Source organism: Phyllobates terribilis, unplaced genomic scaffold, assembly GCF_046119375.1.
Source record: "Phyllobates terribilis strain yellow unplaced genomic scaffold, ASM4611937v1 Scaffold_11__3_contigs__length_659146591, whole genome shotgun sequence".
In the NCBI taxonomy this organism is placed as follows: Eukaryota; Metazoa; Chordata; class Amphibia; order Anura; family Dendrobatidae; genus Phyllobates; species Phyllobates terribilis.
In genome coordinates this window covers 68,884,723-69,153,886 of record NW_027362771.1, presented here as the reverse complement: position 1 = coordinate 69,153,886, position 269,164 = coordinate 68,884,723, and the positions used below count along the sequence as shown (strand labels likewise).

At 43.8% G+C, this 269,164-nt stretch overlaps 1 protein-coding gene across 2 annotated transcripts; it reads left to right on the top strand.

The window, feature by feature from the left end:
- The first annotated feature begins 28,574 nt into the window (after positions 1-28,574).
- On the top strand, positions 28,575-183,920 carry JAKMIP2 (janus kinase and microtubule interacting protein 2). 2 transcript variants are annotated; one of them, XM_073651289.1, is made up of 23 exons: positions 28,575-28,762; positions 92,951-93,000; positions 95,085-95,336; positions 130,880-131,377; positions 134,818-135,027; positions 137,258-137,356; positions 139,068-139,214; positions 139,456-139,596; positions 149,408-149,464; positions 150,777-150,896; positions 151,671-151,799; positions 154,022-154,105; positions 154,242-154,304; positions 156,586-156,684; positions 159,959-160,057; positions 160,153-160,206; positions 160,285-160,350; positions 169,032-169,100; positions 169,572-169,649; positions 170,057-170,260; positions 175,664-175,729; positions 178,941-179,014; positions 182,025-183,920. In XM_073651289.1, the coding sequence occupies exons 3-22, from the start codon at positions 95,208-95,210 to the stop codon at positions 178,989-178,991; spliced, it is 2,463 nt and encodes an 820-aa protein (XP_073507390.1). In that variant the 5' UTR covers positions 28,575-28,762; positions 92,951-93,000; positions 95,085-95,207; the 3' UTR covers positions 178,992-179,014; positions 182,025-183,920. The 2 variants fall into 2 exon arrangements, with proteins under 2 accessions (XP_073507390.1, XP_073507391.1); XM_073651290.1 differs by lacking the exon at positions 178,941-179,014.
- Positions 183,921-269,164: the final 85,244 nt, after the last annotated feature.

Here is a 269,164-nt window from a genome sequence, read left to right as displayed (position 1 = left end):
GTTGGGAGAAGTTGCTCTTGGAGGACATTCTGGTACCATTCTTTATTCATGGCTGTGTTTTTAGGCAAGACTGTGAGTGAGCCGATTCCCTTGGCTGAGAAGCAACCCCACACATGAATGGTTTCAGGATGCTTTACAGTTGGCATGAGACAAGACTGGTGGTAGCGCTCACCTCTTCTTCTCCGAATAAGCTGTTTTCCAGATGTCCCAAACAATCGAAAATGGGATTCATCAGAGAAAATGACTTTGCACCAGTCCTCAGCAGTCCACTCCCTGTACCTTTTGCAGAATATCAGTCGGTCCCTGATGTTTTTTCTGGAGAGAAGTGGCTTCTTTGCTGCCCTCCGTGAAACCAGCCCTTGCTCAAATAGTCTCCGCCTTACAGTGCGTGCAGAAGCACTCACACCAGCCTGCTGCCATTCCTGAGCAAGCTCGGCACTGCTGGTAGTCCGATCCCGCAGCTGAAACAGTTTTAAGATACGGTCCTGGCTCTTGCTGGTCTTTCTTGGGCGCCCTGGAGCCTTTTTGACAACAATGGAAGCTCTCTCCTTGAAGTTCTTGATGATGCGATAGATTGTTGACTGAGGTGCAATCTTTGTAGCTGCGATACTCTTCCCTGTTAGGCCATTTTTCTGCAGTGCAATGATGGCTGCACGTGTTTTTTTAGAGATAACCATGGTTAACTGAAGAGAAACAATGATACCAAGAACCAGCCTCCTTTTAAAGTGTCCAGTGATGTCATTCTTACTTAATCATAACTGATTGATCGCCAGCCCTGTCCTCATCAACACCTGTGTTAATGGATCAATCACTAAAACGATGTTAGCAGCTCCTTTTAAGGCAGGACTGCAATGATGTTGAAATGTGTTTTGGGGGTTAAAGTTCATTTTCTGGGCAAATATTGACTATGCAAGTACAGTAATTGCTGTTAAGCTGATCACTCTTTGACATTCAGGAGTATATGCAAATTGCCATTACAAAAAATGAATCAGTAAACTTTGGAAAAATTACTATTTGTCTCATTCTCAATACTTTTGGCCATGACTGTACATATAAAAAAAAAAAAAAAGTATTTTTTGCTGTTGTTTTCTTTTCTTTTTTAAGTTACTGCCGTCACCCAACATGTCAGGAAATTGCTCAGAAATTCACCAGATGGGAAGGAAGGCTTATGTAGGCTGCTTGTATGCACTGAATTGCAGATAGACGGAGATTTAGGAAACTGTCTAAAAGAAAATCTGCCGTTGTTAGCCATAGCAACACTTTATTTTTATTTTTTTAGACAGACTGTGGAGTCATGACCTATAATGCTGCTGTCGATTAGTCCAGGGAACCACACATGGTGTATGTCTCTACACAAAAGCTGTCTTGAATCCTTTTGTTTTGCATGTTGCATACTATACACACTGCTTTCCCGTGCTTCCTTTAGGACAGAACTAGGGAGCCATTGTTTATTTATATACAGTAATGTGCAAAAGTTTTAGGCAGGTGTGGAAAAATGCTGCAAAGTAAGGCCACATTCACACGTTGAGTATTTGGTCAGTATTTTCCATCACTATGTGTAAACCAAAACCAGGAGTGGGTGATAAATACAGAAGTGGTGACGTGTTTCTATTATACTTTTCCTCTGATTGTTCCACTAATGATTTTGACTTCCAAATACTGATGTAAAATACTGACCAAATACTCAATGTGTGAACGTGGCCAAAGAATGCTTTCAAAATAGAACTGTTTAATCATTTATTTTTATCAGTTAACAAAATGCAAAATGAATGATCCAAAGAGAGACCTAAATTAAATCAAAATTGGCTGTGATCAGCCTTTGCCTTCAAAGCAGCATCAATTTCTCTAAGCACACTTGCGCAAATTCAGGGATTTTGTAGGGTTATAGTCTCGTGTATAAGCAACCAATTATACCAAACAGGTGATGACGATCACTTTCAGATGTAAGTTGAAACACTCATTAACTGAAGCAGAAATAGCTGTGTAAGAACTTAAAACTGGGTGAGGAACAGCCAAACTCTGCTACAAAGGTGAGGTTATAGAAGATAGTTTCATGTCCCTTCAAAATCGGAAGATGTCCAGCGGTGTCACTAGCTCTGAACTGGCCATAAAGAGTGGGACCCAGATACACCCATCTACTGTTTGGAGAAGTCTGCCCAGAAGTGATCGCATTTCAACCAATGGAATTGGAGATTTGGTCAGGAATAATTATGTCCTCAATTCTGAGAAAAACAGGCAGATACTTATAAATGATGGGTTTACTTCCATGGAATGTCTGATTGGCTCCAAATTTATTTTGCAGCAGGACAACCTCATTCTCACAGCCACCCATATTTTCAGCTTAATTAAGAACATGGAGTCCTGGAAGTGATGATATGGCTCCCACAAAGCCCTGATCTCCACATCATCGAGTCTGTCTGAGATTACATAAGGAGACGGAAGGACTGCACAAGCCTTCATCCACAGAATATCAGAGGTTAGTTTTCCAAGATGTTTAGAATAATCTCCGTGCCGAGTTACTTCAGACTCGTCCATAATAATGTATAGCATACCCTCAGAACCAAGTCTAAAATCCCAAATGGGTCAATTTCTCAGAGATCACTCTGGAATAATTTCTACCATCAAAAGGAGTTCATTGATGGTTTTTTAGTTAATTCATTCTGCAGCCAGCAATAGACACTGCATCACAGAGGCTTTAAAAGTGCAAATGCTGCAACATTTAAAAAAAAACTATGGAAAAATGATTTCTGTTCAAAAATATTTGCATTCAAAGGGAACCTGTCACCAGAAAAAAATGCTATTAACCTGCAAGTATGGGGTTAATCTGCAGATTAATAGCATTACTAACCTCCCAGTGTCCGCAAGCAGCAGAAGAAAATGAACTTTATTCCTCCCCAGCAGCGTTCAGGTTTCAGTCCCGGGGGCGTGATGTAAAATGCTTTCCAGCAGTGTCATGTATGAGTGCTGTTGCTGGCTTACTATCTTGCAGCGTTGCAGATTCCCTTACCATGTCAGGGCATGGTCACACCTGCCCCTGGGTACAACTATCATCATTACGCTTCTATAAAAATAAAGAAAATTTCATCACCCCAAATGAACTTTATTCATATGTATGAAAAAATACTGCAACATTTTAATATGTATAAGACCCCTTTAAATCATTAAAGGGGTTGTCCACTTTCTCTTGTTAGTGCAGCTTTTCTCACAAACTAACCAACACTTCTGTCCATACTCTGACCAGACCAGTCCATCAGGCTCCTGTAGTTGTAAAACACCTCTTAAGGGAAAGCAATGTTTCTATGGGAAGCGGCTGATGGATTTAAAAGTGGCCTACCCCTTTAAGCCCCTGATTTATAGTACTAATGATGCACTCTAGCCAGTGCAGACTCCTCTAAAAGTGTCTTGTGGAACCTTTTTTCTGCTAAGAACCATTACAAAACAACTTAAAAAAATGATCTTGCTATGTTAGGTCAAACATTTAATTAAGATAAACAATGCAAAAGCACAATAGGGTCTTATCCAAGTAATAAGGAGAAAACAAAAGGGTAGGGAGTGCTCACCTTTAGGGGTTGTGTGAGACACAACCCCTATAAATGCATAAATCACAGCCGCTACAGCTTCCAAAAAGGACATATACAAATGGGCCAAGGGCGATGGAAGTATCCAACGCTGCTGATTAAATGACAAGCCACAATGAGATGAAGAAATGTTGGTATAATGTCAACGCATTTCGGAGTCACTCCTACTCCTTCTTCAGGACAAACCACAAAAATGTTGTGGTTTGTCATGAAGAAGGAGTTGGAGTGACTTCCATCGTTCTTGACTATTGATGGGCGAGCACTAAAATGCTCGATGCTCGGGTCGAGCAAGTTGGAATACTTGGGTGCTCGACCCAAGCAACGAGCCCAATGTAAGTCTATGGGAAACTCTGCCGCCAGCGTTTTCAGATGAGAATTTTTTTAATAGTTCCGCAACAAGGGTTTTCTGGTACTGCCCCAATTTTGTTGACCTGTCCACCTCAGGAATAAGAGATATAAAGTTCTCCTTGTAGCATGGGTCTAGAAGTGTCACCAACCAGTAATGACTGTCACCCAAAATTTTGAGAATGCGAGGGTCACGGGAAAGGTAGCGTAACATAAACTCAGCTATTCCTGCCAGACTGCTAATAGGCAAGACTTCCGTGTCCTCACCAAGAAGACGACTGACCATGCTCTCCTCCTCCTCCTCTTCCCTGTCCTCAGGCCATGCACACTGAACAGACGGTATGACAGTTGTGCAGGTAGTACCGTCTGTCACCCAATCCATGTTGGGATGAGATGAGGCTGGGCTGTGTGTAATCATCCTGTATGGTTCCTTGCTCCATCTCATCGTGCTCCGCCTGCAATCCATCCTCTTTGATTGTGAGCAAAGAGCGTTTCAGAAGACAAAGAAGCAGGATGGTGACGCTAATTATGGCGTCATCGCCGCTCACCATCTTGGTGGAGTCCTCAAAGTTTTGGAGGATGGTACAGATGTCTGACATCCATTTCCACTCCTGGGGTCTTATGTGTGGAGTCTGAAATGAATACCGATGGCCTTGTTAATGCTGGTACTCAACAACTGCCCTCTTCTGCTCACAAATCATTCCCAACATCTGCAGAGTAGAGCCGGAAGCTCCAAACTCTGCTGAAGCACGGCAAGGGTGGAGGAAGCTGTAGCTGACTTTCTAAAATGGGCACACAGGCGGCGTACTTTGACAAGCAGATCCGGCAGCTCCGGGCAGGTTTTAAGAAACCGCTGAACCATGAGGTTAAGCACATGGGCCAGGCATGGTGCATGTGTGAGCTCTCCTCGCCTCAGAGCCGCCACCAGGTTCCGGCCATTGTCACACACGACCATGCCTGTCTGTAGGTTCAGCTGTGTCAGCCACAGATCTGCCTGCTCTTTCAGAGCTGTCCACAACTCTTCAGCATTGTGCGGTTTGTCACCTAAGCATATTAGCTTCAGCACAGCCTGTTGCCGCTTGGCTGAGGCAGTGCTGCAGTGCTTCCAGCTTGTGACAGATGTGGTAATTTCGGAGATGGAGGCTGAAGAGGAGGAGGAGGCTGAGGAGGATGAGGTGCAGGAGCTGTAGACTGTGCGGGCAACCCTGATTGACCTAGGACCCACAATCCTCAGCATCGGGAGGATGTGTTCTGTCCCAAGGTCCGACTGGGTCCCAGCTTCCACTATGTTAACCCAGTGTGCCATCAGCGAGATGTACCGTCCCTACCCAGAAGCACTTGTCCAGATGTCCTTGGTTAGGTGGCCTTTCCAGTAACTGCATTGTTGAGGGCACGGCTAATGTTGTGGGTCACGTGCTTGTGTAATGTGTTGATGACACACCGGGAGAAATAGTGGCTGCTGGGGACCGAGTACCAAGGGACGGCCGCCATCAGGTTGCAGAAAGCTTCCATCTCCACGAGCCTAAAAGGCAACATTTCGAGCGCAAGCAGTCGTGAAATGTGGGAATTTAGTAGTGTGGCCTGTGGGGCATTGGCTGCGTATTTGCGCTTGTGTTCCAAAGACTGGCGTATGGACAACTGAACGCTGCGCTGGGACAAGGACGTTCTTACTGATGGTGCTAGCTGAGAGTGTGCAACGACTAGGTGCAGGGCAGGAGGCATCTTGCACTATGGACAGGGGATTGGCTTGCACGCACAGCAGCGGAAGAAGCAGTGGTGTCACCCGCAGACACTGTTCCTGGATCCTGGGGTTCGGCCCACAAAGTCAGGTGCTTTGCTGCCATGTGCCTGATCATGCTGGTGGTGGTCAGGCTGCTAGTTTTGCTACCCCTGCTGATGCTGGCCTGGCAGGTGGTGCAAATGGCCTTTTTGGGTTTATCTGCAGAGTCTTTAAAAAATAACTAAACTCGGGATGACCTAACAGTTGTACTGGCAACTTCCGTCGTGTTGGTGTTACGAGGAACGCTTTCCCGCCTTGTATCTGCGGCCACCACGCTCCTTCTTCCTGCCTGTTGTGGTGCTACGCCTCCCTCCCCCTGTGTTATGCTGTCCTCGCTCTGTATGTCCCCCTGCCAGGTTGGGTCAGTTACTATATCAACCTCATCTTCCACTTCCGCACCCTGGTACTCCTCCTGACTTTCTGGCAATTGTGTCTCCTTATCATCATCATCCACATCTTGCGACAGTAATTGCACTTTCCCACCGTCGCCTTCGTGTGACCGTGGCTGCTCCAATATTTGGGCATCGCTACAAGCGTTCTCCTCTTGACTCGTTTGAAGCTAGCCGGGCGAGAGGCCTGAATCTACAAATGGAAAAGTGAACAGCTCTTCTGAGTGTCCAAGTGTGGGATCAGTTGTCTCTGGGCACTCGGCATGGTGGGAGGAAAGAGGATCAGGGTGAGGAATATGCAGTCCAGACTTATGGCTACTGATACTTGACCATGTGGAAGACAGGGTGGAGGTGGAGGTGGCTAAGTGACTGGAAGTATTATTTTCTATCCAACCAATAACCTTTTGACACTGCTCTGTGTTCAATAGTGGTGTTCTGCGGTCCCCTATAAATTGGGACAGGAAGGTTGAGCGGCAAGATGTGGGTGTTTGTTGTGGCACAATTTCAGCTTGCCCACGGCCATGTCCTCAGCATCTGCATGCACCATCACCATCACATCCACTTCCCCATCCATTGCCATGCACCTCGCCTATTTTTAATGGAAGATAATATTTTCCACGTTCACGAGGAATGGCTGATTTTGGAAAGCAGTTATATGTGATACATCTGACAGAGAACCACAATTTTAAATAGCAGGACTGTAATTTGCTAATACTATCCTTCACAGACACCTAGTGTGAATAGCTTGACCGACACACTGCCATGGAATGAAAATAGAAGAAATGACTGATTTTGGAACACTCTTATAGGTGTTATGTCTGACAGAGAACCACTGTTTTAAATAGCAGGCCTGTTATTTGCTAAAGCTAGCCTTCACAGACACCTAGTGTGAATAGCTTGACCAACACACTGCAAAGGAATGAAAATGGAAGAAATGTCTGACTTTGGCACACTCTTATAGGTGTTATGTCTGACAGAGAACCACAGTTTTAAATAGCAGGACTGTTATTTGCAGAATACTATCCTTCACAGACACCTAGTGTGAATAGCTTGACCGACACACTGCAACGGAATGGAAAAGGAGGCCAATATTTTCCATGTTCAGTTTAAATTTCTGGATTTTTATCGCTGAAATGTGGAACAGATCTGGGTTTATTCTGCAGTGAGAACAAGCAAATGGAGCAGAAAAATGGTGTAATCTGGATTGCTTTTTAAGCAAATAACCAGGATTAAGATGAAAAAAAATGTTTCCCTGGCCCCTGATATCTGGGGCTATGTCTACAAATATCTGTAAGAACAGCAGCAGCAGGAACGTTCAATGGACCCTCTTGCACTCTATGCACTGCAGTCTGCCACATACACTGCCTGCCTGCCTAACTCCTGCTATCACCACTGAATATATGCAGCTGGATTAGTCCTCAGAAGGACTGTTAATTCAGATGGATATAGATATATGTTGTGGAATACATATACTAACTATACACAAGCAAATCTCTCACTAGCTCAGCAGCTCTCTCTACACTGTCTGATCCGGAGTGACTGTGACGAGCATAGCGGCGCCAGGTCTTAACTGATGATGCTGTGCGGCCAGCCAATCACTGTAATTCCCACAACCAACATAGCTACGGCATTACAGTGTATGGCAGGCAATCCCTGCATGTTTATTGGCTCTCTAAAGAACGCCAAACATGCAGGGAGGGGACCCGAATTCCCGCCCGAGCAACCCAGAAATACTCGCCGAGCTCGTCGAACACAGTGATGCTCGGGCGAGTACCTTGCAGTGGCGAGCATGTTCGCCCATCACTACTCAGTATCTGTGAGTTAACTATTTTTTCAATCACATTGTCCAAGTTGTCATTGTACTCTTATAACAGCACAATTCCCTGCAGTAACTGTTAACCGGGAGTTCTGTACATGTATAGATTGATTTGCATGTCTATTTTGTTTTGTTGATGGTCATTCTGTAGGCCCATTATATATGCCTGTCTACACTCATATTTACTCTGTACGTTGTAGATTATGTATACTGTTTTGATGCATTTTTTATGATATTTTAACTTAGTGTGTGCCTGTCTTTTTCAGCCACCACATACCCACTTGTATATTTAAATAAAGATTTTTGATATTTTCACAATATTCGATTCATTGACCCCTTATTTTCTGACATTTCTCTGTTGGTTTTTGTGTTACTCAGAATAGTTCTGTGTTTTATATCCTTGCAATATATGCGCATTGATCATTGTATGTGGTATTGATACATATGTATACTTACTGACCACCAGTGTACATTTAATAATTGTGATTTCCTTGCTCTTCTTTGGTGTCTAAGACTGCTGTAAATACATCACATAGGATATATTAAGACTGCAGTTTAAACATCACATAGGATACACCAAAACTGTTGTATATATTGTAGGGTACACTGAGACTGTGCTGTATACATCACAGGATACGAGACTGCTGTATACATCATATAGGATACACCGAGATTGCGGTATATAAATCACATGGGATACACTGAGATTGCTGTGTACATCACATAAGATAAATAGGATATACTGAGACTGCAAGGATGTGTTACAGCCAAAATCCTTATATGTTTTGAGGAGATTTTCCACCAACTCTTCATAGTTATCTGCTCTTGAGTTTCCAAAAAAATTAGTTACCGTGAATGCTACCTATGCAGCCTTTTCCTTGACCTGCAACAAATGGAGAAAACTCCTCATCTTGAAGAAGTTTACAAATCTGCGGTCCAATAAAGACTCCTTCCTTTATCTTTGGTTTACTCAACCTTGGACATTTATCAATGAGACTAGATGGTGGGCCGATTCTAATGCATCGGGTAATCTAGAATAAACATGCGGCTGACCGGGGCCACTAAGCAGCAAAGCAGTGTTTAAATGGGTTGTGCACTACTTTTAATTAACTTCACAATGTATCCCCTCGGTGCCCCTAATGAATTTTGTCATTACGTCATGTTGTCAATCCTGCTTGTGACAACATCGCTGACGACGCACAGCCAGCACGTAATTCTCCCGCCTGCAGCCATATGTTGCTTCCGTTTACATCACGACTATTTGCGGCTGCAGCCGGGGGTCTGCTGTTCCGCACACCACAGTGAATGACGGGCTGTGGCCGGGGTTATCCGTCATCGTGTCACATCCAGCATCCACAGCGCAGTCTGTCAATGTGGTTTGTATGGCTGCCTCATTCCTCTAATCCTGGTTTGTATGGCTGACTTATTTTGGATTGTACGCCTTCCTCATCTTAGCTTGTATGGCCTGCTTATCCTGGTTTGGTATGACCTTCTCATTTCCCCATCTCTACAGCACAGTTCAAAAACTAAACCCTAATCCTCCCCTTGTTTCCTTTCTCTGCTCCGGCGCTGTCTGTCCTGTTTTCAGCAGCTCCTCGCAGGATGTGAGGCACAGCACGCGCTCTCAGATACTGCTGTGATTAGCTGCTGTCTGTAGATTCGCTGCTTTCCACGCCGGGACTATGTGCGTGGAGAGGCGCAAATCTGCATTCACTTTAGTAGCACATGCTGCAGATGCCGCTATGAAGATTTAACAATAATACAATGAATACACAGAATAATACTTTATTAACTATTATTGGTTATAGAACTTAATACAACTGAACAAAATTATTAAACAGATAATCAAAATATATAAACTATTCCATGAATATGTAACAATATTTTACAATAAATCATCGGACAAAAGAAGTACGACTTTAGAATATATTTCTTAACAATATCAACCTAAAATATTTTTGTACATGACATTTTTGGTGAATACTTTTGGACTTTTGGACTATCTGTAAGCAGCTTTCCTTGTAAATGGGTATCCAAAACTTGCACCTTGACATTGGATCTCATTTTAACTCTTGAAAATGCAACATAAAGTTGTCCATGTCCAAAAAAAAATATATGCCAACACGGTGTAGAGTTTGACCTTGTGACTTGTTTATTGTCATGGCAAATGCTGGTTTTACTGGAAACTGTCGACGTCTAAGCCTAAATGGAAGACCGGTGTCTGAAGGACATAAATCAATGCGTGGAATGAACACTTCGTCTCCTTTTGCAGATCCAGTGATCACTGTTGCTTGAATTATGTGGGAATGGAGTCCAGTAACAATAAGGCGAGTTCCATTACATAGACCATTTCTTGTATTTAGATTCCGCAGCAACATGACGATTGCTCCAACTCTAAGTTGTAGTCTGTGGGATGGCATTCCTGATGGCGTAACACTATTTAAAAATTCAACTGGATAATGCTCTCGTTCATCTTCATTGTCGACATCCACCGAATCATCACTTTTGTATAATTTATACTCTCCAGGCATTCTATCCATCACACGGGAATTTAGCAGAGCTACGTCATCGTTCTTGGGACAGAGAATAGCATAGGAAGAGGCTCTCTCAACACTGCTTTGGTCATTCACATCTATTTCAACGCGTTGTCCAAAAACATCACTTACGATGCAGTCAGTGCACAACATGTCTTCTGGTATTTCAATAATGTCTTCTCCAAGGTTATATTCATTGCTAAGTTCACCATTCCCAAGTTTAAGAAGCCAGTTGCTGTACTCTGGGTCAGAAGATCGCATGTTGTTAATTAGTTGTAGTTTATTAAACTCTTTCCAAAGGTCTGACATTTTTAGGGTTGACTCGATAATATTTGTTCTTGTTCCATTCGGTACAACTGGAAGGCATTGCCTAAAATCTCCGCCAAGGACAAAAACTTTACCTCCAAAAGGAATTTCATTTTTTTCAGCAATATTTGCAGTCATAACTTCACGCAGAAGTCTGTCAATTAAGCTCAAAGCATATTTAGGCGCCATGGTGCATTCATCAAGTATCAAAAGATTTGCACTGTTCAACTGTTTTCCTGCAAATGTGTCTTGTTTGATTCTGGAAACGGAGATTTCATTGACCGGAACCAGTATCCCAAAGAGTGAATGCATAGTGCGACCTCCTCTTAAAAGGTTTGCTGCAATACCTGTTGTAGCCGATGGCAATACGACTTTTCCTAACCCTCTAACGTGATGCATTAAAACTTCATAGAGGTATGTTTTACCGCTGCCTCCAGGATCGTCAATAAAGAAACATTTTGGCGTTGGATCGGCTTGGTTTTCTACAGCGCTCACAATAGTGTCATATGCAATTCGTTGTTCTTGATTTAAGGAGTTTTTCTTCTCTGTTGCCAACAATAATTCATAAGCTTCGTCATACTCTTGAATTTGTGCAACTTGACTTGTAGGCTGTGGCAAATTAAAGTCTGAAAATGTTTTTCCATGCAGTAGTAGGATATTTTGGATATCTTGCATGGCATAAGATTCGCAATTGTGACAATTTCCACTTTTGTTGTGAAGACGTAAGCAGTAATCTTCAATTATATGTTCTTTGAAATTTGTCCAAAGTTGATCCGGATTTGTAGGCGGTCCAAAGACACAAATGTAGGCAAACAATTCACGAAGTTTCTTAGGCATATGTAGAGTAACTGCGTCTTCTAAAGTAAGTATCCACATAGTATCATCCAATAGAAGTCCTAAAGCCAAAGTTGCAGCTTTAAATGTATCGTGCAATACTCCATTAACTGTTTTCAAATCTTCGTAACTTCTAGCTCCTTTGACATGCAGTAGTAACAGCCGAAGGCAATATCTTTCTTGATCCTTGACACTAACAGTATACATGCGTCCAATTATTCTGCTAAGTCCTCGTTGTCTTGGCTTCCAAGTTTTATTCCAAATGTAATGCTCTGGAATCTCTCGATACAAATACTGCCTTGCGCTTTCGTCACGTTGGTTCAGCAAAAACCATTCCATTAATGTTGACGTTGTGCTTAAATTTTTGGAGACATCTTCGACTTGAGCATTTTCAAAGAAATAAAGCTGTTGTTGATTTGGTAAATGAATAGCTAAATGTATAATGGCATGGGACTGTGAATGCATTGGAAATGCAAATATTCTCCAAGCAGCTTCTGGAGCACTGACATATCTTGAGTCAACAAACCGTGATGATTCATCGTGATTGACTGTTTTTTGTTGGATTTCGACGTTAGCTTTGTCATGTCCCTTGTAGATGTACTTGAAAAGATATTTAACACTTTTTATTGAAGCGCAGATTTCAACGTTGATGTGACAGTTGTAGCGTTTTAATAAGTACGGGTTGTATGGAACTATCCATGAGTTATTTATAATCTTTTTGTTGTGTACAATGTTATCAATCAGTTGTCTCTGGTAGGATGGGTAGCCGTCCAAATCTTTAACAGTGTGCTGTCTCAACTGCTTTGGAAACCCTTTTGTACACTTTTTGTTTTCCATGCATGGACTTTTTGGATTTGCTACACCGCATGGGCCATGAACCATATTACAGATTACAATATTATACAATTCAGGATACTTTTCTTGGTTAGGAATTTCAGCCCACACTATGTTGTCAATTTCGTCCTCCGTGCGAAACTTGGAATCCGCGTCTAAAATAATTAGTATATGCGCATGTGGGAGACCTCGTTTCTGAAACTCTATGACATGTACCATTGCTACGACTGTTCCAAAAAGGCCTTTTTTGATGTCTTCTAAAAGGCTGCTGAGTTTTAGTCGAAATACGCGTGCAACTAAGTCCGGCCTGTGTTCAACTTGCTGCCATGGTTGTAGATTTTCTGTAATTTCCGGCCATTTAGGATTACAGGTCATTGTTAAAAAAATGTCAGGTCTTCCATACTTTGTTACTATTGCCATTGCATCTTGATAACGCTGTTGCATGTTGCGGGGGCTACCTTCAAAGGACGACGGGAGAATTACTGTTTTTCCTATTGGAATTCCTTTTTGAATGGATTGTTTTTGCAAATGTTCTTGAAGAACGCAGTAGTCTTCAACTTTAAGTTGTTTTTGGTTCCTTCGTATGAAATTGAGCCGATTTGCTTCAATTTTTACGTATGCGTCTACTAGGTACTGTTGTGTCAGTTTCCCACCGTTTAAAATAGGATTGAAGTAATTTCGCACAGACAGAAGAAAACTGTAGTACTGTAGTTGTGTAATTCTTCTTGAAGTTCCTTGCTGGTGTAGGTTTTCATGCCAGCCTTGATCACCTCTTGGAAAGAATAGCGGATACAGAAGAGCATCAAGGTTGCTGTGCAAAATGCTAGTCCGTTGTGTTTTAAGAATGAAAGGGTTGTTTTTGTCTGGCTTAAGATGGACTAATATATCTCTTTGAAAAGGAGGCTCTCCATCATCGTTTTGAAAAACAACTGCGACCTCACTTACACGTGGTTTGTTGTAACATCGGGGATCTTGTTGACGTTCTTGTTTAATGGCCATGATAATAGTAGGCATTTCCGTCCCATTTTGTATAGCTCTCTGTTCCTCTTCAGTTTCAACGTCTTTTAGCATGCGATATGCGGCAGCAAATGGGCTGATTGTTTGTAAATGTACGGCAATTAGGTTCATCAGTTCTGCATTACACTTTTCATTTTCTTTTCGGTTCATCCTTTGTTCTGTAGCCTCATTTGGATCAAAGATGTATAATTGTGCAAATGTTGGTGGTTGTCCTAGTTCTGGGTGAAGTGTTCCAGTACGGTGGTAGATCTGGCCATGAATTTTAAAACAATACGGTCCGAATCCAGGGGGCGGTGCAATGTTGGCACCAAATGAAGCAAAGGCATGAGAACTGTTGATACTTCTGATATTTTCCTTAAAATTTCTACTGTGTTCATGCGTTCCTTTCATCAACTGCTCAAACATATCTGAGTAGTGACATCTTGGTAGCATTACTTTTCCTTTTTGGCAGCATTGAGTAAACTGATTGTCAGATGGTTTTTCCTCTATAAAATTCATAGATTCGCATTTTGAACAAACTACATTCATCTTCCCACAGTAGTGTTGAATAATGTTAGTTTCATTGTCTGTTGCTCTAGGTTTGCCTTAGTTGGTAGAGCATTCGTTTTTGATAAATTTGTCGATCGTGTTGTTCTCGGTTTGTCCTGGATTCTAGAGATTCATTGAGACGACATTGTCTATGGGATTCCGCATCGTGTTCCTGTCTAGCCGCAGTGTGTTGCACTGTTTCCCATTCCCGACGTTGTCTGTGAGATTCCGCATCCTGTGCTTGTCTGGCGGCAGTGTCTTGTGGTGTCTCTTGTTTCCGACGTTGTCTGTGAGATTCCGCATCCTGGGCTTGTCTGGCGACAGTGTGTTGTGGTGTGTCTTGTTCCCGGCGTTTTTGTTGAGATTCCGCATCCTGGGTTTGTCTGGCGGCAGTGTGTTGTGGTGTCTCTTGTTCCCGACGTTGTCTGTGACATTTGGCATCCTGGGCTTGTCTGGCGACAGTGTGTTGTGGTGTCTCCTGTTCCCGACGTTTTCTGTGAGATTTCGCATCTTGGGCTTCTCTGCCGGCAGTGTGTTGTGGTGTCTCCTGGTCCCGAAGTTTTCTGTGAGCTTCCACATCCTGGACTTGTCTGCCGGCAGTGTGTCGTGGTGTCTCCTGTTGGCGAATTTTTCTGTGAGCTTCTGCATCCTGTGCTTGTCTGGCGGAAGTGTGTGGTGCTGTCTCCTGCTTCCGAATTTTTCGGTGAGCTTCCGCATCCTGGGCTTGTCTGCTGGCAGTGTGTTGTGGTGTCTCCTGTTCCCGGCGTTTTTGGTGAGCTTCCGCATCCTGAGCTTGTCTTGTGGCAGTGTGTTGTAGTGTCTCCTGTTCCCGGCGTTTTTGTTGAGCGTCGGCATCCTGGGCTTGTCTGGCGGCAGTGTGTTGCGGTGTCTCCTGTTCCCGGCGTTTTTTGTGAGCTTCTGCATTGTGGGCTTGTCTGGCGGCAGTGTGTTGCGGTGTCTCCTGTTCCCGGCGTTTTTGTTGAGCGTCGGCATCCTGGGCTTGTCTGGCGGCAGTGTGTTGCGGTGTCTCCTGTTCCCGGCGTTTTTTGTGAGCTACTGCATCCTGGGCTTGTCTGGCGGCAGTGTGTTGTGGTGTCTGTTGCTCTCGACGTTGTCGTTTTCTTGCTGCTTCTGCTGCTTTTCTGTTTTCCTCCGTGGCGTATTTTCGCTTACGACCCATTATAAAACAGGAAACGTAAATAAGTATCTGTTCAGCGCGCTGTCACTGGCAGAATGTGGTGCTGTCTCCTGCTTCCGAATTTTTCGGTGAGCTTCCGCATCCTGGGCTTGTCTGCTGGCAGTGTGTTGTGGTGTCTCCTGTTCCCGGCGTTTTTGGTGAGCTTCCGCATCCTGAGCTTGTCTTGTGGCAGTGTGTTGTAGTGTCTCCTGTTCCCGTCGTTTCTTGTGATATTCTGCATCCTGGGCTTGTCTGGCGGCAGTGTGTTGCGGTGTCTCCTGTTCCCGGCGTTTTTTGTGAGCTACTGCATCCTGGGCTTGTCTGGCGGCAGTGTGTTGTGGTGTCTGTTGCTCTCGACGTTGTCGTTTTCTTGCTGCTTCTGCTGCTTTTCTGTTTTCCTCCGTGGCGTATTTTCGCTTACGACCCATTATAAAACAGGAAACGTAAATAAGTATCTGTTCAGCGCGCTGTCACTGGCAGAATGTGTTCAGTAAACCTGACTGAAGTCCCTCGCACAGTGTGACTGAAGTCCCTCGCACAGTGTGACAGAAGTCCCTCGCACAGTGTGACTGAAGTCCCTCGCACAGTGTGACAGAAGTCCCTTGCACAGTGTGACTGAAGTCCCTCGCACAGTATGACTGAAGTCCCTCGCACAGTGTGACTGAAGTCCCTCGCACAGTGTGACTGAAGTCCCTCGCACAGTGTGACAGAAGTCCCTCGCACAGTGTGACTGAAGTCCCTCGCACAGTGTGACTGAAGTCCCTCGCACAGTGTGACTGAAGTCCCTCGCACAGTGTGACAAAGAAAACCTGCTCAGTACGTTATGAGCATATTGTGAGTCACATGACAAATGGGCGGAGTTAGCCGTGCTATCTCCCGAAGGTGGCGTAGATATTTCAAATGTTGCGGTAATTGGCCGGAGAGCGTGTTTAAATTTGGAGCGGAAATCTGTGATTGGTCGCGGGCGGCGACCGCGACCAATCATAAAAGCAGGTTTTAAATCTCGCGCGCCGTGTTACTAAGCAGCGGACAGTATGTTTGAATTCAGCGTTAAAATCTCTGATTGGTCGCGTCAGGAGAGCGCAACCAATCAGCGTATCGTATTGGTGAGGACCGGGGAGCGGCTGCCTGTGCGGCTACTTCCGCTCCGAGAACCCGGGACATGAGCGGGCGCTGGCAGCAGAAGTATCCGGACTCGCAGCGCCGCTCCCCGGTCCTCCCTTCAGCATGGATGTCAGCACCGCTGCCTGTGCGGATACTTCCGCTGCGAGAACCCGGGACATGAGCGGGCGCTGGCAGCAGAAGTATCCGGACCCGCAGCGCCGCTCCCCGGTCCTCCGTTCTGCATGGATGTCAGCGGCGCTGCCTGTGCGGATACTTCCGCTGCGAGAACCCCGGACATGAGCGGGCGCTGGCAGCAGAAGTATCCGACCCGCAGCGCCGCTCCCCGGTCCTCCCTTCACACCCTAGCCGCTGATCTCCCCACAGCATCCGAATAGTGTTCCAAAGGTCCTGACATTTTTATTCAAAATCGCTGATTGGTCGCTGGCGCTGGCCGCGACCAATCACCGATTTTGGCGCCACATTTAAATAGCGTCCGCGACCAATCAGCACAGCGGAGTTTAAATGTGGAGCCAAGATCGGTAATTGGTCGCGGCCGATATTTGAATGTGGCACCCAAATCGGTGATTGGTCACGGGCAGCGTCCGCGACCAATCAGCACAGTAGTGTTTAACTTTTGCGGCAAGATCAGTGATTGGTCGCGGGCCAAGACCGCGACCAATCACCGATTTGTGCGGCACTTTTAAATAGCGGCCGCGACCAATTGTATGTCAGCGTCGCTCCCCGGTCCTCCCTTCACACCCTAGCCGCATGGATGTCAGCGGCGCTGTCTGTGCGGGTACTTCCGCTGCTAGAACCCGGGATTGGTCGCGGACGCTATTTAAATGTGCCGCCAAAATCGGTGATTGGTCGCGCCCAGTGTCGGCGACCAATCAGTACAGCGGTGTTTAAATGTGGAGCCAAGATCGGTGATTGGTCGCGGCCGATATTTAAATTTGGCGCCCAAATCGGTGATTGGTCGCGGGCAGCGCCAGCAACCAATCAGCGATTTTTAACACAAATGTCCGGACCTTTGTAACACCATGCGGCTACTGTGGGGACATCAGCGGCTAGGGTGTGAAGGGAGGACCGGGGAGCGGCGCTGCGGGTCGGGATACTGCTGCTCCGAGCGCCCGCTCATGTCCCGGGTTCTCGGAGCGGAAGTATCCGCACAGGCAGCGCCGCTGACATCCATGCGGCTAAGGCGTGAACGGAGGACCGGGGAGCGGCGCTGACATCCAATTGGTTGCGGCCGGTATTTAAATGTGCCGCTCAAATCGTTGATTGGTCGCGGACTTGGCCCGCGACCAATCACTGATCTTGCGGCCAAAGTGAAACACTACTGGGCTGATTGGTCGCGGACGCTGCCCGCGACCAATAACTGATTTGGGCGCCAAATTTAAATATCGGTCGCGACCAATCACCGATCTTGGCTCCACATTTAAACACCGCTGTGCTGATTGGTCGCGGCCGATATTTAAATGTGGCGCCCAAATCGGTGATTGGTCTCGGGCGGCGTCGCCATCGAATCAGCACAGCGGTGTTTAAGTTTTGCGCTAAGATCAGTGATTGCTCGGGTCCGTAGAATCGTCTTGGTGAGGACCGGGGAGCGGCGCTGCCTGTGCGGCTACTTACGCTGCGAGAACCCGGGACATAGCGGGCGCTCGCAGCAGAAGTATCCCGACCCGCAGCGCCGCTCCCCGGTCCTCCCTTCCGCATGGAGATCAGCGGCGCCGGCGGTCCTTCCGCTGCTACCGCCCGGGAGATGAGCGCCTCGCGACGCTCATCTCCCGGCTGCATCTCCGTCCCGCAGATGGGTCCGGCGGTCGGGTTCCTTCTGCTGTTGCCGGCCGGGAGATGAGCGCCTCGCGGCGCTCATCTCCCGGCTGCATCGCCGCTGAGCTCCATCCCGCAGTTGAGCCGCTAACGGCCGCCATCTTTTTTCAGAAATCCCGCGGCGCTGATTGGCCGCTGCCGGACCAATGAGCGACGCGGGATTTCCTGGACAGACAGACAGACAGACAGACAGACAGACGGGATAAGACGATTATGTAGTAGATACTTGAATGCTTTTGCATTTTTATCCATTGTCTTTACAAAGTTCTTCATTATGTCCAACCTGATATGCAATGGTGGTATCAAGATCTTATGTGGGTAAACAAGTGCTGGATGCAGGACATTTGTACTCCATGGCTGAAGTGAATGTCGGAGAGGCCAATCTCTTTTATTGTAGTGATATTCTCTTGCACGACTATCCCACTCACACAGAAAGCAGCAATACTATGTGTATCCCCCCTGGAGACCATGTAAGAGGGCAACCACCACAGAGGGGCCACAAATCGTTATAGTTCAGGCACCTCAACAGCTGTTTCATATTGTCATTGGTTTCTTTAATGTGGACTGCATAACCAACTGGAATTGAAGGTAGCACATTGTCATTATGCAGCAAGATGGCTTTTAGGCTTGTTTTGGAAGAATTGATGAAGATCCCCCATTCCTCTGGATTATGACTTATCTTCAGAGATTCCATTAAACCGTTGATGTTGTTGCATGCCAAAAGATCGCCCTCCATTAAAGGGAATCTGTCTTCCCCGTGGGCGATATCAGACCTCTAATATGGCCATACATGGTATAGAAAAGTAAATCTATACATACCTGTATGGCCCATAGTAGAGGTCTGATTGCAGAGAAAAGTGCTCATCAAAGCTCATCAAGAGAATGACAAGAGTGTGCAAAGCAGTCATCAAAGCAAAAGGTGGCTACTTTGAAGAACCTAGAATATAAGACATATTTTCAGTTGTTTCACACTTTTTTGTTAAGTATATAATTCCACATGTGTTAATTCATAGTTTTGATGCCTTCAGTGTGAATGTACAATTTTCATAGTCCTGAAAATACAGAAAAATCTTTAAATGAGAAGGTCTGTCCAAACTTTTGGTCTGTACTGTACATTTTTTTAAATGACCAATAATACCACATACAAGGGACAAATATCACCACACTGTGACCATATCACCTATTACCACCACATAGTGACTGAATAATACCACATACAAGAGACAAATACCGCCACACCATGACCGGACCACATATTACCACCATATAGCGAACGAATAATACCATATACAAGGGACAAATACAGCTACACCATGACCAGACCACATATTACCATCACATAGTGACCGAATAATACCACATACAAAGGACAAATACCGCCACACCGTGAACAGATCACATATTACCACCACAAAGTGACCGAATACTACAATACTGATCATTAATAAAACATGTTTCCATTCTGCCCCCAATGTTTCACATTCTGCCTCCATGTTTCCATTCTGCCCTCTTGTTTTGTACCTCCAATGCCCCTGTGTTTTTATTCTGCCCCCAATGTCCCCCATTTTTTCATCCTGATCCCATGTTTTCATCCTGTCCCCATGTTTTCAGCATGCCCTCATGTATTCTGCCCTCAATGTCCCCCATGTCTTCATCCTGCTCCCATGTTTTCTGTCTCCAATGTTTCCATCCTGCCCCCATGTTTTCTGTCTCCAATGTCCCCCATGTTTCCATCCTGCCCTCATGTTTTCTGCCCTCAATGTCCCCTATGTTTTCTTCCTGCCCCCAATGTCCCTCATGTTTTCTTCTCCCATGTTCCCCATCATGACGTCATATGCCAGTGACATCATACGCCAGCGACGTCAACACATATGTAGTCAATGTGATTTTTATAGGCCCCATCTGGTGCTTTCCATGTGTAGAGTCTCTGTGATTTTGGAAGAAGGTGTTCATGATGGACAGTTGATTTGTCGTACAAAAGACAACGAATCTTCCTCCAGCCTCATTTCGTTCACCAAGTCCAAAGTTTCCAACAATGGTTTCACGTTTGTCGCAGCTCACTTTTGCATTCAAGTCTCCCATAATAATGAGTAAGTCTTGTTTTTCCATCTTGTCGATTTCTTCTTGAATTTGATCGTAGAATAGTTCAAGGTCCTCCTCCTCTGCATCTGTTGCTGGTGAGTAGACTTGTATAACTGTGACATGAATTGGTGCTCCTTGTAGTCGTATCGGAGATGACTCTATGACTATGTGCCCACATTGCAGAAATGCTCCGGATTTTTCCTGAGTGTTTCTGCATCTCCCTGGCAGAAAAAACGTATGCGGATTGTACATGCTTTTTTCCTGCCAGGGACATGCGGATGTGAAGCGTTCTTCACTGGCATTTCCGCATGCGGGTTGACAAGCGCTTTCCAAGCGATTTTAGCATCACTTGAAAAGTGCTTGTCAACTTGGTCACACTATATAAATCCATGCAACCAGCATGGATTTATATAGTGTGACAGAAAGAATGTTTGAAAATAAAAAATAAATCTATACTCACCTTCCGATGGCCCCCGGAGTCTTGCTTCACTCTGTCCTGGCTGCCGGCAGATCGCGGTACACTGAAGGACCTGCCGACGTCAGCGTCGCGTGACCCGTCACATGACTATGATGTCAGCGCAGGTCCTCCTGTCCATCTCGATCTGCCGGCATGAGAGGAGGAGCGCACCGGGGGCCGTCAGAAGGTAAGTATCATATTTATTTTTTATTTTGTTCTCTTTTTTTTTACAGTTTCTATGGTATCCGGGTCCGGAGGAGTCTCCTCTTCTCTAGACCTGGGTACCATCCGCACATTCAACGCATGTATTCCGCATATGCTAAACTAGTGAAGCGGAATACATGCGGTCTAATGCAAGTCAATGGTGGCGAAAACGCAGCACTTCCGCAAAATAATTGGTAGTGCTGCGTTTTTTTTCCGCCATGATAATCCGCAGCGGAAATTTCCGCAGCATGTGCACAGCATGCAGGCGTTCTACCATGCATTTTTTAAGCGTTTCTGCAGCATTTTTGCCGCTGCAGAAACGCTTAAAAAACGCATCGTGGGCACACAGCCTATCACTGACTGCATTGTACTTTCGGACAGTGCCAAATAATCTTCGTTTGAAAATAAAAGCGACACCATTTTTTCTTCGGTTATCATTGCCAGAATAGTACCTAATGTTTGTTTGGCTAGTAAGGTCCAGAATGAGTTCATCTTAATTTGCTAATTCCGAGTAAGTCAAGTCCTGTTCTGTCCATTTCAGCTTTGACGATGTCGAGTTTGCCTTGGTTCATGGTTCATACATTCCAAGTTCTGAACTGTATGATACCTCTGCAGCTTTTGATCTTCCCTCTTGACCAAGCAATATCAGCACCAACTAAGCTAAGAAATCTTAAAACTGTGTACCTTACACAGAGAGCATTTATAAAAGTAGGTGTTACGGGTCCGGGTGGTGGAACCTCTGTGCCGAGGTGCAAGGAGGGACCCAGAGGGGCGTGACTAAGTATCAACTCAGACCGACCCTGGTCGAACGGCGGCTAACGACTCCATGACCAGGGAGGGACCGAGCAGAGGGACCAGGTGCTACTCTGAGGACGACCTTGTAAGAGAGCAGGTGGCTCCCACGGGTCAGATGACTGGGACTGACTGGTATAGCGGATGGGCACAGCAAGCAGGCAGAAGTCTCTGTGTCAGCAGATGGATGGTCACGGCAAGTGACGGCAGGAGCCTCCAGGTAGGCTATCAGGTGGTCACGGCAAGTGACGGCAGGAGCCTTCGGGAAGGCTATCAGGTGGTCACGGCAAGTGACGGTCAAGCAGGCTGAAGTCTCTTGGTTAGCAGGCAGGTGGTCACGGCAAGTGACGGCAGAGCCTCCAGGTAGGCTAGCAGGTAACAGGCAGGTAACAGGCGAGTGCTCCCAGGTGAGCAGGCTAACAGGCACAGCAGGTAGCAGGCAGGTAACTGGCAGGTGCTGCCTGGTAAGCAGGCGGGCTTGCCCATAGACAGACTGGTGGAATGAACGGAAGACTGTCGGGCTGGAGAGCAGTCAGGCTGGCGGACTGGAACAGTAGTCAGGCTGGCAACTGGACCTGAGGGCTGAAGCAGAGGTAAGTATACTTGTGCAACAACTATTGCTCGGGCACCTCCATTTTGGAGGAGGTGCCTTATATATGGGAGGTCCTCCGGCAATTGGCCGGGGACTCCTTAGGACGGCAAGCGCGGCCCCTTTAAGAGAGAGGGAGCGAACACGCGCGAGCCCTAAGCACAGTGCCCGGGAAGCTGCGCGCGCCAGCAGCAGCAGGAAGAGGAGCACGGGAGGACGCCGCGCGGGGAGCGGGAGGTGAGAGGGATGGCGTCTCTGCCTGGCAGGAGGCAGAGACGCCGATGCTACAGTAGGTTAAGCAACTATAATTAGGATTACATCATCGGAGCTCAGTTGGCAGTTTTTGATTTGTCACCCTAAGGTGATAGAATACTGAAGGCTCAATACACTAAATAGATGATGAAATAGACTAGCTAATCATGATGCAATAATGATGATGAAATAATAAAGACTTAATTTTTCTATAAGCATGCATGAAAGGTGTCATAAGCAATTACAACCTTCTTTGGATCTTGAAAATTAGAGCCAATAAGCAAATTTAAGCATCATATTCATTTTCAGCACCACAAAATTAGTTGATTTCAACTGTTTTCATCTCTGAACCAATTTGGCTGTAGAATAGTGTTAGAGTTGTCCAGGAGCCCAGGACCACCTGTGGAGACCTATAGAAAGACCTGGAATGAGCAGGTACAATTATTTCAAGCAAAAATATAAATAATGCACTTAACCTCCATGGTCCATATGCATGCTCACCAACTAAGATAAAGCATGTTCAAGCACATATAAAGTTTGCTTAACAACATTTAGTTGTGAAATACTGGAAGAATATAGTTTGGTCAGATGAGACCAAAATTGAACTCTTTGGATGCCAGAATACACACCATGTTTGGAGGCCAAAGGGCACTGCATATCACCCCAAAAACACCAAACCAACAGTGAAGTCTGGAGGTGGTAACATCATGGTGTGTGGCTGTTTTTCATCATACAGCAATGGCAAACTTCATATAATTGAAGGAAGGATGAATGGACAAATGTACATTCTTGATAGAAATCTGCTGCCATCTATCAGGATAATGAAGATAAGATGAAACGAGGGTGGACATTTCAGCTTGATTCCAATGATTCCAAACACACTGCCAATTGGTTTCAGAGAAAGAGAATAAAGCTCCTAGAATTTCTCAGCCAATCACCTGACCTGGATCCAATAGTAAATTTATGGAAGGAACTAAAGCTCAGAGTTCATAGAAGGAGCACATGGAACCTTCAGGATTTGAAAAGTGTTTCTGTGGAAGAATGAGCCAAAATCTCAGCTGAGCAATACATGCGACTAGTTTCTCAATACAGGAGGCATCTTGAATTAAAGCTGTCATGTCCAACAAAGGCTTTTGTACGAAGTATTAAATACATTTCAGTAAGCGTGTTCAATACTTTTTCCCTGTGTCATTTCATTTCTCATTATTACACATAACGTAGTTTATGGACATCTATGGATTGATTTATTTGCCTGTGTGGATTGGATGGACTGTTACCCACATCTGGTGAGAATGTCATATCAATAGCACCTTTAGAAATATATTTACTTAGAAAAATGGTGATGTGTTCATTACCTATTTCGCCCGCTGATACGTAGGAGGGCAGAGTGCGCTAAGTTCATCCACAAAAAATATCCTAACACTGGCGCTGACCTGCGTCGGATGTAATCCAGCGCTGTGTCCACCACAACAACACTCAGTAGTGAACACTATGTGCATACTCTCTATGGGAGAAATAAGGGGCCGGAAAAATGGAATCAATTAACAAAAGACTGATTGTCACTTTCATGCAGAAAACAGGTGTGTACAGGTGCTTAATAAGAGAAAAATGGAATCGGCATACTAAGGTGCATACTAAGAGTAGCCATCTCCATATACAGTACAGACCAAAAGTTTGGACACACCTAAATTAAAGATTTTTCTGTATTTTCATGACTATGAAAATTGTACATTCACACTGAAGGCATCAAAACTATGAATTAACACATGTGTAAATATATATTTAACAAAAAAGTGTGAAACAACAGAAAATATGTCTTATATTCTAGGTTCTTCAAAGTAGCCACCTTTTGCTTTGATGACTGCTTTGCACACTCTTGGCATTCTCTTGATGAGCTTCAAGAGGTAGTCACAGGAAATGATTTTTACTTCACAGGTGTACCCTGTCAGGTTTAATAAGTGGGATTTCTTACCTTATAAATGGGGTTGGGACCATCAGTTGTGTTGTGCAGAAATCAGGTGGATACACAGAATTTGTATTATGGCAAGAAAAAAGCAGCTAAGTAAAGAAAAATGAGTGGCCATCATTACTTTAAGAAATGAAGGTCAGTCAGTCTGAACAATTGGGCAAACTTTGAAAGTGTCCCCAAGTGCAGTTGCAAAAACCATCAAGTGCTGCAAAGAAATTGGCTCACATGAGGACCGCCCCAGAAAAGGAAGACCAAGAGTCACCTCTGCTTCTGAGGATAAGTTTATCCGAGTCACCAGCCTCAGAAATCGCAGGTTAACAGCAGCTCAGATTAGAGACCAGGTCAATGCCACACAGAGTTCTAGCAGCAGACACATCTCTACAACAACTGTTAAGAGGAGACATTGTGCAGCAGGCTTTCATGGTAAAATAGCTGCTAGGAAACCACTGCTAAGGACAGGCAACAAGCAGAAGAGACTTGTTTGGGCTAAAGAACACAAGGAATGGACATTAGACCAGTGGAAATCTGTGCTTTGGTCTGATGAGTCCAAATTTGAGATCTTTGGTTCCAACCACCGTGTCTTTGTGCGACGCAGAAAAGGTGAACGGATGGACTCTACATGCCTGGTTCCCACCGTGAAGCATGGAGGAGGAGGTGTGATGGTGTGGGGGTGCTTTGCTGGTGACACTGTTGGGGATTTATTCAAAATTGAAGGCATACTGAACCAGCATGGCTACCACAGCATCTTGCAGTGGCATGCTATTCCATCCGGTTTGCGTTTAGTTGGACCATCATTTATTTTTCAACAGGACAATGACCCCAAACACACCTCCAGGCTGTGTAAGGGCTATTTGACCAAGAATGGAGAGTGATGGGGTGCTACGCCAGATGACATGGCCTCCACAGTCACCAGACCTGAACCCAATCAAAATGGTTTGGGGTGAACTGGACCGCAGAGTGAAGGCAAAAGGGCCAACAAGTGCTAAGCATCTCTGGGAGCTCCTTCAAGATTGTTGGAAGACCATTTCCGGTGATTACCTCTTGAAGCTCATGAAGAGAATGCCAAGAGTGTGCAAAGCAGTCATCAAAGCAAAAGGTGGCTACTTTGAAGAACCTAGAATATAAGACATATTTTCAGTTGTTTTACACTTTTTTGTTAAGTATATAATTCCACATGTGTTAATTCATAGTTTTGATGCCTTCAGTGTGAATGTACAATTTTCATAGTCATGAAAATACAGAAATTTTTTTAAATGAGAAGGTGTGTCCAAACTTTTGGTCTGTACTGTATAACTAACAAATAAAGTTGTACTATGTAGTGCTATAGCATGCAAACATGAAATATATGAAATTTGAAATGCATTACTGCTCAAGAAAATAGGAAAAATGATCCTATTTTAGGAAAAAAGGATCCTGCTGTGATTAAAACCGCCAGAGGCTGATGGGTGGAGTACTCGGTCAGAGAACCTATAATACAATTAACATACAACTAACAAAAGACTGACTGTCACTTTCAAACAGAAAACAGGTGTGTACAGGTGCTTACTAAGAGAAAAATGGAATCGGCGGACCAAACACTGCAGCCCACCTGGAGTTTGTCCAATGTGCCGTAAGGTTCCCCACCCCAGATTAAAAGGTTTACTCCAAGAATTACATTTTTCACAAAGCACAGTAAATTCCACACTGTTTTGTTAATATACGGCCAATACTAACATATTGTAAACAATATGTAGACACTGTAGACAATAGAGGTACATCCAAAGACATTGGTGATCAATTCATATAAAGAAATTAATACGATAGGGGAATACTCTTTGATTTAACCCTTTATGTGGACATGTAAATAAAGAACTAAGTCTAAATTATAGAAAAGATTCTTTGGCCACAGGAGTTATGAAGTTGACTGGAAATTTAACCTTTCCAATCCCAGGTGTTATCCCAACTCTTAATGTTCTCTAACTCAAAACACTGAAACAAAGTAAAGAAATGAGATATAACGTCATGTCACCAATTCTTACCTGGTCAACTACCTGGGAGCTGTACAAAGTCCACCAGAATATAATATATCGGTTTATTGTGTGGCCATCACTTCCCATCAAGTCCTAATATCCACTACCACATTTTGGGTTCCGATTACTCAACTTTTTCAGGTCAACATTAGTTCACGTTCGAGAGTTCTTATTTTCTTAGAAGTTCAACTTTGTCCTTGTTACTAACATATAATGTGACCTCTAGTTCCTGACCAGTCACCTTATCACCTGTAGGAGAAAACATTAGGAACATGACTACAGTTATATGAAGAATAGTGGAATCTTTATACGTAACATCAAACAATGTAACTATCTACTGTATGTTATCTCAATATATTTAGATTATGAGGTCTAAGCTACAGTAATCTTTTAGCCGATTAATGATGTTATTGAACTAAGAAATTATTGACAACTTGTTGGTGGAGCTAAACTATAGACTATTCTAAACCTACAGTCACAGTAGACCAAAATAATTGTGATGACATGGTCTACCGTAATCTGTATTGAAGTTCCTAGACTACAATATTGGTTACAGCATTTTACACTAAATGTCAGCTCCATATTTTACATGTCTGTGGATAGTTCATATCTGCAAATTAATTTACCATGCTGAAAGTTTCCTCTCCACTATAGTAATGCTCTTTGTTCGCCCAAATAATAATGTACCCATACATTAATGTTTCTCATTTATTCCCCACTCAAAAATGTCCCTTATACAGTATATAGTCCTATAGAACTGTGATGTCCTTATTTGTACCCCTATAGAACAGTAATGTCCCCCATTTGTGCCCCTAAACAGTAATGTCCACCTTATGTTCCCAAGAGAACAGTAATGATCCCTATGTTTGCCCCCACACAGTAACTTCCCCCATTTGTGTCCCCATAGAACATTATTATCTCTGATTTATGAAGCCATAGAACAGTAATGTTTCTCATTTGTACCCTAAATAATAATGTGCCCCATTTACGTCCCCGACATAATAATGTTCCCTAATTTCGCCCTCACATAGGAATGTCCTTGCTTGCCCCCCAAACAATAATGTCCTTACTTGCACCCCAAACAGTAATGTCTTTACTTGCCCCCCAAACAGTAATGTCCCTATTCATGCCCCCAAACAGTGATGTCCCATATTTATGGCTTCGTTTAATAATGCCCCCATTTGAGCTACCACACGGTAACATTTCCCAGTTGAACCCAACAACAGTAATATCCCCCACTTTTGCCTCCCATATAGAAAAGTCCTTCATTTGTCCCCCATACAGCAATATCTCCCTTCCATATCATGGTGTTTGTGTCAATGGAAAAAAATTCATCTCACTCTGAACTTTTATCAGAGTAAGTGGCAGAGGGTTCTCTGCCCCATGATGGTTTTCAACTGTGGACATTTTCCAACTCTTTCAGGAGTCCAGGAGGCCTCCCCTTTTTCTAGGAGCCTTCTAGATATACCGGGAGAGTTGACAATGTATATTTTATCTTGCTTATAGGGGTAGTCAAGCATCACATACTACCTTATGCTAAAGAACTCTTAATTGAAAGAGATCTCTCCTGGCAATGTCAGAATATGTTATTTCTAACTCAATGGACATCTAGCTCTGTTCATTCTGGGTTACAAACTGAATACCAAAGACTTACACTGAAAAATGCAGTAGAAGAGCAGTATGAGAAAGGGACCACGCATAACAGTGAAGATTTCAGTGCCATGCAGGGTCTGCAAAAAGCTGGGTCACAATGATCCTTTCCAAATGGATCACTATTTTCCTTCTGATGGCACCTTGGTTGCTCTGATCATTTTTGATCCTTCTGCCTGCTTATTACTTATCATTGAGAGCTTGGAATAGTCACCTTTTACTTGTCACCTGTGTGTTAAATAGCGGTCACCTGAAGGTCAAGTAATTCTTTCTTTTGTAGACCATCATTTTGGGGATTTTTTCTCGTCCTAGATGATGTGTGACCAATGACAACATACCAATCACATGTGCGGTTATTTGATAGCTCAGAGCCACAATCACAACATGCAGCTTGAGCTGTGAATGAGACTGAGCGCCTACACAGCAGCAATCCTCCATTGTGATGGCAGCCTAGTTTCCATAGGAACTGAGGGAGGGAGATTGCAGTTCCAGGCTCCATGAGCTCATTCTGTCTGCCTCCCTAGAAGAAGGAGGGAGGGGCGGCTACTTGCCTACCCATCCAGCCATCCTCAGCATCCTCACAGCCCCAGCTGCTGATGTGTGGCTTATACTGTCAGCTGCAGGAGCAAAATGGATTCAGGACTGAGACAGCTCAGCGTTCCTCTCTGCCAGACCTCAACATGGTGAGTCCTGATATAGCTCATCATTCCATGTTTTCTTATGGGTGTAAGGCTGCGTTGTCATTGTCATCTCTGGGCATCGGCGTACAAGAAAGACTGATTGAGGATGCCAGGTTAAAATGACAGCTTGCTGCAATCGGATCATTTCCATTGAAGAATGACCCTAGTCATGTATTATTTACTAGCCACATTAGCACTGCAATAGTCTTTTGAAGGGTAATGATGGCAGCGATTGTAGTAATCGGGCTGGGCCTCACCTTCATTTCCATCTGGAAGACACAACATCCCCGGGGAGTTACAATGAATTCATGATTCTGGCATGTGCAACAATTTTTATCTATTTTCTCTCATCTCCTCTGCTATCGTGACAATACGACAAGCCTGATCCAACGTGACTGCTTAGATGGGTATATAGATTGGACTGTATGGTAATGTGGTATGGTAGACTGGCATTATGGTAATGTGGTATGGTAGACTGGCATTATGGTAATGCACAGAAATCCTATAGTAAGGTTAATTGTTGAGGTAGCGCAATGGAATCATTTGCTACAATGTCAATCATTTATTGTAACAAGAGCCCAATAGGCCATCATCGGACATTCCGACATCTCACGTGATATTTTTATGCATGAGATGCCATCAAAGTATATGTTTTCAGTGGACGTGATATCCTTGTATTGTGTTGCCTCTAGCTTCCAACCAGATTTCATTTTTAGAGAGCTTTCGCATTTTGGCCAATCCTCTTCCCATTTGGCATGTATGAGAGATGTTTGGTCGTATCCCAGTATTAATGTAGGCTATATTCTGATATATAGCATAGCCACGGTAGGTACAGATTTGCCGCACTAGTAAGAATATTCATCGTATGGTTTGTGATTGTAGGTTTATGTATCACGTGCCTGTCTTTTACTGTAGCCTATTGATTTTTGCAAATAATATTGGCTTGGCACTATGCACTGAATGTCGTGGAGAGCACACAAAGCCTCTATATTATTGCAAGAGCAAATACGGTCCTCCTATATATTGAGTTGAGTTCAGATTTTCCAGGCCTTGGTTCTTACTTCTTGGCCTACTGAGTCACGAGGGGAATAAATCTTACAATGGTGACCTTTATTATATATAATCCCTGGCTGTTCATTTTTTTTATCATGTTCACTTAATAGTATGCAAAAAGCAAACATGCTAGATTTCTACATTTTATCCTGTCCACAGACTAAAGGTCTCTACACAATGAATGATTCTTCACAGCTATTCTTGTAATCCTTTTGTAAGGGAATTTGTTCGTACTTACTACATATCTTTCGATCTGCACAGTTTTTCTATACATTTTAGTACTGGATCACTTTGTATATTGTGACTGACCTGAACAGGAATCACCTTGACTGAAGTACATATACAGGGAGTCCTTAAAGACTGGACACATAGACAAAAATACATATTTTCAAGACGTGAAATTTATGAACATTTTATTCAACTGGAATATTAAATAATTTCTTCAATATGATTTCAATCATTTGCAATTCAAGGGTAGATGTGCTTGCAAAATTTACGTGAACTTGATGTAATAAATCCACATTGCTGTCAGTTTTAGCACATTCATTCTTTATACGTTCAATCAAGTATGTTACATACGTGGTCAAAATTGTTGTTATCCCTCTTTTAATGAAAGAAAAACCCACAATGGTCACAGAAATAACTTGAATCTGATAAAAGTAATAATAATTAAATCTATGGAAATGAACAAATGAAAGTCAGACATTGCTTTTCAACCCTGCTTCCACAAAATTAAAAAAAAAAATAAACTCATGAAATAGGCCTGGACAGAAATGATGGTACCCCTGAAAATAATGTGACAAAAGGGACATGTTAAATCAAGTTGTCCACTAATTAGCATCACAGGTCTCTACAATCTTGTAATCAGTCAGTGGGCCTGTATATAGGGCTACAGATACTCACTGTGCTGTTTGGTGACATGGTGTGTACCACACTCAACATGGACCAGAGGAAGCAAAGGAAAGAGTTGTCTCAGGAGATTACAAAGAAAATTATAGACAAGCATGTTAAAGGTAAAGGTTATAAGACCATCTCCAAGCAGCTTGGTGTTCCTGTGACTACAGTTGCACATATTATTCAGAAATTTGAGATCCATGGGACTGTAGCCAACCTCCTTGGACGTGGCCGCAGGAGGAAAATTTATGACATATCAAAGAGATGGATAATACGAATGGTAACAAAAGAGTCCAGGAAAACTTCTAAAGAGATTAAAGGTGAACTTCAAGCTCAAGAGAACATCAGTGTCATATCGCACCATCCGTCGAAGTTTGATCCAAAGTGGACTTCATAGGAGACGACCAAGGAGAACACCATTGTTGAACAAAAATCATAAAAAGCCAGACTGGAATTTGCCAAACTACATGTTGACAAGCTACAAAGCTTCTGGGAGAATGTCCTATGGACAGATGAGACAAAAATGGAAGTTTTGGGCAAGGCACATCAGCTCTATGTTCACAGACGGAAAAATGAAGCATATCAAGAAAAGAACACTGTCCCTACTGTGAAACATGGAGGAGGCTCTGTTATGTTCTGGGGCTGCTTTGCTGCATCTGCTACAGGGTGTCTTGAATCTGTGCAGGGTACAATGAAATCTCAAGATTATCAAGGAATTCTAGAGAGAAATGTGTTGCCCAGTGTCAGAAAGCTTGGTCTCAGTCACAGGTCATGGGTCTTGCAACAGGATAAGGACCTGAAACACACAGCTAAAAACACCCAAGAATGGCTAAGAGGAAAACATTGGACTATTTGAAGTGGCCTTCTATGAGCCCTGACCTAAATCCTATTGAGCATCTTTGGAAACAGCTGAAACATGCCATCTAGAGAAGGCTACCTTCAAACACGAGACAACTGGAGCAGTTTGCTCATGAGGAGTGGGCCAAAATACCTGTCGAGAGGTGCAGAAGTCTCATTGACAGTTACAGGAATCGTTTGATTGCAGTGATTGCCTCAAAAGGTTGTTCAACAAAATATTAAATTAAGAGTACCATCATTTCTGTCCAGGCCTATTTCATGAGTTTAATTTTTTTTTTAATTCTGTGGAAGCAGGGTTGAAAAGCAATGTCTGACTTTCATTTGTTCATTTTCATAGATTTTTCATTTATTATTACTTTTGTCAGATTCAAGTTATTTCTGTGACCATTGTGGGTTTTCCTTTTATTAAACGAGGGGTACCAACAATTTTGACCACGTGTGTACAGCTGTGATTTTCATGGGGTGCACCTTCTCCTTTAGCATACTGCAGAAAAAGAAGTCAAGGGGGGCTAAAACCATATTTAGTCTGTGGAGGAAAAGAAATTATAGTTAATGAGAATTCCTATGTGTCCAGACTTTAGGGACACCCTGTAATATACTGTATATTTTTGATAGGGCAAATGTATAACATACTTCTGTTTTTCAGGGAATATTCACAAGTTGCAAATTTGTTTCATATCACATAGTTATCAGAAATTCTATCCCCAAAAACAAGCATTTTTATCTTTGGCAAATTTACATAATATTTCAGTGAGAGATTGAGAAGACACATCTACTGCCTTTTATCCCAAGTGAAAACATCCTATTTCCTCCATGTTTTCCCTAAAAACAGTTCCCTAAAAATTGGCCCCACTGGGAGTAGCTTGTTGCTCGGATCTGCTCTCAAAAATATTTACAAAGAATCTGAATCCAAAGAAAGAAATAAGTTTTTTATAGTTTCTGTAGCCCGAAAAATTTATCAAAAATTGCTTAGACCTTTCCTATTCATTTCTATTGCAAAACTACTTTGCTTAGTTGTATGTTAAGTCCTTGCATGGTGGGAAAAAAAGAAAGTACTTGTCACTTCTTTGGAGTGTCTCCTGATGGAAAACACTCCAAACTAGACACTGTCCAATCAAGAGGCTGTAAAAAAAATCTTCAAAAAATCTTGAAAACCTCTTCAAAACTGCTTTAGGAAACTAAAAACTCCCCAAAGAAGGAGGATTTCCTGAAGTAGTTTCCTCTAGAAAACTCGTAATTTTACTTCCTCAAAAACACTTTGTTTGCACATGCCCTATCCAATCCTAGGAGGGTATATGGTAGTAATGAGGTTATGCTTCATAAACTGGGTAAGGGTATGTTTACACCATGCATTCATTTTGCATTTTTTGCCGCAATTTTGGAAAATTACTGCATTAACTATGCATTTTTAACATGATATTGGAAAGTAGATGGAAATATTACAGTGCAAATACATTGTGTGAATACATCCTAAAAGTCCTCACCTATGAGGTGACTTCCCCCAAGTTCTTGATTTAGGCTATGCCTGCCTCTGCGCCATCCAAATACGGAATAACTGTTCCAGGTGATGACACTACAAATTATTTCATCCTGGAAATCATTATCTTGTATAGTTAAACACAATAAGAAGAAGTTACAGGTTTACTTTCTTTAAGAAAAAAGGCAAAAGCAGGTAAAAATATATTGTACTAAACTGTATGTCCCTTTTTGGCCTGGATACTTATATGAAGACAGCTAGTAAGGCACAGGTCTCACTGTAGTTTGCCAGGTAAGACGGTAGATAAATGTTTTAAAAATCTTGTAATAGAAAATTAGCCAATCAAGACCCTGGTATTTGGCTAGATCAGTGTGCTACTATAAAGAGCCGTATTTGTCAAGAATAAGATAGATGGCGGAGTTTGGTGGTTACACATCAGTGTTGAGGCACAACACATGGTAGTTACCAACAAAAACAGCAACAGTCTCCTATTACAGTCCACAATGTAACTTACAAAAGGGGGTTGCAAACCTTAGCATTTGGTTTGGTCTCTGTCTCAGGTCAGTCGCTTAAACAAGGTGCCCACAATACAGACTAGGGGCTTGTAATAGTGTGCAACTACTTACAAAATCAAGGGCCACCTCTATTCAGTGTTTACTCAAGCAAGACCCATAATGACAGCAGTTCAGAGCAGGTCCATGGTGTAGGCGGTGGTCCAAAACCATCCAGTCAGATGTCACAGTCACTGCTCCTCTTAAAGGTCAACTCCAACTACGCATCCTCCTCACTACTACTGATCTAGGAGAGGTTTGCCTTGGCTGTGCGTCAATGTGCCTAATACATTCCTTTGTTGACTATACCAATGTCTTGGTCTTTGAACTGTCTGTAGACAGTTGTACAGCTTTCTTTCTCCTCTGGTAAAGACTAACTCTCTACAGTTGATGGCCTCCACTGCGTTACAGGCTCCATGGTCATCTATGGGGTCTGTGTCTTTCTTAACAGGCAGCCCATACTCCTAGGCTAGCTTCTCTGCAGCTCACCTCTGTGTACGTCTGCTGTGGTCTGCCAACCTGCCTTTATAGTTGCAGCGCATCCTGCTCCAGAACCCCAGGGGCAGATGACCATTTCACACAACTGCTCATTGGTGCTTATTCATATATGCCCCTTTCATCGGAGCGGCAGGGAAAAATGTTCAATGCCTGCGCACATAACCTCTTATTCAACCAGTTTATATGCCCACATGTATCACATAATTTATGGTGTATTTTCTGCAATAAAATGGCTTTAAACCACACATTTCCATATTCGCAGTATACCATGACATTACAGGGCTTAGTATAGCATGACATACTGTACCTTAGTCGTGCTGCACCGCTCAAAGATACATCATGTTGGAATGGGGTGGCCGGGTGCTCTGATACTCTCTTATTGGAGTGTTATTTTACAAAAACAGGATTTTAAAGAGGAAGCTAAGAATGTTATAGTCTTTTGCAAGCAAATGCTGTAACATTCTAATTACTACCTCTTGAAGCTCATCAAGAGAATGCCAAGAGTGTGCAAAGCAGTCATCAAAGCAAAAGGTGGCTACTTTGAAGAACCTAGAATATAAGACATATTTTCAGTTGTTTCACACTTTTTGTTAAGTATATAATTCCACATGTGTTAATTCATAGTTTTGATGCCTTCAGTGTGAATGGACAATTTTCATAGTCATGAAAATACAGAAAAATCTTTAAATGAGAAGGTGTGTCCAAACTTTTGGTCTGTACTGTATAAGTAAGTTGGACATATACCAGCAATATACCATCACTCTCTTTATATTAGGCCTTCTTCACACATAATTGTCTCCAGTACGTGTGGTGACAGTTTTCACACGTACCTGAGACACTTACAGGAGTAGACCCATTCAAATGAGTGCAAAAGTAGGCAAAACACGCTGTCATGTCCGTTTTTTATCAGCAGCACGGGCTTCAAAATGTCCCGCACACGTGCACCCTGATGATACCCGTGTGTCATCATTGTGACACGCATCGGCGCCTGGGAAACAGCAGTACAGCTTGCGCTGTTCCCCGGTGCCGGGTGCTGAAGGCAGCTCCTACCATTGTTATCTGCTCTCCCTGCGATCAGCAAGAGCATGCGACAATGATGTGAGTTGTATTCAGCACCCGCTATGTACATTGGGTGTAAAATTAAGCGTTAATTTATAAGATGCGCCAATTCTGATGCTTAGCCTCCACTCTTCCCACTTGCCCTGGTGCGTTGGAAAGTGGGGTAATAGGGTTGGGATTGATGTCAGCTTTGTATTTGCAGCTGACATCAAGCCCAGGGGTTAGTAATGGAGAGGTGTCTATTAGACACCCCCATTACTAATCCCATAGTCATATTGTAAAAAAAAACACCCAGATTAAAGTCCTTTAATTGAAATAATGACACAGACTCCTATACTGAAATGAACACTCCCCACCCTCTTTTTGCCATTCATTAGGGTAAAATTAAAAATAAAAACCAATCATATTCCTCACCTGTCCGACAAGAAGATAATCCATATGAGAAACCCTATGTCTCACGTTGTAATCCATCTCTGCGACATTGGGATTTCATGGCTGAGCAGTGGCATGAAGCGACCGCTCAGTCATGAATCCAGGAAGACACTGAGCTGCACTTGGGACGCAGCTTCAATGACCTGCGGTGACGTCATTGAGGTTACCGCAGGTCATTGAAGCTGCAGTGCCCTCAGGCTGCTCAGTATGAGCGGCCCGATGAACTGCGGTGACCTCGACGAGATCACCACTAGCACCGTGGGAAATTTTCTTACTTCATGCCACCGCGCAGCCATGAAATTCAGATGTCGCAGAGATGGATTACAACATGGGACATAGAGTTTCTCATATGGATTATCTTTTCTGCGGACAGGTGAGGAATATTGTTGTTTTTTTAGTTTTTATTTTCCCCTAATAAATGTGAAAAACAGAGTGGGGAGTGTTTATTTCAATAAAGGAGTCTGTGTCATTATTTCAATTAAAGTACTTTATTCTGGGTGTTTTTTTTACAATATCACTACAGGGTTAGTAATGGGGTCATCTTATAGACGCCTCTCCATTACTAACCCCTGGGCTTGATGTCAGCTGCCAATACAAAGCTGACATCAACCCCAACCCTATTACCCCACTTGCCAACGCACCAGGGCAAGTGGGAAGAGTGAGGCTAGGTGCCAGAATTGGTGCATCTTATTGATACACCATTTCTTGGGCCACTGAGGGCTGATCTAATTAGCCTAGTAGGGGGGCCAATATCCATGGCCTCTTCCCTGGCTATTAATATCAGCCCAGAGCTGTCTGTATAGCCTCTGCTGGTTACAATTTATAGGGTGACCCTACATAGTTTGTTTTCTCGGGTCCCTCTGTAAAATAACCAGTAAAGGCTAACCAAACAGCTATGACCTGTTATTAATAGCCTGGGAACATTAATGGCCCCTTTCCCTGGCAAGTAATATCAGCCCCCAGCGGGCGGTTTTCCCTCTGCTGACTATGAAAAATCGGTGGGAGCCCATGCAGGTTTTTTATTTAATTCTTTATTTTTTTTTTTAAACTTTGTTTTTATTGAAAATAAAGTTTTCATACATTAATAAATGCGAATGTGGCTTGAAATATACATGACAAGGTTGCTATAAGATGGTAAATAGCAGAATGTACACTGCAAGCATAGTTACATCAAGTCAAAAAGCAAACCAAGAACTAGGAGGGGAGAAAAGAGAATACCCAAAACAGGTACTTTCCTTACATATAGATCACCCAACAGGGGTGTATAACCTTATACTCTCTTTGGAAGATGTGCGGGCCCAATCGACACTAAGATAGACCCCTGACACCTAGATGGGTCACCACACTGCGGCTCTATCAAACACACTTCTTCACATGCGATTCCCCCAATAGTAGCTGCTCTTGATACCACACTGTAGGTTGGAAGCAAATTCTAGTATCATCTTGGGTGCTTTGTGGAAGCAAAGAGATGAAACTTTCCCAAGTTTCAAAGAAGGACTGTACCTTTTCCTCCCTGTGTAAGGAGGCCTCAGCCCAATCCATCTGAAGCAGGAACGACAGTTTTTCTGAAAAGATCTTCAAAGAAGGAGCTTGGTGTGGAAATTCTTTATTTTATACGAAATCTACACTGCGGGTGCTGAATACAACTCCTATCATTGTCGCCTAGTTGCGCTGATCTCAGGGAGACCAGGCGACAATGATGTGAGCTGCCTTCAGCACCCAGCGCCAGGGAACAGCGGTAACTGTAACGCTGTTTCCCAGGTGCCGGTACATGTCATATTGATGCAGCACACGTATGCCACACATATATGACCCATGAACACGGATATCTCCAGTACTGGTTTTTCCAGTACCGGAAATATCAGGACGTGTGAAAGAGGTCTTAGTGACATTGGCCCATGCCTATCTGCCCTGAATGAAAGAGTGCCTAAACTTCAGGCAGTAAAAGTTTGTGCAGTAGACTCCAGTACTCATAAACATGTGATGTAGCTCTAGGCTGAATGAATTAATGCAGTAGAATATAGGTTATTGTGCACTAGCATCTTGAAAAACAGTTGTTCTCCAGCATAATTAAATGTATTGATTAATGTACCCACCTGACTTTAGTGCAGTGGTGCACAACCTTTATTTGATTTCAATATTGCTTTTACCGTTTCACCAAAAAAAACAGTAAAAGTGTATACATATTCCTGTATTCACGGTGGTTTTTGTGACATATTCATGTAGTACTGATGGTTCTGGCTTCTTATTCATGTAGTGATGGTGGTTCTGGTGATGAATTCATCACCAGAATCTTCATCAGTAAATGAATATGGCACCAAAATCATCATCAGTACATAAATACTACAACATAACCATCAATAGTACATGAACAGAGCACCAGAATAATCATCAGTAAATAAATACATCACCAGAACCACCATAAGTACTTGACTACAAGAACAAAGCTTAGTATAATAATCAAGTAGAATGTTAGGTCAGCCCCATATACAGTGGCATGTAAAAGTTTAGGCACCCGTAGTCAAGATTACTGTTATTGTGAACAGTTAAGCAAGTTGAAGATGATATGATCTCTAAAAGGCCTAATTTTAAAGATGACACATTTCCTTTGTATTTTAGGCAAAAAAATATATATTTTCATCTTTTACATTTTAAAAATTACAAAAAGGAAAATGGGCCAGTGCAAAAGTTTGGGCACCCTACATGGTTAGTACCTAGTAGCACCCCCTTTTGAAAGTATCACTGCTTGTAAATGCTTTTTGTAGCCAGCCAGGAGTCTTTCACTTCTTGTTTGAGAGATTTTCATCCATTCTTCCTTGGAAAATTCTTCCAGTTCTGTGAGATTCCTGGGTCGTCTTGCACCTTTTGAGGTAGTCTATTGTGGATTTTAACATGTGTTTAGGATCATTATCCATTTGTAGAAGCCATCCTCTTTTCAACTTCAGCTTTTTTACACATGATGTTATGTTTGTATCAAGAATTTGTTGAAATTTCATTGAATCCATTCTTCCCTCTACCAGTAAAATGTTTCCCATGCCATTGGCTGCAACACAACCCCAAAGCATGATTGATCCACCTCCATGCTTAATGCCCATTTATTTCCACACATACAGTGGCATATAAAGTTTGGGCACCCCTGGTCAAACGTACTGTGATTGTGAACAGTTAAGCAAGTTGAAGATAAAATGATCTCTAAAAGGCCTAAAGTTAAAGATGACACATTTCTTTTGTATTTTTGGCAAAAATATATATATATATATATATTGTAATTTTTAACATTTTAAAAATTACATAAAGGAAAATGGGCTAATACAAAAGTTTGGGAACCCTTGGAGATTTGTGTGCTCAGATAACTTTGACCAAGGTTTCAGACCTTGATTAGCCTGTTAGGGTTATGGCTTGTTCACTATCATTGTTAGGAAAGGCGAGGTGATGCAAATTTCACAGCTTTATAAAAACCCAGCCTCCTCTATCCATGTACCAAAAAACAGCAGCCATTGGTTCTTCTAAGCAGCTGCCTAGCACTCTGAAAATGAAAATGGTGGAGGCCCATAAAGCATGAGAAGACTATAAGAAGATAGCAAAGCATTTTCAAGCTGCCCTTTCCTCAGTTTGAAATGTAATTAAGAAGTGGCAGTTAACAAGAACAGTGGAGATCAAAATAAGGTCTGTAAGACCTAGCAAAATTTCAGTGAGAACTGCTCATAGGATTGCTAGAGAGGCAAAACAGAACCCCTGCTGCACTGCAAAAGACCTTCATAAAGATTTAGCAGACTCTGGAGTTGTGGTACATTGTTCTATTGGTCAGAGATACCTGCACAAATATGGCCTTCATGGAAGAGTCATCAGTAGAAAACCTATCCTGCGTCCTCACCATAAAATTCACCATCAGAAGTAGGCAAATAACCTAAACAAGCCTGATGCATTTTGGAAACAAGTCCTGTGGACTGATGAAGTTAAAATAGAACTCTTTGGCCACAATGATAAATAGGGGTGGATCAATTATGCTTTGGGGTTGAATCTGAAGATTTTACAATGGCCCTCATAGTCCCCTGATCTGAACATCATTGAAAATCTGTGGCTAGACCTCAAAATAGCAAGGCATGCAAGACGTCCCAGGAATCTCACAAAATTAAAAGAATATTCCAAGGTAGAATCGATGAAAATCCCGCAAACAAGAATTGAAAGACTCTTGGCTGGCTACAAAAAGTGGTTAGATGCTGTGATACTTTCAAAATGGGGTGCTACTAGTTACTAACTATGCAGGGTGCCCAAACATTTGCACTGGCCCATTTTCCTTTTTGTAATTTTTAAAATGTGAAAGATGAAAATATATATCTATGTTTTCTGCCTAAAATACAAAGGATCATCTTTAACTTTAGGCCTTTTAGAGATCATTTCATCTTCAACTTGCTTAATTGTTCACAATAAAAGTAATTAATTTTGACGAGGGGTGCCCAAACTTTTACATGCCACTGTATACCAAAGAGACATTACAGGTTCTTCTTTGTTAGCTATCGTAATTAATGTCTTATTATTTTTTTCACTTTGAGAAATTATATTTACTTCTGGGTACAGACATAAAATAGTCTGCATGTTTACTATGAACTTTCCTGGTTGAATACTTATTAAATCATTATGACCTCCTTCATGGTGCATTGATCTCTTACAAGGTCCTGCTTTACAGACAAAATTTAGCTGTCTAAATAGTTATATAATACGTAAAATGAATTATCCCTCTTTTCCTGGCAATCATGAAAGCGGATATGTCTTTTTTCTACTTCATATATCACTTCTTACAGATAAGCACAGACACCCTACAGATGCCCTAAGCTTTTTGATTGTCTTGTTGAGGCTAATAAACCATTACATGATAAATGCTGCTGTTTCGCAGCCTGTGGTATACGTAGCCCCTGGTAGGTAGAAGGCTACTTGAGTTTTTAAACCAAATTAACTACTGTATAATGCAAGATGATAACAAGCTAAATCTATCCCCACTGAGTTTTTTAATGATTATAAATATTAATAGATACTCACGCCCTTCTATTGCACTAAATATAAGAGGGTTTACCTATCTTATTTTAAGTGAGCCTAAGGGGTGAAACTGAACGAGCTATACTTTCCTAACAGCGATGTTGATACTTAAGGTATTCATAAATACAGAGGCATAGTTATATAGAGTGCTACATGGTGGCTCAGTGGCTAGCACTGTTGCTTTGCCATGCTGGGGTCCTGGCTTCAAATCCCACCAAAGACAACATCTGCAAGGAGTTTGTATGTTCTCCCCATATTTGCATGGGTTTCCTCCCACAATCCACAGACATACTAATAGGGGATTTAGATTGTCAGCCCCAAAGGGGACAGTGAGGACAAAGTCTGTAAATTGTTGTTGAATATGATGTCAGTATATAAGTAGGCATCATAAATAAATAGGGGGAAAAGTTACAGTTGAGATATATAGAGTAAACTGTAATTTTAGCTATAAGTGACAATGCGACCTTAGTGCTAACTTTAAGTCAAGCCTTGATCATTTGTAATATTTGTCACATTCTTAGGACCACTTTCCCAGTTCTTTCCATGAGGCTCACTCTCACACTGCTATTTGCATGAGTCTTAGTATTAAACCAGTATTTGTGACTGCTCTTCACTTCAGTCATTTTTTGCTCTCCAGGCTCTTATCCTCACAGCGTCCACTTGCATTAAGGAATGGTCTCCTCCTAAATGTGCACTCCAGACCTTCATACTCACAACACCACTTGCACAACTGGATGGTCTTCCTCAATGTACACTCCAGGCTTTCATACTCGCAACACCACTTGCACAACTGGATGGTCTTCCTCAATGTACACTCCAGGCTTTCATACTCACAACACCACTTGCACAACTGGATGGTCTCCTCCTGAATGTGGTCTCCAGACCCACATACTCACAACACCACTTGAACAACTGGATGGTCTTCCTCAAAGTACACTCCAGGCTTTCATACTCACAACGCCACTTGCACAACTGGATGGTCCTGTTACACGCATGCCACCTAAGTTCAGATTGGGGCGAGACCGGTTACATGAATTCGTTGGAATCCTGAGGGAACCGTTACTCAGGGCGACCATAGGCTGCAGCTTCTCTCAGGCACATGATAGATTCAGTTTCTGATCAGACACATCTGGCAAGAGTTTTCATAAACGGTAGAACAGTAACATTTAATGAGGCACGGCCAGTGCAATGCAAATGTCTCTTGAGAAACAGGCTCCAGTAATAACAGTACAATCTCCTTAGCAGCACAGCAGTACACAGTCTATTATCCGGTAGCACAGTACAGCACAGTTTTAATGCATACATAACCACAGGCTTTTCCTTCACAAGGACTCAATTGTACACAGCATTCTTTATCCTGCATGGAGATGGATGGCGGAGATTTGATGAGAGAGATGATCTCTGTGACACAATTCCTTCCAGTCCTTATCTTCCTGCCCAATGATAGACTTCCTGAACTAACAGTGCAGGGTATCTGACCTGTGTTGAGCTTCACCCTGGACTTGAATCCTGTTCTCTTTCCTGCACTTCTGTGAGATATAGATCACACACACCACTTCTCCCTTTGGCTCTGGCCAGACAGTAAACAACTTCCCCACAATCCCCCTGGGGCTCTGCTAAAACACTCCCCTTCTCCTGTGACTGTGTTAACCCCTTTAGTTGCTGGATGCTTCTGAAGCACAGCACTTCCTGTCTCCTGTGCTTGTGTTACTTCTAATAGGTGCTGAATGCTTTCAAAGCAACAGCACTACTTCTGCATGTCACACTCTGCAACAGCACTACTTCTGTGTGTCACAGTCCTCCTCAATGTGCACTCCAGACCTTCATACTCACAACACCACTTGCACAACTGGATGGTCCTCCTGAATGTGCACTCCAGACTCTCATACTGAAACTCCACATGCACAACTGGACAGTAGTCTCCTGGATCACTATGCTCTTCCACCTGACTTTATTCCACTGGCTAATTTGGGTACAACTATGTTCCACTGTTGCTTGCTGGATATGCTCACATGGCTTTGGCCATGATAGCTAGTTCAGGTGGCACATAGAATCATACAGTGCAAAAGAACAATGCAAATTCATAGGTGCAACATGCCCAACATAATAATAGCAGCCTAACTGGTAAGAGGTGGCCAGAGTCCACCTTCATTTTCTTACACAAGAACCTGCCCAGGATGAATTTATATAAAATGATGCTGACTATGTATGATTCAGACATCGTGGTCCTAGAGGTATTAATAGGGTATTATAAATTAAAGATCACCACAGTCACATGAAATGATTACTTTCTAGCAGGATTTATAAATTATTTCTGCTGTTCTAACTTCCGATTTTCTTGTCTGTGTAACATCCCTCCTTCTTCACCACCTGCTGGCTTAGTTAAACCATGTTAGCAGAATAAGGTCATCGTTAAGCGATCTTTTTGAACTTCAAGGCACAGCTTATGTTAAAGATGAATAGAAGCACACCGCTCCAGGAAGGTTTTTAATTGTTGCTATGGTAATTGAAGCTGTAAAGTGGAAAGCTGATATCTCTAGAGAGTTTCATGAACAGGGGTAGCTTTGTATTTTCATACTGCTGACAACCATCTTGTAAGAAGTATTGGAGACTGCAATGTCATGTTTTTTTACTCTACTTGTTTATTGTTTGCTGACTGTAAATAGTTTACATTTCTGGTGAACCAAGAATGTGACATGTTGACCGGGGTCTACACAGTCAGTGACATTTCTAGGCCGGGGTAGAGATGAGCAATTTATCCTTCACTTGCAGTATACTGTTACTAATACTGGTTCTCCTGCATTATAATGGGGTTGTTTTGTGTAGATGGATTGTACAGACCTTTAAGGTCATGTTCACATGTTCGGTACTTGGTCAGTATTTTACATCAGTATTTGTAAGCCAAAACCAGGAATGGATGAAAAATACAGAAGTGGTGACGTGTTTCTATTATACTTTTCCTCTGATTGTTCCATTCCTGGTTTTGGCTTACAAATACTGAGGTAAAATACTCACCAAATACTCAACGTGTGACCGTGGACTAAAGCACCACTCAAGCTTTTTTTTTTTATTTCAGCGCTGGAGGTGTATCACTAATCCAAGTTCCCTCTAGTCTTATACTCACCAGCTTCTATCGCCGCTGCTCCGGGCATCTCCTATAGGTTGTGACCTCCCGGATCGCTCCAGTGTTTGCTGGGCGAGCTGGAAATCACTACTCAATGTAAGTTTATAAGATCCAAAATGAGGCCCTCATAGACTTACACTAAAAGCTTGTGACCATTACCTCTGATTTCCGGTCAGTCAGAAGTTGCAGGCACACGATGGCGGATTGGGACCTGAGCTGCACCAGGTAGAGCTGAAGACGGCGTGTGGTGAGAATAACATTAGGGGAATGGAACATGGACACAACTCTAGCAGTGTAACTAAAAAAAACACTGGAGTGGGGGTTTAAAAATAGGCTCATGGTGGTCTGAAGATAAAAAGAAGCAGAGTACCCACCTACTGGACCTTCGCCGTTCCTCAGTACTGCTGCCTGTATGTCCCACTGGTCTCTTGCTTTTCCTTCTGAAAAGTTTCGCTCTGAGTCTATAGAATTACATTAAACTTTGTAAAGTAGTTAATACAGATGAGGATAGGGCACAGCTACAGGAGGATTTAGATAAATTGGGGAGTTGAGCCAAAAAATAGCAAATGGGGTTCAATGCCGATAAATGTAAGGTCATGCACATGGGAAAGAAAAACAGCAGTCACCCATACATATTAAATGGGAAACCGTTGGGGAAATCTGACATGGAGAAGGACCTGGGCGTCTTGGTTAATAGCAAATTAAATTGGAGTGCCCAGTGTCAGGCAGCAGCTGCGAAGGCAAATAGAGTCATGGCATGCATCAGAAGAGGAATAGGGGCATATGATGAGAACATTGTTCTTCCTCTGTATAAAGCGCTGGTAAGGCCGCACTTAGAATATTGTGCACAGTTCTGGGCTCCAGTGCTCAGGAAAGACATATTGGAGCTAGAGAGGGTACAAAGGAGGGCGACTAAGGTAATAAAGGGAATGGAGGGACTAGAATACCCAGAGAGATTGTCAAAATTAGGCCTATTTACGTTGGAAAAGAGAAGGCTTAGGGGAGACCTCATAAACATGTATAAATACATCAGGGGGCAGTACAGAGATCTCTCCCATGACCTGTTTATACCAAGGATGGTGACAAAGACGAGGGGGCACACTATGCGTCTGGAGGAAAGGAGGTTCCTGCACCAGCATAGAAGGGGATTCTTTACGGTCAGAGCCGTGAGACTCTGGAACTCTCTGGGAGAGGAAGTGGTGATGTCCAACTCACTTAAAGAGTTCAAGAGAGGCCTGAACGCCTTTCTTGAGAACAATAAAATTACATCTTATGCTTAGTTAATTAATCCAGGTATTTAATCTGACTGCCAGATTGGTGTCGGGAAGTGAATTTTTCCTCAATGATGTAAATTGGCCTATACCGCATGGTTTTTTTTTGCCTTCCCCTGGATCAACGCTGCGGAATAGCTGCAGTGCACAAGAAATAGGCTGAACTGGATGGACGCTTGTCTTTTTTCTGCCTTATAAACTATGTAACTATGTAACTAAGAGAGTAACGAATGCTCCACACTGGCAAGTTACAGATGTGGTCATTCACGAGATGCCAGAGCTCTGCTGAAGCTGGGAGAAGATGGTGACCAGTGAGAATGTTACTACCTTCATGACACATGACTGATACCAAAGTGGCAAAAAAAAAACCACTGGATTGGCAATTTAAACTTATATTTGATGCTAGCATTATTGGAAGAGGTGATAGGTCATTGTCCGAATGTAGACTATGGATATGTATCTGGTATTCTACAGTATATACTGCTTATATATGCAGCTGGCATTAATATGTACAGTACAGACCAAAAGTTTGGACACACCTTCTCATTTAAAGATTTTTCTGTATTTTCATGACTATGAAAATTGTACATTCACACTGAAGGCATCAAAACTATGAATTAACACATGTGGAATTATATACTTAACAAAAAAGTGTGAAACAACTGAAAATATGTCTTATATTCTAGGTTCTTCAAAGTAGCCACCTTTTGCTTTGATGACTGCTTTGCACACTCTTGGCATTCTCTTGATGAGCTTCAAGAGGTAGTCACCGGAAATGGTTTTCACTTCACAGGTGTGCCCTGTCAGGTTTAGTAAGTGGGATTTCTTGCCTTATAAATGGGGTTGGGACCATCAGTTGTGTTGTGCAGAAGTCTGGTGGATACACAGCTGATAGTCCTACTAAATAAACTGTTAGAATTTGTATTATGGCAAGAAAAAAGCATCTAAGTAAAGAAAAACGAGTGGGCATCATTACTTTAAGAAATGAAGGTCAGTCAGTCCAAAAAATTGGGCAAACTTTGAAAGTGTCCCCAAGTGCAGTTGCAAAAACCATCAAGCGCTACAATGAAACTGGCTCACATGAGGACCGCCCCAGGAAAGGAAGACCAAGAGTCACCTCTGCTTCTCAGGAAAAGTTTATCCGAGTCACCAGCCTCAGAAATAGCAGGTTAACTGCATCTCAGATTAGAGACCAGGTCAATGACCCACAGAGTTCTAGCAGCAGACACATCTCTTCAACAACTGTTAAGAGGAGACTTTGAGCAGCAGGCCTTCATGGTAAAATAGCTGCTAGGAAATCACTGCTAAGGACAGGCAACATAGACTTGTTTGGGCTAAAGAACACAAGGAATGGACATTAGACCAGTGGAAATCTGTGCTTTGGTCTGATGAGTCCAAATTTGAGATCTTTGGTTCCAACCACCGTGTCTTTGTGCAACACAGAAAAGGTGAACGGATGGACTCTACATGCCTGGTTCCCACCGTGAAGCATGGAGGAAGAGGTGTGACCCTAAACACACCTCCAGGCTGTGTAAGGGCTATTTAACCAAGGAGGAAAGTGATGGGGTGCTACGCCAGATGACCTGGCCTCCACAGTCACCAGACCTGAACCCAATCGAGATGGTTTGGGGTGAGCTGGACTGAAGAGTGAAGGCAAAAGGGCCAACAAGTGCTAAGCATCTCTGGGAACTCCACTTGTTGGCCCTTTTGCCAGGTCATCTGGCGTAGCACCCCATCACTCTCCTTCTTGGTCAAATAGCCCTTACACAGCCTGGAGGTGTGTTTGGGGTCATTGTCCTGTTGAAAAATAAATGATGATCCAACTAAACGCAAACCGGATGGAATAGCATGCCGCTGCAAGATGCTGTGGTAGCCATGCTTGTTCAGTATGCCTTCAATTTTGAATAAATTCCCAACAGTGTCACCAGCAAAGCACCCCCACACCATCACACCTCCTCTTCCATGCTTCACGGTGGGAACCAGGCATGTAGAGTCCATCCGTTCACCTTTTCTGCGTCGCACAAAGACACGGTGGTTGGAACCAAAGATCTCAAATTTGGACTCATCAGACCAAAGCACAGATTTCCACTGGTCTAATTTCCATTCCTTGTGTTCTTTAGCCCAAACAAGTCTCTTCTGCTTGTTGCCTGTCCTTAGCAGTGGTTTCCTAGCAGCTATTTTACCATGAAGGCCTGCTGCACAAAGTCTTCCCTTAACAGTTGTTGAAGAGATGTGTCTGCTGCTAGAACTCTGTGTGGCATTGACCTGGTCTCTAATTTGAGCTGCTGTTAACCTGCGATTTCTGAGGCTGGTGACTCGGATAAACTTATCCTCAGAAGCAGAGGTGACTCTTGGTCTTCCTTTCCTGGGGCGGTCCTCATGTGAGCCAGTTTCTTTGTAGCACTTGATGGTTTTTGCAACTGCACTTGGGGACACTTTCAAAGTTTTCCCAATTTTTCGGACTGACCTTCATTTCTAAAAGTAATGATGGCCCTCGTTTTTCTTTACTTAGAATTTGTATTATGGCAAAAAAAAAGCAGCTAACAGTCTATTCAGTAGGATTATCAGCTGTGTATCCACCAGACTTCTGCACAACACAACTGATGGTCCCAACCCCATTTATAAGGCAAGAAATCCCACTTATTAAACCTGACAGGGCACACCTGTGAAGTGAAGACCATTTCCGGTGACTACCTCTTGAAGCTCATCAAGAGAATGCCAAGAGTGTGCAAAGCAGTCATCAAAGCAAAAGGTGGCTACTTTGAAGAACCTAGAATATAAGACATATTTTCAGTTGTTTCAAACATTTTTGTTAAGTTTATAATTCCACATGTGTTAATTCATAGTTTTGATGCCTTCAGTGTGAATGTACAATTTTCATAGTCATGAAAATACAGAAAAATCTTTAAATGAGAAGGTGTGTCCAAACTTTTGGTCTGTACTGTATATAATATAGGAGACTCAGACTGTGGTATATACATAGGAGACTGTGATTATGGTATATACATCATATAGGATACTGCGACTGCAGTATATACATAGAACACTGACACTGTGGTATATATCACAAAGGAGGCTGAGACTGCGTTATATACATTGAAGACTGTGAGTGCGGTATATATATCATATAGGAAGCTGAGACTGGTATATATTGTACATAGGAGACTGTAAATGCGGTATATACAACATACAGTGCTGGCCAAAAGTATTGGCACCCCTGCAATTCTGTCAGATAATACTCAGTTTCTTCCTAAAAATGATTGCAATCACAAATTCTTTGGTATTATTCTCTTCATTTAATTTGTCTTCAATGAAAAAAACACAAAAAGAATTGTCCTAAAGCCAAATTGGATATAATTCCACACCAAACCTAAAAAAGGGGGTGGACAAAAGTATTGGCACCCTTTGAAAAATCATGTGATGCTTCTCTAATTCGTGTAATTAACAGCACCTGTAACTTACCTGTGGCACCTAACAGGTGTTGGCAATAACTAAATCACACTTGCAGCCAGTTAACATGGATTAAAGTTGACTCAACCTCTGTCCTGTGTCATTGTGTGTACCACATTGAGCATGGAGAAAAGAAAGAAGACCAAAGAACTGTCTGAGGACTTGAGAAACCAAATTGTGAGGAAGCATGAGCAATCTCAAGGCTACAAGTCCATCTCCAAAGACCTGAATGTTCCTGTGTCTTCCGTGCGCAGTGTCATCAAGAAGTTTAAAGCCCATGGCACTGTGGCTAACCTCCCTAGATGTGGACGGAAAAGAAAAATTGACGAGAGATTTCAATGCAAGATTGTGCAGATGGTGGATAAAGAACCTCGACTAACATCCAAACAAGTTCAAGCTGCCCTGCAGTCCAAGGGTACAACAGTGTCAACCCGTACTATCCGTCGACGTCTGAATGAAAAGGGACTGTATGGTAGGATACCCAGGAAGACCCCACTTCTTACCCCGAGACATAAAAAAGCCAGGCTGGAGTTTGCCAAAACTTACCTGAGAAAGCCTAAAATGTTTTGGAAGAATGTTCTCTGGTCAGATGAGACAAAAGTAGAGCTTCTTGGGAAAAAGCATCAACATAGAGTGTACAGGAAAAAAAAGAGGCATTCAAAGAAAAGAACACGGTCCCTACAGTCAAACATGGCGGAGGTTCCCTGATGTTTTGGGGTTGCTTTGCTGCCTTTGGCACTGGACTGCTTGACCGTGTGCATGGCATTATGAAGTCTGAAGACTACCAACAAATTTTGCAGCATAATGTAGGGCCCAGTGTGAGAAAGCTGGGTCTCCCTCAGAGGTCATGGGTCTTCCAGCAGGAGAATGACCCAAAACACACTTCCAAAAGCACTATAAAATGGTTTTAGAGAAAGCACTGGAGACTTCTAAGGTGGCCAGCAATGAGTCCAGACCTAAATCCCATAGAACACCTGTGGAGAGATCTCAAAATGGCAGTTTGGAGAAGGCACCCTTCAAATATCAGGGACCTGGAGCAGTTTGCCAAAGAAGAATGGTCTACAATTCCAGCAGAGCATTGTAAGAAACTCATTGATGGTTACCGGAAGTGGTTGTTCGCAGTTATTTTGGCTAAAGGTTGTGCAACCAAGTATTAGGCTGAGGGTGCCAATACTTTTGTCCGGCCCTTTTTTGGAGTTTTGTGTGAAATGATCAATGATTTGATTTTTGCTTCATTCTCTTTTGTGTTTTTTCCTTGCAAGCAAATTAAATGAAGAGAGTAATACCAAAGAATTTGTGATTGCAATCATTTTCAGGAAGAAACTGAGTATTATCTGACAGAATTGAAGGGGTGCCAATACTTTTGGCCAGCACTGTATAGGGGGCTGTGACTGTGGTATAAACATCATATAGGGGGCTGAGACTGCAGTATATACATAGGTGACTGTGACTGAGGTGTATACATCATATAGGAGACTGTGATGTATACACTATATAGGGGCTGAGACTGCGGCGTATTCATCATATAACGGGCTGTGACTGCAGTGTGTACATCTTATAGGGGGCTGACACTGGTGTATACATCATATAGGAGACTGATGTATACATTATATAGGGGCTGAGACTGCGGCGTATATATCATATGGTGGGCTGTGACTGCAGTGTATACATCATATAGAGGACAGTGACTGCAGTATATACATCATATGGCAGCTGAGACTGCAGTCTGTACATCATATAGGGGGCTGAGACTGTGGTGTATACATCATATAGGAGACTGATGTATACATTATATAGGGGCTGAGACTGCGGCGTATATATCATATGGTGGGCTGTGACTGCAGTGTATACATCATATAGAGGACAGTGACTGCAGTATATACATCATATGGCGGCTGAGACTGCAGTCTGTACATCATATAGGGGGCTGAGACTGTGGTGTATACATCATATAGGAGACTGATATATACATTATATAGGGGCTGAGACTGCGGCGTATATATCATATAGCTGGCTGTGACTGCAGTGTGTACATCATATAGGGGACAGTGACTGCAGTATATACATCATATGGCAGCTGAGACTGCAGTCTGTACATCATATAGGGGGCTGAGACTGTGGTGTATACATCATATAGGAGACTGATGTATACATTATATAGGGGCTGAGACTGCGGCGTATATATCATATAGCTGGCTGTGAATGCAGTGTGTACATCATATAGAGGACAGTGACTGCAGTATATACATCATATGGCAGCTGAGACTGCAGTCTGTACATCATATAGGAGGCTGAGACTGTGGTGTATACATCATATAGGAGACTGATGTATACATTATATAGGGGCTGAGACTGCGGCGTATATATCATATGGTGGGCTGTGACTGCAGTGTATACATCATATAGAGGACAGTGACTGCAGTATATACATCATATGGCGGCTGAGACTGCAGTCTGTACATCATATAGGGAGCTGTTACTGCTGCAAACACTAACAAAGGTTCCATGTAGTCAGGATTCACACAGACCCTGGAGATGGGGGAAATAATAGGTGGCAGCAGGTCCAGAGCTGGGCGCGCAGGGGAGCAGATTCCATGAGGACACATGCCGGGGACACTGGTGACGGAGCAGAGCGCGAACTCTGCCCACAGAAAAATGTCCTAACGCTGGTACTGGCCAGTGTCAGAATTGGTAATATTCTTGTGTTGTGTGCGCCGTGGCAGAGCAGCGAGCGCATAGGCATGCATACACACTGCCAGCATGCAGGGGTCTTAAAGGGCCAGCAACCAAAATTTAAAGGGCCTGTGTCGAAAAAACAGGGCTGGTGGCCCATTTTGCAGTTCAGTTCACTGCTGCCTAGCGGGCATCTGCCTGGTTGGGCAGATTCCCAGTTCAGGCATGTGTGACACATATTCTCATGTAGTGCCTTCTTATTTCTGTAGATGTTGTCCAAGTATCCATTGTGCTACTTATTCTAAAATATATATAGTTTATTTACTAAAAAAGACTTTATCTTTTTATACATGTGTGATTGACAAAAACTCTTTCTTTATTGGTCCTTTAAATGCGCTTTTGAGATTACCATCACTAGGATTAGACAGAGTTTATGGCTTAAAGAGACAGTAGCATTTATTGCTTTAGGTGCATTTTCTCTGGTATATCAATTGGTGTAGTTACGATTCTGAATGTAAAACACATAGCTTATAACTTGTTTTTTTGTTTTAAAGGAAGCCAACTCCCTTTGCAAATTAATTATTGGAACATTTATCCAAGGAGAATAAATCAATGGTCTGTCTAGTCTTCTGTTTCAAGAATAGTCCCTGTGAGCAAACTAGTGTAGTCCAAGAAAAACAAATGCAAAAACAGTATTGTTCAAAGCTTAAGCTTAGGTTTTCGAGACTTACAGTATTATATTTATTACTTATTCTAAGTATAGGTCATTAATATTAGATCATAGGTGCCTGACACACTGCACCCCCATTGGTCAGCTGCTTTCAGGTTCAATAGTGTCTGGCTGTAAACCATGAACGGAGCCAAACACACTACTCTATCCACGGTGTAGTGGCAGTTCCTGACAACTGCAGATCAGCTCCTGCAGATAAGCTGCAGTATCTGAAAACTGCCGCTACACCGTTAAAAGAGTTGTGCTGTTTGGCTCCGTTCATGGTTTACATCTGGCGGCCACTGGAGCTGGGATCTTTATTGTTAGACCCCACATAGTATCCAAAATACACACGTGGTCAAAATTGTTGGTACCCCTCGTTTAATGAAAGAAAAATCCACAAAGGTCACAGAAATAACTTGAATCTGACAAATGTAATAATAAATTAAAATTCTATGAAAATAAACAAATGAAAGTCAGACATTGCTTTTCAACCCTGCTTCCACATAATTTTTTAAAAAATTAAGCTTATGAAATAGGCCTGGACAGAAATGATGGTACCCCTGAAAATAATGTGACAAAAGGGACATGTTAAATCAAGTTGTGTCCACTATTTAGCATCACAGTTTGTCTACAATCTTGTAATCAGTCAGTGGGCCTGTATATAGGGCTACTGATACTCACTTTGCTGTTTGGTGACATGGTGTGTACCACACTCAACATGGACCAGAGGAAGCAAAGGAAAGAGTTGTCTCAGGAGATTAGAAAGAAAATTATAGACAAGCATGTTAAAGGTAACAGTTATAAGACCATCTCCAAGCAGTTTTTATGTTCCTGTGACTACAGTTGCACATATTATTCAGAAATTTAAGATCCATGGGACTGTAGCCAACCTCCCTGGACGTGGCCGCAGGAGGAAAATTGATGACAAATCAAAGAGACTGATAATATGAATGGTAACAAAAGATCCCAGGATAACTTCTAAAGAGATTAAAGGTGAACTTCAAGCTTAAGAAACATCAGTGTCAGATCGCACCATCCGTCGTTGTTTGATGCAAAGTGGACTTCATGGGAGACGGCCAAGGAGAACACCATTGTTGAAAAAAAATCATAAAAAAGCCAGACTGGAATTTGCCAAACTACATGTTGACAAGCCACAAAGCTTCTGGGAGAATGTCCTATGGACAGATGAGACAAAAATGGAAGTTTTTGGCAAGGCACATCAGCTCTATGTTCACAGACGGAAAAATGAAGCATATCAAGAAAAGAACACTGTCCCTACTGTGAAACATGGAGGAGGCTCTGTTATGTACTGGAGCTGCTATGCTGCATCTGGCATAGAGTGTCTTGAATCTGTGCAGGGTACAATGAAATCTCAAGACTATCAAGGGATTCTAGAGAGAAATGTGCTGCCAGTGTCAGAAAGCTTGGTCATGGGTCTTGCAACAGGATAATGACCCAAAACACACAGCTAAAAACATCCAAGAATGGCTAAGAGGAAAACATTGGACTATTCTGAAGTGGCCTTCTATGAGTCCTGACCTAAATCCTATTGAGCATCTTTGGAAAGAGCTGAAACATGCCGTCTGGAAAAGGCAACCTTCAAACCCGAGACAACTGGAGCAGTTTGCTCAAGAGGAGTGGGCCAAAATACCTGTCAAGAGGTGCAGAAGTCTCATTGACAGTTACAGGAATCGTTTGATTGCAGTGATTGTCTCAAAAGGTTGTTCAACAAAATATTAAGTTAAGAGTACCATCATTTCTGTCCAGGCCTATTTCATCAGTTTAATTTTTTTTTAAATCTGTGGAAGCAGGGTTGAAAAGCAATGTCTGACTTTCATTTGTTCATTTTCATAGATTTATAATTTATTATTACTTTTGTCAGATTCAAGTTATTTCTGTGACCATTGTGGGTTTTTCTTTCATTAAATGAGGGGTGCCAACAATTTTGACCACGTGTGTATAATAAGCCTGGAAAACCCCTTTAATAAGTGACCCCATTTGACTGTGTACACTGCCTATATTGGACAGTATACAAACTACACTCCATACACTTAGCCTTTCAACTGAATTAAGTCTTGAAAACCATTATATGCAGTCATAAAGCTTTTCTGTATTAAAATTCATTGCTTGAGGCAGCCTATGTAATAGCTTTGCTGAAAATTAATTATTTGGGAATGGGATCTGAGTTACATTCCAATGCTCCCAGTCATGTTCTTTGGGTTTATCTGTCTAGTGTTCTAATTAATGCTAATAAGAATTTTCAGGTCAGCGATATGGTGAAGCACTGAACAGGCAATTTTTTTCTTATTGGTTAGTTCTTCATCAGGACTGCGATTAGGTAAGTTGTCTTGTCTGGCTAAGTCTATAATAATCTTTTATTCTTATTGTAAGAGCAACACTTAAAAAGACTAAAATACAAAATTTCTGTGCAAATTGCCTATGTACTGTATGTAGAGGAAAAGTCCTTATGGTATCCCACCGTACCAAATTTTGTCTAGTTTCTAGCAATTCCATTTTATGGGCTTATCATGCAATTTTTCATATGATGTTATAAAAGCTAAACTAAAATGCATGCATGTTTTCATGTATCATATATAACCAAGCAGAATAATCACTAACCTTGTAGGGTAGGGCATCCTACATATATTAGATTAAAGTGGGCTGAAACTGACCATTTTGGCAGCCCCGACTGACCATGTAATATGTGTCGGGTCCTCCTTACACTTCCTTGACAGAAGGATTTATACGAGATAAGATTTGGGCAATTTGAATTCCAACACCCAATATGTTAGTTCTCCTGAGATACTAGGCACTGTCAGAGCGGTTTGGTATCAATTTAAGGCCCCCATATACAATCATTTGGCCAACAGCCATCTTGACCATCCCTCACATACACGAGTGCTCATTCAGCCGAGTGATCCAGTGTCCTCTATGAGAAAGCTGCAGTTGGGTTATCTTCGAGAGAATAAAGCAACCAACAGACCGAAATCGGATATGCCCAATCGGTATCTCCACCGGCAATCAGACTGTTGGCTGAACCCGTCAATATTGGCAGATTTGGCTGACATCAGTCTAATGTGTATGGGTGGCTTAATTCTTCTCTTATGATTGAAAACTCATACCAGCTTGGCCGATCTAAATGTTCATGTAAATAGGGGAATTAGAGAAGACAGCTGTCGCCAGATCCCTATCTGAAGTTATATGGGCACCTTTATTAATGAATGAATTATCACCATGAAGTCCAAGAACTAGAGGAATGAAGAGATCAACCTTACTAATTTTGCCTATTTCTTTAATGTCCTTAATTCAATAATCCTTAATTTTGACACAATCCCAAATTATATATAGTCTACCAGCTTCTGATTGCTGGCATTCCAATCTTCTGCAGTACTTCTATATTTTATGTCCAATCCTAGAGACAGTAGTACAATCTATTTATAAAGTTACATTGTTTCGATTGGTTTATCGTATTCAGCTTGTAACTTTTTATAGCGTTTGACCGATTTTCTATTTTTAGATTTTAACTCTCTGAAGTTTATGAAAATACAGGAAATAGGAACAAATATGAATATTGTCTTTATCGATTGTGTTCTCTGTTACGTGTTTCAGTTGAAAATAAGAGAAGAAATTAATATGTATTATACGATGTTGACCAATCTTGAATTCTTCTCCTCCCTAAACGTTCTTATATTAATTAACAAACTTCAGTTAGAAAACAATTTTTCTATAAATGAGCAAAGTCAAAGGATGGGTTGACATAATGTAATCTTTTCAAACTAGCCCAGCTCTTATTTAGCAATACATTTGTTGCCAATCTAAATGTTTTTGTATCCATGTTGCCCTGATTCAAACTAAGTGCCTATACGACCCTGACCTTCACCTTTTAACACCCAAACAGGGATGTGGACTTACACAAGGCCCCCTCAGTTACATCCATGGAGTGTCTGCTGGATGGTGGAGCGGGCTGGTAGAAAAAAAGGTCAAGTCAAGATGTTACCCGGACATTAAAGTTAGGGACTGAATGGGGAAGCAGCCAGGAAAACAGAAAAACTAGTCAAGATCAGGAAATAAACACCAGGAAAGAAAGGATACAAGGGAAAGACAAAGCAACAGACTATGGTAGTAAGAAACTGTAACTGACAGCAGGGGTTTTAAACAGGGAGTGACCCGTCCAAGGTTCACAGCAGGGAGCTGATTACAGCACATAATCAGCACCCTACAACGAGACATAGATACCGTGCCAGAGTGGGACCACAAATCCCAACCAGACTAATGTAAATCAGGACCGTGCCTGCATACTTCAATGCTGTTGGCTACGTTTGTCCAAGGCCATGCTTACAAGGCTGGCTTGGACAGACTTGGCACAAACCACTCCATATGGCAGATTCCAGAGAAACCCCAACACCCTTTAAATCCTACACAGGGATCTGGTTTTACAACAGGATCTAGTGAATAGCTATGTTACTGGTGTTACTGCAGCGCTGCCTGGCTACCAGGACAGGAGTTATAACAGCATGTTCAGACACGGATGTGACAAATAGTCTAAAGTGGGACAGCCCTTTAAGACTTCTGTCAAATTTGCAAATCAACTTGAACAGTATTATACAAATTGTATGTTGTATTATTCTGCCAGACCAGCAGCATGAAAGTCCTATACTGTTCCCCAGCCATTGAAATTAATATTAATATAATTATTTCAATAGCCTACTTACATGTGCCTGAAGGTGACACAGAGCTAGGGTAGAGGGTGCTTCTTTATATATACTGTACATGGTATATAGCATTAATAGAAATCTAAGCATGTGTCATATGGTGGAATTTCTGTGTCCCCTTCTTAGAATACTTGAAAGCGTGACAATGAATTTACTGTATCAAATCCTAACAATAGCAGAGCAGGAGCTGCACACGACAAGCTCAATATCCCCAGGCAGTAAATGCAGATTGTCTTTCTCAATTCCATCTCATATTAATGAACTAGGCACATTCTGAACTTATCACATCTTCTCAGTACTTCCCTGGTGGGTCTAAACTATGGAAATCCTCAGCCTCTTTACAGTAAGTTGGACTGCATAGATGTTAATAAGTATTGTACAATAAGTAAAACCATGGGGTCTTATCCCCAGATCATATACTTCCTAGAATTACGCATAAGATTCCAATTAATGCATTTTGGAACGTTTTGCTTTTTCTTCTTTTTTTTCTTCTTTTCTATGTAAAGGGTATAGCCAAAAGATGCAGGGTGTTCATTATGCAGGGAATCTGTCACCAGGCTTTTGCAACCTAGTCTGAGAGCAGCATAATGTGAGACAGAGACCCTGATTCCAGCAATGTGTCACTTACTGGGCTGCTTGCTGTAGTTTTCATAAAGGGTCAAAATGATGAAATAGTCAAAATACTCACTTGCCTAATAGTTGTGCACATAGCGTATGTTTGCACTTTTTATTTTATTCTGGTATACTCCATTGTATGTGAACTGAATCATATTAATGATGAGGAAGTACAGGAATTCTTCCTCCACCTGCAGTTCTGTCTAAAGTATACCATACAGCTAATGCAGATCAACCTCTGAATATCCATCAGATGGTTTGCTTATGTCAAACAAAGTGGCATAATTCCTAGCATTCCTGCCCTGGGTCTTCTCGGATGCCATATAAGGCCACGGCCCCACTATCAGTATTTGGTCAGTATTCGGTCAGTATTTTTCCTCAGGAGTGGGAGCCAAAACCAGGTGAGGAACAATCAGAGAAAAGGTATAATAGACACAAGTCACCAATTCTGCATTTATCACCCACTCCTGGTTTTGGCTCCCACTCCTGAGAAAAATTACTGACCAAATACTGATAGTGGGGCCGTGGTCTAAATGTTTGCTTCTCATATGTGGCTTTTAGTTGCAGAATCTCTTATCCTTCCTGACTGATGCTTTGCACTTGCAGTGGTGCCTCATTTATTGACTTACCATTGTCAGCGTGTCCTGTGTCCTTTCATAACCCTGCTGCTTTATGCCCTTATGTTTCAGTTACGCTTAAAGATACCAAGCTTCTTTGTTGCTGTAATTACTATATTGTGGATTTCTAGTATTTTTTGTGATTTACAGGGATATAAAAATTGTTTTTGTGCTTATAGGCAGTATTTTCGGTCCGATTGCTGTCCACGAAAAAAAACGGAGTGCACTCTGACCAATGTTATTCGATAGGGAGGGCTGTTCAGATGGCCATTTTTTTCACATGGACCAAATAAGAAAATTGCAACATGCACTAGTCTTTTCTATATCGCAGATGAGACTCGCCTCTCAATCCTATGGGTGCCCCAAGAAAATCAGATCTCATTGCAATTATTAACCCAGGAAACTGTATTTGGTCTTGTAAATGTTATTGCCTGCTAATTTATAAAAACAGATGCCATACGGATATAAAAAACCAGACATATGGATAGCATACAGATAAAAATAAAAATGACAAATCATCCATTTTTTATCGAATGAAAATCGGATGATTTTTTTATATGCTTGTGTGAAATGAGGCAAATTGGGCTTGCCAAATGAAAATGTGTGCCGTCTGAAAAACACTAACAGCACTTGAACCACTCTTATTCAATAGGGCTGTCCAAATGACCATTTTTTTTTTCACAAACCGAAAATCCGTGTGAAAAAAATCGCTGCAAGCTTTAGTCTTCTGTATATTGTGGATGAGAGTCGCCTTTTCAAATCTATGACCCTGATACATCAAACTTTTTACCCCAGGATTATAGTGTAAAATGCTTTGAAAAGTCACATAATTTTGGAACAATTCAAGGCTGCGCTAAAATTTAGCTTTTATTAGCTTTTTAGCTTTTATTTTACTAACTCACACCTTATGTGGTGGCTGAAACTGCTTCTCTTTGGTGCGGCTGTGATGTTAGGTGATATGGATGATGCGGCTACTCGCAACTGCTTTTCCAGATTTGCGTCAGTCTGGAGCGTAGGCGACACTTTGCGATGATAAGTTTTGTAAAGAACTCGCAGCAGTAAGTCGTACCAAACACAGATGTATTTTACACTGCAGGTCTGCTCACAGTGGGGAATTAATCACTGCTCGCTTTATATTTATAGAACTCAAGGAATGGGAGATCTACAGTATAAATCATATAGGGGACACCGAAACTGCTGTATATACATCACATAGGAGACACCGACACTACCGTAAACACCTCACATAGGAGACACCGAGACTGCTGTATATATATCACATAGGAGACACCGACACTACCGTAAACACCTCACATAGGAGACACATTGACTGCTGTATACACATCACATAGGAGCCACTGAGACTGCTGTATATACATCACATGGAAGACACGGAGACTGCTGTATATACAGTACAGACCAAAAGTTTGGACACACCTTCTCATTTAAAGATTTTTCTGTATTTTCATGACTATGAAAATTGTACATTCACACTGAAGGCATCAAAACTATGAATTAACACATGTGGAATTATATACTTAACAAAAAAGTATGAAACAACTGAAAATATGTCTTATATTCTAGGTTCTTCAAAGTAGCCACCTTTTGCTTTGATGACTGCTTTGCACACTCTTGCCATTCTCTTGATGAGCTTCAAGAGGTAGTCACCGGAAATGGTCTTCCAACAATCTTGAAGGCGTTCCCAGAGATGCTTAGCACTTGTTGACCCTTTTGCCCTCACTCTGCGGTCTAGCTCACCCCAAACCATCTCAATTGGGCTCAGGTCTAGTGACTGTGGAGGCCAGGTCATCTGGCGTAGCACCCCATAACTCTCCTTCTTGGTCAAATAGCCCTTACACAGCCTGGAGGTGTGTTTGGGGTCATTGTCCTGTTGAAAAATAAATGATGGTCCAACTAAATGCAAACCGGATGGAATAGCACGCCGCTGCAAGATGCTGTGGTAGCCATGCTGCTTCAGTATGCCTTCAATTTTGAATAAATCCCCAACAGTGTCACCAGCAAAGCACCCCAACACCATCACACCTCCTCCTCCATGCTTCACGGTGGGAACCAGGCATGTAGAGTCCATCCGTTCACTTTTTCTGCGTCGCACAAAGACACGGTGGTTGGAACCAAAGATCTCAAATTTGGACTCATCAGACCAAAGCACAGATTTCCACTGGTCTAATGTCCATTCCCTGTGTTCTTTAGCCCAAACAAGTCTCTTCTGCTTGTTGCCTGTCCTTAGCAGTGGTTTCCTAGGAGCTATTTTACCATGAAGGCCTGCTGCACAAAGTCTGCTCTTAACTGTTGTTGAAGAGATGTGTCTGCTGCTAGAACTCTTTGTGGCATTGACCTGGTCTATAATCTGAGCTGCTGTTAACCTGCGATTTCTGAGGCTGGTGACTTATCCTCAGAAGCAGAGGTGATTCTTGGTCTTCCTTTCCTGGGGCGGTCCTCATGTGAGCCAGTTTCTTTGTAGCGCTTGATGGTTTTTGCAACTGCACTTGGGGACACTTTCAAAGTTTGCTCAATTTTTCGCACTGTCTGACCTTCATTTCTTAAAGTAATGATGACCACTCGTTTTTCTTTACTTAGCTGCTTTTTTCTTGCCATAATACAAATTCTAACAGTCTATTCAGTAGGACTATCAGCTGTGTATCCACCAGACTTCTGCACAACACAACTGATGGTCCCAACCCCATTTAGAAGGCAAGAAATCCCACTTATTAAACCTGACAGGGCACACCTGTGAAGTGGAAACCATTTCTGGTGACTATCTCTTGAAGCTCATCAAGAGAATGCCAAGAGTGTGCAAAGCAGTCATCAAAGCCAAAGGTGGCTACTTTGAAGAACTTAGAATATAAGACATATTTTCAGTTGTTTCACACTTTTTTGTTAAGTATATAATTCCACATGTGTTAATTCATAGTTTTGATGCCTTCAGTGTGAATGTACAATTTTCATAGTCATGAAAATACAGAAAAATCTTTAAATGAGAAGGTGTGTCCAAACTTTTGGTCTGTACTGTACATCACATGGGAGACACTGAGACTGCTGTATATACATCACATACGATAAAATGGGGCTGGAGTATGTATAACATTCGAGATATGGGGGATGCGGCATATACACCAAAGCAGACATGAAGCTGTGGCATAGATGTCATGGCAGAAGCTGGGGCTTCGACATAAACATCACAGGAGACGCTGGGACTGTGGCATAGATGTCATAGGAGACACTGAGCTGAGGCATAGACATCACAGAAGACTCTGTGGCTGAGGCATAGATGTCACAGGAGACTCTGGGGCTGCGGAATAGACATCACAGAAGATGCTGGGGCTGTGGCATAGACGTCACAGGAGATGCTGGGGCTGCGGCATAGACGTCACTGGAGACACTGGGGCTGCAGCATAGATGTCACAGGAGATGCTGGGGCTGCGGCATAGACATCACTGGAGACACTGGGGCTGCAGCATAGATGTCACAGGAGATGCTGGGGCTGCGGCATAGACATCACTGGAGACACTGGGGCTGCAGCATAGATGTCACAGGAGATGCTGGGGCTGCGGCATAGATGTCACTGGAGACACTGGGGCTGTGGGATAGACGTCACAGGAGATGTGGTACTGCAGCTGCTGCCTTCTTCTGTGGGATGGGAGTGCATCGCACGCTAACTCTACCCACGGAGTTCGTTCTGACGCTGGCACTGGCAAGTAGTGTCCAAACATGATCTTTCATTGCACACGCACGCTGCGTTCCGGAGTAAACGCTGCATGCATGTTTTCGCAGAGAAAGGAGAAATTAAACGGCCAGAAGTCGTCAATATGCAGCTGCTGGCTCAAGCATTGCAATGCCCGGGAATCTGCCCGGGGGCCGGAGAAAAGGTCGTCGGGGCCGTAAATGGCCCGCGGGCCTGAGGTTCCCCACCCCTGCTCTACAGGAATGAATATACAAAAATTCGAAAAGAAGAAAGTGTTGTAAAGCTGTTGCATAAAAATGATAAAATGCCATGGGGATGAGAAAAAATGGTTCATGTTTATTTAAAAAAAACATGTTTTGAGGTCTGTCTGACTTCTTCATCAGGTTCAGTTAAAAAGAACAAATCCCAGGCTTTTAGAGCACACAACGATGATGTAATAGGCTAGCCACAAGATCAAAAAGACTTGCAAAAATATAAAACAACCATTGTAAACATACTCAATAATCAGTATGAAACTGTGTATGTGAATATATATAAATATAAATACAGTCATGACCAAAAGTGTTGGCACCCTTGAATTAGTTCCAGAAAATGAAATATTTTGTGGCATTTCAGTATTTCAGTATTGCAATTACACGTTTTGTTATATACATGTTTATTTCCTTTGTGTGTATTGGAACAACACAAAAAAAAATAGAAAAAAATTGCAAATTGGACATAATTTCACAGAAAACCCCAAAAATGGGCTGGACAAAATTGTTGGCACTCTCATCTTAATATTTGGTTGCACACCCTTTGGAATAAATAACTGGAATGAATCACTTCCTATAACCATCAACAAGCTTCTTACACCTCTCAAGTGGAATTTTGGAGCACTCTTCTTTTGCAAACTGCTCCAGGTCTCTCATATTTGAAGGGTGCCTTCTCCCAACAGCAATTTTAAGATCTCTCCTCAGGTGTTCAATGGGATTTTAGATCCGGACTCATTGCTGGCCACTTCAAAACTATCCAGCGATTTCTTTGCATACATTTCTGGGTGCTTCTTGAAGTATGTTTGGGGTCTTGCACACAGTCAAGGCACCCAGCCCTAGAGCCTGAGTCAGCAAAACAATCCCAAAACATCTTTGAACCTCCACCATATTAGACTGTAGGTGCTGTGCTCTTTTCTTTGTAGGCCTCATTCCATTTTCGCGTAACAGTAGAATGATGTGCTTTACCAAAAAGCTTTATCTTGGTCTCATCTGTCCACAAGACACTTTCCCAGAAGGATTTTGGCTTACTCACGTACATTTTGGCAAACTGAGTTCTAGCTTTTTTATGCCTCTGTGTCAGCAGTGGGGTCCTCCTGTGACTCCTGCCATAGCGTTTCATTTAATTCAAATGTCGAAGATAGTTTGTGCTAACATTGATGTACCATGAGCCTGCAGTTCAGCTTGAATTTCTTTGGAACCTGATTGGGGCTGCTTATCCACCATCCGGACTATCCTGCATTGCAACCTTTCATCAATTTTTCTCTGCTGTCCACGTTCAGGGAGATTAGCTACATTGCCAGGGGTTGTAAACTTCTTGATTATATTGCGCACCGTGGACAAAGGAACATCAAGATTTCTGGAGATGGACTTGTAACCTTGAGATTGTTGATATTCTTATGCAATTTTGGTTCTCAAGTCCTCAGACAGTTGTCTTCTCCTCTTTCTGTTCTCCATGCTTAGTGTGGCACACTTAGTTAAAGGGGTCTGAATACTTTCTGTACCCACTGTATATATGTATATATAGAGAGAGAGAGAAGAAGGAGCCAAAAGAGCGTTATGAAAAACATACAGTAAAAATCTACAGAGAGAATATACAAAGAGCAGGCATAGCATTTTATGTACAAATACCTATATATATAAATCTAGAGATATAATATTGATATCAAAAGGTGTTCTCTGGTTTGTCAGTTACTGTAAAAATTTCAAAACTAAGGTGTATAATTTGCATATCCAATAGGAATCTCTATTAATTAGTTTTGTTTGGACAAGATTTAAGGATTTGTTCCAACACTTTTAGCCTAATACAACTACGATCTTTATTGTGCTCTAGAAAGAAATGTTGGAAAGACTATAATTGAGTATCCCATTCCTAATATTATGCCTATGTTTATTCATTCTTTTTCTTCGAGTCTGAATAGTCCTTCTGACACATTGTAATTTACACCACCACTATAAATAAATTACAAAAGTTTTACCGCAAAAATTAATTAATATAGCATTTTTGTTTGGTAATCAATGAATGAAAATGATTTTTCCCGTGTGCAATCATAGTACAACAGTGAATTTTTGTAACACTACATCTAAAAAGATCTCTTAAATCAGGTAACAAGGAAAGAATAAGTATTTTTTTCTTTATTTTTTCTATCTTTCTTTCTCAAACTTAATACGTCCAGGTGCTGAACGATTTTTAAATTCATATTTCGTCTAGAAGTTATATTAGGTTTATCAGGAATAATATCTGCTAAGACTGGATCATTGCAAAGTAATGGGCCAATACTTGGCTAAAATATTCCTTATGGTGCTGTGTGCCTCATTAAAAGTAGTGTCCAGAATATGTAGTATTGTGATTTTTATTTTCTCTCTTCTTCTTCTCTCTAGAGATACAATCCATCTGGGAAAGTAATTTGGTTCTCTTATATGTATCAGTAAGGGTAATCCTCATCTTTTTTGCAATACATGTGATTGTTGAAGGAAATTCTCATATTGGGTACAGTTCTTATGTATTCACCAATATTGACCCTATGGAATATTTTTTAACCGTTTGGAGAAATGGCCAAGATAGCTGTTCACATCCACAATTTGAAGTGTGTTTCTGTTTTTATGTAACAATTTTCCCATTCCGACATGGGGATATGACCAGATCCAAAAACTTAATATGTGATTCAGAGAAATTTAATGTCAAATTAAGACCCTAAGAATTGGAATTCAGTGACTATACAAATGAATGTGGTTCGCTCTTAGTGCCGGACCACATAAAAAACAAATTGTCAATGAACCGCCTGTTTTATATTTTACGAATCAGTTCTTGCTTTAAGAGGTTGTTTTAGATGCGGTGTTACTAAATGTCACAGCTGTAAATTACAGTATGTTACTAAAAGTGTTAAAGAAAATCCCCGAATCTTCCCAAACCATTTATCAAGATTAAATAATAGAGAAACCTTTTGTATATTGAAATAATGCACTTTAGTTCTGGAGGATTTAAATGAAATAAAAGAGAACACGTTTTAAATCTGTATTGTATCCCTATTTCTATGTATAGAGATATTTTTATTTATAATTATATGCCTGCTCTTTTTATATTTTCTCTGTAGGTTTTTATGTTTCAGTATACTTAATTAGTGGGATCACACTTATTTTTCTGTTGTATTTCTTCCTTTTTGGTATTTTTATTCCATATATATATATTTATATTTGTTTGCATATATATATATATATATATATATATATATATATATATATATGTGTGTGTGTGTGTGTTTGGTTTAATACTAATAATCAAGTATGTTTACAATTACAGTTTTATTAATTTTATATCTTTGTATGTCTTTTTTAAAAATCATTTGATTATTATATCATCATTATGTGCTTTAAAAGCATGATATTTTCTCTATTTAACTATAGCCAATGGAGTCAGATCGACTTCAAAATGCGTTGTATGGAATATAGACGTGCTTGTCTGTTCTTATCCATACCCCATTTAATCATTTTTTATGCATCACTGCCCATTTTTTTTATTAATGCTATACTAGAAAGGGTGGAAAGAAAGATGGCTCCGGGACTTCTTGTTCTCGGATGGGTGGTCACCTGGAGCGAGACCTTGCATTGATTTGAGCAATGGATACCCTTGTTTTCTATGTTTACCCATTCAGCCCCCAGGGCTATCCACAATTATTTTTTTCCCACTTTTCAAATAGCACCACACCTGTCTACAGGTTGTGTGTGGTATTGTAGCTCATTTCCTATGAATAGGGCTGAGAGTCAATACACTATACAACCTCATGTTTTTCTAGTCTTAAAAAAACCCCTTTAACATGTAAAGATCATTTAAGAGATCAGTATTATATAAAGATCCCAATCGTCAATAACCTAAACAGGGTCTGAATCCTATAAAAGAATCTGAGGAGAATGAGACCTTCTGAAACACTCAGTCTTATAAAAAAGGTCCTCTAAGAAGCAGAACAATACCCTTCACAGGAAAGCTTTTATATGAACCCGGGAGAGCACTAGAGCATTATTCCAGTATTCTCCATCACATTCAGCCTCATGTCTAGCACTTCATGCATTATACAGCCAGCGGCAATGATAAAAATAAACCTGCCCTGGGTCGTTATGCTATGTTATATAGATTGATCCAGGGAAAGTGCTTTGCATGCTTCCTCCATCATCAGGAAACAACAATTAGCTCATAATGCTGGCAACTTATACTACCACACATTAATGGATCCAATGAAGATAACCTGTACTTCAAAGTGATTCTCCATCTATTATCATCATGTCATTTTCAGGTCAAGTATTCTTTGCTGATTATTTTCTTAGTATATCTTTCTAGTCATTGGTGTGCACATCTTTGGCTTTCCAATCTACGACAGCTAGAATTTACTCCAATGTCTGATGTAAATTATAGAAAATGAGCTGAGCAGATGGAAGTCTCACCTCCATGGTGGAAAGAATGACAAAAAAACTGAACAAAAAAACTTTAATTACTGTGAAAAAAATAGCATACAGCCATGTTTCAGGGTCTACTCGCATCCAGAATCCTCAGCCTACAGTGAATACTGGGCTTGAGATGCAACATGACAGAGGAGTGGAGGACCGGACAGGTGTCAAGAAGCAGTGGAAGCCGAGAGTGAGTTTAAGTGTAGTAGTGGGGAAGTATGTAGCCTTCCTGTGGCATTGAAAGAGTTAAAGGAGAATGGTCCCATAGTTAGATCTCTCTGTGCTGCAGTTAGGCCCAGTTAAGGGGTTAGCTGTGATAATCCAGCCAGTAGAGTAGAGGGGAACCTAGTGCCATGATCAACCCTTGTGGGCTGTAGTATTGGTAACCAGCCACAAGATGCCACTGTGCCGGGTGCAGATGCCAGGTTGAGTCTGCCAGCAGTATTGCAGACATATATGACAGTGAAGAGTTAAATGTGTGTGAGGACAGTCCATAGAGGGTGGGCACTTTAGGAAACCTGTGGTGAGTTTCCAAAAAGAAGTCAGTGAGAGCTTGGACAGAGAACCGTACGGGCAGCCTAAGTATAGTGGCTGCTAGGGCAGACGGGAGCCCCATACCCCAGACAGTAGGATCACCAGAGCGAAGATTCCCTACACAAGAGTCCCATTAGCCAGCTGGAGAAAGTCAACAGAGATATTGAGGACCCAGGGCATATTCTGTCTGCAGGCTGCAGAAGAAGCTAGGACTCAAGGCTCGGACGTGGGGAGCAATAGGATCCAGATATACTGTCACTGTTGAGGAAGATTTGATAAGGGCTTGAGAATAGAATCACAGAGATGCTTCACTTAAAGAGGGAACCAGGGCTGAAGTGGTTTTCAGTACCTGTGAGAGAGATGACAACTCGTTGGACCTTTTCCATTATATCTGCCTGTAAATATTGTAAATATTCCTCTTCCCCAAGTAAAGTCCCAGTTATAGTTAAGAACCTCGTGTCCTCTGAATTTATTTCTGCCCTGGTCCCAGAAGAGAAATGCCTGGAGACAGCCGCGACCAGATGGTTCGAAGTAAGTGGTAAGCACCACATACACCGCAGCACATCAGAGGGAGGACACACTTTGCCTGTAGGGTGTTATGGTGAGCAGGGGCCACAGCTCGCCCACGACTACCTTGCTGGGGCACCTTACATAAGCATCATATAGGACAGTGTTCTCCAACCCCTGTCCTCAAGAGCCACCAATCATGTTTTCAGGATTTTCTTAGTATGGCCAGGTGATAATTTCAGTACCTGGATAGGCAAGAATTCCATCACAAATGCAATACTAAGGAAATCCTGAAAACATGGCTCTTGAAGACCGGAGTTGGAGAACATTGATATAGGACATTAGATTTGCAGAGAATAACTTCCCTGCAAATCGAAGTTCCCATTAAAATTCATGCAAACAGGCAAATTCGAACTTTGTCCGTCCACTCATCTCTAAACCCTCAAACATTACATTGGTTTAAGATTTACATACATGATGTAAAAGAAATATAGTGTTGTGTTATGAAGCATGATGCAGCACTTCTTGGCATATGCTGGATTGTACCACACTGGCTTACGTAATTGTATGTGATTGCTGCATACCAGGAGGTTGTCAGTACAATTGGCATATCTGCAATATGGCCAAATCACACCATCTGTCAGAAACAAGATGCCATATACGAGTATGCAGTATGTGAGAAGTACAGTAGAAAGTAGGGCATTTTCTTCACATATGTTGTATAATGGCCAAACTGGGAATTGTAAAAAAGAAAATTTACTATTTAGAATTATTTGAAAATGGACATTATTAAAGGGAACCTGTCATGTGCAAAAATGCTATGAACTTGCAGATATGGGATTAATCTGGGAGGTTAATAGTGTTTCTCAATCTGCTCGGCGCCCACACTTTGAGCCTCGCTGCCGGGAGGAAATTAACTTTATTCCTCTCGGCAGCATTTGGAGTTCAGTCACGGGGATTCGTTGGCTCAGATTCAGTCACTGCTCTGTGTATAAAGAGCAGCGTCTAAAGGCCGCGCCCCCGACACTGACTGAAAGCAGTATCAGTATTAGGGCCGGCTGTCAGTCAGACAGGGTACGGTCACAACCACCGCTCTTTATACACAAAATGGTGACTCAAACCACGATGGCGCCACCCCTGTGGCTGAAACCCAAAAGCTGCCGGGGGGAATAAAATTAATTTCCTCCCAGCAGCAGGTCTCAAAATGCAGGCGCTGGGCAGATTCAGAACGCTATTAACCTGCAGCTTAACCCGGCATCTGCAGGTTAATAGTGTTTTTTCATGTGACAGGTTCCCTTTATGAAAATCTAATAAGACTAATCAGCAAGGGATCAATCTTTTTTGGATAATAGTACTACAAAGAATTTAGATATCAATACCCATTCTTCTAGTCATTCCTAACATGTTTCATTTTTCAGTCTGTAGTTGAACGTTGTTTAAAATGTAACTAAACTTTGGAACATTTTTTATCATTTGTATGCCCATAAATTCTTTGCAGATAAGTAGTAAGGGTACAGGTCCTGAAACCCCACCAACTGCTCAAAAGACTGTTCAGAGCAAACACTGAGAGCACAGCATATACTCATAGACTTTCTATTGGGTCCATACTCCGCTCTGTGCTCATGCTCAGGCAGCAGGTGAGTGCTTGTGCCTCTACAGATCCACACTTCTAATCAGTCTTTTGAGTAATCAATGGGTGTTTCATGACCTTAACACCCACAATCTGTATGGGATTTAAGGGCCTACAAAATATACAATTATGCACCAAAGTTTAGTTACTCTGTAAAAAGCAGCCCTGTAATAAAAGTATTTGTATACTCACCCAATAATGATGCCCCATATGTAAACCAGTCTTGTGCATATAGTTTACAATAGTACTATCTAATAGCTTATAAATCTATCTGATAAATTAGACTCTCACTGCCAGTTCTATTTCAAAACCTAACTTTTACTCTTCTAATATACAGTACAGACCAAAAGTTTGGACACACCTTCTCATTTAAAGATTTTTCTGTATTTTCATGACTTTGAAAATTGTACATTCACACTGAATGTGCAAAGCAGTCATCAAAGCAAAAGGTGGCTACTTTGAAGAACCTAGAATATAAGACATATTTTCAGTTGTTTCACACTTTTTTGTTAAGTATATAATTCCACATGTGTTAATTCATAGTTTTGATGCCTTCAGTGTGAATGTACAATTTTCAAAGTCATGAAAATACAGAAAAATCTTTAAATGAGAAGGTGTGTCCAAACTTTTGGTCTGTACTTTACATAGTGATACGTTGTATTACAGGTATGCTTTACGAATGCTAAGTTAAAACATTCTGCAGATTGTAATGCTTTGCTTCCTTGTATCCTAATATCTATTATGTTAGTATTTAGAGATTAGGAAATTTATTTCCGTATAACTGAAAAAAAAATTGCAATTCCCTAGGCACAAATTCAGGAAAGCTGCAGCTGCCATTCTGCTGAACTGCATAGGGCCAGGCAAATGGTTAAACAAAATAGTAATATTCATCTCTCACCTGTCTTGCTGCCCTCACAAGCTTGCAGATCGGTCCTCTGCGCCTCTTCTTTTCACCTTCCTCTACCACTCCCATCCTTTTTAGCCTCTTCTCTTCATGACTTCCATCACTAACTATGTCTCTGACATTACTGCGCACAATGCCATCATGGAGCACATCGTTACATCATGACCTAACAGCTTGTGTCATCCAAGGCCAGTTCAGTGATCTAAGCCACATCATGGATTAGAGCAGGGATGTCAAACTCAAAATACACAGAGGGCCAAAATGAAAAGCTAGGACGAAGTCACAGGCCAACCAGTATACAGTATAATGGGTCCCACACAGTCATCCATACAGTATAATGGGCCCCACACAGTCCTCCATACAGAATAATGGGCCCCACACAGTCCTCCATACAGAATAATGTCTCCACATAGTCCTCCATACAGTATAATGGGCCCCACATAGTCCTACATACAGAATAATGGGCCCCACATAGTCCTCCATACATTATAATGGGCCCCACATAGTTCTCCATACAGTATTATAGGCAGCACATAGTCCTCCATACAGTATAATGGGTCCCACACAGTCATCCATACAGTATAATGGGCCCCACATAGTTCTCCATACAGAATAATGTCTCCACATAGTCCTCCATACAGTATAATGGGCCCCACATAGTCCTACATACAGAATAATGGGCCCCACATAGTCCTCCATATAGTCAAATGGCCACACATAGTCATCCATACAGTATAATGGGCCCCACATAGTCCTCCATGCAGTATAATGGGCCCCACATAGTCCTCCATACAGAAAAATGGGCCCCGCAAAGTCCTCCATACAGTATAATGGGCCCCACATAGTCCTCCATACAGTATAATGGGCCCCACATAGTCCTCCATACAGATAAATGGGCCCCACAAAGTCCTCCATACAGTATAATGGCCCCACATAGCATTCCATACAGAATAATGGGCCCCACATAGTGCTCCATACAGTATAGTGGGCCCCACATAGTCCTCCATATAGAATAATGGGCTCCACATAGTCCTCCTTACAGAATAATGGGCCCCACATAGTCTTCCATACAGAATAATGGTCCCCACATAGTCCTCCATACAGAAAAATGGGCCCCGCAAAGGCCTCCATACAGTATAATGGGCCCCACATAGTCCTCCATACAGTATAATGGGCCCCACATAGTCCTCCATACAGAAAAATGGGCCCCACAAAGTCCTCCATACAGAATAATGGCCCCACATAGCATTCCATACAGAATAATGGGCCCCACATAGTCCTCCATACAGTATAATGGGCCCCACATAGTCCTCCATACAGAATAATGGGCCCCACATAGTCCTCCATACAGAATAATGGGCTCCACATAGTCCTCCATACAGAATAATGGGCCCCACATAGTCCTCCATACAGTATAATGGGCCCCACATAGTCCTCCATACAGAATAATGGGCACCACAAAGTCCTCCATACAGTATAATGGCCCCACATAGCATTCCATACAGAATAATGGGCCCCACATAGTCCTCCATACAGAATAATGGGCCCCACATAGTCTTCCATACAGAATAATGACCCCACATAGTCCTCCATACAGTATAATGGGCCCCACATAGTCCTCCATACAGAATAATGGGCCCCACATAGTCCTCCATACAGAATAATGGGCCCCACATAGTCCTCCATACAGAATAATGACCCCACATAGGGGTGGTGGTTCTGGTGTCGCGGGCAAAATATAATCACCCTGTGGGCCAGATTTGACACATGGGCCAGAGTTTGACATGAGTGGATTAGAGGATGTGTGCGGTGGTTAAATGGGAAAAGAAGAGTTGCAGAGGACTGGTCGGCGGGCTGTGGGAGCAGTGGGACAAGTGAATGGTATAACAGTATAAAGTTCTGGGGCCTGTAGAGACCCCACAGCATAATAAGGAACATTCAGTTCCCTTTTAAATTCACATAATTTGCCGAAATCAAATATTTGTAGATTTGATCATCTCTATTAGTATTTGATTTGGTTTCTATAAGGAGCATTATAACAAGGCATACCTCAGTAACAATACTATTTATTTATATACAATATTATTTATTTCTATACCTCCTTAAAAGGCTTTGACTTTTTATTGTTTTGATTTGTTAATTACTATTAATAAATACTCGTCCATTAAATTGAGTAATCATGTAATCCAGTAAATTGAGCAAAATACAACTTCTTTCATTCATTATTAAATGATTGTTAGGCTATATATATATTCATCGAGAGCCTAAATCTACGTATAAAGTAATATAAATACTTGATTTTCTTCCTGTCAAACGCCAACTGATTTACAAGTGTAAGGCCTCTCTCACAAAGCCATAGTATGGGCAGATTTTAGCTTATTTTCTTTGGCTGTGCACCCATGCTGGGCAGCAAGTGTTTCTTTCCTGGCCAAGTAAAGTCTCAGTCCCTGGTCAGCAAGATAGTCCCTTATTATTCAACGCTAAGCTAGTTAATGTCTTGTGAAGACTTACATACTTACAAGAAATAAACCTGATCCTACAAGGAATGACTCTCCGAATACCAATATTGGCATCCCCACTATTCTGGCCACAGTTTATTTCTGGAGATATGGGAGGGTGGCACCAGGAATGTTACATTTGTCTGAACCCTTGTCAGACACATTGGTTTTAAGACGATTCTATGATCTCATATGAGAGATTTTTGTAACTATGATATAAAATGTACTAGTTCAATAAAACAATCCTCACAATTTAACAAAAAAACTAGTCAAAACATAGTACAGTATACCATTATAGCACTTCATATATGCTTTATTTATTTTCATACATTGTGTCTGTTATGCCGCCATTTCTTTACAGTTCTTTTATAGAGATTATATAGGGCATTTATCTATTTAGCTGCAATTAACTCTTTGTCTTTTTACATAAAATATACATAAAATATTGCACATTTTCTAATTACTTTAGAAGTTCTACTCAAGCTACAGTATTTATCAAAAATCTCCCACACAATCTCTATAAAGCCAAATCAGCATCACATGATTGTGTTGGAGATCACCTATGCCACGTCCAGAGGAGGCAGATGTCTTTTCATCAGGTGGGAAGAGGGCAGGGCATAATCTACAAGGGTTAGCCTTTATTCTTTTATACATAAGGCATCTAAGGGGTAACATTTCTCCTTGTGGAGAGGGGCATGCCTGACATGCTTGTGTAAGGAGACTTATAAGCCATGCAATTCTTGTTAAACGGTCGATATAGACTTTTAGGCTATGTGCCCACGATGCAGAAATGCTCTGGATTTTTTCCTGAGCGTTTCTACATCTCCCTGGCAGAAAAAACGCATGAGGATTATATATATGTTTTTCCTGCCAGGGACATGCGGAAATGAAGCGTTCTTCACATGCATTTCCGCATGCGGGATGACAAGCGCTTTCCAAGCGATTTTAGCAGCACTTGGAAAGTGCTTGACAACTTGGTCACACTATATAAATCTATATAAAATGCAAACGGCATGGATTTATATAGTGTGACCATAAAGAATGTTTAAAAATAAAAAAATAAATCTATACTTACCTTCCTATGGCCTCCGGAGTCTTGCTTCGCTCCGTCCTGGCTGCCGGCAGATTGCGGTACACTACACTGAAGGACCTGCCGACATCAGCATCGCATGACTATGACGTCAGCGCAGGTCCTTCAGTCCACCGAGATCTGCCGGCAAGCGAAGACAAGCGCACCGCGGGCCATCAGAAGGTAAATATAACATTTATTTTTTATTTTATTCTTTTTTTTACAGGTTCTATGGTACCTGGGTCTGGATGAGAGTCTCCTGTCCTCCAGACCCGGGTACCATCCACACATTGAAACGCATGTATTCCGCATGTACAGATGCAGTGATGCGGATATTAAGCGTTTCAATGCAAGTCAATGGCGGCGAAAACGCAGTGCTTCCGCAAAATAATTGGTAGTGCTGTGTTTTTTTCCGCAATGATAATCCACAGTGGAAGTTTCCGCAGCATGTGCACAGCACATGCGGATTATCATTGGGGAACATGGCAGGCCTTCTACCATGCGTTTTTTAAGCATTTCTGCAGCATTTTTGCCGCTGCGGAAACGCTTAAAAAACGCATCGTGGGCTCACAGCCTTAGGAATGCTGCTTCCAATAGGTGACATTAGAGTTCAAGTCCTCTTCATCTCTGAAGAGGCGATTTGCACATTTCTACATAAGAAAACTACAAACTACACTATATACCTCTAATACCTGAGTATTCTGCGCTCTTTCATTTATTGCTTTCCCTCCTGGAACTTCCTACGCTAAGTGACAACAACAGACTTAGAAGATTTAAAAAGAACATCATAAAATGAGTTGTGCTTCATATTCTCTCTAGAAATTTGTTACAGTGTCTTTTGACTTTCTCAACAAGGATGAGTGATTCTCGGAAGCATTACTAAACCCCCTTGAGATTTTTCTCTTCAAGTTGACCAATAATTCTTAAGCATCTACTTTAATTTTGCTGAACAGCTATTTAAAAAATCCATCTGGCCCTGTGGGTGTATGCTTACTGGTTTATTGGGGGATGACAGGAATTTATATCACATACTGTAGTGCTCAAATTTCCTAAGGCAGTGTATTTTGGTGTTTATAAGGCAAACACCCCCTATATATACAGATTTACAGATTACATCTTAGTACTCTTACAGTCTATGATCATACACTGTGTTGTGCATAAAAAGCATAAAATAAGAATGGTAAAAGTATCCCTAGAGTCAAGAAGTGTAACTCTGGCTGTACCACAGGCTGAGAACCTATGTCCTAGAATATATCTGGTCAATAAATCTACTGTATACATTCTTAGAATAATCACTGTGATGGTATATAGTGTTGGACTGGGTGTTAATGGCCTACAAGTAACATTGGCTCTGGGGGCCCAATGTTCAGTTTCATGCAAATATTACATTACCCTCAATCACAAATTTACCTCTGCTTCTACATAATAATGAGTAATTTATTACGTGAATAATGAGATGCTGTCTTTGTCTGTACATAGTGATTCAAATGTATTATGCCAAACACTGCTCATATATTGGGGTGGGAGACCCCCTGCTGCACAGGGGCCCATCGGGGAATTCACCCTTTAGGCTAATCTAAGGCTAATGGTATACATGAAAGGTTCTGATGTATTGTTTGTGTCAGTTTGGTAATTTTGAATATATTTTATAGAGGAATTTCCCACTAGCATCATATCACATGACGTGCCCTGTGGGGCCGTGGAGTACTTGGCGCCGGGCCGGTCGGTTCTTTTAGGATAGTCACGGTGGTGTGACCCGATTCGTGGCCCTGGGCGGTCAATAACAGAGGGGAATAAAATTTTGGGAATAAAGTTTCGTGATGCCACCCGTGGTATGCGGCTATAGGTGGCCGCCGCTGCTGTTCAGATCCACTGGGGCAGTTGGTGATGAAGCAGAGATGGTTCAGCTCACCACGGGTAGAGCTAGGCCACAGAGCAGTTAAAGAGGTAGCTTTGTTGTTGGTGTAGTGCAAGGCAGGTGACGCAGCAATTAAGTCAAGGACACAGCGGGGTGCAGTCTTCAAGTTTTTACTCACAGTTCTTATGATGCTCCAGGTTACAACTGCCAGCAGGTTATAACAGCCCACCGAGTCCTGTGTCCTCCGGGGAAAGTGATCCAGCCAACTCTCAGATAATTTGGGTGCACTTGATCGGGACCCCCTTCTTGTGTACCTTTCTCGGGTCGTCTCTCTCTGCACTGACTCTCGCCCTCCTGCCCTGCGCCTCACACACAGTCCCGAGCCAGTGGCCGCATGCCTTGTCGGGTGACGTCCTCTCTGTCCCCTTGGTCCTATGTGGCCACCTTTTAAGCGAATGTGTGTGGTTTTGGCTATGGCACTTAGACATACTGCAGCCTCCGGTTTGCTAACTGAGTCTTGCAGTCCTCCACTAGTCTGGGGCGGGTCCCCTACTGCGACCTGATCCCTTCTCCCGACTACGGTCAGCGTGAATTCAGGTGCACAGGTGGACTTCACGTGCCCCTAAGATCCCTTCTCTGTCTCTGGAGCCCATCTCTGACTCCCTCGCTCCTCTCGTTCTCTCTCCTAATGGGCCCCTCTGACTAGGCCCTCACTCTATCTGGACCCTACTCCTCAATGGTCCTCACTCACTGGGCCCTTCTAGATGTTTCTACCTGTCTTTTTATACTGTCTGTCATGTGACCCACATCACTAACTGTCACTCTACGTGGTCCCCTCTACCTTCAGTCCTTCCTTGTGTGCTCCCCTAAACTACTTCCTCCACCCACCTCCTCTACCTAGTTCCCTCCTCCAGACAGGGATAGGAACTGTGCTCTTCTTAAGGAGCAATTTAGCCCTTCCCTACTGGAGTGATGTGGTGTTGGATGTAGGTGTGTGGGTCCCGGGTAGTGCTCCCTCCTTACCCGAGAGTGGGGTACCACACCTCTGGCTGAGATGCAGTACCTCTGTGGCGACTGGACCCGCAGGGGCGCCACACTCACATACAGTCAGTTGCCAATGTAGCGCCCCGAGGGCTCGGCCGCTACAGGGGTATTGCACCTCTGCCAGAGGTGTGATATTCCACTCCCGGGTAAGGATGGAGTATGGACCAGGGCTCGGGTAGCTGCATACATGACACACACCCCATTTCCAGGGGACAGTTCAACGGTGCTCCCATTAGCCAGTAATGCAGGCACGACAGACCATGTCCCTGGCTGGAGTGGGGAGGGGGGAGGAAAACCCGGTGATGTAGGAGCAAGACGGGACGGTTCCTGAGCGTAGATAGGAGCTCATTGGTTGCTGGTCACCTGAGCTCACACACTAAGAGAAGTATAAAAGGTGGGCACCATCTTAGATCAGGGTCGTTCGGTTAGTCTATTCAGTCAGAGAAGAAGACAGGGAGCAGAGGCTCTGTAGGAGCTCTGCTCAGGAGTGGGCCTAGAGAAGAGGCCGAGAAAGGAGGAAGAGAAGGAACAGGAAAGAAGGAGAAGAGAGAAAGAGAAACAGAAGGGCTCCGGAACAAGAAGGTGGAAGGGACCCTAAGAACCCATGAGAATACCGGGTGAAGGGTTCGGCAGATTAAGGGTACCGGATCCCAAGTTGGTGGAGGAGAAACTACTCTCAGCCAAAGACCGGAGGTCGTGACTATTTATTGGTGCGACACCTCAACAAACCTGCTAGGAAGGCACCATATAGGACAGCGGGAAACGGGGCCCACGTTTACCCGCGCAGATCCGCGGCAGCTGGACAAAAGTGGGTCACTGGTGAGGCAGGCCAGAGAAAGGATAGAAGGGAGCCCTGTGCCCTACTCCGGAATTGCCTGGGGGTTGACCGAGCCCCTCACCTGGTGGACGCAGCACGGCTTGGGCGGTCATTGCCTGTACAGAAGTGACCCGGAGCATATGAACTGTGAGTAAAAGGCATCGGACTGCAGTACGTTGTTTGTGTGTTCCTTGCTCCTCCAGCACTAACGGTACCGGGACTCTCCTCACCATCATCCTCACCATCCCCTGCACTGCCCTGGGGCTACACTCTTCCCGTGGGGAGTTATACAATCTCAGCTGCACACACCACCAGCCTCAGGGGATTACCTTGCAGCGGCGGTTCATTATCACCGCAATCCACGGGTGGCATAGTCGGACATCACTTAAAACTTATAAAGGTACTACCACTGGTCTGACCACCGTGAGCCACGGACCGGGTTGCCACTACTACCCCCATCGTCTCCCTATTGCCCGGCTCCGAGTGCCCCGCGGCCCAGGGGGCGAGTCACCTACATTGTGCAATACCATTTTGGACAGGACAGCTATGGTTCTCACCATTCTGCCTATTTTTGGATAGACTAGAGTAGTGCTTATCAAAGTGAGAGGTGAGCTTCGTTGTTGGTGAGGCATTGCTCTAAAAGTGGTTGTCACAGAATTGATTATAAGTGAAACAATTATTTTTCTAGCCGCAGTAATCTCTAGTTTAACAAACTAGTTTTTAAGGTTGTACAAAATGAATGAGACAAATGAAATGTCAATAAATCAATATTTTTAATTTTGGCATGGACTTCCACCACAAATAGGAAGGACTAGGCATCACTTTAGTCTGTCTAGTGATGCTCAGGTATCACTTTAGTTTTTCTAGTATGGCCCAGGTATAACTTTGGTCTGACTAGTTAAGACCAAGTAACACTTTGGTATAGAAAAGTGAAAAGAGTGGCACTTGCACAGGTAAAATAAAAATGCTTTTATTTCTTTACACCATAAAACCCGACGCGTTTTTGGCATCCTAGACACCCTTAATCATCCTAGATGTTGCCATGATTAAGGGCATCTAGGACGCCAGAAACGCATCCGTTTTTTATCTTTGTATGTTGAGTTTTATGGTATAAAGAAATAAAATAGTGTTTTTATTTTACCTGTGGAAGTGCCGCTCTTTTCACTTTTCTATTGTTGCTAAGCCACACCAGCTGGAGTCATGGCATCCTCCAATGGCTTTCCTCCAATGGCTTTCCTCAAATGGATTTCCAACTCACAAAGCATGGTAAGGTCTGATTCTTTTTGTCTATATCACTTTGGTCTGTCTAGTGTGAGCCAGGTATCACTTTGATCTGTTTATTAAGGCCCAGGTATCACTTTGGTCTGCCCAGTGAGGCCCAGGTATCACTTTGGTCTGCCTAGTGAGGCCCAGGTATCACTTTGGTCTGCCTAGTGTGAGCCAGGTATCACTTTGATCTGTCTATTAAGGCCAAGGTATCACTTTGGTCTCCCCAGTGAGGCCCAGGTATCACATTGGTCTGCCTAGTGTGAGCCAGGTATCACTTTGGTCTGCCTAGTGAGGCCTAGGTATCACTTTGGGCTGCCTAGTGTGAGCCAGGTATCACTTTGGTCTGCCTAGTGTGAGCCAGGTATCACTTTGATCTGTCTATTAAGGCCCAGGTATCACTTTGGTCTGCCTAGTGAGGCCCAGGTATCACTTTGGTCTGCTTAGTGAGGCTCAGGTATCACTTTGGTCTGCCTAGTGAGACCCAGGTATCACTTTGGTCTGCCTAGTGAGGCTCAGGTATCACTTTGGTCTGCCTAGTGTGAGCCAGGTATCACTTTGATCTGTCTATTAAGGCCCAGGTATCACTTTGGTCTGCCTAGTGAGGCCCAGGTATCACTTTGGTCTGCCTAGTGTGAGCCAGGTATCACTTTTATCTGTCTATTAAGGCCCAGGTATCACTTTGGTCTGCCTAGTGAGGCTCATGTATCACTTTGGTCAGCCTAGTGAGTCTCAGGTGTCACTTTGGTCTGCCTAGTGAGGCCCAGGTATCACTTTGGTCTGCCTAGTGAGGCCCAGGTATCACTTTGGTCTGCCTAGTGAGGCTCAGGTATCACTTTGGTCTGCCTAGTGAGGCCTGATTATCTGTTTGGTCTGTCTAGCGAGGCCCAGGTACATTTTTTTGTAATTTTAGTGAATTCCAAGACTAGAGAAATAGGGGGTAGTGGATGTCAGAGGAGAAGACAGAGACTCAAAGGCGTTCTACTGACTATGCATAAAAAATGTGAATTGCTTCAGTGTTGAAAAATGATTGAAATGCCCCAAATTTGTTGTGTATGTGCCTTTAAGATGTAGCAATGTGCACATTTCCCTTTGCAGATAATGTGAATGAGAATTCAGTAGTAGAAGTGGTTTATATATACTTAAAGTGATGTACTTATTATGTTCTGCTATTAGGAGGTTGTTAAGAGTCCACAAAGCAGCCCTGATTTCCATATATGGCCATAAGGTCACATGATAAGACCAGATGACTGGGTCCTGGACTTGGTAGAGAAGGAATGAGACATTTTGTGCACAAGTGTTGCCTAGGAAAGCTGAAGGTAAGAAAGCAGCCGGAGCTCCTGTATATGAGAAACCACAGTCTCAGCTGCTGTGTGATGAAGACTGTGCATATAAGCAGATCTTGAAACTCAGGAATTACTGCACTATTTATATATCTGCATTGCTATACTGGAAAGTAACTGTGATTGCTGCATTGGAATTGAATCTCTTTTAAATCATTATTTATCTGGATGTACCTGTGCATTTGTGCAACAAGTAAAGTTTGTCAACAGCCCCTCTGGCCTCCCTGTTTTCTGGACTATAGTGCACCACATTACATCACACTACCAGGAATCTGAGGTTAATTAAGTGCACCCTGGCGTCACAAACTTTATTTTCTTTTATTTTTGTCCCTGCCATAGCGAAGTGGTAACATTCGCACACCTCATGGTGCATGACCTATGACTTAGTAGTACATTATGGCATTACATGATCACTGACCCATTTGTGCTTATGACACAACTATGACACTGGGAGAATAGCTGTCTTTACATCTACATAGAGCAAAGGGGTGTAATTCAAAAGTTCCCCTCTGCCAAATTACTCATTCATTCCACCGCCTTCCATGTGTGCTCAGAGCCTGTTGGTACTTCAGTACCATTACATCTTTTGGTGAATTTCAATTGTGATGCTCGCAGCCCTGCCCTGGGAAGATGGGGGGATACTCGGGGCCGGGTCCTATGGAAGGTGGGGTGCAGCCGTGGCCTGGACCCGTCCCGTGCCCAGGGCCGTCACATTAAAAAGGATGTAAGGGCTATCAGGGTTGAGTGGTTGCTATCGACTACGCCACCTGTGGTACCTGGTGAAGGCCACCAGCGCTGCAGCAGTCCTCTGAGGTGGGATGTTGTGGCAGCCGACGTTGATACTACTCCCCACAGGCGGAGCAGGGCCTCAGGGCAGAGGAGAAGGATGGAGGGAGTCGTAGTGTAGGGTGTCTGGTGCTGCGCGGTGTGGTGCAGAAATAATGAGTCCGGAGGCCATAGGGGTCGACTTCCAGGGTTGTTTACTCACGGTGGAGAGTGCAGCTGCAAGGCTTCTACCTGCTCCTCACGGAGTTCTGCGGTCACCAGGGACGGGGGTCCGACAACCTCCGAGTAATTCAAGTGCTCAATCAGGACCCCGCACCAGAGTGTACCTAGACTTCAGACTGAGTCCTCTCCTGTCTGTGTGTGTAGATAGGCCGGGTCTCCCTCTGGACTAAGCTCAGAAGCAGGGTACGGGTGGCAGCTTCACTCCTTCCGTTACACGGTGGGATCCTCAGTGCCTGCCGGGCTTCCCTAACTAGGACGTGGAGTAGCAAAGTCAGGTGTCGGGGGCCGGTACCCCTCTTGCAGCCGAAATCCCTCTGACTATATCAGATTAGCGAGGACAGGTGTAGTATACCGCTCCGTCTGCATCCCCCAGGGATCCTTTTGCGGCGGAGCTACACTCCTAAGCTCCGGGCCTTCTTGGTCATGGTCCTTGACCGGGTTGAGACATATGTTAACTCGAACCTTCCCCTCGACCCAAGGCCAGGGTACGAGGGCCGTGTCCCCATCCACTGCAGGTCCACACAGGATCCACGTTCAGGGAGGGAGATCACAATCAAAGAATCAAAAACCAAGATGGCTGTGTATTAAATATGAAATATTAAGTGTAAACTAAATGTGAGTCCTTCAGCCCCACCCACCACATGGCTCCCCCTATCTTCTGGCTCCCCAGTCTCCCAATTCCCAGTAGGGGCAGCACCTAGTGCCTACCAGCCCCCCCGGTGGGAGAAGTGTGGTGTTGGATGCGGAGGTGAGGTCCTGATCATTGCACCGTTCTTACCTCCAAGGAGGGATACCACACCCCATGAAAGAGGTGCAGCATCCCTGTGGCGGTCGAACCCTCAGGGGCGCCACACAATCACTCAAACATTTTGACCCCAAGAGTTTCCATTGAACTTAACTTAGGTAAAGTTTTGCATTTCATTATATCCAGTATAATATGGCCCTCATTACTTAGAAGAACGGTCCATAAAAAAATATTATTTCTCACCACAATTGTGGATCATTCTCTATAAGAGGTTTTCCTATAGGATTAAAGGGACCTGAAAACCTATATAATTTGCATAGCAAGATTTAGGGTATAACTGCAACCCTATTCCTGTGCCTATACTATGTTTATAAAAAATGTATACAATTTTATTGTGCTCCAATTCTGTGTTGATCCTATTCCCAGCAATATCAGAGTGTTCATACTATGGCTGGTTTATGGATGTGAACCCTGTAGTGGTTATAGTCTGTTTTATTGTGCTGCTTCTACATATTTATGGCCTCATTACCACTACGATATGTGCTCTGAAGTGGTTGCACTCCCTTGTTTTATATTTCCTATTGATAGAAAATTGGTTGTAAGTCATTCATCACCTATAGATAAATGTAAAGTCTATCACAGAAGAATACTCCCAGTTGACTTTTCTATTCTATGACTTTATTTTATCTGCAATGTGATATTTAGGAGCCCTGATTGTGGATGCAGGAGCTACATGTGTATGTAATGGAGCATTATTCTATTATTATGTGCTACGTCGATACTCATTTCCTTGGTACCTCGGATGACAGCTGTGTTAGTTTGGCGCCCAGCTATGACTACCTCATTTAAATTCTGCACTGCAGTTGTACCAAGAAGAAGCAGCACAAAGGAGAGCTGGCAAGATGCCACAGTGAGCAGTCCAGCTCTCTCTCGGAGCAATGATATTTTTCATCACCTGATCCACCCATTCAGTAGATTTCATTCTGAAGGACGGGCTCCCATCTAATATTTTTGGGAAGCCTAAATGCAGAATAACTACCTAAATAATAATTACCATATGAAAGTCAGTTGCTGTAATAATAATGCATTTTTTTAATAGTGTGCACAACTGACCGAAATTTTTCATTGACAGGTCCTTAAATAAAACATCACATTGTGAACCTGACTATAAGGCCTCATTCAGACATCCGTTTGTGTTCTGTCAGTGGTTTTCACGGATAGAACACATACTGTATCTATTATAATCTACACTGTGTGCACAATTATTAGGCAAATGAGTATTTTGATAACATGATACTTTTTATACATGTTATCCTACTCCAAGCTGCATAGGCTTGAGAGCCAACTACCAATTAAGTAAATCTGGTGATGTGCATCTCTGTAATGAGGAGGGGTGTTGACTAATGACATCAACACCCTATATAAGGTGTGCTTAATTATTAGGCAACTTCCTTTCCTTTGGCAAAATCGGTCAGAAGATAGATTTGATGGGTTCTGAAAAGTCCAAAATTATGAGATGTATTGCAGAGGGATGCAGCAGTCTTGAAATTTCCAAACTTTTGAAGCGTGATCACCGAACAATCAAGCGTTTCATGGCAAAAAGCCAACAGGGTCGCAAGAAGCGTGTTGGCCAAAAAAGGCGCAAAATAACTGCCCATGAATTGAGGAAAATCAAGCGTGAAGCTGCCAAGATGCCATTCGCCACCAGTTTCGACATATTTCAGAGCTGCAATGTTACTGGAGTATCAAAAAGCACAAGGTGTGCGATACTCAGGGACATGGCCAAGGTAAGGAAGGCTGAAAAACGACCACCTTTGAAAAAGAAACATAAGATAAAACATCAAGAATGGGCCAAGAAATGTCTTAAGACTGATTTTTTAAAGGTTTTATGGACTGATGAAATGAGAGTGACTCTTGATGGGCCAGATGGATGGGCCAAAGGCTGGATCAGTAAAGGGCAGAGAGCTCCACTCCAACTCAGACGTCAGCAAGGTGGAGGTGTGGTACTGGTATGGGCTGGTATCATGAAAGATGAACTTGTGGGACCTTTTCGGGTTGAGGATGGAGTAAAGCTCAACTCCCAGACCTACTGCCAGTTTATGGAAGACAACTTCTTCAAGCAGTGGTACAGGAAGAAGTCGGTATCGTTCAAGAAAAACATGATTTTCATGCAGGACAATGCTCCATCACATGCATCCAACTACTCCACAGCGTGGCTGGCCAGTAAAGGTATAAAAGAAGAAAAAATAATGACATGGTCCCCTTGTTCACCTGATCTGAACCCCATAGAGAACCTGTGGTCTATCATAAAATGTGAGATCTACAGGGAGGGAAAACAGTATGACGCGCCCCCAGGGCCGTGGGGTACTCGGCAGCCGGGCCCCTGCGTATGCCGGTAGGGGGAGTATCACGGTGGCTGGCCCGGTCCGTGACCCAGGGCGGTCAGTGCAAAGAGGGGATAGTTTTATATGGGGTTTTTGGGATTATTCGTGACGCCACCTGTGGAATGCGGCTAAGGGGTGCCGCCGCTGCGGAGCAGTCCTCTGGAGCTGGTGTTACGGCAGCAGGGATGGTGTGGCTCTCCACAGGTAGCACTAGCTCCAGGGCAATGTAGGAAGATGGTGGTTGCGCTGGGCGTTGGAGTGCCGGGAGGGAGAGATGGCGCAGATAAAGAATGAACGGAGGCAGTGCGGTGCAGTCATCCGAGTTTTTACTCACAGTTTTTATGACGGTTCCACTGGTGCACTGTACAGGTGCTAGCCTCCCACGTCGCGCTGCGTTCACCAGGCAGGGGTTCAGTACTTCCTCAGGTAGATCAGGGGTACCTGGCAGAACCCCACTTTCACGTGTTCCTATCTAGACCGTCTTCACGCTGGGTCTTTCTCCCTCCTGCCCTGCGCTGCCCACTCTCAATCCCGCTCGGGTGCTCTGAAGTCCCTCCTGTCCATCGGAGTTCACAGACCTGCTTGACCCTCACAGGGATTAGAATGAGGCTTTGGCAACTGACTGTATAAGCCAGAAGCCTCCGGTTTTTCCAGCCGGGACTTGAAGTACACGACTGGGCCAGGGGCCGGTCCCCTTCCTGCTGCCTACGATCCCTCTGTCTTCTGACAGATGCGGGGCGTACGGGTGCCTTCCTGCACTCGCCGTACCCCCTAGGATCCCTTCTTAGAATAGAGCCTACTCCCTGCTCCCCTCCTGGGCCTCTGACACTGGGCCCTACTTGTGGAGCAGAGCTCCTACTGAGACTCTGCTCCTGGACTGTTCTCCAACTACTAATCTCTCTGTTCCACCACCCTAAGATGGCTTCCCTATTTTATACTCCTACCAAAGTGCTCCCCCTAACTACTTCCTTCACCCACACCCACTACTGGTTCCCCCTACCTTTGGGGTCCCCCCACTCCAGCCAGGGTCAGGGCTCAGCAGGAAACATACATTGCATCTTGCCCCTTCAGCCGGCCTGGAGCAGTGTAGTGTTGGATGCAGGTGTTGGGGTTCCGGGAAGCACTCCCTCCTTACCTGAGAGAAGGGGGTACCACACCTCTGGGTAAGGTGCAGTACCTCTGTGGCGACTGAACCCTCAGGGGCGCCACAAGTACACCTCTCGGAACAGTGTCTGGGAGGCTGTGGTGGGTGGCTGCTGCACGCAATGTTGATCGAAAACAGATCAAGCAACAGACAGAATCTATGGATGGAAGGCTGTTGAGTGTCATCATAAAGAAAGGTGGCTACACTGATCACTAATTTTTTTTATTTTTGTTTTTGCATGTCAGAAATGTTAATTTCTAAATTTTGTGCACTGATATTGGTTTACCTGGTGAAAATAAACAAGTGAGATGGGATTATATTTGGTTTTTGTTAAGTTGCCTAATAATTCTGCACAGTAATAGTTCCCTGCACAAACAGATATCCTCCTAAGATAGCCAAATCTAAGAAAAAAACACTCCAACTTCCAAAAATATTAAGCTTGGATATTTATGAGTCTTTTGGGTTGATTGAGAACATAGTAGTTGATCAATGATAAAAATAATCCTCTAAAATACAACTTGCCTAATAATTCTACACACAGTGTATGGAGCTGTTCACAGGTCTGTGGTGTTTTTTTACTTGAAAAAATATCACGGAGCAGAGACATATCCGTTTTTTATCAACGTTACAGATGAAAATCACACAAGCAAGTCTTTGATTCAGTGAATATCATGGACAGCGGATGGATGGATTCAGTATACAATCCATGAGTCTGTGATTAACATTGTAATGGATAGGAGAAGCTTTGGAATATATTTATATTTTCACACGAGAACACACAGTAATGGTAAAATCTGACACACTGACCACACACTGATGATAGTCGGATCCAAAACGCTGATGACACTCAGACCATTTTTTTTTGCGTACTTAGCTGCATAGTGTAAGTGCTGCTTGTCACTTCCTTCAAAAGTGGTCTGTCACAGATTATTCTTGCATGAATGTCTTCTGTACCTACCTCTACTTCACTGACATACAGCTCAGGGTCAATCGGATGTATGAAAAATCATCCAATTTTCATCCAGAAAACTCAGACGATTTTCATCTGTATTGTCATCCATATGCCATTCGTGTGCTGTCCGTGTATCCATATTTTACGTCCGTGTGGCGTCCAGGTGACATCCGTATTTATACATCAACAGTTTTAAATGCACTTAATCAAATACAGTTTCCTAGGTTAATAATGGAGTGGCAATGTGTCAGTAAAAATAGGATACATTATGGATGTCCCATATACGGGATCTGATTTTTTCTGTGCACCCATACACTTGAACAGGCGAGTCTCATCCACAATGCGGAGAAGACTAGAGCACACTGCAATTTATTTTACATGGACACTCGGGCTGTGTGAACAAACTGTCATCTGAAAAGCCCTATTGAGTTACATTAGTCTGTCGTAAGTGTGAGTCTTAAAGTCAGGAAGTGCCCATGAGAAGGCTGGTGTGTTGGGTGTCATCGGCACAAGCTCGCCCAGTTTGGAGGACGAAACCAATTTCTCACATAATACTGGATAAGTTTCATGGCAATGTTTGATGTAGTAGACAAAAAACACACTGAGCATAGCGACATGTATAGGGGACATTTTAGAGAGACCCAATGGTCAATAAAAACACCCATGTAGTAATATATGTTTGCTATATGGACAAAATAACTGGCAGACCCTAACGAAGGACTTTCATCTGAAACGCGCATCGAGGCTGCGCCGCACTTATCTCCAGGACCACTGTGTTCAGGTATTTAACCATACTTTGTTGCCTTCCTATTATGTTTGCCCTTGCTTACACCACCATATGACCACTTGGATTTTACATGGTTTATATCCCTTCCTTTCGCCTCCCTCCCCTTCCCTTCCCCCTCCTCTCTCTGTGAGGGCACTATACATTGTTATATATATTGCCACATATATACAATAGGGGTGGCACTTGCATACTACCACTGGTCATATATTCATGTACCCTTTCAATCTGGTGACAGTACATCTCATAGGGGAAATACAACACGGCACAAGATTACAACTATACCAATATGCATTACATGTATATCGTGCCTGTCTGATACATTACATGATTGATATTATATGATATGATATACTCTAGGTACTGTCCATTTGCACACCACACAGGCATCTTGTGCAAATTTCGCCTGTGTGATACACTGCTGGCACATGGTAGTTTATAATCCATTGCATATTGATACCATATGTTATACCCTTAGTACTGTCCATGTACAGTACAGACCAAAAGTTTGGACACACCTTCTCATTTAAAGATTTTTCTGTACTTTCATGACTTTGAAAATTGTACATTCACACTGAAGGCATCAAAACTATGAATTAACACATGTGGAATTATATACTTAACAAAAAAGTGTGAAACCACTGAAAATATGTCTTATATTCTAGGTTCTTCAAAGTAGCCACCTTTTGATGACTGCTTTGCACACTCTTGCCATTCTCTTGATGAGCTTCAAGAGGTAGACACCGGAAATGGTTTTCACTTCACAGGTGTGCCCTGTCAGGTTTAATAAGTGGGATTTCTTGCCTTATAAATGGGGTTGGGACCATCAGTTGTGTTGTGCAGAAGTCTGGTGGATACACAGCTGATAGTCCTACTGAATAGACTGTTAGAATTTGTATTATGGCAAGAAAAAAGCAGCTAAGTAAAGAAAAACGAGTGGCCATCATTACTTTAAGAAATGAAGGTCAGTCAGTCCGAAAAATTGGGCAAACTATGAAAGTGTCCCCAAGTGCAGTTGCAAAAACCATCAAGCGCTACAAAGAAACTGGCTCACATGAGGACCGCCCCAGGAAAGGAAGACCAAAAGTCACCTCTGCTTCTGAGGATAAGTTTATCCGAGTCACCAGCCTCAGAAATCGCAGGTTAACAGCAGCTCAGATTAGAGATAAGGTCAATGCCACATAGAGTTCTAGCAGCAGACACATCTCTTCAACAACTGTTAAGAGGAGACCTTGTGCAGCAGGCTTGTTTGGGCTAAAGAACACAAGGAATGGACATTAGACCAGTGGAAATCTGTTCTTTGGTCTGATCAGTCCAAATTTGAGATTTTTGGTTCCAACCACCGTGTCGTTGTGCGACGCAGAAAAGGTGAACGGATGGACTCTACATGCCTGGTTCCCACCGTGAAGCATGGAGGAGGAGGTTTGATGGTGTGGGGGTGCTTTGCTAGTGACACTGTTGGGGATTTATTCAAAATTGAAGGCATACTGAACCAGCATGGCTACCACAGCATCTTGCAGCGGCATGCTATTCCATCCGGTTTTCGTTTAGTTGGACCATCATTTATTTTTCCACAGGACAATGACCACAAACACACCTCTAGGCTGTGTGAGGGCTATTTGACCAAGAAGGAGAGTGGTGGGGTGCTACGCCAGATGACCTGGCCTCCACAGTCACCAGACCTGAACCCAATCGAGATGGTTTGGGGTGAGCTGGACCGCAGAGTGAAGGCAAAAGGGCCAACAAGGGCTAAGCATCTCTGGGAACTCCTTCAAGATTGTTGGAAGACCATTTCCGGTGACTACCTCTTGAAGCTCATCAGGAGAATGGCAAGAGTGTGCAAAGCAGTCATCAAAGCAAAAGGTGGCTACTTTGAAGAACCTAGAATATAAGACCTATTTTCAGTTGTTTCACATTTTTTTGTTAAGTATATAATTCCACATGTGTTAATTCATAGTTTTGATGCCTTCAGTGTGAATGTACAATTTTCAAAGTCATGAAAATACAAAAAAATCTTTAAATGAGAAGGTGTGTCCAAACTTTTGGTCTGTACTGTATGTAATCCTTTTCTTTTGTGGTCCTCTACTTGTTGTTAATATCCTATTTATTGCCACTTTAACCTTTTATTCAGTAAGGGTTTTTTATCCTTTCTGATTATTGTATTGTTGATATTTGGACCCAAAATTCGGTGGTTCTCTTGGTCAGTAATGTGTGACGTACACCAAGTAGTGAATGATGTACCGATCTGGAGATCTTAGTGCATTTCTTTTGGAAAGGTTTCACTTGTACTGTGCTGTGCTCCTACTTATAGAAATCAGGGTATATCTAAGACCAGACTGACATAGACTTATCATCTGACAGTATTGACCATTCTTCTATTGCAATATTAAAGCTGTATTAGCTCTGAAAAGAAAAATATATACACTGCTCAAAAAAATAAAGGGAACACTTAAACATCACAATGTAACTCCAAGTCAATAACACTTCTGTGAAATCTACCTGTCCAGTTATGAAGCAACACTGATTGTGAATCAATTTCTCCTGCTGTTGTGCAAATGGAACAGACAACTGGTAGAAATGATAGGCAATTAGCAAGATACCCCCTATAAAGGAGTGGTTCTGCAGGTGGTGACCACAGACCATTTCTCTGTTCTCATCCTTTATGGCTCTTGTTTTGGTCACTTTTAGATTTTGCCATTGCTCTCACCCCTAGATGTACAGTAGCATGAGGCGGTGTCTACAATATAATCCACAGAAGTTGCTCAGGTAGTGCAGTTCATCCGGGATGGCACATCAGTGCGAGCTGTGGCAAGAAGGGTAGCTGCGTCTGTCAGCACAGTGACCAGAGCATGGAGCTCTGGTCACTCCAAAGGATGTGGAGTGAGCCATAGGAGGGCAACAACCCAGCAGCAGGACTGTTACCTCCTCCTTTGTGCAAGGAGGAACAGGAGGAGCACTGCCAGAGCCCTGCAAAATGACCTCCAGCAGGCCACAAATGTGCATGTGTCTGCACAAACGGTTAGAAACCGACTCCATGAGGGTGGTATGAGGGCCCGACGTCCACAGATGGGGGTTGTGCTCACAGCCCAACACCGTACAGGACGCTTGCCATTTGCCACAGAACACCAGGATTGGCAAAGTTGCCACTGGCGCCCTGTGCTCTTCACAGATGAAAGCAGATTCACACTGAGCACATGTGATATACGTGACAGAGTCTGGAGACGCCGTGGAGAGCGATCTGCTGCCTGCAACATCCTTCAGCATGACCGGTTTGGCAGTGGGTCAGTAATGGTGTGGTGTGGCATTTCTTTGGAGGGCCGCACAGCCCTCCATGTGCTCGCCAGAGGTAGCCTGACTGCCATTAGGTACCGAGGTGAGATACTCAGACCCCTTGTGAGACCATATGTTGGTGCGGTTGGCCCTGGGTTCCTCCTAATGCAGGACAATGCCAGACCTCATGTGGCTGGAGTGTGTCAGCAGTTCCTGCAAGATGAAGGCATTGAAGCTATGGACTGGCCCGCCCATTCCCCAGACCTGAATCCGATTGAGCACATCTGGGACATCATGTCTGGCTCCATCCACCAACGTCATGTTGCACCACAGACTGTCCAGGAGTTGGCGGATGCTTTAGTCCAGGTCTGGGAGGAGATCCCACAGGAGACCATCCGCAACCTCATCAGGAGCATGCCCAGACTTTGTAGGGAGGTCATACAGGCACGTGGAGGCCACACACAATACTGAGCCTCATTTTGACTTGCTTTAAGGACATTACATCAAATTTGGATCAGCCTGTAGTGTGTTTTTCCACTTTAATTTTGGGGTGACTCCAAATCCAGGCCTCAATTGGTTAATAAATTTGATTTCCATTGATGATTTTTGTGTGATTTTGTTGTCAGCAAATTCAACTTTGTACAGAACAAAGTATTCAAATGAATGGGTCTGCGCACATGTCAGTGTGTTTCCACGGACAGTGTGTCCGTGTGCTCAATACCCTCACATGTCTGTTTTTTTGCGGATGCACGAGCCGCAAAATGTCCCACATGGATGACATTCATGTGACACGTACCGGCGCCTGGGAATCAGCGCTACAGTTAGCGCTGTTCCCAAGCGCCGGGTGCTGAACACTGCTCTCATCATGGTTCCCTGCTGGTGCTGCGATCAGCACCAGCAGGGACAATGATGAGGGTAGTAGTGTCTGCTCCCTAAATGTCCCTGTGTAAAAATAAGAATAAAATAATAAAATCCTTATACTCCCCTGTCCGTAGATGTCCCCCGCTGTAATCGTCTGACCACTGACGCCGGCGAGAATGAGCTGCTCCAGAGCTGCGCTCAGTGAGTAACAGGACACCGCTCCTGAGCTCAGCTCCGAAGCCGCTCACTGGAGCTGCGCATTTTCCCCGGCGTCAGCGTTCAGAGGATTACAGCGAGGGACATCTCCGGACAGGTGAGTATATGGATTTTATTCTTATTTTTACACAGGGACACTGGGAGCAGACACTACTACCCTCATCATTGCCCCTGCTGGTGCTGGTCACAGCGCCGGCAGGGAACCATGATGAGGGCAGCGTTCAGCACCCAGAACTTGGGAACAGCGCTCACTGTAGCACTGATTCCCAGGCGCCGGTCCGTGTGCATCTGATGCGGCACACGGTTGCCACACGTGTGACATGGACACAAGGGACACGGATATCTCCGTTTTTACGGTACCATAAATAAACCGGCCTAAATCTGTATTTGATTACTAAAAAGTCAGATCTTGCTGATTATTCCTCATTTTGCTATTATTCTACATTGTCTTGCATATTTAGACTATATTAGAATAATCAGTAACATTGTTATTAAATCTGCAGGCACCATTTGGTTCATTGCAAAAATGCTCCTTGTTGCCCCTTGATGGCGATGGTGACCAAAAACAGTTTAAGGTTAGGTTTATGACAGGATATTTCTGATATCAGTGTATTCTTTCTGGCTTTAGTACAGAGAATATGTGCTTGGTTTTTCCAAAATGTTTAGGAGAGTAACAGGGGAAAATCTTGTAAAAAATCTTGTGATCTGAAAGCTAGCCTACACTCTCTCCACAAAGAGGAGCTTCGTAAAAAATGAATGCTTTCATTTGACTGTCAGCTGTTGGTCTGAAAAACAAATGATTGTACCAATTCATCCATTCTGAAAATGCAGACAGAGCTGTCTTTCTTATAGCCTGGAACTAGAACTATTGCCCTGATTCATTAAGGAGTTTTCGCCAGAATTCTGGTATAAAACTCCTTGAAATGTTGCAAAATTTTTGTGCAATTTGAAGCTGTGACTTTGGCATGTTTATGCGAGTCCCAGCCAGCTTTGTCAAAGTGGTTGAAATTGGGTCAGGTTGGGCATGGCAAAGCTTGCCAGACAAATTTATCATAAGTCAGATAAGTGAACGTGAAATGGCTGTTACCCAGTCCAACATCATGTAACTCTCTCCCATGATATGCACTTATTTTGGAAATAAAGGAAAAAAAATATGCAGCTTGGACTTTGTTATAATTTCTTATTTTCAAATTCATCATAAGAAACTTAAGAAAAAAAAAAGAAAATGAGCAAATAACCCGCAGTAAGTAAATATATAGTAATTGTACATGTAAATAAACATATACTTAGTTGACACTATTTTGATCAAAAAAGTGTAAAAGTCGTCCCACTGCGACAAGGTGTACCCAATCGGGATGAATCCTAACCTCACAATGTATCAGCAGACCTCAATATAGGTGGGGGGCAGAGCAGGACCAAGAAATAACTGTTCGGACACCTGTCTGTGGAAAGCTATATAGACAGAAAATGCCCAGCCTAAAAAGGAGGATCTACGTCCCTTTTTGTACAAATAACTAAAACAAATGCAAAGAAATGAGTTGGAACAAGTTCATCATAATTTACACCAGAAAAAGTGGCCTGAATTATGGCACAAATGTATGTCAGGGCCTGGCTGGCGTAACATTTCAGGCAGAGGCGTATGCCATTCAGCGTTCCTTCATTAAGACTGGCATACAAAACATCAGACTTAATGAATTAGGGTCTTTGTGTTTTTACATGTGTTTTTTTATATTACTTTTATATTTCCTTTTATATTTCATATTTTTTTGCCGCTTTACAGCGGCTGCCGGGCACGGCCTGCAGCAATTAGGTTTACTGTCTACCACGACCCTTGTAATGGTGACATTTGTTTCCTCATTTGAAGATATAACTGTGATATAAACGTTCTCTTCATGGAACTTATTTACTAGACATGTCATATTTCTCTTCTAAACAGATATGGACCGGAGAGCTGGAGACAATGGATGTAGATGGTTGAAGTCAAAGGTGAGATTTTCATACTCTTTGCACATTCACTTGTAGATCAGTTTATCAGTATAAAATTGGCATATTGGGGCATTTTAATCAATGCTAACTCCTGGATAAAGAAAACTTAGATTAGACAGTCTTAAAATACCCCAAATTTATCAGGGTGGTTCATGCTGTTTGATAACTTTGATATATTTTAAGACTGACTAGTCTAAGTTTATTACACCTAGAAGTTGGTTTCCTTTGTGCCAAAAAGGTGCAGTAAAATGTTGGTGCATGTTTTGGTGCAAGGTAGTGTCTTACAATACCCCATACCCATTTTCTGAGAAATCAGTGTCCCTTCTTAATGAGGTAACATCCACTTGTTGAACAAGAAATGTGTCTAAAATACATAATAAATATAATGCAAGTCATGAAGGACAGTTTTTCTGTGCAAACAATGCCAAAATTCTGGTGGCTCATTTAGGTTACCAATGGCTATAAAACTACTTTATTGTTAAAGGACGGATATTTCATTCTGCCCAAAAAATAGGCAGCATGAATCAGAGGCTGGCTGCGTCATTGCAGCCATGTATGCTTGTATCTGAAATGTTGTGGTATTTCAAAGTATACATACTTTGAAGAGCTGACTGGGGAGGATGCGTCTCGGTTGATTTGTCTGAGGCTTCTTCATGCCTGACTTGTGCAGACTGACAGGTCTCCGCCTATATGTCTGATTAATGCCGTCCATGATTCAGAATCTCCTGTCAGGTTCTCTTTAAATAGAGACCCTACCTCAGCTTGTGTTGTGTCCCTTATCTTCTTTAATTTATATCTATTGAATTATCCAGACTTTTCTCTCTTTTTCTCCTCAAAGAATGACAGGAATGCCAAATAATTTAGCTTTCTTCACATTTCAAAATTGACAAACTCATTGCAATAAATTAGTTTCTCTTTTCATTGAATGGGTTGACCACTAATTTATCTGATCAGCACCATCGCCATCATCAGCTGTTACCGGGGCTGGCGGTGGATGGAAGTTCTCGGATGCTGCCGGTAGAAAACAGGTCCGTCAAAATTTTAGTAGCCACAGCCAGGTACTTCAGATCTATCCTTGGTTCGTTTGAATAAGGAGTGGATCTGCAATACTTGGCCATGGCCACAATAGAAATGACGAAGCTGCTGCGTTCTTGCAGCATCTTAGAACTTCTGGCCACTGCCGGTGATAGCTGGTCAACCAGGGTGCTAGGTTTCGCACTTCCACTGATCATATATTGATCCTAATGCCAGAGCAATGACTGGAGAAGGACATCATGGTCGGAAGAATAGAAGGAACAAGGTGAAGAGGAAGGCCAGTAACCAGATGGCTTGATGCCATCAAAATAACAGCGGAGAAGACTCTGGTGGGTCTATCTAGGCTTGCACAAGATTGTTCTACCTATAGATCATTCACCCATCAAGTCACCATAAGTCGAGATCGAGCCGAAGGCGTTAAAAAAAAAAAATCTTAAGGACAATAAAAAAGTAGTGGCCAACCCCTTACTTAGTAGCTATGGAATACAGAACCTGTTTACTATGCTTTTTTAATAAACATGCTGTAAAGTGTCCAAAGAGTTCATGTGTTGTTAAAGAGGTTGTCCACTACTTTTTCATTGATGACCTATCCTTTGGATAGGTCCTCAATGTTTTATCGACCAGGGTCCGACACCCGGCACCCCCGCCAATCAGCCGCTATTGATGTCGGCGGCAGCAGCCGCCGGCCGGAAGTGCTCACTTGCAGAGCTGGCCGTTTGCTGGTAGTGGTCTGTCTCCTATTCAAATCAATAAGGATAAGTCATCAATGAAAAAGTAGCGGGCAAACTCTTTAATGGGTATAGTTGAGAAAGCCACTGACAGACATCTTCAGTGGTGACATCTCCACAGAGAACAAAAGGTTCAGGGATAAACAATGCCCCATTTTATCTCCTATGACAACATCCGTCAAGAGAGAGTCAGTCACCCCAAAACACATTAGTTGGACAACTTAAATTTGATGTGTACGGGGACCTTTATTCTTTGATGCACGCATGGTGATATCTTTATTTTCATCAATGATTTGATTATAATGCATTTTCTTTCTAAAGGGCTTCCACAAAAGAAGAATTATTTTACTTCCTGGATTCCTAACAAACCAGGAGCTCCAGCATCCACTGGGGATGGCTTGCTGAGAGAAGTAAAGTCATAGACACTTACAGCAAGACACAACCATGTCGAAAAAGGGGCGTAACAAGGGCGAGAAGCCCGAAGCTCTTATACTTGCTTTACAAGCTGCAAATGAAGACCTCAGGACTAAATTAACAGATATTCAAATTGAGCTTCACCAGGAAAAGTCGAAGGTATGACAGCATAGCAATCAAAAGGGGGGCCTGATTAAAGGGGTGGTCCACCTCTGTGAACAATTTTTTTTAATTTAAATATATGTATTTTGGGCTAAATATAACTTTTTCACTTCACTTTCATTACAAATTTGCCATCGTTTTGCTATTATAGATTCTTTTAATCCTTGCATATCAAACTTGAATGTGGCCTGTGGTCACAAATCAGCTAAAAAAAGCTAAAAAAAACAGATGCAAAGAGTTAGAAACACTTCCATTTAGCCATCAGAATTAACTAACTGATGGATTCTCAGTTAAACCATTTTGCAGCCAGCAATAGACTGTGAAGCACAAAGGCTATAAAGGGGAAACAATGAATCATTTTCAAGAAACCGATTTAGACAATTTAATTTTAGACAAAAAATACATGCATTTAAGTAAAAAAAAAATCTTGAATGTATCATTCTAATTAATATAATATGGTTAAAACCTATATCAGATATTAGGCAATCTTAACTCTGGTTGTTTTGGGTTATGCGTTCTTTTTCACTTAATGTGGAATCATCAGGACCATATTTTCCCTTAGACACTGAAGTGCAAGTGCCTAGGTTGCCTCATTGCGAGGGGTAGCACCCAGCTTGCATAAAAAAAAGAAGTAAAAAATATACTATACATATATATGTATACACTGTATATACAGTATAGACCAAAAGTTTGGACACACCTTCTCATTTAAAGATTTTTCTGTATTTTCATGACTATGAAAATTGTACGTTCACACTGAAGGCATCAAAACTATGAATTAACACATGTGGAATTATATACTTAACAAAAAAGTGTGAAACAACTGAAAATATGTCTTACATTCTAGGTTCTTCAAAGTAGCCACCTTTTGCTTTGATGACTGCTTTGCACACTCTTGCCATTCTCTTGATGAGCTTCAAGAGGTAGTCACCGGAAATGGTCTTCCAACAATCTTGAAGGAGTTCCCAGAGATGCTTAGCACTTGTTGTCGCTTTTGCCTTCACTCTGCGGTCCAGCTCACCCCAAACCATCTTGATTGGGTTCAGGTCTGGTGACTGTGGAGGCCAGGTCATCTGGCGTAGCACCCCATCACTCTCCTTCTTGGTCAAATAGCCCTTACACAGCCTGGAGGTGTGTTTGGGGTCATTGTCTTGTTGAAAAATAAATGATGGTCCAACTAAATGCAAACCGGATGGAATAGCATGCCTCTGCAAGATGCTGTGGTAGCCATGCTGGTTCAGTATGGGTTCAGTATGCCTTCAATTTTGAATAAATCCCCAACAGTGTCACCAGCAAAGCACCCCCACACCATCACACCTCCTCCTCCTCCATGCTTCACGGTGGGAACCAGGCATGTAGAGTCCATCCGTTCACCTTTTCTGCGTCGCACAAAGACACGGTGGTTGGAACCAAAGATCTCAAATTTGGACTCATCAGACCAAAGCTCAGATTTCCACTGGTCTAATGTCCATTGCTTGTGTTCTTTAGCCCAAACAAGTCTCTTCTGCTTGTTGCCTGTCCTTAGCAGTGGTTTCCTAGCAGCTATTTTACCATGAAGGCCTGCTGCACAAAGTCTTCTCTTAACAGTTGTTGTAGAGATGTGTCTGCTGCTAGAACTCTGTGTGGCATTGACCTGGTCTCTAATCTGAGCTGCTGTTAACCTGCGATTTCTGAGGCTGGTGACTCGGATAAACTTATCCTCAGAAGCCGAGGTGACTCTTGGTCTTCCTTTCCTGGGGTGGTCCTCATGTGAGCCAGTTTCTTTGTAACGCTTGATGGTTTTTGCAACTGCACTTGGAGACACTTTCAAAGTTTTCCCAATTTTTCGGACTGACTGACCTTCATTTTTTAAAGTAATGATGGCCACTCGTTTTCCTTTACTTAGCTGCTTTTTTCTTGCCATAATACAAATTCTAACAGTCTATTCAGTAGGACTATCAGCTGTGTATCCACCTGACTTCTGCACAACACAGCTGATGGTCCCAACCCCATTTATAAGGCAAGAAATCACACTTATTAAACCTGACAGGGCACACCTGTGAGGTGAAAACAATTTCCGGTGACTACCTCTTGAAGCTCATCAAGAGAATGCCAAGAGTGTGCAAAACAGTCATCAAAGCAAAAAGTGGCTACTTTGAAGAACCTAGAATATAAGACATCAGTTGTTTCACACTTTTTTGTTAAGTATATAATTCCACATGTGTTAATTCATAGTTTTGATGCCTTCAGTGTGAATGTACAATTTTCATAGTCATGAAAATACAGAAAAATCTTTAAATGAGGTGTGTCCAAACTTTTGGTCTGTACTGTACATATTACATTTTTTCAACCCTCTTTGACTATGTGCTGCCAGAGAGTTATAATGACACATACACACATACATGCTTCACGCAGTCAGCAGATGGGTAGGGAAATGAGCAATGCTCCTTGCACTCCTCTGCAGTACTAAGTGAGTGTTCTACTGATTGGTGAAGAAGGGTCTGCTGTTTACAGCTCCATCAATCAAAGAGCAAGCTGAACACTGACTGAGAGTTCACTGTTCAATGATGAGGGAGAATAAAACCTTGCTTAGGTGGAGTCTCTAAGCCGAAGGTCAAGATGAGCAGCCCACAAATGATGTAACTGAGTGTGTCTTGCCACATGGCACATAGATCAACCAGGACCAGGGAGTGGGGTATGGAGACCAGCAAACAGACAAGTAAATCAGGAAACACCAGATAAAGCAGACTCTGGTGTACAGATGCACAGAAGATGTATAGTTAATCTAGTAACTTGCTTGCATAGTTGCTGTTACACTCAGGAATAATAGATGTATAGGCAATTTGATAACTTGCTTGCAAAGATGTGATTACACACAGGAATAGATGAGCTGTGAGGATAGGAAAGGTGAAGACAAATAATAATCAAGTAGATTACATGCAGAGACCAAAGTGTGAACAGCGCCAATACCAGCAGAGATTAGTTCGATATGAGGAAGCTTGTAGCAGCAGAGTTGAGAGTGTAATAGCCCCAGGATGCACAGTACTTAGCTAGTTAGAAAGTAGTTGCAGATTGCTGAATAATAGACAGGAGTTTGCTGGAGAGATAATTAGACACCTGGCTGGAGTTGAGAGAAGCAGATGATGAAGCAAACTCCTGCAAAACATGTAACAGCTAGAATCAATGCTTCCTGCATACTCAGGCCACATGGTTGCCTCAGCTGGCCTTAAAAGGCCTTGTGTGATGACCTCAGAGACTGGTGAACATAACAATGTTATTGAAATGTACAGTGGGTACGGAAAGTATTCAGACCACTTTAAATTTTTCACTCTTTGTTTCATTGCAGCCATTTGGTAAATTCTAAAAAGTTCATTTTTTTCCTCATTAAAGTACACTCTGCACGCCATCTTGACTGAAAAAAAAACAGAAATGTAGAAATTTTTGCAAATTTATTAAAAAATAAAAACTGAAATATCACATGGTCATAAGTATTCAAAACCTTTGCTCAGTATTGAGTAGAAGCACCCTTTTGAGCTAGTACAGCCATGAGTCTTCTTGGGAATGATGCAATAAGTTTTTCACACCTGGATTTGGGGATCCTCTGCCATTCTTCCTTGCAGTTCTAAATGTGGGGAACAGAGCGCACAATAGGGTGATACCCTATGGACGAAGAGTAGGAGAGTGCAGGTTACACTCACCTGATGGAGTTGTGACAGACACAACTCCTATGTAGGCATGAAGAAAAACAGCTGCTGCTGCCCCGTGGCTGGAAGATAAATCCTCCAGGAGATATTGGATCCAGTTGGATAAACACGTAGGTGGGCTGAGCTGCTGAAGTGAATCAATTCTTCAGAGATGATGATGATGATGAAAAAGGCTTTTTATTAACAACGCGTTTCAACGCCGTACTGGCGTCTTTTTTAAGTAATGAAAAAACAAATGTGTACAGCATGAGAATGGATGGGTTTTTAAAGGCCCAAAATGGATGCCAGTTACATAGGGAACACCCACAGGAACACTTAAACCAATAGGAAAATTAGGAAGGGGAGGGACGTTCAACTTGCAATTTCAAATAAATTAAAGTTGGGGAAAAAAAAGGGACCATCCTTAATACTGATAAAATGTGAACAATTGAATGATTGCAATGTGGGAGAAGTGTTATAAGAACCCAGGATGGGACAGTGAATAGAAGCTAGTCAGTGAATATTTAACAGGTGAGCCACCCAGGCAAATGTGAGAAAGGGTACAAAGGAAAGAGGGGAAATGCACATATAAATGGCACAACATAAATAAAAGACAAATTGCTGAGGAGAAGCGATCGGAGTGTAGGAGAAATGTGATTAGAACCTGGGATTTGGCAGTGTATGGACATCAGAAGAGCAACATTTAACAGAGGAGCCATCTAGATGGATGAGGTGAAGGTGATACAGAAAAGGGGACTATACTTGTAAATGAGTAAAAAGGACAAAAGTGTAAAGACTGCAGTTTGGAGTGCAGGAGAGTTACGAAAGGGGGATGAAAAATGAAATGGGGATAATAATTTTCATAAATGCAAGGAGGGAATAACTAAAAACAAAAAACAAACAAAAAAAAAATTAAAAATGAATTTTCAAGAATGGATAAATTGGATCTGATCACATTTCTCCTACACTCCAATTGCTTCTCCTCAACAATTTGTCTTTTATTTATGTGGTGCCATTTATATGTGCAATTCCCCTCTTTCCTTTGGCCCCTTTCCCACATTTGCCTGGGTGGTTCACCTGTTAAATATTCACTGACTAGCTTCTATTCACTGCCCCATGCTGAGTTCTTATCCCACCTCTCCCACATTGCAATCATTCAATTGTTTACATTTTATCAGTATTAAGGATGGTCCCTTTTTTTTTTTCTCCCAACTTTAATTTATTTCAAATTGCAAGTTGAACGTCCCTCCCCTTCCTAATTTTCCTATTGGTTTAAGTGTTCCTGTGGGTGTTCCCTATGTAACTGGCATCCATTTTGGGCCTTAAACCCCTTCCTGACCCGTGTCACAGCGTCTGTGACATGGAGGGATCGCGCCCCTGCAGCGCGTGCGAGCGGGGTCGCTCAGGTGTCACAGTTGCTACTGCAACTGAACAACCTGTAGTTGACCCCACGGGGGGTGGATTAACCCCCCCGTGCCTGGGACCCCTCCGATTGGCAGTTTCACTTTCACTTTAGTGAAACTGCCAATCGGCATGAATTAAATATTTCACCAATAGAAATTGGTGAAATATTTATGATCTTGGCATGGCCTGATGCATATAGCATCAGCCATTGGCTGGGGGGAATGTCAGCTCTGTCACCCCCCATATCTGATTGGGGCTAGTGTCCATGTGACGCTAGCCCTCCAATCAGATGTGGAGGGTGTTGTTTTTACAATGGCTGACCAAGCTCCACAGCTTCCTCCCGTCTGTGGAAGCTGTGGAGCTTGGTCACCCACCGATCTGCTGCTGCCGCCACCGCCACCGATCTTCCGACGCCACTGATCCGCCGACGACGCCGCCGATCCACCGCCGGTAATATTACCCCCCCTTGTCTGATTCTAGCCCCCACTTCCCACCCCGAACCCCCCCCTCCAACCCTCTCCACCCCAGTCCAATTTTAAACCTGCATCCCGACCTCCGCTCCCTCTGCTCCATCTCCCACATCTGCATCCACCGGCTGGTACTCTCCTGCCAGCCGGTGTACGGTGATCACAGGCAGCAGCAGGCTCACTGTGAATCCCCTGCGCCTGTGATCACCCACCATCCCTCCCAGTGATCATCCCCCCTCCCAGTGATCACCCCCCCGTCCCAGTGATCACCCCTCCGTCCCAGTGATCACCCCCCATCCCAGTGATCACCCGTCCCAGTGATCACCCACCCCCCCTCCCAGTGATCACCCCCCCTCCCAGTGATCACCCCCCCACCCTGTCCCAATGATCATCCCCCCCCGCAAACCCAGTGATCACCCCCCTGCTGCTGCCGGCTCCTGCTCCCCTTTCTGCCCCAGTGATCACCCCCCCTTGCTGCTGCCGGCTCCTGCTCCACTTTCTGCCCCAGGGTTCACCCCCTTGCTGCTGTTACTGCCGGCTCCTGCCCCTCTTTCTGCCCCAGTGATCATCCCCCTTGCTGATGCTGCTGGCTCCTCCATCTCCTCAGCCCCCTCCTACGCCTGACTGCCCCCTCATGCGCCCCATGTGCCTGAGCATGCCCCGTGTGCCTGAGCACGCCCCCTACGCCTGACCGCGCCCCCTACGCCTGACCGTCCCCTACGTCTGACCGTCCCCTACGCCTGACCGCCCCCACACGTGACTGCAGAAGGTTACACCAAGCACTCACACACACACACACACACACGTACACTCACACTTGTATTTCTCCTGAGTACACCTATACCTCATATGTGGTCATAAACCCCTGTTTGGGCACATGGCAGGGCTCAGAAGGGAAGGAGCGCAATTTGACTTTTGGAGCTAATTTTCCATTCAAAAAGTGAAATGGCGCTCCTTCCATTCTGAGCCCTGCCGTGCGCCCAAACAGTGGTTTATGACCACATATGAGGTATCGGTGTACTCAGGAGAAATTGCCCAACAAATTTTAGGATGCATTTTATCCTGTTACCCATGTGAAAATTAAAAAATTTAGGCTAAAAGAAAATTTTTGTTAGAAAAATTAAAATGTTCATTTTTTTCTTCCATGTTGCTTTAGTTCCTGTGATGCACCTGAAGTGTTAATATTCTTCTTGAATGTAGTTTTGAGTAGCCTGAGGGGTGCAGTTTTTGGAATGGTGTCACTTTTGGGTGTTTTCTGTCATGTACACCCCTCAAAGGGACTTCAAATGTGATGTGGTCACTAAAAAAAGGTTTTGTAAATTTTGCTGGAAAAAAGATAAATTGCTGATGAACTTTGAACCCTTCAAACTTCCTACCCCCAAATTTTTTTTTCCAAAATTGTGCTGATGTAAAGTAGACATGTGGGAAATGTTATTTATTAACTATTTTGTGTCACATCACTCTCTGGTTTAGCAGAATAAAAATTCAAAATTTGAAAATTGCGAAATTTTCTACATTTTTGCCAAATTTTTTATTTTTTCACAAATAAACGCAAATATTATTGACCTAAATTTAATACTAACATGAAGCCCAATATGTCACGAAAAAACAATCTCAGAATCGCTAGGATCCGTTGAAGTGTTCCAGAGTTTTTATTTCGTAAAGGGACACTGGTCAGAATTGACAAAAATGCCAAGGTCTTTAGGGTCAAAATAGGCTGGGTCCTGAAGGAGTTAAAAACCCATCCATTCTCATGCTGTACACATTTGTTTTTTTTACTTGAAAAAGACGCCGGTACGGCGTTGAAACCCGTTGTTAATAAAAAGCCTTTTTCATCATCATCATCATCATCATCTCTGAAGAATTGATTCGCTTCAGCAGCGCAGCCCACCTACGTGTTTATCCAACTGGATCCATTCTTCCTTGCAGATCCTCTCTAGTTCCGTCAGGTTGTATGGTGAACGTTGGTGGACAGTGATTTTCAGGTCTGTCCAGAGATGCTCAATTGGATTTAGGTCAGGGCTCTGGCTGGGCCAGTCAAGAATGGTCACAGAGTTGTTCTGAAGCCACTCCTTTGTTATTTTAGCTGTGTGCTTAGGGTCATTGTCTTGTTGGAAGGGGAACCTTCAGCCAAATCTGAGGTCCAGAGCACTCTGGAAGAGGTTTTCATTCAGGATATGTCTGTACTTGGCCGCATTCATATTTCCTTCAATTACAACCATTCGTCCTGTCCCTGCAGCTGAAAACACCCCCATAACATGATGCTGCCACCACCATGTTTCACTGTTGGGATTGTATTGGGCAGGTTATGAGCAGTGCCTGGTTTTCTCCACACATACCGCTTAGAATTATCACCAAAAAGTTCTATCTTCGTCTCATCGGACAAGAGAATCTTATTTCTCATAGTCTGGGAGTTCTTCATGTGTTTTTGAGAAAACTCTATGCGGGCTTTCATATGTCTTGCACTGAGGAGAGGAGAGGCTTCCGTCGGGCCACTCTGCCATAAAGGCCCGACTGGTGGAGGGCTGCAGTGATAGTTGACTTTGTGGAACTTTCTACCATCTCCCTACTGCATCTCTGGAGCTCAGCCACAGTGATCTTGGGGTTCTACTTTACCTCTCTCACCAAGGCTCTTCTCTCACAATTGCTCAGTTTGTCTGGATGGCCAGGTCTAGGAAGACTTCTTGTGGTCCCAAACTTCTTCCATTTAAGGATTATGGAGGCCACTGTGCTCTTAGGAACCTTAAGTAATGCAGAAATGCTTTTGAAATCTTGACCAGATCTGTGCCTTGCCACAATTCTGCCTCTGAGCTCCTTGGGCAGTTCCTTTGAGCTCATGATTCTCATTTGGTCTGACATGCACTGTGAGCTGTGAGGTCTTATATAGACAGGTGTGTGCCTTTCCAAATCAAGTCCTATCAGTTTAATTAAACACAGCTGGACTCCAATGAAGGAGCAGAACCATCTCAAGGAGGATCACAAGGAAATGGACAGCATGTGACTTAAATATGAGTGTCTGAGCAAAGGGTCTGAATACTTATGACCATGTGATATTTCAGTTTTTATCTTTTAATAAATTTGCAAAAATTTCTACATTTCTGTTTTTTTTCCAGTCAAGATGGCGTGCAGAGTGTACTTTAATGAGAAAAAAATGAACTTTTTAGAATTTACCACATGGCTGCAATGAAACAGAGAGTGAAAAATTTAAAGGGGTCTGAATACTTTCCGTACCCACTATACTTTTTTGAACCAGTTGTTCTTGGAAGCACCACACATGTGGACCACAAGGTGTCAGGATCCCTTTGTAAAGTCTCCTAAAAAAAAATACTGTGGTATATAGTGAGAGGGGCTTTGATTTTTCTTGGATGGAATATACCACTGTTTTTTTGTAAGCAATTAACAGCCCTAGTATAGAATAAAAATATGGTCACAATTATCAAAATGTTAAAAGGGGTCTGAATACTTTCCCTACCCACCGTATGTTTTTGATTGATATTTGCAGTGTAAATCACAGGTATACTGTTACAGTGTGTTACTGATGTGTACAGTTGGTATCTGGTGTGTTAGTGAGGTATGTACCATGTGTCCAGTGTGTTATTAATGTGTGTAACATGTGTCTAGTGTGTTAGTGAGGTATGAATCATGTGTCCGGTATTTTAGTGATGTGTGCAGTCTGTATCTGGTGTGTTAGTGAGGTATTCAATATGTGTCCAGAGTGTTAATGATGTGTGTAACGTGTCTGGTGTGTTAGTGAGGTATGCAATAAGTGTCCAGAGTGTTAATGATGTGTGTAACGTGTCTGGTGTGTTACTGAGGTATGCAATAAGTGTCCAGAGTGTTAATGATGTGTGTAACGTGTCTGGTGTGTTACTGAGGTATGCAATAAGTGTCCAGAGTGTTAATGATGTGTGTAACGTGTCTGGTGTGTTAGTGAGGTATGCAATATGTGTCCTGAGTGTTAATGATGTGTGTAACGTGTCTGGTGTGTTACTGAGGTATGCAATAAGTGTCCAGAGTGTTAATGATGTGTGTAACGTGTCTGGTGTGTTAGTGAGGTATGCAATATGTGTCCAGAGTGTTAATGATGTGTGTAACGTGTCTGGTGTGTTAGTGAGGTATGCAATATGTGTCCAGAGTGTTAATGATGTGTGTAACGTGTCTGGTGTGTTAGTGAGGTATGCAATATGTGTCCAGAGTGTTAATGATGTGTGTAACGTGTCTGGTGTGTTAGTGAGCTATGCAATATGTGTCCAGAGTGTTAATGATGTGTGTAACGTGTCTGGTGTGTTAGTGAGGTATTCAATATGTGTCCAGAGTGTTAATGATGTGTGTAACGTGTCTGGTGTGTTAGTGAGGTATGCAATATGTGTCCAGAGTGTTAATGATGTGTGTAACGTGTCTGGTGTGTTAGTGAGGTACGCAATAAGTGTCCAGAGTGTTAATGATATGTGTAACGCGTCTGGTGTGTTAGTGAGGTATGCAATATGTGTCCAGAGTGTTAATGATATGTGTAACGTGTCTGGTGTGTTAGTGAGGTATTGTCACGGGTGTGTCGCCACGAAGATCGTCACGATTACACAGCCTGACTTCTCGCAGCTGACTTTTTGGTGCTTTGTGTTTTTCGGCAGTGAGGGAGTTAATTCTCTCTCTCTCTCTGTGCTAGACGAGGTCCAGCCTCGCCCAGCTGCAATCAATGCTGCTGTAGTGAGACTCCTTCAAATGCCTGCTGGTCTGTTAGGGAAGTGTCGGTGAAAGCATTTCATGCAGACTAACAGAGCGGATCGTGGTATTTGGAGTTTCAGAGATAAGTGTATTTGGAGAGTTTTTTCCCTTCCTCGCTTTATCATTTATCTCCTTTCCCGTTGGTGTTCCCTCTGTTGTAGTTGTGTAGTTTTTGTATGCAAGGTGGTTTTGGTTTTTCCCTTGTACTGTCTCGTTCGTCTAAGTACTGTGTGTGGGCATATTATTACTTGTCCCCTTTTGTTGTGATCGGGGTCCTTCTCAGGACTAGATTACTTAGGTGCAGGGATCCTCAGGAGGTAGGGGTTACGCTGGCGGCCTGGACCTCTGTACGTTTAACAGTACCTCCAGGTTGAGGGATTAGTCAGGGCCCCAGCTTAGGGTCAGCTTAGGCCCCCTACCTCCAGTATACAGAGACAGCGTGACATTTTCACCGACCACTTAGTTTTTCTCCAGCTACCATGGATCCAGTAGCCGGTCTAGCTCGGCAGTTGCAGAGTTTGTCCATGGAGCTGGCGGACGTTAGGTCCAAGGTTTTGTATCCTCAGGAGCAAGCCGGACCAGAACCTAACTTAGCTCTCCCTGACAGGTTCACTGGGGGGCGGGACAAGTTTTTTGTTTTCCGGGAGGCATGCAAGTTGTACTTTCGGCTGCGGCCTCGGTCATCGGGGAGTGAAGAACAAAGGGTGGGAATTGTCATCTCGCTCCTACAAGGGGACCCACAATCTTGGGCGTTCTCTCTTCCCCCGGGCTCCCCGGCTCTCCAGTCAGTGGATAGGTTTTTCGCTGCTCTGGGACTCGTATATGATGACCCAGATCGGATCTCCCTTGCTGAGTCTAAGTTACGTAGGATTCAGCAGGGAGATCGTCCGGCGGAGGAATTCTGTTCGGAGTTCCGTAGGTGGGCCACGGACACCCAGTGGAATGACCCGGCTCTTAGGAGCCAGTTTTGTCAAGGTTTATCCGACAAATTACAGGATGTGTTGGCACAGTATGACTCTCCCGCGTCACTGGAAGCCGCTATGGCCCTTGCTATTCGCGTTGACAGACGGCTTCGGGAGAGGTGCGGGATAACTCTACCCCCTGTGATGACTCCACCTCCTACAAGGTTCCCTCATATGGTGGTTCCCCTGGTCAGTCCAGAGGAGCCTATGCAATTAGGAGGGACATCATTTCGGGGGAGGGGACCGGTGGTGCGCCATAAGACAGGAAGGTGTTTCTTCTGCGGGAGAAAGGGACATTTTATTGGGGGTGTCCATCCCGTCCCTTGCAGAGTGAAGAGTCATCGGAAAACTGTTGATCCCAGGTTGTGTGGTGGACGGCAATCTGGGAGTAGGTATTTCGTCCCTAGGTTCGTCTCAGTTTCTCGTACCGGCGGAGGTGGTGGTGGGTACGAGAACTGAGAGGATATCTGTTCTTCTGGATAGTGGGGCCGGGGCTAATCTGGTTGATGCTCGGTTTGCCCGGGTTCAAGGTATGCGATTGAGTGAGTTGGCTAAACCCATCCCCATATTCTCGATCGATGCCAGGCCTCTCGGTCAGGGAAGTTTTTTGCAAGCTGTGCATGACGTAAAACTTCAAGTGGGGGCGATACATAAAGAACTGTTGTCTTGCTACGTGTTGGAGGGTCTTCCCACTCCTATAGTGTTGGGCCTTCCTTGGTTAACTAAGCATAACCCGGTTATTAATTGGCAAACCAGAGAGATAAGCCAATGGAGTAAATTCTGTAATAAAAACTGCATGAACACGGTCATCGGTGCGGTTACTCCTTGGGTCTTACCTCCATTTCTGGCGGACTTTGAGAATGTATTCTCGGAGAAAGGGTGTCAGGAACTACCTCCTCATCGCGAGTATGACTGTTCTGTAAAACTGCTCCCTGAGGCCAAGTTACCTAAAGCTAGGTTGTATAACCTTTCTGGTCCTGAGAGGCAGGCCATGAAGGATTATATTTCAGAAAGTCTGGCTAAGGGGCATATTAGACCTTCATCTTCACCGGTGGCTGCGGGGTTCTTCTTTGTTAAGAAGAAAGATGGAGGCCTACGCCCTTGCCTGGATTTCCGTGAACTTAATCGGATTACGGTCCGAGATCCGTATCCGCTCCCACTTATTCCCGATCTCTTTAATCAGATCGTGGGCGCCAAATGGTTCTCTAAGTTGGATCTCAGGGGGGCGTACAATCTGATTAGGATGAAGGAGGGGGATGAGTGGAAGACGGCGTTTAACACTCCGGAGGGGCATTATGAGAACCTTGTCATGCCATTCGGTCTGACTAATGCCCCGGCGGTGATCCAACTAGTGTTGAGCCACCCCCGTAGTGTTCGAGTTCGGTTCGGTTCGTCGAACACCCGTGTGTTCGCCGAACTGTTCGTCGAACACCTTCGAACACCGTTAAAACCAATGGCAGGCAAACAAAAACACATAGAAACACATAGAAAACACCTTCAAAGGTGTCCAAAAGCTGACAAACTGCTCAGAAGACACAACTAACACATGGAAAAGTGACAATTACATATAGTCATGCGAAAAGAAAAGAGGTGGAGGAGTAAAAGGAGGGGGAGACACAGATATAGGCATGTCATGCCCTTCTAAAATCCAAAAAGTGAGAAGCCGAGACGGCCAGTCCGCTCCTGCCCGTGCCACCTCCGTGTCGCCGGGTTTGTGCCAGAGCCGCGGTGAACCCTGACGGCCAGCCCCCCTCTCCCAATACTGGTGCCTGTCCGCTGGTGGGTCGAGAGAGCCCCCCTGTGGTGGAGGCAGCTCTAAGCTTTTTAATTTAAATTGTCCCTCTAATTTGAATGAATACACTTTAAATCCATTTACAAGGATCTATTGGAGGGCAAGTCTCATGCCAGCAGCCGCGTAATTCCAGCTCCAGTAGCGTCCACTAAAGCTGATGCAGTTAAAAAGCTTTTATAAGGATCGAGCTCGGCTGTCCACCGCAAGGCATCCTAGTGCCAGTCCCAGCCCCTATGCCTTGGGGTGCCTCCTGATGCTCTTCACTGAGTATCCCGTGGTTCCGAAGCATTTCCTTTGAAAAAATTAAGTGTCCAAACTACAGGTGGTGTAGCTTGCTTAACAGCCGGGATAATCCGCTGACTAGCAGACACTGCTACTAGGCACAAAGTATTTCCTGGGCTAGATGCAGTTAAAAATTTGTAAGTAGATACTCTCGTTGGATGCTGAGAAAGCATTCCATAGAGTCTCCTGGCACGCCATATATGATTCTCTTAAAAAGCTTGGGGTAGGGGTCTAGGGGACCCTTTTATAGCCAAAATCACGGCCCTGTATCACAATACGTCACCTAGGCTGAAGATAAATGGAACTGTAGCACCGAGGGCTCGGTTGCTACAGACGTATTGCACCTCACCCAGAGGTGTGATATCTCACTCTCAGATAAGGATGGAGTGTGGATCAGGACCCGACACCTGCATGCATTACACCACATTGCCGTGGGGCAGGGCGACCAATATGCCCCTGAGATGGGCACGACAGTCCCTGTCCCTGGCTGGAGTGGGGGGAGGGAACACTGAGGAAGGGGAACCCTGCAGTGCAGGAGCAGGGAGGAAGCAGTTCCTGGGTGCATTGAGAAGGGAGTATAAAAGGTGGGCACCATCTTAGTTCAGTGCAGAGAAGTCTGAGCAGAAGTGGCAGGGAGCAGGGGCTCTGCATGAGCTCTGCTCCGGAGGCGGGCCTAGTAACAGAGGCCCAGGCCTGCAAGAGGGAGAAGGAAGGAAGAGGAGCGGAGAAGGCTCCAGGAACGAGGAATGAAGGGATCCCAGGGGTGCGGACGGGCGAGTCGCCACCGCACGCCCGAATCCACCTGCGTGGAGGGGTCAGGCCAAAGGGGGAGACCGGTCCCCGAACTAGTGGAGGCAGGAAACGACCCTCAGCTAGAAACCGGAGGCTCTGACATTTTATGTGGCGCAGCCCCTTGCTCCACCCGCTAGGAAGGCACCACATAGGGTCAGGGAAACTGGCGCCAAGTTTACCAAGAGGAGGCCCGAGGCAGCCGGACAGAAGTGTTGGTAAGAAAGGCCAGACAAAGGACACACAAAGGGGGTCCTGTGAAGCGCTCCAAAGTTATCTGGGAGTTGTCTGAGCCCCTCACCTGGTGAGCACAGTACGACGTGGGCAGCCGTTACCTGCAGACGTGGTCTGGATAATAAGAACTGTGAGTAAAGGCCCTGAACTGCATCACTGACTCCGTGTCGTTACTGCTGCTGCCCTGCACCATCACCCCCATCCTCCGCATACACTGCCCTGAGGCTATACTCCTCCCGTGGGGAGTTATGCTACGCTCTGCTGCACCCACAACACCAGCCTTAGCGGTCTGCCCTGTAGCGGCGGTTCACTCTGACCGCAATCCACGGGTGGCGTAGTCGGACATTTAAACATCAAAACCACATAAATAGTTCCGCCACTGGTTTGACCGCCCTGAGCCACGGAACCGGATCGCCGCCACGAAGACTACAACCACCAGCATCCACCAAAAAGGGTCCGGCTCCGGGTGTCCCAAGGCCCAGGGGGTGCGTCAGAACATTTTCATCACCTTTCACAATCACTAATGGGACAAGGCAGGGATGTCCTCTGTCCCCTCTCTTATACATCCTAGTGACGGAGCACCTGCTCTCATCAATTCGCCATAACCCCAATATTAGGTGGATTGAGGTGGGAGGCACCGAGTACAAGTGCTCTCTATTTGCTGATGATGTCCTAGTATATATCACTCAATCACATATATCCATCCCTGCTGTTATGGCTGAAATAGATCACTTTGTTACATGGTAAAATTTTAAAATCAATGCAGCGAAGTCTGAGGCCCTCGATGTCTCCCTCCCTAAATCCATATAGGATTCCATCCAGTCCAACTTTCCCTTTGCCTGGCCCTCACAGGGTATCAAATACTTAGGAATTCCTATTCATAGAGACCTCTCCCATCTATGTTATCTTAATTTTGGGCCCTTTATTGAACAATTCCATACAGACCACGGTTGGCAAGTTAGAACTGTAAGATTCACTACGTGAACCACTGGTGTTTTGTGGAAAAGCACATGTACACCGCGTTCCAAATTATTATGCAAAAAGTGTTTAGGAGTGATAAGGGAAGAATTTGTTTGTTTGTCAGTTAAACTCATTGATGGTGATGTGTGTCAGGGCTCTTTATATCACTGTAAGCAATTGCAGACACCTGTGCTAATTAGTTTGGCAGGTGTGTCCAATGAAAGGCAAGACTACTTAAGAAGGCTCTCTCACATTATTAAGCAGCCTACATTTTCTGCCAAAATGGGAAAGAAAAAGGATGTGTCGGCTGCTGAGAAGCAACAAATTGTGGAGTGTTTAGGTCAAGGCATGACTACAATCAACATTGTGCGATGATCAGGATGAAGTGTCTTGGCAATCAAGAAGTATGTAGCTGATTCACAGTACACACGTGTGCGTGCTGATAAGGGCAAATTGAGGACTCTTTCCTACAGGCAATTACGTCAGGTTGAAAGAGCAGCGGCAAAAAAGCCTTGTCATAGCAGCAGACAAGTTTTTGAAGCTGCTTGTGCCTCCAACGTCCCCCGAACAACAAGATGCAGGGTCCTTCAGAGGTTTGCAGCTGTGCATACGCCATCCTGTCGACCTCCTCTATCCACTTCACACAAGCAGAAACGGCTCCAGTGGGCCAAACATTACATGAAGACTGATTTCAAAACTGTTTTGTTCACGGATGAGTGCCGTGCAGCGCTCGATGGTCCAGGTGAATGGAGTGGAGGATGGCTGGTTGATGGACACCCCACGCAAACACGGCTACAGCGCCAACAAGGAGGAGGTGGAGTAATGTTTTGGGCTGGAATCATGGGGAGAGGGATTGTCGGCCCCTTTAGGATCCCTGAAGGCGCTAAAGATGAACTCCATAATGTATGTGGATTTTCTCAAACAGCACTTCCTGCCATGGTTCAAGAAGAAGAACCGTGTATTTCACAGCAAGATCATTTTTCTGCATGATAATGCACCATCTCATGCTGCACATAAAACATCTGCATCTCTGGCTGATATGGGCATAAAAGGGGACAAACTTATGGTGTGACCCCCATGCTCCCCTGACCTCTACCCCATTCAGAACCTTTGAAGCATCATTAAAAGGAGTGTCTATGATGGCGGGAGGCAGTTCACATCTAAGCAACAGCTCTGGGAGGGTATTCTGTCCTCATGCAAAACAATTGAAGCAGAAACCATCCAAAACCTGACAAATTCAATGGACGAGAGAGTTCAGAAGCTCCTTTCGAACAAGGGGTCCTATGTGAAAATGTAACATCACCTAGAATAAAGTTTTGAGTTGAAAACTGTTTGATTTCAGTTTCTAACAACCTGCTAATGCTTATAATTTCAAAAATGACCATTTTTTTGGTCTTTATTAAAATGAAAAGGTTGATCGAAAAGTTTGGGGGATCTAAGAGTGTGGCAACCCAGTAGTCATGATTACTTCGAATTCTGACAATATGAGGGTCATGCTGCAGGTAGTGCAGCAAGAAGGCACTTATGTGTCTTGCGCATCTCGGAGCCCCAAAATTATTTTCCGGGCTAGATGCAGCTAAAAATTATTTTTAATTTTAAATCTGCTGAAGCTTATTATAGATGGCCTAATAGGATCAGTGCTGCACACTGCTACAAAGCCCAAATTATTTTCCAGTCAAGATACAGATAAACATGATTAGTAATTTGAAAGCTTAAAACGGTTGGTAGGGTGATTTTAACCAATCATCAAGCTTTTACTCTCCCCAGGATGACACAGGGGTAGAAAAGTCGTTTCGGATCCATGATTTGTTCATCTTTATGAACGTGAGTCTGTCTACATTATCAGTGGAGAGCCGCGTGCGCTTATCTGTCAGCACACCACCAGCAGCGCTGAACACACGTTCAGACAGAACGCTGGCTGCGGGGCATGACAAGATCTCCAAGGCGTAAGTGGCTAGCTCCGGCCATTTATCCAGATTGGAAGCCCAAAAAGAGCAAGGATCCAGTGACACAGTCGTGGCTTCAATGTTTACTTGGAGATACTCCTGTACCATCGTCTCTAGGCGTTGACTATGTGTCAGACTTCTTGTCTCCTGTGGCCTTGCAAAGGATGGGCTAAAAAAGTGGTGAAATGATTCCGCAAAATTGATGTTACCAGCAGATACTGTGGTTCTGTTACGGTTTGAGTGCTGAACACTTGACGGTCCCACGGTTGGCAAGTTGGAACTGTGAGATTCACTACGTGCACCACTGGTATTTTGTGGAAAAGCACATGTAAGATTCTGCAACAGTCTCTGCTGATACTCCTGCATGCGTGCATCCCTTTCTATGGCAGGAATAATTTCTGCAAATTTACTTTTGTACCGGGGATCTAACAGTGTGGCAACCCAGTAGTCAGGATTATTTCTAATTCTCACAATTCGAGGGTCATGTTGCAGGTAGTGCAGCAAGAAGGCACTCATGTGTGTTGCGCGTCCAGGAGCACCAAGTCCCTGTTGTGTTGGTGGCGAGGTAACAATCATGCTTCCTTCCTCTGTCCTCTCCCCCCAACCTCGCACAACAGAAATGTGATCAAGGTCTCCCTCATCTGATGAGTCTTCCATCAGTTCGTCCTCCACTTCTTCCTGGGCTCCTGCACCTTCCTCACTAGTTTGGCTGCTACCATGCGCCCTGGTAAAATCATCTCCCCCACCCTCACATGCCTGCCGCCTTGGTGCTGCCGACCGTCTGGACCTTGCAGATGTTAGCCCTTCCGCATACAACTCCTCCTCCTCTACTTCCTCCACCTCCTCTTGTGCCACCACCTGACTCCGAATTCTGTTTAACATGTGCTCCAGCATGTAAATCACCGGAATAGTCAGAACGTATTGCACCAGGGCTTGTCGGTGCTGCCACAGTCGCTGCAACATGTGCAGAGTTGAATTCCACCGGGTAGGCACATCGCATTTTAGCCGGTGAAGTGGCAGGCCCAACGACTTCTGTAGAGATGTAAGTCGCTGAGCTGCGGGATGCGAACGGCGGAAGTGAGCACACAGCGACCGTGCCCTCTGCAGAAGGCCATCTAGTCTGGGATAGTGGGCTAAAAATTGCTGGACAACCAGGTTCAACACGTGAGCCATACAAGGCACGTGTGTGACATTGCCCCGGCGAAGGGCCGCACCCAGGTTTGCAGCATTGTCGCATTGTCGCACACGGCCTTCCCTGGTTTCAGGTCCAGTGGAGACAACCATTCATGAAATTGGTTCTCCAGAGCTGACCACAACTCCTCAGCTGTGTGACTCACATTTCCCAGACATTTCAATGTAAAAACCGCCTGATGACGTTGAGCCCTACTGCCAGCATAGTAAGGAGGTGTGCAGGATCCCTTCTGCGCAGTTAGAAAGCTTGTGGCATGACCAGACAGGCTTTGGGTGCAGGTGGAAGACCGAGAGGAGGTTGAGGAGGCAGAAGCAGTGGAGGAACTTTGACATAAAGAGGATTGACGCACAACTCGTGGGGACGGCAAGACTTGGACAGCAGCCCCTTGTCCTGCTTTCACCATAGTTACCCAGTGCCCAGTCAGCGACATGTAACGCCCCTGTCCATGCCTACTCGTCCAAGTGTCTGTGGTGAAATGCACCCTGTCACACACAGAGTTTCTCAAAGAAGCGGTGATGTTGTGTGCGACATGCTGGTGGAGCGCAGGCACACCTTTCTTTGAGAAGTAGTGCCGACTGGGCATCTGGTACTGGGGCACTGCGACGGACATAAGGTCTCGAAAATCCTCTGTGTCCACCAGGCGGAAAGGCAGCATTTCTGTAGCCAAGAGCTTGCAGATGGTGAAATTCAACCTCTTAGCTTTCTCATGGCTAGGAGGAAATGGTCTTTTACTTGTCCACATCTGAGGGACCGAGGGCTGGCTATTGTGCTTAGACGGGGTTGATAAGGGTGTCCCCGGCAAACTGCCGGTCTGTGAGGAAGATGCAGGCGGACATGTTAGGTTGCCTTGATCCAAAGGTGGTGCTATCGATGTCGGACAGCGCTCAAGACCAGCTGGTGTTACCACCTCCAAAGAAAATGATGACCTGCCAATCACGCTGGCTGTTGCGGGTAAAGAGGTGGCAGGTCTGCGCCCCAAAACAGGTGTGACTGCTGTCCCCCCAGTCACAGAGGATGAAGAGGCCGCGGATGGCAGACGGTGGTTGGCCCGGCCGGCTAGGCCGCATTGTAGCACACTGAGCTTCCCACTGCAACTTATGCTTCATGTCCATGTGCCGGTTCATGCATGAAGTACTCAAACTATGTATTTTTTGGCCTCTACTTAGCTTTTGCTGACAAATGTTACAGATAACACGAGTTGGGTCATCTTTATCGATCTGAAAAAATGCCCAGGCTATGCAAGGCTTAGCACCCATGCGACCTGAAGAGCCACCACGACTTGTGGTGAGAGGCAGAGTTGTGTTTGAGGATGCAGTTGTTGACGTGCTTCCAGTACTACGTCTCTGTCCAGGAAGGCGCAACCTGACCTCGTCGTCACTAGCATCTTCCTCCACCTCCTCTGCTGACCTCATCTCTTGGCTGACTGTGGGTTGACAGTAAGTGGGATCTCCGACCTCATCATCATCACCCTGTGCGTTATCACACCCGTCGTCCTCAGAGCCAACCTGTTCCTGCCCTGACAAAAAACTAAAGTTGTCGCTCCAATCAGGTATTTGAGTCTTATCATCGTCTTCCTCATTGTCTCCACCAACAGGAGTTACAGTTTGGGAATGAGGGTCTACATTATGGTCAGAACCTTCTGCGTCTGGTCCTGGATCCGACTCATAAAGATTCTGGGCATCAGTGCAGATCATTTCCTCGTCTGGATTCACAGAAGCGCTGGAGTCGACCTCTGATTCCCAGGCTATAGTATGAGTAAACAGCTCTGCAGACTCAACCATCTGTTCTACCTCATACTCAGACGGGCAGCTGGAGATTTGGGAGCTGTGAGGAAGCAAGTGCGATTTGGGTGACACCTTTGAGGACTGGAGTATTTGTGATGTTGAAGTTGATGTGGAGGAGAGCCCACTTAAAGGAGCACTTGATATCCGTTGAAGCACCTGCTGTTTTTGTGCCTCATCTGGAATTTGTAGCGATTGGCGTGGCCGTAAGAAAGGGATCTTATCATATTGTCCGCTAAAAGAAGTAGACATTTTAGTTTGGCTGGAAGATGGTCTTTCTTCTGCACCTACCCCACGGACACAACCTTTTTTCCCCTTCCCAACACGCCTATTCCCCTTTCCACCAGCAGCAGGCCTTTTTCCACTCATTTTGGTGGTTAACTAATTCACAACTCTGGAGTTGTTTGCACAAAAAAACAATGGATGGTAACCGAGCAGAGCTGAGTGGCCAAACTGTGGTATTAGGCCAAAACTATTGGCTGGGTTAGATGCAGAAAAAAATTATTTTTAATTTGCAACCTGATGGAGGTCAGTATAGATGGACTAATAGACCAAGTCCCACACACCGCTAGAAGCCCAAATATTTTTTCAGAGCTAGATGCAGAAAAATTTTTTATTCAATTTGCAACCTGATGGAGGTCAGTATAGATGGACTAATAGACCAAGTCCCACACACTGCTAGAAGCCCAAATATTTTTTCAGAGCTAGATGAAGAAAAAAAATATTTTTAACTTGCAACCTGATGGAGGTCAGTATAGATGGACTAATAGACCAAGTCCCACACACCGCTAGAAGCCCAAATATTTTTTCAGAGCTAGATGCAGAAAAAAATTATATTCAATTTGCAACCTGCTGGAGGTCAGTATAGAAGGACTAATAGAACAAGTCCCACACACTGCTAGAAGCCCAAATATTTTTTCAGAGCTAAATGAAGAAAAAAATTATTTTTAATTTGCAACCTGATGGAGGTCAGTATAGATGGACTAATAGACCAAGTCCCACACACTGCTAGAAGCCCAAATATTTTTTCAGAGCTAGATGCAGAAAAAAATTATTTTTAATTTGCAACCTGATGGAGGTCAGTATAGATGGACTAATAGAACAAGTCCCACACGCTGCTAGAAGCCCAAATATTTTTTCAGAGATAAATGAAGAAAAAAATTATTTTTAATTTGCAACCTGATGGAGGTCAGTATAGATGGACTAATAGACCAAGTCCCACACACTGCTAGAAGCCCAAATATTTTTTCAGAGCTAGATGCAGAAAAAAATTATTTTTAATTTGCAACCTGATGGAGGTCAGTATAGATGGACTAATAGACCAAGTCCCACACACCGCTAGAGGCCAAATATTTTTTCAGAGCTAGATGCAGAAAAAAATTATATTCAATTTGCAACCTGCTGGAGGTCAGTATAGAAGGACTAATAGAACAAGTCCCACACACTGCTAGAAGCCCAAATATTTTTTCAGAGCTAAATGAAGAAAAAAATTATTTTTAATTTGCAACCTGATGGAGGTCAGTATAGATGGACTAATAGACCAAGTCCCACACACTGCTAGAAGCCCAAATATTTTTTCAGAGCTAGATGCAGAAAAAAATTATTTTTAATTTGCAACCTGATGGAGGTCAGTATAGATGGACTAATAGACCAAGTCCCACACACCGCTAGAAGCCCAAATATTTTTTCAGAGCTAGATGCAGAAAATTTTTTTATTCAATTTGCAACCTGATGGAGGTCAGTATAGATGGACTAATAGACCAAGTCCCACACACTGCTAGAAGCCCAAATATTTTTTCAGAGCTAGATGCAGAAAAAAATTATTTTTAATTTGCAACCTGATGGAGGTCAGTATAGATGGACTAATAGACCAAGTCCCACACACTGCTAGAAGCCCAAATATTTTTTCAGAGCTAGATGCAGAAAAAAATTATTTTTAATTTGCAACCTGATGGAGGTCAGTATAGATGGACTAATAGACCAAGTCCCACACACCGCTAGAAGCCCAAATATTTTTTCAGAGCTAGATGCAGAAAAAAATTATATTCAATTTGCAACCTGCTGGAGGTCAGTATAGAAGGACTAATAGAACAAGTCCCACACACTGCTAGAAGCCCAAATATTTTTTCAGAGCTAAATGAAGAAAAAAATTATTTTTAATTTGCAACCTGATGGAGGTCAGTATAGATTTACTAATAGACCAAGTCCCACACACTGCTAGAAGCCCAAATATTTTTTCAGAGCTAGATGCAGAAAAAAATTATTTTTAATTTGCAACCTGATGGAGGTCAGTATAGATGGACTAATAGACCAAGTCCCACACACCGCTAGAAGCCCAAATATTTTTTCAGAGCTAGATGCAGAAAATTTTTTTATTCAATTTGCAACCTGATGGAGGTCAGTATAGATGGACTAATAGACCAAGTCCCACACACTGCTAGAAGCCCAAATATTTTTTCAGAGCTAGATGCAGAAAAAAATTATTTTTAATTTGCAACCTGATGGAGGTCAGTATAGATGGACTAATAGACCAAGTCCCACACACTGCTAGAAGCCCAAATATTTTTTCAGAGCTAGATGCAGAAAAAAATTATTTTTAATTTGCAACCTGATGGAGGTCAGTATAGATGGACTAATAGAACAAGTCCCACACGCTGCTAGAAGCCCAAATATTTTTTCAGAGATAAATGAAGAAAAAAATTATTTTTAATTTGCAACCTGATGGAGGTCAGTATAGATGGACTAATAGACCAAGTCCCACACACCGCTAAAAGCCCAAATATTTTTTCAGAGCTAGATGCAGAAAAAAATTATATTCAATTTGCAACCTGCTGGAGGTCAGTATAGAAGGACTAATAGAACAAGTCCCACACACTGCTAGAAGCCCAAATATTTTTTCAGAGCTAAATGAAGAAAAAAAATATTTTTAATTTGCAACCTGATGGAGGTCAGTATAGATGGACTAATAGACCAAGTCCCACACACTGCTAGAAGCCCAAATATTTTTTCAGAGCTAGATGCAGAAAAAAATTATTTTTAATTTGCAACCTGATGGAGGTCAGTATAGATGGACTAATAGACCAAGTCCCACACACCGCTAGAAGCCCAAATATTTTTTCAGAGCTAGATGCAGAAAATTTTTTTATTCAATTTGCAACCTGATGGAGGTCAGTATAGATGGACTAATAGACCAAGTCCCACACACTGCTAGAAGCCCAAATATTTTTTCAGAGCTAGATGCAGAAAAAAATTATTTTTAATTTGCAACCTGATGGAGGTCAGTATAGATGGACTAATAGACCAAGTCCCACACACTGCTAGAAGCCCAAATATTTTTTCAGAGCTAGATGCAGAAAAAAATTATTTTTAATTTGCAACCTGATGGAGGTCAGTATAGATGGACTAATAGAACAAGTCCCACACGCTGCTAGAAGCCCAAATATTTTTTCAGAGATAAATGAAGAAAAAAATTATTTTTAATTTGCAACCTGATGGAGGTCAGTATAGATGGACTAATAGACCAAGTCCCACACACCGCTAAAAGCCCAAATATTTTTTCAGAGCTAGATGCAGAAAAAAATTATATTCAATTTGCAACCTGCTGGAGGTCAGTATAGAAGGACTAATAGAACAAGTCCCACACACTGCTAGAAGCCCAAATATTTTTTCAGAGCTAAATGAAGAAAAAAATTATTTTTAATTTGCAACCTGATGGAGGTCAGTATAGATGGACTAATAGACCAAGTCCCACACACTGCTAGAAGCCCAAATATTTTTTCAGAGCTAGATGCAGAAAAAAATTATATTCAGTTTGCCACCTGATGGAGGTCAGTATAGATGGACTAATAGAATGATGCTATGCCCAAAAGATTTTACTTCACTAGGTGCAGTAAAAAATTGGTATTCTATACACAGGTGGTATATCTTGCAACACAGATAGGCTACTCCACTGACTAACACACTCTGCAATAGGCCAAAAAGGATTAGCTTTGCTAGATTCAGCCAAATGCTGTGAAAAAAACTTGCACAGCACTGGCACAGACCTGCCTGGCAAAAACTGATAGGAACTGATGTAACCTAGTCCTGAAAAGGACTCCAATTACAATTAGTCTTTACTCCCACAATCTATCTATTTAAGAGCACAGACCTGCTTGATAAAAGTCGTAGGAAATGCTGTAACCTAGTCCTTAAAAGGACTGCAATCACAACTATTCCCTACTCCCAAGCTATCTGTATATTTGTGCGAAAATTGGCTTGAAATTAACAAGGTATAGCGCACACAGCAACAGCGGTGCCGTCTAACACGCAGCTGCAGCAGTGAGAAAATGGTGGCGACGGGGAAAATGGCTTGGTCTTATAGGGCAAGGACATGTGACATACACTGCCAATCACACATGCCCTTGCTTGTGTGAAAAAAAGCACTTCGCTCCGTGTGTGCGCTGCTGATAGGCTGACAGATTGCACCTCCCCACTGCAAATGCGGGAAAGAGAAAAAAAAATGGAGATCTTCATTGTTCCTGCAGAGATCCATCCCCTGCCCCTCCCCCCGCCCCGCTGTACACTCAAACTGCGTATTAACATTAATTTTCATCATTACTGAGAAAAAATCCAGTTATGATTTTGGTGCACGAACAGTTATCGAACATAACCTCGAACAGCCGAATTTTTCTCAAATTGTTCGTGTTCGCCGACCGGCTCGAACACCGCCCAAAACAGCTCGAATTTGAGATTGGCGAACAGTTCGAGTAGAACAACGCTCATCTCTAGTTCCAACACTTTGTTAATGACATTTTTCGCCGCCTGGTGGGACAGTTTGTTGTCATATATCTGGATGATATCTTAATTTACTCGCCGGATCTGGTGTCTCATCAGGAGCACGTTAGGCAGGTGTTACAGATCTTGCGGGATAATAAACTGTATGCCAAATGGGAAAAGTGTGTGTTCGCCGTACAGGAACTCCAGTTTTTAGGCTTCCTGGTTTCAGCGTCCGGTTTTCGTATGGACCCTGGGAAAGTGCGGGCAGTTCTTGAGTGGGATCGGCCAGAGAATCTTAAGGCACTACAACGTTTCCTGGGGTTTGCTAATTATTACCGGAAATTCATTCGTAATTTCTCGTCCATGGTTAAGCCTCTCACAGACATGACTAAAAAGGGGACGGATTTTTCTAGGTGGTCTGAGAAGGCTTGTCAAGCATTCTCCTCCTTGAAAAAATGTTTTGCCTCGGCACCCATACTCATTCAACCTGATGCGTCACAGCCATTCATTGTAGAGGTAGACGCTTCCGAGGTAGGGGTGGGAGCAGTATTGTCACAAGGTTCGTCCCCTGGTAAGTGGCATCCGTGCGCCTTTTTCTCTAAAAAATTGTCGTCCGCTGAGAGGAATTACGATGTCGGCAATAGGGAACTCTTGGCCATTAAGTTAGCTTTTGAGGAGTGGCGCCATTTTTTGGAGGGGGCAGTCCATCCGGTCACCGTTATCACCGATCACAAGAACCTGCTATATCTGGAGTCCGCGAAACGTCTGAATCCCAGACAAGCTAGGTGGTCATTGTTTTTTACCAGGTTTAATTTTGTCGTTACATATCGTCCTGGGTCAAAAAATGTAAAGGCGGATGCCTTATCTCGTAGTTTCCCTGGGGCCGGGAATACGGACGACCCGATTCCTATCCTTCAGGAGGGGGTGGTGGTTTCGGCAGTATGCTCTGAGCTGGAGGAGGAGGTATTGGAGGCTCAGGGGGACGCCCCTGTTGGACCTCCGGGGAGACTGTTTGTTCCAGATCAGTTGCGACAAAAGGTGATCGAGGCACACCATAACTCAGTTTTTGCAGGACACCCGGGGAGTAAAGCAACTGTGGATCTCCTCTCGCGTCGGTTTTGGTGGCCTAACTTACATAAGGAGGTGGTAACTTTTGTCGCGTCCTGTGGGGTTTGTGCGCGCTCTAAGACCTCACATACCCGTCCGTCTGGGGCCCTCTTACCTTTGAAGATCCCGGAGCGTCCTTGGACTCATCTGTCTATGGACTTTATTACGGACCTCCCTCCGTCTTCGGGTAAAACGGTCATACTCGTTGTAGTGGACAGGTTCAGCAAGATGGCACATTTTATCGCTCTTCCTGCTCTCCCTAATGCTAAAACTCTTGCGCAGGTGTTCATTGGGGAGATTGTGAGGCTTCACGGGGTACCCTCCGAGGTGGTGTCTGATCGGGGGTCTCAGTTTGTGTCCAAGTTCTGGAAGGCGTTTTGTGCACGGCGGGGGATGCATTTGTCGTTCTCATCGGCTTTTCATCCTCAGACCAATGGTCAGACGGAACGAATGAACCAGAGCTTGGAGACATATCTCCGGTGTTTTGTGTCAGAGAACCAGGAGGACTGGGCTTCTTTCTTACCTCTGGCAGAGTTTGCTCTTAATAATAGGCGGAGCGAGTCCACTGGTAAGTCCCCGTTTTTTGGGGCATATGGTTTTCACCCCCAGTTTTGTACTTTCAGTAGGGGGGGCTCTTCGGGGGTTCCTGAGGAGGAACGATTTTCCTCATCACTCGCTTCAGTATGGAGAGGGGTGCTGAAGAATCTGAATACTATGGGGAACCGATACAAACGTATGGCTGATAGGTCCGGACCAGACACTCTCATCCTAAGTGTGAACGATCGGGTATGGTTGTCTACCAGGAATATAAAACTTAAGGTTCCCTCCTGGAAACTGGGTCCCAGGTTCATCGGGCCGTACAGAATCAGTTCTATAATTAATCCGGTGGCATTCCGTCTTGACCTCCCCCCTACGTTTAAAATTCACAACGTGTTCCACAGATCGTTGCTTAAGAGGTATGTGGCGCCGGTGGTACCGTCACCTTTACCTCCCCCTCCAGTGGTGGTCAATGGTAACTTGGAGTTCCAGGTATCGAGGGTCATCGATTCACGCTTTAATCGCCGGTCCCTTCAGTACCTGGTTCATTGGAAAGGGTATGGTCCTGAGGAGAGGATGTGGGTTCCTGCGTCGGATATCAACGCAGACCGATTAGTTCGGGCCTTCCACACGACTCACCCGGATAAACCTGGCCCTGAGGGTCCGGAGGCCCCTCGTAGAGGGGGGGGTACTGTCACGGGTGTGTCGCCACGAAGATCGTCACGATTACACAGCCTGACTTCTCGCAGCTGACTTTTTGGTGCTTTGTGTTTTTCGGCAGTGAGGGAGTTAATTCTCTCTATCTCTGTGCTAGACGAGGTCCAGCCTCGCCCAGCTGCAATCAATGCTGCTGTAGTGAGACTCCTTCAAATGCCTGCTGGTCTGTTAGGGAAGTGTCGGTGAAAGCATTTCATGCAGACTAACAGAGCGGATCGTGGTATTTGGAGTTTCAGAGATAAGTGTATTTGGAGAGTTTTTTCCCTTCCTCGCTTTATCATTTATCTCCTTTCCCGTTGGTGTTCCCTCTGTTGTAGTTGTGTAGTTTTTGTATGCAAGGTGGTTTTGGTTTTTCCCTTGTACTGTCTCGTTCGTCTAAGTACTGTGTGTGGGCATATTATTACTTGTCCCCTTTTGTTGTGATCGGGGTCCTTCTCAGGACTAGATTACTTAGGTGCAGGGATCCTCAGGAGGTAGGGGTTACGCTGGCGGCCTGGACCTCTGTACCTTTAACAGTACCTCCAGGTTGAGGGATTAGTCAGGGCCCCAGCTTAGGGTCAGCTTAGGCCCCCTACCTCCAGTATACAGAGACAGCGTGACAGGTATGCAATATGTGTCCAGAGTGTTAATGATGTGTGTAACGTGTCTGGGGTGTTAGTGAGGTATGCAATATGTGTCCAGAGTGTTAATGATGTGTGTAACGTGTCTGGTGTGTTACTGAGGTATGCAATAAGTGTCCAGAGTGTTAATGATGTGTGTAACGTGTCTGGTGTGTTAGTGAGGTATGCAATATGTGTCCAGAGTGTTAATGATGTGTGTAACGTGTCTGGTGTGTTAGTGAGGTATGCAATATGTGTCCAGAGTGTTAATGATGTGTGTAACGTGTCTGGTGTGTTAGTGAGGTATGCAATATGTGTCCAGACTGTTAATGATGTGTGTAACGTGTCTGGTGTGTTAGTGAGGTATGCAATATGTGTCCAGAGTGTTAATGATGTGTGTAAAGTGTCTGGGGTGTTAGTGAGGTATGCAATATGTGTCCAGAGTGTTAATGATGTGTGTAACGTGTCTGGGGTGTTAGTGAGGTATGCAATATGTGTCCAGAGTGTTAATGATGTGTGTAACGTGTCTGGTGTGTTAGTGAGGTATGCAATAAGTGTCCAGAGTGTTAATGATGTGTGTAACGTGTCTGGTGTGTTAGTGAGGTATGCAATATGTGTCCAGAGTGTTAATGATGTGTGTAACGTGTCTGTTGTGTTAGTGAGGTATGCAATATGTGACCAGAGTGTTAATGATGTGTGTAACGTGTCTGGTGTGTTAGTGAGGTATGCAATAAGTGTCCAGAATGTTAATCATGTGTGTAACGTGTCTGGTGTGTTAGTGAGGTATGCAATATGTGTCCAGAGTGTTAATGATGTGTGTAACGTGTCTGGTGTGTTAGTGAGGTATGCATCATGTGTCTGGTATTTTAGTGATGTGTGCAACATATGTCTAATGTGTAAATCAGGTATGCATCATGTGTCTGGTATTTTAGTGATGTGTGCAACATATGTCTAATGTGTAAATCAGGTATGCATCATGTGTATGGTGTGCTAGTGATGTATGTAACGTGTGTCTGGTGTGTTAATGCATACCTCACTATGTCTCCGGTGAGTTAGTGATGAGTGCAACGTGTGTCTGGTGTTGATGATAGCTTTGTGTGATATTAATTGACAGGGGATCTGTGCAGTTTTCTTCCATTGGGAACCCTTTAGTGTCAGCATCTGTCCATGGTTTCAGAATTCTGTGTCAAATCTGCGCAGTCTGTGAATGGTTAAATAAAATAATTATGTGGTTACGGTTTAAAGAGTATCTATCATTTAACCCCTTAGTGATGGAGCCAATTATGTCCTTAATGATCAAGCCAAATTTTACAATTCTGACCAGTGTCACTTTATGAGGTAATTACTCTGGAACGCTTCAACGGATCCGACTGATTCTGAGATTGTTTTTTCCGTGACATATTGTACTTCATGATAGTGGTAAGATTACTTTGATATGACTTGCGTTTACTTGTGAAAAAAACGGAAATTTGGTGAAAATGTTGAAAATTTTGCAATTTTCAAACTTTGAATTCTTATGCCCTTAAATCACAGAGTTGGGTCACACAAAATAGTTAAATAACATTTCCCACATGTTCACTTTACATTACCACAATTTTTGAAACAAAAAAAACAAAAACTTTTAAGGGTTAAAAGTTGACCAGCGATTTTTCATTTTTCCAACAAAATTTACAAAACCATTTTTTTAGGGACCACGTCATATTTGAAGTCACTTTGAGGGGTCTTCTTTATGACAGAAAATACCCAAAAGTGACACCATTCTAAAAACTGCACCCCTCAAGATGCTCAAAACCACATTCACATTCAAGAAGTTTATTAACCCTTCATGTGCTTCACAGTAACTGAAGCAACTTGGAAGGAAAAAATTAATGTTTAACTTTTTCTCACAAAATGTTTACTTCAGACCCAAATTTTTTAATTTTCACAAGGGTAATGAGAGAAAATGGACCACAAAATTTGTTGTACAATTTATCCTGAGCATGCCAATACCCCATATGTGGGGTAAAACCACAGTTTGGGCACACGGCAGGGCTTGGAAAGGAAGTGACTAGCCCAGGGGGATGGGGACGACTCGGTACCCGGGCCTTTTTGCCTAGCCTAGGGGATGTCGCGGTGGTTGGCTCCCGGGCCCGTACCCTGGGGTCAGCTTTTAAAAGGGGATTATTGGTTAACTCTATGAAAGTTCGTGACGCCACCTGTGGTTTCAGGTGAGAATCACCAGCGCTGCGGCAGTCCACTGAGGCCGGTGATAAGGCAGCTCGATGGTATAGCTCCCCACATGTGGAGCAAGGCCTCAGGGCAGCGTACTGAGAGGTGGATGCAGGACAGGCGAGACCCAGCCGGGTCAGAGCAAGAATGGGGACGGACACGGTAGTCACTTCAGTACCTTTTACTGATGGAAATTCAGGCACATCCCGGAGCACTGTAGGGTGAAGGGTGCATATCAGGATCCTCCCCAATGAGCGGGTGTAGGGCCTCCTGTTTCTTGCCTCTGCGTAGTAAGTTTCTGACCTGCCTGAAGCTAGGCCTAACTTTATCTCTGTCCTGCACCGGCAGACGTTGTGGTAGGGCCTTCTCTTGGAGTGCACACTCCCAGTTTACGGGGCCTATGTGTCTCCTGGCTCTGCTATGTATCAGCTCTCTGGTGAACCTGGGACCTGTAGTTCTCCAGGGATTCCGGTTATGCCTTACTGGGTCGTAGAGATCCCGGTAAGCTCGGACCCGGTGTCCGGTATATGTTTCGGGGTGAGCTGGGTAAGCTCCTCTGCCCCCACTGCTACTCACTTTCCACTAGCCTTCGGCCACGCTCGGGCCCTCACTAGGCTACTCACACTAACGGCAGCTTGCCACGCTTCACCGATCTTATGGCGCCGGCACACCTTAAGCTCTAACTGAGCTACAACTGCGTCTGGACTAGGCTCCACTGTAGGCTGACCTCTCCAAACTAGACTGAGCTCCACTGCAGACTGACCTGTTTCTGTGTCTCATTCTGCAGGAACTGCTGAATCACTCTCTGCCTGGCTCCACCTTCCCTATTTATATCCCTAACGGGCTCCCTCTGGTGGTCTGAGGTGGAGGTGTGTGTGTGCTGTGGGGGCCTCTTGTGGAGAAATCCTTCTATGCAACCCTCTAGGATCTGTGGTGCCAAGCGCAGATGGGCGCCACAGAAGGAGCACCATTTGCCTTTTTGAACGCAAAATTGTCTGGAACTGAGAGCGGACACCATGTTGCGTTTGCAGAGCCCCTGATGTGCCTAAACAGTGGAAACTCATCACAAGTGATGACCCCATCCTGCAAACTAGACCCCCTCAAGGAATCTGTATAGATGTGTGGTGAGCACCTTGAACAGCCAGGTGCTTCACAGAAGTTTATAACATAAAGCCGTGAAAATAAAAAAATCTATTTTTTTTCCACAAAAATGTATTTTTAGCCCCAATATTTTTTATTTTCACAAGGGTAACAGGAGAAAATGGACCCCAAAATTTGTTGTGCAATAGCTCCTGAGTACGAAGATACCCCTTATGTAGGAGAAAATTATTATTTGGGTGCATGGTAGGGCCTGGAAAGGAAGGAGTGACGTTTGGAACACAGACTTTGATGGAATGGAGTAAAACCCCAACAGAATTTGATAACATAAGGTCATCATATTAAAAATTTTCATTTTTTTCACAAAAGTGTAGTTTTAGCCCCAAATTTGTAATTTTTACAATGGATAATAGGAGAAAATGGACCCCATAATTTGTTATGCTATTTCTCCCGAACTCAATGATGCCCCATATGTCGTCAGAAATTACTGTTAGGCCACACATCAGGGCTGAGAAGGAAGGAGCACTATTTGGCTTTTGGAGCATAAATTTTGGTAGAATAGTTTGTGGGCGACATTTGCGGAGCCCCAAAAGTACCAGAACAGCAGAAAACCCCCAAAAGTGACCCCATTGTAAAAATTCCACATCTACTGCTGCAGTGACTATTATGTAACATCCACGCCAGGCTTTATTCTAGAGAATTGCAAATATGCCAGTTTAGTGCCCACACATTGTGCCCCCATAAAGTGTAGTGCCCCCCATATATTGTAGCACCCCCATACATTTCTCCTGGTGACATACACCCCGTAAATTGTTAAGTGCTCTCCCCGCTGCAATAATGGCAAACATGTGGCCGCTAACTGTGGTTTAGGCATAGTGGGGCTCAGAAGGAGGGGGCATTTGGATTTGGGAGCGCAGAATTCACTGGATTTTATTTGAGGGGATGGGAGCTATCGCTTTTACAGAGTCTTTGTTCTGCTGGTAACGTGGGACCTCCTATAGTTGCAGTGACAGATGACAGACCTGAGAGGGGGCTGGTTTTGTATGGGATAAATTAGGGATTTGTAATGGTAACATTTTGAAGTACATAATTTTCGATTGTTTCCAGAATAAGACTGAATCGCGAGTCTACGCTGAGCACTTACGTCTGTGATTCTGCGTAAATCCCACAAAAATGCGATTCAAACGAAACCCCCTATAGAACCACCCACCATAATGATACAGATGGAGACACTTTGGAGTCCATTTGGCATCTGCTCTGGTGGTCTCCATCTTTTTAGGCGTGCACAGATCTGTGGTCGCCCACACTTGTGCGCTAAAGAAAAGCTTAAAATGATGGGACGCCGCCGGAACAGAGACCAGTCCAAAGTGACTCCATGTGCCTCATAAGTGAGTGGCTCCATCTGGGGTTTTGTCTGAATTGCGGTTTTGGGGAACTTACACAGAAACCCCGACGTAAGCAATTTTTTTGGAGGCAGAATGAACAAATAGACTGCAGTACAAGAATAGTCGTTTTTTTTATTTTTGCGCAGTTCACCGTGCGGTATAAGTGATAAGGCAGATATATTCTTCGGGTCAGTGTGATTACATCAATACCAGATTTATATGTTTGTTTTTTTTAGGTTTTGCTTCACACAGTAAAAATGCTTTTTTTTTATAAAAATATTTTTTTTCGGCGCTATATTCTGAGAGCTGTAACTTTTTGATTTTTTTGGTGAACAGAGCTGTATGAGGGCTTTTTTTTGCTGGACAATTTGTAGATTTTTTTGGTACCATTCTGGGGCACATAGTAATTTTTGATCGCTTTTTATTCCGATTTTTCAGACACAGAATGAACAAAAACCAGCAATTCAGTTATTGATTTTTATTTTTTATTTTCTGTGTTGTTCACAGTGCAGTAAAAGTGATAAGACTGATTTGTTCGTCGGGTCGGTACGATTACAATGATACCAGATTTTTTTTTTTTTATGCTTTGCTATTTTTACACACTAAGGCTAAGTGCCCACGTTGCGGAAATGAAGCCTATTTTTTACGCTCCTCCCTGGCAGGAAAAACGCATGCGGATTTTACATGCGGTTTTCCCGCCAGGTAGAAGCGTTTGTGAAGCGTTCTTCACATGCATTTCCGCATGCGGGTTATCAAGCGCTTTTCCAAGCGATTTTAGCATCACTTGGAAAAGTACTTGACAACTTGTTCACACTATATAAATCCATGCAACCGGTATGGATTTATAGTAGTGTGACCAAGTTAGTTAAAAAAAAGAATAAGAATGGTGAAAAAAAGAAAAAAAAAAAAGATTATACTCACCTTCCGATGTCTTCCCGGTGTTTTGTCTGCTCCGTCCGGTGTCTTGCACTGCTTGCGGTGACGTGGAAATTCCGCAGCATAAACGCTTGTAAAACGCTACGTGGGCACCCAGCCTAAAAACAGTATTTTACAAAAAAGAATTTGATTTTGCATTGTCATATTCTGAGAGCTGTAACTTTTTTATTTCTTTACCGAATGAGCCACATTATGGCTTGTTTTTTGCGGCACGGTTTGGCGTTTTTATTTCTATAATTTTTTTTTACATACAACTTTTTGATCGCTTTTTATTCACTTTTTTGTGAGTCAGTATGATGAAAAAGCGTCATTTTTGGCGTGTTTTTTATTTATTTTTTTACACCGTTTGCCAAACAGAATAAAAAACTTGACAGTTTTATAGAGCGGGTCGTTCTGGAAGCGGCGATACCAATTATGTGTGTGTTTTTTCATTTATTTTTGTTTTATCTGCGTTTTGAGTGGCAAAACGGATTTTAGTGATTTGTGTGCACTTTTTTTGTTTCTTTTTAAACTTTTTTACATATTTTATTTCACTTTTTTTAACTTTTTCACTAAGTTTTACTGTGAGACATGTATAATTTTCACTTTAATCGCTGGTCTCATACACTGCAGTACCCCAGTACTCAGCCTGGCTGTGCCTGTCAGATCCAGCTTATTGCTGGATCTCACAGGCCACCGTACCCTGGGATCATCACATGAGCTCAGGCTGCCATGGGAACCATTAGGACCCGCGATTCTCATTGCAAGATTCCAATGGTTATTAAGCAGGTCTTACGATCCCCTTGTAACCACTTAAATAGCGCTGTCACAATTGATAGCGGTTTTTAAGGAGTTAGTCGGCCCCGATCTGCATCGAAACTAGCCGGAGCCCATACTGCAGGATGTCAGCTGTCACAGACAGCTGACAAAAGCGGGAATCGCCGCCGACCGGCGGTGCTATTCACTTGTTCCTCAGCACCGTTAAAAAGCTGCGATGAGGCATAAGTACCCTTAAATGCCACCGTAACAATGCGTTACGGTGGTTAAGGGGTTACAACACACTTCTGACTTGTCATAGATAGGTCACAAGTTTTGATCAGTGGGAGTCTGGGTGATAAGACCCCACCAATTACTAAGAGAGAGGCAAATCTCTCTTCCCCATATCACATTATAAAGATTTGATCTGTTCTGCTTGACACCTCTTTGAGAATGGGGCAAGTAGTTAAAGTGAATCTGTCAGCAGGTTGTTGTTATGTAATCTAACAGCAGAATGATGTAGAGGCATAGACCCTGATTCCAGCGATTTGTCTGTCATTTGATGGTCTGCATGCTGTCATTTTCATACAGTCACAGTTTTCTCTGCTTCAGATGCAGCAATGCTCATAATTTTGAGCTTTGTATAACCACTGATTTTCGGCTCTCTGTGTACACTGTACATTGACAGAAAGTTACTAATCAGTGGTGGGGCCTAGTTACATAGAGCAGGAGGACTACATGGCAGAAGACAACTAGTCCTCTAGTAATAATCTCCTGCTGATAAAACCCTGATTTTATTGAGACAGCAAAACACAGCCTAATAAGTGACGTATCACTGAATTCAAGCTCATGTTGTCCTTAGATTACATAGCAAACCTGCTGACAGATTCTCTTTAATGGATTCTGAGAAAATGTATTAATTTCCTGTGAATCTTTACACTATTTGCTCAGTGCTTCACTCAGTGCTAGTGGAGCCTTGTAGTAGGTGCTGCTTTGTATATTCAGAGCTGGCAGCATGAACTGGCATTCTTGAACATCGCTACTTAAAATCCTATTCAGCTTTACTAGCTAGGGCAGCATGACATGTACTCAGAAAAATAATTGGGAATCTCGAAATCAGAATAATAATTGTTTAAGCTTATTGTCCTGCGTGTTCACTTGAAGGAATAAAAGTGTTTAATAGATAATAACTCTCTTGTGTTGCATAAGTGGCTTGGTGTCACCACTATTACATTCTAAAACATTGTCGTTTGCTTTCTGTAATATTCAGGTGACAAGACTTGAGAGGGAGAAGAACCAGGAAAGCAAGAGAATAAAGGAACAAGAGCAGCACAGACACACGGCTACTGTTTCAGAGCTCAAGGCCAAGCTGCACGAGGACAAGATGAAGGAGCTTCAGGCAGTAAGGGAGAACCTTATTAAACAGCACGAGCAGGAGATGTCTCGAATGGTTAAACTAAAGGAGGCAGAGATCCTGCGGCTTAAGTCTGCTGTGAGTGCTCTACGAGATGGCAGCAGCGACAAAGTAAGGACAGCCCTGACCACAGAGGCCCGTGAAGAGGCCAGGAAAGTGTTTGACTCCGAGCGCCTTAAGCTCCTTCAGGAGATCACAGAACTGAAGTCTGCTAAGAAACAGGTGGATGAGGCCCTCAACAATATCATACAAGCTGACAAAATCAAAGCTGGAGATCTGAGAAGTGAACACCACTCCCACCAGGAGGCCATTGCAAAATTTAAATGGGAAAGTGAGAGAGACATCCGTAGACTGGTAAGACTAACAGAATGTAAAGACATCATTGCAAATAAAAATAGTCAAGTTCTCTAAATTAGTCAATCAGATCGCAGATCCAAGTGTCCTAAAGCATGTAAAAAATGATCGACCAATGGTGGAAACTCTTTAACCTATTCCTTACTCCAATTCTCCCTCAATAAGTATCATAACTACAAATATTTTAAAATGTAATCAAGGATTTTACAATTTAGCATTGGAACAACAAGTCAGTAGTCAGAAACCACCATAATATGATTTTTTTATTTAAAACAACACAAATTAGCTCATAAGGAAGAAAAATGTCTAGTGCCCCCTATTAGAGGTGGCAACCTTATAGATCGACTTTGGACCTCTTAACCAGCCTTGTAAGTATTTGCCTAAATTGAAGTCTCCTCCAAAAGGGGAAGACTCGTATATTGCCCCTCTTCAAAAGTACGGTATTGATTGACCGGGATAAAGGCCTTTTATATAGCTCTCAGGAGGTATTGTTTCTTCTTGCATAGTCTGTTGCATAGTACTAAAGATGGTTGTTTTAAAGAGAACTGGACTTGTAACAAACTTTGCATAAAACAGTAGTACAGGTAAATATAAGAAACATTGTAATGTATCTTATCAAACAAATCTGTTTCCTTTTCCACCTATCAGACACTGTTTCCTCTCCCTCCAACTCATGAACTTATCATCCATTCTGGAAAAAAGACATACTATCATCTGACTGTGGTCTCTACAGTCCATTACACTCTAAAGTGAAGTAGTTGCGGGGAGGAGCGAGGAGCAGAATGAGGAAACAATGAGAGGGAGATACAGTAGGATTGTGCTGAGCTCCTAACAAGTCTTTTACGTCACTCCAGAGCTATCTTGATTCACATCCAGACAGTTCATGATTGCTGTATAATTTCCAACATGCTGTTGCTGTTTCTCCTTGTGTTTAAATGGAATCAAGAGCAGGAATCCATCTCTGTGTGTTCTGTGTGGGAGCGATCATAGCAGCTAGTCTCCTTCCACCAGCTAAGAGTCAAGTGTAAGATAAAGGGGTGGTCCAAATCATACTAAATTTCATTCTAAATTTTGTGCCATAATCTAAGCTATTTTCTAATATACTTGTATTAAAAATCCCCTATCCCTCCCTAACTTCACTATCTTATTGCTATTCTATTTTTTCCCTATTTCCTGTGTGATAACGCTTCGTTTGAGAATCCCAGGGCATCCTGGGATACTCAAACGAAGCATAATCAGAGCAGGGGGCAGAGACTTCGGTCACTGTCACAGCCCCTGCCCCTCCCTGAAAGGAAGCCTCATCAGTATGAGGAGAACAAGGGCTTAGTTCTTAGTTCCTTTCTAATTAGCCTTATAAGCCACAGTGTAGACATTACTTGACTTTGTGAGTTGAAATCACTCATGCACTATTGTTCCAGCAAAAATTGTTAGGTACTTGCAGTTTTCGTGTGGGTATATTAACTGCACTTGAGCAATTGTTGTTGGTGTTCACATCAACTCCAGCATCATCATGAAGACAATGTAGGTGGTACTGCTGTCATGAGCCCGGCAATTAAGGGTCCCAAAGTTGTTGTTTTTTTTAATCAGATTCTTTTTATTAAACAATTTTCAAATAATTACAACCACGTGGAACATCTCTCCAAATAAGTCATGTACAAAGATGATAACCTCCCTCCCCGCATTTCTGAAACACAAGTCCTGGAACTGTTTTTATATAGGAAGGTTAAAGAATATCTTCAGTATACCATATTTTGCCATTTCCATATATGCAAATAAGTCCAAGAAAACTTTTGAATCAGAGGAATTAATCTGCCATCCAGCAAGTGTCCATTTACACTGTTTATTACAAGCCTAGAAGGGGAAAGTCAGTTTAGTGTAGAGAAGCAAAAATATTTTCTAACAGTAGGATTCTCGACAGTAAACCAAGGCTGATGATCCAAGGACCCCAAATATTATCAAATTTTTTAATTACTTTTCTTTTTTTCTTTTTGTAAACGTATAAACCCATTTACTCTATTAATAAATTTACCAGTGGATGGTGGAGTAGGGTGTTTCCGGTGGGAAGCAATAGTTTTTCTTGCAATATACAGTATTCTCTGTAGCCCTCTGTTGGCAGGCTTGTTTTGGTACCATCTTCTTACCATTTGATGATAATGGATTTGATGGAGCTCAGGGGGATCCTCAGAGATTGGGGTATTTTTTTTATACCCAACCCTGACTTGTATGTCTCAACAACTCAATAAGTCCCTGACTTGTTTGGAGATCCCCTTGGTCTTCATGGTGTTGTTTGGTTAGTGGTGCCTCTTGTGTTCCATCCTCTGTGGCCTTTCAGGAAAGGTGTGCATATACTGACAGACCACGTGACACTTAGATTGCACACAGGTGGACTTCCTTTCAGTAAGCATGGGACTTATGAAGGTAATTGCTTGCACCAAAAATTTTTAGGGGCTTCATCGCAAAAGGCACACACCAATTTGTAGTTATTTGATCCCATAAATTTAATTTAGGCCTATATTTCTCTCACTTCACCAACTTAAACTATTTAGTGCTGATGCATCACACACAAATTGCATTACAAAAATATTTAAACACAGGTTATAATGTAACAACATAGGTAAAAAGCCAAGGGAGTGAATACTTTTGCAAACCACTGTACACCTTGTGGAGTGATCTTTGTTGGTTGACCACTTTTGGGGAGGGTAATAATGGTCTAGAATTGTCTCCATTTTTAGACATTCTGATTGACTGTGGATTGGTAGAGTCCAAACTTTTTAGAGATAGTTTTGAAACTTTTTCCAACCTAATAAGCATCAACAACTCATCTTATGTGGTCCTCAGAAATTATACACTACCAAAAACGTCTTGTGAAGATCATACTTTGATAGATCCGTGTTCTTTAAATAAAACAGGTAGTCCACTTACATCTGATTGTCATGCCATTGATTTGATTGAAAATGTAAGACTCTATATGGGCAAAAGTATGAGAACCTTTAGGATTAGCAGATAATTTGAAGGAGAAATGAGACATGTAACCTTAGATTATTTTCCTTATTTAAACATGACAAAGTTTAATGCTCAAGCACCGCTGTAGCTTGTATATTTGATATTGCAAGTATTAGCTAAATTCCACATACACTCTATTGTGTGTTATTGAATATTACAATATGTTGTATAAATTAGGGTTCCCCAACTCCAGTGCTCAAGGCCCACCAACAGGGCATGTTTTCAGGATTTCCTTAGTATTGCACAGGCAATAATCCCATCACCTGTGTAATAGTAAGGAAATCCTGAAAACATGACCTGTTGGTGGGCCTTGAGCACTGGAGTTGAGGAACCTTGGTATAAATCACTAAAACAGCAAGTGCTACATTTATAATAATGGTAGATAATGTGTTACTGAAGAAGACCACTTAAATAATTTTCTTCATATTATTCTTTAGATGGATGAAATCAAAGCGAAAGACAGGATTATATTTTCTCTAGAAAAAGAACTAGAGACACAAACGTGTTTTCTTCAGAAACTCCAGTTGCAGAAAGAAGCTTTGGATGAGCAATTATTTCTGGTGAAAGAAGCGGAGTGTAGCATAGGAAGTCCCAAACGGGAAATCCCAGGAAGGGCAGGAGATGGATCAGAGCACTGTGGAAGTCCGGTAAGATTGATGACTAAATTACCACATCTTTTATGGTTATATTAAAATCAATTATCATAAATTATGCTTTGCTTTTCTCTATCCAGATTTAAGCCTAATGCAAGTGATCTCAATCAATTTTTAACAGAGATAGCCAAAGAAGGCAATATTTCTAGTGATTTACAATCATCTTTTCATGTATTTAAAGAAACTTTATTGTTCGTGTGTTGTTCTGTAATGTCATATGAAGTCGTGCTTGGGTCCACCAACAATAATCAGTTACTTGCTACCTAAACGATAACAGTTTATACCCAAGACCATAACACAACCCAGAGCAGAAGCTGATGGGTTGGTTCGGCAGCAAACATCAGCAGCTTCAATAAGAGCTGGTCTAGTCTCCTGAATATAGCAAACAGGTATATTACAATATCTGTGCTCCTTGGTGCAGTTCTTGCATATACCTATTGGTCATACATTCAATAAACCATTTAAAACAATCCTGCTGAATTCACTTTAAAGACATGTTCACACGTTCAGTATTTGGTCAGTATTTTACATGCAGTATGTGTAAGCCAAAACCAGGAGTGGGTGAAAAATGCAAAAGTGGTGACGTTTTTCTATCATATAGGGTGATTCACTCGTAGTTTACTTACTTTACCCTTAAAAATTGCTGCAACTTCTAAAAGATATGGTCGATCGTACTGAAATTTGGACTGTACATACTTTGGTTCATGAGAAGTGAGAGTGCAATCAGCCACAACGACGAGAAACCTCTTCATGCCGAGTGGTCTCACCGACTTGTCGCCCTGCCGGTCGTCTCCACTATGAGATAGACTTGCCGCACACCTTTCTGCACATCGGTAGTTTGTGGGTGGTGCTAGTATTTCACTCCTACCGAATTCCTTCTTCATTTGTTAACAATGTACAGATACAGTTTGGAGAAGCGTGTTTTTATTGTGAAAACTTATTGGAAAACTGAGTCCTTAAAGAGGCGCCAAAGTGAGTTTCTAAATACGTTTGAAGGTCGAAATCCGTCGTCCAAACTATGTATTGGAACCTTCTTCGATGACAGAGTAATCTCTAATGGACTGTGGCCAAAGATCGCCTGATTGAACACTGCTGAATTTTTTCCTTTGGGGCCATTTGAAGGGTTGGGTGTACAGTAACGAGCCACGAACAATACAGGCCCTCCGAGAGAACATACAGTGAGAAATTCAGGCTATGACCCAAGACTTCCTGCACAATACATTCAGCAATATGGAGCGGCGCACGCAGGCGTGCTTGGCTGCGAGCCATGGATATTTTCAACACCTGCTTTAAAACGGTCATGAACCAAGTTATGTACAGTCCAAATTTCAGTATAATAGATAGTCTCTATAAGGAAGTTACAGCAATTTTTCTGGGTAAAGTAGCGAGTGAATCACCCTGTACTTTCATTCTGATTGTTCCACTCATGGTTTTGGCTTAAAAATACTGATGTAAAATACTGACCAAATACCGAATGTGTGAACGTGGCCTTAAACGAGGTTTGAACGTTGACTTAGGTCTCATTCAGCGTTTCATCAGAGTTTGGTCAGAGTTTTATCAGGTTTTTTTTCACTGATAAAGAGAAAAAAAAAGTTTCTCCAGCTTCGAGTTCGAGTGATGTGCGATTTTTTTTTTTTTTTTCACAGACCCATAGACTTTCATTGCTGAGTCTGATTTGACACTCAGATCAATATCGGACATGTCTCCACGATTTTGCACAGACAAATCGGTTTGCAAAAAATCACGGACATGTGAACAGCCCCATAGATTATCATAGGTACGAGTGTTATCCGTGAAAAAAAGGGATAGCACTCATACGTGAAAAACTGACATGTGAATGAGGCCTGACTGTCTCTTTCTGCAGGTCTACTTACATGACTAAAACCCAAGTTATTGCATTTTAGGGCATTTCCAACTATTTCCTCAACTTAATGCAGGTTTCTAGAGAAGAGGAGAAAGGAACCAGAAGTGCACATGACAAGTGTTTATGACACTCTTTGATCACCTTATGTTTTCTGTACCCATGTATTATATGGTCGGTTTATCTTCAGACCAAATCAATTATCAAAATGAATAGTCAATTATGGGGAAACTATAACATATAGACACAATAGATGACAAATATAAATCCATATACAACAATTTGCAAATATTTAAGGCCACCTCTATACTTGTAAAATAAATAACAATGGGTAATTCACATAATGAGACGTTCTGTTTGCAGGACCTGCGAAGGAATCAAAAAAGAATGGCTGAGTTAAATGCCACGATCCGAAAACTGGAGGACAGAAATACATTGCTTGTGGATGAGAGAAATGAACTGGTAATGTATCTCTTCATTCATTAGTCTTTAACTATTGATGAACTACATGTTTTGGTAGATTTTAAGGCACTTCTAATATTGCCAATGTACCCTTAGGGGTTTTCTTTACATACATTCTGCTTCATGTAACAAGCTGCCACCTCCTTGATGGTTAACTGGGGAGACTAGAAAGTGCAGCTTTACATTTGTCCTCCTGTTCCAAAACTGAGAATTCTGTAAATATATCATGTGGTTTATAAGCCAGTGACAGAATAAAGTACACAACAGTTGGCAAATGGTATCATTAAACACTTAGGATGGAGCTATAGAGCTACAGAAGAATACCACCTTCCATAGACCCAAGGGGTGAGAAAGGAACGTAAAGGGAATCTATCACCAGGCTTTTGCTATGTAGTCTGAGAGCAGCATGGGAGGATGTAGGGAGAAAGACCCTGATTCAGAGATATAGCCCTTTCTTTATTGGTTGCAGCAGTTTTGATAACATTTCTGTCTTCTCTGCTGCAGATTTAGCAGTTCTCTGAATGCTGAGCTCTGTATAACCCCGCCTCCACCACTGATTGGCAGCTTTCTGTGTACACTGTGCATAAGTAGAAAGCTGCCAATCGGTGCTGGGGTTACACAGAGCAGAACACTACATGGCAGAAGACAAGTAGTCCTCTAGTGATAATTAATCTCCTGCTGAAAAAAACAATGATTTTATTAAAATAACAACACAGCCCATTAAGGGACACATCACTGGTATCAGGGTCCATACCCATATAATATGCCATTTTCAGATTAATTAGCATAAACCCACTGCCAGATTCCCTTTAAGGGCAAAGTTTGGACAAAATTTAAATACTGATTACAATTATGTCCCAATACGACTTATAAAAAAGTTGGTTTATTATGCGCTCTCTTTGACTCTCCTTAAAGTAGGGACACTTTTTTGTGTGTTTTAGCACCACTCCAGCATTTCTTTTTATTTCAGCACTGGAGTGATGCCACTAATGTAAGTTTCCTGACCCTAGTATTATACTTATCAACTGCCATCTTCAGTCTTCCTAGCGCCGCTCTAGTCCTACGCCACCATCTTGTGACCACAACTTCTGACTGACCAGAAGTCAGAGGTAACAGTCATAAGCTCTCAATATAAGTCTACGAGACCCTCATTTTGTCCTCGTTTTGGTTCTCATAGACTTACATTGAGTAGTGACTTCCGGATCGGCCAGTAAACACGGGAGCGATCCGGCAGGTCACAACTGCTGGAAACCGACTGAAGCAGCGTCGAGAGCATATGAAGACGGCGGCTGGTAAGTAGAAGACTAGGGGCTGGGAACTTACATTAGTGGCACCACTCCAGCGTTGTAATAATAAAAACTGCTGGAGTGGTGCTTTAAGCAAATAATATTGTAAATGACAGTCACAAGGTACAAGTTGAGAAATAGCACTCAAAAATAAGGTGATGTATGGGTGTAACAAGATGGCCAGAAATTATTACATCTGGTACCTGAGTTACCTATCAGCAACATAAAGAGATGACAATACTAAAATGGCATATAATGATTTAGGGTCCGTTTTAAGTTTCTTCTTTGGGGGCCAGAAGATATAATTTATGTCTAATAATTATTGTTGTGATACATGGCTTTTAAGGAGTAATTTTTGTGAGCAATCTACATCTGATACAATGCAGTGGGATTGAAGCATAATTTACAATGTTTGCTATTTTTAGCTACGGAGAGTCCGAGAAGCAGAAAAACAATGCAAACCTCTCCTGGAAAAGAACAAGTGCCTCACTAAAAGAAATGATGAATTAATGCAATCCCTGCAACGCATGGAAGAGAAGCTGAAAACCCTTTCTAAGGAGAATGCAGAGATGGTATGTATTGTGTAACGGATTACAAGTAGAGAATGTTCACACACAGTGCAAAGTATACATTGTGAAATCAGCCCTTTAAATCCATGGATTTGGTTACGGATTTTACCATTTGCATTTCAGACCCTCTTTAAAAGGGACTGTCCCATCTGCAACTCGTCTCCAGGTGTCTCCAGTCCCTACCCATATTCCCCATGAAACTGTTTTTAACCTGTCTCAGATAATCAAACACTTCTATCTATAGAAAGAGAAAATAATATCTCACCCACCATTGAAGAAGTTGAGATCGCTAAATGATCTTGATCAAGCCGGAGAGGAGCAAGAGATTGAGTTCCTGAAGTTACAAGTGGTAGAACAACAGAACATCATTGATGATTTAACAAGAGTGAGTAGAATGTCATTGTAAAGTTCTAGAGATAAGCAATGACACTGAGATTTCTTTCCCCTTTGGCTAAATATTGCAAATATATATCAGAAATCTATGTACAAAATGTAATGACCTTATGTTAGACACATCTACACACCTACACTGTAATGTCACAGGAAGAATTAAACTTCAATGGCTTGGCGAAAGTGGACCTGGACATGGCTTAGACATTATATATATATATATATACAGTGGGTATGGAAAGTATTCAGACCCCTTAAAATTTTTCACTCTTTGTTTCATTGCAGCCATTTGGTAAATTCTAAAAATTTCATTCTTTTTTTCTCATTAAAGTACACTCTGCACCCCATCTTGACTGAAAAAAAAATAGAAATGTAGAAATTTTTCCAAATTTATTAGAAAAGAAAAACTGAAATATCACATGGTCACAAGTATTCAGACCCTTTGCTCAGACACTCATATTTAAGTTACATGCTGTCCATTTCCTTGTGATCCTCCTTGAGATGGTTCTACTCCTTCATTGGAGTCCAGCTGTGTTTAATTAAACTGATAGGGCTTGATTTGGAAAGGCACACACCTGTCTATATAAGACCTCACAACTCACAGTGCATGTCAGACCAAATGAGAATCATGAGCTCAAAGGAACTGCCCAAGGAGCTCAGAGGCAGAATTGTGGCAAGGCACAGATCTGGCCAAGGTTCTAAAAGAATTTCTGCATTACTCAAGGTTCCTAAGAGCACAGTGCCCTCCATAATCCTTAAATGGAAGAAGTTTGGGACCACCATAAGTCTTCCTAGACCTGGCCGTCTAGCCAAACTGAGCAATCGTGGGAGAAGAGCCTTGGTCAGAGAGGTAAAGAAGAACCCCAAGATCACTGTGGCTGAGCTCCAGAAATGCAGTAGGGAGATGGGAGAAAGTTCCACAAAGTCAACTATCACTGCAGCCCTCCACCAGTCGGGCCTTTATGGCAGAGTGGCCCGATGGAAGCCTCTCCTCAGTGCAAGACATATGAAAGCCCACATAGAGTTTGCTCAGAAACACATGAAGGACTCCCAGACTATGAGAAATAAGATTCTCTGGTCTGATGAGACGAAGATAGAATTATCACCAAAAAGTTCTAAGTGGTATGTGTGGAGAAAACCAGGCACTGCTCATCAGCTGCTCAATACAATCCCAACAGTGAAACATGGTGGTGGCAGCATCATGCTATAGGGGTGTTTTTCATCTGCAGGGACAGGACGACTGGTTGCAATTGAAGGAAACATGAATGCGGCTAAGTACAGAGATATCCTGGATGAAAACCTCTTCCAGAGTGCTCTGGACCTCAGACTTGGCCGAAGGTTCACGTCCAACAAGAAAATGACCCTAAGCACACAGCTAAAATAACAAAGGAGTGGTTTCAGAACAGCTCTATGACCATTCTTGACTGGCCCAACCAGAGCCCTGACCTAAACCCAATTGAGCATCTCTGGAGAGACCTGAAAATGGCTGTCCACCAACATTCAGCATCCAACCTGACGGAACTGGAGAGGATCTGCAAGAAAGAATTGCAGATGATCCCCAAATCCAGGTTAAATCTCGGTGTGAAAAGTGTGTGAAAAGTGTTGCATCATTCCCAAGAAGACTCATGGCTATACTAGCTCAAAAGGGTGCTTCTACTCAATACTGAGCAAAGGGTCTGAATACTTATGATCATGTGATATTTCAGTTTTTCTTTTTTAATAAATTTGCAAAAATTTCTACATTTCTGTTTTTTTCAGTCAAGATGGCGTGCAGAGTGTAATTTAATGAGAAAAAAAATGAACTTTTTAGAATTTACCAAATGGCTGCAATGAAACAAAGAGTGAAAAATGTAAAGGGGTCTGAATACTTTCCGTACCCACTGTATATACGGTACATATATACACTGTGTGCAGAATTATTAGGCAAGTTGTATTTTAGAGGATTATTTTTACTATTGATCAACAACTATGTTCTCAATCAGCCCAAAAGACTCATAAATATCCAAGCTTAATATTTTTGGAAGTTGGAGTGGGATTTTTTTAGATTTGGCTATCTTAGGAGGATATCTGTTTGTGCAGGTAACTATTACTGTGCAGAATTATTAGGTAACTTAATAAAAACCAAATATAATCCCTTCTCACTTATTTATTTTCACCAGGTAAACCAACATCAGTGCACAAAATTTAGAAATAAACATTTCTGACATGCAAAAACAAAAACCATAAAAATTATTGATCAATATAGCCACCTTTCTTTATGATGACACTCGGCAGCCTTCCATCCATAGATTCTGTCAGTTGCTTGATCTGTTTTCGATCAACATTGCATGCAGCAGCCACCCACCACAGCCTCCCAGACACTGTTCCGAGAGGTGTACTGTTTTCCCTCCCTGTAGATCTCACATTTTATGATGGACCACAGGTTCTCTATGGGGTTCAGATCAGGTGAACAAGGGGGCCATGTCATTATTTTTTCTTCTTTTAGACCTTTACTGGCCAGCCACGCTGTGGAGTAGTTGGATGCATGTGATGGAGCATTGTCCTGCGGGAAAATCATGTTTTTCTTGAACGATACCTACTTCTTCCTGTACCACTGCTTGAAGAAGTTGTCTTCCAGAAACTGGCAGTAGGTCTGGGAGTTGAGTTTCACTCCATCCTCAACCCGAAAAGGTCCCACAAGTTCATCTTTGATGATACCAGCCCATACCAGTACCCCACCTCCACCTTGCTGGCGTCTGAGTCGGAGTGGAGCTCTCTGCCCTTTACTGATCCAGCCTCTGGCCCATCCATCTAGCCCATCAAGAGTCACTCTCATTTCATCAGTCCATAAAACCTTTGAAAAATCAGTCTTAAGATATTTCTTGGCCCATTCTTGACGTTTTATCTTATGTTTCTTGTTCAAAGGTGGTCGTTTTTCAGCCTTCCTTACCTTGGCCATGTCCCTGAGTATCGCACACCTTGTGCTTTTTGATACTCCAGTAACGTTGCAGATCTGAAATATGGCAAAACTGGTGGCGAATGGCATCTTGGCAGTTATTTTGCTCCTTTTTTGGCCAACACGCTTCTTGCGACCCTGTTGGCTATTTGCCATGAAACGCTTGATTGTTCGGTGATCACGCTTCAAAAGTTTGGAAATTTCAAGACTGCTGCATCCCTCTGCAAGACCTCTCACAATTTTGGACTTTTCAGAGCCCATCAAATCTCACTTCTGACCCATTTTGCAAAAGGAAAGGAAGTTGCCTAATAATTAAGCACACCTTATATAGGGTGTTGATGTCATTAGTCAACACCCCTCCTCATTACAGAGATGCACATCACCAGATTTACTTAATTGGTAGTTGGCTCTCAAGCCTATGCAGCTTGGAGTAGGACAACATGTATAAAAAGTATCATGTGATCAAAATACTCATTTGCCTAATAATTCTGCACAGTGTATACTTCAATATTAGATATAAATTATATATATGTGTATTTATACACACATATAGTGAAAATATATATAAAGACATATATGCAGGTGCATCTCACTAAATTAGAATATCACCAAATAGTTAATTTATTTCTTTTCTTCAATACAAAAAGTGAAACTCATATATTACATAGAGTCATTACAAACAGCGTGATCTATTTCAAGTGTTTATTTCTGTTAATGTTGATGATTATGGCTTACAGCCAATGAAACACAAAAGTCATTATCTCAGTAAATTAAAATAATTAACAAAAAACACCTGCAAAGGCTTCCTAAGCGTTAAAAAAGGTCCCTTAGTCTGTTTCAGTAGGCTCCACAATCAAGGGGAAGACTGCTGACTTGGCAGATGTCCAGAAGGCAGTCATTAACACACTCCTCAAGGTCCCAGAGTTCCAATTTTCATTTGGAAATCAAGGTCCCAGAGTCTGGAGGAAAAGTGGAGAGGCACACAATCCCAGCTGCTGGAGGTCTAGTGTGAAGTTTCCACAATCAGTGATGGTTTGGGGAGCCATGTCATCTGCTGGTGTAGGTCCATTGTGTTTTATCAAGACCAAAGTCAGCGCAGCCATCTACCAGGAAATTTTAGAGCACTTCATGCTTCCCTCTGCCGAGAAGCTTTTTGGAGATGGAAATTTCATTCTCCAGCAGGACCTGGCACCTGTCCACACTGCCAAAAGTACCAATACCTGGTTTAAAAACAACAGTATCACTGTGCTTGATTGGCCAGCAAACTCACCTGACCTTAACCCCATAAAAAATCTACGGGATATTGTCAAGAGGAAAATGAGAGACACCAGACCCAACAATGCAGACGAGCTGAAGGCTGCTATCAAAGCAACCTGGGCTTCTATAAAACCTCAGCAGTGCCACAGGCTGATCACCTCCATGCCACGCCACATTGATCCAGTAATTGATGCAAAAGAAGCCCCTGACCAAGTATTGAGTGTGACTCGCCCCCTGGGCCGTGGGGCACTCGGAACCGGGCAATAGGGAGACGATGGGGGTAGTAGTGGCGACCCGGTCCCGTGGCTCAGGGTGGTCAGACCCGTGGCAGTCTTTTAGATGTTTTAAGAGATGTCCGACTACGCCACCTGTGGATTGCGGTTATTAGGAACCGCCGCTGCAGGGCAGACCGCTGGGGCCGATGATGTATGCAGCTGGGATGGTGTGACTCCCCACGGGAAGAGTGCGGCCCCAGGGCAGTGTAGTGGATGGTGGGAGTGATGGTGGTGAGAGTCCCAGTACCGGTAGTGCCGGAGGAGCGAAAAAGCACACAGACAACGTACTGCAGTCCAGGGTCTTTACTCACGGTTAATATCCAAGTCACTGCCCGAATGACTGCCCGAGCCGTGCGGCGTCCACCAGGTGAGGGGCTCGGTCAACTCCCAGGCAGCTCAGGAGTATGGCTCAAGACCCCCTTTTGTCCTTTCTCTGGCCTGCCTCACCAGTGACCCACTTTTGTCCAGCTGCCGCGGACTTGTGCGGTTAAACGTGGGCCCCGTCCTCCGCTGTCCTATATGGTGCCTTCCTAGCAGGTTTGATGAGGTGTTGCACCAATAAATGATCACGACGTCCGGTCTTTGGCTGAGGGTAGTTTCTCCTCCACCAACTTGGGATCCGGCACCCTTAATCTGCCTGACCCTTCACCCTGTATTCTCGTGGGTTCTTAGGGTCCCTTCTACCTTCTTGTTCCTGAGCCCTTCTGTTTCTTCCTCTCTTTCTCTGCTGTTCCTTTCTGTTTCTGTTCCTTTCTGTTCCTCTCTTCTCGTGGAGCTGGGCTGAGGTGACACCACAGCTCCCCTTCACCTCCTCCTCGGCCTCTCACTAGGCCCTCCCGGAGTAGAGCTCCTACAGAGCCTCTACTCCCTGTCTTCTCCACTCTCTCCACAGACTGAACTGAACCCAGATCTAAGATGGTGCCCACTTTTTATACCTCCCTCTAGCCATGAGCCCAGGTGACCAGCAACCAATGGGCTCCTTCCTACGCTCAGGAACCAACCCCTATCTGCCCCTACAGCACTGGGTGTTCCACCCCCCTCCCCACTCCAGTCAGGGACATAGTCGGTCGTGCCTGCACTTCTGTCTAGTGGGAGCACCGTTGAGCTGTCCCTCAGAAATGGGGTGTGTGTGCTGTATGCAGCTAACTGAGCCCTGGTCCATACTCCATCCTTACCCGGGAGTGGAATACCACACCTCTGGCAGAGGTGCAATACCCCTGTAGCGGCCGAACCCTCGGGGCGCTACATTTGCATTTACTGAACATACATTTCAGACTTTAAAAACATTTTTCAAGCTGTTGTTATAAAGTATTCTAATTTACTGAGACAATAACTTTTGTGTTTTCATTGGCTGTAAGCCATAATCATCAATATTAACAGAAACACTTGAAATAGATCACTCTGTTTGTAATGACTATATAATATGAGTTTCACTTTTTGTATTGAAGAACTGAAATAAATTAACATTTTGATGATATTCTAATTTTGTGAGAAGCATCTGTACGTACAGTGGTGTGAAAAAATGTTTGCCCCCTTTCTGATTTCTTATTCTTTTGCATGCTTGTCACACTTAAATGTTTCAGATCACAAAACAAATTAAATAATTGGCAAAGATAACACAAGTATACAAAAATGCAACTTTTAAATGAAGGTCTTTATTATTAAGGGAAAAAGAAATCCAAACCTACAGGGCCCTATGTGAAAAAGTGATTGCCCCCTAAACCTAATAACTGCTTGGGCCCAACCTTAGCAGCAACAACTGCAATCAAGCGTTTGCGATAACTGGCAATGAGTCTTTTACAATGCTATGAAGGAATTTTGGCCGACTCATCTTTGCAAAATTGTTGTAATTCAGCAACATTGGAGGGTTTCTGAGCATGAACCGCCTTTTTAAAGGTCATGCCACAGCATCTCAATTGGATTAAGGTCAGGACTTTGACTGGGCCACTCCAAAGTCTTAATTTTGTTTTTCTTAAGCCATACAGAGGTGGACTTGCTGCTGTGTTTTGGATCATTGTCCTTCTGCATAACCCAAGTTCACTTGAGCTCACGAACAGATGGCCGGACATTTTCCTTCAGAGTTTTTTGGTAGACAGCAGAATTCATGGTTCCATTTACCACAGCAAGTCTTTCAGGTCCTGAAGCAGCAAAACAGCCCCAGACCATCATACTACCACCACCATATTTTACTGTTGGTATGATGTTCCTTTCCTGAAATGCTGTTACTTCTAGGCCAGATGTAATGGGACATACACCTTCCAAAAAGTTCAACTTTTGGCTCGCCAGTCCACAGAGTATTTTCCCAAAAGTCTTGATCTTCAAGATGTTTTCTGGCAAAACTGAGACGAGCCTTTATGTTCTTTTTGCTCAGCATTGGTTTTCGGCTTGGAACTCTGTCATGCATGCCATTTTTGCCCATTCTCTTTCTTATGGTGGAGTCATGAACACTGACCTTAACTGAGGCAAGTGAGGCCTGCAGTTCTTTGGATGTTGTTGTGGGGTCTTTTGTGACCTCTTGGATGAGTTGTTGCTGCGCTCTTGGGGTAATTTTGGTCAACCGGCCACTCCTGGGAAGGTACACTATTGTTTCATGTTTTCCCCATTTGTGAATAATGACTCTCACTGTGGTTCGCTGGAGTCTCAAAGCTTTAGAAATGGCTTTATAACCTTATTCAGACTGATAGATCTCAATTACTTTGTTCCTCATTTGTTCCTGAATTTCTTTGGATCACAGCATGATGTCTAGCTTTTGAGGATCTTTTGGTCTACTTCACTTTGTCAGGCAGGTCCTATTTAAGTGATTTTTTGATTGAGAACAGATTTGGCAGTAATCAGGCCTTTGTGTGGCTAGGGAAATTGAACTCAGCTTCCCAAAGATGTGATAAACCACAGTTAAAACATAAATTAAGGGGGAGGGGCAATCACTTTTTCACACAGGACCCTATAGGTTTAGATTTCTTTCTCCCTTAGTAATAATGACCTTCATTTAAAAACTGCATTTTGTGTTATCTTTGTCAAATATTTTAATTTTTTTTGTGATCTGGAACACTTAAGTGTGACAAACATGCAAAAGAATAAGAAATCAGGAAGGGGGCACTTTTTCACACCACTGTAGCTGGAAAACTAAGGTTTCTATTGTAGTCTCATGTAGCAGGTAAATCACCATGTACAGAATGCTTAGCTTAGACATTAGATATATGCGGTATCTAAACATATATATATCGTATATATATATATTATATATTATATATATGAATTTATAAAAACACACATACTGAAAAAATATATACAGTACAGACCAAAAGTTTGGATACACCTTCTCATTTAAATATTTTTCTGTATTTTCATGACTTTGAAAATTGTACATTTACACTGAAGGCATCAAAACTATGAATTAACACATGTGGAATTATATACTTAACAAAAAAGTGTGAACCAACTGAAAATATGTCTTATATTCTAGGTTCTTCAAAGTAGCCACCTTTTGCTTTGATGACTGCTTTGCACACTCTTGGCATTCTCTTGATGAGCTTCAAGAGGTAGTCACCGGAAATGGTTTTCACTTCATAGGTGTGCCGTGTCAGGTTTAATAAGTGGGATTTCTTGCCTTATAAATGGGGTTGGGACCATCAGTTGTGTTGTGCAGTAGTCAGGTGGATACACAGCTGATAGTCCTACTGAATAGACTGTTAGAATTTGTATTATGGCAAAAAAAAAACAGCTAAGTAAAGAAAAACGAGTGGCCATCATTACTTTAAGAAATGAAGGTCAGTCAGTCCAAAAAATTGGGCAAACTTTGAAAGTGTCCCCCAGTGCAGTTGCAAAAACCATCAAGCGCTACAAAGAAACTGGCTCACATGAGGACCACCCCAGGAAAGGAAGACCAAGAGTCACCTCTGCTTCTGAGGATAAGTTTGTCCGAGTCACCAGCCTCAGAAATCACAGGTTAATAGCAGCTCAGATTAGAGACCAGGTCAATGCCACACAGAGTTCTAGCAGCAGACACATCTCTACAACAACTGTTAAGAGGAGACTTTGTGCAGCAGGCCTTCATGGTAAAATAGCTGCTAGAAAACCACTGCTAAGGACAGGCAACAAGCAGAAGAGACTTGTTTCGACTAAAGAACACAAGGAATAGACATTAGACCAGTGGAAATCTGTGCTTTGGTCTGATGAGTCCAAATTTGAGATCTTTGGTTCCAACCACCGTGTCTTTGTGCGACGCAGAAAAGGTGAACGGATGGACTCTACATGCCTGGTTCCCACCGTGAAGCATGGAGGAGGAGGTGTGATGGTGTGGGGGTGCTTTGCTGGTGACACTGTTGGGGATTTATTCAAAATTGAAGGCATACTGAACCAGCATGGCTACCACAGCATCTCGCAGCGGCATGCTATTCCATCCGGTTTGCGTTTAGTTGGACCATCATTTATTTTTCAACAGGACAATGACCCCAAACACACCTCCAGGCTGTGTAAGGGCTATTTGACCAAGAAGGAGAGTGATGGGGTGCTACGCCAGATGACCTGGCCTCCACAGTCACCAGACCTGAACCCAGTCGAGATGGTTTGGGGTGAGCTGGACCGCAGAGTGAAGGCAAAAGGTCCAACAAGTGCTAAGCATCTCTGGGAACTCCTTCAAGATTGTTGGAAGACCATTTCCGGTGACTACCTCTTGAAGCTCATCAAGAGAATGCCAAGAGTGTGCAAAGCAGTCATCAAAGCAAAAGGTGGCTACTTTGAAGAACCTAGAATATAAGACATATTTTCAGTTGTTTCACACTTTTTTGTTAAGTAGATAATTCCACATGTGTTAATTCATAGTTTTGATGCCTTCAGTGTGAATGTACAATTTTCATAGTCATGAAAATACAGAAAAATCTTTAAATGAGAAGGTGTGTCCAAACTTTTGGTCTGTACTGTATACATATATATACTACAAGGGGGTGTTGCCCACAGGATTCCCTGGGGTTGTCTTTAGGCTGCACTGCATAATTACCCTGTGAGCCATGCCCCCTCAATAAAGACCATAACGGGTCCTCTTTAAGGAAGGTGTTTTTGTATTATATTGTAGTAAGACATTCACAACGTTAAATGTATAGATCATTCACATTTATTGAGATATCAGTTGACCACTTGCGTATTGTACCCATTGGTCAGCTTACCCACAGATATCCAGTACCCCATATTTGACAGTATTACTGTTTAAATAGTCACTATGCATCATGAAGATGGTGAACAGGATACTTAGAAAAAAATTAAAAAATGTGATTTTCTATGTGTGCTTATATTAATTTAGTGTCCATCTCCACATGAATATGTGTATTATATATTTTTTACAGGATAGAGAAAAACTTATTAGACGAAAAAAACATAAAAGAAGTTCGAAGCCTATAAAGGTAAACACTATGACAGTCTCTAATTAAGTATATATGGAATCCTAATAAGCATGACTAATAGAATGGGCTGGTTGTCTTTAAAATATGTGTGCCCCATACAATCAAATGGTGAGAGACTGTTGACTATCATCATTCTTCTCTCATCATCTATCATGTGCTTCACTGTGTACATTTGAAAAACCTAAAAAGGTATTCTCAAGTTCTTAAATTGCTTTTATTAGTTAGCATTAAAAATAAGCAAGTTTGCAAATGACTTGCTTTTTTCATATTTACTCTCATTCTCCTGATATGAGATCTTTTATCTTATGTAGTATATGTAGTATACAGTTTGTTTCAATGGAGCTGGGCCTCCAGACCCTGGCTGAGAGTGTGCAGTAGTTACATTCCAGGATAGGAGTTAACTCTTAACATCCTAGTCAGCTCTCTCTCTCTCAAATCCTATTGATTTTTGTATAGCAGTTATCTGCTCACCTCCCTCTCATCTTCTGAAGAGATGCAGTTATAAATCATCAGCCCACAGCTTTCACAGCAGGTCTAATAATCTCTGCCCTCATCTCTTGATGACAGGGCCTGTGTGCTTGTTCAAATGACCTGTTAACTCTGTGTGTAAATATAGTGATGGTAGTGTAGATTATAGAACAAGCCATTGATAGCTGAATGTATTATAGCAGAACTTGTTGTGCTGAGGTTTATAGTTCTACTAATATAACAGTTCTATTCACCAGAGCTGTCACTCATGGAGGAGAGCCCGCCCCGCTAGAAACCAGGATGTGAGGAAACTAAGGCGTGTGCATTCCTTCAAGCTGTTCAAGAGACAACATGAAAATACCCCTTTAAGCGGTTGTCATATAATCTTTATATACAAGTAGAGTTCTCTTAAACAGGACAGTGAATCGTGAGAGGTGGTTGGCCTTATCCCCTGGCAACTACACCACCCATGGTGCCCTGCTGGTGAAAGCGAGTGTGGGAATAACTATGGAATTAAGGAGCTTGTTCTGTTAGGAGAGCCCCTGTCTATTAGCCCTATTATGGAAATATGAATATCGTAAAGAGGATTTTACCAAGATGAACCTCCTCTATTAACTGGAGGATAGATAGAGCTATGCAAAGAAAGGCTCCTGCTCTGGAAGACTCGGCACCATTTGTATCATGGTCGCCCACTGATTTGTGGCCACCCACATTTTTTTCCATATATCTACTTATCACCATGTGTTCGCCACTTGCACCCACATGTATTGCGGTATTCTTCTTCCTTGCAATGAATAGTACTTTCCAATGTTATAAGCCGGTTATATTTCCATACTTGTTACAGAGACACCTTGTAGACACTGTATTTGGATATGATGATGACTCTATGGATTCTGAAACATCATCAGTAGCTTCCTATCGAACTGACAGGACGCCAGCCACTCCAGATGATGATTTAGATGAAGTAAGTCATATTGCATACTAAAGTTCTTTGCAATGTCCCCAGGTAAACTTACTATAACCATCGGCGTATATTCACCCATTCAGTATTTGCTGTGGATTCACTGCGTATATTCCTCAACCGAAATCTACAGTGCAAATTTACAGTTCAATACAAGTGAATATGGTTTTCAAAACTTCATTAATAAAAATTTGCACATAAATGAGAGTATACTGCTGATTTTCAGATCTTTCACTGTGGATTTCACTCTATAAAATGATTTGTAATAAAATAAATATCCACAACAAAATACACAACTAACACATGGAGATTTGTTGTGAAATCGACCCAGATTTTGGAACATATCTGCAGCTGAAATTTGCAGCAATCAGTTTCTTTCCTAAGTATGATTTGCAAAAAATATCCTGACATCCAGTATAATTAGTGTAATACAATTCATATAGGTGCTGCAATTACATGCATACTATAGCACATGGAGTAAAAACTCTCCAAAAGACAATGTCTTTGAGACGATCTCCCCAGACCATATTACTTGTGACAGATTTTCAGTTTAACCATATATTATGCATACCAGCCTTTCAGAAGACCACCCAGCTAGGTGACCACTTTCAATGTACAGAGATTACACTGTGATTATAAATATTTATAATATATAATGGTTTAATAATCTTGCACTGCCTCCTAGTTTTCTTTATATTTTAATATATTTTACCACATACCAAAATTCCCTTATATGTAGAAAGTTCATTAAAATATATAACTTGTGTCACTTTATAGAGTTTAGCTGCGGAAGAGTCTGAGCTAAGGTTTCGCCAGTTGACAAAGGAGTATCAAGCATTACAAAGGGCCTACGCTTTACTACAAGAACATACAGGCAGTATTATTGATGCAGAGAAAGAAGCACAGGTGAGTAAGCATGGCGTATAATAAAATATAATACTTGCTTCAATACCTAATAATTTTAAAGAACTCTGATGCCAACAAGTTAGAGTTTGCTAAAATTGAAGTCAAGGCAGTACTTAAAGGGAATTTGTCAGTAGGATCAACCATCCTAAGCCGTCTATATGGGCACACAGGTCATAGGAAGCTGAATCAAATGATACCTTGATACCTGTGATCAGATGTCGTGTTCCGGAGAAATCCACAATTTTCTTACATGTAAATGAGCTGTTAAGGACTGTGGGCCGGACACAGATCTGCATGAGAATCTGTCTCCAGAGTTTATTTTAAATAGAAGTGGGCATTACCAGTGTGATGTGTGATAGTTACCAGTGTTACCAGTGTGATGTGTGATAGTTACCAGTATGATGTGTGATAGTTACCAGTGTGATGTGTAATGGTTACCAGTGTTACAAGTGTGATGTGTAATGGCCACTCTTTGCTCTCCTGATCTCACTGCAGAGCTGTGTGTGATTATAACTAACACATCTGCAGGTTCCTCTCAGCTTCAGCCTCCATCTCACAGGCAAATGATATTGTTGCAATGCAGCAGAGCTGCAGAACTGCAGCAAATTTGTTTGTAAGAAGACAAAGTTCAGTTCTGCTGTCATGTCTCACACCGGTAATGCTCCTTTTTATTAAAACTAAGCTCTGGAGGCCGATTCTCATTCAGATCAGTGTCCGGCCTATAGATCTTAACAGCTCATTTACATATAAGAAAATGTGGATTTCTCTGGTATAAGACATCGTATCCCTGATGTTAATGTATTATTTTATTCATCCTATGACTTACATGCCCATATAGATGGCTTAGGAGGGTTGATCCTACTGACAGATTCCCTTTAATGAGCTGCAGAACTACAGGGTAATACATTGAAGCAATCTTTAAGGATCAGAAACGTTTTTGCTCTTGCTGGTGCATTTCACTCATGGGGAAACATGTAGATCTGTGGTTCCCTAACTGTAGCTCTCTATTTCAAAACTACAATTCCCAGCTTGTCCTGGAAGCCATATGCACACAATCCTCTTTTTTGAAGCAACTGGAGAGTTAGAAGTTGGAGATCACCAGTTTAGATCCTACACAATTGTGCACAATTTAGCTTATACACATCATTTACCAACTTGTGAAATACAGACCGTATTGGCATTCAGCCTCGGAGTAAGGGGCACACTTTGGAGGAGGGATTCCTAGTATTTGGAATCTGCCATACAAGAGAAGCACAGTTGAATTATAAAATTCTATATGCCACCACTAGAGGGAGCTCAATGAATACGGTTTTATTATAGAACTCAATAGAGGTTTATGATTCCTAATACAGTGAGCTCCCCCTAGTGGTGTCTGCAGGTAAACAGAATAACATGCTGTTACTTACAGATATAATTATTTGACGCTTAGAAGCTTACTGCATACAGGGTTATTATTGAGGTTGATGCATGACCGTGCATTACTCTCCTAGTACAAGAAATTGCAAAATGCAAAGGTGGACACATGGCATCCACTTTAGGTCATTTCAGTGGACACATGGCACCCACTTTAGGTCATTTCAGTGGACACATGGCACCCACTTTAGGTCATTTCAGTGGACACATGGCATCCACTTTAGGTCATTTCAGTGGACACATGGCATCCACTTTAGGTCATTTCAGTGGACACATGGCATCCACTTTAGGTCATTTCAGTGGACATATGGCACCCACTTTAGGTCATTTCAGTGGACACATGGCATCCACTTTAGGTCATTTCAGTGGACACATGGCACCCACTTTAGGTCATTTCAGTGGACACATGGCACCCACTTTAGGTCATTTCAGTGGACACATGGCACCCACTTTAGGTCATTTCAGTGGACACATGGCACCCACTTTAGGTCATTTCAGTGGACATATGGCACCCACTTTAGGTCATTTCAGTGGACACATGGCACCCACTTTAGGTCATTTCAGTGGACACATGGCACCCACTTTAGGTCATTTCAGTGGACACATGGCATCCACTTTAGGTCATTTCAGTGGACACATGGCATCCACTTTTTTTTTTTTCACACACATTTAGCAATATTATTATTAGCACACTTACCTATTCGAAAAATAGCTAAAATATTTAACGTCTCAGTATATTTTAACGCTTTTTTTTCATGTGGTTAATATGATTGGACATAAAGTGACACAATTTTCATAACATTTGGCAGATTCAGGAACAGATGCAAACAGAGGCCCTTCGCTATAAAGCCAAAATCGAAGATCTTGAAAAGGCATTGTCAGAAAGGGGACAGGTCAGTAAATGACATAGATATATATATATTACTTTTCTGTACTTCATGAACATATTGTCGAAGTTGGATACTAAGATACAAATTTATCCTAAGTGAATACAAGAATAAGTCTAATGACAGTACTTTCTCTTTGTAGGATTCCCACTGGGTGGAAGAAAAACAACTTTTCATAAAACGAAATCAGGAATTAATAGAAAAGGTAACGTAGTGTTATGGTACTGTATTTGTGACACTCCATAATATCATGTCATTATGGGCTCGCTCACACAGGCGTATACATCGGACGAGTGCTATTGAATATTTTATCGGACCAGTCTTCTTCAATGGCCTGTGCAGATGCCTGATTTTTTTCACTGACATGAACAATCAGTGAAAAAAAATCGCAGCGTGCTGCGATTTCACTTTGAAATCAGATGCTATTCACCCATTCAAGTCTATGGGTGTGTGGAAAACATTGGACTGCACTCGGATGACATGTGAGTGCACTCTGATTTTCGCTCTCTCACAGAATAGAGAAGATGGAGACATTTTCTTCTCCATCTTCTCCTCACAGTGTGCTCCCATTCTCTCTCGGATGAGAGAATCGGATCACACTATGCTGACATTCTGATCAAACTCTGATCAGAGCATGATTGCAGTATCATTAGCATAATCGGCCAAATTCTCTCGGATGTGGCTACACCTTACTATAAGCTTAGGAATAATGTAGCCAAATAAAATGTGTAAACACCATTCAGGAAATCTATAAAAATAAAATAGAAAAATAATGTAATAAAATATGTTGTCTGTTGCATGTTACATATACAATGCCTTAAAAAAAGTTTTCACTCCCCATGAAGTTTTTGCACATTTTTTCATGTTACACCCACAAACTTATGGTAAATGTTTTTTGGATTTTATATGATATATCAACACAAAGTACTAAGTATTTGTGAAGTGTAAAGGAAATGATGCATGACTTTCTAAATATTTTAAAAATATAAATCTAAAAAATTGTGACATGCATTTGTATTCAGCCCCCTGAGTCAATACTTTGTAGGACCACCTTTCACTACAATTACTGCTGCATGTCTTTTGGGGTATGTCTCTACCAGCTTTGCACATCTAGAGGCTGACATTTTTGCCCATTCTTCTTTATAAACTAGCTCTGGCTCAGTGAGATTGGATGGAGGCATCTGTGAGTAGAAATTTTCAACTCTTAGCACAGATTCTCAATGGGATTTAAGTCTGGCCATTCAAACGCATGAATATGCTTTGATCTAAACCATTCCTTTGTAGATCGGGCTGTATGTTTATGATCATTGTCCTGCTGGAAGGTAAACCTATGCCCCAGTATTAAGTCTTCTGCAGCCTCTACAAGGTTTTCCTCAAGGATTGACCTGTAATTATCTCCATCCATATTCCCACCAACTCTGACCAACTTCCCTGTCCCTGCTGAAAAAGCATACCCACAGTTTGATGCTGCCTCCACCATGTTTGACTTTGAGGATGGTGTTTTCAGACTGATGTGCATTGTTAGTTTTCTACCAGACATATAGTTTTGGATTTAGCCCAAAAAGTTCAACTTTGGTCTCATCTGTTCAGAGCACCTTCTTCCACATGCTAGTTGTGTTCCCTACATTATTTTTTGCAAACTGCAAACGAGACTTCTTATGGCTTGCTTTTTTTCTTGCCACTTTGCCATAAATACGAGATTTTTGGAGTATATGACTAATAGTTGTCCTGTGAACAGATTCTCCCACCTGAGCTGTGGATCTCTGCAGCTCCTCCAGAGTAACCATGGGCCTCTTGGCTGCTCTTCTAATTAGTTTCAAGGCACTGTACATACATGCACAATAATATTTATTACCCATACTATATCATTAGAACCCTGAGATGATCACATTCAGTATTCTAACTGCTGTTTACAGTGCAAGACATTTATCAATCATTTACAATGTGCCACTAAATTTCAAAAAGTGGGGGTGTTTTTACCATGTATTTATATATTCCTGTGTGATTTGTAATTTTTGATAGCATACTACTAGGATATGCCATCAATATGTTATGGGACTGACTGCTGTAACACAATAATTATTTTCTCCTGCGTCTAGATGTAACCCTTACATCCTTGTTATAGCACCCCCTGCTGTTTTTTTGATTCTCTTTCAGAAAGGCCACCTAATGTGCCCATTGCTGGTGAAAAGAAGATGGTATTAGTGCACTTGCCTCCACAATACCAGCAATCACTCTGCTGCCAGTTTAGAGGAGGAGTGAAACTGAGTTACTGAGCATGTGTGACCTCTGGCATGAGTGGTCATGACATTAGGTGGAATCAATAAAACACCAGGAGGCGCCATATCAAGAATATACAGCAATATCTAGACAAGGATATTTTATTTAGTTAGTGATACGTTTTGAATGACTTAATAATGGAACATAATATTAGATTGTAGAACTACTTAGTCCTACTTTGTGTTTGTAATTATAAATTCTTTCAGATTGATAAGCTGGAGTCTGAAAACAATCGCCTACAACAAGAACTGCAAGACGCTAGAGACCAGAATGAACTGCTGGAGTTCCGAAATCTGGAGTTAGAAGTAAGACTGATTCATCAAACAATATTTTAGGAAGTCTGTCACCCCCAAAATCAATAGTAAACAATGTATACAGTGATATAAGGGACTGTTCCTATATAGAAATCCTACTAGCAGTGTACATTTTAGTGGGAAAAATAGATTTAACCCCTTGCCCCCGCAGCTAATCTACGTACTTCTTCCAAGAGCCATAACTTTTTTATTTTTCTGTCGCCAAAGCCGTATCAGGGTGTGATTTGCGGAATGAGTTGTAGTTTAAATTACACCATTCATTTTACCATACAATAAAAATTTCAGGTGTGGTCAAATTGTGAAAAAAAATGCAAGTCCGCCATGTTCTTGGGGTTTTATTTTTCTGGGCACATTATGAGATAAAAATTACTGTGAACCATAATTTTCTAGGTCAGTATGATTATGGCAATACCAAATTTGCATAAATGTTTTTTTTTTTCATTTGTGGAGAATTTTTTTTTAGAAATTGGTAGAAAAATACATTTCTAGTTTAGTTTAGTAGTTCTCTTTGACCTGTAACATTTTGATTTTTGTGTCGATGTACAGGGACTTGTTTTTTGCGTGGCGAGCTGATTTTTTTATTGATATCAGTATTGGGATAGATACAATGTTTTTAGATTTTAACTGCATTTTTTTTTAGAGAAGAGTGATCAAATAACTGCAATTTGGGCATTTTAAAATTTTGTCTCATTGGGTCATTAATTTTGTATCTTGATAAATCGTGCCAATCGTTCCATTCAAAAGTTGCTGTCAGACATTGACAGCAGAGTTGAAGTGGTTTCGGCCACGAGTATTAGATACAGAAAGAGAGCGCTACCTAAGCGTAATCAGTAGAGAATATGGAGGTATTTATAAAAACAGATGGTTTATGCTCACCGGAGTGAGTTTTGCTGGTAGGCACAACTGTATTGAGAGAACTTATAGTACTTGGGTTTCTTGTTCCTCGGTATGCAGCTCCTCTTAGACCGTGATGACGTGCTTGTCCTAGCTCGACAAACAGCTTTCACATAGACAGAGATGAGGACAAATAATCCTGAAGGAGCTCCCCTATCAGGGTGGATTACCAAAGCACTGATGAAAACATCGGGTGTTTTGTGCAGTCCGGGACAGATATATCACAATGGGTATATTATGTATTATACACACCGGATGAAGGCTCTGTTAAGCAGAAACGCGTTGTGTTTGTCTTTTTAACTCGCCCCCCCTTATCATGTACATAGTGTCACTTATATAACCTTTTTAATAAATCCATTAATATTTAACTCATTGTGGTATATCTATCCCGGACCTCACAAAACACCCAAGCGCCTTCAGGATTATTTGTTCACATGGAGGAAGCCAGTTAGAGAAGGGAAATTTATGGAAATGCAGAACATGGATGGCTCAAGTCTTCCAGAACACCTCTATTTTCTGCCTTATTGAGGGGGTGTAAGGTTTTAGATCACAATCATATCCATCATTTTACATTCACATGCCCTAAAAGGGTATATAGAGGTTGTATTCATGAGCTAACTCCATTAATGGAGTATTAATTTACTACATATATATATATATATATATATATATATATATATATACATACAGTACAGACCAAAAGTTTGGACACACCTTCTCATTTAAAGATTTTTCTGTATTTTCATGACCATGAAAATTGTACATTCACACTGAAGGGATCAAAACTATGAATTAACACATGTGGAATTATATACTTAACAAAAAAGTGTGAAACAACTGACAATATGTCTTATATTCTAGGTTCTTCAAAGTAGCCACCTTTTGCTTTGATGACTGCTTTGCACACTTTTGGCATTCTCTTGATGAGCTTCAAGAGCTAGTTACCGGAAATGGTTTTCACTTCACAGATGTGCGCTGTCAGGTTTAATAAGTGGGATTTCTTGCCTTATAAATGGGTTTGGGACCATCAGTTGTGTTGTGCAGAAGTCAAGTGGATACACAGCTGATGGTCCTACTGAATAGACTGTTAGAATTTTTATTATGGCAAGAAAAAAGCAGCTAAGTAAAGAAAAATGAGTGGCCATTATTACTTTAAGAAATGAAGGTCAGTCAGTCCGAAAAATAGGGCAGACTTTGAAAGTGTCCCCAAGTGCAGTTGCACAAACCATCAAGTGAGACTGGCTCACATGAGGACCACCCCAGGAAAGGAAGATCAAGAGTCACCTCTGCTTCTGAGGATAAGTTTATCCAAGTCACCAGCCTCAGAAATCGCAGGTTAACAGCAGCTCAGATTAGAGACCAGGTCAATGCCTCACAGAGTTCTAGCAGCAGACACATCTCTACAACAACTGTTAAGAGGAGACTTTGTGCAGCAGGCCATCATGGTAAAATAGCTGCTAGGAAACCACTGCTAAGGACAGGCAACAAGCAGAAGAGACTTGTTTGGGCTAAAGAACACAAGGAATGGACATTAGACCAGTGGAAATCTGTGCTTTGGTCTGATGAGTCCAAATTTGAGAACTTTGGTTCCAACCACCGTGTCTTTGTGCAACGCAGAAAAGGTGAACGGATGGACTCTACATGCCTGGTTCCCACCGTGAAGCATGGAGGAGGAGGTGTGATGGTGTGGGGGTGCTTTGCTGGTGACACTGTTGGGGATTTATTCAAAATTGAAGGCATACTGAACCAGCATGGCTACCACAGCATCTTGCAGCGGCATGCTATTCCATCCGGTTTGCGTTTAGTTGGACCATCATTTATTTTTCAACAGGACAATGACCCCAAACACACCTCCAGGCTGTGTAAGGGCTATTTGACCAAGAGGGAGAGTGATGGGGTGCTACGCCAGATGACCTGGCCTCCACAGTCACCAGACCTGAAACCAATCGAGATGGTTGGGGTGAGCTGGACCGCAGAGTGAAGGCAAAAGGGCCAACAAGTGCTAAGCATCTCTGGGAACTCCTTCAAGATTGTTGGAAGACCATTTCTGGTGACTACCTCTTGAAGCTCATCAAGAGAATGCCAAGGGTGTGCAAACCAGTCATCAAAGCAAAAGGTGGCTACTTTGAAGAAACTAGAATATAAGACATATTTTCAGTTGCTTCACACTTTTTTGTAAAGTATATAATTCCACATGTGTTAATTCATAGTTTTGATGCCTTCAGTGTGAATGTACAATTTTCATAGTCATGAAAATACAGAAAAAAAATTAAATGAGAAGGTGTGTCCAAACTTTTGGTCTGTACTGTATATATATAAATAAATAAAGTGACAGCTACCTATATACCTTAATGATTTTTTTTTTTTACAGGAACGAGAGCGAAGGTCCCCTCCATTCAATTTACAGATTCATCCCTTTTCTGACGGAGTCAGTGCCCTACAGATTTACTGCATGAAGGAAGGTGTTAAGGTATGGGATGTGTCTTCATATTTATGAGGGGCCAATGCTGCCACCTAAAGGTGAATAGATATTTATCAAATTAAACTTTTTTTTTTTTAAAAAAGGACGTCAACATACCGGATCTGATCAAACAGCTAGATATTCTGGGAGACAATGGGGTAAGTAGTTGCCCGTAGCTGATACCCACGAATAACTAAGCAATACTCCACACTAACCTCACATTATTCTTCCGCCAGAATCTAAGGAATGAAGAGCAAGTTGCCATCATTCAGGCGAGCACTGTGCTGTCGTTGGCCGAGAAGGTAATGTTAAAATATTAATCCGTTCTGGTTGTCTTTTATGTCTCACATCAATTAAGGTTTAGCAATGCCTATCAGGTATATTGTCTTAATGAGCTCTCATGTATAATTCACATCTGCCTACGGCACTTACGATTATACACTATACAGCTCGGCTGGGTGATGTCTCATCTATGACAGGAGAAAATGTTAAGGGTCTCCTTGAAACATAGCTCTTAAATGAGGACTTGGGAGAACAGCAGGATTTACACCAGATAAAACACAGTTACATATTAAAGGCAAGTGACAAGACATCTTTAGTGAGTCTAGTACTGTATATGTGCAGCAGCTGAGTAGGGTGTAATTGATTTGGGTTAGGTATTTGGTTATGGCTTCTGTAATAGTTGTGGTCTCTCAAAATGGAAGCATCCACTGCATGGAAATACAGTTTGACATGCAGAAGAAGTACTGTTGCTTTAAAAGCATTCAGCAACTATTAGAAGTAACACAAGCACATGAGACAGGAAGTGTTGTGCTCCAGAAGCATCCAGCAACTAGAGGGGTTTACACAGTCACAGGAGAAGGGGAGAGTTTTAGCAGAGCCTCAGGGGGATTGTGGGGAAGTTGTTTACTGTCTGGTTGGAGCCGAAGAGAAAGGTGGTGTGTGTGTTCTGCATCTGACAGAAGCGCCCCTGCAAATGAAAAGGATTCGAGTCAGGAGTGAAGCTAAGCACAGGTCAGGTAGAGTTCCTGAACTAGCAGTGCAGAGTATTATCAAGCAGAAAGATAAGGACTGTAAGAAATGGTGTCACAGGCATCATCTCCCTCAGCAAACCCTCCCCCCCTCCATCTCACTGTGCTGTAAAGATTGCTGTGTTCATTAATGTGCCTTTGCATTAGAACTGTGCTGTCCTGTACTACTGGGAAGACTGTGAACTGCTGTGCTGCTAAGGAAACTGTACTGTTTGTCATTGGAGCCTGTTACTCATAAGACTTAACTTGCACTGGCTGTGTGGCTTCTTATTAAATGCTACTGTTCTACCGTTTATGAGGACTCTTGTCAAGTGTCTCTGGTCAGCAAGTGAAACAACCTACATGCCTGTGCTTGAGGGTCAATACCCCTGTGTGCCTGAGAGAAGCTGCTGCACATGGTCTATGGTTGCCCTGAGTAATGGTTCCCCCAGGATTCCAAATAATTCATGTAACCTGTCTCGCCCCAATCTGAACCTAACGGCGTGCGTATAACAATAGACATTTGGTCTCTGAATGCTCCAGGACCCTGTACCATAAGGATTTAGAAGGAAATCGTGTATAAAATACATAGGTGTACAGTTGCTTGTATAGGGATTTTACTAATACTACTGTGATAAATACAATTCAGCAGCCTCACTAAATTGCAGCTATACACTGTCCTTTCTGATCCCATTACATAGGATCTTTCACAAAATGTTACATTATGAACTGTACATTCTTGCATATAGCTGCAGGAACTGAGGTCATAACATTTATTTATTTCTCTTTCTTTCTCCACTCCGTTGTAGAAATACAAGGTGCTGAAATTACTGGCACCTTATAGGTTACTTTTATTTATTATTCAACTGTGCGGTTAATTTCGGGCAACTTTATGGGCATGTACTTCAACCCACTATGACACTGCCCTATCAATAAAAAAGGCAGTGTTAAAAGTATACACCCACAGTTCTGACCGCTTAGAGAGATGGTGAGAACTGTGGCAGCATGTTCATGTGAGACCACGCTGACATTGCCTCCATTCTCAATACGCCACTAACTGGAACTCCTCCCTACCGGGATCTTCTGTCAGTGACACACTGGACCGGTGGCGTACAGTGGCTTCAGAGTAGCTGTCAGAGTGAGGATCATCGTGGGACCCAGGACGGCAGACCTACTACAGGTAAGTAAGTATTAAGTCACATTCACATGTTCAGCATGTGGTCAGTTTTTTACATCAGTATTTGTAAGCGAAAACCAGAAGTACAACAGTCAGAGGAAAAGTATAATAGAAACATGTCACAATTTCAGTATTTATCCAACACTTCTGGATTTGGTTTACAAATACTGATGTGAAATACCGACCAAATATTGAACGTGTGAATGTGGCCTTACTCATAGTCTTCCCCTAAACAATGTTCATTTTCTTGATAATAATTTTGATGGTCACCATCTTTACTAGCAGTTTGCAGACCCCATTTGAGTCTCTTATGGTAACGATCATCACTCCAAGTATAACGAGGGGGCTGATCCCCCACCATTATTAGTAGCATAATGAGGAGGGGGCACCTTCCTCTCTCTGCAGCCCGCTAAAGCTCTGGTGACGCTGTACGCTGACTACACTGCCACAGCTTTGCCCCTCCTCTGGACGGTTTATTTCTGGCAGAACTTGTTGGCATATACTATTCAAACTACTGTGGGCACCGACTTTTTGGTGCCCTGTATCTCCACAACAGAGTGGAGAAGAAAAGGAAAAGAAAATGCTATGATCTCCATTGCTGCAACTATACGAGGGAATGTACAGTTCATAGTGTAACATTTTGTGAAAGGTCCGCTTTAAATTAATGTTGAGCACAGCGGTGGACATACCGTTGTTGCGACCTGTGCAACCTCACAGGGTCCCAAGAGGCAAAGGGGCCACTTCCACTACACCAAGCAGCTTCTGTCACAAACACTTTATTGGACTGTAAAAGGCTGATATACTGTTCTTGCATAGCGGCCCTTTTCTGTCTGTATCTGCTCTTAGTTTAACATTTTGATAATTGGGACCATATTTTTATTCTATACTAGGGCTGTTCATTTCTTACAAAAAAACAGTGGTATATTCCATCCAAGGAAAATCAAAGCCCCTCTCACTATATACCACAGTGATTTTGTTTTTTAGGAGACTTTGCAAGGGGAATCCTGACAACTTGTGGTCCACATGTGTGGCGCTTCCAAGAACAACTGGTTCAAAAAAGTATAGTATGGTACGGAAAGTATTCAGACCCCTTTAAATTTTTCACTCTTTCTTTCATTGCAGCCATTTGCTAAATTCTAAAAAGTTCATTTTTTTTTCTCATTAAAGTACACACTGCACCTCATCTTAACTGAAAAAAAACAAAAATGTAGAATTTTATGCAAATTTATTAAAAAAGAAAAACTGAAATATTACATGGTCATAAGTATTCAGACCCTTTGCTCAGTATTGAGTAGAAGCACCCTTTTTGAGCTAGTACAGCCATGAGTCTTCTTGGGAATGATGCAACAAGTTTTTCACTCCTGGATTTGGGGATCCTCTGCCATTCTTCCTTGCAGATCCTCTCCAGTTTTGTCAGGTTGGATGGTGAACGTTGGTGGACAGCCATTTTCAAGTCTCTCCAGAGATGCTCAATTGGGTTTAGGTTAGGGCTCTGGCTGGGCCAGTCAAGAATGGTCACAGAGAGCCAGTCCTTTGTTATTTTAGCTGTGTGCTTAGGGTCATTGTCTTGTTGGAAGGTGAACCTAGGCCTAGTCAGAGGTCCAGAGCACTCTGGAAGAGGTTTTCATCCAGGATATCTCTGTACTTAGCCGCATTCATGTTTCCTTCAATTGCAACCGGTCGTCCTGTCCCTGCAACTGAAAAACACCCCCATAGCATGATGCTGCCACCACCATGTTTCACTGTTGGGATTGTATTGGGGAGGTGATGAGCAGTGCCTGGTTTTCTCCTCACATACTGTGAATTATCACCAAAAAGTTCTATCTTCGTCTCATCAGACCAGAGAATCTTATTTCCCAATGTCTGGGAGTCCTTCATGTGTTTCTGAGCAAACTCTATGCGGGCTTTCATATGTCTTGCACTGAGGAGAGGCTTCCGTCAGGCCACTCTGCCATAAAGCCCCGACTGGTGGAGTGCTGCAGTGATAGTTGACTTTGTGGAACTTTCTCCCATCTCCCTACTGCATTTCTGGAGCTCAGCCACAGAGATCTTGGGGTTCTTTTTTACCTCTCTGACCAAGGCTCTTCTCCCACGATTGCTCAGTTTGGCTGAACGGCCAGCTCTAGGAAGAATTCTGGTGGTCCCAAACTTCTTCCATTTAAGGATTATGGAGGCCACTGTGCTCTTAGGAACCTTGAGTAATGCAGAAATTCTTTCGAAATCTTGACCAGATCTGTGCCTTGCCACAATTCTGTCTCTGAGATCCTTGGGCAGTTCCTTTGAGCTCATGATTCTCATTTGGTCTGACATGCACTGTGAGCTGTGAGGTCTTATATAGACAGATGTGTGCCTTTCCAAATCAAGTCCTATCATTTTAATTAAAGACAGATGAACTCCAATGAAGGAGTAGAACCATCTCAAGGAGGATCACAAGGAAATGGACAGCATGTGACTTAAATATGAGTGTCTGAGCAAAGGATCTGAATACTTATGACCATGTGATATTTAAGTTTTTCTTTTTTAATAAATTTGCAAAAATTTCTACATTTCTGTTTTTTTCAGTCAAGATGGGTTGCAGAGTGTACTTTAACGAGAGAAAAAAATGAACTTTTTAGAATTTACCTAATGGCTGCAATGAAACAAAGAGTGAAAAATTTAAAGGGGTCTGAATACTTTCCGTTCCCACTGTATATTCTCTTCAGAGGAAAAGAGGACTTGGACTCTAGTGTCACCTATTGGTTGCGGCAATCCTAAAAGTCAATATCGACCCTTTAGCAAGCCTTCAATCCCCACAAGGAGAAATGTTACCCCTTAGACCACATGGAAACAAACATAGAAAAAACTACATATATATGAATAAAACATCAAATATTAACATTACCAGAAGTTTTGGAGACATTTATGGTACTTTACTATATAGTTAAGCAGAGATCCTCAGAGAGCTGAGATTACAAATTACATTTAATTTATAGTATTATATAAGAACCCACTACACACTACACACTTGTCCCTATCTGTCTATTTCCTGAATGCATTTAGCCTCTGGCTCCTAATTACTCCCCCCCTCCATCCTGTGCTTTTGTGAACAGTCTCCCTGCGGCTCCTCCCCTCCTGCTCACAGCTGACCCACACCATGTGCTATTAAGAGCTTCATAAATCTAGAGACCCAGGTCTGGCTCTGAAGGGTCGCTCTTAAGAGTCAAACAGAAATATGCCAGAAATGGGCCAGAAGTGACCAGAAGGTACCAATATTTACTAATTGTACTTAGTTTCTCTTTCTCATTCACACTTAAACCTTCACTATGCTAACATGTGCCCTTACTGTCTTTGCACCACTAATCCTTACTCTCTTTCATTATCCCGAAACCCCAGCACCCTCTAACCAAATAATCATCTCTCCTTCCCTCTTACCTCCCCACCTGACCTCATCTGCAGACCTGCTCCTCAACCTCAGATCTATCCTACCAAAACATAAAGCAAGGCGGACAATCTCCTTCTCCCACCTGCTCTCCCTCTCTCTGCTTCTTCTCACTGCTGATGACATATCTCCCAATCCTGGACCCCCACAGCTTACACCTCCCAACAATTCCCAATCCTATTACTTCCAACCAACTACAAACTATCGCAACCTCTCCTATGTTAAACCTGTGCCCTTGACGCCCACCCCCCCTGCTCCCTCTCTCTGGAGCACTCTGGAATGCTCCATTTTGTCCACGACCTCTTTACCTTTTGTAATCTCTCCTTCCAGGGCATCACAGAGACATGGTTGACACCCTCCGACACTGCCTTTCCTGCTGCGCTGTGTTATGGTGGCCTCCACTTCACCCACACTCCTCGCCCTGGAAACAGACATGGTGGAGGAGTGGGTCTTCTCCTTTCTACCAACTGCATCTTTAGCCCTACCCCACCTCTACCATCCCTTATTCTCCCTTCTTTTGAATTCTACTCTGTCCGCATCTACTCTCCCTCCAACCTCCAAGTGGCTGTCATATACCGACCTCCAGGCTCGGTCACTGCCTTTATTGACCAATTCTCCACCGGGCTTCTTTACTTTCTCTCTGCTGACATTCCCACAATCATCATGGGCGATTTCAACATCCCCACTGACACTCGCCAGTCAGCAGCATCCAAACTCCTGTCACTTACTTCATCTTTTGGACTTACTCAGTGGTCCTCCTCAGCCACCCATACAGACGGACACACACTAGACCTCATCTTCACCCGACTCTGCTCCCTATCTAACCTCACAAGCTCCCCCATACCCCTATGTGACCACCATCTACTCACATTCTCATCCCTGTCCTCCTCACTTGTCACCCACCAGCAACTAGCACACCCCTGCAGAGACCGCTCTCATCTCAACACTCACACACTCTCTGACTCTATTCTACCACTGACATCCATATCTTCACTCCACGACACAGATAGCAACACTGCTTTCTACAATGCCACTCTCGAATCAGCTATTGACTCGGTCGCCCCTCTTGTGCATGGCAGAGCAGACGAGTCAATAGGCGAACCTGGCACAACAACCTCACTAAACAGCTTTGGCAAACGTCCAGGGTTGCGGAGCGGCGTTGGAAGAAAACACATTCATAAGATGATTTCACTGCATTCAAACAAGCAACGCTCGAATTCAAATCAGCCCTCACCTCTTTTAAACAGGCTTACTTCACAACCCTCATATCTTCCTTATCCTACAACCCCAAACAGTTAATCAAGACTTTTAACTCTCTCCTCTTCCCTCCGCTACCCCCTCCAACCTCTGTCATCTCTGCCGAAGAGTTTGCCACACACTTCAGAAACAAGATTGACCAAACAAGGCAAGACTTTACTGTCCAACCACCACAACCCCTTTGTTTTCCAGACCATTGCCCTTCCCCCATAACCTCCCTTTCCAACATCAATCACGGAAGGAGACCTTACTCGTCTCCTCTCCAAATCACACCTCACCACTTGTGCACTCGACCCCATCCCATCCCACCTCCTCCCCAGCCTCACCCCCACACTCATCCTATCCCTAATCGATCTCTTCAACCTATAACTAACTTCTGGTACCTTCCCCTCTGCCTTCAAACATGCCACAATCACACCTATCCTCAAAAAGCCATACCTCGACCCAACCGCCTAGTCCAGCTACTGCCCCATATCGCTGCTCCCATTTACCTCCAAACTCCTTTGGCAACACGTTCACGCTGAACTTTCCTCTCACTTCTCAACTAACCTTCTCTTCGACAACTGGCAATCTAGCTTCCGCCCCCACCAATCCACCGAAACTGCCCTTACCAAAATTACTAATGACTTACCAACAGCCAAAGCTAACAGACACTTCTCTGTACTCCTTTTTCTTGACCTGTCCTCTGCCTTCGACACAGTTGACCACTGCCTCCTATAGATCCTCTCTTCCTTTGGTGTCAAAAACCTTGCCCTATCTTGGATGTCCTCATACCTTTCTAATCCTCATCCCACCCCCTCTCTGTTGGAGTCCCTCAAGGCTCTGTTTTAGGACCCCTACTCTTCTCAATCTATACCCTTTGCCTGGGACAGCTCATAAAATCCCATGGCTTCCAGAACCATCTGTACGCTGATGACACCCAGATCTACCTCTCTGGCCCAGATGTCACCTCTCTGCTGTCCAGAATCCCAGCATGTGTATCAGCCATATCCTCCTTCTTCTCCTCTCGCTTCCTTAAGCTCAATGTGGACAAAACTGAACTCATCGTCTTTCCCCCCATCTCGCATATCTTCCCCACCTGAGCTTTCTATCACAATAAATGACATCACACTTTCCCCTTTACCGGCAATCCGCTGCCTCGGAGTAACCCTTGACTCTGCCCTGTCCTTCAAACCCTACATCGAAGCTCTCACCACCTCCTGTCGCCTCCAGCTCAAAAATATTTCCAGAATCCGTCCTTTCCTCAACCCTCAATCTACTAAACTGCTTGTGCATGCCCTCATCATCTCCCGCCTCGACTACTGCTCTCCTCTGTGGCCTACCTGCTAACACTCTCGCACCCCTCCAGTCCATCCTTAACTCTGCTGCGCAACTAGTTCATCTCTCACCTCGCTACTTCTCTGCTACCCCCCCTTTGCAAATCCATTCACTGGCTCCCAATTGCCCAGCGAATCCAGTTCAAACTACTAACATGGACCTACAAAGCCATCCATAATCTTTCTCCTCCGTACATCTCTCAACTAATCTCCCGATATATTCCCTTACGTAATCTCCGGTCCTCGCATGACCTCCTTCTCTCCTCCACACTCATTCGTTCCTCACCCAATCGCCTCCAAGATTTCTCCCGAATATCCCCCATCGTATGGAATTCTGGGCCTCAACAAGTCTGATTAGCCTTCACATTTGAATCCTTCAGACGGAACCTGAAAACCATTCTCTTCAATCAAGCTTACAGCCTGCAATGACCTTGCAGCAAGCCACCTCAACAACACCGGAGCTACTGCAACCCTCCCAACCTACTGTCTCCTTCCCCGTTCCTGCAGAATGTCAGCCCGCAAGGGCGGGGTCCTCTTCCCTTTGTACCAGTCTATCATTGTTAGCTTTGTTTACTGTAAGTGATATCTGTATTTGGTATGTAACCCCTTCTGTACATCACCATGGAATCAATGGTGCTATATAAATAAATAATAATAATAAAAAAGAACAGATAATTGTCTAAACTGAGTTTATAATAACTCAGTATGATTTCTACTGCGTATGGGCTAAAATAAAAACTACTCTTGTGCGTCTTGTGTGTTTGTATATGTCACTAATTGTAATTCCTCTTTTTTGTCTTGACAGTGGATACAGCAGATTGAAGGAGCTGAGGCCGCACTTCATCGGAAGATGATGGAGTTGGAGAGTGACATGGTGAGTAGCTGAGTGCAGTCAGTAAATTTGGATTTCAACCTTTACCTTATAAACTTTATTTGCACTCTTGGCAAGAAACTGCACACAAAAGTAGAAAACTGGAGGACAATGGTGAGTATAATGTAGAAAAGAGAAAGTGCTATTACTCTGGATGATTTTAGACAATTAATGTAAAGGAGGCACAAATAGAGTCACCGGACGGTGCCCTCTTTTCTATGATCAAAACAAGAAAGGAGCGTGAACTATATCGTATGACCATCATGGAAGAGTGAGAGCACTAAATGTACATATAGATTTAAAGAGGAGCTGTTTCGTCTCTTGACTTTTTTTGGTAGATACTTATATTCACCATGAAAAGTGTATAAAGTAAATAAGTGTAATAAACTATGCAAGTTATAATGATGCTTGTAATATCTGTGTATCAGAGCTGTCAACGTACCGAGAATCAAGTTCGATATTTCATTCCCTTAGGAGCAGTTCTGTAAACTGAAGGGATATTTGGAAGAAGAACTGGATTACAGGAAGCAGGCCCTGGACCAAGCATACATGGTTTGTATTTTGTAACTATATTCATATAGTAAATCACTTAGGTCATGGAAGCTGTGCATTCTAAAGACTATTTCACAGAGGCTTTAAACACGTTTGAGGGAGTGATTGTGCTCTTCCAGATGGGAAACAACCCTATCAATGTCTTTTATGACCCGGTCCTGTAATGCTTAAATGAAGCAGTAGCTTGTTTAGCTACAACAAAAAGATTTTAGTCACTTTTTGTACAACACCTCTGTGGCAGATAGGCTCAACGGGTCATATGAAAAGACAATTCCAAAGATTTATTGTTGACCCTATTTTAGATGAAAGTCTTTGAATACAGTAAAATAAGCAAAAGAAAAGGCCAATAGTGGAACGGTACAAGTGATTGTCATGTCTTCTTCTCTGATTGACTATTGACTGAACAGCGAATTCAAGAACTGGAAGCCACTCTGTACAACGCATTGCAGCAGGAATCAGTCATCAAATTTGGAGAGTTACTCAATGACAAGCAGCAAGATGAACTCAGAATGGCTGTGGAAAAGCTGAGGCGGCAAATGTTACGCAAAAGCAGAGAATTCGACTGTCAGATCCTGCAGGAAAGAATGGAGCTTCTCCAACAGGCTCACCAGGTACTAAGGACAGAAAGGGATATCTTATAAAGGAAACATTCTGGCTAGTTCAACCCCAATTTTAACAGAGAATATAGTCCTCACCCCAATCATATACGTCCCAAGTGCTGAATGTGTGTTCTCACCATGAGTTTTTGGTCAGTTTTTGATGTTGCAGATTTTCTGCAGCATTCCTGCACCTATTAAGTAATATAGGTTACTTGCATTTTTTCGAAAATCTGCAACATTAAAAATTCACCGAAAGCTCATGGTCGGAACCTAATGTTAGGCCACGTGAAAACACGCTCAGTATTTGGTCAGTATTTTACATCAGTATGTGTAAGCCAAACCAGGAGTGGGTGATAAATACAGAAGTGGTGACGTGTTTCTATTATACTTTTCCTCTGATTGTTCCACTCCTGATTTTGGCTTACAAATACTGACGTAAAATACTGAGCAAATACTGAACGTGTGACCGTATCACAGCTCCTATACAGTGTACTGTACTAAGTATATAGAGTATATATAAAAAACTGCAGATCTCTTGTGAATGAATTTAATGCATTATGGCTTTATTACCAGTACCAGGCATCATAGTGTCCACCATATATACACCAACAAGAATCTAAAACCTACATTGTATATGTATTTTAAGATTCTTACTGAAATGGGCATATTTGAGAATTATGGAAATTACTTGTTAATTCATAGGCAGCATGGCAAATTTTACTAAATCGATGAAAAAGTTCTCACCATAGTAGTATAATGTACACATAACTTCAGCCTTTCCCAATTCAGACATCTTCACAAACTTTTGCCACTATTACAGTGATCAGTTCCAATTTTTAAATTGTAATTATACTGATAGGGCATCAGTATTGTATTGGAAGTGGGGGGCACTCAGTCTGTGCACCCTCAATGATCAGTCATTTAAAGGGGCCTTGGTCAGGGGCGTACATAGGAATCATGGGGCCCCATAGCAGAAGCTCTAATTGGGCCCTCCCCCTACAATAAATAAATAAATATTTGTCTGTGTCACAGAAGAGCAGATCTCACAACTTTCCAGCCTTTACATAGTAATATTCCTCCTGCTGAAGTCCTAGATTCCTCTTTCATTGCCCCCAAAAACTATGATGCCAATAAAAGTGCCCCCCAAACACAGTAGGACACTCCCACGGTGCATTCCTAAATATTAGCCTCCACATGCGCATTATAATGACCCCACTGTACCCCACCTCAACTCTAAAGGCAAAGTATGGTGACTCCCAACACAGTATGATCCCCCAACTGTGACCCCCACACAGCCCTCCATGCAGTATAATGGGCCTACATGCAGTATAATGGCCTGCACTAGCCCTCCTAACAGTATGATGGACCCCACACAGCCCTCCAAACAGTATGATGGACCCCACACAAATCTTCACACCGTGTAATTGCTTTCATACAGTATAATGGCCCTCCACATAGCCCTCAAAATATTATAATGGCCGCACATAACCTTCCAAATAGTATAATGCATCCCCATAATCCTCCATATAGTTTAATGAACTTCCCATGGACCTCCATAGAATATAATGCACTCCACATAGTCCTCCATACAGTGTATTACACACTCCATAGGGTAAAATGCAGCCCCCATATAGTATAACAAACCCCACAGTCCAGCAGATTTATGGGCACCATGTACTCACTGATTTTAAAATACCATATATTTTAAATAAGCCAACCTGAGTATAATCCGAGGTACCCAATTTTACCACAAAAAACTGGGAAAAATTATTGACTTGAGTATAAGCCTAGGGTGGAAAATGCAGCAGCTACTGGTAAATTTCCCCATCCCGGTACGCATTGCTCCCTCATCCCTCAATCCTGGAATGTATGGCACCCCTCATCCCCCAATCCTGGAATGCATGGCCCCCTCATCCCCCAATCCTGGTATGTATGGCATCCCACATTCCCCAATCCTGGTATGTATGGCACCCTCTTCCCTCAATCCTGGTAAGTATGGCACCATCATCCCCCAATCCTGGTATGTATAGCACACTCATCCCACAAACCTGGTATGTATGGCACCTTCATCTCCAATCCTGCTTTGTATGGCCCCCTCATCCCCCAATCCTGGTATGTATGGTCTCCTCATCCGCCAATCCTGGTATGTATGGCACCCTCATCCCCCTATCCTGGTATGTATGGCACTCTCATCCCCCAATCCTGGTATTTATGGCACCCTCATTCCCCCAATGCCTGGTATGTATGGCACCCTCATCCCCCAATCCTGGTATGTATGGCACCCTCATCCCCCAATCCTGGTATGTCTGGGACCTCATCCCCCAATCCTGATATGTATGGCACCCTCATCCCCCGATCCTGGTATGTATGGCACCCTCATCCCCCAATCCTGGTATGTATGGCACCCTCATCCCCCAATCCTGGTATGTATGGCACCCTCATCCCCCAATCCTGGTATGTATGGCACTCTCATCCCCCGATCCTGGTATGCATGGCCCCCCTCATCACCCAATCCTGGTATGCATGGTCTCCTCTTCCCCCAATCCTGGTAAGTATGGCCTCCTCAGCCCCAATCCTGGTATGCATGACCCCCTCATCCCCCACTCCTGGTATGCATGGCCCCCTCATCCCCCAATCCTGGTATGTATGGCTTCCTCATCCCCCAATCCTGGTATGTATGGCCTTCTCATCCCCCAATCCTGGTATGTATGGCCTCCTCATCCCCCAATCCTCGTATGTGTGGCCCCCTCATCCCCCAATCCTGGTATGCATGGCCCAATCACTTTACACATAAAAAAATAAACACTAATACTCACCTTCTTTCATCACCTCTGCTCCAGCGCTGCATCCTGTCTGCCAGCAGCTCATGACAGCATCTGAGCAGCGCGCGCTCTAAGACGCTGATGTGAGCTGCCGGCATATTCACTCCTCTCCATGCCAGGACTACGGGCATGGAAAAGAGTGAATATGCATTCTCTTTAGTAGCGGGCACTGTCAGAAGGAGCTGCGGCTCAGCGCTCCTCCGTGCCCACTGCTAAAGAAAATGAATATTCCATCTTCTCCACGCCCATGGGAGTAGAGAAGAGGGAATATTAATTTCCTTTTAGCAGCGGGCACACGTGGTAGCTGCAGCAGCGGCTACTGCGTGTGCCGCGCTCCTCCACCGCCACAACCTCCCCTCCCGCTATCCACCAACGGAATCTCTATATACTCGAGTATAAGCCGAGGGGGGCTTTACTCGGCTTATACTCGAGTATATAGGGTACATACAATACTCACCTATCCTCCTCGTTCCTGGGTGGAGGCAGACCTCGATGCGGGCAGCAGCAGGCGGTAGGCAGACTGTGTGTCAGTGAGGAGGCCACAGCGGCAGCAGCAGCGGGCAGTGTATGAGGACTGGGGGAGGCAGCTGGGGGTTTTCTGGCCCTGTGAGTGGGTTATTTCTGGTCCTGTGAGGGGGCTATTTCTGGCTGCAGAGTTGATGTGGAGCCTGGGCGGAGTCTCAAGGGGGCCCCAAAATTTTACCAGTATGGAGCCCCAAAATTCCTAGTAGCAGCCCTGATTGCAGCTAATGCACATTCGTTGAATGGCATGCAGATGTGCTACCATCCGCCACAAAAATTACAATGATTTGCCTGGTTAGCAATGAAAGGGATACAATGTGGAGTGCCATGACTAATATACCAGTAATAAACCACATAAAAGGGATAAATACCGTCAGACCATGACAGTATCTTATTGCCACATAGTGTCTCAATGTAACCACCATCCTGTTAGTAAACAAAAATCCACTATACCAAGACAAATATATGAATTATACCACTTACTAGGGACAAATACCCCCACACCATGACCAGACCACACAAACCACCACATAGTGACTGAATAATACCACAATACCGATCATTACCAAAAACTCCAGTGCTAACACTAATAATGCCAACAGTGACGATCTTGGGTTAGACTGCAGTTATACACAGGAGCTCTGTAGATAGAGCTTTACCATATGCATAAATCCAATGACTTACTGGTGATGTCTCCAATTGAAATCATTCATCTTTGCTTTCCTTGTTCATCTGGCGCAGACCGATATCATTTCTTCCAGTCACAACTCATATTTGCAGAAAGTAACACACAGACATCTGTGGTTCATCACTTCTAGAGCACCTTCCCACTTATTACCTCAATTTTACACTGCGCTAGATGAAAAAGAAAGTGCCATACTGTTGCCCTGGTGGCCTGCACAGTAACAGTACCTCCCTTTTGTTCCCCCCCACAGTAACAGTATTCCCAAAAATAAAATATATTACAATAGTGAGGTCTACCATTGTGACCCCCTCACAGTAGAAATGTTTCTGCTATGGCCTCCATACAGTATTAATGCTTATGTTCCCTATTGTGACCCACATACAAATGCACCAGTAATGCACCCTTCACACTGGCTACAATTCGGTAATAACACATGACTTTTCTGCCTACATACAATAATATGCTTCAATACAATTGGAACTTTCCAAATTGTGGCTCCATAAATTACTAATGTGTGGGCCACAATAGGGAATATTATTAAATTATGGGAACATTGGTAATATATTATTAATGTCACTCTTTGTGAAGTAATACTGTTCCCCATTCTGGTCTCCATACTGTAATAATATCCCCCAATTGGCCTTACACTGTAATTATGTCCCTTAATTGCCCCATTCGCTAATATTGTTCTCCATTCTGGCCTCTATAATATAATAAAGTCCTCCGTCCAAGCACATACTGTAATAATGTCCTGGTCCCAATATTGTAATAATGTCTCGTCTTGGCCTCAATACTGTAATAATGTCCCCCTTCCTTGCACTCTTTACACAAAAAACAAAATTATTTTCACTTGTCCAAGCTCCCATGGTAAGTAGCATGCTCTTCCTCCTCCATAGTTGGCACAGGTGGACAGCACGACGCCATGCAGTGACGTCATGACTCATGCGCCACCTGCGATGGGTATGCCAATGTCAGCTGCCGGCCTTTAATAGGCTGGTTGTTTGAGTAAGTATAATATAGCAGTGCAAGGAGCAAGTGTCTCACTGCTCCACAATACATTGCACCTGAATTTGCATCTAACGACTCAGATACAGCTGAAAATAGTGCTCGCACCGATGGGCCCCACTCGGCCATGGGACCAGTTGCATACCCTATGACCACGATCCTTAGGAATATGTACATATATACATAGGGGACATTTTGTATCTTTCTGAACTAAAACAGTTTTAGTTAAAAAATAAATAATAAAGATAAAACCACACTCACATGATTTCCCCTCACATTTGGTCAATGTAAAACCAGTAAGTGGATTTGAGGTCAAGTCTTCAAAGCATTTGTCTACTATTTATAGTTTCACTGAATTCCGATTTTTCTCTTTGATTTCAGAGAATCCGAGACCTGGAAGATAAAACAGATATTCAGAAGAGACAGATTAAAGACTTAGAGGAAAAGGTTGGTTGTAAAAATCAATATCTTTGATTTCTAAATTTTTTTCCCTCAATGAAACTTGTATTATGACTAAACAGCCTATATATATGCCGAACATACGTACAGAGTATTCTTCATATGTACGGCTAAATTTTATGACTTGCTACCAGTCATCAACACAGCAGGATAACAATGGTAAAGGCCTCCACAGACATTAGGTTAACATTAGCTGATATCAGAGAGATCGATTGACATTCTAATTTGTGTGGGGCTCCCAACTCTTCCTGGACAGATGATGTTGGGAAAGATAAGGATCCAACATGTCCAAGTTCAGACAGCTGATCCTTTTGTTCTTGGTGAGATGTCGCTCCCAAGAGAGTCTCTCATAGAGACCACAAGAAATCTCGGCAGGACCACCGCTCTTGGGAGAGATAGGAGTCGGCTCTACTCCACTTGACAAAAATTTGCTACAGTGCCATCATAGTGTAAAATAAAGAGCTTTGCACAGATCACATTGATATCCATCTGCTGTCCATGGACAATGTTGAGTCCTCCAGAGTGAAAGATGCTTTTATAGCTACTATTTGCTTTGGGTAGTAGGTAAGCACCTTGAATGTGATGAACTGTCCCTCTCTAGTAACTCAGAGATCCCTACCAGAATAATTGAAAATGGGTTTCCCATTACTTTAACTACAATTTAGCTAGTAATATTGTTACATGCATGCCGCTAGGTTCAGATAGGGGTGAGACAGGTTACATGAATTCTTTGGAATCCTGGGGGAACCATTACTCAGGGTGACCATAGACCTATGTGCTGCAGCTTCTCTCAGGCACACAAGGGAATTGACCCTCAGGCACAGACACGTAGGTTGTTTCACTTGCTGATCAGACACTCTTAACAAGAGTCCTCATAAACGGTAGAACAGTAGTGTAACGGGTCTGGGAGGCGGAACCTCTGGGCTACAATACAAGGGGGCGGTCCTTGTAAGGGAGCGGGTGGCGATCAGGCAGGCAGTCACAGGAGGTGACCAGGACAGTCTCTGGGTGTACGGGCAGGAGGACACGGCAAGTGATCGGGGCAGTCTCTGGATAAAGGGTAGGTACGACCTGAGATGGCTGAACCTCCAGGTAGGCTAGCAAGGCAGATGGAGAGTGTGTGCTCCCAGGTGAGCAAGCGAGAGTCTCTGGAATAGCAGGTGGTCACAACACGTGACGGCGGAGCCTCCAGGTAGGCAAGCAGGCAGGTAACGGAGAAGCGCTCCCAGGTGAGCGGGCAAGAGTCTCAGGAATAGCTGTGGTCACAGCACGTGACAGCGGAGCCTCCGGGCAGGCAAGCAGGCAGGTAGCGGAGAAGCGCTCCCAGGTGAGCGGGCAAGAGTCTCTGGAATAGCTGGTGGTCACAGCACGTGACAGCGGAGCCTCCGGGTAGGCAAGCGGGCAGGTAGCGGAGAAGCGCTCCCAGGTGAGCGGGCAAGAGTCTGGAGTGGCTGGTGGTCACAGCAAGTGACAGCGGAGCCTCCGGGCTGGTAAGCAGGCAGGTAACGGAGAAGCGCTCCCAGGTGAGCGGGCAAGCTGGTCCATAGACAGACTGACCGGAGTTGTAAGGCAGACCGTCGGACCTCAGGCAAGCAGGGAGGTAGCTGAGGTGCGCTCCCAGGTGAGCGGGCAGGCTGGTCCTTAGACAGACTGACAGGAGTAGTAAGGCAGACCGTCGGACCTCAGACTAGCAGACAGGTAGCAAGTAATCAGGCAGGAATCTGACAGGTAACTGGCAGGTAACTGGCAACGGGACCTGAGGGCTGAAGCACAGGTGAGACACAGGTGCAAACAACATTGCTCGGGCACCTCCATTTTGGAGGAGGTGCCTTATATATGATGAAGTCCTCCGGCCATTGGCCGGGGACTCCTTAGGACGGCGCGCGCGGCCCCTTTAAGAGGAGGGGAGCGCGCGCGCGCCCTAAGCACAGGGGCCGGGAAGGAGCGCACGCTGAGAGCAGAGTGGGAGGAGGACGCCGGGAAGGAGCGCGCGCTGACAGCAGAGCGGGAGAGGGACGCCGGGCACGGGGCAGAGCGGTGAGGGGAGCAGCGTCCCTGCCTAGCAGAGGGCAGGGACGCCGGCACTACAAGTAGCATTTAATAAGAATTCACACAGCCAGTGCAAGTTAAGTCATATGAGCAACAGGCTCCAGTGACAAACAGTACAGTTTCCTTTGCAGCACAGCAGTTTAGTCTTCCCAGTAGTTCAGGACAGCACAATTCTAATGCAAAGGCACATTAATGAACACAGCATTCTTTACAGCACAGTGAGATGGAGAAGGTGGGGGGGGGGGTGCTGAGGGAGATGATCCCTGTGACACCATTTCTTCCAGTCCTTATCTTTATGCCTGACAATACTCTGCACTGCTAGTTCAGGAACTCTACCTGACCTATGCTTAGCTTCACTCCTGACTTGAATCCTTTTCACTTGCAGGGGCGCTTCTGTGAGATACAGAACACACACATCACCTTTCTCTTCGGCTCCTGCCAGACAGTAAACAACTTCCCCACAATCCCCCTGGGGCTCTGCTAAAACACTCCCCTTCTCCTGTGACTGTGTTAACCCCTCTAGTTGCTGGATGCTTTTAAAGCACCAGCAGTACTTCTGCATGTCACACTCTGCAAAAGCACTACTTCTGCATGTCACAATATATTAAATATTCAAGCCAATCTGAATAAAATAGACTTTCCACTAGGGTATTGTGACTATTGTTGCCAAAGTTGTGTAACTTTGTCCTTTTTCCAGCAAAGGGTAGCACTTGATGAAAACTAAAAAGATAAAAGTATTTTCTCCCCGATTAACATGATATCCTGCACTACAAAGACATGGTATCTAGGGGTTCTCCTGGCCTGCCTCCATCAGCAGATCATGATATCACTTGATCCTGCAGACAAAATACATTATTTCTTTGTGTAAGACAACTGAGGCATAGTTTGATGTTCCTGGGCCCAAAAGCTAATATTGTAATTGGATTGAGCCAAGGCAGATCATGAGACCTTTGTCCTAATAATAATCACATTATTAGCAACATCTTGTGTATTATGTTAAGTTGACTTTTAATTATAACGATTGGAACTTATCAACACTTTGAAACTGATCAGTCAGCAAACAGTCTGTGATATCACTCATATGTGTTAAAATTATTCATTTTTTGTCCCTTTTTCCATTTTTCTAAAAACGTACCTTTTTCCTCTGCAGTTCCTTTTTCTATTCTTGTTCTTTTCTCTCGCCTTCATTCTTTGGCCTTGACATTAATGTTACCTCTTGATCAGGTAAGAGCTATTCTTTGTCTTTCCTAACATTCATTCATTTTACGTTGCTAACATTGATGTAAATGATCTAGAACTAAACAATGTTATTAATGTCCCTTTGTCTGAAGAGCAATGAAGGAATGCCTTAACATTGATCCTCAGGACAAATTCACTCCCAAGTTGGAAGCAAGTTGTCCCAAGACGTAAAGGGCTAAATGCAGACCTAGTGCAAATGATATGGAGTTGCCCTAAGAGTCACATCTTTTGGGGAAAATAGTAAAGTAAATTAACAGTACTTTTCAGATCTTCATTCCAATTGACCCAATTCACACAATTTGAGGTTCTAGAATGGGAATTGGTGATGTACTAGAAAAATATTCTTGAGGTTTGAAGGCTCTAAGGCTATGTGCCCACGATGCAGAAATGCTCCGCATTTTTCCTGAGCGTTTCTGCGTTTCTGGCAGAAAAAAACGCATGCGGATTGTACATGCGGATTGTACATGCATTTTTTCTGCCAGGTAGAAGAGTAAGTGAAGCGTTTTGAACATGTGATTTCGCATGCGGGTTGTACATGCGGATTGTACATGCTTTTTTCCTGCCAGGGACATGCGGATGTGAAGCGTTCTTCACATGCATTTCCGCATGCGGGTTGTCAAGCGCTTTTCCAAGCGATTTTAGCATCACTTGGAAAGTGCTTGACAGCTTGGTCACACTATATAAATCCATGCAACCGGCATTGCTTTATATAGTGTGACCAAGTTACGATGTTTCAAATGCAGCATCAATAGTAAAGAAACAAAACAAAAAAAACATTATACTCACCTTCAGATGGCCCCCGGTCTCCTCAGCGATGTGCCCGGCATCTTCGGCGGCTCCTGGTGCTCTAAAAAGGACCTTCCATGACGTCATTTAGTAATGTGATGGTCACGCGACCAGAGGAGACCGGGGGGCACCGGAAAGGTGAGTATAAGGGTTTTTTTTAATTTTAATTCTTTTTTAACTGCAGGTACTATGGCACCCGGGTCTGGAGGAGAGGCTCCTCTTCTCCAGACCCGGGTACCATCCACGCATTGAACCACATAATATCCACATGCGCACAGGTAGTCATGTGGATGTTATGCGGTCCAATGCAAGTCTATTGCGGCTAAAACGCTGCAATTCCACAACATTAATGGTAGTGCTGCGGAATTTTTCGCAATGATAATCCGCAGCGGAAATTTCCGCAGCATGTGTACAGCACATGCGGATTATCATTGCAGAACATTGCAGACCTTCTACCAAGTGTTTTTTAAGCGTTTCTGTGGCTGAATTGCCGCTGCAGAAACGCTTAAGAAACGCATCGCGGGCACGCGGCCTTCAACCAAGCGTTTATACTCATTTTACTCACCTTCAGATGGCCCCTGGTCTCCTCAGCGATGCGTCCAGTATCTTCGGCGGCTCCCGGTGCTCTAAAAAGGACCTTCCATGACGTCACTTAGTCATGTGATGCTCACGCGACCTTCTACCAAGCGTTTTTTAAGTGTTTCCGCAGCTGAATTGCCGCTGCAGAAACGCTTAAAAAACACATTGTGGGCACGCAGCCTTCTACCAAGTGTTTTTTAAGCATTTCCGAGGCGGAATTGCCACTGCGGAAACGCTTAAAAAAACACATCGTGGGCACGCAGCAAAAAAAAACCTTATACTCACCTTTCCGGCGCCCCCCGCATTTTCAGCATCGTAACTTGGTCACACTATATAAAGCCATGCCGGTTGCATGGATTTATATTGTGTGACCAAGTTGTCAAGCACTAAAATCGCTTGGAAAGGGCTTGACAACCCGCATGCGAAATCACATGTTAAAAACGCTTCTACCTGGCAGAAAAAATGCATTTACAATCCACATGTACAATCCGCATGCGTTTTTTCTGCCAGGGAGATGCAGAAATGCTCTGAAAAAATCTGCAGCATTTCTGCATTGTGGGCACATAGCCTTAAGGTTGTAAGAAGGTTAATTTGAGGAACTGAAAAATGGACAAAGCACGCAGATTTATAGGTTGCATCAGGGCAATGAATATATTAATGATTGCTGAAAAATAGACCATGAACACAGAGAAGAGAATGAAGGATGAAAAAGGATGTAAAATATGTAAAATGTTATTGAGGAGATAAAAAGAATTACATACCTCATTGGATATAGTAAGCAAACAACTTTTGGTATCTAAAATAGCAGTACTACAAAGATATATAAGCTTACACAGTGCATAGTGATAGCAGCATTAAAGGAGAAAACAGAGTATTTGAAAATAATCACTTTAAAAATTTTATTAATGAAACTACTTCAAACTACTTCAAACAATAGTCATTGTTTCTTGTGCACCACTGACCGGTGAGCGAGGTTCATAAAGTGCGAGTTTGAGGTCGCCAAAGACCATACAGAAGGCACAACTCTGAAACTACGCCTATCTTCTTACCCCCTAACCAACCGCCATCACACCCTTAGGCCTCCTTCACATGTCCGTATAAAACACGTACTTGAGAAACAGGTACCGGTCTCATAAGTGTTTTCCATCAGTGTGTCCGTTTTTCCATCAGTGTTTTTTTTCGGTATAGATAAAGAAATAAATAAATTACAAAGCTTTTCCTATACTTTACAATGTTAAATACGGACAGCACATGGGTGTAAAAACACGGACACGTGCATAGCAGCATAGGTTATAATGGGTACCTGCTGTATCCATGAAAAAACGGATACCACACATACTGGAAACATGGACATGTGAATAAGGCCTTACGCACACCACACCAACTAAGCAGTCAAGGAAAATCAATCCATCTATACCAATTTTTGGGGAATTTTTCTAGGCAGTCCCAGCATATATAAATCTTTTTTTTTTTTAAGGCGAGAGAGAGGTTTATTGCCGACTTCCGTTGCGAGATGGTTGGCACTCTTGAGGACATGCTGTGTCTAGCCACGCTACACGGTTTCATTTCTTTGAAACTTTTTGTTTCTGCATCCTATAATACAATTTTTTTTTCTCTGTCTTGTTTTCAGAATTTTAGGAAATATGGATGAGCCCTTGCAAAAAGATCAATGCTTCCATATTTGCAGAGAGAACGCCTGTACTGCAGTGACAGACGCAAGGCCTTGGAATCAAAGCCATTGTTCTTTATCTGCTATGTTATGTTGCAGTGTGACGGTCTGAAGTCACACTATATATGCTGCACTCAGTGGAAATGTAAGCGCTTATAACAGAGAACAATAGTCCTGAAGAAGAACAACAGGTCAATAGAAGAATGCATCTTGGGCATAGAACCAAAGCTAATGAGAAACAATCTACTCCCTGCTGTGCAGGGGAACTCTATTAATGTAACACCATGTATCCAATGAAAGAATTAGGAAAAAAAAAAAGCTGCAAATGGACAAAGCTGGAGACCTCTCCCCATCCCGCCCAGGTTATTTACAATAAAATATTCATTGATTACAGTCTGGTTTACTTAATATAGGGATGCTATTCGTCTCAACTCAGGAATAGTAACAACTGAAATGTCATTATTGTACGGTGAGTGAATGGGAGGATTAACAACATAACAATGAAGACTTGCTGGGCATCCATTTTTATTCCAGCATGTTAAGCATAAGGAACTAAGGCGTATACCTGTCAGCTCTGTATGGGCAATCGATTTTAGGTTGTATTGATGGCTTTGAATTACTGTAGCTATCAGGCATTGTGATATATCTAGGTATTGATGTGGCAAAGGCTGTCATTCTGTGTACAAATAGTAATGATCTTTAAAGGAAGCATGTCAGCATGTTTTTGCTATGGAATTTGAGAGCAGCATTATGTAGGTACAGAAAACCTGATTCTAGGGATGTATCACTTACTGGACTGCTTGGTGCAGTTTTGATAAAATCCCTGTTTTCTCTGCTGTTGATGTAGCAGTGCTATGAATGCTGAGTTGTGTATAACCCCGCCCACACCCCTGATTGGCAGCTTCCTGTGTGCACTGTCAAAAAGCTGCCAATCAGTGGTGGGGGCGTGGTTACACAGATTAGCTGGACTGCCTGGCACACTACACCTAGTCCTGCAGTAGTAATCTCTTGCTGATAAAGCACTGATTGTATTGAAACTACAACAAGCTGCTAAGCAAGTGACACATCCCTGGAATCAGGACCTCGGTCCCCATCTCATGCTGGGCTCAGATTAAATAGCAAAAGCCAGCTGAAAGATTCCCTTTAACAGCTATGCATCTACATTATCGTGCAGTTGATACTAAAATAGTGTGATAGGAATCAATATGTACATACTTGACATTTAGAAAATGTACATGTTTAGTAAAGCTGGTCATAAACGATAGATAATTTTGGTTGACAATTGAAAGGGAATCTGACACATTGTACATGCTGTCCTATCTTCAGGCAGCACATTATGGTGCAGAAAGACCTGAGCAGATTAATTTACAATTTTTGGGGTAAAAAAAAATAGGATAACTTGTATTTTCTTAGTTTCAATCCTTGTAATCCTTGGAGTCCAGTGGGCTGTTCTACTTACTGATTGACAACTATCACTGTATAGCCTGTTGTGCAAGAAAGGCGGTCAAGCACATACACTCGAATTCCGAAGTTTAGAAAGAACAAGGCTTAAAATTAGTAAAAATTTAGTATAATTTGTCATTTTATTGCAGAACTAAATAACATTCTGCTCAGCTCCTGCAGCTGCCTGCAGATCGGACACCATCTGTCACATGACAGTTTCCCTTTAAGGCGTATAAGGACATCTGCTGGAAAGGCAAACAAGAATGTGCTAAATTTCAACATGTTTGACACTTTGTTCTGCAGGAGATAAGCAGCACCAGAGGTATTTGGCAGCCTCTTACCCTCCCTATGGCAGTAAATATGCACGTTTATACAGGCGCTTCTCGCAAAATTAGAATATCATCAAAAAGTTAATTTATTTCAGTTCTTCAATACAAAAAGTGAAACTCATATAATATATAGAGTCATTACAAACAGAGTGATCTATTTCAAGTGTTTATTTCTGTTAATATTGATGATTATGGCTTACAGCCAATGAAAACACAAGCGTCATTATCTCAGTAAATTAGAATACTTTATAACAACAGCTTGAAAAATGTTTTTACTTGGTCGGGGCTCCTTTAGCATCAATTACTGCATCAATGGGGCGTTGCATGGAGGCGATCAGTCTGTGGCACTGCTGAGGTGTTATGGAAGCCCAGGTTGCTTTGATAGCAGCCTTCAGCTCGTCTGCATTGTTGGGTCTGGTGTCTCTCATCTTACTCTTGACAATACCCCATAGATTCTCTATGGGGTTAAGGTCAGGTGAGTTTGCTGGCCAATCAAGCACAGTGATACTGTTGTTTTTACACCAGGTATTGGTACTTTTGGCAGTGTGGACCGGTGCCAAGTCCTGCTGGAGAATGGAATTTCCATCTCTTGTCAGCAGAGGGAAGCATGAAGTGCTCTAAAATTTTCTGGTAGGCGGCTGCGCAGACTTTGGTCTTGATAAAACACAGTGGACCTCCACCAGCAGATGACATGGCTCCCCAAGCCATCACTGATTGTGGAAACTTCACACTAGACCTCAAGCAGCTTGGATTGTGTGCCTCTCCACTCTTCCTCCAGACTCTGGGACCTTGATTTCCAAATGAAAATTGGAACTCTGGGACCTTGTGGACTGTGTCAATGACTGCCTTCTGGATATCTGTCAAGTCAGCAGTCTTCCCCATCATTGTGGAGCCTACTGAAACAGACTAAGGGACCTTTTTAAACGGTTAGGAAGCCTTTGCAGGTGTTTTTTAATTATTTTAATTTACTGAGATAATGACTTTTGTGTTTTCATTGGCTGTAAGCCATAATCATTAACATTAACAGAAATAAACACTTGAAATAGATTAGTCTGTTTGTAATGACTCTATATAATATATGAGTTTCTATATATATATATATTCATATATATAGTTTCATGTATTTAAGAACTGAAATAAACTAACTTTTTGATGATATTCTAATTTAGTCAGATGCACCTGTACAAGAGTGCATCTTTATGTGGAAATTAGGGGAGATACCTGTCAGCTACTTTGACCAACAGTTATTTAAAGTATATGACCAGCTTAAGTTGAAAATGGCAGTTTGCTGTGCCTTAAGCCTGAAATCTCAGACCCTACTGTATACGTCATATACTGTGCTGGAGACACGCAATGTATACCTATGAATGCAAACATAGTTCTGATAGCAGGGAGGGCTACCGGGAGAGCCTGTTCCTTTTGGCATTGTACATACTCAATTCTGAAAGCAAATGTTTCCTACATATAGCAATACATGTTATTAATTGTAAATTGCCGTTCGTTTAAACTGTGCTCAAAACTTTCCTAGAGTTAATTTACACACTGTAAATAGCCAAAATCCTGGAAGACATCACTATACGTCAAGAAACACCATCACCTTCACATTTAGTGAACTTATGGGCTAAATCTTTTACACTTTACTATTAGAAAAAAAATTAACTCAAAACTACAAACTTGGTAATAAGATTCACCTGAAGTACACATACATGACAACGATTTAGGGCAGTCAATCCTTGGATCGTTTTTTTTTAGATTTTATAAAATAAAATGTGTACAGGCAATGACCATTTTTACTAATAACTATGTAAACCAAATTCTACCAGAAAAAGAAGACCAGAAAGCTCAGCCAGGCCAGTATTAGGGCAACAGCCCCCAAAAGACTGATACTGTTCATGCTTTGAGCAATACGAGCGCGTCTAGTGAGCCTCCCAATCCCACCTCTAGAATGTTGTTGTGTCCTCCATGATTTCGAGAACTCCATTGTAGACGGAACTGCTGACTGTGGAGGTCTGTTCTTCCTTGTACATACATTCATGCACTTATATTGTTGCACTTGTGCCTCTTCCAATGAAAGTGAAGTCCACTTAAGAATCAAGGTGAAGTAAGCATGCCGGTGTACTCACAGAGGAAGAGGTCTAGAAGAAAAAAAAGCATGGAGTGTAGGATGCTAATCCATAGTTAATGGGCCGCAGTGTCCATATTGCAAGCTTGTGAAATGATATGCTACAGGAAAACTTCATTGAAGCTGGACATTTCATTTGTAAAGCACTGATTGAGTTGAGGGACATTAACCAATCCACAGTAATCATTGGGTTTTCCAATAATTTGGCATCTTTATCATCTTTCCAGTACATGTAAGCATCCAATGTTCACCAAACTGGTACCACATATTGTATTTGTGAAAATCAGACTGTACAGAATTCTCGGACTGTGTATATATTAGGATATGTTACTGACGCCTAAACAAGTGTACTTCTTCTTATTAAGGAGATGACTGAAATGCTTTGTCCTGCATATTATTAAACTGTACAGTTTTGTTTTATACCATTCAACTCTGACAGCATTTATATATTGTTTTATTATGATTTATGTGACTATTTGTACACTAAACCCTTTTGTCAGCACACTTTTATATGGTATCAGAGGGTTTATGTTACCAGATGAGAGCCTAAAGTATTATCTAAATCTTATATTTGACCAGATAAGGAGCTGTGATGGGTACAAACACAGACACTAAAGTCCAAGAGGAGTGCATCAGATGCTCCTAGTGCCGGGGTGCCACTGTACACCTGGCCCCTGACACGTGCAACCATAGTTAATCATATCATTGATTGTATGGCAGATTTATTTTGACATTGCATTGTTACTAGATTACTGCATATTTGGGACTATATTGGTCACCATATGTTGGTATTATGGTTATTTGTGCACTATGTGATAATACATCTTATGGGCAACACCAAAAGAGAACCAAGCAACATAAGGTCAACAATGCAGGTAACTATACAAAGTATCCCTACCCTACCACTCTTATGTTATTCCCGCTGCTTCCCTGAATATTCCATTTTTTTTTTCTTAAATCCACCATATGGTTCTAGAGATATCGGCCTTTTTATTTACTGCTAATTTATGGTCTTTCCAAGTGAGATGGGCTCACAGGGTTCTCGGTGGCGTGCTTTTAAGTTGCTCTGCATTATTAACCTGTGATCCATGGCCCCTTGGTAAAGACCATAAAAATTAACACCAAGTAAAAAGGCCCATAAATTTAAATTGTATGACGGACTTAAAAACAACAACAATGGGCATACTCAGGGGAGCAGCAGGAATACAATAATAGCAAAAAACAGCCACTTTTAACCTGGTCAAAGGTCCTCTTCATGCATGATTTTTGGAGAATAAGTACTAGCTCTGGTGATATCCCAAGTGTCAGGAACCAATTTTAAAGATGAAGTCTGTCTAGGGTTTGGGAAGATAAAAGTGATAGTTACAGTTATTCCTATATAAAATATTGAATAAAACTGACCATTGAAAAATAGCAATATTTGAAGGGGTTTTCAACACTATAATGTTGGCCTATTATAGTCACTGGAAATCCACCTCCTGGATCCCCTACTGAACAACTTTGTTCCCTTCATTATTCACTAGGCAAAGATCTATACATTTGATTGTAGCTGAGGTGGGTACTGCAGATCACGGCAGCTCAGTTCCTTTCAAAGCTGCAAATTGATTACAAGGGACTTGAGAGGATGCAGACAGAAGAAGGCCCTGTTCAAGAACAATATATTGGCCCTCTCAGTCCAATAGCTCATCATAATTCACAATTCCTCCTGCTTTGGAGGAGGTAGTGGGTCCCCTTACCTTTTAGGCCCTTGTGCAGCTGCACCAATGGAACATCCACCCCTGATAAGGCGTGTCTCCATACATTATAATGCACCAATATTATGAACCCAGAAATCAGAATATCCTTCTATTTGGCTTTGTATTTTGTGTGATGCTGTCTAAAGGAATTATCCAGAACCATCAGGACTGCACTGGACTGATAGCTAAATAGAAGTCTTCTGAGAGTCCTACATACAGGAAAGGAAAAGTCAATGGGCCAATATGTGAAGAACATGTAACTCAGGATCATTGTATCTGCTATGTTGACAAAGATTTTATAGCAATACATGTGACGCGCCCTGGGGATGGGGACGCGACTCAGCGCCCGGCCTTGCTGTTGGTTTTGGGGATGTCGCGGTGGCCGGCTCCCGGGCCCGTACCCTGGGGTCACTCTTAAAAGCAAGGGAAGGGGAAAAGGTGTATGGGAAAGGGGAGAGTTCGTGACGCCACCCGTGGTGTCTGGTGAGAATCACCAGCGCTGCGACAGTCCTCTGAGGTCGGTTTTTAGGCAGCTATATATGGTTCGGCTCCCCACAGGTGGAGCGGGGCCTCAGGGCAGCGTAGAGAAGGAGTGCAATACACTGTGCTCCAAATTATTATGCAAATAATATTTTATCAGATTTTCCCAAATTACCTATATGAATTGCAGTCATTGTAATTTTCCAGTCAAATAACTATTACAGTACAATTGAAAGGTTTTTGTACAAACTGCCTATGATAACAGTATATTTTTAAAAAAATAAAACACTCAAACTGCACTCAAAATGCATGTTCCAAATTATTATGCACAGCAGAGTTTTCAAACTTTTCATTTTAATAAAGAACAAAAAAATGGTCATTTTTGAAATTATAAGCATTAGCAGGTTATTACAAACTGAAATCAAACAGTTTTCAACTCAAAACTTTATTCTAGGTGATGTAACATTTGCACATAGGACCCCTTGTTCGAAAGGAGCTTCTCAACTCTCTCATTCATTGAATTTATAAGAGTTTTGGATGGTTTCTACTTCAATTGTTTTGCATGACGACAGAATACCCTCCCAGAGCTGTTGCTTAGATGTGAACTGCCTCCCGCCATCATAGACTCTCCTTTTGATGATGCTCCAGAGGTTCTCACTGGGGTTGAGGTCAGGGGAGCATGGGGGCCACACCATAAGTTTGTCCCCTTTTATGCCCACAGCAGCCAGAGATGCAGATGTGTTATGTGCAGCATGAGACGGGGCATTATCATGCATGAAAATGATCTTGCTGCGGAATGCACGGTTCTTCTTCTTGAACCATGGCAGGAAGTGCTGTTTGAGAAACTCAACATACATTATGGAGTTCATCTTTACCCCTTCAGGGATCCTAAAAGGGCCGACAATCTCTCTCCCCATGATTCCAGCCCAAAACATTACTCCACCTCCTCCTTGTTGGCACCGTAGCCGTGTTTGCATGGGGTGTCCATCAACCAGCCATCCTCCACTCCATCCATCTGGACCATCGAGATCATTTCATGCATGATAATGCCCCGTCTCATGCTGCACATAACACATCTGCATCTCTGGCTGCTGTGGGCATAAAAGGGGACAAACTTATGGTGTGGCCCCCATGCTCCCCTGACCTCAACCCCATTGAGAACCTCTGGAGCATCATCAAAAAGGAGTGTCTATGATGGCGGGAGGCAGTTCACATCTAAGCAACAGCTCTGGGAGGGTATTCTGTCCTCATGCAAAACAATTGAAGCAGAAACCATCCAAAACCTGACAAATTCAATGAATGAGAGAGTTTAGAAGCTCCTTTCGAACAAGGGGTCCTATGTGCAAATGTAACATCACCTAGAATAAAGTTTTGTGTTGAAAACTGTTTGATTTCAGTTTGTAATAACCTGCTAATGCTTATAATTTCAAAAATGACCATTTTTTTTGTTCTTTATTAAAATGAAAAGGTTGAAAACTCTGCTGTGCATAATAATTTGGAACATGCATTTTGAGTGTTTTATTTTTTAAAAAAATATACTGTTATCATAGGCAGTTTGTACAAAAACCTTTCAATTGTACTCTAATAGTTATTTGACTGGAAAATTACAATGACTGCAATTCATATAGGTAATTTGGGAAAATCTGAGAAAATATTATTTGCATAATAATTTGGAGCACAGTGTAGAGCGCTGGCGGGTGCAGAGCCGCGGAGGAAAGAACAGAGGCAATAATTGAAGTCATCCAAGTCTTTACTCACGGTGGTGCTTTCTCAGCTCAGAGCTTCTCTCTGCTGTCACACGGCGAGCTGAGGCCGCCAGGGTGGGGTTCAGCACTCTCCAGGTAGTTCAGGAGCGCTTGACAGGACCCCCGCTCTAAAGTGTTCTTCTCCTGTTGTACTTCTCCCGCCTTGTGTCCCCCACTGAGTCGCGTACGGGTACTGCGACGTCCCTTGTGGGTAACGTGTAGTTCCCGGACCGACTGGGTGCCCTTTTTGGTGACTTGTGGTGAGAACGTGGCATAGGGCCGGGTCCCTCTGGATAAACTCAGATTAGGGCATACAGGTGGCGACTCCGCTCCGTCCGTATCCCACTGGGATCCACATAAGCCTCCGGACTTTTCCGACAGTGATGTGAAGTGATGTGACAGTGATTCAGAAGCGTCAGATAATCGGGGACCGATACCCCCTCTTGTGGCAGGGTCTCTCTGGCTGAGCCAGAATAAGGTATGCAGGTGGCGACTCCGCTCCGTCCGCACCCCCTGAGATCCTTTCGCTTGTGGAGCCTGTCTCCTCTGCTCCCCTCCTGGGCCTTCTTGGTTGGACTCTGACCGGGGACAGTGCCTGGTTATAACTCTGCCCCAATCCCCCATCTCGAGGCCTGAGACTGGGAACCGTGGACCCTTCAGCCGGCCGCAGCTTTGTGCTGACTTGCCATAATAAAGACCGACGACCAAAGACCTGGTTCTTAAAACGGCCTCCAGTTATATATGATTCTATTAAGTGCTAAAGTAAAGTGCTTCCTCCACCCTCACTCACTACGTGGTTCCCCCTAACTTTGGTTCCCCCCAACTCCTCCATTCATGCCCGGGGCAGCACTATGGTGCTTTAGGCCCCCTTCAGAACTGGAGTGGTGTAGTGTTGAGTGTGTGGTTGGGGTCCTGTGAGGTACTCCATCCTTACCTGGGAGAGGAGATACCACACCTCGCTCTGAGGTGCAGTATCCCTGTGGCGACTGAACCCTCAGGGGCGCCACACATGCGATATGTTTCACTATCTATGATAGATATTGATACTGGATGCATGTATGAAAACCATATAATTTCTGATTTGCAGCAACTATTTGTTACAAGGTTTTTAGACATATAAAAGTTGCAATATTTATGGTGACATATTTTACTATCAATCTATATTTTTAAGTGGTTCCGATTTAAAAAAAAAGTCATGAAATGTCTAGCATTATCAGTGGGTAAAGATACAGACCACCTGTAGCAAGAGCAACAGAGCATGTGCTCCCATAATAGCAATTCCTATTTTATATACTGGTAGTTCATTGTAATCATAGGAGTGCTGCCTGTAATAGAGCTCTGTCAGTTGTAGCGTGGCAGCTCTAAAAATGACTAACGCAAACAGACTTAGCGGACGCCAATTTGTCTGCCAGGGGTTGCCATGGTCTTCATCCTTTAAACCCTGTATAGGGATCTATACCTACACAGGGATTCCAGGGCTGAGGCCACTGAGTCTGCTTTTGTTCGGTGGTGCAGGATGGCAGGGGTGGCCAGGTAACTGGGTCAGAACCAAGAGGGTTGAGAAGGTACAAAATCAGGAGACGGAAGAATAGTCAGTAAAACAAACCGAGTTCAAAACAGCAAATAAATACACTAGACAGGAGCTAAACACAAAGGACTTCACCAGAGATACACAAAGCTATATGTGGCAGCTTCCAGCAGGAAACCGGAAGCTTAAATAGGGTGTGGTGCCTTTCAATTGGCTAAAGCTGGGAGTTGATAACTCCAGCTAGACAACACACATGCCCATACTGTCAGACTTTACAGCACTGCAAGCTCCAGCCACTCTAATCTTAGTGGCTGGACAGAGCCTTCGACAGGATGTCAGGATGTCTCTTCTATCACTAGCCTGCAGAATGAGTACAGCGGCACCTGGCAGACGTTGCAGGAGCAGGTCCTGGTGCATTAAGGTTATCGCAGGTCAAAGGTGGCGGTTTCTCATGGTAACCTCTGTGTGATCCGCCAGCTGTGAACTGCTTTAACCTTACTGACATCACCGCTCGCAGTGTGAGAAAGTTCACAGAGGTCACCGTGAGGTCACATAAAGGTGATGTGATGCTCATACAAACTCACCTGTGGCAAGTAACATGTGTGGGAAATATGAAAATCACACCTGAAACTGGATAAAAAGGGGAGAAGTTGACTCAATCTTTGCATTGTGTGTGTGTGTGTGCCACACTAAGCATGGAGAACAGAAAGAGAAGAGAATTGTCTGAGGACTTGAGAACCACCTCTAAATAACACCTGTAAAAAGTAACTGTCACAAACCCAAATTTACAGTGCAAAATTGAACACAGCACATTCGAGAAATAACACTGAGCATTAAGACATGCAATATCAACATTACATATACTTTCAAGTAAAAAAAAACAATGCTACATAACCAATGAATAATAACTTTGATAAAGTTCCCAAAATCAATTAAAGACCTATAACTAACTAATCAAAGGCAAGAAGTATGAAAAATACCAAGAAAATATGTATTTTTTAACTATAATAAATATATTTTTATTAATTACAAAAACAGAAGAAAATCAATAAAAACACCTCATAACCCCCCCCCCCACCACCACCACCACCACCACCACCACCACCACCCCAAAAGGGGACAGTGACGTCATAGGTAAGTCACATTAAGGCATTCTGGACATAATAAAAATAAATTACAAATCATAATAACCTCATAGAAAAAAAACAACAATAATCGAGAGAAGGAAAGTCACTGCACAAAATAAATAAATAAATTCAAGGAATCAAAAAAATTATAGGCTAGAAGGAATAACACTGATTAACACACAGATGGTAGCCAGATGATAACCAAGAATAGCCAAGTGCGAATTGATGACACAAATAAACCTTAGACATTTTAAAGTGCAATAGTACAGAGACCCCTTACCCACCGGCAAACGCCATGGAAATTATGCCAATTGACAGATCACTACCAGGCTCGTCATCATCGTCACTCTCTAGGCAACGCAGAATGTCACACTGGCCCTAACTGGGGATAGATGATACTACTCGCTAGGCTGCAAGTCCCAGATTGGTGGGATTTTCAGCACACTCGGCACGCTGGCCACCTTTTTTGCTTGAAGCACAGCCTTTGTACCATATGTCTACAGTGGAAGCGATAGCTCACAAGAGTGTCCATCCGCTGCAGTCTAGTCGTTTCTCAGCTTTGACTGTTCACATGGCTCAGCTCTCCCGATGTGGTCTCTCTCAGGTCTTCACTCTAGTCTGGTCTTTCTTGGGTCTCCACTCGGGTCTGGTCTCTCTTGGGTCTTTACTCGGGTCTTCATGCGGGTTGGGCTGCCTATTGATTGTATGAGTGTAACGTAAAGGCTAGCCTTCAGTACAGCACTGAAGGTTAAAATCTTATAAATATTTCCTCTATTTCCCCAACCAAATTTCCCTCTCCCTTCCTGTGGTGTCCACAGCAAGCTCAGAGGAACAGTTCGCCCTCAACTGTATCAAAGATACCCAGAAAAACCTACAGCGACTGCAGTTTAGTCATAAATAAAGTCTTACGCAGTTGAATAACTGTCCAGTACAAAAATGCCCTGCAGAAACTTTCTCCTGTAACAAAATGGAGTTCAAGTGTGGTCCAGAGTCCATTTTGTGCCGTGTTGGCACCTCAAAGTGGATTGGGATTTTTAGTTTGTTTTATTAAACAAACAGAAACCGTGGCAGAAAATCCGAAAGTTCTGGACGCTGGTATTAGCAACAAACAGTGTGTGAAGCAGTCAACATACCTAACTTATTAACTACAGGCTATATTTCAGCCTTACATATTTTGGCGCCAAAATGTTATGTGATGAGTGAACAGCTACTGTACTCACTGTGGGGCCACCTTCAACAGGTGAGCAGTACCATTGTTGCTTGTGGCTTAATTCCTCAGAGGTGTCCAACACCCCTTCACTGTAGGTCCCAGCCTTTATCATCTCTTAACAGCGTTTCTGACAGGAATCTCCTCAAACCTGGACAGGTTCCAGTCGGGAGCAAGCTCAGCTCCAATATGCCACTTCTCTGGCGTTAAAAGGCACGGATGCCGCACACAGCACGCAGAGAGTATGGCAGAGGTTTAATTCAAGATTTGGTTTCTCCACGCAGGGAGTGTAAATTTAAGTAACATAACAATGAAACAGTAAAATCGGACAATAAACGATTGTGGTTTAACTATAACACGGAAAGGATGAACAATACGGCGCAGTCCCAAAAGTTCAGGCTGAATAAGAGAAGGTAGATTACTGGAGGCTTGCACTTATCTGTCCTTTAGCAATAACTACGTCCGTCTACAGACACTCACTCCAGAGGGTGTCCGTCTTCTGGCGGCAGTGGGCGGTCTCGGGTCTCACCCACTGGGCCCCCAGTCCTTTTGACCACACGACAGCGGTCACGACTCCTTTAAGAGCCGTAGCAAGCTCCTCCGGCGTACAACAAACTGCGTTAGGATCACTAATCCCGGGTGCTCACCCGTAGGTCACCGTCAGATGTCTGGAAAACTGTGGTGATGCAGGTAACTGAGCGATCACTTTCTGTAGGCCCGGTACAGACCACACGCCCCTTGTTTTGCGGCAAGCTGTGTCACCCGTTCGTCCGTCACCGCAGACAGGTCAGCACGTCTCTATTTCACCGAAGACAGGGCAGCACGTCTCTCTCTTGTTGTCGGCAGGTCAGACTGTTTTTCCCCATCTGCCAGTCTACTCTCCACAACCAACTGTCTCTTTCGCGCGAGCCCAGACACCTGACTTCCTCTCTTCCGTCCCTCTTCTCTGTCCCCTAGCACTGTCCAGGAAGTCCCCCGTGCACTCTTAATCCCGTCCCCTGGCAACACTGGGAGGACCCTGGCAGTTCCGGCGCCGGAGCTCTGCACCTGTCCCTAGGCAAGTCTTCCTTCTTACACTGGTGTCAGTGGAGTGTTTTCACAAGCAGATGCTGCTGAATTCCCTTCCAGCGCGTCCTCTTCTATTCAGGAAATATTCCAGACTACCCCCAAGATGGCCGCTCCACATATTCCTGTCACGTACTTTCAACAGTCAACTGGGAAATCCTCTGAGCACATTAAGTAAGCCCCTCCCACACTGGAGCTAGACCAATCACCAACTCTCCTTTGGTTGTTGGACAAATTTCACCGTTACTACCCTCTAACAGCATGCACTGAACTCCCTATAATTAATACATTAACTGCTTATTCTTACATCCCTATATAATCATGTAATACAATGCATTTTAAATCATTCACAGAGTTAAAACCTTACATCAAAATATATACACTGTCTTTCACCAAGTACAGTGTTATACTGGTGTGGCTACAGATTTACACAATTATATCACTTTGGTGAACCGACACACATCTCACACCTACATAGTATTACCTGCTCCGTATGTAAACTGTGTATGGAGTGGAAAACCATGGCTCTGTACTCTGGGTTGTGGTTGCTAGTGAGTAGAGATGAGCGCATTGCTTCATTTGACTCCAGTTAGCCAGGCTGGCAGTTGTCATTTGTGCAGCATGCAGATTAAATCTCACCAGCCCTGGCTAATCATAAACCAAGCCTGGGATCCTGGTGGGTAAGGAAATCTGCACACCTCCTGTCAACCTCCAGAGACTACTGACCCAGATCATGGGCTGGGGTCACGTGAAGTGATTTGCTCATCTCTACACGAGCACTGCAGATCTGTACATATTCATCTGAGAAAAGATAAGGATCAATACCTTTCTATCGGACCACCCCTTTAAGCATGGAAAGCTAGCTTCAAGATGCACCTCTGTCTTCTATTGCTACCAGGGCTGCCATCAGGAATTTCAGGGCCCCATACTAGCAAAATTTTCAGGCCCCCTTGATACTCCGCCCAGGCTCCACCCCAGCTCCGCCTCCACTCCTCGAACCTTCCACAGACCCACCATCCACTCTTGGAAAAACTCCACTTCTGCACTACGTCCTCACCAATCACACATTAACAGGTCCCATCAAACACCATATCACATGCATAGCCATCAGCTTTTGTCTTGGCCAAAAGATTTTTTAAGCCGCCACCAAGGAGGTAGACTCTTCTGGCCGGGCCCTACTCTACTCTAACATATTACATATTTCTTAAAACATCCAATACTCTTTTTAGGTATATTTTTATTTATTTTTCTTTAAGCGAATGTGTCACATACATTTTTTACCATGACCAATAATATCACATACAAGGGACAAGTACTGTCACACCATGGCCGGACCGGATATTACCACCACATAGTGACCGAATAATACCACATACAAGGAACAAATACTGCCACACCATGACTAAACCACATATTACCACCACATAGTGACCGAATAATACCACATACAAGGAACAATAACTATACCACATATTACCACCACAGTGACTGAATAATATCATATACAAGGGACAAAAACCTCCCCACCGTGACCAGACCACATATTGCCACCACATAGTGACCGAATACTACAATACTAATCATCAATAAAAAACACACAATACTAATATTACCATAAGTGTCATTATACACAGGAGCTCTGTACATAGTATACAGTGTATAGTGTCAGTGTACAGGTAATATTGTGATAACCAGTGACATTATAAACAGGAGCTCTTTATGTAGTATACAGGTAATACAGGGATCACCGGTGACATTATACACAGGAGCTCTGTATATAGTGCTAGTGTACAGGTAATATAGGGATCACCAGTGACATTATACACAGGAGCTCTATATACAGTGTCAGTGTACAGGTAATACAGTGATCACCAGTGACATTATACACAGGAGCTCTGTATATAGTGTACAGGTAATACAGTGATCACCAGTGAAATTATACACAGGAGCTCTGTACATAGTATATAGTGTATAGTGTCAGTGTACAGATAACACACTGACTCACCAGTGATGTTCCTAGTTGAAGTCATTCATCTTCGCTTTTCTCCTTCATCAAGCACCGACCAGCATCACTTCTTCCAGCCAGGACTCGTCTGTGCATAAAATAACACACGGTTATCTAGAGCACATTCCCCAACTTTTACACTATGCACCTGAATACAGATGTAAACCCACCATTAATATATAATTAGTTATTATGCAACCCACCATTCCAAATATAAATTGTAATCCACCACTGCATCCCCACTAACTGTAAATAGCCACTTTCCCCACCTAATAAATATATAAATTAATTAGAATCTGTACTCTTTCCACCAATTCATTACCAGTCACACTCCGTCATCCTCAACTCTCCCGATTCATTATATTTACAAGCCCCCCTCTGCCCCAATTAATTTTGTCATGTCCTCTCTCTCTACCACCCTCACTTCATCATCATTTACTCTCCCCCACCCTCAATTCATCATTATTTGTGCTCCCCCACACTCAATTCATTATTTGCTCTCCCCACCCCCACTTCCAATTCATCATTACCTCTCCCCACCCCTTCATCATAAGCTCTCCCCATCCCCATTCGTCACTTTCGCTCCCCACCCCCACTCCCAAATCATTTGCTCACACCACCCCCACTCCCAATTCATTTGTTTTCCCCACCCCACACTCCCAGTTCATCGTTTGCTCTCCCCACCCCCACTCCCAATTCATCATGTGCTCTCCCCATCCCCACTCCAATTCATCATGTGCTGTCCCCACCCCAATTCATCATGTGCTCTCCCCACCCCCAATTCATCATGTGCTCTCCCTACCCTCCACTCCCAGTTCAACATGTTCTATCCCCACCCCCCACACCAATTCATCATGTGTTCTGCCCACCCCCACTCCCAATTCATCATGTGCTCTCCCCACACCTCACTCCCAGTTCATCATGTGCTCTCCCCACCCCTCACTCCCAGTTCATCATGTTCTCTTCCCACGCTCCCACTCCCAATTCATCATTTGATCTCCCCACCCTCCACTCCTAATTCATTATGCATGTGCTTTCCCAACCCCCCACTCCCTGGTCATCATGTGCTCTCCCCACCCCCCACTCCAATTTATCATGTACTCTCCCCACCCCCCACTCCAATTCATCATTTGCTCTCCCTACCCCCCACTCCCAGTTCATCATATGTTCCCCCCACCCCCCACACCAATTCATCATGTGCTCTCCTCACCCCCCACTCCTAGTTTATCATGTGCTCTCCCCATCCCCCACTCCCAGGTCATCATGTGCTCTCCCCACCCCACACTCCCAGTTCATTATGTGCTCTCCCCCAAGATAATTTAACTAATTCTATAAAAAAAACTTCAGTTTTCATACTTACCTCCTATATGATCACTGCAGCTCCACTTCTGGACTGGCAGCATCCTGGCGCTGAATGCCGGCAAGTACGCGATGATGTCATTGCATACGCGCGGTCTCCAGAGCATCACTGAAGGGGAGGAGGGACTTTCTTGGAGCTGCATGGCCTTTCAGATTTGACGGCTATGAGAGCTCCAAGGCTCCCTAAGCAGAAGACAAGTAAGCCGCCGGCGATATCCTGGGACCCGGTGAGCAGAAGCACAAGAGGGGGGGCCCAGACTGGGCCCCCGCTCTTTACTGCTGTTCACCGGGCCCCATACAGCAGTAAGGGCAGTAATGTCCTGATTGCAGCCATGATTGGTACTATAGAAATTATAAAAATACCAGACTATAAATAAAGATACTTCCAGACATGCAATATTACAACTTGTAAACTCAGTATCTGGTATTATTTAATATTTTTTATTCTTGATTTACAAAACACAGTCACTGATTTTGCGCTCTTGACATCCATGTAAATAAGCACATTAGTATTCTTCCTTTGTATCATAACACACTCCCTTTCTTTTGTACAGCATATTATAAAATTGTAACTGCTTACAAACTCCCATATTGAATTATGTACTTGGTATTCCTAGCATCGCTTCCAGAGCCGTATCTGGCAGTTCCCATGGAAATCCTGCACAATTCCCCGTGGGACTGATTGGACATGGCAGCTACAAAAGCACTGCTGGCTTCTCACTGATCATTGAATATTTCGCCTTAATATATAGAACTGTGCTTGCAATTTGCACGAACTGCCACCAGGAGACACTACTTCTCCAAACATCTACTCCTAGGGTTGGGTCAGTAGAAACAGAAATGACACTTGGGCAGTGTAATCTTACAGTATTCCCTAAAATGTGTACTGCTGTTAAGATATTTATGTCTATTACTTATGATACCCCCTATCAGCCCCTCTTTCTTCTTTTGATGATGATTGTGATGAACAATGTACAGTCCCGTGAAACATAACTCACATCATAGTAAGAGGTCATACTTTAAAAGTACTAATCATCTTAATACATTTTCACCTTTTCCCTGAATTTGAGTAATTAGCAGATTTTAAAAAAAAATTATAAACTTCACAGGTGGGTTTGGAGTAAGTAAATATATACAGTATATATACACTGTATAGATAGATAGATGTGCTTACGGTATATACTGTAATGTGACAAATTTTAGGCAAGTATGGAAAAAATGCTGTAAAGTAAGAATGCTTTAAAAAATGGATGTGTTAAAAGGTAATCGGGTCCAAACTGATAACTTTGTATGACTGCAGACTTATCAATCACTCACTGCAGGGATTCGCCAGTTTCAGACCCGGGAACAGAGGGTATATATGTATTATACATACCCCCGGCCAGTGGACGCAGCCTCGCTCTCCATAAACTTGTATGGAGCGAGCCTCAGCTATCTAGATGGCCGCGACTCTAGACAGGGTGCGGCCTCGGTTCCATACAAGTGTATGGAGAACAAGGCTGCGCCCACTGGCCGGGGGTATGTATAACACATATATACCCTCTGTTCCCGGGTCTGAAACTGGCGAATCCCTGCAGTGAGTGATTGAGAAGTCTGCAGTCATACAGAGTGATTGCAGACTTATCGATTTGGACCGGACAACCCCTTTAATAGTTTGCATTTTGTTTATTGTTAAAATGAACAAAAGAGAAAGATAAAATAGATTCATTTGGTGTGAACGTTCTTTACCTTCAAAACAGCATGTTTCTCTTTCCATAACTACCTATTAGCTCTTTACAGCAACTAGAAGACATTTTTACCTACTTCTCGGCAAATAATTTTTCAGCTGTGCGAGGATTGAGGGGTTCTTGCATGCAATGTCCATTTAGAAGTGTGAAATGTGTAGTCTTACCATACCATTTATGTAATGAATTCCGCAGCAGTAATTACCGCTGTGGATTTCGCAGCCGATTATCTGCTGTGGGAGGTTGGCAGCCGAAATGTCCTGTGTGCTTTACTCATGACACACAGCCCATGAAGATCTAATTTGTTAAAGAGAACCTGTCACCAGGTTTTCCCAATATGAAGTACAGCCACCACCTTTAAGGCCTCTTTTCAGTAATCTAGTAACCTGTACATAAGTCCGTAATCACCTCTGCATAGTACAAAAGATAACTTTTATTATCCCCCCATACAGTGCAGTCCGGTCCGATGGACATTGCTGGCCTTCTTTCGGCGCCTCCGCTCTTATCACAATCACCGTCATCCTGCTCGCTTCCTGTTGATAATGCATTCTATATCATCCACAATGTGTCCCCACTTGCACTCCAGCGCAGGCGCACTTCGCTCTGTCTTAGTGAGGGTAGACCAAAGTACTGCAATGCGCATGCATCGGGAGAGGCCAAAGAGCGTCAATGACCCGGCAGTAAAGCTGGCGCATGCCCATTACAGTACTTTGTTTTGTCCTCAGCAGCTCAGAGAGAAGTACACCTGCACAGGAGCACGATTGGGGGACAGTGTGTGGATGATGTAGGACATGTTATCCACATGAAACAAGGCAAGATGACGGCGCTTACAACTAAAGGCGTCTAAGGTAGACCAGTGACGCCCATCCAACCGGACCACCCCGTATAGGGGTATAATAAAAGGTCTTTTTTGTGTTATGTAGAGGGTATTGGGGATTTATGTACAGCTTACTAGATTGCAATAAAAGAGGCTTAAAGGTGGTGGCTGTACTTTATATTGGGAAAACATGGTGACAGGTTCCCTTTAAGCTAATTTTTAATAAAAAAAAACCTCAAACACTTTAACATCAATACTAATAAGATGTTTATCAGTTCAATGATAACATTTTGAGGTTGCCATATGCACACCCCAGTGCTACACGAGGAGTAGACTTCGTGTTCAATGGCAAATGCTCCATGAACCCCACTGACCTGTCCTTTGGTGAGACCTGAAGAAGGATATGTGGTGGAACAATGTGTAACAGGTTCAATTCCTTCTGCCTACAAACATGTGTGACATGGTTTTATTCCATTAAAATCCTATTATTAAAGTCTTTAGGAGTATTAAATCACAAGTAAGGAGATTAGTGAATCTCTAGTCAAAATATACCATAAGCTAAAGGATTGTCTTTTGCTTTTTGGAAACTACAAAGCTACAGTACATCAGGGTACCATTACATGTTCATCTTTAGAAATATTCCAAATGGGAATTTTATGTCATAATATAATAGTGCATACTCACCTTCTCTAAACCCACAGATCCAGCACTAGGACTCAAGTAAAGTTAAGTTATGTTTTAATAAGTTTAGAGTTACAAAAACTTGTTTCACTTTATTATATGGGGCCTATTGGGTCACATTTATTAAAAGTGGCTTTAGAACAACACTTTTCAATAAGAGACAAATGCATACAGTTTATTTATCAATATGGGAGTATACAGGCTCAGACAGGCCCACAGGAGAATACCCCGGTAGGCACCTGTGCCCACCTCCCTTTATGAGCAGCAGTTGGCACAATACCATTTTGAATGAGTGTAATGTAATATTTGCAGTGAGCCCCCATAGACAATGTTACTGCTCGGCCCTTGTCATCCCACTCCAATACTTGGGTGTATAATACATTTACACTTCTATTATTGATGCTATATCATGTCTATTTCCCTTGTACATCAGTATTTGAATAAATGGAGCGGAGGAATGGAAAGGTACATTTAGGTACTGTTCTGCACATTTTGTCTGACAGAAGCCCCAATTGTGTCTACAACTTGGGGGCATTGGAGGCCAATTTATATATTAAGGTTATTCTTAGAATTTCCTTTCTCCGAATGCTCTACAGAGCTCTACAAGGTTACCATTATGCTGCCTCTGCTGATTCTTTCAAAGAATCTGTGGTTTTCCTCCTTATGCTTAGCTGTACACATTCCTACAATTTGCACATATGAGAAGGATTATTTGAGTTAATTCTCTTATATGATTAATTATAGAAGAAAAAAAATCATGATACAGATCAGATTCTTCTTCTGGTGAAGATGAAACCACAGCCCAGATCTGTCTGCACGCCATGACAGAAGCCAGTGTGGTTAAAATAATTGCCCGTGGTAATCTCATTAGTGTATATGCTTCACAGAAGTAATGAGATTGAAGATTCTCCAGAAATGAGCCGTCCTGGGTCTAATAGAGCCAATGGCCAATGCAACAAGCAAAGTAAGATTTATGATGTCTGTGATCATTCTTAATACAGCTATAATCTACACACTGTAATAATACAGTCTGGGCAGTCACACAGAGCAGGCCGGTGATGGAAACCTATATATATACCCATACAGTGACCATATAATGGTATTATCACTTCTAAACCAGTGCTCTGTAGACCATATACAGTGTATGTGTGTACAATACAGGTTCTCACCAGTGATATTATCGCTGATTGTTGTCGTTGATTTTCCCTTTTTCTTTGTATTCGGTCCAAACCGCTATGACCTCTTCTTCCATCCATAGCTCGTCCCTGCAGAATGTAACACACAGACATCTTTACTTTACTGCTTTTCCAGGACCCTCCTCACATTCCCCACCTCTACACAAACCACAACTTGTGCTGCCTTGTAATAATTCACCTTTGCTTCCTATAATAAAACTCCACCTTGACCCCTTATAATAATGACCCTGTATCTCTTTATAATAATAAAAACACCCCCTGTGCTTTATAATAATAATAATAATGCCTCCTTGCTTTCTCTATAATGATAATGATCCCCCATTGTGCCTCCTTATAATGATAATGACCTTTAGTGCTCCTTATTGTATATATATGCTTCTATATAGTATGATGGTCTACTTCACAGCCCCCTATATAGCATCATTGTCCCCCCATTAACCCCCTATATAACTTGATGGTCAACCTCACAGCCCGCTATATAGTATGATAATCCACCTCACTGCCCCCTATATAGTATCATAGTCCTCCTCGCAGCATGATGGATCATCTCACAGCTACTAAATAATGTGATGGCCTCCCTCACAGCCACATATAGTATTATGATCCCCCAACAGCCCCCGATATAGTATGATGGTCCCCCCAGCAGCACCCCCTCTAGCATGATGGTCTACTTTACAGCCCCCTGTATAGTATGGTATAGTATGGTAGTCCACCTCCCAGCTACCTTTATAGTATGATGGTCCCCCCAACAGCCCCCCATGTAGTATGATGGTCCCCTGAGCAACACCCTATATTGCATGATAATAATCCTCACAGCCCCCTATATAGTATGATGGTCTACCCCACAGCCCTCCTAAAACTAAAAAGAATCCTTATACTCACCTAATCCAGACTCCTCGCCCTCATCTTCTATCTTGTTTCACAATGGACGTTGCATTTAAGGCAATCTCTGAGCAGATTTTTGCTATGTATTCTGAGAGGAGCATAAAGTAGGGGCAGAGACCCTGATTACCGCTATGTGTTACTTATTGGACTGCCTGGTGCAGTTTTGATAGAATCCCGGTTTTCTCTGTAGTAAAAGTATCACTGGTTAGAATGCTGAACTCTGTATAACCCCACCTACACCACTGACTGTCTGTTTCCTGTGGACACTGTGCATTATAAGCAAGCTACCAATCAGTAGTGGGGGCGGGGTTACACAGATTAGCCTGACAGGGCTGTAAGTGAAACCTAATCCTCTCTGAATAATTTACTACTGATAAAACGCTGATTGTATTGAAATTACAACACACAGCCTAATGTTCCGCTCGCGCCCGGACTGACTGGCGTGAGCTTGATTAGTGATCCCACTGGACCATGAACCGAGGAGTGCCTGGAGGGGCGTAACTAAGTATCAACTCGGTCCGAATAAGGTCACACGGCGGCTCAGTCGACTCCGTGAACCAGGGAGGAACAGAGCAGAGGGTCCAGGTGCTACTCCAGGTCAGACCCCGGTCACAGCTGTTGACCCCCACCGGGGAATGCAGGAACAGGCAGGTTAGGCTGGCGTACAGACAGGTGGGTACTGGCAGGCACGGCTGGTAGAAAGACAGGTGGGCATTGGTAGTCACGGCTGGAATGCAGACAGGTGGGCACTGGCAGGCACGGCTGGCATGCAGACAGGTGGGTACTGGCAGGTAGGAACGCAGGCAGGATAGGGACCAGTGCAGACTGGGACACAGGAACGGAGCCACAGGTGCGGTGAACAAGCAGAGAAGAGCGAAACTGCCGGTCCGGTGAACAAGCAGAGCAGAGCCGCCGGAGTGGTGAACAAACAGAGCAGGGCGAAACCGCAGGTGCGGTGAACAAGCAGAGCGGAGCAAAACCGCAGGGGCGGCGAACAAGCAAAGCGGAGCAAAACCGCAGGTGCGGCGAACAAGCAGAGCGGAGCGGAACCGCAGGTGCGGTGAACAAGCAGAGCAGAGCGGAACCGCAGGTGTGGTGAACAAGCAGAGCAGAACAGAGCAGAAGGTGCAGGCAGACAGGACACAGCTCTGTTCACATGGAACAGACTGGAAAATACAGGAAGATGGTTAAAACACAGGAGGTAGCTACGGAGGCAGGGAAAGGGGACAAGCAGAACCAGATACACACAAGGTACTTACAATGAAGTAGCGAGTGGACACAAAACTCACAAACAGAAGTACAGAGACAACGAGTTGGAGTTAGGTGCATGTTCAGACACTGCAGGAAAAGGGAAGGTTCGGACATAGAGACAAACAGGTAACGGGCTAGGAGACTGTTCAGACAGGAACAAGATACAGGAACGAGCCTGGGAACTCAGCCCCCAGGGTGGCAGAAACAGACTAGAAGTCAGAGATACAGGTAACGGCTCTGGGTACTCAGCCCCAAGGGTGGCAGAAACAGACTAGATTCAGGACAGGACCTGGCAACTCACAGTTGCACAGAACACACTGTAAGAAAGTGTTGCTCAGGCATCTCCTACTGGGTGGAGGGGGTTTAAGTATCCAGTGACTCACAGCAATAGGCTGGGGACGCATTAGGACTGCGCACACTGTAGCTTTAAGAATCAGGAAGCAACAGCGCCGCCGCCCTAAGCCAGCAGACAAGAGACATACAAACAGCAGGTACTGGAGCAAAGTGTGCAGCCTGGCCTGATAGGTAAGATTGCGGTCTTGCATGGTGGGAGATGGTAAGCCATGCAAGCACGCCGCCACCCCCCCTTTACGCCCCCTCTTCTTCAAGCCAGCAAGGATTTACTGAAGAGAATTTGGAGGCCGATCCTTCTCTTCAAGAAGATTACCTCTTCTGTCCACTAGAGGGAACGAAACTGGTCTCTCCATCTTGGTGACTAGGATGCTTCCTCCTATCGAGCCATCCTTAGCAACAGAGGAAGTGGGTGAAGTACCAGGAACAGGACACAGGAAAGTCTCTCTCCACTTGTTAATATCGGGTAGTACCCCAAAGGATTCACGGGACAACTGGAGGTCCTCCACCAGGTTGGAGGGGTGCAGAGACTCGGGGTTAACCACCGCTTTGACGTACACTTTGCCCAGCTTACTGGATGAAGTGGGCGAAGTACCAGGTACAGGGTGCAAAACGTCTCTCTCCATTTGTTATCAGGTAGCACCCCAGGGGATTCAGGAGACAACTGGAAGTCCTCCGCCTGGTTGGAGGGGTGCAGAGACTCGGGGGTAACCACCGCCTTGATGTACACTTTGCCAAGCTTACTGGATGAAGTGGGCGAAGTACCAGGTACAGGGTGCAGAAAAGTCTCTCTCCATTTGTTATCAGGTAGAACCCTGGGGGATTCAGGAGACAACTGGAAGTCCTCCGCCTGGTTGGAGGGGTGCAGAGACTCGGGGGTAACCACCACCTTGACGTACACTTTGCCAAGCTTACTGGATGAAGTGGGTGAAGTACCAGGTACAGGGTGCAGAAAAGTCTCTCTCCATTTGTTATCAGATAGCACCCCGGAGGATTCAGGAGGCAACTGAAGGTCCTCCGCCTGGTTGGAAGGGTGCAGAGACTTGGAGGTAGCCACCGCCTTGATGGACTTATTGCCAGATTTGTTAGAGATGGAGGATCCTTGCTTAGGGACCAACTTCAGTCTGGTTTCTGAGATGACACGTCTGCGAGGCGGGGCGGTGCTTAAAGCCAGATCATTGATACAATCGTCGAGACTGTGTGGGGACAATGCCTCCGATTCCCTTCCTTCGGAGACTTCAGCGCACAGCGAGTCAGCGACTAGCAGATGTGGTGAAGAAGAACAAACTGCTGACTGTCCTGAAGATATGGGGACTGGACACCCCTTGCACCTCAGCAGTCCCCCAGGAAACACTATGCAGGATCTCCAGACCTGAGCGGGCACTAGATCTCTCAGCTCTGGAATACCTGTGGATAAACCAGACAGCACCTGGAATGTGAACTTCTTCATGTGTAATGCTCCAATCTGGAGCTTAATTTGTACAGATATATTTTGACTGTTTCTGAGTAGGGCTCGTCCTTCCGCTAACAATGCCCAAACCGGCTTCTGGAGTTGTCGGACGGGAATCAGACACCGACTCTTCAAGGCTTTAAGCCCGAAACTTCCGGTTAATCCGAGGCCTTCACTTGCCACGGAGACAGTCATGGTCATCTGTGGAGAGGAAACACTAACGCCAAGGGCAGCATCTCCTACAGGCCTAATGTCTTGGGATTCTCCAACCTTCGCAGGACAAAGACCGTCAGGGGGTCCCAAACAACCGCAGTGGGACCGCAATCCGATTTTGTGACTGAGTTCTGGCCTCTGCTTTGCTTGACAAACATAGTCATCTTTCATGGATTCTGTGTGGATAGCTGCCTCTACAGGCTGGGGAACAGGAGGTCTTTGGGAGGACAGAACCTGGCGTGACGGTTTACCTCTACACCTTGCACATCTGGACTGCCTCTTGAGGTTGGGAAGAAAAGTATTCTGTGGAGCATTGTCATCCTGTGTGGATTCTGTGTGGGCAGCAGTCTCTTCAGGCTGGAGAACTGGTAGGCTACCTACACACATCACCCATCGGGGCTGCTCCAGGACATTGGGAAGGGAAGCTCCAGCAGAAGCTTCAGGATTAGAGTCATCGAAGACCGTTAGAAAGGCCACCAGGAAGGCCTGCAGGTCAGAGACTATAGGATCCCATGCTTCCCATAGGGGGGGTGATCCATTTCAAGGCATCACCCGCTAGGTAGGAGATCAGAAATGCTACTTTAACCCAATCGGTAGGAAAATAGTGAGCATAGAATTTGAAATGCAGCATGCATTGCTCCACAAATGCATGGCTTCGTTTTGGATTCCCATAGTACCGTGGTGGATCCGCAGGAACGAGTGCTGATAGCTCCATTTGGGCTGGTGCGTAAATCGCCTGGACCTCAGCTTGCGAAAAAAAATTTCCTTGGTGCACGTATTCGCCAGACAAGGATTCAAATGTCTCTGAGAGCGAAGGGCCGTGGGGCTCAACGGGAACCATGGCCTGAGCAAACTGTTACGCTCGCGCCCGGACTGACTGGCGTGAGCTTGATTAGTGATCCCACTGGACCATAAACCGAGGGGTGCATGGAGGGGCGTAACTAAGTATCAACTCGGTCCGACCAAGGTCACACGGCGGCTCAGTCGACTCCGTGAACCAGGGAGGAATGCAGGAACAGGCAGGTTAGGCTGGCGTACAGACAGGTGGGTACTGGCGGGCATGGCTGGTATGAAGACAGGTGGGTATTGGTAGTCACGGCTGGAATGCAGACAGATGAGCACTGGCAGGCACGACTGGCATGCAGACAGGCGGGTACTGGCAGGTAGGAACGCAGGCAGGATAGGGACCAGTACAGACTGGGAAACAGGAGCCGCAGGTGCGGTGGACAGCAGAGCAGAGCGAAACCGCAGATGCGGTGAAAAAGCAGAGCTGAGCGAAACTGTCGGTGCGGTGAACAAGCAGAGCAGAACCGCCGGAGCGGTGAACAAGCAGAGCAGGGCGAAATCGCAGGTGTGGTGAACAAGCAGAGCGGAGCAAAACCGCAGGTGCGGCGAACAAGCAGAGCGGAGCAAAACCGCAGGTGCGGCGAACAAGCAGAGCGGAGCAAAACCGCAGGTGCGGTAACAAGCAGAGCGGAGCGGAACCTCAGGTGCGGTGAACAAGCAGAGCAGAGCTGAACCGCAGGTGTGGTGAACAAGCAGAGCAGAACAGAGCAGAAGGTGCAGGCAGACAGGACAGGGCTCTGTTCACATGGAACAGACTGGAAAATACAGGAAGATGGTTAAAACACAGGAGGTAGCTACGGAGGCAGGGAAAGGGGACAAGCAGAACCAGATACACACAAGGTACTTACAATGAAGTAGCGAGTGGACACAAAACTCACAAACAGAAGTACAGAGACAACGAGTTGGAGTTAGGTGCATGTTCAGACACTGCAGGAAAAGGGAAGGTTCGGACATAGAGACAAACAGGTAATGGGCTAGGACCCTGTTCAGACAGGAACTGAACCAGGAACAAGATACAGGAACGAGCCTGGGAACTCAGCTCCAAGGGTGGCGGAAACAGACAAGAAGTCAAAGATACAGGTAATGGCCATGGGTACTCAGCCCCCAGGGTGGCGGAAACAGACTAGATTCAGGACAGGACCTGGCAACTCACAGTTGCACAGAACACACTGTAAGAAAGTGTTGCTCAGGCACCTCCTACTGGGTGGAGGGGGTTTAAGTATCCAGTTGTAGCACCCTGAGGATTCGGCTGCTACAGGGGTATTGCACCTCAACCCAGAGGTGTGATATTCCACTCCCGGGTAAGGATGGAGTGTGGACCTGAGCTTGGTAGGCTGCTTGCACTACACACATCCCATTTCCGAGGAGCAGACCGACGGTACTCCCACTTAGAAATGTGCAGGTACGACCGAGTCTGTTCCTGGCTGGAGTGGGAGGGGGGTGGTACATCCCAAGTAGTGTAGGGGCAGATAGGGGGAGCAGCCTGGGTAAAGATAGGAGCTCATTGGGTGCTGGTCACCTGAGCTCACACATAGAGGGTGTATATAAGGTGGGCACCATTAAAGAACAGGGTCAGATGCAGAGAACAAGTCAGGAGCAGAGGAGAAGGAAAGACCCAGAGTGAGAGAGGAGAGAGAGAGACCCAGAGGCACAGAAGAACAGGACTCTAAGATCCCAAATTAAAACCCCGGGTGAAGAGTCGGCATCAGGGTACCGGAACCCAAGCTGGTGGGGGTAAAAACATTCCCCAGCCAGAGACCGGAGACCGTGGGCAGCGTTTGCCACGGTCACCCACTACATCCACCCCAAAGGCACACCACATGAAGGGTCAGGGAACCCAAGGCCAAGGGTGTCCCAACAGAAGGCCCTAGGGAGCTGGACCTAGGTGGATCACTGGTGGGGACGGCCAGAGAACGGGACAGAAGGAGAGCTCAGGGCCACGCTCCGGACTTGTTTGGGGGTTGGCTGGATCCAGGACCTGGTGGACGCAGCACGGCTCGGGTGGTCACTCGGAGCTGGAGTGACCAGTACAACATCTGCAGTAAGTAAACACCCTTGACTGCATAACCCGACTCTGTCTTCACTGCCGTCTGCACTGCACCACCACAACCCCCATCCTCTGCACCTGTTCCCCCTGAGGCTATACCCCTCCCGTTGGGGGTTATCATCACAAGCTGCACCTGCACCATCAGCCTCAGCGGACCCTGCTGCAGCGGCGGCCACAGTGACCGCATCACAACGGGTGGCGTAGTCGACACAAAAGAACTCTTAATAACATCTGTAGGACTGCCACATACAACTGAGTTTGACACCCTGGGCACGGACCGGGTCACAGCCACTCGGAAGACTACAACTCCCATCTGATCCGGCTCCGGGTATTCCCCTAAAGAATATGGCCCAGGGGGCGCGTCAACTTTGGCGTAGTCGGCAGGATTACGTGCCCGCAACATCCGGGTACTGCGTGCCTGAAGAAAAGAACGAGTTTACCTCAAAAAGAAGTCTCCTGCCGGTTCCGGAGGGTCCCCGCCATCGGACTCCATCACAGATCGATTCCCGCCGGTTGTCCGCCATTGACAGCTTTTTCCCGCCATCTGCAGAGTTTCCCGCCACTGGGAGACGATTCCCGCCATTTCCAAAGGTTTCCCGCCTTGGAAGAGCGGACGCCATAATGGGCGTGCCAGAGGGTGGCAAGAGGCCACCTCCCATCGTGGGCCAGGACCGAAAATGGCGCCAAAAGTGGAAACCGCCCCCACCAACAGAGACTGTGATGCTAGAGGTGTCTGTCAGCGTGAAAGAACCGCCCCTGGAGCTGACAATCACCAAGTGGCCCCGGGACCGCCCTCGAAGTGGGAGGAGACGAAAGGGGAGAACAAAGATGGGTGCCGCCTGGAGCAGTCTAGAGCGAGCGCACCCGGAGGCAAGAAGCCGGGAGAAGAATATCGGAGGAGCTTACCCGGAGATGGCGAGAAAGCAGAGCAGCACCGGCCCGTTGGCCAGGAGCCTGCTAGAAACAGAGGAGGGAGAGCAGAGCAGCACCGGCCCGCTGGCCAGGAGCCTGCTGGAAACAACAGAAGGAGAGCAGAGCAGCACCGACCCGTTGGTCAGGAGCCTGCTGGAAACAACGACCCCACTAGGCCTAGTGGAGGTCCTAGCACAGCTCCCCCGAGACCGGGAGTGTGCGCAGACCGCTCTGGAGGGCCTCGCAAGGAGGATGGCCCGGGTGCAGCGAGAGACGTTGGCGGAGTGGAGCCGAGAGATGGCCCAGCAGACCGAGACCCGTCAGCGGAGCACGCCACCCAAGACGAGGAGACCGACCGCCTCTGAGGATGGCGCGGGAGGACTGAAGGCCGGAGACGGCGCCAAGAAGGGAGCCGAACGAGTGGAGGCAGGTAAAGGGGACGTCTATACCCCAAACCGGGAAACCGCGAAACTGCCCCAGCTCCCCGTCGCAGAGCCCGAAGTCTATCCTGCCGTGCCCGTCGCTGCAACGTCACCGCCGCAGACTAGGCCTCAAACGGGAGCCGCGACCCCTGTGACGTCACACGCCTCGACCCCGAGCGTGACCAAGCAGGACGTACCACCAGCCTGGTCGCAAGGCCTAGTACCCCCGGGCGCCGCAATACCAACAGCGCCCCCTACCTCCGCGGAGCCCCCGGCCTGGTCGCAGGGCCAAGTAGCCCAGGGCGCCGCCGTCCTTACGGTGCCCTTCACCTTCCAGATACCCCAGGCCTGGCCGCAAGGCCCGGGCAACCCGGGCGCTAACACCACCGCGCCCATAAGACCAAGAGTGCCGCATCTGGGAGAGGACCTGTACGCCCAGCATACATGCCCGGATGGGCAGCCATTTATATGGCCACCGGAGTTCCACCATCCCCGACTCCGGAGAGAGAGACCCCTGGATGAACCCCTGATCCCGGCTCCAAAGCCCGTAAAGAGGATCTCGCCCCCGCTAGCAGAAGCGCAGTTCGAGTGGGACCCCACTGGAGAAGATCTCATGGGGTTCACTCAAGAGACTCGGGCAGCTGCAGCGGAGCGTGCTGAGTGCTGCCGCCAACAGCTCGAGGACTTTGAGAGGGAGCGGAGAGAGAGGCGGGTCCGGGAACAGCAAGCTCAAGTAAGGAGCGCGGAGCAGAAGAGCCGGGCCAGGAGAGACCCCCGTGCAGCGCATAGTCCCCGCACCACCGGGACTGTGATAAAGTTTAACATGCAGCATGGGTGGGGCTTCATCCGAGACCACCGCACCCTAGGCGACGTCTTCGTGACCAGGAGAGACGTTGAGTCCCACCTACCGGAGGGACACAGAGGTCGTGACCTTTACATCGGGGACGAGGTCACCTTCACCCGGCACAAGTGTGCCAAAGGACCCTACGCCCTCCATGTGCATCGTCTGACGGAGGAAGAGCTGCGGTGTGAGGAGGAAGAACAAGAGGACCCGGACGGGTCTGAAACTAGAGCCAAAGGTAACAATAAAGAAAGAGCAGGAGGACGCCGTCGTTAAGTACAGCGAAGCAGGAGCTGTATATAGTTGCCCGTCGGGGCACCATAAACTGAAACTGAAACTGTTACTGTTGATAATATAGTCCCCGTTGGGACCAGCAAGTGTGAACTGTTTACCCGTATTTCCCTTAAATCCCACTGACCGAGGACTGAGAGCGGTCATTCCTCCCCAATACCTGGCCGAGGACTGAGAGCGGCCACTACCCCTGTATATAGTTGCGCGTCCTAAAGCGCCCCCTACCGGTTTTATAGGGAAAACCAGTTTTCCAGAGAGACTGTCGCACTTTACCCGGTCACACGTTGCACAGTGACCGGAGGAGGAGCCTGAGGCGACGAGAATGTTTTATCTGCTAAGATATGTTGTTTAATATGTTTTATATGTTTATGAAAAAAAAAAATGTATGTTTGTGGATGTTATGTCTTACAGCCCGAGGACGTGCTGTGATTTACCAGGGGGGAATGTAGCACCCTGAGGATTCGGCTGCTACAGGGGTATTGCACCTCAACCCAGAGGTGTGATATTCCACTCCCGGGTAAGGATGGAGTGTGGACCTGAGCTCGGTAGGCTGCATGCACTACACACATCCCATTTCCGAGGAGCAGACCGACGGTACTCCCACTTAGAAATGTGCAGGTACGACCGAGTCTGTTCCTGGCTGGAGTGGGAGGGGGGTGGTACATCCCAAGTAGTGTAGGGGCAGATAGGGGGAGCAGCCTGGGTAAAGATAGGAGCTCATTGGGTGCTGGTCACCTGAGCTCACACATAGAGGGTGTATATAAGGTGGGCACCATCAAAGAACAGGGTCAGATGCAGAGAACAAGTCAGGAGCAGAGGAGAAGGAAAGACCCAGAGTGAGAGAGGAGAGAGAGAGACCCAGAGGCACAGAAGAACAGGACTCTAAGATCCCAAATTAAAACCCCGGGTGAAGAGTCGGCATCAGGGTACCGGAACCCAAGCTGGTGGGGGTAAAAACATTCCCCAGCCAGAGACCGGAGACCGTGGGCAGCGTTTGCCACGGTCACCCACTACATCCACCCCGAAGGCACACCACATGAAGGGTCAGGGAACCCAAGGCCAAGGGTGTCCCAACAGAAGGCCCGAGGGAGCTGGACCTAGGTGGATCACTGGTGGGGACGGCCAGAGAACGGGACAGAAGGAGAGCTCAGGGCCACGCTCCGGACTTGTTTGGGGGTTGGCTGGATCCAGGACCTGGTGGACGCAGCACGGCTCGGGTGGTCACTCGGAGCTGGAGTGACCAGTACAACATCTGCAGTAAGTAAACACCCTTGACTGCATAACCCGACTCTGTCTTCACTGCCGTCTGCACTGCACCACCACAACCCCCATCCTCTGCACCTGTTCCCCCTGAGGCTATACCCCTCCCGTTGGGGGTTATCATCACAAGCTGCACCTGCACCATCAGCCTCAGCGGACCCTGCTGCAGCGGCGGCCACAGTGACCGCATCACAACGGGTGGCGTAGTCGACACAAAAGAACTCTTAATAACATCTGTAGGACTGCCACATAACACTGAGCTTGACGCCCTGGGCACGGGGCCGGGTCACAGCCGCTCGGAGACTACAACCCCCCATCTGATCCGGTGCCGGGTATTCCCCTCAAAAAGGAATATGTCCCAGGGGGCGCGTCACAGTGACTCACAGCAATAGGCTGGGGACGCATTAGGACTGCGCACACTGTAGCTTTAAGAATCAGGAAGCAACTGCACCGCCGCCCTAAGATAGCAGACAAGAGACATACAAACAGCAGGTACTGGAGCAAAGTGTGCAGCCTGGCCTGATAGGTAAGATTGCGGTCTCGCATGGTGGGAAATGGTAAGCCATGCAAGCACGCCGCCAGGGATGTTACACCTAATAAGTGACACATCCCTAGAATCAGGCTCTCTTGCGCTATATTATGCTGCTCTCAGATTAAATAGCAAAAATCTGTTGAAAGATTCCCTTTAAGAATTGCCATTCTATACAGTCATAGCCAAAAGTGTTGGCACTAGTGTTGAGCGAGCACTAAAATGCTCGGGTGCTCGAAGCTCGGGCCGAGCTCACTGTAATACTCGGGTGCTCGACCCGAGCAACGAGCCCAATGTTAGTCTATGGGAGACCCGAACATTTTTGCAGCGGCTCCCCCGGCAGTCTGTAGACAGCCTAAAAAGTGCCCAAAACGATAGTGACAGTGCTCAAATGACATGGGGACAGCATGGGGATCGCCCCTGGAAGCATTTCTGACCCCCAGGTCACTGCTGTCAACAACGTGGTCAGAGGTATTAAGCCACTTTTACAGGCTCACAATAAAACGTTCAAAAACGAAAGTGAAAGTGCTTTCCTGTGAAATATGTTAACCCCTTAACGACCATGGGTCTTTCTGTTTTTGTGTTTTCCTTTTTTGCTCCCCTTTTTCCCAGAGCCAGAACTTTTTTAATTTTCGTTCAATATGGCCATGTGAGGGCTTATTTTTTGCGGGACGAGTTGTAATTTTAAACACCATCACTGGTTTTACCATATCATGTGCTGGAAAATGGGAAAAAAATTCCAAGTGCAGTGAAACTGCAAAAAAAATGCAATTCCACAGTTGTTTTTTGGATCCTTTTTTTACCACGTTCACAGATTGCTAAAACTGACTGCCATCATTATTTTCCAGGTCGTTACGAGTTCATAGACACCAAACATGTATAGGTTCTTTTTTATTTAAGTGCTGAAAAAAAAATCCAAAGCTTGCTAAAAAAACAAAAAAAAATGACGCCATTTTCCGAGACCCTTAGCTTCTCCATTTTTCGGGATCTTGGGCCAGGTGAGGGCTTATTTTTTGCGTGCCGGGCTGACGTTTTTATTGATACCATTTTGGGGTAGATCCGATGTTTTGATCGCCCGTTATTGCATTTTATTGCAAAGTTGTAGCGACCAAAAAAACTTAATTCTGGCGTTTAAAATTTTTTTCTCGTTACGCCGTTTACTGATTGTATTAATTCTTCTTTTATATTGATAGATCGGGCGATTCTGAACGCGGCGATACCAAATATGTGTATGCGGGTTTTTTTTTATATATATATATTTTATTTTGAATGGGGCGAAAGGAGGGTTACTTAAACTTTTATATATTTTTTATTTTTTAAAAAACTTTTTTTTACACTTTCTGCTTGCTTCTATAGTCTCCAGAGGAGACTAGAAGCAGCAGTTGTCTGATTGCTTCTACTGCATACAAGCGATGAGCAGATCGCTTGTATGCAGGAGAAATGCTCACTTGCTATGAGCGCTGACCACTAGGTGGCGCTCATAGCAATTGAGACATGACAACCACAGGCGTCTGCTGCAGAGCCTGAGTTGTCATGCCCACCCATTGGTGACCCGCGATCACGTGACGGGGTCACTGATGGGCGGGGCTTAGGACTCCCGGAAGCGCGAGTTAAATGCCACTGTCAGAGATTTAACATATTAACAGCCGCGGGTGGATTGCGATTCCAATAATCAGCTGACATGTGCTCGCTTCAGTGCGGGCTCACCGCCGGAGCCCCCGCTGAACCGGCCTTCCCGACCTGGTGCGTACTATTACTGACCAGGTCGGAAAGGGGTTAAGGAACATCCTTTCCAGGGTAAAGACTTGTGTATAAGGTAAAATAAATAACCAAAAACAAAAATACTCCTCCACACCTTGGGCTATGTTCACAAGTAGCATTTTTTATGCGTTTTTGCACGTTTGTATTGCTTTCAACCGTGACAAATGCATTCACCGGGAAATGTCATTGTAACATTTTACAACCTTATCTGGCCATGTGCTGTGTGACACATGCATACAGTGCTAAAAAGACATGGGAACAGCATGGGGAAGACCCCTGGAAGCATCTCTGACACCCAGGTCACTGCCTAAAAGTGTGCCCATCAGAAGTGATCCTTGCCGCATCAGAAGATGCAGACTTGCAACTATCCCTGTGCAAGTCCTTGTCCCAGGGCAGTGTTCAATTGTACCTCCCCCATAACTTGCAATACAAGCGCAAGTATGCAGCCTGCCACCCACCCACCCCCCAGGCTGCAATACCATACTGCTAGCTTGCTTGCACTTGAAATTGGGCCTTTTAGGCATGTGGAGGTGGAATCTGGCCACCACGTCATGGCTGCGTCGGTAGCCTGGTATTCATACTCAGTCCCCAGCCGCCCGGCGGCCGGGTGTCCACGCTTGGTCCCCAGCCGCCAGGGGGCGGCCGGGTGTCCATACTCAGTCCCCAGCCGCCCCGCGGCCGGGTGCCCACACACAGTCCCCCTTGGTCCCCAGCCGCGTGGGGGTGGCCGGGTGTCCATAAACGGTCCCCAGCCACCCCTATTAGTCCCGGTGCGCCTTATACACAAGCGCGCTTACCAAAACATTACCTGTGCCCTCCCCAGTGCATTTAGTGGGAAGGACAGCCTAACCACAAACACGTGGACAAGTGAATGTGGCCAGGAATGGTCCATCTCACTGACGCCTTCACACTGGGTTAATATTGTGGAAGCCGGGACACAGTTGGACACTGGGATGCAACACGTCCTCCAGACGAAGAGGATTGCGGGTCCTGGGTCAATCAGGCTTCAACACAAAGTTCAGAAGGTAGACAGCAGCAGTGGTCGGCCTCCTACACAACGAGTAAATTATTCATGATCATGAGGCCATCCACCTCCTTAGCTTTCTGTTCCTTGGAATGCAAGCGCATGTATGTAGTAGCAGCTAGGCCTGAGGTGGTCAGCGTTTTGGCGCATATTCTACCTCCTTCGAGGATTGCTGGATGTTTTCCTGCTACTATCCCAGTTCTATGACTCCCGTTAAAACAAAGCTTCAGGTGATGAATGATGGATGAGGTGGTGGCAAAGGAGAAAGAGCAGGAGGAACAGGGACCATTCACATCAATATCAGGCCAGCCAACCACACATGTCTTGTAGGATATGTTTCCGTACCAAAAGGAGCGGTTCAGCTGCACAGTTATAAGGCATACAGTGAATGCAATGCCTACCAAAAATTTCGAGGCACTCCAATGCCCCTTTGAAGTGACATGGAGGTCAGAGGGCCTTAACTAAACCGTTTTTTCCATTTATAGCAACTGGGTCTCCTGTACACTGTTGGCCTAAGCAGTGAATGGAAGGCTTTCCAAAAATTATTAGGCACTGCAATGCCCCTTGAAACAGACGTGGATTACAGCGTATTAAAAACCTTCTACCCATTATTGGGGAGTGGGTCTCCCTTAGTGTTCGCCTATGCATTGAAAAGCAAAAGCTGACAAAAATAAGGAGGAAATGCAATGCCCGTTGCAAGAGTTGTGGAGGTTAGAGGTAATTAAAAACAACATGTCAATGCCCCTTGGAAGAGCTGTGGAGTTCAGAGTGGTTTAACAAGACAGTTTTAATGCCCCTTAGAAGAGACGTGGAGTTCAGAGTGGTTTAACAAGACAGTTTTAATGCCCCTTGGAAGAAATGTGGAGGTCACAGTTGCTTAACAAGATGGTTTTAATGCCCCTTGGAAGAGACGTGGTGTTCAGAGTGGTTTAACAAGACAGTTTTAATGCCCCTTGGAAGAGTGGTGGAGGTTACAGTGGAATAAAAAGACAATATCAATGCCCCGTGGAAGAGACGTGGAGGTCACAGTAGCTTAACAAGACGGTTTTAATGCCCCTTGGAAGAGTGGTGGAGGTCGCAGTGGAATAAAAAGACAATATCAATGCCCCTTGGAAGAGTGGTGGAGGTTACAGTGGAATAAAAAGACAATATCAACGCCCTGTGGAAGAGACGTGGAGGTCACAGTAGCTTAACAAGACGCTTTTAATGCCCCTTGGAAGAGTGGTGGAGGTCGCAGTGGAATAAAAAGACAATATTAACGACCCTTGGAAGAGACGTGGAGGTCACAGTAGCTTAACAAGACAATTTTAATGCCCCTTACAAGAGCCATGCAGTACAGCATATTAAAAACATTATTCCCATTATTGGAGAGTGGGCCTCCCATAGTCTTTGCCTATGCCTTCCAAGCAAAAGCTGCCAAAAATTAGGAAGGGGGAACTTGCAATGTCCCTTACAAGAGCCATGCAGTACAGCATATTAAAAGCATTATTCCCATTATTGGGGAGTGGGTCTCCCATAGTCTTTGCCTATGCCTTCCAAGCAAAAGCTGCCAAAAATTAGGACAGAGGAACTTGGTGGTATAGTGGTCGTGGAGGCTGAGGATAAGGAGAAGAGCAAAAAACAGCCGAAATGAGGAAGCGTATACCCATGTGTGGGTGTGAAGCGATGCATGGGAATACACCTCCCAAAATAACACAGTGGATTTGACTTTATGTTACTCTGCTGTCATTTGGTGGTGATGAGAAGTCTGGCCCAATCCAGCCCTTGTTCATTTTGATAAGGGTCAGCTTGTCAGCATTGTCAGTTGACAGGCGAGTGCGCTTATCAGTTATAATTCCCCCAGCGGCACTAAAAACACGCTCCGATAGCACGCTAGCGGCAGGGCAGGCTAGGACCTCCAAGGCATACAGAGTGAGTTCATTCCAAGTGTCCAGCTTGGATACCCAATAATTAAAAGGCACAGAGGAATCACGGAGGACGCTGGTACTCCCTCACCATCTTTTGAAACTTTCCACTCCTTGTGAGAGTACCCTGCGCCTCAGGGCCTGTAAGCTGGGCAGGTCTCAGAAAACTGTCCTAGAACATTGACAGTGTTCCCCTGCCTCTGCTGGATTGGAGTTGCATCTCTCTCGCCTGTATGCCTTAGTTGGGCAGCGAACTGCGACCTCTGCCGCTACCGTTTTCAGATGGGAATTTTTTTAATAGTTCTGCAGCAAGGGCCTTCTGGTACTGCCCCATTTTTGTAGACCTCTCCAACTCAGGAATAAGAGAGTGAAAGTTCTCCTTGTAGAGGGGGTCTAAAGGTGTCATCAACCAGTAATGACTGTCACCCAACATTTTGACAATGCGAGGGTCACGGTTAAGGCAGCGTAACATAAAGTCAGCCATGGGTGCCAGACTGGTAACGGGCAAGACTTCGGTGTCCTCACCAAGATGACGACTGATAGTGTTGAGCGATCACTAAAATGCTCGGTTGCTCGAAGCTCGGGCCGAGCTTACCATGATACTCGGGTGCTCGACCCGAGCAACGAGCCCAATGTTAGTCTATGAGAGACCCGAGCATTTTTGCGGCAGCACCCCCGGCAGTCTGTAGAAAGCCTAAAAAGTGCCCAAAACGATAGTGACAGTGCTCAAAAGACATGGGGCAGCATGGGGATCGCCCCTGGAAGCATTTCTGACCCCCAGGTCACTGCTGTCAACAACGTGGTCAGAGGTATTAAGCCACTTTTGCGGGCTCACAATAAAACGTTCAAAAACTAAACTGAAACGGTTTTCCTGTGAAATATGTTAAGGAATTTCCTTTCCAGGGTAAAAACTTGTGTATAAGGTAAAATAAATAACCAAAAACAAAAATACTCCTCCACACCTCGGGCTATGTTCAGAAGTAGCATTTTTCATACGTTTTTGCACTTTTGTATTGCTTTCAACCGTGACAAATGCGTTCACCGGGAAATGTCATTTTAACATTTTACAATCTTATCTGGCCATGTGCTGTGTGACACATGCATACAGTGCTGAAAAGACAAGGGATCAGCATGGGGAAGACCCCTGGAAGCATCTCTGACCCCCAGGTCACTGTCTAAAAGTGTGCCCATCAGAAGTGATCCTTGCCGCATCAGAAGATGCAGACTTGCAACTATCCCCGTGCAAGTCCTTGTCCCAGGGCAGTGTTCAATTGTACCTCCCCCATTCCTTGCAATGCAAGCGAAAATATGCAGCCAACCACCCACCCACCCGCAGGCTGCAATACCATACTGCTAGCTTTCACTTGAAATGGGGCCTTTCAGTTTGGAGGAGGCCGAAGCTGCCACTACCTCATGGCTGCTTCGGCAGCGAGGTATCCATACTCTGTCCCCAGCCGCCCGGCGGCCGGGTGTCCACGCTCGGTCCCCAGCCGCCAGGTGGCGGCCAGTTGTCCATACTCGGTCCCCAGCCGCCCTGATTTCTCCTGTCACCTTCCCCCACACTTTTCTTAGCCTGGCCTGCTTTAGGGCAGCATTGGACGAGCCCACCAGAGAACCAGACTCCTCCGGTGGGCCCTGACTTCTCCATCAGGGGAGTTGAGAGTGCCTAGGTGAGGAGCATGATGATGATGATAGAAGTTAGCATCTGCTTTGTTTTCTTGGAATGCAAGCGCATGTATGTAGTAGCGGCTAGGCCTGAGGTGGTCTGCGTTTTGGCGCATATCCTACCTCCTCCGAGGATTGCTGGATGTTTTCCTGCTACTATCCCAGTTCTATGACTCCCGTTAAAACAAAGCTTCAGGTGATAAATGATGGATGAGGTGGTGGCAAAGGAGAAAGAGCAGGAGGAACAGGGACCATTCACATCAATATCAGGCCAGTCAACCAGATATGTCTTGTAGGATATGTTTCTGTAACAAAAGGAGCGGTTCGGCTACACAGTTATAGGGCATACAGTGAGTGCAATGTCTACCAAAAATTTCGAGCCACTCCAATGCCCCTTGGAAATGACATGGAGGTCAGAGGGCGTTAACTAAACCTTTTTTTCCATTTATAGCAACTGGGTCTCCCGTGCACTGTTGGCCTAAGCAGTGAATGGAAGGCTTTCCAAAAATTATGAGGAACTGCAATGCCCCTTACAAGAGCCATGTGTGGCACCCCAGGAGTCTGGTCACCACAGTAATAGAGATATTACGTCGGAGAGCAAGTGGGAGGTTTCCTGGTCAGGATCCCTTAAACATGCAACATCCTCCTGCCCCAGTCCTGGGAGGGGAGAATTCTGTCCTTATAAACTGGATCTGGGGCAGGGTTGAGAGAGTCAGAGAACAGTCAGAGTCAGAGTGAGAGCAAGGGAAAGTAACAGCAAGGAGCTCTGTAGGAGCTAGGAGCTAAAGACCAGGGGCTGGAAGCTGAGCAGAGCTCGCCCTGGCAGAAGACAATAGGAACCGGACACAGAAGTCCGAAGCTGTGAGGACTTATATATCCAGCAGCAGAAACCAGCCGGCAGGGGATTTCAGGTCCTCTGGCCATAGAAGCCCGGAGGCTCAGTCACAAGCAAGGGACCAGCACCGCCGTCGTGGAGCGGAGGCTAACAGAAGGCCCCAAGTCACCAGCCATACGGGTGAGCACTACACGGTACACTCAGGGACGTGGGCTACTTCTACCCGCTTACAGCAAGGTAGCCAGGAAGAGTGCAGACAGACGGGGAGGCCTACAACTCCACCTGGCCAGGGGAACTCCTGCTTGCTCACAGACTGACCAGGCCTCTTATGCTAGCCAGTACTCCCGGGAGGGTCTACCTTATAATCATCAGTAAAGACCCTGAACTGTACTGCAAAGACTCTGAGTCGTTCCTGCTGCGCTCGTGCACCATCACCCCCATCATCCACACTCACTGCCCTGAGGCTATACTCCTCCCGAGGGGAGTTATCCCATTCTATGCTGCGCACACAACACCAGCCTCAGCGGTCTGCCTCGCAGCGGTGGTACTCCCTGACCGCAATCCACGGGTGGCGCAGTCGGACAATTAACCTCAAAACCTAAGAAAGACTGCCACTGGTTTGACCAGCCTGAGCCACGGGACCGGGTCACCGCCACGGAGACTACAGACCCCAGAGACCCGGCACTGGGTATCCCACACACGTGTACACACGGCCCAGGGGGCGCGTCACATGCAGTACAGCATATTACAAACATAAGTGCCATTATTGGGGAGTGGGTGTCCCATAGTATTTGCTTATGCCTTGCAAGCAAAAGCTGCCAAAAATTAGGACGGAGCAACTTGCAATGCCCCTTACAAGAGCCATGCAGTACAGCATATTACAAACATAAGTCCCATTATTGGGGAGTGGGTGTCCCATAGTATTTGCTTATGCTTTCCCAGCAAAAGCTGCCAAAAATTAGGATGGAGCAACTTGCAATGACCCTTACAAGAGCCATGCAGTACAGCATATTACAAACATAAGTCCCATTATTGGGGAGTGGGTGTCCCATAGTATTTGCTTATGCCTTGCAAGCAAAAGCTGCCAAAAATTAGGACGGAGCAACTTGCAATGCCCCTTACAAGAGCCATGCAGTACAGCATATTACAAACATAAGTCCCATTATTGGGGAGTGGGTCTCCAATAGTATTTGCTTATGCTTTCCCAGCAAAAGCTGCCAAAAATTAGGATGGAGCAACTTGCAATGCCCCTTACAAGAGCCATGCAGTACAGCATATTACAAACAGAAGTCCCATTATTGGGGAGTGGGTGTCCCATGGTATTTGCTTATGCTTTCCCAGCAAAAGCTGCCAAAAATTAGGACGGAGGAACTTGCAATGCTGGCACCCTGGTGGTATAGTGGTGGTGGAGGCTGAGGATAAGGAGAAGAAGATTAAACAGCCGAAACGAGGAAGCGTATACCCATGTGTGGGTGTGAAGCGGTGCATGTGAATACACCTCCCGAAATAACACAGTGGATTTGACTTTATGTTACTCTGCTGTCATTTGGTGGTGATGAGAAGTCTGGCCCAATCCAGCCCTTGTTCATTTTGATAAGGGTCAGCTTGTCAGCATTGTCAGTTGACAGGCGAGTGCGCTTATCAGTTATAATTCCCCCAGCGGCACTAAAAACACGCTCCGATAGCACGCTAGCGGCAGGGCAGGCCAGGAACTCCAAGGCGTACAGAGCGAGTTCATTCCAAGTGTCCAGCTTGGATACCCAATAATTAAAAGGCACAGAGGAATCACGGAGGACGCTGGTACAATCGGCAAGGTACTCCCTCACCATCTTTTGAAACTTTCCACTCCTTGTGAGAGTACCCCGCGCCTCAGGGCCTGTAAGCTGGGCGGGTGTCAGAAAACTGTCCCAGAACGTTGACAGTGTTCCCCTGCCTCTGCTGGATTGGAGTTGCATCTCTCTCGCCTGTACGCCTTGGTTGGGCAACGAACTGTGACCTCTGCCACTAGCGTGTTCAGATGGGAATTTTTTAAAGAGTTCTGCAGCAAGGGCCTTCTGGTATTGCCCCATTTTTGTAGACCTCTCCACCTCAGGAATAAGAGAGTGAAAGTTCTCCTTGTAGCGGGGGTCTACAAGTGTCACCAACCAGTAATGACTGTCACCCAACATTTTGACAACGCGAGGGTCACGGTTAAGGCAGCGTAACATAAAGTCAGCCATGCGTGCCAGACTGGTAACGGGCAAGATTTCGGTGTCCTCGCCAAGATGACGACTGACCATGCTCTCCTCCTCCTCCTCTTCCTCCTCCCCTCTGTCCTTAGGCCACCCACGCTGAACCGACGGTATGACACTTGTACAGGTACTACCGTCTACAACGCATGATAGCAGCTCATGTTCTTCCTCCTCCTCCTCCTTCTCTCCCTCATTGTCCCCCAATGCACGTTGGGATGAGATGAGGCTGGGCTGTGTGTAATCGCCCGCTACGGCTTCTTGATCCATCTCATCATACTCTGGCTGCAGTGCCTCCTCTTTAATTCTCTGCAGAGAGCGTTGCAAAAGACAGACAAGTGGGATGCTGACACTAAAGATGGCGTCATCGCCACTCACCATCTTGGTGGCCTCCTCAAAGTTTGTCAGGATGGTACATATGTCAGACATCCAGGTCCACTCCTGAGGTCTTATGTGTGGAGTCTGACCTGAATATCAACGGCCTTGTTGCAGCTGGTACTCCACAACTGCTCTCTTCTGCTCACAAATCCTTTGCAACATGTGGAGGGTAGAGTTCCAACGTGTGGGGACATCACACACCAGTCGGTGTGCCGGAAGCTGCAAACGCTGCTGCAACACAGCAATGGCGGTGGAAGCTGTAGCCGACTTGCAAAAATGAGCTGACAGGCGGCGTACTTTCACGAGCAGATCTGGCAACTCGGGGTACGATTTAAGAAACTGCTGAACCACGAGGTTAAGCACATGAGCCAGGCATGGTACGTGTGTGATCTCGCCTCGCCTCAGAGCCGCCACCAGGTTACGGCCATTGTCACACACGACCATGCCGGGATGTAGGTTCAGCGGTCTCAGCCACAGATCTGCCTGCTCTTTCACAGCTGTCCACAACTCACAAGCAGTGTGAGGTTTATCACCTAAGCTTATGAGTTTCAGCACAGCCTGTTGCCGCTTGGCGGAGGCAGTACTGCAATGCTTCCAGCTTGTAACTGATGTAGAATCATAGAATCATAGAATCATAGAATGGTAGAGTTGGAAGGGACCTCCTGGGTCATCTGGTCCAACCCCCTGCTCAAAGCATTTGGTGATATCTGAGATGGAGGCTGAACATGAGGAGGAGGAGGAGGATGCGCAGGAGCTGTACACTGTGGGGGCAACTCTGACTGACATAGGGACCGCAATCCTCGGTGTGGGGAGGATGTGTTCCGTCCCAAGGTCCGACTGGGTCCCGGCTTCCACTATGTTTACCCAGTGTGCCGTCAGAGAGATGTACCGTCCCTGGCCACAAGCACTTGTCCACGTGTCCGTTGTCAGGTGGACTCTCCCAGTAACTGCGTTGTTGAGGGCACGGCAGATGCTTTGGGACACGAGCTTGTGTAGTGCGGGGATGGCACACCGGGCAAAATAGTGTCGGCTGGGGACCGAGTACCGAGGGACGGCCACCGCCATAAGATTGCGGAAGGATTCCGTCTCCACCAGCCTAAAAGGCAGCATTTCCAATGCAAGCAGTCGTGAAATGTGCGAATTTAGGACTGTGGCCTGTGGGGCGTTAGCTGCGAATTTCCACTTTCGTTCAAAGGTCTGGGATATGGACAATTGAATGCTGCGGTGGGACGTGGATGTAGACGTTGATGCTGTTTCTTGAGAAACTGCCATAACAAGTGAAGACTGAGAGGAGGGGGCATCTTTACATGCAGTATGGACAGGGGATTGCCTTGCACACACAACAGGGGGTTCTATTGCACGCACAACAGTGGAAGAAGCAGTGGTGACACCCGCTGACACTGGTCGTGGACCCTGGGTTTCGCCCCACAAAGTCGGGTGCTTTGCTGCCATGTGCCTGATCATGCTGGTGGTGGTTAGGCTGGTAGTTTTGTCACCCCTGCTGATGCTGGCATGGCAGGTGGAACATATGGCCTTTTTGGGGTTATCAGCAGAGTCTTTAAAAAAATTCCAGACTCTGGAAGACCTACCGCTTGTACTGGCAACGTCCCTCGTGTTGGTGTTACGGGGAACGGTTGCCTGCCTTCTGTCTGCGGCCACCACACTGCTTCTTCCTGCCTGTTGGGGTACTCTGCCTCCCTCCCCCTGTGTGCTGCTGGCCTCACTCTGCATGTCCTCCTTCCACGTTGGGTCAGTTACTAGATCATCCACCACCTCCTCCTCTTCCACTTGCGCACCACGATCCTCCTCCTCACTTCCTGGCAATTGTGTCTCGTCATCGTCCACCTCTTGTGACAGATTGCCAACGTCGACTTCCTGTGGCCGTGGCTGTTCAAATATTTGGGCATCGCAAAATGGGATCTCCTCTTCCACCACTTCAAGCGTATCAGGCGAGGGGCCCAAATATGGAAATGGACCAGTGAACAGCTCTTCAGAGTGTCCAAGTGTGGGATCACTTGCTGTCTGACGACACTCGGCATGGTGGGGGGAAGGAGCATCAGGGTGAGGAGGAGTATGCGGTCGAGACTCACGGCTACTAAGAGTTGACCGTGAGGAAGACAGACCGGAGGTGGTGGTGCCCAGGTAACTGGAAGTATTGTCTGCTATCCAATTAATAACCTGTTCACACTGATCAGTTCTCAATACTGGTGTTGTTCTGTGCTTCCCTAGTAATTCGGTCAAGAAGTGGGAGCGAGAAGATGTGGCTGTTGGTTGTGGCACATTTTCACCTTGGCCACGGCCCCGTCCTCTGCACGAACCATCACCAGAACGTCCACTTCCACATTCCTTGCCACGCGCCTTGCCCATTGTAAATGAAGTAAAATAGCTTACACTTGCACTATCAATGGAAAAAGGGTAATAAAGAGTAGATTAGAACCGTGGAAGAGGAAAACCACAGTTATTGTTTACTGAGGTATACTACACTTTTTTAAATAGAGATATTTGCGGCTGAACAGTGAGCGACACACTCAAACTGCTTTTTTTTTAGATACCAAAGGCCCAAAACTGGATAGTACAGCGATTTGACCCGTGGAACTGCGAAACCACACTGGGATGTCGGGCCTACACAAGACTATTTTCAACAGATATATTTTTGTGTCACAACAGTCAGGAGACACTACTGTTTTTCTTTACAGAAAAAACTACCAAAACCTGAATGATAGAGATTTTTTACCGTGGAACAGCAAAACCACAGTTATAATTTACTGGTGTATGCCAGGCTTTTTAAAATATATATATATTTGCGGCTGAACAGTGAGCGACACACTCAAACTGTTTTTTAGATACAAATGGCCCAAAAGTGGATAATACAGAGGTTTGTACCGTGGAACTGCAAAACCACACTTGTATTTCTCGGGCCTACACCAGACTATTTTCAACAGATATATTTGTGTCTGAAAAATCAGGGAGACACTATTTTTTTTTTTTTTACAGCAAAAAATGCAAAAAGCAGGATAATAGAGATTTTTTACCGTGGAACAGCAAAAGCACACTTCTGTCTCTCTGGCCTACACCAGACTATTTTCAACAGATATATTTGTGTCTGAAAAATCAGGGAGACACTATTATTATTTTTATACAGCAAAAAATGCCAAAAACAGGATAATAGAGATGTTTTACCGTGGAACATCAAAACCACAGTAATAATTTACTGGTGTATACCAGGCTTTTTAAAATATATATATATTTGCGGCTGAACAGTGAGCAACACACTCAAACTGTTTTTTTTAGATACAAATGGCCCAAAAGTGTATAATACAGAGGTTTTTACCGTGGAACTGCAAAACCACACTTGTATTTCTTGGGCCTACACCAGACTATTTTCAACAGATATATTTGTGTCTGAAAAATCAGGGAGACACTATTTATTTATTTTTTTACAGCAAAAAATGCAAAAAGCAGGATAATAGAGATTTTTTTACCGTGGAACAGCAAAAGCACACTTCTGTCTCTCTGGCCTACACCAGACTATTTTCAACAGATATATTTGTGTCTGAAAAATCAGGGAGACACTATTATTATTTTCATACAGCAAAAAATGCCAAAAACAGGATAATAGAGATGTTTTACCGTGGAACATCAAAACCACAGTAATAATTTACCTGTGTATACCAGGCTTTTTAAAATATATATATATTTGCGGCTGAACAGTGAGCGACACACTCAAACTGTTTTTTTTAGATACAAATGGCCCATAGAACTGCAAAACCACACTTCTATTTCTTTGGCCTACACCAGACTATTTTCAACAGATATATTTGTGTCTGAAAAATCAGAGGCACACTTTTTTTTTTTGGGGGGGGGGGGCACCAAAAGGTTAATAAGATGGGTATTTGTACATTGTGAAGGAGGAAAAAAAAAGAGGATTTAGATAAAAAAAAAGGATTTTTCCTGGCCCCCGGGACCTGGAGCTAAGTCCAGCAATTTTAGCAACAGGAGCAGCACACAGGACTGTAATGCAGCGTTTGCTGGTATAACCACTGCGTCTCCTATACAGCCTGCCTGCCTGCCTGATATACCTGGGATGGATATTAGTCCTGAGAAGGACTGTTTGTTTGATCTGGCAGCCTTTACAGACCCTACACTAACTATTTTGCAGGATATATCTCTCCCTAAATCAGCAGCGCTGTCCCTACACTGTCTGATCCGGAGCGACTGTGTCCAAGATGGCGGCGCCCGGTTTTAAATACTCAAGGTGACGCTGTGCGGCCAGCCAATCACTGTAATGCCCACAAACAACATGGCTGCGGCATTACAGTGACTGGCTGGCAATCCCTGCATGTTCATTGGCTCTGTAAAGAGTGCCAAACATGCAGGGCAGAGACCCGAGCTCCCGCCCGAGTAACCCGGAAATGCTCGGTGCTCGCCGAACATCCCGAGTAGCGTGATGCTCGGGCGAGTACCGAGCAGTGTCGAGCATGTTGGCTCAACACTAGTTGGCACCCTTTAAATTATTCCAGAAAATGAAATATTTCTCCCAAAAAAATATTGAAATTACACGTTTTGTTATACACTTTGTGTGTATTGGGACAACAACAAAAAAAAAACAGAGAAAAAGAGCAAATCATTTCACACAAAACCCCCAAAATGGACCGGAACATTTTTTGCCACCTTTCCAATTGTGGGTAAGCACTAAGCAACTTTATTTCAATCATGTAATGATCCTGGCAAGTAACATATGTGGGCAATATGAAAATCTCACCTGAAACCAGATAAAAAGCGGAGAAATTGTCTCAATCGTTGCATTGTGTGTCACACATAGAGGACAGAAAGAGGAGAAGAGAACTGTCTGAGGACTTTTGTGGGGTTTTGTGTGACTTTATGCCCAATTTCCCTTTTTTTTATTTGTTTTTTTTTTTTTTGTATTGTACCAATACACACAAAAGGAAATAAACATGTGTATAACAAAACGTATAATTGCAATAAGTTTCTGGGAGAAAACCTTCATTTTCTGGAACAATTTCAAGGGTGCCAACACTTTTGGCCACGACTGTATAAGAGAAGGTTTTTAATGTGTTTCCTATATTATTTTTTCTATAATTGGATATTTAGATGTAAAAACCATTATACAGGGCCATAACTGATCTCATGTGCATTTTGTTATTATACACGCTTTAATTGTTTATCCAGGGAAGGCTATGTGCTATTCACTTTTTTGGTCTCATATGTGTGTGTATAAGTATGTGTGTATATACAGTACAGACCAAAAGTTTGGACACACCTTCTCATTTAAAGATTTTTCTGTATTTTCATGACTTTGAAAATTGTACATTCACACTGAAGGCATCAAAACTATGAATTAACACATGTGGAATTATATACTTAACAAAAAAGTGTGAAACAACTGAAAATATGTCTTATATTCTAGGTTCTTCACAGTAGCCACCTTTTGCTTTGATGACTGCTTTGCACACTCTTGGCATTCTCTTGATGAGCTTCAAGAGATAGTCACCGGAAATGGTCTTCCAACAATCTTGAAGGAGTTCCCAGAGATGCTTAGCACTTGTTGGCCCTTTTGCCTTCACTCTGCGGTCCAGCTCACCCCAAACCATCTCGATTGGGTTCAGGTCTGGTGACTGTGGAGGCCAGGTCATCTGGCGTAGCCCCCCATCACTCTCCCTCTTGGTCAAATAGCCCTTACACAGCCTGGAGGTGTGTTTGGGGTTATTGTCCTCTTGAAAAATAAATGATGGTCCAACTAAACGCAAACCGCATGGAATAGCATGCCGCTGCAAGATGCTGTAGTAGCCATGCTGGTTCAGTATGCCTTCAATTTTGAATAAATCCCCATCAGTGTCACCAGCAAAGCCCCCCCACACCATCACACCTCCTCCTCCATGCTTCACGGTGGGAACCAGGCATGTAGAGTCCATCTGTTCTCCTTTTCTGCGTCGCACAAAGACACAGTGGTTGGAACCAAAGAATTCAAGTTTGGACTCATCAGACCAAAGCACAGATTTCCACTGGTCTAATGTCCATTCCTTGTGTTCTTTAGCCCAAACAAGTCTCTTCTGCTTGTTGCCTGTCCTTAGCAGTGGTTTCCTAGCAGCTATTTTACCATGAAGGTCTGCTGCACAAAGTCTCCTCTTAACAGTTGTTGTAGAGATGTGTCTGCTGCTAGAACTCTGTGTGGCATTGACCTGGTCTCTAATCTGAGCTGCTGTTAACCTGCGATTTCTGAGGCTGGTGACTCGGATAAACTTATCCTCAGAAGCAGAGGTGACTCTTGGTCTTCCTTTCCTGGGGCGGTCATCATGTGAGCCAGTTTCTTTGTAGCGCTTGATGGTTTTTGCAACTGCACTTGGGGACACTTTCAAAGTTTTCCCAATTTTTCGCACTGACTGACCTTCATTTCTTAAAGTAATGATGGCCACTCGTTTTTCTTTACTTAGCTGCTTTTTTCTTGCCATAATACAAATTCTAACAGTCTATTCAGTAGGACTATCAGCTGTGTATCCACCAGACGTCTGCACAACACAACTGATGGTCCCAACCCCATTTATAAGGCAAGAAATCCCACTTATTAAACCTGACAGGGCACACCTGTGAAGTGAAAACCATTTCCGGTGACTACCTCTTGAAGCTCATCAAGAGAATGCCAAGAGTGTGCAAAGCAGTCATCAAAGCAAAAGGTGGCTACTTTGAAGAACCTTGAATATAAGACATATTTTCAGTTGTTTCACACTTTTTTGGAAAGTATATAATGCCACATGTGTTAATTCAAAGTTTTGATGCCTTCAGTGTGAATGTACAAGTTTCATAGTCATGAAAATACAGAAAAATCTTTAAATGAGATGGTGTGTCCAAACTTTTGGTCTGTACTGTATATTGTGTATATATACAGGGTGGTCCAAAAGTAGGTGGACAGAAAGTGTAATAAAGTTATGAAGGGGGAGATTTATCAAACATTAAATTGCAGCCGCCTGTCTGGATCATCCTCCAATAAACCATGAATTAGACGTGGACGATAAGCTTTCCACCCAATAGATTTCAGGATTCGCATGATAGAAGCTCGTGAAATTCTCAATTCCAAAGAGGCTCTTCTGTGGACTTTTTTGGATTCTGAACAAATGTTTCAGCAACAAGTTGTTTATTATCTTCTGTACAGACTGTTTTGGGTCGACCAGTTTTTGGAGCATTAAGGATTGAGCCAGTGGCATTGAATTTGTCACGAATGCGGTAAATGGTTTGTCTCTTTGGGGCTTGAGTACGAAATGTTTCAACCCAATTTGCTCCAACTGATTCAGCATTTTGAGATTTCCAATACTCTGTTAAAATCCATTTTCTTTGATCTTATGTGTTATCTGAATTATCTGAAAAGAAAACAGATTTGGGGGAGATCTATCTGTGAAACTGGCTCAGTTGCCATTAGCAACCAATCAGATTCCACCTTTCATTTCCCAAAGAGTCTGTGAGGAATGAAAAGTGGAATCTGATTGGTTGCTAAGGGCAACTGAGCCAGTTTCACTTTACACCATGTTTGATAAATCTCCCCCTCCATAACCTTATTACACTTTCTGTCCACCTACTTTTGGACCACCCTGTATATATATATATATATATATATATATATATATATATATATATATATATACATACACACATATATATATATACAGTATACCCTCTTCTTTGCTTCATATAGTGTTACGTCACCAATGGCTAAATTGATTACAAAGTACAGACCAAAAGTTTGGACACACCTTCACATTTAAAGATTTTTCTGTATTTTCATGACTATGAAAATTGAACATTCACACTGAAGGCATCAAAACTATGAATTAACACATGTGGAATTATATACTTAACAAAAAAATGTGAAACAACTGAAAATATGTCTTATATTCTAGGTTCTTCAAAGTAGCCACCTTTTGCTTTGATGACTGCTTTGCACACTCTTGGCATTCTCTTGATGAGCTTCAAGAGGTAGTCACCGGAAATGGTCTTCCAACAATCTTGAAGGAGTTCCCAGAAATGCTTAGCACTTGTTGACCCTTTTGCCTTCATTCTGCGGTCCAGCTCACCCCAAACCACCTCGATTGGGTTCAGGTCTGGTGACTGTGGAGGCCAGGTCATCTGGCGTAGCACCCCATCACTCTCCTTCTTGGTCAAATAGCCCTTACACAGCCTGGAGGTGTGTTTGGGGTCATTGTCCTGTTGAAAAATAAATGATGGTCCAACTAAATGCAAACCGGATTGAATAGCATGCCGCTGCAAGATGCTGTGGTAGCCATGCTGGTTCAGTATGCCTTCAATTTTGAATAAATCCCCAACAGTGTCACCAGCAAAGCACCCCCACACCATCACACCACCTCTTCCATGCTTCACGGTGGCATGTAGAGTCCATCCGTTCACCTTTTCTGCGTCGAACAAAGACACAGTGGTTGGAACCAAAGATCTCAAATTTGGACTCATCAGACCAAAGGACAGATTTCCACTGGTCTAAAGTCCATTCCTTGTGTTCTTTAGCCCAAACAAGTCTCTTCTGCTTGTTGCCTGTCCTTAGCAGTGGTTTCCTAGCAGCTATTTTACCATGAAGGTCTGCTGCACAAAGTCTCCTCTTAACAGTTGTTGTAGAGATGTGTCTGCTGCTAGAACTCTGTGTGGCATTGACCTGGTCTCTAATCTGAGCTGCTGTTAACCTGCGATTTCTAAGGCTGGTGACTCAGATAAACTTATCCTCAGAAGCAGAGGTGACTCTTGGTCTTCCTTTCCTGGGGCGGTCCTCATGTGAGCCAGTTTCTTTGTAGCGCTTGATGGTTTTTGCAACTGCACTTGGGGACACATTCAATGTTTTCCCAATTTTTCGGACTGACTGACCTTAATTTCTTAAAGTAATGATGGCCACTCGTTTTTCTTTACTTAGCTGCTGTTTTCTTGCCATAATACAAATTCTAACAGTCTATTCTGTAGGACTATTGTTATGTTCTGCTACCAAAGCTAAGGAAAGAGAGGAGATCTGTCCCTACTATAAGACTCAGCTGAATCCCTACGATGTAACAGGGAACCTGATCCTGCGATCAGACCTGCTAAAGTCCTAATCTAGTCTGTACGGAGACCTATAGATGTGAGGAGGGAATCCCTACAAGTACTAAGGACTGGGAGGAATATGGGACACCTCCTAACAGAAATAGTAGCAGACAGACGAACAAACAAAATAGATAGAACATAGAGGTCCGTAGACCAAGCAAACTAACAGAGTTAGATACAGAGCACAGGCTAGCTAGAAAGTAGATATACAATGAAGTCCAGCAAAGCCAGAAGGGCGGAGCAGGATTAAATAGGCCAACAAGGTCATGTGACCAGCAAAGGAAAAAAAACCTAACAGCAAGGTTCTAACAGTACCCCCCCTTCTAAGAGGATCCTCCGGATCCCCTAGGACCAGGCTTATCAGGAAATCTCCTGTGAAACGCTCTGATAAGTCTGGACGCGGAAACATCATCTGACCTCACCCAAGAGTTATCCTCGGGTCCGAAACCTTTCCAGGCCACAAGATACTGCAAACTACCTCTATACCGTCTAGAGTCAAGGATGCGAGAAATTTCATATTCCCCGTCCTCCACCACCGGAGGAACAGAGGCAGAGGCGTCACCATCCGACACAACAGCTTTTTTTAACAGAGAGACATGAAAGACCGGATTAATTCTCCAGGAGGTAGGAACCTCCAACCTAACAGCAGATTGGTTGACAACCTGAAGCACCTTAAAGGGCCCTACAAACTTGGGACCCAATTTCTTAGAAGGAATCCTCAACCGCAGATTCCTAGAGGACAACCAAACCATGTCACCAACAGCGAACAAAACCTCCTGTCGTTTCCTATCAAAGTAGTCTTTAGATTTTCTGTTGGCCTCCTGAAGATTACCACGCACATCTGTCCAAACTCTTTCCAAATCACCGGAAAAATTCTCCTCCTCAGGCACGGCAGATCCCAACTTGGAGAACGACCCAAACGACGGATGTCTCCCAGAACAACAAAAAAAAGGCGAACAACCAGCAGAAGAAGATGTATGATTGTTCAGAGCAAATTCGGCAAGTGGCAGAAACTCAGACCACCCCTCTTGATTGTCTGCCACAAAACAACGCAAGAACTGCTCAACATCCTGGTTTTTCCTTTCTGTCTGGCCATTAGATTCAGGATGATATCCGGACGAAAACGACAAATGAATTCCCAACCTGTCACAAAAGGCACGCCAAAAACGAGCCACGAACTGAGGACCCCTATCAGAAACAATGTCAGTAGGAACGCCATGAAGTCTGACAATTTCCTTGACAAAGGCCTTAGCGAGAGTTTTAGCGCAGGGCAGTTTGACGAAGGGAACCAAGTGACACATCTTGCTAAAACGGTCCACGACCACCCAGATGACAGTAAAACCCTCAGAGGAGGGAAGGTCAGTTATAAAGTCCATAGCCAAATGTGTCCAAGGAGCACTGGGGACCTCCAAAGGACAAAGCAACCCCGCAGCAGGAGTATGTGAGGACTTAGATCTAGCACATATAGTACATTGGCGCACCCACTTAATGACTTCCTTCTGCCATCCAGGCCACCAAAAACTGCGACCCACCAGTCTCTTGGTCTCAGAGATTCCGGGATGACCTGCCAACCGAGATTCGTGACACTCAACAAACAAATCTCTCCTAAAGGTCCCAGGCACAAACAACCTCCCATGAGGAGTGTTAGATGGGGCATTCTCCTGAGCTTTAAGAATCTCATCTTCCAAAACGGAGTCTAAAGCAGCTATCACAACACCTTCTTGTAAAATGTTTTCCTCTTTCTCAGCACCGACTATGGGAGAAAAACTGCGAGACAAGGCATCCGCCTTAACATTCTTAGTACCAGGGATGTAAGTAACGGAGAAATTAAACCGCGAGAAAAACAGTGCCCACCTAGCCTGACGGGCATTCAGGCGCTTGGCAGCATCAAGATATATCAGATTTTTATGATCCGTAAGAACCTGAACGGGAAATTCCGCACCTTCCAAGAAGTGGCGCCAGTGTTCAAATGCGAGTTTAATAGCCAATAATTCCCGATTACCAATATCGTAATTCAGTTCAGTCTCCGAAAATTTTTTTGAAAAAAAGGCACAGGGATGTAATCCATCCCCGTTATCCTGAGACAATACTGCGCCAACCCCCACAGAGGAAGCATCAACCTCAACCAAAAACGGCCTAGTAACATCAGGCTGCATAAGGATGGGAGCAGAGGTGAACCTCTCCTTGAGATACACAAAAGCTTCAATGGCCTCAGAAGACCACTGAACCGCATCAGCACCTTTCCTGGTGAGATCAGTCAGAGGTTTGACAATACTAGAAAAATTTTTTATGAATTTTCTGTAGTAATTGGCGAAACCCAAAAACCTCTGTATCGATTTTAAACCAATAGGCCTAGGCCATTCCTGCACAGCCTGAACCTTAACCGGATCCATCTCAAAACCTTTGCTGGAGATAATGTAGCCCAAAAAACTAATTCTCTGTACAGCGAACTCACATTTCTCCAGCTTAGCAAAAAGCGAATTGTCCATTAATAACTGTAATACCTCACGCACGCTCCGCCAATGAGACTCCAGATCTGGCGAATAAATCAAAATGTCATCCAAATACACAACCACATTTTTACCGATCAAAGGTCTAAGGATGTCATTAATCAGATTCTGAAAAAATGCAGGAGCATTAGTAAGACCAAAAGGCATAACCAGATTCTCAAAATGACCCACAGGAGTGTTAAAAGCAGTCTTCCATTCATCACCCTCCTTCATGCGCAACAGATTGTATGCCCCCTTAAGGTCAATTTTAGAGAACCACTTGGCCCCCAATAACTGGTTAAACAGATCAGGAATCAATGGCAGTGGGTAAGGATTGCGTACCGTAATTTTGTTAATCTCACGAAAATCCAGACAAGGACGTAAACCGCCGTCCTTTTTTTTTACAAAAAAAAATCCAACCGCCACAGGAGACTTAGAGGGCCTAATGTGACCGGCGGCCAAACTTGTCTGTATGTATTCCTCCAAAGCCTTCCTCTCAGGAATGGTAAGGTTAAATAAACGACTTTTAGGAAGAGTCGCTCCAGGGACAAATTCAATAGAACAATCATAGTCTCTATGGGGAGGCAAAACCTGCGATTCCTTCTCAGAAAAAACTCTCCAAAAATCCTGAATAGGAACAGGCAATTCTCCCCTATCCAAAGCTGCAATACGCCCGTTACAACACTTGTCATAACATTTATGGCTCCAGGATTTAATTTCACTGGTAGACCAATCCAGTACAGGATTGTGAAATTTTAACCAGGGCAAACCCAATATTACTGGAGAAGGCAAGTTATTCAACACTACCAAATCCAATTTCTCATGGTGAACACTATTAATAGTGAGAGGAAATTCACTGACCTTGAGAGTAATATTCTTCAAAGGGGAGCCATCCACAGAAACCACAGCAATGGGGGATGATAAAGGTTCAGGTTTTAAATTGAGTTTTTCCACGAATCCCCCATCAATTACATTCAGTGTAGACCCGCAATCAACAAACACCCGAAATTCCATTAATTTTTCCTGAGCAATCGTGGAAGCAGCTAAAAATATACCCTTGGAATTTAAACAGGCAATACGGGCGTGACTGACCATTTTTTTTTCTTTCTTCATACGAAGCTCACAGCCTTTAATCAAATGACCAGATTTTCCGCAATAGAAACACAAGCCTTCTGAAAAACGACGGTCTTTTTCTTGAGAGCGAGGTGCCACCGATCCAATCTCCATCGGTTCACCACTGTTAGTACACACATTATCATAACCAGAAACTGACATAGCAGAGGATTTGCTCTCATTAACCCTAGCACGCAGTCTTCTATCCACCCGTATAGCTAATTGCATAGCCTGTTGCAAATCCTCAGGTGTAGGATAAGCAATTAGCAGGTCTTTAACCCTTTCACTGAGCCCAGCAAGAAATAGACTTTTCAGAGCAGAATCGTTCCACCCTGTTTGAGTGGACCAACGACGAAAATGAGTACAATATTTTTCGACATTACCTGATCCTTGTTTTAAACGTCTCAACTCAGTCTCAGCTGATGCCACACGGTCAGGATCATCATATAATAGTCCTAAAGCAGAAAAAAAACTATCCACTGATCTGAAGCATGTATCACTAGGTTGCAAAGAAAAGGCCCACTCCTGAGGCTCTTTGCGCAAAAGTGACATTATGAACCCTACGCGCTGGGATTCATCCCCAGAGGACTTGGGTCTCAAACGAAAATACAATAAGCAAGCATTTTTAAATGAAAAAAATTCTCGATGTTCACCAAAAAATAAATCCGGCAAAAATACCTTAGGCTCCAAGAAATATGCTCCAGGACAGTTACTCACGTGCTGACGGAGCTCGGCCACTTCCAGAGAGAGTCCCTGCAGGTGTTTAGCCAAATCCTGAATCGACACCATGATGGAACAAAAAAAAAAAAAAAAATCTTTCCTTAGAGAATTTGCAGGCTGGACTTACTGTTATGTTCTGCTACCAAAGCTAAGGAAAGAGAGGAGATCTGTCCCTACTATAAGACTCAGCTGAATCCCTACGATGTAACAGGGAACCTGATCCTGCGATCAGACCTGCTAAAGTCCTAATCTAGTCTGTACGGAGACCTATAGATGTGAGGAGGGAATCCCTACAAGTACTAAGGACTGGGAGGAATATGGGACACCTCCTAACAGAAATAGTAGCAGACAGACGAACAAACAAAATAGATAGAACATAGAGGTCCGTAGACCAAGCAAACTAACAGAGTTAGATACAGAGCACAGGCTAGCTAGAAAGTAGATATACAATGAAGTCCAGCAAAGCCAGAAGGGCGGAGCAGGATTAAATAGGCCAACAAGGTCATGTGACCAGCAAAGGAAAAAAAAACCTAACAGCAAGGTTCTAACAACTATCAGCTGTGTATCCACCAGACTTCTGCACAACACAACTGATGGCCCCAACCCCATTTATAAGGCAAGAAATCCCACTTATTAAACCTGACAGGGCACACCTGTGAAGTGAAAACCATTTCCGGTGACTACCTCTTGAAGCTCATCAAGAGAATGCCAAGAGTGTGCAAAGCAGTCATCAAAGCAAAAGGTGGCTACTTTGAAGAACCTAGAATATAAGACATATTTTCAGTTGTTTCACACTTTTTTGTTAAGTATATAATTCCACATGTGTTAATTCATAGTTTTGATGCCTTCAGTGTGAATGTACAATTTTCATAGTCATGAAAATACAGAAAAATCTTAAAATGAGAAGGTGTGTCCAAACTTTTGGTCTGTACTGTATATGTAATGTATTGGTTGCTCTGATCAGACTGCCTCCAATTTTTCATTATTCCTACCCCTGTATCTTTTTTAATGTTTTTAAATGAATTAATAAAGGATATTTGGATACTTTTCTAACATTTAGTCCTGCATCAATTCTGTATTGGTATTTTCACTTCTTGTTATGGTGCTATACTGGACCTTACTTTTATGGGTGGTTCTCTTATTTGACAAGGGCGATGAAGTAGTTAATATGGGCTTATCCAGTAGTGGATCCTTTTTTTGCACAATGATACTGCCTCTATTTAGATACTAATGCATGTCTAAAGCAACACAGTTTCCAACATATTTGGCAGTACATGCTAATAGCTGGTGTGTCATGTTCTGAAGGCATTTCCTGAGATGCTTCAGATTAGCTCTTCTTTTGTTTCAAATTAAGTTTATGAAGTTTACACTTAGCACTTCATGGCCAAAATCATAACTGCAGTGCAGCCATATTGGTTATCCGCTTTAAATTATCTTTTTATTAAAATGACACTTTCTATTGATTGAATGACCAAAATAGGAGGTGCTAATTAGTGTGCAAGAAGCTAATTTAAGAGTGGTAACCAATATGGCTGCAAATAGGGTTATGCTCTACTGCAGTTAAATAAGAGATAAGGTATGGCTGTTTCATTGTAGCGGCCCCCACATACCCATCTAGCCGGAGCAAGTTTACACCACTATCTATAGAGAATGGTAATATGGCTATCCATATGTGTGAACAGCTGTGTAGACCAACTTTCTGGTGTCTATAACCTTGACCATCTTGTAATTAGGTTCCTGCTCTATGACCATTGATGTACATGGAGAAGTCTTTGCAAGTTTTTTAGAGTGTTCTAAGAAAACTATGCTCTTTCATGGCCATTAAATTAGGGAAAAATACATTTTGTAGACAATTTGGTCATGGGTAGACATTCTGTAATAAAGATTTGGGTGTGGCCAAAGCTCTTCAGATGATGGTATGGTTTGTCAGTGAGCCTGTTAGGTTAGACCTGAGCAAGATCCAAAATACACTACATTGTCAAAAATATTGAGACACCTATACACTTTGCCTAGAGGAGATTTTTATCATAACCTAGTTTCAATTTTTAGGTGTTAATATGGAGTTGGTCCCACCTTTGCAGCTATAACAACTTCCAACTGTGATGTTACTCTTGCAAATCATGTCAATAATGCAGCAGGGTATGTACTTACAAGATGAGAGGGGCGATGAGTCCAGGGAAATCAACACCTCGCCAGACTAATGCTCACAGGTTTGCGGCAAGCGAGCGTGGTTTAAACCTTAATTTAAAAATGATATCCTAATCGCTAAAGCATAACAAGGAGCCTGTAATATTATAGAAATAGGGTGTAGTAGGGTGTAGTAGAGACAAGGTGTCAGATTAGGGTAGCTGACAGGTCCCCATTTCAGGGAACTTGATTAATTCTGCCCAAACAACATGCAGCACTAATCAGACACTGACTGCATTATTGTAGCAGTGTATAATTAACTCTAAGATGGTGCAGTATTTCAGAGAAAACTTAATTTGAAATAGCAGACAGGGACTATGCATCTCGGATGTCTATCCCAGGGTAAGTCTTCAACTAGACTACATATATCAATATCTCAAACTCTGGCCCACGGGTCAAATCGGGCCCCCAGGGTGAGTATATTTGGCATGCAACGCCAGTCGGGTCCCCTAAGTATGATTGACCCATGAGGCTGGGCGGGTACCCCTCCCTGCATCACACTTTACCCCACATATACTATATCTAACTATATCAGCATACTAGATGCCGATACAGTTGAAAGCAATGAAGGAGGAGGGAGCATCAGGAGGAGGGTGAGACATGATGAAGAGACCGGAGCAGCAAGGGAACAGGCAAAGGTGAGTATTTATTTATTATTTTTAATGTGGGGCCTATTATACTGTATGAAGCACTATGTGGGGCCATTATACTGTATGGAGGACTATGTGGGGCCATTATTCTGTATGAAGGACTATGTGGGGCCCATTATACTGTATGAAGCACTATGTGGGGCCATTATACTGTATGGAGGACTATGTGGGGCCATTATTCTGTATGGAGGACTATGTGGGGCCTATTATACTGTATGGGGCACTATGTGGGACACATTATACTGTATGGAGCACTATGTGGGGCCATTATACTGTATGGATCACTATTTGGGGCCATTATACTGTATGGAGCACTACATGGGGCCCATTATACTGTATGGAGCACTATGTGGGGTCATTATGCTGTATGGAGAACTTTTTGTGGCCATTATACTGTATAGAGCACTATGTGGGGCTATTATACTGAATGGAAGGTAATACAGGGCCCTGTTATACTGTATGGAGGACTATGTGGGGCCCATGATACTGTATGAAGCACTTTTATTGTGGCCATTATACTGTTTGGAGGGCTATGTGGGGCCATTTGTTATGTTCTGCTACCAAAGCTAAGGAAAGAGAGGAGATCTGTCCCTACTATAGGACTCAGCTGAATCCCTACGATGTAACAGGGAACCTGATCCTGCGATCAGACCTGCTAAAGTCCTAATCTAGTCTGTACGAAGACCTATAGATGTGGGGAGGGAATCCCTACAAGTACTAAGGACTGGAAGGAATATGGGACACCTCCTAACAGAAATAGTAGCAGACAGACGAACAAACAAAATAGATAGAACATAGAGGTCCATAGACCAAGCAAACTAACAGAGATAGATACAGAGCACAGGCTAGCTAGAAAGTAGATATACAATGAAGTCCAGCAAAGCCAGAAGGGCGGAGCAGGATTAAATAGGCCAACAAGGTCATGTGACCAGCAAAGGAAAAAAAACCTAACAGCAAGGTTCTAACACCATTATACTGTATGAAGCTCTTTATGGGGTCAGTATACTGTATGGAGCACTATGTGGGGCCATTATACTATATGGAGTACTATGTGGGGCCCATTACACTGTATGGAGGACTATTTGGGACCATTATACTGTATGGAAGGCAATGCAGGGCCCCGTTATATTGTATGAAGGACTATGTGGGGCCAATTATACTGCATGGAAGACAATGTTGTGGCCCATTATACTGTATGGAGGACTATATGGGGCCAATTATACTGAATGGAGCACTTTTTGTGGCCATTATATTGTATGGAGGGCTATGTGGGGATTACAGTTGGAGAATCATACTGTGATGGGGTCACCATTTTTTATCAATGGGGTTGAGGGAGATGGGGTACAGTAGGGTCATCATACTGTACGTGTGGAGGGTACTGTGGAGAAATTCACACTGTGGGTATGATACCGTGTTTGGGGGCACTTTTGTTGGCATCATACTTTTTTATCTCTATTATTCAAGGTTTTTTATCCTTTGTTATTACATATTTAATGTAGTCCTTTGGGCCATATGCTTTCAACTGCTCTTACATAATTTACATAACATATTCTATTATTCCAATATTTTATTCTAAGGTCTATTAATTAAAATGTACTTTGTTCGTAGGACAACCCCTTTAAGTTTGTTTCCATATGAAAAAGTTCATTGTTATATTTGATGATAAGAAAAAACTTCCTTAATTGTAGACATTTTTTAATAAATATGAAAGTTGGCCAGCGACTTTGTCCAAGCTTTTAATTTTGGCCCTCTGTGTATTTGAATTTGTCATCCCTGCACTAGACTGACAGGTCTCTCTTTTTATAGAAACATAGAGAGACCTGGCAGGGAAGGGGAGAAAGGTGGGGACAAATTGCAAGTGATTGGTCAATGTCTAGTCATCCAAGATGCACAGTCCCTGGCCAAATACACACCGGTAATAACACAGCCAGTGTCCGTCATTCGGGCAGCATGAATCCCATGTCAGTTTCCCTTTCATTTGCATTTGTTGTCATATGGACTTGGGAAATCTGCAACTGGAGTAAATACATACAGAAAAGTAAGAGATATAGCTTTGTAGGAAGGCTTCTCTGATTTGGTTCCAGTGGTTATATCTTTGTTTCTCAGAGAGGTCACAGGAGTAAAGACTGTTAGAACAAACTGCAAATAGCTTTTAGGTGACATAATAACTGGAGCAGTATTAATCTGACTGACCTTCATGGAGCAACATCAAGTACTGTGGGAGGCAAACAATCCATCACCCTATCAAATCAATGTACTCTGTATTGAAATCCTTATTCTGCTTAAACCTCCCAGTACCAGAGCACAGAAAAAGTTAATGTGTGTGACCGTAACTATTATCTTACAAATTCAAATAAGTGAGTTAAAAACTCTTATAGTTATGTACAATTTGATATTCTTAGAATATACAGTACTGGTCAAACGTTTTAGGTAGGTGTGGAAAAAATACTGAAAGTAAGAATTATTTCAAAAATAGAAATAATAGTTTATTTTTATCAGTTAACAAAATGCAAAGTGAATGAACAAAAGAGAAATCTAAATCAAATGAATATTGGCTGCGATCACACTTTACCGTCAAAACATCAAAGCATCAATTCCTCTAGGTACACTTAGACACAGTTCTCGAAGGAACGCAACAGGGAGGTTGTTCCAAACATCTTGGAAAACTAACCACAGATCTTCTGTGGATGTTGGTTTGTGCAAATCCTTCAGTATTGTCATGTAATCCTACACAGACTCAATAATGTTGAGATTAGGGCTCTGTGGGAGCCATACCATCACTTCTAGGACTCGTTCTTCTTCTTTACACTGAATATAGTTGATAATAACATGTATGTTTAGAGTTGTTATCCTGCTGCGGAAAAAAATTGGTGTTAATCAGATGCACCTATGTGCGCATTTGTGAGAAAATAAGTTTTACAAAAACAAAGGAAGCACCAATAAATAGTTTTCATTTATATGAGAAGACAAAAAAGCACAAATATTAAAAAGAAAAATGCCAATGTGATATCCGCACCTGTCCTACCTACTCCTGCTTTACTTTCGGACGATGCAGACTGACTATTCAGTAGCCCTGTTCCACGCCAGGAATGAAACAGGGCTACTGAATAGTCAGTCTGCGTCAGCCGAAAGTAAAGCAGGATTAGGTAGGACAGGTGCGGATATCACATTGTCATTTTTAATTGTTTTTATATTTGTGTTATTTTGTCTTTTCATATAAATAAAAACAGTTTATTCGTTGGTTATCCCTTTGTTTTTAGCATACTTTATTTTGCCATTGTCATGTACTTTTCTTGTTATGCCCTCATCATTTCTTCTTGTACGTAAGTGCAGATTTGTCCCCCTTCAGCACTGTTCTAAAATAAAACAAAGACGCAGAAGAGCACAAAAAAAGTATGGCATATTGTAAACCATAGAAATGTTAGATCAGCAATAAGTAAACATACAACTAAATATATGGAGATTGCACTAATGAAAATATGATAATTGACACCCCAATATCTAATCCAAATAAATTCAAATATGTATAGGACCCAACCCTTCTATTAAGGGATTGGAAATATAACTGTCATGTAGCAGATAGCGAGACTCTTCAAATATGGGATTAGAAATATCAATACAAACTGTACTGGGGATACATATAATACAAAGCCGTTACCTTACAGTAAGGATTGGACCCAATGAAAAATTAACAGTATCAATAGAGATAAAACCAGCACTATACAAAAAGAAATAAGAAAACTGACCAAACCCATCTAATATGGGATAAGGTTATTGCAATAAAATAATATATGTTATAATAATAATAATCTTTTTATTTATATAGCGCCAACATATTCCGCAGCACTTTACAATTCAGACAATTTCCAGACATTATCGGCACTGTCCCCATTGGGGCTCACAATCTACATTCCCTATCAGAATGTCTTTGGAGTGTGGGAGGAAACCCACGCAAACATGGGGAGAACATATAGACTCCGTGCAGATGCTATTCTTGCTGGGATTTGAACCCAGGACACCAGCGTTGCAAGGCTGCAATGCTAACCACTGATCCACCGTGCTGCCTAAAATCTTATAAACTAAAACCATTTTATTTCCCCCAATTAGACACATATAGTAATATTGTCTTACAATTAGCACTATATAGTAATTCTGGAAAACATCTTGTAGTAATGTACCCCATCCTGGTCCCCATCTTGTAGTAATGCCCAATCCTGGTCCCTATCTTGTAGTAATGCACCATCTTAGTCCCCATCTTGTAAGTAATGCACCATCCTGGTCCCCATCTTGTATTAATGCACCATCCTAGTCCCCTTCTTGTAGTAATGCCCCATCCTGGTCACCATCTTGTAGTAACACCCCATCCTGGTCACTTTCTTATAATAACGCCCCATCCTGGTCCCCTTCTTATAGTAATGTACCATCCTGGTCCCCTTCTTGCAGTAATGTCCCCATCCTGGTTCCCATATTGTAGTAAGGTCCCCATCTTGTAGTAATGTCCTCATCCAGGTCCCCTTCTCGTAGTAATGTCCCCATCTAGGTCCCCATTTTGTAGTAATGCCCCATCCTGGTCCCGTTCTTATAGTAATGCCCTATCCTGGTCCCTTTTTATAGTTATATCCCATGCTGGTCCATTTGTGGCACCCCAGGGGTCTGGTTACCACAGTAATAGAAATATTACGTCTGAGAGCAAGTGGGAGGTTTCCTAGTCAGGAGCTGGTGTGGGGGGAACCAAAGTAGGGGGAACCGTGTAGTGGGTGTGGGTGGAGGAAGAAGTTCAGGAGAGCACTTGTTAGGAGTAGTATAAAGAGAGAAGCCATCTTGGGTGTGTAGCCAGTCAGTCAGAGGAGGACAGCCTGTCAGTCAGAGGAGGACAGTGGGGGAGCAGGAGCTCTGTAGGAACTCTGCTCAGGAGGAGGGCATAGAGAGAGGCCCAGGACAGACTGAGGAGGAGAGGAGCAGGAGAAAAGCTCCAGGAACGTGGAAGGGACCCAGGGGTACGGGAAGTGCTGGAGGCCACCCATACGCCCGAATCTGCCAGGCGGTGGAGGTGTCAGGTCACACAGAGAGGACCGGTCCCTAAACTAGCAGAGTTCTTCAAGTCTCAACTAGGAAACTGGAGGCTGCAGTATTTCAGGTACTGCAGCCACAATCCACATCTGTCTCACCAAGAAGGTAGCCATAGAGGACCCAGGGGACAGAGAAGACATCACCCGACAAGGCCTGCGGTCACTGGATTGGGACTCTAGCTGTGAGGTGCAGGGAGACGGCCAGAAGGAACACACAGAAGGGGGTCCCGCTATGTATTCTGGAGGTACCTGAGGGTTGGCTGAACCCCTTCCTGAGTAAGCACAGGGCGACGTGGGAAGTTACCCTGGCCCTGGTAACTTGGAGTCTGAAAATCGTGAGTAAAACCCTGAAGACTGCACCCCACCGCCCCTTCAGTTATTGCTGCTGCGCCATCATCTCCTGCACTACACCGCAACATCTTTAACATCTACACTGCCCTGGAGCTAAGCTCTACCTGTGGAGAGCTAAACCAACTCTGCTGCATTTACACCAGCTCCAGAAGACCTGCTCCGCAGCAGCGGCTCCCTTTAGCCGCATACCACAGGTGGCGTCACGAACTGTATATAAAAACTATAAATCCCCTGTAAATATTCCCCGTTTGATTGACCGCCCTGGGTCACTGCCACTGTGACATCTCCCCTAGCAACGACCGGCCCGGCACCGAGTACCCCACGGCCCAGGGGGCGCGTCAATGTACCCTCCCAGTTTTCGACCTTGGACTCCCTGACTTCCCCACCTCACAGCGTGTCCTTAAGTAGTGACTAGCATCAGAGTCAGACTGGTGGGGGTCTAATCAACATAAGCCAATGACCATCAGCACAAATGGGTTCTGGTGCTCATTTCATCTGAACTTTCAGTAGTGCCTGGTACTATTCGGAAATTAGGCAGCCATGTCATTCTAATTCTGGACAACCCCTTTAAAGGATGTCCCATTATGCCTGGATAAATATTAAATGGGTCCAGACCCTCTTGCTTATAATGCTTTCCCTACAATCAGTGAAAAGCTGTGATCTGTGCAAACCCTGGAAGAAAGCAAGCATTACATAAAAATCACGTAAAGTTCATGCATGACGAATCCTCTAGTAGAAGAAATACTTTTTTAGCTATTCTATGCTCTTGTTATTATTTGAGGGTCCCCTTTATTAACTCAGAATTCCCTAATAGGTTTATAGAAATGGGTTTTTCAAACCAGATAACCACTCATTGACTCTTATTATATTTTTGCACAAATAATTCCATATACTATATATATACGGGGAAACATTTAATATATAGATTTGTGTAAAAAAAATACATTATAATTTTTATGTACTTCGAATATCTGCAAACCCAGTCATAGCCACACCAGATAACTACTATAGTAGTGACTGGCCAGACAAAGAAACATTGAATAAGGTACACCATGTCATTCTTATTATGTATAAATGGGTTTAGTCTGAGTTTCTGCAGCATCCCTCTAAATCTTGTTTTACTGTGTCATATATAAATGACGGCCATCTGGAAACACCGGGTTATAAATGGAAAATGCTCACAACAGTCATGATCAAGCAGGATATGAAACGTGAATTAAACTAACAAGATTAAAAATACAGGAAGCACACCAATGTTTCCAACACTAGAGCTAATGTGATTTGCTGGGAGAGAAGGAAAACAGGATGAAGAGTGCGTACTTTAATGAAGCACAACAGCAGCAATTCGGGAAGACATGGCCATTGTGAAAAATGTGAATAGCACTTCACCATTAGTGCACTGACGACACTGTAAGATGTAATGACCCAACTCTACATCAGTAAAGTGAGCTTCAGCCCTTCCTTCGTGGTCTGATAAAGAGCATTAGAGCTCTCCAAGTTTTCGAGACGCTGCAATGATTGAGGAAGTGGAGTCTATTAGTAGCTAAGTTAACATAAAGGGTGAAAAGATCAGGCCTTATGGACCATGCCCTGTCCATATGGACTTCTTGGATACAATATAATACGTAGCAGTAAACCTAGTAAGGGAGCAAGAGAGCGTCAGGCCTGTTGTTTCAGGTCTCTATTTTCAGAGTTTGAGGTGGATGATCAACAAAGACAAGTATTAGATGGCATGAAAAAGAAATGTGACACCCAAAAGTCTTTAGATCTGACCTATAGTCTTTAAAAGGAATCTGTCAGCAGTTTTTTTCTATTTAATCTGAGAGCAGCATAATAAAGGGCAAGAAAGTCTGATTACAGAGATGTGTAATTTACTGGGCTGTATTTTGTAGCTTCAGTACAATCGGTGTTTTATCAGCAAGAGATTATGACTACAGGACGAGGTCTCACGTGCATGCCGAAGCAGCTAATCTGTGTAGCCCAGCTTCCGATTGGTAATTTGCTGATGTTCAGTGTACACAGGAAGCTGACAATTAGGGGTGTTGGAGGAGTTATACACAAATCAGTATTGTGGGCACTGCTACATTGACAGCAAAGAAATCAGGGATTCTATCAAAACTGCGCCAAGCAGGCCAGTAAGTGATACATCACTGGAATCATGTTCTTTGCCCTTACATCATGCTCTTCTCCGATAACATGGCAAAAACTCGCTGAAAGGTTCCCTTTAAGCTGTTTGGTGACATCTGTCAATCATTTGCACTATAGCTTTATGGAGCAAATTCATGGAGTGTGTGCAGGCCATATTTTACAGCTAACACCCACTTATAATTGCTGTGATCAAAGCAAGTTAACACCCTAAACAGAGATAGATGATGATGACTCACTTTGTCATCCCACCGCTTATCATGACACAATCCTGAGATGTTGAAGACTTGTCATGGCAGAAGGGGGCATATGTCTGGAATGTTAGCACTCCTATAACGAGAGCTAAATTATAACAAGAAACATCCCCTAGACCGGAGGTCTCAAACACATAGCCCGCAGGCTGTGATCATCACGGCCTGGTCCAGGGGCCGCCGATGTCAGCGCTTCGTTTCAGCTGAATTCAATTGAAACATATTGTGGCACAGAGACCGTCTCTCTGCACCGCAATACCAATAAAAGCCACCGGCCAATCTGAGGCCGGCAGCTGACGTCAGCGTGCTGGTGCGGACAGCTTATAACGTCACTGCCATGCGCTGCTCCGGCTGTGCAGGAAGAGAGTCATGTGAGAAGGATTTTTTTATGTGTATGTGAAGAGCAGCACCTTTGGGGACATTTTCTATAACAAGGTGTCCAGGATGGGGACATTGCTATATGAAGGTGAGCAGCTATAAAATTGTGCCATAACCCATACAATGAATGGCATTATAAAAATAAAAAAAACGCCAAAAATGTTCAAAGTGTTGTATAGGGAAAAAAAATGCTATCACTGAAAATGTCGTCTCATCCTGCAAAGAATGTGGTCCGTCAAATTCAATTTTTTTCTATGTGCAGCCCATGTACCCAGCTGAGTTTAAGAGTTTGCCTTAAACAAACTAAAATGTGAACTTAGAAAAAATCTATAATAAAACCGGGGATGCGTGTCTCTGTCTGAAGCCTTTATAGACTGCGCAAGCGCGACACGCCTAAGCAGTCTGCCTCCAGACAGAAGAATGCATGGAGCCGTTACAGGTAAGAGGAGTGTATGGCTCCGGAGATCACGGTATGCGTAGACACTGAACTCATACCGCAATCTCCGGCGCCATACTTACATACTTACCTGACCGGGAGGAGCGTTGCCACGGCGCCTCTCTCCGCTGGAGACCAGGGCAGGAGTGAAGGCGTTGGAGTCAGCGCATGCGCATAGCGCTATCCGACGCCATTTTACTGAAGACACATTTGCATTGTGTCTTCAGCAAAATGGCGCCGGACAGGGAAGAAAGGGGAGTATAAGTGTTTATTTTTTTGTAGGTGTGCAGCGTGAAAGGGATGAGGGGTGCCATACATACCAGGAATGGGGGGTGAAGGGTACCATACATACCAGGATTGGGGTATGAGGAGTACCAAGCATACCAGGATTGGGGGGATGAGGGGTACCATGCATACTAGGATTATGGGGTGAGGGTACCATGCATACCAGGATGAGGAATGGGGTGCATGTATACCAGGATGAGGGGTACAACACATACCAGGATTGGGGGGTGAGGGGACCATGCATACCAGGATTGGGGGGTGAGGGGACCATGCATACCAGGATGAGGGGTACCACACATACCAGGATTGGGGGTTGAGGGGACCATGCATACCAGGATGAGGGGTGCCACACATACCAGGATTGGGAGATAAGGGGACCATACATACCAGGATGAGGGGTACCACACATATCAGGATTGGGGGGTGAGGGGACCATGCATACCAGGATTGGGGGGTGAGCGGATCATGCATACCAGGATTGGGGGGTGAGCGGATCATGCATACCAGGATGAGGGGTACCATACATACCAGGATTGGGGGGTGAGGGGTGCCATGCATACCAGGATTGGGGATGAGGGGTGCCATGCATACCAGGATTGGGGATGAGGGGTGCTATGCATACCAGGATTGGAGATGAGGGGTGCTATGCATACCAGGATTGGCGATGAGGGGTGCCATGCATACCAGGATTGGCGATGAGGGGTGTCATGCATACCAGGATTTGGGATGAGGGGTGCCATGCATACTAGGATTGGAGATGAGGGGTGCCATGCATACCAGTATAGAGATGTGGGACGGCCATGCATGCCAGGATTCGGATGAGGGGCTATGCATACCAGGATAGGGGGGTGAGGGGATCATGCATACCAGGATGAGGGGTACCATACATACCAAGATTTGGCGGTGAGGGGTGCCATGCATACCAGGATTGGGGATGAGGGGTGCCATGCATACTAGGATTGGGGATGAGGGGTGCCATGCATACCAGGATTGGGGGTGAGGAGTGCCATGCATACCAGGATTGGAGGTGAGGGGTGCCATGCATTTCAGGATGGGGGTGAAGGGTATCATGCATACCAGGATTGGGGATGAGGGGTGCCATGCATTTCAGGATGGGGTGAAGGGTGTCATGCATACCAGGATTGGGCATGAGAGGTGCCATGCACCATGTATAGAATCAAAGTTGCCGCCTCCTGTGAGACCCTGCGGCTCTGAACAGCGGTGACATCAGTAACTACACTGCTCATCAGAGTCGCCAAGTCTCATAGAGGGCAGCATGACTCGGCCTTCCTAGCCTGATAATACAGAGTGGGCCATTTATATGGATACACCTAAATAAAATGGGAATGGTTGGTGATATCAACTTCCTGTTTGTGGAACATTAGTATATGGGAGGGGGAAAACTTTTCCAGATGGTTGGTAACCATGGCGGCTATTTTGAAGTCGGCCATTTTGGATCCAACTTTATTTTTTTCAATGGGAAGAGGATCATGTGACACATCAAACTTACTGAGAATTTCATAAGAAAAACAATGGTGTGCTTGGTTTTAACGTAACTTTATTCTTTCATGAATTATTTACAAGTTTATGACCACTTATAAAATGTGTTTAAAGTGCTGCCCATTGTGTTGGATTGTCAATGCAACCCTCTTCTCCCACTCTGGACACACTGATAGCAACACCGCAGAAGAAATGCTAGCACAGGCTTCCAGTATCCGTTATTTCAGATGCTGCACATCTCATATCTTCAAAGCATAGACAATTGCCTTCAGATGACCCCAAAGATAAAAGTGTAAGGGGGTCAGATCGGGAGACCTTGGTGGTCATTCAACTGGCCCACGACGACCAATCCACTTTCCAGGAAACTGTTCATGTAGGAATGCTCGGACCTGACACCCATAATGTGGTGGGAAAACTCAGGGAACGTGCCATCTTCAGTGCATAAAGAGGGCAACACATCATCATGTAGCAATTTCAGATATCCAGTGGCATTGGGGTTTCCATTGATGAAGAATGGCCCCAATATCTTTGTACCCCATATACCACACCATACCATCAATTTTTGTGTTCCAACAGTCTTGGAGGGATCTATCCACTGTGGTTTAGTGTCAGACCAATAGCGGTGGTTTTGTTTGTTAACTGCACCATTCACAAAAAAGTTTGCCTCATCACTGTATATAATGTTCTGTGTAAACTGAGGGTCCTGTTCCAATTTTTGTTTTGCCCATTCTGCAAATTCAGTGTGCCGATCTGGGTCATCCCTATTTAGATGCTGCAGCAGCTGGATTTTGTAAGGCTGCCATTTGTGAGTAGCTAATATCCGCCTAAGGGATGTTTGACTGATGCCACTCTCCAGTGACATGCAGCGAGTGCTACGCTGTGGGCTCTTGAATGAAGCTAGGACAGCCACTGATGTTTCTTCATTAGTGACAGTTCTCTTGCGTCCACATTTTTGGAAAATCCAACACTGAACCTGTTTCACGAAATTTGGCAAGCAGTTTGCTAACTGTAGCATGGGAGATGGGTGGTTCTTGTAGGGTGTCTTGCATTGAAATCTGATGCAATGACCCAGGTACTGCGTTTGACGCGCCCCCTGGGCCGTGGGGTACTCGGTAGCCGGTCGGTCATTGCTAGGGGAGATGTCACAGTGGCGGTGACCCGGTCTGTGACCCAGGGCAGTCAATAAAAGGGGATTTTATAGTTTTTTGTATTTAATGTTCGTGACGCCACCTGTGGTATGCAGCTATATAGAGCCGCATCTGCGGAGCAGGTCCTCTGGAGCTGTTGTTAATGCAGCAGAGTTGGTTCAACTCTCCACAGGTAGTGCTAAGCTCCAGGGCGTTGCTGTGATGGTGAATGATGAAGTAACTGTGGTGGTGCAGTGTGGTGCAGGGGATGATGGTGCAGCAATAATTCACAGACACACTGGGGTGCAGTCTTCAGGGGTTTTTTTGTGTGTCCCTCCTGGCCGTCTTCCTGCGCTGGCTCTCGTCCTCCTGCCCTGCACCTCGCAACCAGTGTCCCAAGGCGATAACTGCAGATCTTGGCGGGCAACCTGGAGTTCCCTGGATCTTGTGTGGCTACTTTTTTGGCGATTAATTGCGGCTGTGGCAACTACACCCTGGAAATGTAGAAGCCTCCGGTTTCTAGTTGAATATTGCAAGTCTCGCTAGTTAGGGGCCGGTCCCCTCTCTGCGGCCTGATCCTTCCACTCCTGGTAGATTCGGGCGTACGGGTGGCCTTCAGCACTTCCTGTACCCCTAGGATCCACTCTTCCTTTTTTGGAGCCTTCCTCCCTGCTCCTCTCCTCTCTTCAGTCTCTCTTCTTCCTGAGCAGAGCTCCTGCTCCTTTCACTCTCCTCCTCTGACTGAACTAAACTGACTGAACTCCCAAGATGGCTTCCCTTTTGATATCCTTCTTCTCAAGTGCTCCCCTGCCCTTCTTCCTCCACCCACACCCACTACATGGTTCCCTCTCTCTTGGTTCCCCCCACTCCAGCCAGGGTCAGGGCTCAGCAGCGCAGCAGTGCATCTTGCCCCTCCTGCCGGTCTGGAGTAGTGTAGTGTTGGATGCAGGTGTTTGGGTCCCGGGCAGTACTTCATCCTTACCTGAGAGTGAGATACCACACCTCTGGGTGAGATGCAGTACCTCTGTGGTGACTGAACTCGCAGGGGTGGCACACGTTCAACACAATTTCTATCCGCTCCTCACATGTTAACCTCTGCAACATGTCAATGGCTGTAAACAAAGAGAAACTTGTAAAAAACTCATGAAAGAATAAAGTTATGTTAAAACCAAGCACACCATTGTTTTTCTTATGAAATTCTCAATAAGTTTGTTGTGTCACATGACCATCTGCCCATTGAAAAAAATAAATTTGGTTCCAAAATGGCCGACTTCAAAATGGCCACCATGGTCACCAACCATCTGGAAAAGTTTTCCCAGTCCCATATACTAATCTGCCACAAACAGGAAGTTGATATCACCAACCATTCCCATTTTATTTAGGTGTATTCATATAAATGGCCCACCCTGTACGTATAAGCCGGCAGCTGTCTGCTTTACCTTGGCTGGTTATAAAAAATAGAGGGGACCCCACGTGAAATTATATGTCTACAGGATATCTATAGCTTTAAATGACAAAGAGAATTACAGTATGTAAAAGATTATATTAAAAAACAGATTGCATACGCATGTCATACAAATGTCATACGAATGGTAGGTGAGAAAACTTCCATTGTACTCATGACACTCATCCTACTTTTCTGGATCAACATCGGAGTGATTTATACGATCTCGTGATTCCAGCCTTACAATGAGTTTTATTTTTTTTTCCTCCAATGCATTAAGAACTCATGAGGCTAATGTCAATGGAAAAAATATGGCTTTTGGAAGGCAGGAAGGAAAAAGTGAAAAAAATGGCTGCATCCTCAAGGGTTTAAATTTCCATATTGGTCTATAAATGTATTTTTTACTTGTAATTACACGGTTTTAACAACTCAGCTTCAGGTATAGATAGTATAATATATATGTTGTTACCTTAGAGGCTGGATAGTATGCACACACCTATATTCTTTCTGTACATTATGTTGTGCACTGGCGTGGAAATAGTATATGAAGAACCAGAAGATAAAACTATGTAAAAAATGTTCTCCTTTCTCCATGTGTTCTATATAAGGAGAAGTTTCTTCTTTGTAATGGATAAATTACAGCATTATTCACATGTGTGCTTTTCATTCCTAGCTTATCTAAATCCCGGTACACAGTTTGCAGCCCTTCTCTCTCTGGCAGGATATGTGGTGAGATAATAGCAGAAGAAATATATTCTAACAAAAACTAACATTCACTGAAGGAACTGATTAAATGAAAGGAAAAGAAAAACAATACGGACAGTAATGTTTAGGATTCCTTGTGATATTACAAGTAGATGTTTGAGGTCAAGTTAAAGTACATGTGGCTTTTCTTAAGACTAGAGTTATTTTTATGTTTCCCTGAGACTCACCTCTACCCCCTAGAGTCTGCCAGACATTCCAGGGCCAAAGCCCAGACAAATACAAGTGCCAGTAATGGCATCGCATGGGATTTCTGGTTATCTAAGACAATTACGTAGCTGGAGAAGAGCCAGCCTGCTCCACCTCATTGCGTTATATTTCATCCATGAACCTCTCAATCTGTCTGTCAAAAAAGTGAGACCATGCTTAGAAGCTGGGACCAATATCCAGATAATTCATTATAGGGTCATGAACAGATTTCAAAGTTTTAATATTCATATGTAAACTCACTTTCCATTTTACTTTGTTGGCAAAAGTGCTTCTCAATTTCTGGGAGCAGATTTTTATCAAACTAATCTCCCTGATGTCTTTGAGTTTGCCTCAAAAGTGTTGAGTGAAGGTGGTGCCGTGGAAATTGCCTATCTGAATTTCAGCAAAGATTTTGATACATTGATCTTCACGTAAATAGCTGAAGTTATTGAAAATTTGACTTCTATGGGTTTTACATTAATTAGATTTTTATCCCCATCAGTTTGATGTAAGTAAAAATACTAAAATCAGTGCTGTAGTAGTGACATCACTGCTGAAATCTGTCAAGGAAGACCGGAACAGCGGTCAAGAGACAGTTGGTGCTATCTAAGCGAGTTCAATAAAAAAAAAATAAATGGAGGTGTTTTTACTGCTATGACCCCCATTTTTCTTGATAACGGGCTCTGAAAACTCCATTGGAATAGACTGGTGTTTACTCATTCATGCAATTGCTCCATTCATTGTCTATGGGACTCCCGAAGAAGGACAAGGACTGTATTCTGACATTTTAAGGTGCTACCACACTCATGGCGAGCATATGTGTGGATAGGTCATAACTTCCAATGTTGGGGATAACCTCTTAGGAAGTTTAAGGCCCCCCATACCTTAAATTTGGAAAAACACACTGATTTGCCAGAAATGTTCGTCGGGGGCTTACTCTGCTTTCCCCATAGAATACATGCATGTTTAGCTGAGCTAAGCATTCATGTGTGGAGAAGTCTGAAGAGATTCTAAGTGACCCACATTTATTTAAGGTATATGGGTAAAATTATTATCTGGATCATTTAGTGGATTTACGGGTATTGGTGTGCGTATAGAGTAGTTACAAGTGGCATACCATAAGGTTCTATTCTTTTTATGCTGGTAAGAGACATAGGAGATGGTTTGGTAGGTAAGGTTTCTCTGTTTGCCAGTTGCACAATAGTGTGTAAAAAGGTTTATATTCTTGAAGTTGTTCATAACAAAGAATATTAGGCCTACTGAAAAAATGGTCAAAAGTATGGAAACTAAAGCTCGGTATTTCAGATTGTAAAATAATGCATTGGGGCAGAAGAAATCTTTTGTATGAGCATCATATTTGTAGTTCTGTATTAGTTTGTCTTGATTTCAGAAGAAAATGACTTGAGGTTACTAATTTCTGACAGCTTCAACAACACTGTCACAATAGTACAGAATGTAAGAGGATGAGTGGCTGCATAGATGAAGAACAACTATTGTGAGTTTCTGTTCGTTCTGTCCAATCCTTATCTTCCTCTCAATCATCTAGGCGTACTGGCCAATATTGGGTACTGCAGCTCTGCTCCAGTTTATTTCAATATGAATTTAGCTGCAGTACCAGGAAAGGCCACTAAGCAATGTAGTGTTCTGTCTCTGTACACTATTTACATATATATATAAGATCAGACTAGATGAACAGTGTGGTCTTTTTCTACAAGGTGAAGAGATCTCTAGTTGAAAAATACTTTAATTTATATTCATGTCTTCCTGAGAATAACCCTCACAACTGCTCTCTCATCTTTGAAGCTTGACATCTAAGGTTTTCTTCTGTAAGAACCTCACACTATATGGCTGCCCATATGTAAAGTGGCGCGGGGCGGCAGTCATGGGCGAGGTACTCGGCTGTAGCGCCCCAGTCACGTTACATGGAAGTGGGGATCCTGGCTAGGTGTGTGGACTTGTGTTGTGAGGGCGCTACGCATGTAACCAAAGTTGCTGGTTTGCCAGAACCTGGTGTTGGACAGTTCAATGAGGGAGACCACCATTTGAAAATAGATAGCATGTACACTGTCTTATGAACGTTGCATTTACAACTCAAAGCATTTTCCACACTCAGATTTCTTCTTCTTTTCTTTATTGTTCTCCTTTCTTTACTTGTCATATTTACTTTCTCTACGTGTCCTCTGTCTCCACTGTTTCCAACTACTTCACCACAACCAAGCTCAACTTCACAGTCCTGCTTAGCAAAAGTCGCCCTACTGTTCTGCATCTTCTCTCCCCTTAGGCTATGTGCCCACGATGCAGAAATGCTCAGGATTTTTTCCTGAGCGTTTCTGCATCTCCCTGGCAGGAAAAAACGCATGCGGATTGTACATGCGTTTTCCTGCCAGGGACATGCGGATGTGGAGCGTTCTTCACTTGCATTTCCGCATGCGGGTTGACAAGCGCTTTCCAAGCGATTTTATCATCACTTGGAAAGTGCTTGTTAACTTGGTCACACTATATAAATCCATGCAAACGGCATGGATTTATATACTGTGACCGAAAGAATGGTAAAAAAATAAAAAATAAATATATACTTACCCTCTGATGGCCCCCGCAGTCTTGCTTCCCTCCATTCTCCCTTGCCAGCAGTGGTACACTGAAGGACCCGCCGACGTCAGCGTCGCGTGACCCGTCAAATGACTATGACGTCAGCGCAGGTCCTTCAGTCCATCGCGATCTGCCGGCATGAAAGGACGAGTGCAGAAGGTAAATATAATCTTTATTTTTTATTTTATTCTTTTTTTCACAGTTTTCTGTGGTACCCGGGTCCGGAGGAGAGTCTCCTCTCCTCTAGACCTGGGTACCATCCGCACATTGGAACGCATGTATTCCGCAAGTCCTTATCTAGTGAAGCGGAATCCATGCGTTCTAATGCAAGTCAATGGCGGCGAAAACGCAGCACTTCCGCAAAATAATTGGTAGTGCTGCGTTTTTTTCCTCAATGATAATCCGCAGCGGAAATTTCCGCAGCATGTGCACAGCACATGCGGATTATCATTGGGGAACATGGCAGGCCTTTTACCATGCATTTTTTAAGCGTTTCTGCAGCGTTTTTGTCGCTGCAGAAACGCTTAAAAAACGCATCGTGGGCACACAGCCTTGTGCCAGTATGGCCGGTACTTTTCTAGTGCAGATGCTCTGGTACTTCCACCCGGGACAATCTATTAATCTCACATATTCATTCCTGTCTAGGCCCGTTACCTTTGGAGTTATAAACTCTGGGCCTTTCTGCTAGGCGTCCTCTCTGAAGACCCGTCGCCAGTAGAACACTCTGTCTCTTAATCACTTTTGCTCCAGATCTCGCTATTTCTTTCCTTCAGTCTCCTTTCACTTTAGGGACACACACAAAATGGACCTTAGGTCCTCTTTCTATGCACTCCAGGCACTATCTGATTCTTTGACAGGAAATTGTCACTTTCCATTCAACTTAGCCCCTCCCACTCTGGACTAGTCCCAATCATTAACTCTAACCATCCCTACTGTCAAACTATGGCCATGATCTGAATGACGACTGACTCGGCCACCCGTGAGGGTATTCGCCTCTGCTTCATCGCAATCTCTTCAGGCTGGCAAGCCTCCAGGGTCCTCTCCCAATCTCTTTCCACTCTCCAAATTCCCTCAGGCATGGTTCCCCCAACCCGAATCATACAGACCACATACCAACCACGGCGACCATCCATTTTCAGGAATCTGACCAGCCAGGTCTTGCAGCCTCTGAGGCATGTGGTACATCTTCACTATCCTCCTTTCCACAAAGACTCTATGGTTAGTTCCGAACTCATGAATGAACACATGCTGCGGGTCACAGTGGACTGCTTCTCTTATTGACACCAACCTCCGGTAGAATCCAGCCAGGGGTCCCAGCAGCATGTTCCAGGCCCGAGTACTGGCCCGTCTTCTCTGCTCTGTAGACGAGCCCAAAGCCCTCAGGTCACTGACGAGCTGTCAAACTCTGGAGTTCCCCTCCTCATTCCTTAGGAATCCTGGAAGTGTAGGCCACGTCCTTCCTTTAGGCCCCATTGACTAGTGGAAGCAACTTATTCCGGACCCCCACTGCAAGCTCCTGCTTCCTCCCTAAGTTAATTAGCCAGCTCCGGGTCCTGTGCACCTACTTTCTCCAATTAAAGTGAACAGGCTGATTCCACCATCACCACTCTTGTTTTTCTCTCTTTACCGCACTGCTTCCTCTTTGACTCACAACCCACAAATCGTGCCGTGTCCCTTGTCACTTAAGGCCCATCATGGCTCCGTCTTTCACTGGGTGGAATCTCCTCTGGTTCACGATCCTGTTTCTCCGACTCCTCTGCCCGTTCTCTGGAGTCTCACTTTAATGGGCAGGAATCCCGGATCTTGAAGCAAAGATTTTTAGAGAAAGGGTACCCAAAAAAGCTGCTTGAAGATGCGTTTAGGAGAACCCAGTCTTTATCACAAGATTCCTGCATCTCAAAAAAAAATTTGTCCCAAAATGATGTCAGTGAAAGAAAATCAAGGGATTTAAGTTTAGTAACCACTTACAATCAATCCTGTGTAAAAGTTCAAAAATTGTTGGAAAAATATTGGTTTACCTTAAAGGCCGACCCCATTTTGACAAAACAGTTGCCGAATAGACCCAGTATTATATATAGAAGAAATCGCAATCTAAAAAGTATGGGTGTGCCGAGTAATACTGAGGTAAAAGAAAAAAATTAGGGATTAAGTTGCATACAGGAGGCCTTGGGCTGTTATGCATGCAATACTCCCAAATGCTTGTGTTGCAGAATAATCATAAATGGTACCACAACTTTCCAATCAAAAACCACAGGTGAAAGTTTTACCATTAATTGCAGTGTTGACTGTCAGTCCATGTATGTAGTTTATTTGTTACAATGTCCTTGTAGACTGCAGTACATGGGCCGCACCATCCAGACGGTACTTACTAGGTTAAACAAACACCATCAGAACATATGGAATGGATTCTTACAACATAGTGTATCCAAACATTATTGTTTGGTCCATCAAAAAGATCCCTCAAAACTAAAATTGATTGTTATTGATCAAGTACCTGCAAAAATCCCAAATCGCTACTGTACATTAATAAAGAGAGAGAGCTTTTGGATTTTTAAGCTCGGTACATTGAGTCCTGAGGGTCTCAATTTGACCATCGAAAACATAGCGAAATAACATACAGTACATAGAGTTGATATGGAATCCCAATGGTCCCTTTTGAGTCATCAGATTTTAGTGTTTTTCTAAAGGGATTTTTTTAATAATATAAAAAAAAATTTAAAAAAATTGTTTTATATATATTTTAATATATATTCCATATTGGTTTAATGCACTATAGGTCGTCTGTGAGGTAAAACATGATTTCATGGATATCCTCCAATTTTTTTGTTGTTGTTTATTTGTAAGGTTGGATTCATTTTAATTTTATTTTAACATTTTTATCAAACTTCTTATCATTGTGCTTGTTATATCTTTTATGTTTTTATAGGTGTGTCTCCTGAATTTATATTTTATTTTATTTGTCCCTGTTTTAACACATCTAGGATAATTTAATGATTGTATGTGTTCCATTTTATTAGTCTGTATAGTTACTGTTAGTTTCCAGCGTTTCCTGCAGTAATTGGGAATGCCAAGGGATAAATGACATCACTAAATGGCTATTCTCCCTATTGGTCAATGTTCCTATAAATGGCCACTTCCCTCTCTTGTCTGTAAACCCCACCTGAGGAAGACAGCAGGCTGCTGTTGAAATGGGCATTGATTGTGTAATAAATAGGTCAGTATAACCTCTCCTCTCTGAGAGTATCCTTGCTACCTAGCGCTCCGTTCCTGACCACAAATTGTTTGTTTCAAAATTTGCCTTTCCCAACCTTGTGATTGTGACTGGAGCTGCTTGGAGCTCTTAGTGAGCTCTCAAGAGCCTTCCAGGACCCTAAATGACGTTTATCCGGTGATGCGGACGTCAAGTGACCGGGACTCCGTACCACGTGACCTTACCGGGAAGGAGGACGGGGCAGCGGTCCTGCAGCAGCCCGAAGCCCATCAATATCGTGCCGTTGCCGGTGTTGTGCAAGGGTGCACAACCCCATCAGGTGAGCGGATAATTCCCCACCTCACAACACATTTCCCCACTAGACCACCGAGTACTTCTCAGGGTGTGCTCTGTTTTTTTGTATCACTTTACTGGGCAGACCTTTTTCTTTCACTTCATTCCTCTACAACAGCCACTCCTCGCTGTAGGCGGGCACTCCCAGTTCCAACACTCCCTTCTGTAGGCGTAACCTCTGAAGAGCGGGATAACTCTTTGTTCCCTTTCGTTCCTTTTACACTCATGATCAGTGGGACCTTCTTGTTGTTCTGAGCCACTAACCACCATTTTAATGTTCACACTTGGCACCATCTTAGACAGCGTAATGGTCGTCATCCTCCGTACAACTTGAGTCTTCCCCGCATTTGCTCTTCTTGCTGCAAGACTCAGTCCTGCTGACTATGCCAATTGTAACGTGGCGCGGGGCGATAGCCATAGGCGAGGTACTCATCTGTTGTGCCCCGGCACGTTACATGGAAGTGACGTTCCTGGCGGGGTGTGTGGACTTGTGCTGTGAGAGCGCTTCGCTCATGCAGGCTGCATGTAACCAATATTGCTGATTTGCCTGTTCGACAGTTCAATGAGGGATGCCAGAATTTGAAAATAAACTTTCTACTGAACGGGAACTTGGTAGGGAATATGTACAAAAGATAGAAAGTACACAGTTTTATGAATGTTTCCTTTACAACTTGAAGCATTTTCCATACTGACTCCTTCCTCTACTTGTCCTCTATCTCCACTGTCTCACTACAACCCAGCTCAACTTCACAATCCTGCTTAGCAAGAGCCCTTTACAGACCTCTCTCAGATGTCTTCATCTTCACTAGCTCCTCCTCCTCAGGGAGTGGGGCCCGCATCCCTCTGCTCAGTGCATAAAATAAATTATTCGCTTCTTCTCCTGTGATTGAGTCTCCTCAGGATGCAAACTTACGTCTCCCATGTTCTCAGGCAGCAGTTTTAGCTATGAGCCACAGCCCATAACGATAAACACAAGAGAATTTACAGGCAGGAACTAAGGCTATGTGCCCACGATGCAGAAATGAAGCAGAAAATTTCTGCAGCATTTCTGCATCTCCCTGGCAGAAAAAAACACATGCAGATTGTGCATGCGTTTTTCCTGCAGAATACATACGGATCCACATGCAGATTCACATGCGTTTCCGCCTGCAGGTTGACAAGCGCTTTCCAGGCGATAGCATCACTTGGAAAGTGCTTGACAACTAGGTCACACTGTATAAATCCATGCAAACAGCATGGATTTATACAGTGTGAACCGTAAAAATTAAAACAAATAAAGCTATACTCACCCCCGAGGCCCCAGTATGTGCTTCAGCGCTCGTTCCTGTCTGGTTCCCGGCTGCCGGCATATCGCGAGACAGAGCGGTGAAGGGCCTGCGGTCGCATGACTGTGACGTCACCGCAGGTCCTCAAGCGATGCCGGCATTCAGAGAGAAGCCGCCGGACAGGTGAATATAACTTTATTTATTATTTTATTCATTTTTTTACAGGTACAATGGTACCCAGGTCTGGAGGAGAGTCTCCTCTCCTCCAGAACTGGGTACCATCCGCACATAGAAACGCATAGAAGCCGCTTGTAGAAATGTACAGTCGCGGTTTCTATGCGTTTCAATGCAAGTCAATGGCGGGAGTTCCGCTGCGCTACTGCAAAATTAAATGACATGCTGCAGATTTTTGTACGCAGCATAAACGCTGCGGAAAAATCCGCAGCATGTGCATAGAACATGCGGAATCCCCTTGGGGACCATGGGGGGCGGATTACCTAGCGTTTAACAAGCGTTTCCGCTGCGGAAATTCCGCAGCATAAACGCTTGAAAAACGCTACGTGGGCACCCAGCCTAAAGCTGTTCAGGGAATGTCCCTAGGAGACTGTACTGTGTACTTCATCTGTATTGCAGCCACTAACCTCACAGACAAATTATACTGAGACATAGAGATACATTGTATATAAAAGTGTATTTTTATGTCTATGTATTCTAGAAGGAGAATAAAAGAGATTTTTTTTTCGTATAAAATTGATAAAAAAAATAATGAAAAACAATTACAATGTCAGTTTTAATTAGCTTTTTTAAAAAATAATGAACATCCCAAATCAGAAAATAACATGGACATTTTTGTTGTTCCTGTAATCATAACGACCCGCACAACACAGCGATCAGATTTACGGGATCAGTAAATGACATAAAAAAAGATGGCGTGATTGATATTTTTCTCTGTTAGACCCATAAAAAAGTTCTAAAAATTTAATAATGAGGCCGTGTTTACATGGAGCACAAATGCTGTGTTTTTTCACATTTTTTTTCTGCATGTCTCCTGCAGGTGTGTGTGACGCGCCCCCTGGGCCTGTGCTGTGCAGGGGGATACCCGGAGCCGGATCGCTGGGGGTTGTAGTCCTCCGTGGCGGTGACCCGGTCCGTGCCCAGGGCGGTCAAACCAGTGGCAGTCTATTTGTATTGTAATAAGTGTCCGACTACGCCACCCGTGAATTGCGGTCAGTGGGGACCGCCGCTGCGCTGCCGACCGCTGAGGCTGATGTTGGTTGCGCAGCCGAGTATGGGATAACTCCCCACGGGAGGAGTATTGCCTCAGGGCAGCTAATGTGAGAGATGATGGGAGTGATGGTCTGAGGGTCCCAGTGCTAATGGTGCAGGAGCGGCAAGGAATCACAGAGACGGGAGGTGCAGTTTAGGGTCTTTACTGATGGTACAAGGCAGACCCTCCCGGGAGTACTGGCTAGTATAAGGGGCCTGGTCAGTCTGCGAGCAAGCAGGAGTTCCCCTGGCCAGGTGGAGTTGTAGGCCTCCCCGTTTATCTGCACTCTTCCTGGCTACCTTGCTGTCAGCGGTTACAAGTAGCCCACGTCCCTGAGTATACCGTGTGGTGCTCACCCGTATGGCTGGTGACTTGGGGCCTTCTGTTAGCCTCCGCTCCTGGATGGCGGTGCTGGTCCCTTCTTTGTGACTGAGCCTCCGGGCTTCTATGGCCAGAGGACCTGGAATCCCCTGCCGGCTGGTTTCTGCTGCTGGGTGTATATCAGTCGCCACAGCCGCGGACTCCTGTGTCCGGCTTTAGTATCTTCGTCCAGGGCGAACTCTGCTCAGCTCCAGCCCCTGGACTTCAGCTACTGCTCCTCCAGAGCTCCTGATCTCACTTTCCCTCTCCAGGCTCTGACTGCTTGTTCTGCAGGCTCTGTCTGCTCTAATCCCGCCCAGACCCAGTTTAAAAGGGCAGATTCCTCCCCTCCCAGGTCTGGGCGGACCGTGTTGCATGTTTAGGGATCCTGACCAGAGAAACCTCCCACTTGCTCTCAGACATAATATCTCTATTACTGCGGCAACCAGACCCCTGGGGTGTCGCATGTGCACTACACGATTCAATGATAATCTTCTCTGATTATTGTGTGTTTGCTGTGTTTCTTTTATGCATGTTCCCCCATATTTGATGCTTTTTTTGGTGCAGATGTGAAGCCGAATTTTTAATGCTTTATTAATACTATAGAAAAGCTTTGTGTTCTTTTTCCATTGCGTTTTTTCCAGGCTCCAAATAGAAGCTGATGGAGAAAAAAAGCATCAAAAATCGCAGTTCAGCAGCATCTTTAGATGCACAGGGGTGCAGTTTTTATAAAATCACATCCACTTAGACATTTAGATCGTGTTCACATGTAGGGTAAATGCTGTGTTTTTTCTGCTTCTTTTTTTTCTACTGTGTTTAATTGTCCAAGCAAAGTGAATGTGATTTCATAAAAACTGCACTCATTGTGCGTCTAAAGACGCTGCTGAACTGTGCAGTTTTGGAGCTATTTTTTCTCTGGAGGCTTCTATGTGGAGCCTAAAAAAATGCATGTAAAAAACTGCAGTTACGTTTTAAAGTGCAAAATCAAAGCTTTTCTGTACTGTAAAAAGCACATTAAAAATACGGCCTCACATGTACATCAAAAAATGCATCAAATAAGGGGGAAAAGTCATAAAAAAATGCAATAACCAGAGAAGATTGTTATTGTGTAGTTTGGTGCAGACACCTGCAGAAAACAAAACACAGTATTTATGTTTCGTGTGAATGCGGCCTTACAGAGACCAAAAAGCCAGACGCCACATAGTGAAGCAACATAAAGTTGAGAAAGTTCTGGCTGCAACTACTATGAATCTTAAAAAATAAATCCACAGGTCCCAACTAGAGTTTAGCATGATGCACAGATAACGTCGCCGTGCCGGGAACGCCGGATGGTAAGAGATTTGCAGCCTCCCATCCAGCCGCCTGGTACCACTGACCTGGATGCTGAACCAGAGACCCGTCAATCAATCCTCTCATCTCTAGTCCCAACTGTCCCAGATACAATGGACAGTCCCAAATTTGGGCCTACGCCCTGCAGTCTCAGGTGTCTAAATGTCCCTCATTACCACTGTCCCTCTGACATCTCCTCCTGCCTCGGTAGAAAGAAATGGTAAATGGATTGGGGTGTGGTCAAAATTTGCCACAGCAGGCTACATGCGCCACATGATCTGTCCCTCTTTCTGTTCTCCAAAAGTTGGGAGGTATGGCTTCATTCAAAATTGTGATTCAACATTGGTTATATTTCAAAGTTGCAGCATTTTCTTGTTCTCACTAACAGATAATATATAATAATGACAAGGGGGGGGAAATAGTTTTAGGACCCTTTCACACATCCCATAATCTCATGAGTGTTCTATTAATTTTTTTTTAACCAGTTCAGGACCGCCCACTGTACATAAACGTCGGCGCTGCCTGGGCTCTGTGCAGCGCCGACGTTTAAAAACGGTGGGTGGTCCCGCAGCGCTCAGGACCCCCAGGGTCCTGCTAGCGCTGCGGTACCGGTTCAGAGCGATAGCTCTGACATGTGGCATCATGGGGACCTGATTGGATCAGGTCCCCATGATGTTAACCTGTTCCTATCTTCTAGATGCCGCGATCCATAGCGATCGCGGCATTTAAAAGATAGGGACAGCCGGTGGTCGGCGATCGGGACCCCCCACATACCTGTCAGCGGCGGGGATCCCGGTGCTGTGACCTCTGACATCATCGAGACCTGATTGGCTCAGGTCTCGATGATGTCAGCGTCACACCAGCCAATCAGAGAGATCACCAGGGAAGTTTGTTTTAGCAACAAACTTTCCCGGGCGATCTGCCTGATAAATGCAGTTTCTCCTCTGATCTCAGTGAGAGAGCAGAGGAGAAACAGTGTGACAAGAGCTGTCAGCCTTGCCACTGTGAAAGTAAAAAAAAAAAAAAAGAAAAAAGAAAGTAAGAGTTAGGGTTAGTGAGTCTGTCAGATCAGTCAGTCCTGTCAGATCAGTCCAGTCAGATCTGTCAGATCAGTCCAGTCAGATCTGTCAGTCAGTCCTGTCAGATCTGTCAGTCCTGTCAGATCTGTCAGTCAGTCCTGTCAGATCTGTCAGTCAGTCCTGTCAGATCTGTCAGATCAGTCAGTCCTGTCAGATCTGTCAGTAAGTCAGTCCTGTCAGATCTGTCAGTAAGTCAGTCCTGTCAGATCTGTCAGTAAGTCAGTCCTGTCAGATCAGTCAGTCAGTCCTGTCACATCAGTCAGTCAGTCCTGTCAGATCAGTCCGGTCAGTCCAGTCCGGTCCCGTCCTTTCAGTCCGGTCCGTTCAGTCCAGTCAAAAAATATAAAAATAAAATGGCCCGTCAGACTTATACCGCAGAGGAGGTGTATGCCCTGCTGTGTTCTGACACTGATGACAACGCAATCTCAGATGGAGATATGGATTTTGAGGGCTTTAGTAGCGGCGACACAGAGCCCAGAAATGAGCAGTGATTCTGTTCCATCCTCAAGCCCAAGGACCAGTACAGCAATAGGGGCAAATAGCGCTACTGGAGAAACGTCTCCAAATCAGGGAACACTGCCCAGTACAAGCGCTGTCCCTGCTACTAGTGAATTGGCGCACGCCAGTGTAGAAGGGGCGTTGCCACATGATCTAGCATTTCCCAGATGGGAGGCTTCAGATTCGGCTGCTCCATTCAGCCCTGATTTCAACGCCATTCCTGGTATAAATGTGGAGGTGGAAGATTTTGGACCAATTCATTTTTTTAATTTGTTTTTTACAGACAGCTTGCTAGAGCATATTGTCGTGCAAACAAATTTATACGCGTCCCAATTCATAAGCCAGAATCCCCGATCTTACTATGCTAGGGCAAATTTATGGACACCAACTAATGTCCCGGAAATAAAAAAATTTTTAGGACTTACATTTGCCATGGGGCTTGTTAAAAAACCGAGCATTCGATCCTACTGGTCCAACCACCCTGTTCAAGCCACCCCTATGTTTTCAGTCATTCTGCCTAGGACCCGTTATGAAATGCTCATGCGGTTTTGGCATTTTAACGACAATAGTCAATGCCTGCCCAGAAATGCCCCAGAACATGACAGGTTATATAAAATTAGACCCATCATTGAAAATTTGTTAGAAAAATTCTTAAGCCTCTACACCCCAACACAAAATATTTCTATAGACGAGTCCCTTGTAAAATTCAAAGGAAGACTGCACCTCAAGCAATTTATCCCATCTAAAAGGGCAAGGTTTGGAATAAAGCTCTATAAAATGTGCGAAAGTTCAACCGGATACACATCTGCTTTTCGCATATATGAGGGGAAAGATAGCCAACTAAACCCACCAGGATGCCCTACTTATCTGGGGACATCTGGAAAAATTGTTTGGGAGCGGATAAGTCCATTTTTTCAAAAAGGCTACAATCTATATGTGGACAATTATTACACCAGCATACCCCTATTTAAAAGTCTGGTTGAACACAACATCGGGGCTTGTGGGACCATCCGTAAAAACCGTCAGGGGTTTCCACAACCATTGGTCAACCAAAAGTTTCAAAAGGGGCAGTCAGGGGCTGTACGCAACGGAGAGCTGCTTGCCCTGAAATATAGGGATAAGAGGGATATTTTTGTCCTCAGCTCGATCCACACAGATGCCACAAGGGCCACTGTAGAACTAGGATCCACCACTCCGAAGCAAAAACCTGTGTCAGTCATTGACTACAACAAACACATGGGGGGTGTGGACCTTGCAGACCAGGTTCTACAGCCATACCAGGTATCAAGAAAGTCCTATACCTGGTATAAAAAGTTGGTTATTTATTTGTTTCAGGTGGCCACATACAATTCTTTTGTGTTGTACAAAAAAGCAGGAAATTCAGATCCTTTTCTTGATTATCAAGAAAAGGTAATTGAAAATCTTGTCTTTCAAAGTGTTAGCCCCGCTCATCCATTAGAATCTGAGGATGTGAAAAGACTCACTGAGCGACATTTTATTGCACTTATTCCAGCAATGGAAACAAGAAGGAACCCCCAGAAAAGATGTCGTGTATGTACTAAGAGAGGAGTGAGGCGTGATACCCGCTAGTATTGCCCACAATGCCCATCATTGCCAGCCTTATGCGTCACTGACTGCTTTAAAATCTTCCACACAGAACCACGTTTTTAAACTGTAAAAATGTATCCCAATTTGTCATTCAAACATTTGGTTCATTTAGTGAATGACACATTCGAGTAGAGCTCACTTAATTTCCAGGGGGGGTTCTCCAGAATCTAAACCTTCCATTGCGTGCTTGTTTCTGGAAATCATCCATTGAGTTAAAATGGTCACTAAACCCATAGATGAATTCCCAGAGGGGTTTCATTTCCAAAATGGGGTCACTTCAGGGGGGATTCTTTAGCTCTGGTACTCTGAAAAGTGCCAGAACAGCATAATCCCCCCTGAAGTGACCCCATTATAGAAATGACACCTCTGTGGGAATTCATCTATGGGTTTAGTGACCATTTACCTATCTACTTATTTTCCCACCACTAGATTAATTTATACAGAGGAGTAGATTGTAAAATTCGGTCACTTGTTGTGGGTTTCCTCTGTTTAGGCACCTCAGGGGCTCTCCAAATGCAACATGGCGTCCGCTATCCATTCCAGTCAAATTTCCATTCCAAAAGTCAAATGGCGCTCCTTACCTTCCAAGCCATGCCGTGCACCCAAACAGTGGCTTTGCACCACATATGGGGTATCAGCGTGCTCAGGAGAAATTACACAACACATTTTGGGGTCCATTTTTTCTGGCTGCCCTTGTGAAAATTAAAAATTTGAGGTTAAAGTAGCAGTTTTGTGAAAAAAAGTTAAATGTTCATTGTTTTCTTCCACATTCCAAAAATTCCTGTGAAGCACCTGAAGGGTTAATAAACTTCTTGAATGTGGTTTTGAGCACCTTGAGGGGTGCAGTTTTTAGAATGGTATCACTTTTGGGTATTTTCTGTCATAAAGGCTCCTCAAAGTCACTTCAAATAAGATGTGGTCCCTAAAAAAAATGTTTTTGTAAATTTTGTTGTAAAAATGAGAAATCGCTGGTCAACTTTTAACCCTTATAGCTTCCTAACAAAAAAAAATTTTGGTTCCAAAATTGTGCTGATGTGAAGTAGACATGTGGGCAATGTTATTTATTAACTATTTTGTGTGATATATCTCTCTGATTAAAGGGCATGAAAATTCAAAGTTTGAAAATTGCAAAATTTTCAAAATTTTCGCCAAATTTCCGATTTTTTCACAATCAAACGCAAGTGATATCAAAGAAATTTTACCACTATCATGAAGTACAATATGTCACAAAAAAACAATCTCAGAATCAGGGGGATCCGTTGAAGCGTTCCAGAGTAATTACCTCATAAAGTGACAGTGGTCAGAATTGAAAAAATTGGCCCGGTCACGAAGGCAAAAACAGGCTCTGGCGCGAAGTGGTTAACAGATAGAACATGGACCTATTATTGTCAGATGTGACAAACTCTATGGGCCGCAATATTACCAAAGCATTATCCAGTGGCGTAACTAGCGTCTGATGGGCCCTGGTGCAAGATTTCGATCGAGGCCCCCCCATACTGATATATATACAGTACAGACCGAAAGTTTGGACACACCTTCTCATTTAAAGATTTTTCTGTATCAAGAGAAAGCCAAGAGTGTGCAAAGCAGTCATCAAAGCAAAAGGTGGCTACTTTGAAGAACCTAGAATATAAGACATATTTTCAGTTGTTTCACACTTTTTTGTTAACTGGTTCAGGAGCGCCCACTATACATAAACGTTGGCGCTGCCCGGGCTCT

Bases quoted from the DNA above. Each gene is read 5' to 3' on its own strand.
- JAKMIP2 (XM_073651289.1), top strand. From the start codon at position 95,208: ATGTCGAAAAAGGGGCGTAACAAGGGCGAGAAGCCCGAAGCTCTTATA. The intron at 139,597-149,407 runs GTGAGTAGAATG...TATTTTTTACAG, and splicing joins TCATTGATGATTTAACAAGA to GATAGAGAAAAACTTATTAG. The intron at 149,465-150,776 runs GTAAACACTATG...TACTTGTTACAG, and splicing joins GAAGTTCGAAGCCTATAAAG to AGACACCTTGTAGACACTGT.